Source organism: Homo sapiens, chromosome 5 (assembly GCF_000001405.40).
Source record: "Homo sapiens chromosome 5, GRCh38.p14 Primary Assembly".
Lineage (NCBI taxonomy): Eukaryota > Metazoa > Chordata > Mammalia > Primates > Hominidae > Homo > Homo sapiens.
The window spans coordinates 177615324-177903681 of NC_000005.10; the positions used below are offsets into that span (position 1 = coordinate 177615324).

General features: G+C 43.7%; 1 protein-coding gene, 2 long non-coding RNA genes and 5 pseudogenes across 39 annotated transcripts, besides 3 other annotated features; 3 read left to right on the plus strand and 5 right to left on the minus strand.

Moving 5' to 3' along the window:
• Positions 1-3176: 3176 nt before the first annotated feature.
• On the minus strand, positions 3177-56954 carry SIMC1P1 (SIMC1 pseudogene 1; annotated as a pseudogene). The gene is made up of 6 exons (NR_026921.1): positions 56698-56954; positions 16043-17415; positions 12059-12291; positions 11113-11182; positions 5150-5183; positions 3177-4066 (listed from the first exon to the last, which is right to left on the minus strand). The product of NR_026921.1 is annotated as an SIMC1 pseudogene 1 (transcript).
• Positions 56691-56880: a silencer, noted in NCBI's record as "silent region_16705". NCBI's record gives its function as "represses an Ori minimal core promoter by ATAC-STARR-seq in GM12878 lymphoblastoid cells {active_cell/tissue: GM12878}" and the evidence as "EXISTENCE:reporter gene assay evidence [ECO:0000049][PMID:35858748]".
• Positions 56891-57020: a silencer, noted in NCBI's record as "silent region_16706". NCBI's record gives its function as "represses an Ori minimal core promoter by ATAC-STARR-seq in GM12878 lymphoblastoid cells {active_cell/tissue: GM12878}" and the evidence as "EXISTENCE:reporter gene assay evidence [ECO:0000049][PMID:35858748]".
• LOC107986489 (uncharacterized) lies at positions 57056-114754 on the plus strand. Of its 7 annotated transcripts, none has more exons than XR_001743020.2 (5): positions 57056-57221; positions 91383-91562; positions 101131-101279; positions 102230-102361; positions 114142-114754. It is a non-coding gene; the product is annotated as an uncharacterized LOC107986489 (long non-coding RNA). The 7 variants fall into 7 exon arrangements; XR_001743023.2 differs by lacking the exon at positions 57056-57221 and adding an exon at positions 61765-61836; XR_001743022.2 differs by lacking the exon at positions 57056-57221 and adding an exon at positions 64563-65857.
• FAM153A (family with sequence similarity 153 member A) lies at positions 78924-168102 on the minus strand. Of its 27 annotated transcripts, XM_011534521.4 has the most exons (31): positions 167420-167597; positions 165126-165181; positions 151827-151857; positions 147994-148187; positions 133318-133376; positions 132446-132470; positions 129565-129644; positions 129071-129095; positions 125933-126009; positions 125454-125478; positions 124277-124347; positions 123790-123814; positions 121719-121789; positions 121256-121286; positions 119540-119610; positions 119057-119081; positions 116707-116777; positions 116246-116276; positions 114162-114232; positions 113700-113730; positions 109461-109498; positions 108972-109039; positions 108778-108883; positions 106584-107246; positions 103126-103280; positions 102824-103010; positions 101840-101973; positions 101022-101092; positions 98731-98854; positions 98425-98593; positions 95726-97847 (listed from the first exon to the last, which is right to left on the minus strand). In XM_011534521.4, the coding sequence occupies exons 5-23, from the start codon at positions 133318-133320 to the stop codon at positions 108790-108792; spliced, it is 933 nt and encodes a 310-aa protein (XP_011532823.1). In that variant the 5' UTR covers positions 133321-133376; positions 147994-148187; positions 151827-151857; positions 165126-165181; positions 167420-167597; the 3' UTR covers positions 95726-97847; positions 98425-98593; positions 98731-98854; positions 101022-101092; positions 101840-101973; positions 102824-103010; positions 103126-103280; positions 106584-107246; positions 108778-108789. The 27 variants fall into 27 exon arrangements, 25 of the variants coding, with proteins under 25 accessions (XP_016864848.1, XP_016864847.1, XP_011532823.1 ...); XM_017009364.2 differs by lacking the exons at positions 147994-148187; positions 167420-167597 and adding an exon at positions 167961-168102; XM_017009365.2 differs by lacking the exon at positions 147994-148187 and having other exon boundaries at positions 119546-119610.
• Positions 145672-145872: a silencer, noted in NCBI's record as "peak5597 fragment used in MPRA reporter construct". NCBI's record gives its function as "represses an SCP1 promoter by STARR-seq MPRAs in K562 erythroleukemia cells {active_cell/tissue: K562}" and the evidence as "EXISTENCE:reporter gene assay evidence [ECO:0000049][PMID:32103011]".
• On the plus strand, positions 181769-182281 carry LOC100419951 (uncharacterized; annotated as a pseudogene).
• Positions 185756-194184, minus strand: LOC105377752 (FAM83G pseudogene; annotated as a pseudogene). The gene is made up of 4 exons (NR_157842.1): positions 194095-194184; positions 188299-188458; positions 187918-188078; positions 185756-186034 (listed from the first exon to the last, which is right to left on the minus strand). The product of NR_157842.1 is annotated as an FAM83G pseudogene (transcript).
• On the minus strand, positions 221089-222340 carry OR1X5P (olfactory receptor family 1 subfamily X member 5 pseudogene; annotated as a pseudogene).
• Positions 240819-255876, minus strand: LOC105377753 (uncharacterized). Of its 2 annotated transcripts, none has more exons than NR_188272.1 (2): positions 255530-255876; positions 240819-241425 (listed from the first exon to the last, which is right to left on the minus strand). It is a non-coding gene; the product is annotated as an uncharacterized LOC105377753 (long non-coding RNA). The 2 variants fall into 2 exon arrangements; NR_188271.1 differs by lacking the exon at positions 240819-241425 and adding an exon at positions 249242-249311.
• Positions 255877-259937: 4061 nt separating this feature from the next.
• On the plus strand, positions 259938-268945 carry LOC728554 (THO complex subunit 3 pseudogene; annotated as a pseudogene). The gene is made up of 6 exons (NR_003615.2): positions 259938-260537; positions 261209-261365; positions 263321-263525; positions 267046-267207; positions 267329-267429; positions 268344-268945. The product of NR_003615.2 is annotated as a THO complex subunit 3 pseudogene (transcript).
• Positions 268946-288358: the final 19413 nt, after the last annotated feature.

A 288358-nucleotide genomic window follows, 5' to 3' on the forward strand; every position in this document is an offset into this window, starting at 1 on the left:
ATTATAATTTATCTCCAACCACTACTTTCACTGCTTCCTATAAATTTTGATACATTGTATTTTCATTTTTATTTAGTTCAAAACATTTTAAAATTTCTGTTCAGACTTCTTCTTTGACCCATCTGGTATCTAGAAGTGTTTTGTTTAATCTCCAGTTATTTTGAGATTTCCCATCTACGTTTCTGTTTTTGATTTTGTTTAATTTCCTCTGAGAGCACACTTTATATGGTTTGTATTCTTTGAAATTTGTAAGGTGTATCTTAAGGCCAAGTATGTAGTCTATCTTGGTGGATGTTTCCTGTGAGCTTGAGAAGAATATGTACTCTGTTGAATGAAGTATACTGTAAATGTCAATTAGATTCAGTGGCTTGACAGTATTGTCCAGTTCAGCTATATCCTTACTGATTTTTTTGCCTGCTAAATGTGTCAATTACTGATAGAAGAGTGTTGAAGTCTCCAACTATAATAGTGGACTTGTCTATTTCTCTTGCAGTTCTATTAGTTTTTGCTTCACATACGTTGATGCTCTGTTGTTAGGTGCATACACATTAAGGATTTAACAATGTCTTCTTGGAGTATTGACCCTCTTATTATATAATGCCCCTCTTTATCCCTGATCATTTTTCTCCCTCTGAAGTTTGCCTTATCTGATATCAATACTGCTACTCCAGTTTTCTTTTGATTAGTATTAACATGGTATATCTTTCTTTATACCTTTATTTTTATGCTATTTGTGTCTTTATATTTAAAATGGGTTTTTTTACAGACAACATATCATTGGGTCTTTTTTTTTTAATCTACTGGCAGTCTTTGTGTTTTAGTTGGTATATTTAGCGCCATTCACATTTAAAGTGATTATTGAGATAGTTGGATTAATATCTACCATGTCTGCCGCTGTTTTCTAGCAGGTGCACTTGTCCTTGTTTTTCTTACCTTCCCTTCTTTTTCTGTCTTTTCTGGTTTAACTGAGAATTTTACATGATTCCACTCTTTTTACTTTCTAGCATTATAATTATACTTCTTTCAAAACATTTTAATTCATTGTCCTAGAGTTCGCAATATAGATTTGCAACTAATCAACATCCACTTTCAAATTGCACTTTACCACTTCATGGGCAGTGCAGCTGTCTTCTAGCAGAGTATTCCCAGTTCCTCTCTCCTCACCCTTGTAAGAGTGCTATTCTTGATTTCACCTATCCTTTACTATGGACCCCAACACAATGTTACTATTATTACTTTAGCCAGGCAGTTACCTACTAGATCAACTAAGAATAGGAAATGTAAAAGATTTTCTATTGTCTTCATGTACTCCTTTCCTGACAGTTCCTTTATGTGGATCTGAGTTTCTAACCTATATCTCTTCCCTTCTCCCTTAAGAGCTGCTTTTAACATGTTTTGTAGGGCAGATTGGCTGGCAATAACTCTCATTTTTTTGCTTGTCTGAGAAAGTATTTTTTTTTTTGTTTTGTTTTGAAACAGGGTCTTGACTGTCACCCAGGCTGCAGTGCAGTGGCCAAACATGGTTCACTGCAGCCTCGACCTCTCAGGCTCAAAGGATCCCACTTCAGCCTCCCAAGTAGCTGGGACTACAGGACCGTGCCACCACACTCAGCTAATTTTTAATTGTTTTGTAAAGTTGGGGTCTCACTATGTCACTCAGGCTTGTCTCAAACTCCTGGGCTCAAGCAATCTTCCTGCCTTGGCCTCTCAAAGTGCTGCGATTACAGGTGTGAGCCACCGTGCCTGGCCCTCAAAAAGTTTTTGTTTCTCTTTCATTCTTTTTGTGAGAGCAAAAAATTTCTATAACATGGATGTCACCATTTTTAAACCATCATAAAATCCACCATTCTGTAGCCTTTACATACACAATGTTTTCTTCACTTTTGAAGGATACTTTTGCTGGATATAGAAATCTAGGTTGATGGGGTTTTCTCTTTTTTTTTTTTTTTTTTGAGGCAGAGTCTTGCTCTGTCGCCCAAACTGGAGTGCAATGGCGCGATCTCGGCTCACTGCAAGCTCCACCTCCCGGGTTCAGGCCATTCTCCTGCCTCAGCCTCCCGAGTAGCTGGGACTACAGGCGTCTGCCACCACGCCTGGCTAATTTTTTTGTATTTTTAGTAGAGACGGGGTTTCACCGTGTTAGCCAGGATGGTCTTGAAATCCTGACCTCGTGATCCACCCACCTCGGCCTTCCAAAGTGCTGGGATTACAGGCATGAGCCACTGTGCCCAGCCAGTTTTCTCTTTCAACACTTTACATATTTCACCCTTTTCTCTTCTTGCTTGCGTGGTGTCTGACAAGAAGGCTGTAATTCTTATTCGTTTCCTGTATAAGTAAGCTGGGTTTTTTTCTATGGCTTCTTTCAAGATTTTGTGTTTGTCTCTGGTTTTCTACAGTTTGAATATGATATATGTAGGTGTTGATTTTTTTTTTTAAGTATGTATCCTATTTGGTGTTCTCTAAGCTTACTGGATCCGTGGCTTGGGGTCTGCCTTTACTTTTGGAAAATTGGGAGCCATTATAACTTTCACGATTTTTCTGCTCTGTTCTCCCTTTCTTCTCCTTGTGGTGTTTCAATTGTGCATATACCTTTTGAAAATATCCCACAGTTCTTGTATAATCTGTTTTTTTCCCCATTTTTTTCTTTGCATTACAGTTTGGGAAGGTTCTATTAACATACCTTCAGGCTGATTTTTTCCTCATCTATGTCCAGTCTACTGATGGTCCCATCAAATGCCTTCATCATCTCTGTTATAGTGTTTTCTCTTTCTCTTTCTTTCCTTCCTTTTTCTTTCCCTCCTTCCCTCCCTTCTTTCTTTCTTCCTTCTTTTGTTTGTTTTGTTGTTGTTGTTGTTGTTGTTTTAGACAGAGTCTTGCTCTGTTGTCCAGGCTGGAGTGAAGTGGCACCATCTCGGCTCACTGCATCCTCTGCCTCCCAGGTTCAAGTGATTCTCATGCCTCAGCCTCCACAGTAGTTGGGATTAGAGGTGTGCGCCACCATGCCCAGCTAATTTTTTATAGTTTTAATACAGACTGGACTTCACCATGTTGCCCAGGCTGGTCTTGAACTCCTGAGCTCAGGCAGTCCACCTGTCTCGGCCTCCCAAAGTGCTAAGATGGAGAAAGCTGCCATATAAAGAGTTATCTTAGGGGGACCAGGGCAAGATCTGAGGGATCAGTTAGTTGGCTATGCCCCTTGTCTGGGCAAGACACTGCAGTGGCTTGGGTGGGGGTGGTGGCAGGGGTGGTGGGGTGAAGAGCCTAGGTCTATTCTGAAGACAGGGTATCTATGAGGGGTCTCTGTTTCTACTCTTCCAGAGCACACCACCACCTGCAGCTGTCTCCTGCCTCCAGTGCATCAGAGTCTGGAGCGCGTTGCTTCTCTGGAGGGAGATAAAGACACAGTGGCTACCTGGGGAGATAAAACAGCACCAGCAGGAATCAGGGGTTCCAGAGAGGAGGGAACCTGGCCCTGGGCTATGTGTGTATCAGTTGTGATATGCATAATCATCTTTGGTCTTATTTTTTCCAAGTGACTGGAAAAGTTCATTTCTAGCTTACTTACCTCTGTTCCTTCCTTAAACTCCTCTAGCCTGGCTTTTGTCTCTGCCATTTCTACTAAAACCACTCTGCTCAAGGCTGTCATCAGTGTCTCCACTGCCCAGCCCTGGACTGTCAGAGCCACTCCGGGACATCTGCACCAGATGCATGAGTTTCCTGATACAGCGAAATCTCAGCAGGAGTTGACACCCACCTGCCTGGTGCTCTGGGATGAATTTCTGCACAGATGCAACCTCTGTGGGTGGAAGCCAGGATGAAGTATATGCATCTGTGAAGACTGGCCTTCCATCTGTTTTCTGATGCAACCAAAATGCTTCAGGGCTCGTCTTATCTGGAGGTTTGATGGCTACAGACGTGAGGGGCTTCCAGGTAGAGCTCAGACCTGAGACTTCTGGTCCCCTGTCTGGACATCTGTATGAAGACGGAGAAGCACCAGCCAACCTCTCCACAACCCTCACCAAGTTCTCATGGAACATCCTCTGATGGTCCCTCTCGGTGCTGGGTTCTGGCAGGAGAAAGAGAAGTCAGGGAACAGAAGAGCTGCTCTGCCAAAGTCATACCCTTCTTGGAGACACAGGGAACTCCATCTCTCATTCTCACTAGCAATTTGCTGTGGCAACTCAAATGTTTTTCCAGATGGAACATAAGCAGACGTGATGTGTTTGCCTTCCAGGTCTAACCCATGCAAAGCCTCCTGGGAACACACCTCACGCTATTTTCTATTCCATCAGGTGGATATGGATGATGATTAGGAACTAGGGTGAGGTGGAGCCAGAAAACACAAGGAGCCTGGATCCCTGAATGACCACATGGACATACACATGCTGAAGACTGCCTTGTAAGCAGGAAATAAACATCTACTGTATTGAACCTTTGCATGTAGGGACTATTTTTTATAGCAGCATAGCTTTACTCTGACTAATACAATCCTTGCACTCAAGAGTTTACGGTCGTTTTAAGGAGACAAGACTCAGTCACACAATTCTGCAACAATAGTAGGTGGCTCAGAAGAAGAAGGGGCTGTAGGGTTTAGACTTCCAGTTCTGAAGTCACAGGCTGCAGGCCCCTGGGTATGTGACTTTCCTATCTAATCCCTTTTCTGGAAAAATGGAGAAGAGTCAGATTGGGGGGAAGACTCTGTCAAAGGTTCATCAGTAGGGCTTGAAGCAAGTCTAGATGAGACCAATGATGTCAATTCTTAGAAAGGACAAAAGAAAATCGCCTCTAAATCCCTAAGAACTTTGGCTGCTACAGGGAGGGGATGGAGGCCAGAGTTTCCTAACTTCTCTCCTGGGACTCCCCAAACCTCAGAAGTTTCCTGGGGAGGAGCCCTGAACCTAGGTGTATGGGGATTTCATTATTCTAAGTGAAGTAACTCAGGGATGAAAAACCAAATGTATATTCTCACATATAAGTGGGAGCTCAGCTATGAGCATGCGAAGGCATAAGAATGATACAGTGGACTTTGGGGACTCAGGGGGAAGGGTGGGAAGTGGGCGAGGGATAAAAGACTGCACATTGGGTACAGTGTACACTGCTTGGGTGATGGGAGCCCCAAAATCTCAGTAATCACCACTGGAGAACTTACCTATGCACCCAAACACCACCTGTTCCCCCAAAACCTATAGAAATAAAAATAAATACATAAAAATAAAGATGTAAAAAACATTAAAAAACTATGAATTAAAAAAAAAGAAAGTTGGATCACCAGCTCTCTTAAAAATAGTAAGACCAGGTCTTGGAGGGCTGCATTCCAAGCAAGGGTGACGGTGGACACCTCCCTTCTATAATTCTCAGTTCCTGCCTGGCCGACTTCACTCATTAGGGCACTTACTTGGCTCTTGTAGACAGTTGAGTTTGAGATGTTTGGTGTAGAGAATGTTACCCCACAGTTGCCAGGAAGCAAATACAAATTTTGGTATCCAAGGGAGGTCCTGGAACCAGTCCACCCATGTAGTCAACCAAGGGATGACTGCATATCCTTTTAATGTGCTGTTGAATTTTAGTTTGTTAGTATTTTGTTGAGGATTTCTTCATCAACATTTATCAGGTATATTGGTTGGCAGTTTTATTGTAGTTTTTTACTTTTCCTTTTTTTTTTTTTTTGAGACAGAGTCTCGCTCTATCGCCCAGGGTGGAGTGCAGTGGCACCATCTTGGCTCACTGCAACCCCTGCCTCCCGGGTTCAGGCGATTCTCCTGCCTCAGCCTCCTCAGTAGTTGAGATTTCAGGTGCACGCCACCATACTCGGTTAATTTTTGTTATCTTTAGCAGAGATGGGGTTTCACCATGTTGGCCATGCTGGTCTTGAACTCCTGGCCTCAAGCAATCTGCCCACCTTGGCCTCCCAAAGTACTGGGATTGCAGGCATGAGCCACTGCACCCAGCTGCTTGTAGTTTTTTTGATCTGGCTTTGATATTAGGGTGTATCACGCTACTAATAAAGACATATCCTAGACTGGGTAATTTATAAAGGAAAAAGGTTTAGTTGACTTACAGTTCCACATGGCTGGGGAGGCCTCACAATCATGGCAAAAGGCGAATGAGGAGCAAAGTCACGTCTTACATGGCAGTAGGCAAGAGGCCTGTGTAGGGGAACTCCCCTTTATAAAACCATCAGATCTCATGAGATTTATTTACTATTATGAGAACATCACAGGAAAACCCGCCCCAGTGATTCAATTACCTCCCACCAGGTCCCTCCCATAACACGTGAGAATTATGGGAGCTACAATGCAAGATGAGATTTGGGTAGGCACACGGCCAAACCATATCACAGGGTAATGCTGGCCTCACAGAATAAGCTGAAATAAGTTATCTCTCCTCTGTTTTTTGGAAAAGTCTGAGGAGGATTGGTGTTAATTTTTATTTAAATGTTTGGCCAAATTTACTAGTGAAGCCACCTTGTTCTAGGCTTTTTTGTTGAAAGGTTTTTGATTACTGATTCTATCTCCTTACTAGCTATTGTTCTGTTCAGATTTTTTATTTCTTCACGAGTCAATCTTGGTAGGTTTCTAGGAATTACTCCATTTATTCTAGGTTATCCAGTTTATTGGGGGTATAATTGTTGGTAGTATTCTCTTTTAATCCTTTTTATTTCTGTGGCACTGGTTGTAATGCCCCCTCTTTCATTTCAGATTTTAGTAATTTTTAAAAATTCTATCACTGAGCTATCAATGCTGTTTTTAGTAATTTGAATCTTCTCTCTTTTTTAATCTAGTTAAGAGTTTGTTAGTTTTGATCTTTTCAAAAACCCAACTCTGTGGCTGGGTGCAGTGGCTCATGTCTGTAATCCTAGCACTCTGGGAGGCAAAGGTGGGAGGATCACTTGAGGCCAAGAGTTCAAGACCAGCCTGGGCAACTTAGCTAGATTCCCACCTCTACAAAAAATAATAAAAAAATTAGCTGAGTATGGTGACGCATGCTTGTTTTCCCAGCTACTTGAGAGGCTGAGGCTGGAGGATAGCTTGAGCCCAGGAGTTCAAGGTTTCAGTAAGCTATAATTGTGCTAGTGAGCTCCAGCCTGGGTGACAGAGTGAGACTCTGCCTCAAAACAGACAAATGAAATGTTTAAAAACCCCATATCTTAATTTTGTTCATTTTTTCCCTATTCTCCATTTATCTCTGCTCTAATCTTTACTATTACCTTCCTCTGCTAACTTTGGGTTCAGTTTCTTCTTTTCCTACTTTAGATATAGTCAGGTTGTTGGTTTGAGAGCTTTCTTCTTTTTTAATGCAAGCATTTATTTACATCTGTAACTTCTTAGTGCTGCTTTTGCTGCATCCATAAGTTTTTGTATGTTGTATTTCCATTTTAATTTGTCTCAAGGTATTTTAAAATTTCCCATGAGATTTTTTTTCTCTGAGCCATTGTTGTGTGTTGTTTAGTTGCCACATATTTGTGGGTTTTCCAGATTTCATCCTGCTATTGATTTCTGGTTTCATCCCATTGTGATTGGAAGATACTTGGTAGAATGTCAATGTTTTTATATTTTAAGTCTTGTTTTGTGGCCCAACATGTCGTCTATCTGGAGAAAATTCCATGTACACTTGAGAAGAATGTGGGTTCTGCTGTTGTTGGGTGGAATGTTCTGTGTATGTCTATGGTTAAGTGGCCTATAGTATTGTTCGAGTGCTCTGTTTCCTTATTGATTTTCTGTCTGGTTATTTTATCCATTATTGAAAGTGGGGTATTGAATCTCCTACTATTATTGTGTTGTCTATTTCTTCTTTCAATTCTGTCAGTGTTTGCTTTATATATTTAGGAAGTCTGATGTTTAGTGCATATATATTTGTAATTGTTATACCTCCTTGGTGAATTGACCCTTTTATTATATAATGTCCTTCTTTGCCACTTGTAACAGTTTTTATGTCTTTTTGTCTTATATTAGTATAGCCACCCTTGCTCTCTTTGGATTACCATTTGTGAGGAATATCTTTTCTCATCCTTTTACTTTCAGCAAGTCTTTATTTCTTTTTTTTTTTTTAGAGACAGGGTCTTGCTCTGTCACCCAACTGGAGTGCAGTGGCACTATGATAGCCTACTGCAGCCTAGAATTCCTGGGCTCACGGGATCCTCCCACCTCAACCTCCACAGTAGCTGGGACAACAGGTGTGTGTTACTATGCCTACTAATTAAAAAACTTTTTTAGAGACAAGAGTCTTTCTATGTTGTCTAGGCTGGTCCTGAACTCCTGACTTCAAGCAATCCTTCTACATTGGTCTCCCAAAGTGCTGGAATTACAGGCATGAGCCATTGCACCTGGCCACAAGAGTTTGGTATTTGAAAAGATATAAAGTGAGACTCTTGTAGATGGCATATAGTTGGATCCTGGTTTTTACTCCATTCAGCTAATCTCTGTCTTTTAATTGGGGACTTTAATCTATTTGCATTTAAAATAATTACTGATAGGGAAGAATTACTATGGCCATATTAATTATTTCCTATATGTCTTGTAGCCTTTTCAGGCCTCCTTTCCTTTGCCTTCCTTCATTTTTCATTGATTTTTTTTGTAGTGACATGCTTTGATTTCTTTCCCATTTCCTTTTGGGTATATTCTATAGATACCTTACTTGAAGTTACCAATGAGATCACATAACATATCTTAAAGTTATAACAATCTAGTTTAACAACTTCAGTTGCATACAAAAACCTCTACTTCTTTACTACTCCACTGCAATTTATATTATCAATGTCTTAAGTTAGATCTTTATATACTGTATACCCATAACTTGTTTTATTTTTTGAGACAGAGTCTTGCTCTGTTGCCCAAACTGGAGTGCAGTGGCATGATTTTGGCTCACTGCAACCTCCACCTTCTGGGTTCAAGCAATTCTTGTGCCCGAGTAGCTGAGACTGCAGGCGTGCACCACCACACCCAGCTAATGTTTATATTTTTAGTAGAGATAGGGTTTCACCATGTTGGCTGAGCTGGCCTCGAACTCCCGACGACCTCAGGTGATATTCCCATCTCAGCCTCCCACTCCAGGACAGGTGTGGTGGCTCACGCCTGTAATCCCAGCACCTTGGGAGGCCGAGGTGGGCGGCCAGGCACCCCCCAGACAAGTCAGTACATTGCATGCATGGTCCACTCTTTGTTTCTGGCCCAAGGGAAGAGCCAAGGTATGGGAGGTTTTCTCCTAGTTGAACTATGCTTTGCAGGGGAGGGAGAGGGATGTTGGCGCGCAAAATGCCACAAACTTTCCTAGCACTTTTGATAGATTATGTTCTTGGTTAGGCATTGGCCTGGGCACTGAAGCTTCTTAATTCGGCTCTAGAGTTCTCACAGTGATATTCTGGTCTGTATATGGTTGTTAATTCGGTGTCTCCATGGGGTAACAAGGGCCTGGAGCTTCCTAGTCTACCATTTTGCTGATGTCTCCCAGATTGTTCCTACTTAAAGCCCTCTGTTATTTCACTCCTATCTGGACTAACTGCTTCCTAGGTGTGCTATTCATTGTAATCTTGGGACTTCAATACTCTCCTGGATTAAATCTGATGTTGCCTGAATCCCATGCCTCCCCCCTTTTTTTGATTACTTCCTCATTCCTTTGATATACTACCTCAGGTAACCTCCTAAGAAACAGGGTATGGGGATATATTTTCAAATTCCTGCATAGCTGGAAATGTCTTAATTCTATCCTCACACTTAACTGATAGTTTGGCTAAGTACAGAATTCTAAGTAATTTGTTTTAGCCAATTGCTTTAGGTGAGCAGACAAAAAGTTGGCAATTAAACTTGGGGATCCTTAAAGGTCAGAATGTGGAAGACCTTCTTCCTGTGTAGCACCAACTCTGCACTAGCTGTCTTTGTTTTGTTTATTACAGACGGTTCATTCAATGTTTTTTTGTTTGTTTGTTTGTTTTTTTGAGACAGAGTTTCACTCTTGCTGCCCAGGCTGGAGTGCAATGGCATGATCTGGGCTCACTGCAACCTCCACCTCCCGGGTTCAAGTGATTCTCCTGCCTCAGCCTCCCGAGTAGCTGGGATTACAGGCATGTGCCACCACACCCAGCTAATTTTGTATTTTTTCGTAGAGACGGAGTTTCTCCATGTTGGGCAGGCTGGTCTCAAATTCCCGACCTCAGGTGATCTGCCCGTCTTGGCCTCCCAAAGTGCTGGGATTACAGGCATGAGCCACCGCGCCTGGCCTCATTCAACTTTTTTAGACAATAAATTCTCTGACTTTTTGCCTGAAGGTAGGTAACCTGGCTACTGATCCTTCTGCCCTCAGCAAAGAAGAGGTTGGCTGTTGCATTCACAAACTTTCAATAAATATCCAATAGCCCACATCTGACTCTTGCCCTCTATTAGATATTGTGTTTCTAAGTCCAAGACCTCTCTGGTGCTCTAAAGTGAAGATTCATCCTTCCTTGGCTGTAGCCTCTTTACATGTATGTGGCTTTCTCTGCCCGGCTCATCAGTCATCACTCTTACATTCTCTGTAGGTCTCCCTAATCTTCATTCAAATCTACTATCCTTCCCCTTTTTTCATAGCCATGAATTTATAACTTTCTCTATTCATTTACTATTATTTTTAATGGGATCTCAAGGAGAGGGATAAGTAAATATACTAAATCTTGAATTGGAAGATAGCACATACCATTTCAATAGGAATTTTTTGGCAGGGGTGGGAGTATCAGGAGGGAATAATGGTGTAGACTTTATTACCAGATTTACTGTCACTTTTCTTTTTTCTTTTAAGACAGGGTCTTGCTCTGTCACCGAGGCTGGAGTACAGTGTTGTGATCATGGATCACTATAGCCTTGACCTCCTAGGCTCAAGCAATCCTCCTGCCTCAGCCTTCTGTGTAGCTGGGACCACAGGCATGCATCACTATGCCTGGCTAAATATTTTATTTTTATTTTTGTAGAGACAGGGTCTCACTTTGTTGCCCAGGCTGGCCTTAAACTCCTGGGCTCAAACTGTCCTACTGCCTCGGCCTCTGAAAATGCTGGGATTACAGGTGTGAGCCATGGCACCTGGTATCACTTTTCTTTATAGTTAAAACTTCCCCTACAGAAGATATAATCTTATAATTGTTGTTACCTCTTCCTCCATGACATAGGTGAGCAGTTTCCAGTCCCACTCCACTGTCTTGGCATTGGCTGGATGTAGCCTGAAAGTCAAGTGAAATCAATTAGAATTATGGAGAATTTAGCGGAAGAAGGGATAGGATCTGAAGGTGATAGAAGGAAGAAGCCTCTTCTTATCCTCCATTATCCTCCATGCTCTTGCTCATCTTCTGGTATCATACCATGTCAATCTGAGAGTAGTGGAACTTCACTGTTTTTTGCTATCCAGTATCCACTCCCCTTTTGGAAAGCTTCAGTACTATAATTTTGTCTGAAGAAACCAACTCTTCACTACTCTTAACCAACTAGTTTTACCTACCAGAACCCCAAAATGAAGCATGTGGCTTTTTTAGCCAATCGTGCTGTTCTAAGCCTCAATTCATGGTGATTGGCTCAAAGATATGGTCATGTCTCTCATTAGGCCAATTAAATTCTGCAAGACTCAATTTCAGAACTCTTGGGTGACTACAAAGGAAAGACACTCTCTCCCACTGGAAGTGTCATAAAAGCCTGAGGCTGAGAGGCTACCACATGCAGCCCCAAAACAGAACTGAGGCTGAGAGGCTACCACATGCGGCCCCAAAACAGAACTGAGGCTGAGAGGCTACCTCAGGCGGCCCCAAAACAGAACCAAAGTAGAGCTGCAGAATGAACCCTGGTAACCATTTTTGTATGCTGAATCAAGTCACATCTCACTCCTCGGTTTCTACGTTTCTAGTAACACAAGCCATTAAATTCTCTTTTAGCAGTAGTTAAGGTCTGTTTGGACTGGGTTTCCTATCATTTGCAATTCAAATAACACTAATATACTAAGTCACCCACTGTAACGGTTAGGTTAAAAAAGCCTGTCAAGAGAAAGCTATGCCCTGAGTCCAAGATCCCTAGAAGATTCGCCAACAGCCAGAGGTTACGGTTCATACCGTTGAATTTTCATGAGAAGCATGTAGGCCTCCTTTAGGACATCCACAGTCTCAGAGCCACTGAGCAAGATTTTCTGGATGATGTGAGCCACGATTTCTCTTGGTGGGTAATGCTGGGGTGACACAAAGTCCATCAAAAACTGCACAGTCCCCAGGGGAAAATTCTCTTCAATGGTATTTGTTACCATTCTTAGTCTTCGATGAGGGATGGGTTCTAATTTTTGACCCTTGTTCTGTAGAGATTAAAAAGATGGAAATTAGGAGGGATTTTTTTTTTTTTTTTTTGAGATGGAGTCTCGCTCTGTCCCCCAGGCTGGAATACAGTGGCGCGATCTCGGCTCACTGCAAGCTCCGCCTCCCGAGTTCACGCCATTCTCCTGCCTCAGCCTTCAGAGTAGCTGGGACTACAGGCGCCTGCCACCACGCCCGGATAATTTTCTTTTGTATTTTTAGTAGAGACAGGGTTTCACCATGTTAGCCAGGATGGTCTCGATCTCCTGACCTTGTGATCTGCCCGTCTCAGCCTCCCAAAGTGCTGGGATTACAGGCCCATGCCCAGCCGGGATTTCTATGGTATACAAAAATAAGAGGTTCTAGAATAGGTTGAAGATAGCAAAGTTTTCCAGGCATTTGCAATATTTCATGATTAAAAAAAAAAAAAAAGAGGATGGGTGCAGTGGCTCACGCCTGTAATCCCAGCACTTTGGGAGGCCAAGGCAGGCGAACTGCTTGAGGTCAGGAGTTCGAGAGCAGCCTGGCCAACATGGTGAAACCCCGTCTCCAATAAAAATATAAAAATTAGCCAGAAGTGGTGGCACGCATCTGTAGTCCCAGCTACTTGAAGGCTGAGACATGAGAACTGCTTAAACCCAGAAGGTGGAGACTGCAGTGAACCGAGATGGCACCACTGCACTCCAGCCCAGGTGACAGAGCGAGACTCCAAATCAAAACAGACAAAAAAGAGCTTTATCTAAAAAACTTTTAATGACATGGGAAAAAGCTCATATAAAGTTAAAAAATCAGAATTCAAAATTGTACATATAACATGATTTCATCTATGTTAAAATATAGCATAGACAGAAAAATACAAAAGGGTCAAGAGGTAGCCTAGGATGATTTTGGGGTGAGGGTAACTAGAGACTTAGGGATAGCTGTGATACTATATCAGATACTGAAATAGATAAGAAAGAAGTTTTAAATTCATTTTGTTGTTAGGAGAAGAATTCCATTTTATTTTTTGTGAGAACAGTAAATATTAAGTTGCTTCTTCCCCCAAAAAATATGTATATAAAGACTGCGAGAGAATATGTGAAAAGTGATTTTCTATTATGTGGGTGGTAGAATTAGGGGTGATTTTTTCTCTATGTGCTCTTCTATATTTTTCAATTTTTCCATAATACATTACTTTTATAATTAGAATTAAACAATTTTAAAGTTTGATATGAGGGTTTAATAACAATAAATTTGGAGCTCTTAATTTTTTTTTTTTTTTTTTGAGATAAAGTCTGGCTCTGTCACCGAGGCTGGACCACAGTGGCATGATCATGGCTCACTGCAACCTCTGCCTCCCAGGCTCAAGCCATCCTCCCACCTCAGCCTCCCAAGTAGCTGGGACTACAGGCGTGTGCCACCACGCTTGGCTAATTTTTTTTGTATTTTTAGTAGAGACGGGGTTTTACCATGTTGCCCAGGCTGGTCTCGAACTTGTGAACTCAAGTGATCAAGCCTGTCGTGGCTTCCCAAAGTGCTGAGATTACAGGTGTGAGCCATCATGTCTGGCCTTAAACAATTAATTTTTTTTTTTTTTTTTTTGAGATGGAGTCTCCCTCTGTTGCCCAGGCTGGAGTGCAGTGGCGCGATCCTGGCTCACTGCAAGTTCCGCCTCCCGGGTTCACGCCATTCTCCTGCCTCAGCCTCCAGAGTAGCTAGGATACAGGTGTGTGCCACCATATTCAGCTAATTTTTGAATTTTTTATATAGGGGGTTGCACCATGTTGCCTAGGCTGGTCTCAAACTCCTGGGCTCAAGCAATCCACCTACCATGGCCTCCCAAAATGCTGGGGTTATAGGCGTGAGCCACCGCGCCCAGCACTGAATACTTAATTGATCCTCAACTAGTTCTTACAATAATCTTAGGAAATACATACTATTATTATTCCTATTTTATAAACAAAGAAACTGAGATTTGGAGGGTAAGCATTTGTCATACAACAAATGGCAGAAGCTGGTTTCAAACACACGTGGCATAAACTTCAGAGCCATCCTCTCAGCCCCTACTCCCCATAAACATCAAAAATAATAAGTGTATATGTTAAAAATCCCAATTATTAAAGTATGTAAAATGCCTATGTATAAAAAAGGCAACTGGGAAGGAAATACATCAAATTATTCACAATAATAAATGCTGTCTGGGCTGGGCGCGGTGGCTCACGCCTGTAATCTCAGAACTTTGGGAGGCCAAGGTGGGCGGATCACTTGAGGTCAGGAGTTCAAGACAAGCCTGGACAACATGGTGAAACCCTGTCTCTACTAGTAAAGTACAAAAAGTTAACCGGAAGTGGTGGTGGGCGCCTGTAACCCAGCTACGCGGGAGGCTGTGGCAGGAGAATCGCTTGAACCTGGGAGGCGGAGGTTGCAGTGAGTGAGCTGAGATCGTACTACTGTACTCCAGCCTGGGTGACAGGGTGAGACTCTGTCTCAAAAAAAAAGAATGAGCTAGTGGTCAGGCAGAGGCATAAAGAAGGAGAAGACATACAACATATTAGAAGATGTAATAATTTTAAAAAAGAGAAAAAAAATCATTCTCCAAGGTCAAATCAGTGTGAATCCTTGGCTCCTGCCTACCTGGATCACTGCTTGAATGAGGAGAGCATACCTTTTGACACTGAACTGTTTCAAGCTGGTTTTTCTTAATATGGGGGATGGGATGTACATAACTAAAAAACACTTCATACTGTGGAACTTAGCCACAGTTATTTTCCCTGACACATCTAGTTTACTTCTCATAAATCAATGATGACCAATGGAAAGTGCATTCCCACTCATGTCTTAAAACTGAATTTCCTCCCCCAAAGTCAGCAAGTAATAATTTTGGAGGCCCTTAAGTGATACAGTATTATTATCTCTGTGATATGGAAGCTGTAAAAGGGCACCAGGAAGGGAAAAGCATAGGAGTTGAAGATAAAAATGTATTTATTTTTTTGAGACAGAGTCTTGCTCTGTGGCCAAGGCTGGAGTGCAGTGGTGCAGTCTCAGCTCACTGCAACCTCCGCCTCCCAGATTCAGGTGATTCTCCTGCCTCAGCCTCCTGAGTAGCTGGGATTACAGGTGCATGCCACCACATCCAGCTAGAAGATAAGAATTTACATAAGCCTACGATGAGCCTGACACCCTGACACTTTCATGTATGACCCTGTGAGGTATGTTATTACTTCCATTTTACAGATAGGAAAGCTAAGGCTCAAAAAGGTAAAGTACCCTGCTGGGCGCGGTGGCTCATGCCTGTAATCCCAGCATTTTGGGAGGCTGAGGCGTGTGGATCACGAGATCAGGAGATCGAGACTGGCCTGGCCAACATGGTGAAATCCTGTCTCTACTAAAAATACAAAAAATTAGCCGGGCGTGGCAGCATGCGCCTGTAGTCCCAGCTACTAAGGAGGCTGAGGTAGGAGAAACTCTTGAACCTGGGAGGCAGAGGTTGCAGTGAGCCAAGATTGTGCCACTGCACTCTAGCCTGGGAGACAGAGCAAGACTCGGTCTCAAAAAAAAAAAAAAAAAAAAGTAAAGTGACAGTTTTTAAGCGTGGGGCTAAAATTTGAACCCAGATCTGGGCCTCTACACTGAATGGGTCTTCACAAGTGGAGGAAAGATAAGAAATTTCATTTATGCTTGACCTGTCCTCTCACGCATGGACTCCAGTCACACTGACCTTCTCCTAGGCCTAGGGAAAGGACACCTAATCCCTGAGGGAAGATGTTAGCTCACCTCTCGTGTCTTTATCCGGTATTAGCGTCTGAAAGAACAGATGATGAACCGGAGGTCGTAAGAAGTACTTCAGTCTATGCAGGCATGGTCTGTTGTACAACCCACCTTGTGGTGTTCGTGATTGTACGTGGGCAGACCCAGGTTTGGCAGGCTCTGACAGTGATATTTCTTTTCTGGCTGGGGTTTCCATGACAGAGAGCCAAGGAACTTTCTCTAAGGGAGTTTCAGACTGTGGGCTGGGAGAGCAGCTTGGAGGGGACGCAGCTGAGATATCCATAGGCATGTCACAGTTCTGTACATCATTCTGGGTAAAGTCAGGCCTGTCTCCTGGTAAGTGAGGGATGTCTCTAGGTGAGTGTGTCACGTCCCCTGATGAGTGTGGCATGTCTCCAGGTGAATGTAACACATCTCCCGGTAAGTGTGGCATGCCCCCTGGTGACTGTGGTGCATCTGGTGACGGTGAAACATAACTTGGTGACTGTGGCACATCTCCTGGTGACCCTAGCATGTCTCCTGTTGACTGTGGCACATCTGGTGATGGTGGCATGGTTCCTGGTGACCGTGGCACATCTCCTGGTGACTGTGGCATGTCTTGCAGGTATGCCACATCTTGTGGATGTAATATGCTTTGAGGCGGGCCTGGCACATCTTGAGGTAGGCCCAGAGAGTCTTGAGGTGGGCTTGGTGAGTGTTGAGGATGCCATAACGAGTCTTGAGGTGGGCTTGGGATATTCTGCCGAGGGCATGGCACTTCTTGAGGTGGTTGAGTTAGAGCTGGTAGTTTGCACTGCATGGTTTGTGATGGGCATGACAAGGCTCGTGGTGGACAAGGTGAGGCTCTCAGTGGGCAAGGCAAGGCTTGTGGTGGGCGAGACACATCTTGCTGTGGGCATGGCAAGGGTACTTTTTGATTGCTGCTGCTGCTGCTACTATTATTGCTTGTTGGGGAGAGGGAGCTAACATCTGAAGACAGCTGTAGACTTGCCAAGAAGCTGAGGTTACCTGTGAATGTGGCTGAGCTACAATTAGGCTCTGTTGGATAAACAGAGCCTCCACTGATGGATGTAGCGGGTGGGGGACCTACAAAGGTGTTTTCTTCCACTAGGTCCAAATCTACAGGATCACTGTTAATGAGTCTCCGTGCTGTAGGCTGAGAGCTTCTGTCCACCTGCCCTTCCATCACCGCTTTGCCAGAGAGGCTGGCACATGTCTGAAGACTGGTTGGCTCCCTCTGGGAAGGAGTGACAGGTTCTAAAGTTAAGTCAAGAGTGGCAATAGGTCTATTTTCTCCCTCAGCTCTTGTCAGGTCAATCACACAGTCCACTGCGATCTTTTGTCCTTGGTCTGATCTCTCTAGTTAAGTCAATGAAGTCCTGTTGAAGGATTGTGTGAATAGAAGAGGTCAAGATGGGAGTATTAGCTTTATCTGAGACGATTTAAGTCTTAGCTTTTAAGGATAAGCATTACTTTGCCATTTCACCTTACTGATAAGTTACACATCTTGTATAACATAAGCAATAATATTGCCAAAGCTGTCAATTTCTATACCTTCTTAAATTCTCCAAATGCCACATAAGCATGACTAGGATCATAGTGGGATTTTTTTTTTTTTCTGGTCCAAGGAGGACAGGGGAGTAGTAGGAGATATTCCAACCTTAAGTCACAAAGTCAAAAGCAACCTTTGTTTGGAAGGTCAAATACACAGGATAACCTACAACAAAAGCTACATTTTAAGAAGTGAAGCAAATGTAAGAGAATCTATGTGCTAAGAACATGCTGAGTATTTTCACGTATCTTTAATTTTCACAATGACCTGATAAGGTAGGCATTATCAATCCATCATACAGATGAGGAAACTAGAGTTCAGAGGGGTTAGGTTATCTACCTTAAGATTATATAGCTAAGTAGCAGAGACAGACATTCAAACACAGATCTGTCTCCTTCTTTCCCTGTGAGGGCCTAGGAATATACAACTTGATTCAATATGTAATCAACCGAGAAACAGATATGAAAGATAATATAACAAGGGTAATAAAACCAATAGTGTAAGTCTGAGCCCTAAGTAAGTAAATTAATGAAAACTTCCGATCTCCACTTCCATTCCTTGGCAAATTGATCAGGCTATTCACAAAGCCTAATGATACAGTACAGAGGTATTGTAATCAACCTCTGTACCATGAGCCTGGAAAAATATTGCTCTACCTTCTGTCTTCTCACTTACTTGGATACTACTGCCACTGGTAGTTTAGGGCCCTGAGGCTAGCAATACTATTGCTGCTATCACAGCTACCATGCTATTTCTCTTAATAGATGGTCACCATTGTCAACAGCACCAAAGCAGAATACAGAATTCTGAGTGGGTCAAGTGAGAAGCTGGCATCCTGGAATAGGGATTCCCTCATCCTGGAATAGGGATTGCTTGGTGAAACCTAATGCCTCATTCTTAGGAAGCAGCCATATAGTATCACCACCTTTGGTGGCTTGGCTGTCAATGGCAAGAACTGAACATAAATAGCTGAAAGGCCATCAAAGGTCTGAACTCAACTCCTCTCCCACAGCCAACTGCTAAAATGCAACATCACCAGGTCTCTCCCATTTATTTATTTATTTATTTATTTATTTATTTATTTATTTATTTATTTTCTTGAGACGGAGTCTCGCTCTGTTAGCCTTGGCTGGAGTGTAGTGGTACAATCTTGGCTCACTGCAAACTCTGCCTCCTGGGTTCAAGCGATTCTCCTGCCTCACCCTCCCAAGTAGCTGGGATTACAGGTGTATGCCACCACACCAGACTAATTTCTGTATTTTATTTAATATTCTGTATTTATTTCTGTAGAGATGGGGTTTCACCACGTTGGCCAGGCCGGTCTCAAACTCCTGACCTTAGGTGATCCACCCGCTTTGGCCTCCCAAAGTGCTGGGATTACAGGCATGAGCCACTGTGCCTGGACATTTGAAACCCATCACCGGCTAGGCACGGTGGATCACCTAGGGCCTAGGAATGTTTGCTTTTGTCCTTTTACCTGGAATGACTATCATCCCTTTGATTGTTTGGAGTTTCTTATCTTTCAAGACACAGCACAGATACCATTACGTGTGAAATCCTTCCAGATCACTTCTCCCCGCTGGTTAAACTAACCCATTCCTCTATCATGTCTCCACTGAACCTATGCAAACCTCTCTCTCTATCCTCAAGAATTTAATGATATTGAAAATAGAAATGTATTTTTACTTCATTTTCCAATTGTCCATTGCTAATATAAATATACTTGATTTATGTATATTGATACTGTATCCTGCAACCTTGCTAAGTTCACATAATAGTTTGAGTAAACTTTTTTCGTCGATTCCTTGGGATTTTTTTTTTCTTTTTTTATTCTTTCAATTTATTTTTTTTAAGTGTTTGCTTACATTTTATTTTTATTTATTTTTAACTTTTAAAAAATTATTATAAGTTCTAGGGTACATGTGCACAACATGCAGGTTTGTTACATATGTATACCTGTGCCATGTTGGTGTGCTGCACCCATTAACTCATCATTTACATTAGGTATATCTCCTAATGCTATCCCTCCCCTAGCCCCCCACCCCATGACAGGCCCCGGTGTGTGATGTTCCCCTTCCTGTGTCCAAGTGTTCTCACTGTTTCAATTCCCACCTATGAGTGAGAACATGCGGTGTTTGGTTTTCTGTCCTTGTGATAGTTTACTGAGAATGATGATTTCCAGCTTCATCCATGTCCCTAACAAAGGACATGAACTCATCCTTTTTTATGGCTGCATAGTATTCCATGGTGTATATGTGCCACATTTTCTTAATCCAGTCTATCATTGATGGACATTTGGGTTGGTTACAAGTCTTTGCTATTGTGAATAGTGCCGCAATAAACATACATGTGCATGTGTCTTTATAGCAGTATGATTTATAATCCTTTAGGTATATACCCAGTAATGGGATGGCTGGGTCAAATGGTATTTCTAGTTCTAGATCCTTGAGGAATCGCCACACTGTCTTCCACAATGGTTGAACTAGTTTACAGTCCCACTAACAGTGTAAAAGTGTTCCTATTTCTCCACATCCTCTCAAGCACCTGTTGTTTCCTGACTTTTTAATGATCGCCATTCTAACTGGTGTGAGACGGTATCTCATTGTGGTTTTGATTTGCATTTCTCTGATAGCCAGTGATGAAGAGCATTTTTTCACGTGTCTGTTGGCTGCATAAATGTCTTCTTTTGAGAAGTATCTGTTCATATCCTTCGCCCACTTTTTGATAGGGTTGTTTGATTTTTTCTTGTAAATTTGTTTAAGTTCTTCGTAGATTCTGGATATTAGCCCCTTGTCAGATGGGTAGATTGCAAAAATTTTCTCCCATCAATACCTAATTGATTGAGAGTTTTTAGCATGAAGGGCTGTTGAATTTTGTCAAAGGCCTTTTCTGCATCTATTGAGATAATCATGTGGTTTTGTCTTTGGTTCTGTTTATATGATGGATTACGTTTATTGATTTGCATATGTTGAAACAGCCTTGCATCCCAGGGATGAAGCCCACTTGATCATGATAAGCAATTTGATGTGCTGCTGGATTTGGTTTGCCAGCATTTTATTGAAGATTTTTGCATCAATGTTCATCAGGGATATTGGTCTAAAATTCTCTTTTTTTGTTGTGTCTCTGCCAGGCTTTGGTATCAGGATGATGCTGGCCTCATAAAATGAGTTAGGGAGGATTCCCTCTTTTTCTATTGATGGGAATAGTTTCAGAAGGAACGGTACCAGCTCCCCCTTGTACCTCTGGTAGAATTCGGCTGTGAATCTGTCTGGTCCTGGACTTTTTTTCGTTGGTAGGCTATTAATTATTGCCTCAATTTCAGAGCCTGTTATTGGTCTATTCAGGGATTCAACTTCTTCCTGCTTTAGTCTTGGGAGGGTGTATGTGTCCAGGAATTTATCCATTTCTTCTAGATTTTCTAGTTTATTTGCATAGAAGTGTTTATTGTATTCTCTGACGGTCATTTGTATTTCTGTGGGATTGGTGGTGATAACCCTTTTATCATTTTTTATTGTGTCTATTTGAATCTTCTCTCTTTTCTTATTAGTCTTGCTAGTGGTCTATCAATTTTGTTGATCTCTTCAAAAAACCAGCTCCTGCATTCATTGATTTTTTGAAGGGTTTTTTGTGTCTCTATTTCCTTCAGTTCTGCTCTCATCTTAGTTATTTCCTGCCTTCTGCCAGCTAGCTTTTGAATGTGTTTGCTCTTGCTTCTCTAGTTCTTTTAATTGTGATGTTAAGGTGTCAATTTAGATCTTTCCTGCTTTCCCTTATGGGCACTTAGTGCTATAAATTTCCCTCTACACAATGCTTTAAATGTGTCCCAGAGATTCTGGTATGTTGTGTCTTTGTTCTCATTGGTTTCAAAGAACACCTTTATTTCTGCCTTCATTTCGTTATGTAGCCAGTAGTCATTCAGGAGCAGGTTGTTCAGTTTCCATGTAGTTGAGCGGTTTTGAGTGAGTTTCTTAATCCTGAGTTCTAGTTTGATTGCACTGTGGTCTGAGAGACAGTTTGTTATAATTTCTGTTCTTTTACGTTTGCTGAGGAGTGCTTTACTTCCAACTATGTGGTCAATTTTGGAATAAGTGCGGTGTGGTGCTGAGAAGAATGTATATTCTGTTGATTTGGGGTGGAGAGTTCTGTAGATGTCTATTAGGTCCCCTTGGTACAGAGCTGAGTTCAATTCCTGGATATCCTTGTTAACTGTCTCATTGATCTGTCTAATGTTGACAGTGGGGTGTTAAAGTCTCCCATTATTATTGTGTGGGAGTCTAAGTCTCTTTGTAGGTCTCTAAGGACTTGCTTTATGAATCTGGGTGCTCCTGTATTGGGTGCATATATATTTAGGATAGTTAGCTTTTCTTGTTGAATTGATCCCTTTACCATTATGCAATGGCCTTCTTTGTCTATTTTGATCTTTGTTGGTTTAAAGTCTGTTTTATCAGAGACTAAGATTGCAACCCCTGCCTTTTTTTGTTTTCCATTTGCTTGGTAGATCTTCCTCCATCCCTTTATTTTGAGCCTATGTGTGTCTCTGCACGTGAGATGGGTCTCCTGAATACAGCACACTGATGGGTCTTGAGTCTTTATCCAATTTGCCAGTCTGTGCCTTTTAATTGGAGCATTTAGCACATCTACATTTAATGTTAATATTGTTATGTGTGAATTTGATCCTGTCATTATGATGTTAGCTGGTTATTTTGCTCGTTAGTTGATGCAGTTTCTTCCTAGCATCGATGGTCTTTACAATTTGGCATGTTTTTGCAGTGGCTGGTACTGGTTGTTCCTTTCCATGTTTAGCACTTCCTTCAGGAGCTCTGGTAAGGCAGGCCTGGTGGTGACAAAATCTCTCAGCATTTGCTTGTCTGTAAAGGATTTTATTTCTCCTTCACTTATGAAGCTTATTTTGGGTGGATATGAAATTCTGGGTTGAAAATTCTTTTAAGAATGTTGAATATTGGCCCCCACTCTCTTCTGGCATATAGAGTTTATGCCGAGAGATCAGCTGTTAGTCTGATGGGCTTCCCTTTGTGGGTAACTCGCCCTTTCTCTCTGGCTGCCCTTAACATTTTTTCCTTCAACTTTGGTGAATCTGACAATTATGTGTCTCAGAGTTGCTCTTCTCGAGGAGTATCTTTGTGGCATTCTCTGTACTTCCTGAATTTGAATGTTGGCCGGCCTTGCTAGGTTGGGGAAGTTCCCCTGGATGATATCCTGAAGAGTGTTTTCCAACTTGGTTCCATTCTCCCTGTCACTTTCAGGTACACCAGTCAGATGCAGGTTTGGTCTTTTCACATAGTCCCGTATTTCTTGGAGGCTTTGTTCGTTTCTTTTTACTCTTTTTTCTCTAAACTTCTCTTCTCGCTTCATTCATTTGATCTTCAGTCACTGATACCCTTTCTTCCAGTTGATCAAATCAGCTACTGAAGCTTGTGCATGCATCACGTAGTTCTCGTGTCATGGTTTTCAGCTCCATCAGTTCATTTAAGGACTTCTCTTCACTGGTTTATTCTAGATAGCCATTCGTCTAATCTTTTTTCAAGGTTTTTAGCTTCTTTGCGATGGGTTCAAACATCCCCCTTTAGCTAGGAGAAGTTTGATCATCTGAAGCCTTCTTCTCTCAACTCGTCAAAGTCATTCTCCGTCCAGCTTTGTTCTGTTGCTGGCAAGGAGCTGCATTCCTTTGGAGGAGAAGAGGCACTCTGATTTTTAGAATTTTCAGCTTTTCTGTTCTGGTTTCTCCCCATCTTTGTGGTTTTATCTACCTGTGGTCTTTGATGATGATGACGTACAGATGGGGTTTTGGTGTGAATGTCCTTTCTGTTTGTTAGTTTTCCTTCTAACAGTCAGGACCCTTAGCTGCAGTTCTGTTGGAGTTTGCTGGAGGTCCACTCCAGACACTGTTTGCCTGGGTATCACCAGTGGAGGCTGCAGAACAGCAAATATTGCAGAACAGCAAATGTAGCTGCCTGATTGTTCCTCTGGAAGCTTCATCTCAGAGGGGCACCCGGCTATGTGAGGTGTCGGTTGGCCCCTACTAGGAGGTGCCTCCCAGTTAGGCTACTCAGGGGTCAGGGACCCACTTGAGGAGGCAGTCTGTCCGTTCTCAGATCTCAAACTCCATGCTGGGAGAACCACTACTCTCTTCAAAGCTGTCAGATACGGACATTTATGTCTGCAGAAGTTTCTGCTGCCTTTTGTTCGGCTATGCCCTGCCCCTACAGGTGGAGTCTACAGAGGCAGGCAGGCCTCCTTGAGCTGCGGTGGGCTCCACCTAGTTTGAGCTTCCTGGCTGCTTTACCTACTCAAGCCTCAGCAATGGCGGGCACCCTTCCCCAAGCTTCGCTGGCACCTTGTAGTTTGATCTCACACTGCTGTGCTAGCAATGAGTGAGGCCCCGTGGGCATGGGACCCTCTGAGCCATGCGCAGGATATAATCTCCTGGTGTGCTGTTTGCTAAGACCGTTGGAAAAGCACAGTATTAGGGTGGGAGTGACCCCATTTTCCAGGTGCCGTCTGTCACAGATTCCCTTGGCTAGGAAAGGGAATTCCCTGACCCTTTGTGCTTCCCGGGTGAGGCGATGCCTCGCCCTGCTTCGGCTCTTGCTTGGTGGGCTGCACCCACTGTCCTGCACCCACTGTCCGACAAGCCCCAGTGAGATGAACCCGGTACCTCAGTTGGAAATGCAGAAACCACCCGTCTTCTGCGCTGCCCACGCTGGAAGCTGTAGACTGGAGCTGCTCCTATTCGGCTATCTTGGAACCTAGGATTTCTATATACGTTTCTATATGTGTGTTGTCTGCAAATAAGTCTTACTTCCTTTCCAATCTGTATGCCTTTTTTTTTGCCTTATTGCAATTGCTAAGGCATTCAGTATAATTCTGAATAGAAGTGCCAAGAACAGACATTCTTGCTTTTTGTTTTTTGAGATGGGGTCTCACTATGTCACACAGGCTGGAGTGCAGTGGAGTGATCCTATGACCTCAGCCTCCTATGTAGCAGGGACTGCAGGTGTGTACCACCATGTCCAGCTTTTTTTTTTTCGTAGAGACGGGATGTCACTACAGACTGGTCTTGAACTCCTGGGCTCAAGTAATCCTCTTGCCTTGGTCTCCCAAAGTGGTGGGATGACCAGCGTGAGCCATTGTGCCTGGCCCTTGTTTTATTTCTTTTTAATTTTTATAAGTGCATAGTGTGTGTGTGTGTGTGTGTGTGTGTGTGTGTGTGTATAAATATAAAAAATATAATTATATATATAAAATTATATATAATTATATATAATATATAATATAATTATATATTATATAAAATTATATACAATATATAATTATATATTATATATTATATAAATTATATATATTATTATATAACATATAATTATATATTATATGAAATTATATAAAATTATATATTATATAAAATTATATATTATATAAAATTATATAATTATATATTATTATATATATTATATATTATATATTATATATAATTGTATATTATATATACAAATTATATATACAAATAATTATATATTAGATATTATATATAATAATTATATATATCTATGGGGTACATATTTTGAGACAGGAATATTTTGAGACATTGTATAATGTGTAATAATCACATCAGGGTAAATGGGTATCCATCACCTCAAGAATTCATTTCTTTGTTAAGAACATTCCAATTGGACTCCCTCAGTCATTCTGAAATGTATAATAAAATATTGCTTACTGTAGTCACCTTGTTGTGCTATCAAATACTAGATCTTATTCATTGTATCTAAAAATATTTTTGTACCCATTAACCATCCATTCTCTCCCAACCCCCTACTCCCCTTCCTAGCCTCTGGTAACCATCATTCTACTCACTATCACCATGAGTCTAATTTTTAGCTCTCACAAACAATGAGGACATGCAAAGTTTGTCTTTGTGTGCCTAACTTATTTCACTTAACAGAATGTCGTCCAGTTCTGGAAGGTTATTAATAATTATTGATTCTATTTCTTTATTGGATATAGGTCTACTTAAATTATCTACTCATACACTTTTTTTTTTGAGACAGAGCCTTGCTCTGTCACCCAGGCTGGAGCGCAGTGGTGAGATCTTGGCTCACTGCAACCTCCGCCTCCAGGGTTCAAATGATTCTCAGGCCTCAGCCTCCTGAGTAGCTGGGATTACAGGTGCCTGCCACCATGCCTGGCTAATTTTTGTATTTTTAGTAGAGACGGGGTTTTGCCATGTTGGCCAGGCTGGTCTCGAACTCCTGATCTCAGGTGATCTGCCCACTTTGGCCTCTCAAAGTGCTAGGATTACAGGCCACCATGCCTGACCCCTCTTTACTCTTCCCTCTCCTCCTGGTGCTGTGAGTTGTGCTGCCTGAAGTTGGGGAAGGGGTGACATAAGCTTTCCCTTGGCTGCCCCAGTTGGTGTCTCACTGGATCATGTGGACCCCAAATCCACTAGATGTGAGCCCAACACAGCACCAGGACTTGTGCAGGAATTGCAGTCCTTGTGGCCTAGACTGCCTTTCAAATTTATTCAGCACCCCAGAGCACCTTAGCCCATGGTGGTGGGGCTAGCTGGAACTCAAGTTCCGACTGCTAGGACGGGCAATTTGCCTCTGGCTATGTCTGTTCTAAATGCTTCTGCTGTGGGCACTGGCCAAATTCTGCCGCGTGTTGTTTTCTGCTGTGACAGGGCTGCAGTGAGTTCCGATGCAAAGTCTCACAATCACTTCGCTTTCTCTTCCCCAAGCACACAGATTCTCTCTCCACATCATACTGCACTGCTGGATGACGGAGGAGGTGTGGTATAGGCAATTCAAGACTATCTTTCCTAACTTCTTCAGTGCCTCTTTCCTTAATATGTTAAAACCAGGTACTGTGATTGCTCACCTGAGTTTTAGTTCTTCTGAAAGTGCTTTCTTGTGTGGATAGTTGTTCAAGTTGGTGTTCTTGCTTGGGGGACAAATGCTGGAGGGTTCTATTCAGCCATCTTGCTCTGCCTTCCCTGCTTGTTCTTGAACTTAGAAGAAAGAATTTCAGACTTCCATCATTAAGTATAATTCTAGCTGTGGGGTTTTCACAGACGCCTTTAAGGAAGTTCTCTTCTTTTCTTAGTTTACTCAGAGTTTAAATTGGGAAGAGCTACTAAATTTTGTCAAATGCTTCTTCAGCATCTGTTAAGATGATGATGATTTTTTGTTCTACTAATATCAGAATTTATATTGATGGATTTTCTAGTGTTAAATTAACCTTGCAATCCTGGGAAAGCTTCTCTTGGTTATGATGTATTGTTCTTTTCCTATATTGATGGGCTTCAGTGAATCGATATTTTGTTAAGAATTTTTGCATATTTATCCTGGGCACAGTGGTGCATGCCTGTAATCCCAGCACTTTGGGAGGCCTAGGCGGGAGGATCTCTTGAGCTCAGGAGTTCAAGACCAGCCTGGGCAACAAAGCAAGACCTTGTCTCTACAAAAAAAATAAAATAAACTGGCTGGGCGTGGTGGCATATGCCAGTGGTCCCAGCTACCTGGGAGGCTCAGAAGGGAAGACTGCTTAAATGTGGGAGGTCAAGGCTGCAGTCAGCTGTGGGGTCACCACTGCACTCCAGCCTGGGCAATAGAGTGAGGCGTCATCTCTCAGAAAAAAAAAATTTGCATGTTTATATGGGATTTTTATTTGTAATTTTCTATTTTTGTAATTTTTTTTCTGTTTTTGTTATCAGAGTAAAACTGATTTAATAAAGTAACTTGAGAAACAGTCCTACCCCTTCTATTTAAGTTGTGTTTGAATGGTACTATGTCTTTCTTAAATGTTTGGTGAAATTCACCAGTGAACCTCTTTGCACCTGAAATTTGCTTTGCAGGAAAGGTACAAATTAAAATTACAAATTCAATTTCTTTAGTAGACATAGGGCTATTAATATTTTATCTGCCTTCTTGTGTTAGTTTTATGACTTGTGTTTTTCCAGAAATTTGTCCATTTCATTTATCAAATTTATTGGCATAAAATTGTTCATATTTCCTGTCAACTTTATAATTCTATACTCTGTATAGATTTATTCCCAATTCCTATTTTTATCCCCAATATTGGTAACATTTTTTAAATCCCTGATCTAGCTATTTATCAACTTTATTGATCTTTTTGATCTGTTTCCTATTTCATCTATTTCTGTTATCTTTATTATTTCCTTCTTTCTACTTTGTATTTAATTTGTTCTTTCTCTAGCTTCTTAAATGGAAGCTTAGGTTTAGACTTTTTTCTTTTCTAACATTAACATTTAAAACTAAAAATTTCACTGTAATGACTACTTTGGCTTCATCCCACAATTTTAAAAAGTATGTGAATTTTTCTGAAGGACACAATTTTTAATATGTAGTCATTTTATTATCATGTGGTTCAAATTTACTTTCATTATGGTCAGAAAACATACTCTGTAAGATTTTAATCTTTTGAAATACACTGAGACTCATGTCCTAACACACGGCCTACCCTGGTGAATCTTCCTTGTGTACTTAGGGAGAAAAAGTGTATTCTGTATTTGTTAGTTACAGTTCTATAAATATCAATCAGGTCATGGTAGTTAATAGTGTTTTTCAGATCTTTGATTTCTTTACTTTGGTGGGGGCGATCCAGTTGTATTATCAACTACAGAGTGAAAAGTGTCCAACTACGGTTGTAGTTTGACTGTTTTCCCTCTCTTAGTTGTTTGCTTCATGTATTTTGAAACTGTATTTATTAGGTGCATATACACATGTAATTCTTATAACTTCCTAATGTGTTAACTCTTTTATCATTATGAAAGATTCCTCTTAGTCTCCAGAAATCTTCCTTGTATTGATGTCTTGTTTTTCTGGTAAGAATAGAGTTACTACAAATTTCTTGTGCATACTATTTGCATGGTATATTTCTTTCTATCCTTTTACTCTCAGTGTATTTGCATCTTTATATGTAGAATGTCTCTCATATAGACAGTACATCTCATATAGATAGCACATACTTGGTTCTTGCTTTTTTTTTTGGTCCAGTCTGACAATCTCTGCCTTTTGTTTAGAATTTTGGTCTATTTACACTTAATTATTTACATGTTCACTTTTAAACCTACAATCATACCATCTCTTTCCTATTTCTTCTATCCATTATTTGTTTCATTGTCCCTCTTTTCCTACCTCCCTTTATGCTAGTGACATATTTTTTGGCATTCCATTTTAACTCCTCTATTGGTTTTCTATCTATATGTCTTTTCATTATATTTTTAGTGGTTGCTCTTGGGACTACAGTGTATAAATTCAATTTATTCCAGTGTACTTTAGAAAATTTTAGAAAATGTATTGAATTACTTCTTGGCACAGCATGGTGGCTCAGGCTTGTAGTCCTAGCACTTTGGGAGGCCAAGGTGGGCAGATTGCTTGCGCTCAGGAGCTGTGGAGACCAGCCTTGGCAACATGGTGAAACTCCATCCCTACAAAAAAATCTGGCTGGCGTGATGGTGCGCACCTGTAGTCCCAGCTACTTGGCGGGGCTGAGTCAAGAGGATTGCTTGAACCTGGGAGGTTGAGGCTGCAGCGAGCTGAGATTGCATCACTGCACTCAAGCCTGGGGGACAAAGCCAGACAAAGACAAGCCTGGGGGACAAAAAAAAAAAAAAAAAAAAAAAACAGAAAGAAAAGAAAATTTATCGAATTACTTAAGGTAAAACTATAGAAACCTTACAAAATATTCCACTCACCTGTGCCTCATCCTGTATTTTTGTTGTCCTGTGTATTATCTGTATACATTGTAAACACATCAGCACAGTAGTACTATACTTTTTCAGTCACTTGTCTTTTAAAGATATTAAGACATAACAAAAAATCATTATTTTTGTTTTACACACATTTACAATTTCATGTGCTCTTCACTCCTTTGTGTAGATCCAAATATCCATTTAGGTGTCATTTCCCTTCAGCCAAAATGTCTTATAGTGCAGGTCTGCTAGTGAAAAATTCTCTCATCTCTGTTTATCCAAAAATGTCTTTATTTTCCCCTTATTTTTGAAGGATAATTTTTCCAGATGCAGAATTCTTGGCTGAAAGCTTTCTTTTTTCCATCATTTGAATATGTTGGTCCAATGTCTTTTGACCTCCACAGTTTCTGATAAGAAGTGAGGTGTTAACTGCACTGTTGTTCCCTATGTACAATATACCATTTTTCTCTGGACAGTCAATAAGTGGTTTTCTTTGTAATTATCTTGCTTTCAGTCTGCTGTACTACTTGGGTAAGTTAATTTTTTCCCACAAAATGTGAGAAAATTCCAGTCATTATTTCTTCAAAAAATTTTCTATAATTTACTGCTGCCCCTCCTTCTAAGACTCTAATTATACCTATTATGGATTGTTTGATATTGCCCTACATATCTCTTTTCAACTTTATTCCATCTTTTTCTCCCCTGTTTCTCGAAACTGGGTGATTTCTATTGATCTAGCTTGAACTTCATGGCTTCTTTTGCCAATCTGCTTTGTTTTCTAATCTACTGTTGAAGCTATTTAGATTTTTAAAAAATTTCAGTTACTGTATTTTTCAACTCTCAAATTTCCATTTTTATAGTTTCCATTTCTTGGTTGAGATTTTCCACCCCACTCATTGATGTCATAGTTTAACTCATTGAACACATTTACAATAATTGCTTTGAAGTTTCTGTTAAATCCAACAACTAGGCTCACTCAGAGTCAGTTTCTATTGACTGCCCTTTCCCCCTCCTTGAGTATGAGTCACACTTCTGTTTCTTTGCATGCCTAGACACTGGGTTTAACTGTGTTCTTCTAAGAATTGTTGTGGGGTTTTTGTTGTTCTAGTAGATATTAATACTTAACCTGCCTAGATTCGAACTGCAAACTTTGTCTCCCTTGCACAATATAGGTACTGATATCTTTGTTCTTATGGTTTCCAGCTGCTGTTGTTTTAACCTGGCCTCTTGAGGCGGGAGGCGGGGGGGGGGTCCTCTGTTGTGCCTACATAATTTGGCTGTCAGCCAACCACCTGAGCAGTCATTATACTAAAATTTTGCAGTTCACCCTTCGTATGATTTTTCTTGTTTGCAGGGATTCCTCTGTAATTTCTTGCTCCGCCAGCCTTGACCTCTGTCCCCTGACATTTCAAGTCCATAAAATCTCAGCTTTCTGCCACCCAAGTTGCAAATGACTGGGGAATGCAATCAGTTAAAAAAGCCGCAAAGTCACAGATATCACCCTATGCAGCTATCTTGTAAGAATAGATTCCTCTCTGGTATCTGCCTGATTTCTCACCGGGCCCTCAGAGAGTACTTTAACTGTGAGGCAGTTTCACAGATTGGAAGTAGAATCCAACTGCATTGCTCTTCAAATTCTGGAGAGAGTCAGTTGCTCCCCTCTTTGATGGTTCCATAGCACACTGTATATACTAATATTACTTTAGCACATATCATGAGGCATTTTGCAGGGTACTTAATTATCTTCTCCCCCATTTGAGAATAACCTCTTTTTGTATCCTGTATCCTTGGTAGCTATAAGGTACTTGGATCCAACACGATTAATAAATAAATTTAATCTAATAATATTTGTTAATTTATTCTCATTTCATTGTTCTCTCATACTCTCCCTAACTCCTAATTAAGTAATTTGCATTTCCATCACATATTGCTCCAATTAAACTTTCACATATAACAAATTATCTAATTTTAACAGTTGTATTGCCAGAGGGAGGAGAAACACAGATTACTAAGGCATCCCGATATTTGGCATCTGCAGAGTGAAACTAGGAAATAACTCCAACAGGCCTCCTAATTAACCCTATTTTCAGACATTGTGAGGTGAATGTTATTCACATTTTAGAGCAAAACAAAGAAAGCTCAGAAACCAGAACACTTTTCCTTTGGGGCTTTGGATTTAAGAAATTGGAAGTGTCAGATTCACCTATACCAGCAAACTGCTGACTCGAGGCTTATCACCCACTTATGGTGTTGATAATGGGATATGCTGCCTGCCACTCTAGTTTCTGTTCACAGTTTTTGGTTAATTTTACTCTTTGGAGACTTCTGTTAATTCTTGCCAGCCTGGCTAGCAGGACAAATTAGTTTCGGTCAGAATCCTGTTTGTTTGTTTGTTTGAAGTGGAGAGTCCTTCTAAGTTGGCTATACTCCTGAAGGAAAAAATTCCTGGTCAAGGCTTGTGTTGAATTTCTATCCAGTGACCTTGTTAAACTCCCTCAATTAGGTCCTAGGAGGGTTTTGTTGTTGTTGTTGGGGGTGGGTATATTCCTTGAGATCTTCTGCATAGACAATCATGTCATCTGGAAATAGGGACAGTTTCATTTCTTTTTTCCAATCTGTATGCCTTTTATTCCCCTTTCCTATTTTACTTTTTTTGTAGAAATGGTATCTCCCTATCTTGCTCAGGCTGGTCTTGAACTCCTGGGCCCAAGCAATCTTCCCTCCTTGGCCTCCCAAAGTGCTGGCATTATAGGCATGAGCCACCATGCCTGGCCTATTTCCTTTTCTTAACTAATTGCTCCAGCTGAGACTTCCAGCACCATCTGAATAGGAGCAGTAAAAGCAAATATCATTGCTTTGTTCTAAATCTCACAGTCCACAATCAAATGTGGGAGCAATGGGCTGATCTAAGGTTTGAACTTAAAATTAAAAGGAAAGCAGACTGTAAAAGTCTGAAAAATTTGCAACCCAGTCCTGTGGTAGGGAAGGAACAAGCATTTTTAGGAGAGAAATTTAAAGGGGCTGAAGAGCAACCACTTGCAGAAGAAATTAGCAAGACAATGGGAAAAAGGCCTAGAGGCCTAGAAGGACAGAATGGTTTCAGGAGCCCAATCCAAATTCAGGCTGTTCAGGCCCCAGTCAGGGCTCAAAAGGCCCCAGGCATGGCTCAGGCTGCCAATCAGAGGCCCTGGCAGCTTCCATGTGGTGTTAAGTCTGTAGACACACAGAATGCAGGAGCGCATTCTGGCAGTTTCCACCTAGATTTCGGAAGATGTATCAGAAAGTCTGCATGCCCAGGCAGAAGCCTGCCATGGGGCAGAGCCCCCACAGAGAGACTCTACTAGGGCAGTGCCAAGGGGAAATGTGGGGTTGGAGCCCCCATAGAGTCCCTACTGGGCTACTCCTTAGTAGAACAAGGCTGCTGCCCTCCAGAGCTGAGAGTGGTAGAGCCACCAGCAGGTTGTATTTTCAGCCTGGAAAAGCCAAAGGCCCAACTCCCACCTGTGGGAGTAGCCATATAGGCTGTGCCCCAGTAAAGCCAAAGGGTGGGGCTACCCAAGGCCTTAGGAGCCCACCCCTTGCACCAGTATGCCCAGGATGCAGGACATGGAGTTAAGGGAGATTATTTTGGAGCTTTAAGATTTAATGTCTGCCCTGCTGAGTTCTGGACTTACATGAGGCCTATTACCCCTTTCTTTTGGCCATTTTTTTCCTTCTGGAATGGGAATGTTTACCCTATGCCTGTACAATCATTGTATCTTAGAATTCAATAACTTGCTTTTCATCTTACAGGCTCACAGCTGGAAGAAATTAGCCTTCAGTCTCAGATGAGATTTTGCATTTTTTTAATTGATAGTGGAATGAGTTAAGACTTTTGGAAATTATTGGGAAGGGATGATTATATTTTGCAATGTGAGAAGGATATGACATTTGGGGGGCCAGGGAAAGAATAATAGTTTGGATATTTGGCCCCTCCAAGTGTCAGGTTAAAATTTGATCCCCAGTGTTGGAGGTAGGACCTGGTGGAATCATGGGGACAGATCACTCATAAATGTCATGGTGCCATTCTCAAGGGATTGAGCCAGTTCTCACTCATAGTTCCTGCAAAATATGAATGTTCTTTTTTCTCTTCCTCCTTCTCTCACCATGAGACATACCTGCTCCCCATTCACCTCTGCCATGGTTGGAAGCTTCCTGAGGTCCTCACTAGAAGCAGATGCTGGTGCCATGCTTCTTGTTCAGCCTGCAGAATTATGAGCCAAATAAACCTCTTTTCTTTATAAATGACTCAGCCTCAGGTATTCCCTTACAGCAATGCAAAATGAACTAAGACAGCTATTCTGAATCTTTTGTCCCTCCATATAAACTTTACAATCAGTTTGTTGATGTTCATAGAACAAATTGCTGGGATTTTGATTGGGATTGCATTGAATCTACCAATTAAGTCAGGAAGAATTGACATCTTGATGACATTGAGTTTTCCTATTCGCAAACATGAAATGTTTCTCCATTTATGTAGTTCTTCTTTGACACCCGTCATCACAGTTTTCTATATAAAGATTTTGTAGATATTTTGTTATATTTACGCCTATTTGTTCAATTTCTGGGAGTGCTAATGTAAATGTAAATGGTAATGTATGTTTCATTTCAAATTCCACTTTTTCATTGTTAGTATATAGGAAAGCAACTGAGTTTTGTATGTTAACCTTGTGTTCTGCAAACTCACTATAATTGCTTGTTAGTTCCAAGAGGTTTTTTTCTAGATTCTTTGAGATTTTCTACATAGACAAATCATGTCTTCAGTGAACAAAGACAATTTTATTTCTTCCTTCCCAATCCACATACTTTTTCTTTTTTTGAGACAGAGTCTCACTCTGTCACCCAGGCTGGGGCACAGTGGTGCAATCTCGGCTCATTGCAACCTCTGCTTCCTGGGTTCAAGTGATTCTTCGGCCTCAGCCTCCCAAGTAGCTAGGACTACAGGTGCTCACCACCATGCCTGGCTGATTTGTATATTTTTAGTAGAGACGAGATTTCACCGCACTGGCCAGGCTGGTCTCGAACTCCTGGCCATAAGTACTCCACCTGCCTTGGCCTCCCAAAGTGCTCAGATTACAGGCGTGATCTACCATGCCCAGCCCTGTATCTTTCTTTTCTTCTGTTTTCTTTTTTTGTCACATTAGCTAGGACTTCCAGTACAATGCTGAAAAGGAGTAGTGAGGAGACATCCTTGCCTTATCCCTGATCTTAGTAGGAATGCTTCAAGTTTTTCACCATTAGGTATGATGTTAGTGGCAGGTTTTTTGTAGATGTTCTTTCGGAAGTTGAGGAAGTTCCCCTCTATTCCTAGTTTGCTGGAAGGCTTTTTTTTTTTTAAATCATGAATGGGTGTTAAATGCTTTTTTGGCCTCTATTGAAGGGATCATGTGATTTCTCTTCTTTAGCCTACTGATGTGGTGAATTGCATTAATGGATTTAATTGATTTTCAAATGTAGAATTGACCTTGCATACCTGGGAGAAATCCTACTTGGTCACGATGTGTAATTCTTTTTGAACATTGTTGGATTTGATTTGCTAATATTTTGTTGAGGATTTTTGCATCTGTGTTCATAAAAGATATTGGTCTGTAGTTTTCTCTTATAATTTGTCTTGCTTTGGTATTAGTGTAATGTTGGTCTCATAGAGCTAGTTAGCAAGTAGTCCCTCTGCTTCTATTCTCTGAAAGATTGTTGAGAATTTATATCATTTCTTCCTTAAATATTTGTTGGAATTCACTCGCCAACCCATCTGGGCCTGGGGCTTTCTGTTTTGGAAGGTTACTAATAATTATTGATTCTATTTCTTTATTGAATATAGGTCTACTTAAATTACTTATTCATAAAACTTTTTTTTCCCTTTTTTTTTTTGAGACAGAGTCTTGCTCTGTCACCCAGCCTGGAGTGCAGTGGCATGATCTCAGCCCACTGCAACTTCCACCTCCTGGGTTCAAGTGATTCTCCTGCCTCAGCCTCCAGAGTAGCTGGGATTACAGGTGCATGCCACCACACCTGGCTAATTTTTGTATTTTTAGTAGAGATGGGGTTTCGCCATGTTGGCCAGGCTGGTCTCAAACTCCCAGCCTCAAGTGATCCACCCGCCTCGGCCTTCCAAAGAGCTGGCTGGGAATACAGGTGTGAGCCACCGTGCCCAGCCATCATACACCTTTTATAACAAAAATTTAAATTTTAAAAAGCATTTGTTCTACCCAAATTGATCTATAAGCTTAATAATTACAAACAAAATTCCAATGGGATTTTAAAAAGTAACAGATAAGATGATTCATAACTTCATTTCAAATAGGAAAAGCAGCCGGGCGCGGTGGCTTGTGCCTGTAATCCCAGCACTTTAGGAGGCTGAGGTGGGCAGATCACTTAAGGTCAGCAGTTTGAGACCAGCCTGGCCAATATGACGAAACCCCATCTCTACTAAAAATACAAAAATTAGCTGGGCATGGTGGCGTACACCTGTAATCCCAGCTACTCAGGAAGCTGAGGCAGGAGAATCACTTGAACCCGGGAGGCAGAGGTTGCAGTGAGCTGAGGTTGTGCGACTGCACTCCAGCCTGAGTGACACAGCAAGACACCGTCTGAAAAAAAAAAGAAAAAAACAAAGAATGTTACTACTGCTGTATGTAGTTGCCACTGCTGCTGCCATCTTCACTAAATTGGAGTTCACCTGGGCCCTGCTTCTTCCTGTCACCAGCTTCTGGTAGAACCTAGGTCCCACGTCTGAGCACTAGGTGTACCAGAGCCTGGGAAAGTGAGCATCTGCCATTTCTGCTTCTTTACACAGAAGTAGATTGTATCTCTGAAGGTGGGAGTTCTGTACACTCCTAGTGTTCTGAGATTCAGAAACTAGGATGTCACAAGGAATGACATAATGTCCACAATAGTGGTATATATTAAAATAAAAAAAGACATATTACTCTTTATCCTCAAAATTCCACTGCAAGGAACTTGTCCTACAAACATTTTTTTTCCTTTTTTAACCATAAAATGCAGAGAAAAAAACCGTATTTTAATGACCATGCAAGAGGATTCATCATATCATAGTCTAACATCAAAAAAATTAAAATCAATAAGAGACTGGCTAAGTTTGGTTTTTAAAAATTTTTATTAAAATTTCTTTTTAGTTTCATAGGTTTTTGGGTAACAGGTGGTATTTGGTCACACAAGTAAGTTCTTTAGTGGTGATTTGTGAGGTTTTGGTGTACCTACCACCCAAGCAGTATACACTGAACCTAATTTGTAGTCTTTCATCCCTCGCCCCCTTCTCACCCCTTCCCTGAGTCGCCAAAGTCATTCTTATGCCTTTGCATCCTCATAGTTTAGCTCCCACTTATGAGGGAGAACATACGATGTTTGGTTTTCCATTCCTGAGTAATTATGTTTTTTTAACATTAGAATAACATGCAGCTGATAAAACGATTATTGAATGAATACTTACAATGTACCAGGCACCATGTTGTGCACTGGGAATACCATTGCAAGCAAAATGAATAATGGTCTGAATGAGGTATGAATTTTTTAAATGTCTATTACATATTTTTTAATTTTAAAATATATATACTAATTATATATAAATATATATAAATTTTAGTTTTTATTTTAATGCCTATAATATATTAAGTAATTTTAAAAAGTTAGCATGACCCCATTGGGAAAGAATTATACATTTAAATATGTTTGTGCACACACAAGGAAAATTTCTGGAGCAATACACAAAAACTGTAGTTATCTAGAGTAGAAATAGATAGGGGCAGGTTCTTACATAAGAATTTCTTACCTGTATTTACAGTTTATGATTATTATTATTTTTGAGATAGAGTCTTGCTCTGTTGCCCAGGCTGGAGTGCAGTGGCACGATTTCGGCTCACTGCAACCTCCACCTCCCAGATTCAAGTAATTGTCATGCCTCAGCCTCCAGAGTAGGTGGGACTACAGGCGCGTGCCACCACTCCCAGCTAACTTTTGTATTTTTAGTAGGGACAGGGTTTTGCCATGTTGGCCAGGCTGGTCTTGAACTCCTGACCTCAGGTGATCCGCCTGCCTCAGCCTCCCAAAGTGTTGGGATTATAGGCGTGAGCCACCACGCCTGGCCTATTTACAATTTAAAAATAATGTTTATAATTTTTTTTTCCAGATGGAGTCTCGCTCTGTCACCCAGGCTGGAGTGCAGTGGAGCCATCTTGGCTCACTGCAACCTCTGCCTCCCAGGTTCAAGTGATTCTCAGTCCTCAGCCTCCCAAGTAGCTGGACTACCATGCCTGGCTGATTTTTTGTATTAGTGGAGATGGGGTTTCACCATATTGTCGAGGCTGGTCTCGAACTCCCAACTCAAGTGATCTGTCCACCTCAGCCTCCCAAAGTGCTGGGATTACTGGCGTGAGCCACCATACCCAGCCTAATGTTTATAATTTAAAATGGGAAAAAATTATTTTTCGAATGATATGATTATGTACCTTTAAAACATAAGCAAATCAGAGAACCCACTGGAGGGTACAGGGTTTCCTTCTGGAGTGAAGTAAATGTTCTAAAATTAGATAGTGGTGATGGCTGCACAACTCAGAGAATTTTATGGTATGGTATGGAATTATACTTTAATAAAGCTGTTATTAAAAGACCCACTGGAATAAGGTAACACTTTACAAATTAGCTAATACAAAAATACAAAACTAAATCCCTACCAGACAGGAAGGAACACTTTGTCTTCATGGGTAGCCAGACCCACCAACCTCCCAAAGACAGCTCAGGATAAATGAGGGATGTTGGAAGTGATCTGCAGGCTTTCAAGGAAGCTGAACTTGATTTAAGACCCAAGTTAATTTCACATCTGATGTATTAAATTCAAAATGTAGATGAATTTTCCTTTCTATTCTATGGCAGCTCCATACAGCTGTAGTGAATATTATATTAATAAGTTCACTAACTTATGCGATTGTGCCACTGCACTCCAGCCTGGGTGAGAGAGCAAGACTCTATCTCAAAAAAAAAAGGAGTTTTAAAAAACAATTTTTGTATTAAAAAACTCTCGTGAGTCTATTTTTCCAAAACCATCCGTTTAAAAAATAGAATTATATTTTGTGACTTGCTTTTTTCCACTTAACTGTTTACTACTACCATCCCCACCTGATGTTCCCTTGGAAACCTGGTATGAGGTTTGAAAAAGTTTGCCCCAGGATCTTAAAGATGGAGACAAGCAGTGGTAAACCTGCTCTACTAGTTAGCATCTGGTTGAAGCTACCTTAGTTTCCTCATTTACCAAACAGGGATAATAATACTACCTACCTCATGGGGTTGCAGTGAAGATTATGAGTTAATCCAAGTAAAGCACTTGACATGGTACCTGGCATAAATGCCAGCTATTCTTATTATGTGATGCTTACCATGATTGATATGTTTAACCCTACATAGCACATAGTCATTCAGAATCAAAACACTAGCTCCATAAAAAGGCACCAAACCCAAGGAAGTCTTATAGTTTTACTGATCACCAAGAAGCAAATCTCATAAAATGAAAGTTATACTATACTTCTGCTTAGAAAGACAATATTGTAAAGACATTAACTCTCCTTTAATTAACTTATAAAACTAATGTAGTGGTTCTGAACTGGTGCAATTTTACCCCCTACCCAGGGGCTATTTGGCAATGTCTGGAGACATTTTTGATTGTCACAAGTTGAGGGGTTACTACTGGCAGGCATCTAGCGGGTAGAGGTCAGAGATGCTATTAAATATCCTACAGTGCATAGGACAACCCCATGCAACAAATAATTATACGGCCCAAAGAAACAATCTAATGCAGTCTTTGACAAAATTATTCTAAAATTCATTTGGGGGAACAAATGGGTACAAATAGCCAGGACATTTTTTTGGGGGGAAAAATAGTAAGGAGACACATACGTACATATGTATGTATTCCCCATATGTTGAATTGTAATCCCCAAGGTTAGAGGTGGGGCCTGGTGGGAGGTGTTTGGGTCATGGGGGCAGATCCCTCATGGCTTGGTGCTGTCTTCACAATAATGAGCTATTGCGAGATCTGGTTGTTTGCATCTGTGGCACCTTCGCACCCCCACTCTCACTCTCTTGCTCTCTCCATGTGACGTGCCAGCTCCCACTGTGCCTTCCACCATGATTGTAAGCTTCCTGAAGTCTCATCAGAAGGTGAACAGATGCCGGCACCATGCTTCCTGTACAGTCTTTGGAACTGTGAGCTCTTTTCTTGATCAATTACCCAGTCTTAGGCATTTCTTTTGTTTTTTAATTTTAAAAAATTTTTATATAAAAGTCTTTGATCCATCTTGAATTGATTTTTTGCATAAGGTGAGAGATGAGTATTCTCAGGGATTTCTTTACAGTAATGCAAGAACAGCCTAACACATATACTGCTTTATGAAATCCCGAAAGATATATCAAACTATAAAAATAAAACAGGAAAGTTATGGTATTGAATAAAGAAATCAATGAAACATAATGGAAAACCCAGAAACACAAGTAAATAAAATAATTTGGTATAAAAATATGTTACGGGCCAGGTGTAGTGGCTCACACATGTTGTAATCCCAGTGCTTTGGGAGGCCAATGTGGTAGGACCACTTGAGGCAAGGAGTTCAAGACCAGTGTGGGCAACATAGTGAGACCCTGTCTCTACCAAAAAATAAATTAATTAATTTAAAAAATTAGCCAGGCATGGTGGTGTCTGCCTATAGTCCTGCCTACTCAGGAGACTTGAGGCAGGAGATTACTTGAGCCCAGGAGTTCAAGGCTGCAATGAGCTATGATTCTGCCACTGCACTCCAGGTTGGGTAACAGTGAGATTCTAAAACAAAAAATGTTACAAATAATTGGAGAAAAGATAATTGTTTTAAAATGACTGACACAATTGATAACACCATATTTTATAATCTAATATGTGGAATGTTTCCATAATACATATATAACCAGGATGTATACTATAATTAATGTGTGCATTTCATGTGGTAGTGTTTCTTTTTAGAAAAGGTGTTTTTAAAATGACAGCAAGTCTTAGATTTGTTGTTGTCTTAGAAATAAGGCAAGAAATTAAATTTTATCCTTAAGTAAAATGACTAACTATTTAAGAAAGAAGGACAAAACTGAAGGTCTAAACATGCCATAGAAGGTCTAAACATATCATGGAAAGTTTGCGAAGGATGAATTTACAAAAGAAATTTGTGGTGACCAAGTTGGCTATAATTAGAAGAAACTTACTTATAAGTATTTCTAAAGACTGCTTCAATTAAAAAATACATGTGTGTATATATATTTATATACACATTGATATGAAAACTAAAATTTTGGTCTCCTATATTAGAACAATGTTTTCTTGAAGTATTGATCTGCTTTTAATAACATTTGCAAGAGATTTTGACCTAATTCTGAAATTTGTTTCTTAAATTTTCAACTATCTTCTGAAGTGCAGCTTTTTTGTTTGTTTGTTTTTTAGTCTTCCTTTCTCTAATATCAGTTTTAAAATGAATCTTCTTCATTTAGAATGGTAATTTCATATTTTGAGGTAGAGTTTTCCTGTGGAAGCTTCTCAGATTCACATCTCAGTAGTTAAACTTTTGCTGTATCTTGTTTCATGTGATTTGCAGGTCAGACATTTCTGCCTTTTGGTCTTCCACTTTCTCTCCTTGAGACAGTATATCTTTTTGTTTGGTGAGGTGATAATTCTCTTTTAACTTTTTCATCTTCTGTAACTTTTTTTCTCCAGCTCTAACTCTGCTTTAACGGCCTGACACTGAAATGTTCTATCTTGAAGGCCTAGAAAAGTTGTTTTCCTCCAGTATATCCTGATTCTGTGCTCTTGGCTTTCTTACTTTCTTTCTTTCTTTTCTTTTCTTTTTTTTTTTTTAGGAGTACTCATTTTTTAATTTGTTTATTTTAGTCAGGATATTTTCTGAAGTAAAATTTCACAGAAAACAAAATTTTATTTTACATGTACATTTCATCTCTTTAAAGTCAAGTTAGCTCTTTTTCTTTAAAAAAAAAAAAAAAAAAAAAAAAGACAGTCTCACTCTGTCACCCAGGCTGGAGTGCAGTGGCACGATCTTGGCTCACTACAACTTCTGCCTCCAGGTTCAAGCGATTCTCCTTTCTCAGCCTCCAGAGTAGCTGGGGTTACGAATGTGCGCCACTACACCCAGCTCATTTTTTGTATTTTTAGTAGAGACAGGGTTTCACCATGTTGGCCAGGCTGGTCTCAAATTCCTGTCCTCAAGTGATCAGCTCGCCTCAGCCTCCCAAAGTGCTGGGATTACAGGCATGAGCCACAGCACCCGGTCCTGAAGATAACGTTTTTATGACTTTTATTTGAAACATTATTGGTTCTTTTTTTTTTTGAGGTGGAGTCTTGCTCTGTTGCTCAGGCTGGAGTGCAGTGGCACGATCTCAGCTCACTGCAACCTCAGCCTCTGGAGTAGCAGGGATTACAGATGCCCACCACCATGCTGGCTAATTTTTGTAGTTTTAGTAAAGACAGTGTTTCACCATGTTGGCCAGGCTGGTCTCGAACCCCTGACCTCAGGTGATCTGCTCACCTCGGCCTCCCAAAGTGCTGGGATTACAGGCATGAGCCACCATGCCTAGCCAGGTTCTTTATTTAAATATTTTGTTTTCTAGCTTTAAGGAAACCTTTTCTTTCTCTTAAGCTACTTATTAGTTTACAGTAATTTGGTATACTTTGTGAACAAAGGTGGAAACATTTTTTTTGTCCCTATTTGATTCCTCTAAAATTCAGAAACTATCCATGAGTATTCTTATTTTTTATGGCAAGAATTATTTACATAAGTTTAATAAAATTTGCTCTCTCTTTATAACAGGATGCAGTTGGAAACATTGGTTATATATATTACCAAGGCTTTAACTAGAGCATCATATTTGAGAATGTGCATATAATGCCTGGCTTCAAGGGTTCCCAGCCTTACAGTGAGTAAGGCTGTTAATACATCTGTTCTTAGATTATAGCCCTGTGCATTGTCTTTGAGTTCCTGTTATACACTGGTAGACTGAACTAAATCTTAAATTCTTCTAGATTCCTCCCATCTTTTCTTCCATGAAATTAGTAAAAACAGGAACTGCTCTGTTCCTGAAATCCTAAAAGCTAAAACTAGATAAATTTTAAGGGGCAAGTCTCATGGCTGATGATGAGTCACACAGAAAGTTCACCAAACCATCCAGTGCCATAACCAGACGTTCAAAACTGAAAACCAGGACAATAAGTTGACATTTTCATGCTGCAGACAGCTTTTCCCTAGACGTTAGAACAAGACTACATAATCAGACTCCTACTCCTCTTAATCCTACCTTTTTCACTTGGCAGGATAACAGTGTAATTGAAATTTCACAATCAGCAGCTTCTGTTGGTAACTTGACAGAAACTGGTTTAAGGGATCCTTTAGTCCATCTAGTGGGTGACCTTGGCAACATCCCTAATACAACTGTTGCTCTCTCTCTGCTTTAATTCCACCCAGTCATGGGATCCTAGATGATAAAATTGGTCTATATTATCTATTAGTTAAATAAGGAAATTTCTGTGCTGTTGCTAATACTTTATGCTGTAACTAGATAATGGCCTTTGGGAAAGTTGAGACCCATATATGCAAAATAAGAAAACAGGCCACACAGTTACAAAAGGTGTCACCTAGTTCTCCGTGGTCATTTGATTTATTCAATTGATTCAAAGGTTTAATTGAACCTTGAATCCTAGGTTCATGGCTGAAAATTATTACACAAACCGAGATTATCATTTTACTTTCTATTTTTCTTTTTAAACTTTGTAGCTATTACTTGTTAAAATTCTGCCAAACTACAATGCCTAACAGAATAATGCTGGCCCAGCACTTTGAAGTGATAGGAAACACCTATGGAACTGATAAAATTAAACTTAATAATGAACCCCAGGTAAACTTAGCTTGAGAGCTACTCCCTCCAAACCTCCCTTGTTGCTCAAACATGGCTAAAAGAGTTTTGACACTGACTCCTAGTTGTCAATGACTCCCTACAACATGGAATGAGACCAACAATCCAGGATAGGTCCATCCTGGCACTGAGGGATATCAAAACTGAACTATTTCCAGGCACAGTGGCTCATGCCTGTAATCCCAGAACTTCGGGAGGCTGAGGTGGGTGGATCACTGGAGGTCAGGAGTTAGAGACTAGGCTGGCCAACACTGCAAAACTCCGTCTCTACTAAAAATACAAAAAAATTCTCGAGGAGTATCTTTAGAAGAGCAACCCTAAGACGCATAATCGTCATATTCACCAAGTTGAAATGAAGGAAAAAATATTAAGGGCAGCCAGAGAGAAAGGTCGGGTTACCCACAAAGGGAAGCCCATCAGACTAACAGTGGATCTCTCTGAAGAAACCCTACAAACCAGAAGAGAGTGGGGGCCAATATTCAACATTCTTAAGAAAATAATTTTCAACCCAGAATTTCATATCCAGCCAGACTATGCTTCATAAGTGAAGGAGAAATAAAATCCTTTACAGACAGGCAAATGCTGAGAGATTTTGTCATCACCAGGCCTGCCTTACAAGAGCTCCTGAAGGAAGCACTAAATATGGAAAGGAAAAACCGGTACCAGCCACTGGAAAAACATACCAAATTGTTTTTGTTTTGTTTTGTTTTTGAGGTGGAGTCTCGCTTGCTCTGTCGCCAGGCTGGAGTGCAGTGGCATGATCTTGGCTTGCTATAATCTCCGCCTCCCAGGTTCAAGCCATTCTCCTGCCTCAGCCTCCCGAGTAGCTGGGACTACAGGAGTGTGCCATCACACCTAGCTAATCTGTGTATTTTTAGTAGAGACAGGGTTTCACCATGTTGCCCAGGATGGTCTCGATCTCCTGACCTTGTGATCTGCCCACCTCGGCCTCCCAAAGTGCTGAGATTATAGGGGTGAGCCACCGTGCCTGGCCAAACATACCAAATTGTAAAGACCATCAACACTATGAAGAAACTGCATCAACTAATGGGCAAAACAACCAGCTAGCATCATAATGACAAGATCAAATTCACACATAATATGAATCTTAAATGTAAACGGGCTAAATGCCCCAATTAAAAGACTCAGACTGGCAAATTGGATAAAGAGTCAAGACCCATTGGTGTGCTGTATTCAGGAGACCCATCTTGTGCAAAGACACACATAGGCTCAAAATAAAGGGATGGAGGAATAAATTACCAAGCAAATGGAAAGCAAAAAAAAAGGGTTGCAATGCTAGTCTCTGATAAAACAGACTTTAAACCAACAAAGATCAAAAAAGACAAAGAAGGGCATTACATAATGGTAAAGGGATTAATGCAACAAGAAGCGCTAACTATCCTAAATATATATGCACCCAATACAGGAGCATCCAGATTCATAAAGCAAGTTCTTACAGACCTACAAAGAGACTTAGACTCCCACACAATAACAGTGGGAGATTTTAACACCCACTGTCAATATTAGACAGATCAACAAGACAGAAAATTAACAAGGATATTCAGGACTTGAACTCAGGTCTGGAACAAGTGGACCTAATAGACATCTACAGAGCTCTCCACCCCAAATCAACAGAATATGCATTCTTCTCAGCACCACATCTCACTTATTCTAAAATTGGCCACATAATTGGAAGTAAAACACTCCTCAGTAAATGCAAGAGAACGGAAATCATAACAGTCTCTCAGACCACAGTGCAATCAAATTAGAACTCAGGATTAAGAAACTCACTCAAAATTGCACAACTACATGGAAACTGAACAACCTGCTCCTGAATAACTACTGGGTAAATAACGACATTAAGGCAGAAATAAATAATTCTTTGAAACCAATGAGAACAAAGACACAATGTACCAGAATCTCTGGGACACAGCTAAAGCAGTGTTTAGAGGGAAATTTCTAGCACTAAATGCCCACAGGAAAAAGCCGGAAAGATCTAAAATTGATACCCTAACATCACAATTAAAAGAACTAGAGAAGCAAGAGCTAACAAATTCAAAAGCTAGCAGAAGGCAAGAAATAACTAAGATCAGGGTAGAACTGAAGGAGATAAGAGACATGAAAAACCCTTCAAAAAAATCAATGAATTCAGGAGCTGGTTTTTCTTTTTTTTTTGAGACGGAATCTCGCTCTGTTGCTCAGGCTGGAGTGCAGTGGCATGATCTCGGCTCACTGCAAGCTCCACCTCCCGGGTTCACACCATTCTCCCGCCTCAGCCTCCTGAGTAGCTGGGACTACAGATGCCCGCCACCATGCCCAGCTAATTTTGTTTTTGTATTTTTAGTAGAGACGGGGTTTCACCATGTTAGCCAGGATGGTCTCGATCTCCTGACCTTGTGATATGCCTACCTCAGCCTTCCAAAGTACTGGGATTACAGGCGTGAGCCACCATGTCTGGCCAGGAGCTGTTTTTTTGAAAAGATTAACAAAACAGATAGACCACTAGCCAGACTAATAAAGAAGAAAAGAGAGAAGAATCAAATAGACACAATAAAAAATAATAAAGGGGATATCGCCACTGATCCCACAGAAATACAAAGTACCATCAGAGAAGACTATACACACCTCTATGCAAATAAACTAGAAAATCTAGAAGAAATGGATAATGTCCTGGACACATACACCCTCCCAAGACTAAACCAGGAAGAAGTTGAATCCCTGAATAGACCAATAACAAGTTCTGAAATTGAGGCAGTAATTAATAGCCTACCAACCAAAAAAAGCCCAGGACCAGACGGATTCACAGCCAAATTCTACTAGAGGCACAAAGAGGAGCTGGTACCATTCCTTCTGAAATGATTCCAAACAATAGAAAATGAGGGACTCCTCCCTAACTCGTTTTATGAGGCCAGCATCATCCTGATACCAAAACCTGGCAAAGACACAACAACAAAAAAAAAATTTCAGGCCATTATCTCTGATGAACATCGATGCAAAAATCCTCAATAAAATACTGGCAAACCAAATCCAGCAGCACATCAAAAAGCTTATCCACCACGATCAAATTGGCTTCATCCCTGGGATGCAAGGCTGGATCAACATACGCAAATCAATAAACGTAATCCATTGACAGAACCAATGACAGAAACCACATGATTATCTCAATAGATGCAGAAAAGGCCTTTGATAGAATTCAACACCACTTCATGCTAAAAACTCTCCATAAACTAGGTGTTGATGAAACGTATCTCAAAATAATAAGAGCTATTTATGACAAACCCACAGCCAATATCATACTGAATGGGTAAAAGCTGGAAGCATTCCCTTTGAAAACCAGCACAAGACAAGGATGCCCTGTCTCACCACTCCTATTCAACATAGTATTGGAAGTTCTGGCCAGGGGAATCAGGCAAGAGAAAGAAATAAAGGGTATTCAAATAGGAAGAGAGGAAGTCAAACTGTCTCTGTTTGCAGATGACATGATTGTATATTTAGAAACACTATCGTCTCAGCCTAAAATCTCCTTAAGCTGATAAGCAACTCCAGCAAAGTCTCAGGATTCAAAATCAATGTGCAAAAGTCACAAGCATTCCTATACACCAATAATAGACAAACAGAGAGCCAAATCATGAGCAAGCTCCCATTCATAATTGCTACAAAGAGAATAGAATACCTAGGAATACAACTTACAAGGGATGTGAAGGACCTCTTTAAGGAGAACTACAAACCACTGCTCAACAAAATAAAAGAGGACACAAACAAATGGAAAAACATTCCATGCTCATGGATAGGAAGAATCAATATCATGAAAATGGCCATACTGCCCAAAGTAATTTATAGATTCAATGCTATCCCCATCAAGCTGCCATTGACTTTCTTCACAGAATTAGAAAAAACTACTTTAAAGTTCATAAGGAACCAAAAAAGAGCCCATATAGCCAAGACAATCCTAAGCCGAAAGAACAAAGCTGGAGGCATCACACTACCTGACTTCAAACTATACTACAAGGCTACAGTAACCAAAACAGGATGGTACTGGTACCAAAACAGATATATAGACCAACGGAACAGAACAAAGGCCTCAGAAATAATGCCACACATCTACAACCATCTGATCTTTGACAAACCTGACAAAAACAAGCAATGGGGAAAGAATTCCCTACTTAATAAATGGTGTTGGGAAAACTGGCTAGCCATATGCAGAAAACTGAAACTGGGCCCCTTCCTTACACCTTATACAAAAATTAACTGAAGATGGATTAAAGACTTAAATGTAAAACCTAAAACCATAAAAACCCTAGAAGAAAACCTAGGCAATACCATTAAGGACATAGGCATGGGCAAGACTTCATGACTAAAACACCAAAAGCAATGGCAACAAAAGCCAAAATTGACAAATGGATCTGATTAAACTAAAGAGCTTCTGCACAGCAAAAGAAACTATCATCAGAGTGAACAGGTAACCTACAGAATGGGAGAAAATCTTTGTAATCTATCCATCTGACAAAGGGCTAATATCCAGAATCTACAAGGAACTTACACAAATTTACAAGAAAAAAACAAACAACCCCATCAAAAAGTGGGCAAAGGATATAAACAGACACTTCTTAAAAGAAGACATTTACGCGGCCCACAAACATATGAAAAAAAGCTCATCATCACTGGCCATTAGAGAAATGCAAATCAAAAGCACAATGATACACTATCTCACACCAGTTAGAATGGCAATCATTAAAAAGTCAGGAACCAACAGATGCTGGAGAGGATGTGGAGAAATAGGAACACTTTAATCTGTTGGCGGGAGTGTAAATTAGTTCAACCATTGTGGAAGACAGTGTGGTGATTCCTCAAGGATCTAGAACCAGAAATACCATTTGACCCAGCAATCCCATTACTGGGTATATACCCAAAGGATTATAAATCATTCTACTATAAAGACACATGCACATGTATGTTTACTGCAGCACTATTCACAATAGCAAAGACTTGGAACCAACCCAAATGCCCATCAATGATAGACGCATAAAGAAAATGTGGCACATATACACCATGGAATACTATGCAGCCATAAAAAAGGATAAGTTCATGTCCTTTGAAGGGACATGGATGAAGCTGGAAACCATCATTCTCAGCAAACTAACACAGGAACAGAAAACCAAACACTGCATGTTCTCACTTATAAGTGGAAGTTGAACAATGAGAACACATGGACACAGGGACGGGAACATCACACACCGGGGCCTGTTGGGGGGTGGGGGGCTAGGGGAGGGATTGCATTAGGAGAAATACCTAAGGTAGATGATGGGTTGATGAGTGCAGCAGCCACCATGGCATGTGTATACCTATGTAACAAACCTGCACGTTCTGCACATGTATCCCAGAACTTAAAGAATAATAATAATAATAAATAAAAAATTAGCTAGGCATGGTGGCACTTGCCTGTAATCCCAGCTACTCGGGAGGCTGAGTGGGAGAATCACTTGAACCCGGGAAGTGGAGGTTGCAGTGAGCCAAGATCACTTTGCCTGGGTGGCAGAGTGAGACTCCATCTCAAGACAAACACACACACACACACACACACACACACACACACACACACACACACCTGAACTATTATACAAGCTGATTGGCAATGTTTTTGGGAAAACATCTTGATCAAATGAGGGAAATGTGAGTTGTCAGTATCAAAATGGAGTCACCTGGCCAGGCGTGGTGGCTCATGCCTGTAATCCCAACACTTTGGGAGGTCGAGGTGGGTGGATCACAAGGTCAGCAGTTCGAGACCAGCCTGGCCAATATGGTGAAACCCCGTCTCTACGAAAAATACAAAAAAATTAGCCAGGTGTAGTGGCACATGCCTGTAATCCCAGCTACTCAGGAGGCTGAGGCAGGAGAATTGCTTGAATCCGGGAGGTGGAGGTTGCAGTGACCCGAGATCGTGCCACTGCACTCCAGCCTGGGTGACAGAGCGAGACTCGTCTCAAAAAAAAAAAAAAAAAAAAACCTTGACAAATAGAGCTAGGGAAGGCCATGAAGGGAGGATTACTATGCACAAATGCCTGATAAGTACCACAAAAGGCTCTGCAAAAACCACAACCTTACAGAAAAAAATACTTCCATGAGGACATCTGCCCAGCAACTGCCTGCTCGACCTTGGACTGGAGCCACCCTTGTTATTAATCCTTGCAGATAACGATAATTATCTCAAAACAATTATGTAATCCTCCTCATTTTTCCTTTAAAAGCTTCTGCCTTCCTTTACCTCCCTGAATACACACATAGTTTATTATGGCTCACACACTCCGGTTGCAATGCCATTCCTGAATAAATATCACTTTCTTTTTAGATAGTCGCTGTCTGTTATTTAGGTTGACATAAGCATGACAACTAAGAAATCATAAAGAAAAGGAGTGGTAGAATTGACTATATAAAAATGTAAAACTTCTGTAATTAAAAAAACAAAATCAAAAGTTGAAAGAAAATTGTAACATGTATGACAGGAGGCTATATTAGTTTCCTAGTAAAAATTACCAGAAACTAGGTGGATTTAAGCAACAGAAATTTATCCCCTCACAGTCCTGGAGGCTAAAGGTTTGAAATCAAGGTGTCTACAGAGCCACGTTCTCTTGAAGGCTCCAGGGAAGAATCTGTTTCATGCCTTTTTCTTAGCTCCTGATGTCGCCAGCAGTCCTCGGTGTTCCTTGGCTTGCAGCTGCATAACTTCGGTTTCTGCTTCCACTGTCACATGGCGTTCTTCCCCTGTGTCTTCACATGTTCTTCTCATAAGGACAGTAGTCATGTTGTATTAAGGGTTCACTCTACTCGGCACAACCTCATCTTCACTGATTATATCTGCCAATGACCCTATTTCTAAATAAGGTCACAATCTGAGGTAGTGGGGGGTTAGAACTTCAGCACAGCTTTTTAGGAGATACAGTTCCACCTATACCAATCTTTAATATATAAGTAGATTTAACAAATGAATAAGAAATGTTGGCCGGGTGCGGTGGCTCATGCCTGTAATCCCAGCACTTTGGGAGGCCGAGGCGGGTGGATCACTTGAGGTCAGGAGTTTGAGACCAGCCTGACCAACATGGTAAAACCCCGTGTCTACTAAAAATACAAAATTAGCTGGGCATGGTGGCACATGCCTGTAATCCCAGCTGCTTGGGAGTCTGAGGCAGGAGAATCGCTTGAGCCAGGTAGGTGGAGGTTGCAGTGAGCTGAGATTGCACCATTGCACTCCAGCCTGGGCAACAAGAGTGAAACTCCCTCTCAAAAAAAAAAAAAAAAAAAAAAAAAAGGAAAAAAAAAAAGAAACATTATAATACCGCAACAGAAAAATGGGCAAAGGACAAGCATAGGGAATTTGCACACATACCCTATGTGTTTCCAATAAACATAAGCAAGATGTCTGGCTGTACTATATGTGAGCACACTCCTTTATCTCCAACCTCACTAGCTGCTCTTCCTCCCTTGGGCTATGCACTATGGTGTTCCCTTGGGCTAGGTTCTGGATGTTCTTCCTCTTGTCACCTCAACCTAGATGATTTTATCCAGGTCAATGACTTCACTATAACCTATGCGCTAACAAGACTAAATTTGTATCTCTAGTCAGGACTTTTCTTCAGAGCTCTAAACTCAGTACAAATGTTATACTTGGCATCTCCAGTTGGCTATTCCACAGGCATCGTTAAGTTTTATACCTTCAAAACAGAACTCTTGAATCTTTCCTCTAACCCTGTTCCTCCCAAGTCTGCTTCATTTCAATGCATGACACCAACATGCATTCAGTTGCTCAAGCCAGAACTCAGGGCATCCTTCTTCATTCCTTCCTTTCCCTTGTTATCCACATCCAAGTTATCAGGACCTGTTGATTTTATTTACTAAATATCTACATCCCTCCACTCTCCCAGTCTGTACCACCACTCCAGTCCAAGCTACAGTTATTTCTGACCTGGACTACTACAGCCAACCTTCTAACTGATCTCCCTAATTTCACTCTTCCCCTCTTACAGTAGGGTGACTACACTTCTGCTTTGTTTGGGACAGTTCCAGTTTTCACCTGTTGCTTGACATCCTGGTCCAGTTAGCATCCCTTTTCATTTGCAAAAGTTTCCCAATTGGATGATAAATTATATGGTCTCCCTACCTTACCATCTTTTCTTTTCACAGTAGCTAAAGTCATCTCTAAAAAATGTAAATCAAGGCTAGGTGCAGTGGCTCACGCCTGTAATCCCAGCACTTTGGGAGGCCGAGGCGGGAGGATCATGAGGTCAGGAGATCTAGACCATCCTGGCCAACATGGTGAAACCCCGTCTCTACTAAAATACAAAAAATTAGTCAAGCGTGGTGGTGCGCTTGTAGTCCCGGCTACTCGGGAGGCTGAGTTGGGGGAAATTGCTTGAACCTGGGAAGTGGAGGTTGCAGTGAGCCGAGATCGCACCACTGCACTACAGCCTGAGCAATGCAACAGAGCAAGACTCCATCTCCAAAAAAAAAAAAAAAAGGTAAATCAAATCATGTCACTGTCCTGCTTAAACCTTCAAAGATTTCTTACTGTATTACAATAAAATCCAAATCCCTTATTGTGGTCTCCAAAGCCCTATAACCTAACCTACCTACTTCTCATCTCTTCTGACTCTGTCCATCAGTCGTTACACTGCAGCCTCACTGGCTTTCCATTCTTCCAGTAAGTCATGCTCATTCCTGCCTCCAAACTTTTGGTTTTGTTGTTCCCTTTGACAATGCCTTATTCATCTAGATCTTATAACTAATTTGTTGTCATTTTAGTCTCAGGTCAAATATTAACTCTTCAGAGAGGCCTTCTCTGAAAACACAATCAAATGTTCCCAATCCCACCAAAGTTACTATTATACTGTTCTCTTATTTGTTAGTTTGTTTACTGCCTATCTTTCCACAGCAGAATGTAGTTCCATTATCATCTTGTTCACCTCTGGTCCCCAGGGTTACAGCATATGCTCAATAAATATTTATTGAATAAATGAATCATAATAAAAAAATAATGACATCTTATGGAATCTGGCTATCAAACAGCAAAGATTAAAAGAACAAAAATACCGTATTTTTTCCCCTAACACTCTGTATTATCACCTGACATTACATTTATAGTGCTGTTTACTATCTGTGTCCCCTCAGTAAAATGAAATCTCCATGACGGCAGGGACTTGGTTTTCATAGATGTATTCCCAGCACCTCTAAGAGTGCCTGGTATATAATAAGTGTTCAATAAATATTTATGGAATAATGTAACAATACCTAGGGGTGACTAGGCAGCAGAGAAAGGGATATGATTGGCCATATACCACTGGTAAGAATATTAATGCACAATTTCTGTAGGAAATTTGGCAATACAGTTGATTCGTGAACAACACAGGTTTGAACTGCATGGGTCCACTTACAAGAGAGTTTTTTTCAATAAATATATTGGAAAATTTTTTGGCGATTTATAACAATCTGAAAAACTCACAGATGAACTCCACAGCCTACAAAAATTGAAAAAAACTAAGAAAAAGATATGTCCTGAATGCATAAAATATATGTAGATACTAGCCTATTTTATCCATTTACTACCATAAAATCAACACAAATCTATTATACAAAGTTAAACTTTATCAAAATTTATGCACACAATCACTTACTGACCATAGATGGTGACATCTGCAGTTGACAGAAATGTAAAGATGCAATATTAACTCACAACTGCATATTTTTAAATTCATTATTTTTTTCTTTTTAATTTGTATCACAACTGCATAAAATTTACCATAGACTACACTGTACTACTGTGATAATAATGTCCTACTACCACAGACATCTGCTGCTGCTGTGGTGGGCTCAAGTGTTGTGAGGATCCACTTAAAACGCCATGTCACACTAATCAATTTCTGCACTACTTCCCAGTAAACTGTGTATCATGGTAACAAGTGTTCTCTCCTGGGTTTTTTTCCACATATACTTGTTTAATCATGTGTAGGGTAATATCGTAAACCTTGAATAACACCATGAAACCCATACAAAGTGCTACTAGTGATGCTGGATGTACTCTCAAGAAACAGAGAAAAGTCATGACATAAGAAAAGCTGAATCGCTTGAGATGTACCGTAGATAGAGGTCTGCAGCTGTGGTTGTCCCCTATTTCAGACAGATGATTTATCTTGTAAACAGACGATGTAAACCTATGGTATTGACAAATGCAGTATAGTACTGTAAATGTATTTTATCTTCCTTATGATCTTAACATTTTTCTCTTGCTTACTTTATCGTAAGAGTCCATATAACATACAAAACATGAGTTAACTGCTTATGTTACTGGTAAGGCTTCCAGTCAACAGTAGGCCACTGGTAGTTAAGTTTTCGAGGAGTCAAATGTCACATGTAAATTTTCAACTGCACGGGGGGGTTAGCAACCCTAATCCCCGTGTTATTCAAGGATTAGCTACATATAAAGTAGGGCACACCTTTTGACTCAGCAATCTAACTTCTAAGAGGAACTTAATAAACAAATGAACAAGAGTACAAAGATTATGAGGGAATTTTTCACTGGGTTCTTAGAGAAAATTTAGAAACGAAGGCATAATATCCATTAAGAGGAGGTCATAAAAACATGTATGGGGAGGACACATAGGTATGTATGTATGCACATGTGTGTATGCAAGTAAACATTTACATAGACATACATCAAAATGTTAACATTGGTTATCTTTGGATAGTGAGATTACGGGCAATTTTAATTTTCTTCTTTATACATTTATAAAAATTGTATAATTAGATCAACAAAATTAACCATCTGAAAATGTTCTGTTTTTATAAGTAAAAAAACGAAAAACAAAAAATCCCAAACGAAAAAGCCATGATAAACACAGAAACACACCTCATCGACTCAGTGAAGACTAAAGCCCAGGTTAAGAATCAAGAGTTCAGAAATGTCAACTTCAGCATTAGACATGGCTTTCTCAAGTTCAAGCAAGTTACTTCCCCTTAGTCAATATTTATTAAAAAAAAAAAAAAAAGCAAGATGTAAAAGTTGCTTCTTTTATTTCATTGCCTGTGAAGCTCAAGAGGGACAGGACTGGGCTTAGAAACAACACAAAAAGTGGCAAAAGCTATCATTTATATGAGATCCTTTCCTTGCAATTGTCTCATTAAAAATTTAAAACCATCCTGCTAGGTAGGCATTAATGTTCTCAGGCTCAAAAGCTGAGAGTTGACAGAACTTTCCAAAACTCAAATAGTTGCTATGCTGGAGATATTGATTCAGAAGTCTCTCTGACCTCAGAGCCTTCGGGAAAAGCTACAGAGAAAAGGGCACTTTTAGACTTTATAACCTTGCAAGTCTCTCAATGCCTCTGATCTTTTACATGGTTATCATACCACTCTTATCTAACTTGCAAAAAAGATAAAACGAGAATAAGCTTGGAGCTTTTAGAGAGCTGGAATAAATATCTGGAGAAGCACGATTTAAATTGGGTACTGCTCTCTGGAACTTGCCCCTCATTTCGATTCAACTCAAAGGCTCAAGATCAAAATGCTTGCTTGAGTGGTCACAAGTGAGGGAAACAGTGAGAGACTACGCCCATGTACGTATGTGAAAGACCACAAAAGACTGAGATAAGCATGGCATCTGACCACTGAAGAAGGAAGCTGGACGAGAATGAGGGAAAATGGACAACACTTGGGAGGAAAGGAAGCAAGTGGGAAGGACAAAGTTAAACAGGTAGTGAGAGAAGAGGCTATAGGAATGAGGAGGAACTAGGAGGAAAGAAGTATTTTTTCCCTTCCACCTTTTTTCTCTCTCTACTCTTTTCCTTCATGATCTCAGTCACTATTAGGCCTTCAATACTCCTTTCTGTTTGCATGATTGCCAAATATCTCCATTCTTGCCTTTTCTCCAACTACTGAGCTGGCCACATCCATCTACATTTCCTATTAACACTGTAAATCCAACAGGTCCAACCTGAATTCAGCATCTCCTTCATCTCAAGCCTGCTGCTACTTTTATATGCACTTCTCTTATACTTATCAAACATCCATCTAAACCATTCTCTCTCCCCATATTCTTTCAATCGTTCCTTCATCCAACAAATATTTATTGTGCATCTATTATGTCCGATACATTCAGCCACAGCCCTAGATATATCCATTCACTCATGAAGTCGGGTCATTTCTATCTTGGAAATCTCTTCTCTCACTACCTCATGAGCTGCCTAACTCAACTAAATTTGTCTCTAAGACGTCCTGAGAAACCCTCTTGCTTGAAAAATAATATATATTAACTAGTTTTGCATGCTATTCATTCTATAGTGATCATCTAGCACTTGGCACTGTACCTCGGGCACAGAAGGGGTTCCCAATGGAGGTTTAGGGACTGTAAACCAGCTAGAAAGGGAACAGGGGCAGCAGAAGCTAGGAAACGTCTTGAACGAGTATTTGCATAGGAAGCATGGTAAACTGTATGATCTATACACATAACATCAGCTTGATAATCCTTGTGTTTCCGGGGGATGGCTCTGGGAGGCTGGGGAGATCGTTGGAAGCCTTCTGAGAGAAAGCTCCACCTCCCACCGCTTGAGTAGGTCCTCAACAACCACCTGATGATGTATCACCTTCTGAGGGGACCATGGATATTGTGTTCGCCGTTGTATCCCCGGCCCCTACAACATCTGGCCCATAGTAGGGATTCAATAAACATCGATGCAGGATTCTCGAAAGGCAGATAATTCACCACCTCATGAACGACAAAGACGAAGGGGTTCTGAGGGAAACAGAAATAGCGCGCGAGGTTTCCTTCCCTATTCCTTCAGGGCTTGGTACAGGGTAAGTGCTGAGGAAATAAATCGCCCTCCTGTACAACTCCAAAATCGGGCCCCTCGCTCTGCAGTCAGGCCCTGGAGCGCGGCCACCATCTGGCCCAGGCCCGCGCTTCCCTCCCTCCCAGCCTGGGCTCCTGTTACCTCCCTGCACACATCTGTGTCCACCACAGGCCGAAGAATTACGCGCTCCCGCTTTCCTGCATCGGCCCGGCCAGTACACCCGAGCCCCCACGTCCCGCCGAGGCTCCGAGGACGCCCGCGGCCCCGGCCTGAGACCCCAGCCCCTGCAGCAGGCGCGCCAGGAGCTCGTCCATGTGCTCGGCCGCTTTCCAGCCGCAGTCCTCTCGGGCTTCAGCGCTGAGCCTGGGAGGCCCGGCCTCCCCGGTCCCTGCCCTGGCCCCTGCCCCGGCCCGCCGCGCTCCCCGGGGCCCGAGAGGCCCGGAAGGAGGCAAGGCGGGAAGTGGCTGCAGCTGTGAGGCGCCAGGGGCGGGAAGCGGGCGGCGGGCCCAGCCGAGGGTCGCGAAGACGCGCGCCCCCAAACGAGGCGACGCTCACTCACCACGGTCCGGCGGGGCAGCGCGCCGGAGGTTCGCGACAGGGCCCGGCGCAGCCTCCGCGACCGGCCCGGGCGGGCGCCCCCGGAGCTCTCAGAGCCGCTGTCGTCCGAGATCACGATGTAATCCTCCATGGCTGCGGGCCCCGACCGAAGACCCAGGCAGTGGCGGCGGCGGCGACGACTTCGGTTCCTGCTTCTGAGGTGGCGGCGGCGGGGGCGGCGGCAGCGGCGGCGGCTACAACCCGGGCCACCGCCCCGCCGGCCCCGCCCCGAGCCCCGCCCCGCCGGGCCGCCAAGCCCCGCCCACCGGCGGCGGGCGGCTGAGGTCAGGGCCAGGGTCGCTGTGCTTCGTGGCGGCGCGGGTCCTCCGTTTCCCAGGAGGAAGAAAAAAAGAAAAATGGAGTCGCAGCCGGCTTCGGCAGGTGTTGGGGCCAGGCGTGCGAGACGCCGAGGCCGCGGGGACTTCCCCACCTGCTTCCAACCGACGAAAGCGTGAAGTGAGGCGCGCCCAGTCCCACCCTGCCCAGGTGTGAAGCGCCTCCCGGACTGAGAGGGCCTTGACTGAGGGGCAGGGAGAGAGGTCCTGGCCCCTGAGTGACCGAGGATAGGTGACCTGGCTTCTGGCCGAGCTAAGGGAGAGAGAGAGACCCCACTTTTTGGTGCACACGCCCATGTGTATCTGTAGGATAAATGCCTAAAAGCGGACTTATTGGGGCAAAGGCCATGTTTTTGTAGTTTTGATAAATGATGCCAAATTACCCTCCTAAATTGTACCAGTTTTGCGATTTCACCAACAATATGTGTCTCTCAGGAGTTTAAACTGAGATTTAGAGCAGGGGTGTCCAATCTTTTGGCTTCCCCAGGAAGAAGAATTGTGTTGGGCCATACATAAAATACACTAATGATAGCTGATGACCTAAAGGAAAAGAGTTGCGAAAAAAAAAAACTCTTAATGTTAAACAGGGAGTTAAACAAGTTTGACGTAGACAGTTGTTCAGTTGGTATCAGGATCAGAAGCTGAAAAGGTGCACAAAAGAAGCCATGAAGTAGCAGAGGCCATGAATAATTAGATGTTGTGAATAAGCAGAAGTTATAAAGGTGAAAAAGGTTGTCCCCAGTAGAGGAATCGGTGGGTAGTTGGCTGGTTGGTTGGTTGTAGGGCAGGACCATTAAAATCAAGATAGGACCTATTGGTACACTAAATGTGGGGTATTGACAAAATCCTGCTGCTCAGGCTCCAGAAGTTTTGCAAAATATGTTAACAGATCCAAAGAATAATGTGTTTAATAGGAGGGGAATTTGTTCCTAAAGGAATGGTTATCAGGTGCTCTCCAAGCACTGTCTAATGCAGTGTTTTTCACACTTTGGTGAGCATCAGAATCCCCTAGAGTGTTTGTTAAGACAGACTGCGGCCGGGTGCGGCGGCTCACGCCTGTAATCTCAGCACTCTGGGAGGCCGAGGCGGGTGGATCACTTGAGGTCAGGAGTTCGAGACCAGCCTGGCCCACCTCGTCTCTACTAAAAATACAAAAATTAGCTGGGCATGGTGGCAGGCGCCTGTAATCCCAGCTATTTGGGAAGCTGAGGCAGGAGAATTGCTTGAACCCGGGAGGCGGAGGTTGCAGTGAGCCGAGATCGTGCCATTGCACTCCAGCCTGGGGGACAGAGCAAGGCTCCATCTCAAAAAAACAAAAACAAAAAACCCAACAAAACACAGATTGCTGGGTTGCTGGTATGGTTTGGATCTGTGTCCCCACCCAAGTCTCCTGTTGAATTGTAATCCCCAATATTAGAGGTGGGGACTGGTGGGAGGTGATTGGATCATGGGGGTGGTTTCTTATGAATGGTTTAGTACCATCCCTTTGGTACTGTCCTTGTGATAGCGAGTTCTCTTGAGATCTGGTTGTTTAAAAGTGTGTGGCACCTCCCACCTCGCCCCTTTCCCCATGTGATGTCCACTCCCCTTTCGCCTTCCGTCTTGATAGTAAGGTTCCTGAGACCTCCCCAGAAGCAGATGCTCCTATGCTTCCTGTACTGCTTGCTGAACCGTGAGCCAATTAAACCCCTTTTCTTTATAAATTACTCAGTCTCAGGCATTTCTTTATAGCAATTCGAGAATGAACTAACAATCACACATCAGATTTTCTGATTGAGAAAAAGAATTTTGGGGGTGGGCCCCTGAAATTTGCATTTCTAACAAGTGCCCAGGTGATGTGGATGCTGCTAGTCTGGGGACCACACTGTGAGAACTACTGGTCTGGTGGACGGGGAGTTTATGCCCAGCAGATTTCAGACATTCTGGTCCAATGGGTGAAGTCACCCTTGTGAAAGGATTCATTAAGTTGTCTTCATCTAAAGCTATTAAACATTTAGGGTTGTGATCTCTCACACCTGTAATCCCAGCACTTTGGGAGGCCGAGTTGGGAGAATAGCTTGAGGCCAGGAGTTTGAGACTAGCCTGGGCAATATAGCAAGACCCTGTCTCTACAAAAATAAAAACAAATTAGCCAGGTGTGGTAGTGCATGCCTGTGGTCCTAGCTACTCAGGCAGCTGAGGTAGGAGGATCCCTTGAGCCCAGGAGTTGGAGGCTGCAGTGAGCTATGATACTGCCCCTGCACTCCAGTTGGGGCAATAGGGTGCGACCCTGTCTCAATAAAACAAAATGAAACAAAATACACAACCATTTGGTGTGTCTGACTACCTGCTTGCTGGAACACTGTCTTCTGTAGGTTTCTGTGATGCTGTGCTTCTCTCACCACTTTTTTTTTAGTCTCCTTAGCTGACTCCTCTACTCACTCCTTAAACTCTTGATGTCCCTTAGAGTCCTGACATCGGCCACCTTTACACACGGGACCTCTTCCCTCTACAATCTCAACTATTCCCTGGCTTCAGTGATTGGTTTTATGCCAATGGCTGCCACGAGTTTATCTCAGCCCAGTCCTGTCCTTAAAACTCCAGTTGTATACATCCAAACATGTGCTGAATCTCGTAGGCCTCTCAGGTTGAGTATGTCTAAAGCCAAACTCACCTTTATGCTCCCCACACCCACAAAAAAGCCTGCTCTCTTTATGTGTCTTATGGTGATGGCTCCACCAGCCAGCAATTGCTGAAGTGAAAAACCTGAGTATTGCACTTGGTGTCTCCCCTTTCCTCAACAAGTCCTGTCTGTTTTACCTCCTAAACATCTCCTGCATCCCTCTACTTCTTTTGGCCTCTGCTGCTGATTCTGGCCAAGCTCTGGCCTACTCTACTGTGGCAAGACATAAGAGTGTTCAGATTGTATCTTTCTCATCAGCCATCCTGCCTGAAATACAGGAAACTCAGGACCCCTGGTCGTATAATATGAGAACAGCTTAAAAGTACCCTGCCCTTACTTGGCAACCCAGGTGGGATGAATACTGGCTGTGAAGTTGCCCTCCTTAAAACTATAAGTAATGTCACTTATGTTTCCTTGGCCATCCTGGATTTGTCTTGAAGTGTGCCGTTTACCCAAGACTTCCAAAGTGATTGTATGTTTTTCAGAAATTTGTGTATTTTTTTTAAGGTGACACTTTTTCATAGACTCACTCCCCCCAAACCATACATTAGTCTCATGTAAATTGAGAGGCTAATGTAGTATTTTATGCATCCAGTGAATACTGTATTTGGTGAGTACCTGCTAGATGCTAGGCTTATGTTAGGGGTCGGGGATAAAGCAGTGAGCAGGACAGCTATTACCTCTGTTCTCAAAGAGCTTAGCAGTTAAGGAGGTATCACTAGTTGGTTAATGAAGAAAAAATGGTTTCTTTTAAAATAATTTTTAATGAAAAATTCATACATGAGAAAATGTGTGAAGATGCAAATCAAAACCACATTGAGATCCTACTTTATACCCATTTAGGATGGCTATTTTTTTAAAAAACAGAAAACAAATTTGGGAAGGATATGGAGAAACTGGAACCACTGTGCGTTGCTGGTAGGAATGTAAAATGGAGAAGCAGCTGTGAAAAATAGTTTGGCAGTTTCTCAAAAAGTTAGATGTAGAATTACCGTATGATTCAACAATTCTACTCCTAGATATTTGCCCAGAAAAACTGAAAACGGGACTCAAACAGGTACTCGTCTGCAAATCTTCACAGCAGCATTATTTCTAATAGCCAAAAGGTAGAAACAGGTCTTCCTCAGCAGATGAATGGATTAAAAAAAAGTGGTATATACATATAATAGAATAATATATTCAGCCATGAAAAGGAATTAAATTCTGATAACATGTCACATGGATGAACCTTGAGAATATTATGCTAAGTGAAATAAGCCAGATACAAAAGGACAAATATACAATTCCATGTTTATGAAGTACCTAGAATAGGCAAATTCACAGAGACAGATAATGGAATAATGGTTTTTCAGGGGTTGGGGAAGGGGAGAATGGGGAGTTATTGTTTAATGTGTATTGAGTTTCAGCTTGGGATGACAAAGAGTTCTGGAAATGGATGGTGGTGATGGTTGCACAACTTTGTGAATGAACTAATGCCGCCAAATTGTATATTTAAAATGGTTATAATGGTAAATTTTGTGTTACGTCTATTTTACCAAAATAGAACACACTATGTGCATGGTTTTCTTTTATAAAATTTAAAAGCATTACAGACAAGGCTAAAGGCCCCTTTTGCCACCTCCCCCATCCAGATTCGCAATTCCCCCTTTTCAGTGCTGTTATGTTTATTCCTCTAGAGCTGCTTCTGTGTATTTACCTGAATTCATGTGTACTTACTAAAATTAAATACATTTTTAGCTTTATCGAATAACATATCTGCTCTGGTATAGAGTTGTTTATTTTTGAGACGAAGTCTCACTCTATCACCCAGGCTGCAGTGCAGTGGCACGATCTTGGCTCACCACAACCTCCGCCTCCTGGGTTCAAGCGATTCTCCTGCCTCAGCCTCCCGAGTAGCTGGGAGTAGCTGGGCATGCACGCCACCATGCCCGGCTAATTTTTGTATTTTTTTTTTTCAGTAGAGACGGGGTTTCACTGTGTTGACCAGTCTGGTCTTGAACTCCTGACCTCGTGATCCGCCTGCCTTGGCCTCCCAAAGTGCTGGGATTACAGGTGTGAGCCACCGCACGCAGCCTGCTATTGAGATTTGAAACCATCATTTGTGGTAAAAACATTCTAAATACAAAGCTTCCTGCCTTATTAATGGGGATTTTTTTTTTTTTGGTGGTTATTCATCTTTAAAATATTTTTTCTTTTTTCTATTTTTCATTACATGGCAGGGTCAGTGCCTGCAGACCCGCTTTTGTTTATGCTAAAGCCAGCTAGCTCAAGTTTCTCCCTGCTCTAGGGAACATTCTGTCCCTTCTGTGGGATTCCAGGTCTAATCTTCCAGTTTCAGGGCACTCTTAGCTTTTCCACTGGATTGCTTCAGCAGGCGGCCTCTCAGTTTACATAACTTTATTTAAATCATTTTCTTATACTTTCTCCCTGCTTCCTTCCCATCTTCAAATTTGCTGTGATATCAAGGCCTTTGTAAAAATTTTGTTTCATTCCCTATGTTTGAAGAATCCTCATTTGAGAAAGTTAAAGCAATTGAGAAAGGTTACGAAGCAGAATGTGTAACTCCATCATATTTTGATAACATCTTTCCAGATATCTCTAAATGGCCGATACTCACATGTGCAAAATTTTTACATAAATGGGATCAGACTATGCATATTGCATCACAGTTGGTTTTCTTAAATTAATATGTCCTTATGGTTTTCTGTGTCAGTGAACATGGATCTATAGTATCCATATTGTCTATTGGCTCATATTTTAAAATAGCGTATTTGCTTTTATATAGAAAACCACAAAGAAGCAAGCAAAAAAATATACCACGTTCTCCCATTCTTGGTATCCCTCATTGAACAGTTTGTAAAACTAAAAGAAACATCTTGTGAGTTCAGTAAATTCTTGCTACCAAAACTTACAAAATGAAAAGTGAAAGTTGAAAGCCACCCTCTCTTTCCTAGTTCTTCCTCCTAACACTAAATACCTTTATTAGTTTCTTGTAAATCCTTCAAAACATACTTACTTACTACACATACTTATCTGTTCTAACACACCATAAAAATCACACTGTACAGTTATTTACTTTGCCTTTTGTAATTTATCATGGGCATTATTTCCTAACTGCAGGGTAAACATATCTGTCACTTTTTAACAGCTTACATTAAAAAGTCATTTGTTAGGCTGTGCCATAATTTATTTAATTGGTTTTCTATCATGGATATTTTGGTTGTTTCTAGGGTTTTTGTGTATTTTTGTTATTACTATTACCAATTATGTTACAACAACATCTTTGAGCTTCTAAGAAGTCTTGCCAGCATATCTGCAGGGAAATTCTTTTTTTTTTTTTTGAGACGGAGTCTCATTCTGTCGCCCAGGCTGGAGTGCAGTGGCACCATCTTGGCTCATTGCAAGCTCTGCCTCCCGAGCTCACACCATTCTCCTGCCTCAGCCTCCCGAGTAGCTGGGATTACAGGCGCCCGCCACCACGCCCGGCTAATTTTTTTTGGTATTTTTAGTAGAGACAGGCTTTCATCCTGTTAGCCAGGATGGTCTCGATCTCCTGACCTCGTGATCTGCCTGCCTTGGCCTCCCGAAGTGCTGGGATTACAGGCGTAAGCCACTGCACCTGACCCGGGAAATTCTTAAGCATGGGGGACTGGGTTAGAAGATGTGTGTTTTACATATTGATAGAAATTCCCAAATTGTCATCCAGAAAGGTTGCACCAAATAACGTATCAACAAAAGCACTTGGGAGTGCTTATTTCCCCAAATTCTTCAAGCACTGGTTATCAGACTTTTTAGTTGTTGCCAATCCAATAATTTAAGGTTGGTATCTTGTCCTGATTGCCTTTACTTCATTATGAGTGAAGTTATGACACTTTTAAAGTGCTCATTGGCTATTTGTAGCTTTTTCTTTAAACTGTGTTCATATACGTTGACTTTTTTCTCCTATGCTGTTCATCTTTTTCAGTAACAGTGAAATCTATATGAATAGCTAACATTTACAAAGTATTACATTGCTTGCATATTCAACAAGACACCAAATAATGAACATTTAGGATGTTTACAGTATTATCTTGCTACTTTAAACATTCTTGCACATACATCTTTGTACTTTGGACCAGATATCTATCTGTTTAAGTTAAATTTCTAGAAGTGGAATTGCTGATTTAAAGTTGAATTATTTGTCCAAATGTTCCAAAGAGCATTGTGTGATAGGGGAATGGTCCAAGTGAAGAAGTAGGAAAGAAAGGAACTAAACAGTTACTCCCAATTGCAAGGCCAGTCAGCTCTAAATTAGAGTTTAGTTAGCAGGCTAATTGATGATATCATCCTACCTGCTTTCATCAATAAGCTTTGTAAAATCCTAACTCTCTTTCTCTATTTGAGTGCCCAGACCTCCTGGGAGTCTGCAAATTCTAGGGTTAAAAAAAAAAAAAGAAAAAGTAATTTTGTAATTTTCAGGTGAGCAATAGTATTAAAAATTATAAGCACATTCTGAATCATTTTATGACCGTACAACTCCAACATTGGCTTTATATTTCTGTTTATAGTTGCCTGCATTGGTGCATAATGTTTTTGTCTTTTTTTTTTGAGACGGATCTTGCTCTGTCCCCCAGGCTGGAGTGCAGTGGCACCATCTCGGCTCACTGCAAGCTCCGCCTCCCCGGTTCACGCCATTCTCCTGTCTCAGCCTCCCAAGTAGCTGGGACTGCAGGTGCTCGCCACCACGCCTGGCTAATTTTTTGTATTTTTAGCAGAGACAGGGTTTTACCGTGTTAGCCAGGATGGTCTCGATCTCCTGACCTCGTGATCCGCCTGCCTTGGCCTCCCAAAGTGCTGGGATTACAGGCGTTAGCCACCGCGCCTGGCCAGGTGCATAATGTTTTAAGGCACTATGGTAGTTCATGAATTTTAACTAAGTGGAGGGAGGTAGTGGGAGAATTGAGCCAGTTTACTCATGGGGCATGTGGACTCCGGGGCAAGCAGAGCTCAAAAGAACCTGGGCAAAAGCAATCCTTTAAGTTAGAAGAATGTAGGAAATGATTTGAGGGAGGATGAGTTGAGCAAATCCTGTCTTTGTACAACTTGTTCATTAGCAGCAAGTGTAGTAGGAAACAATGACATTGTTTTACATTTCTGATTTGAGTAATAATTAGATTAGGACACCAATTCAAGCCAAATTGCATTAATGACCACAATGTCCACCTTAGTTTTACAGGAGTTATTGGGTAACTGCATAAAACCAGGCATTCCAGGATTGTTTGGAGGTGGTTTTGACCAAGTATGAGGTCTACCTTGAGGTAGCAAAGAACTGAAGTTATTAACACCATTTTGTACAGAATAATTATCTGAACATTTTCTGCATTCATGTTATTGACAAAATCAATAGACAAAAGTTGGTGTGCTCTCATGTTTTGTTCTAATATGCATTTAATTAATAATGATATATAAAATGCTATTTTTTCTTTGTTCCAATGTTACTTTCTTGTGAAAAAAGACATCCAAGACAAAAATCTACTACTCACATTAAGTTGTCCTTTGTCCTAGTTACCATTACATATTCAGTTTTACATATTTTAACAATATTGTGGTTAGACTTTGGATTTATACATTTCACTTAGCATACTGTGAATATTTTCCAATTTTGCAAATCTGTTTGTTATCTCCCTTTATGCTCTTCTTATACATTCTTTGTTGACCACCAGCATGACCACCATCACCAGGCAAATGTTGTTTGCCCAGGTATGTAAGCCTGTACATATTTCTCCATAATCATGTAAGCCTCTCCAAAGATATACAGACACATGTACACCACATAGAAATATATAAAATATATGTTAGAGATTGTGAATTTGTCATTTGCTTTTACTAAAGTGAGATCATAAACTATATTTCTTAACCACTTTTTTTTTGCTTAATTCATCCGGACAGCCACCAGATCAATACACTACAGATCCTACTTGTTTTAAATAGTGACATAGTTATTCCTACTGTAGAGGTACATGTTTATTTACTTTTTCCCCATTGATGGTCATTCAAGCTGTTTTCATGTTTTTTGTCATTACAATGTCACAGTAAGTCTCAGATTCGACCTTACATTGTTAGGACTAGGATCACTAGATCAAAGGGTATGTATATTTTTGGTTTTAGTGTATAAGGCCATGTTACTTACTTTAAAAGGTTGTAGGTCATATCACCCAGTATCAATGTGTGGACCTTATTTGGATCTCAGTTCAAACAAAATAGAAAAAGCATGACATTTACAAGACAGTTGGAAATTTGAACACAGGGTCAGGTGTGGTGGCTCATGCCTGTAATCCCAGGTCCTGGGGAGGCTGAGGTAGGAAGATCACTCGAGCCCAGGAGATCGAGGCTGCAGTGAGCTATGATCGTGCTACTGCGCTCCAGCCTGGGCAGGGAGCAAGACCCCGTCTCTTAAAAAAAAATTTGAACACTGCGTAGATGTTTCACTAAATTAAGGACTTTTTGGTTTTCTATTTTTAGATGTAATAATGGTCAAGAGACATTCTGAAATATTTATGGATAAAATAATTTGCTTCAGAAAGGTATCGGGGAGAGACAAGTGGATGGAAACAGGGATAAAATGAATGGCCTTGAATTGACAATTGTTGGAGCTGGTATAATGAGAGTCCATTATACCACTGTCTTCCTTTTAGATATGTTAGAAATTCTCCACAATAATAATTTTATAAAGCTGTAATAATTCACCCTATATTATCAATGTATGAGAAAAATGATTACCTTACATTTCCCTTGGTAATGGGTGTTACTACTTTTATTTTTGTCAATCTGATGTGTGCAAAGAGGTATTTGCTGCTGTAATTTGTATTTACCTTACTGCTAGTGAGATTGATTATCTTGAGAAAGTGTAACACTTCCTTTTTGGCAGCTAGCAGTCAGGTTATGGTGTTCCCAAACAAACATAAAGAATACTTTCTAGAATATAAATGGGATATAGACAAGGCTACTGCATGACCATGTCTGGAACAAAATAGAGAAAAGCCATTTTGCAACCATGGAAACAATAAAACATTCTCCATTTCTGACTGGAGTGACTGCTGCTCATTTACCAATGACGACTGTAGTCTTACCTTAGTCCTACTTCCTAGATAAGAATTAAGATAAGCCACTGCATTGCCCTAACTTATTAACAACCCTCAACTCACAGCTAATCCTCACTTCTCCAGCTTTTCTTGAAATAATCTAGTACAAGCCCAAATCCTATGAGAAGCCCCTTTCAATTCCTTGTTGAGACCTCTACAGTTCCTTTGGAGTGCTTTCCCCGCTCCTGCAGCAAGGTAAATAAACCAAACTATTTTCTACTATAGAAATGTTCCTGATGGCCTTCAGTCAGTGGGCTTTAAAACAATCTTTTTAAAGTTTGTCAATTTGGATTTCTTCTTCTTTGGAACATTTTCCCAATTCAGTGGGTAGTTTTGAAATTTTTCCTTTTGTCTGAGAGTCAGTTTCATTTTTACCTACCCTACTCTTTAAAAATATTTTTCTGGCCAGGCGTGGTAGCTGTAATCCCAGCAGTTAGGGAGGCCGAGGTGGGTGGATCACCTGAGGTTAGGAGTTCAAGACTAGCCTGGCTAACGTGGTGAAACCTCGTCTCTACTAAAAATACAAAAATACAAAAATTAGCTGGGCGTGGTGGCGGGTGCCTGTAATCCCAGCTACTTGGGAGGCTGAGGCAGGAGAATCGCTTAAACCTGGGAAGTGGAGGTTGCAGTGAGCCAAGATTGCACCACTGCACTCCAGCCTGGGTGACAAGAGCCAGATTCCGTCTCAGAAAAAAAAAAAAGTTTTTGTGGGTACATAGGTGCATATATTTATGGGTTGCATCAGACTCTTTGATACAGGCATGCAATGTGTAACAATCACATCAGGGTAAATGGGGGTAAACCTCAAGCATTTATCCTTTGTGTTACAAACTCTCCAATTATACTCTTATGTAAAAATGTACAATTAAATGATTTTTGGCTATAGTCCCCCCGTTATGCTAGCAAATACTAGGTCTTATTCATTCTAACTACTCTTTTTGTACCTGTTAATCATCCCCACTTCCTCCCAACCCCTGTTCTTTTCTAGGATCCATGTGTACTACCTAGAAGAAGTAAAAGATAAGGATTCCCATTCAGGTTAGATCACTCCAGGTTTGATGACGTTAGCAAGTATTTTCAGGGTTTTGTGAGTTCTCCAGTAAGGCTACTGGGGGTTGAGGCTGCAGTGTTGCTAAGTTGGACCTCCTTTTGCTCTAGACTCTCTTCTTAACTACCGATCTAGTTTGGCGATGCTGATAATGTGCGTGTTCAACGTGTGTGTGTGTGCGCTCACACGCGTGTGTGTGTGAGTGCATTTACCACTTATTGCTCATTTGGTAAGGTATTGAGGGAGAAAATTGCTAATACAATTTCATTTCATCATCTTATCAGAAGTCTGATATTTCTATTTTATTTTGATTTATATATTTACAAGCGCTTATGTGAGATATATAAAAATTCAAGTTAATTGTTATTTTACTGGTATGAAATATCACCATTTGTCCCTTTTAGTGCCTTTCATCTTGAGTCGTTGGTTACATAATATTATAACATACATAACAATTCTTTGATGTGCTGGGAAAATATTGATATTTAAGCCCACCTGTTTTTATCCAGTATGTAACTCTTTCACCATTCAGATAACTAGACGGAGTCATCCTTTGCCTTAAAGAAGATTGTCACAGTGGAACCAGAATACAAAAAGATACATTCTTGGCTTGTGAATGTCAAAGCTGGGGCTCAGGTATAAGATATTCGGAGCCAGTTTCTTCCCCCTCAGAGTGAGTCATGTTGCTTGCTCTATTAGTTCTATTTCCTTAGATGTGACTTCTCTCCTTCGTGGGGGGTGGTGTTTCTCATTTTTAGTGTTAGAGTTTTCCTCAAATATTTTGTCATTCTTGGTTGGGTGTTTGTCTTAATTTTTGAAGTTCCCTGTTAGCTCACATGTGAGTGCTGGATTTTTTCATAGCACCTTGTTGCCAGTAATTTCAGGAAAGAATTTGGACTTGCAATGGGATAGGGTTTGTTAGCATCCAGTCTTCTGGGACAGGCATGTGTGTGTGTTGGGGGAAACCACATAGTTACCATGGGCACTGCAACGCCCTGCCTCTCTGGCTCAGATGCTCACACTCGCACTTACTGCTCTTAAGCTTCTGCTGCCAGTTGCTTTGCAAACGCTGGAGAAGGTTACTCTTAGGTGCCCAGGGCTCACTCGTGTTTCCTCATATCTGCTGCTCCTGAGGTTGGAGATCCATCAAGTTGATCTTACCTTTTGTTGCGATTTTCTCCTCTGGATGTTTTAGATTATGATTTTCTCCTTCAATCTGACACCATTTGCTCTCCATTTTTCTGGGATTTCCTTCTAATTCCTGCAGACTAATGATTACCAACATATCAGGCCTCAACACTATTCTAATCAATTTTCTCTCCTTCACACACTTCCTGAGAGAGTCATCTACATTAGCAGGCTCCATTTTCTAGCCTCATATTCACTTCTCAACCCACCCCAATCTAGCTCCCACTCCTCATTAGTCAGCAGAGATAGTGCTCACTCAGGTCCCCTGACCTCTGTGGTGGTTTTAAAACATGTCCACAAATTCCTTAGAAGTCCCTCCTTCAAAAGGCAGGTCTAATTTCCCTCCCTTTAAGTGTAGGTTGTACTTGGTTGACTTGCGTATGATAAATAGAATGTGTCAGAAGTGATGGTGGGTGATTTCCAAGTCTGGGTTGAAAAAGGCAATGTGACTTCAACGTTTCTCTCCTGCATAGATTGCCTACTCTGGGAGAGCCAGGTGTGAGTGGGCCTTGGTGGATGAGGATCCTCCAGGTCTACTGGCCTTTTAGATGGCTGCAGCCTCATGAGACACTGGGCCCAAATCACTCAGCTGAGCAGCTCCTGGATCCTTCAGTTTCAGAAACTGCATGAGTATCTTAATCTGTTCATGCTTCTGTGACAGAATACCTAAGACTGGGTCATTTATAAAGAACAGAAATTCATTTCCTCACTGTTTCTGGAGGCTGGGAAGTCCAAGATCAAGGTGCCAGCACGGGTACGTGGTGAGGGCCTTCTTGCTGCATCCTCTGGGAGAGAGGAATACTGTGTCCTCACATGGTTGAAGAGGAGAAGAGAGAGCTAAGCAAATGCTGCAAGAAGCCTCCTTTAGAACGGCCTCAATCCCATTAATGAGAGAGGAAACTTCATGGCCTAATCATCTCGTAAACACCCCACCCCTTCATACTGTCACATTGGCAACACCTGAATTTTGGAGGGGATGCATTCAAACCACAGCAATCAGTTAATATATATTTGTTGTTGTAAGGTGCTGAAGTTTAGGGTAATTTGTTACACAGCAATAGATAAGGAATACAACCTACACATTGTTATATCTAAAGGATGCCGTGACTTCTGGGCAGCATTTGACACTGTTGACCTCTCCCTCTCTGAAACACTCTTCCTTTTAATTCCACCACACTACATTCTTCTACCTCCCCAATCCTTCCTTCTCATTCCTTTGCCAGTTCTTTCTCCTCTGCAGTCATTTCAGTGATGAGCTCTTTAAAGTCTTCTTCTCTTTTCAATCTAATCTTTCTCAGAGTTCTCACTCAGCCTCTCAGTAAATATGCAGTTGACAGTTTCTTCATCCAACCCAGACGTCTTCCCAGAACAAGTCACCTGCATTTGAAACTGTTCGCTCAGCATTATCCTTCATCACCCCCAAAGCACCTCAGTCTCTACTCAGAAAACAAATTATCTTTCCCTCAAAACTTGGTTCTCTTTCTGTGTTTTCTATTTCAGTGAATAACACTACCACCATCTATCCAGTTGCTTATAGCCCGCCATGCTCCTCTCTCTCCTTAACCACGTATCTAATCCATTTCCAAGCCTGCTTAACTCCTGCATCATCTCTTAAATCTCCTCTGCTATCCAAGCCATGATTCTTTGTCACCAGGACTCTTATTGTAGCCTTCAAACCTATTGCCTTACATCTACCCTAGGCCCGTCTCCTGTCCATTGTCCATACTATTGCTTGAGGGATATTTTCAAAACACAAATCTGATCATGTTTCTTTTCTTTTTTAAATGTCTTTTTGTTCTGCTTTAATGCATTTAAAGGCTTTAATCATCTCCTATCAGTCTTTGACTAAAACCCCCAAATCCTTAAGATGACCTGCCAGTCTCTGTCTTCTTATCACAGCCTACATCTCTAGTCTCATTGTGCCACACTCCCCACTTGCTCCCTGAAATTCAGCCATAGTGACCCTTCTAACATGGTATGTTCCCCCTTGACCCAGGCAGGGCCTTTATGGGAGCCTCTATGAAATGCTTAGTCCCTGGCAGATCTCAGCACAGCATCCCTAGGTCATGGAAAACTCTCCAAACCTCCAATCTATGTCAAGAACATATCTTACAACTTTCTGGAGAATTGGGGCCCTTTTCTCTAGGTCATAGCCTAAGTTAATAATTGGGCCTAGAGGTGGTACCTTTGATTAACATTTGCCCCCCCTCTTCAACTGTGAGTGCCGCGAGAGCGTGGAGAATGCCCGACTGTGAACACTGTTGCAGCTCAGTGCCCGGCACAGGGTCCAATAACCTCGTAGACATTTGATGAATATTTGGGACTGACTGTTCCTTGAAAATTCAAAAGGACTTGCACATAAAAATCTTTGGTCTGGTGCCTTTTTATGGAATGTTTCTTTCAGTACTTGTTTTTCAAAGTTTTTTTTTTTTAACTTCTGATTTTATGGTTCTTCTTGAACCAATTTTGGTAATTCATATTTTCTCAAAACATGTCTGATTCAAGACTTACACATTCATCAGGAAAGAATTGTACAAACTATCTTATTATAATGGGGGAAATCACATTTGTGGTTTAATCTCTTCTTGTTTTTTATATGGTATATTTATCCCCCAACCCCCTTTAGGCTAGTGTGAGCTTGTCTATGTCATTGCTTTGATATTTTTCCTTTAAGAACCAGATTCTGTCTTTGTAATTTACGTTAGAAAGTTATGTAATTTTTATAGCCTTTCTTAAAACAGCTTTGTTGAGGCAGTTTACATACCACAATATTTACACATGTTAAGTGTTATAATTTAATGATTTTTAGTATATTTATAGGGTTGTGTAACCACCATCACAATCAAGTTTTAGAATATTTTGATCACCCCCCAAAAATCCCCTGCTTTTGTTTATTTGTAACCAATCCCTATTCCTACCCATAGGCTCAGGCAACTGCTAATCTGCTTTCTGTCTCTAGGTTTAATGCTTCGTCTGGACATTTCATATACATGAAATCGTATAATATCTGATCTTTTGCATTGGGCTTCTTTCATTCAATGTAGTGGTTTTGAGGTCATCCATGTTGTAGCATGTATCAATATATCATTTCTTTTTTTGTTGTTGTTGAGACAGAGTCTCGCTCTGTTGCCCAGGCTGGAGTGCAGTGGAGTGATCTCAGCTCACTGCAAGCTCCGCCTCCCAGGTTCACACCATTCTCCTGCCTCAGCCTCCCGAGTAGCTGGGACTACAGGGCCCACCACCACACCTGGCTAATTTTTTTTGTATTTTTGGTAGAGACAGGGTTTCACCATGTTAGCCAGGATGGTCTTGATCTCCTGACCTTGTGATCCACCCGTCTCGGCCTCCCAAAGTGCTGGGATTACAGGTGTGAGCCACTGCGCCAGGCCCTTCTATTTCTTAATAGTATTCTATTGTATAGATAGACTGCATTTCACTTGTCTGTTTACCAGTAGATTAACATTTGGTTCTTTCCACTTTTTGGCTGTATGAATAATGCTGCTGTGAACATCCCTGTGCAAGTCCATGTGGACATACAATTTCATTTCTCTTTATTACCTAGGAATGGAATGGCTGGGTAATATGGTAAATTTGTGATTAACCTTTTAAAAAGCCACCAGACTGTTATTTCACATTCCCATTGAGAGGTGACAGCGTGCTGGCAGTCCTCACAGCCCTCACTCGCTCTCGGCGCCTCCTCTGCCTGGGCTCCCACTTTGGCGGCACTTGAGGAGCCCTTCAGCCCACCGCTGCACTGTGGGAGCCCCTTTCTAGGCTGGCCAAGGCCGGAGCCCACTCCCTCAGCTTGCAGGGAGGTGTGGAGGGAGAGGCGCGAGCAGGAACCGGGGCTGCGTGCGGTGCTTGCGGGCCAGCTGGAGTTCCGGGTAGGCGTGGGCTTGGCGTGCCCCGCACTTGGAGCAGCCGGCCGGCCCTGCCGGCCCCGGGCAATGAGGGACTTAGCACCCGGGCCAGCGGCTGCGGAGGGTGTACTGGGTCCCCCAGCAGTGCCAGCCCACCGGCGCTGCGCTCGATTTCTCGCCGGGCCTTAGCTGCCTTCCCGCGGGGCAGGCCTCGGGACTGCAGCCTGCCATGCCTGAGCCTTCCCCCGCCTCCGTGGGCTCCTGTGCAGCCCGAGCCTCCCCGACGAGCACTGCCCCCTGCTCCACAGCGCCCAGTCCCATCGATCACCGAAGGGCTGAGGAGTGCGAGCGCATGGCGTGGGACTGGCAGGCAGCTCCACCTGCAGCCCCAGTGCGGGATCCACTGGGTGAAGCCAGCTGGGCTCTTGAGTCTGGTGGGGACATGGAGAACCTTTATGTCTAGCTCAGGGATTGTAAATACACTAGTCGGCACTCTGTATCTAGCTACTCTGGTGGGGCCTTGGAGCACCCTGTGTCTAGCTCAGGGATTGTAAATACACCAATCGGCACTCTGTATCTAGCTCAAGGTTTGTAAACACACCAGTCACCACCCTGTGTCTAGCTCAGGGTTTATGAGTGCACCAATCGACACTCTGTATCTAGCTGCTCTGGTGGGGTCTTGGAGAACATTTATGTCTAGCTAAAGGATTGTAAATACACCAATTGGCACTCTGTATCTAGCTCAAGGTTTGTAAACACACCAATCAGCACCCTGTGTTTAGCTCAGGGTTTGTGAGTGCACCAATCGACACTCTGTATCTAGCTGCTCTGGTGGGGCCTTGGAGAACCTTTGTGTGGATACTCTGTATCTAACTAATCTGATGGAAACGTGGAGAACCTTTGTGTCTAGCTCGGGGATTGTAAATGCACCAATCAGCGCCCTGTCAAAACAGACCACTGGGCTCTACCAATCAGCAGGACGTGGGTGGGGCCAGATAAGAGAATAAAAGCAGGCTGCCCCAGCCAGCAGTGGCAACCCGCTCGGGTCCCCTTACACATTGTGGAAGCTTTGTTCTTTCACTCTTTGCTTTAAATCTTGCTGCTGCTCACTCACTCTTTGGGTCCACACTGCTTTTATGAGCTGTAACACTCACTGCAAAAGTCTGCAGCTTCACTCTTGAAGCCAGTGAGACCAGGAGCCCACCAGGGAGAAAGAGCAACTCCAGATGCGCTGCCTTAAGAGCTGTAACACTCACCGCAATGGTCTGCAGCTTCACTCCTGAGCCAGCGAGACCCCGAACCCACCAGAAGGAAGAAACTCCGAACACATCCAAATATCAGAAGGAACAAACTCCAGACGCGCCACCTTAAGAGCTGTAACATTCACCGCGAGGGTCCGCGGCTTCATTCTTGAAGTCAGTGAGACCAAGAACGCACCAATTCTGGACACACCATCAGCAGTGTTGAGGTATGATTTACCTACCACAACCTCACCAATACTTGTCACTTTTTCTGTGAAAGGTCAGATAGTAAATATTTTAGAATTTGCAGACCACTGTGGTCTCTGTAGCAGCTACTCAATTCTGCCATGATAGTGTAAAAGCAGGCATAGACCATACATTATAAATAAATGGGAGGGCTGTATTGCAATAAAACTTTATTATACAGAAACAGGTGGTTCTGTAATTTACCAACGTCTTACCTAATTATAGCTATTCTAGTGGTAGCTCATTATGGCTTTAATTTGCATTTCTCTAATGACTAATGATGTCAAGCATCTACTCGTGTGCTCGTTAACAGTTTATATATCTTCCTCGGTGAAATGTTCAAATATTTTACCCATATTTTAATTGAATTGTTTGTGTACTTATTGCGTTATGAGAGGCCTTTATATATTCTAGATACAAGTCCTTGATCAGGTATATGATTTGCAAATATTTTTTCTAGTCTGTGATTTTTCTTTTTATTTTCTAAGTGATGTCTTCTTAAGAGCAAACATTTTTTAAATGTTTCTGCAGTTTAATTTATCAGATTTTTCTTTATGCATTAGGCTTTTGAAGGACTCTGTCTAATCTGTCATGGGTGAGCAGTAACTATCTGGGGCTGGTGGTTTGGTGGTAAAAAGAGTTTACCAAGACAGTTGCAGGTAAAGAAAGGCAGATGTATCAGAGAAAGTAGGAAGATACATTGCAAGGAAGCAACAGGCAAGTTTGCAAGAGAGAAGCTAACTACAAGGAGACAAAGACTTGCTGGGGATTTTACAGGGTGATGCTTGTGCTGTGTGCTGAAGGGGTCTTTGTGCAGTATTGATAACACCGAGGTTCCAGTGAGCTAACCTGCAGTTTTCTGTCAGCCGAGGGTCTGTTGATAGGTGCAGGAAGACTGTGAGTTATTTGCCCAAGAGGGCTACGTGTCCTGCACCATGAAGAAAGGCAAACTTACAGCTTATCTGCCTTCTCTTTTTGCTTTCCCTTAGTCCCACCAGCCTGACTCCTTTTCCCTAATTAAGACTCTACATTTTCTTGCTGACAGAGCAATAGTGACAAATCTTTGTCATGTGGGTGAAGGTCTCATCTTCCAACTGCTTCCTGCTGACCAGGGGCATAGAGGTGGCCCTACCTAGGATTACTGGCCTGTTAGGAGGTTATATGGGCCTAAACCCCGGAGTTGGGACTTGAATTGGGCGGGGTGACTGTGGGACTATGGGGGAACAGCATTTATTTAGCAGCCTAAAATTTTGTCCTGCTGTGTTTAAAGGAGAGTTAATGGAGTACCCTTAATGGCTGATACCATTGCTGCAGTAACATTTTGGTTTGAAATTGTTGTATTCTAGAAGACACAAAATGAGACATTGCATTAACAATGAATGGTACAAATGAACTGCTATGAGCATTATTACAGGTGGGAGAAGTGGGGTCTGACAGATAAAGATTTCTAAATATTAATGGGATAAGGGAAAATTGAGAAAAAGATGTAGATGTATTAGTGAGGATGAGGAGTTGTCTAGTCTTGACCCCTATTCCTATATATTCCATCCCCATTGCTGAATTGTTTATAGGCATAAAGTCATCATCATCAATCTTGCAGGCATTAACTTTGTTGTTTCCCCGCAATAGAGAAAGCCTGTGGGCGTCCACAGTGAGCTGATCAGAGTCGTCATATGGCACCTGTTCCTGGTGTACCTGATTATAGTTGAGGGCAGAATTGCAATGCACTTGTGTTAAAGCCCCTAGGAAAGGGCCGAACCCCTTGGAGTTTCTAATGCAGAGGTTTGCCTTACAGGCCATCTCTGGTGCCTTCCCGATCCACTTTGTCATGGTGGATGATTGCCATGAGGCATCCATTGGCCTAGGTCCCCCTCTTAAACCTGCGTTTTTGGTGTGTGTGTAAGTGGTGTAGTCGAATCCAGACTATTGGGCTTGTATGTTAACAATTTCTTCTATAGATAGTGCAACAGCTAGGAAGGAGTGTAATGTCATCCTCAAGTGCCTGCTTGTGTGGGCATATTCAGCAGTCAGTATTGTGTGTTACGTTAGCAACTTGAGATATTACTGGGTAGAGTGGGTGCTTGGGTGCAGCCATTTGAGGCAGTAGCTAGCTATGATAGAGTAAAAACAGAATCATATTTAAGGAAAATGACAATATATGGTAAACTTAGGAAGGCAGGAAAGAAGATGGGCTGTAAAGAGTATGAGAAAAACAGTTAAATACTAGTACTTCAGCACATTGAAGTTGTGGTGTGGGGGTAAATAACATCACTAGGACAAATATAAAGAAGTTTCATCTGGGTGATAGTTTTGGAGGTTCCTCTGCAAATAGCAATCGTGTACTATCTCCCTTATAAAAGCATTAATATCAAGAGGGTGAAGCTGCTTAACAGGCAGTTGGAGAATTACTGAGATCCTGTGGTAGAACTGAATGCAAAGAGTTCGCTTTAAGAAGAAGATTTAGCCCAGCACGGTGGCTCATGCCTGTAATTCCAGCACTTTGGGAGGCTGACGCTGATGGAGCACTTGCAGCCAGGAGTTCGAGACCAGCCTGGCCAACATGGTGAAATCCCGTCTCTACTAAAAATACAAAAATTAGCTGGGCTTGGTGGCACATGCCTGTAATCACAGCTACTCAGGAGGCTGAGGCAGGAGAATCGCTTGAACCCAGGAGGTGGAGGTTGCAGTGAGCTGAGATGGTGCCACTGCACTCCAGCCTGGGTGACAGAGAGAGACTCTGTCTCAAAACAAGACAAAACAGATTTAAAAGAGGTGCTGGATTTATTTCCATCAACTTTAAGGGAGGTTAAAAAATTCTAGGTTGTTTGGTTTAACAAAACTTCTTTAACCTTTTTTTTTCTTAACTTTAAAAGAGTTTCCAGTGTTTACATTCTAGTTAGACCATAAATAATGAGTCTTATTTCAGCAGCAGCAGCTTAGTAACAGCAGTTCTAAAGCAGGAAGAAAAAGAGAGAGGAAAATCGAGAGCTTTAGAAGACTGTTTAACTCTGTAGTGCAAGTTAAATATTTGAGCTCTGAATTTTTTTTTTGTAATTTGCCCATTAGTTTAAAATGTGCACAAAAACAGCATAATATGTAAGCAGCTGGAGTTTTAAAGAGAACAATAAAATCAGGCTAGGATATTACAAACTGTTTTTTCCCATTTAAGGTTAGACTCCTGGATTGAACAGAAAAAGAGAAAAAGAAAAGAAAGGAATAGAGGAAAAGGTTAAGCTTTACAGGATGGCTTTTGAGCCTGCAGCCACTGGACAGCGCAGGGCAGCATCCCTACCCCTCTCGCTCATTTCCTATCAGGGAGAGCCTTAGCACCCCAGACCTACACAGTATGGGATGAATTCCTCCTACCTCCACAAGCCACCAGTTAAAGTGAGCTGTCTCCAGCGGGAGCAGAGAGCCCCTTCAGCTTAAGGCCATCAGGGGTCAGGATTCTGTTCCAGGGGCCCTTCGGTCCTCAGTGCAGTCCCTTTTCTAGCGGCCGAGCTCATGGGTTGGGGTAAGCCATGTGGGTTTTTTTCCCATTTATCCCATTAGGGCAGTTTGCCTGTTAGTGGCCTAGCCTTTTGTACCAATGACGGTTATTTGGAGGAGTGTTCTTAGGGAAACCTGGAGGGGGCTGAGGGCTTGTAAAGCAGCCAAGAGCTGAGCCTGCCTTTTGTCCCTGTGGTTTTCTTTCTTTTTAGCCCTGTCCTCCTTATTCTGCTTTTGGCTATGAAAGACTGAGGAGGCTAATTTGAGGATTTTCTGCACAGGGGCCATGCTGTATTACACAAGAAAATTAGACGTTTCTTCTTGAGAGTCTAAAGGTTAAATTTCTCCAGTGTTTTAGAATGCAGCCTAGAGGTGAGGCTAAAGGAATAGATGGGGTTTATCCCATGATGGGACTGGAAAACATGCTGCTTGGGTCTATTTGAACTGTGCATTCTCTCTGGATATCCTGCCAAGATGAAAAGGGCTCCACTTATGTCTGCTGAGGGACTCAGGGTACACTTTCTAAAGGGGCCTCCCACCGTTAGAAAAGACCTCTTGGCTGCTCAGGGGCTTTACAATCGGTGGCCAGTCCAGGTACTGACGCTGGGTGATCAGCCCAGGTATGAGGAAAAAGGGTAAAGGAAGAACTCAGCCTGGTGCCAGTCAGAAGAGCGGGCGGATAAGGGAAGACTCATTGTTCTGAGGCTGTCTGGATCACCTGATTTAGCAAAGTCCTGAACAAGATGGATAATTCAGAGTGAGAAAGAGAGGGTACGAGTCTTCTGCTGTCAGTTGTGTCACACATAGGGTTTAGGGACTTTTGACCAGAAAAGATAGGAGAGAGCTTTCCTTCCTGTTGGGCAGGGCACTCAGCCCTATTCACCCTTTGGCCTTCAGACAACACCAGAGAGTGGCCCTGGCCAGTTGCCATCAATTGTTGGATACTAGAAGCCAGCTGCTGGGAGACTGAAAAGTGAAAGTAAATTTAGGTCCTTCACCTGAACCTGGTGGTGGGTCAAACGCTTCCACATGGACACCTGTCAGTCCCACTGGAGTGTAGGTCTGGCCAGAGACCTTTAGTTGTCTCTGTGCTCAGATGTTGGCCACCAAGGATCACAAGTTGGGAAAGAGAATGGAGAGGATTCCCTGTAAGGAGAGAGAGTCCTTATATGGGCCACCAAAATGTCATGGGTGAGTGGTGACTATCTGGGGCTGGTGGCGTGATGGTTCAAAGAATTTACCAAGACAGTTGTAGGTTAAGAAAGGCTGATTTATTAGAGAAAGTAGGAAAATATGTTGCAAGGAAGCAATGGGCAAGTTAGCAAGTGTGGAGGTAACTGCAAGGAAACAAAGGCCTGCTGGGGATTTTATAGGATGGCGCTTGTGCTGTGTACTGAAGAGGGCTTTGTGTATACTGATAACACCAACGTTGCAGTGAACTAAATTGCATTTTTCTATCAGCTGAGGGTCTGGTGATAGCTGGGTGCAGGAAGATTGTGAGTTATTTGCTCAGGAGGGCTGTGTGTCCTGGACCATGAAGAAAGGAAAACTTATAGCTTATCTGCTTTTTCTTGTTGCTTTCCCTCAATCCCACCAGCCTGATTCCTTTTCCCTAATTAGGACTCCACATAATCCAGGGTCACAGGATTATTTTCTTCTAAACATTTTGTAATTTTAGGTTTTTTATTTTTTTGGAATGGAGTCTCACTTGGTTGCCCAGGCTGGAGTACAGTGGCATGAGCTCAGCTAACTGCAATCTCCACCTCCCGGGTTCAAGCAATTCTTATGCCTCAGCCTCCCAAGTACCTGGGACTATAGGCGCATGCCACCATGCCTGGCTAATTTTTGTATTTTTAGTAGAGATGGGGTTTTACCACATTGGCCAGGCTGGTCTTGAAGTCCTGACCTTGTGATCTGCCCACCTCAGCCTCCCAAAGTGCTGGGATTACAGGCGTGAGCCACTGCACCCTGCCTGTAATTTTAGTTCTTATATGTAGATCTGTGACTCTTTTTAAGCTATTTTTTTATTTATTGATCATTCTTGGGTGTTTCTCGGAGAGGCGGATGTGGCAGGATCATAGGATAATAGTGGAGAGAAGGTCAGCAGATAAACACGTGAACAAAGGTCTCTGGTTTTCCTAGGCAGAGGTCCCTGTGGCCTTCCGCAGTGTTTGTGTCCCTGGGTCCTTGAGATTAGGGAGTGGTGATGACACTTAACGAGCATGCTGCCTTCAGGCATCTGTTTAACAAAGCACATCTTGCACCGCCCTTAATCCATTTAACCCTGAGTTGACACAGCACATGTTTCAGAGAGCATGGGGTTCAGGGTAAGGTTATAGATTAACAGCATCCCAAGGCAGAAGAATTTTTCTTAGTACAGAACAAAATGGAGTCTCCTATGTCTACTTCTTTCTACACAGACACAGTAACAATCTGATCTCTTTCTTTTCCCCACATTTCCCCCTTTCTTTTAGACAAAACCACCATCATCATCATGGCCTGTTCTTGATGGTCGCTGTCTCTTCGGGGCTGTTGGGTACACCTCCCAGATGGGGCGGCCGGGCAGAGGCACTCCTCACTCCTAGATGGGGAGGCCGGGCAGAGGCACTCCTCACTTCCCAGATGATGGGCGGCCGGGCAGAGGCACTCCTCACTTCCCAGACAGGGTGGCCGGGCAGGGGCACTCCCCACTTCCCAGACGGGGTGGCGGCTGGGCAGAGGCACTCCCCACTTCCCAGACGGGGTGGCGGCTGGGCAGAGGCACTCCTCACTTCCTAGATGGGGCGGCCGGGCAGAGGCGCTCCTCACTTCCCAGATGATGGGCGGCCGGGCAGAGGCGCTCCTCACTTCCCAGACGGGGTGGCGGCTGGGCAGAGGCGCTCCTCACTTCCCAGACGGGGTGGCGGCTGGGCAGAGGCACTCCTCACTTCCTAGATGGGGCGGCCGGGCAGAGGCGCTCCTCACTTCCCAGATGATGGGTGGCCGGGCAGAGGCGCTCCTCACTTCCCAGACGGGGTGGCCAGGCAGGGGCACTCCCCACTTCCCAGACGGGGTGGCGGCCGGGCAGAGGCGCTCCTCACTTCCCAGATGGGCGGCCGGGCAGAGGCGCTCCTCAATTCCCAGGTGGGGCGGCTGGGCAGAGACGCTCCTCACTTCCCAGACGGGGCAGCCGGGCAGAGGTGCTCCTCACATCTCAGTTTTTGAGCTGTTTTTAATGACTAGTGTGAAGTACCTAAATTTATCTTTTTGCATGTGAATATTGTCCCACACCGTTTGTTGAAAATAATATTCTTTCCAGTTTGAATTTTTCTGGCAGCTTTGTTGAAAATCAGTTGGCCATAAATGTTGAGTTTATTTTTGAGCTCTCAATTCTGTTTAATTGATCTATATGTCAATCCCTATGCCAGTACACTCTCCTGATTTTTTTTTTTCTTTTTCTAGATAGTCTTGCTCTGTTGCCTAGGCTGGAGTACTGTGGTGTGATCATAGCTCACTACAGCCTTGAAGTCCTGGGCTCAAGTGATCCTCCCACCTCAACCTCCCAAGTAGCTGATACTATAAGCATGAGCCATCGTGCCCAGCCTGTCCTTATTTTTGTAGATTTATAATATGTTTTGAAATTAGGAACTGTAAGTCCTCCAACTTTGTTCTTTTTCAAAATTGTTTTGGCTATTCTAGGTTATTTGTATTTTCATATCAATTTTAGGATCAGCTTGTTAATTCCTGCAAAAAAGGCAGGTGGAATTTTGAAAGGATTGCATTGAAGCTATAGATCAATTTGGGGAGAATTGTCATCTTAACAAGATTGAGTTTTCCAATCCATAAATATGGATGTCCCCTCATTTATTTAAATCTTCTTTAATTTCTCTCAGCACCAGTTTTAGTGTATAAAAGTTTTATTGTATCAAAGAAGTGCATTTTTTGTAAAATTTATCCCTAAGCATTTTATTGTATTGATACTATTATGAATGGAATTATTTTTTAAATTTCATTTTTGAATTGTTCATTGCTGGTATATAGAAAAATAATCGATTTTTGTGTATTGATCTTATGTTTTGTGACCTTGCTGGAATTACGTATATCCTACTGTTTGTTTAGCTGGGTGGTTTTGCTGTCAGTGCTGGTGTTCCTAGTTCACTCAGAAGCCCCTTTGCTCTGATCCCGACAATTTCCAGTGCCATTTCTACTGTCAGTAATGAACCCACAATTGTCTGCAGACTGCACAGCCTCATCTGCAGCTGAGGCAGAGTCAGCCCTTTCTCCTTGTCCTGCTTTTCAGCAGGGTTGGAAATGCACAGTCTGGGATGCTTCTTACTGGGGATAGCCTGAGGTGCTGGAGGAGTCAGTGGTTGTCATTGGGCAGCAACCACTCTGGCTCTCTTCTGTACTTCAGCAGTCCTAGGATCTGGGTCCCCTGGTACCTGGGGGTTCTTAGATCTTGTTCCAAATCCCTACTCCAGCTCTCTGAGGATTGGGGGACTCTGCCTGGCACTGTAAATTTATAGAATGTACCTTCTTTTGACAAGATCTGTTTCTCTGGGGGAAGATCAGGGCTGGACACTTTTCCTACCTTGTTCCTGACTATTTTCTGACAGATTTCCTTAGTGTTCTATTCTGCAGCCAGTTCCCCCTGCCCCCGTCTTAGGACCTGAGTCCTTACTGTCCCCCATCTAAGTTGATACCAGCCTGTGGTTGTTGCTCCTCTTCTTTTCTGGGAGCTCCTGTGTTTTGGTCACTGGTAGCTGTGGCTGACATTTGGGCAGCTTTTTGTTTGGGAAGTTAGCAATTGTGTTCCTGAGGTAAGTAAGGCGGATGGGCAACTGTGGGCTCTCCCCAGGGCTGGGTATTAGCATTGCAAATATGGCTCTTTAGTTCTAGTTAGTAAGGTGATGCCCAGGAAGGGAAGGAATTGTGCCAACCAAGGAAAGGTTCTCATTTGTACTTTCCCATCCAGCAGGAGGTTTTCAAAACATAGCATCTGTCTTAAAAGGCTCTTGTGTGCTCTAATCATCATCATTACTTTTATAATCATGATGTGAATTTTTTAGTCACAAACTCAGGTGTGCAAACAGTATAGTTTTCTTCATTCTTAATACCTCATTAATTTCTGACTCTGCATTCTTGTTCTGCATAATGGCAGACAATGCCTGCCCTGTCCAGCTGAACCCATTCCTTTTGGGTGGCTTCACTGACAAACTTGGACACGGTCACTTCTCCAGATTCAGTGATGGCCTTTACTGGAGCCTGCTTCAGACTTGCTTATTGCCCTCTAAAAGAGTTTTGAAAATCTATATACCTCCTTTGTTGACATTTAAAGCTTTTTTTTATCGTAAGTTTAAATAGTTAAATACTAAGTTATTACATATATTGATGTTTAAAAAATAAACTGTCACTATTATCCCATACTTTCTTTTCTATTTATTTTTTTGAGACAGGGTCTTGCTCTGTCACCCAGGCTGGGGTGCAGTGGTGCGATCACGGCTTATTGCAGCCTTGACTTCCTGGGCTCGAGTGATCCTCCTGGCTCAGCATCCTGAGTAGCTGGGACCACAGCATGTGCCACCATGCCTGGCTAATTTTTGTATTTTTGGTAGAGATGGGCTTTCGCCATGTTGCCCAGGCTGGTCTTGAACTCCTGAACTCAAGTGATCTCCTGCCTCAGCTTCCCAAAGTGCTGGGATTACAGGTGTGAGCCACTGTGTGCTGCCACTTTTTAAAATTTAAACAATTTTTTTAGAGGCAGGGTCTCACTATATTCCCTAGGCTGGTCTCGAACTCCTGGGCTCAAGTAATCCTCCTACCTCAGCATCCCAAGTAGCTGGGTCTACAGGTACATGCTTCTGCACCTGGCTTACTATCCCATATTTTAAAATGTATCCAAAGAAATCTAAGTACCATAGCAATTTAAGTTCATTAAAAGTACCTTATATCCAATACTACTACATTACTTAGAGCTAAATTGATAGTTGTAAATGCCTATATTGAAAAGAAGAAAGATCTCAAATCAATAACTTAAACTTCCACTTTAAGAAACTGGAAAAGAAGATCAAACTACACTCAAAGCAAGCAGAAGGAAGGAAATATTAATGTGCAAAGTGGAAATAAATGAAATAGAGGTAGAAAAACAATGGAAAAAAATAAAGGAAACCAGAAGTTGGTTCTTTGAAAATATCAACAAAATTTACTTTTAGCTTTTAGCTAGCTAAAACTTTTAGCTAGGCTAATCAAGCATAGAGGAGAAAAGGTCCAAAATTACTAAAATTAGGAATGAGAGTGTAGATGTTACTACTGACCTTACAAAATAAAAAGAATTATAAGGGAATACTATGGACAACTGTGTCAAATTAGATAACTTAGATGAAATGAACAAGTTTCTAGAAACACACAAACTACTGAAATTGACTCAAGAAGAAGTGGAAAATCTGAAAGATGTATAACAAGAAAAGATATTGAATTAGTAATAAAAAATCCTTCCCCCACAAAAAAGCCCAGGGCCAGATGGCTTGACTGGTGAATTCTACCAAACATGTAAAGAGGAATTAATATTAATTGTTCATAAACTCTTCCATAAGCATAGAAGAGGAGGAAATACTTCCCAACTCCTTCTATGAGGCTAGTATTACCCAGATACCAAAGCCAGAAAAAAAAAAACACAAGAAGGAAAACTACCAACCAATATCTCCTATGAATTTAGATATAAAAATCCTTAACAAAAGCCTAGTGAACTGAATCTAGCAACATATAAAGGGATGATATATCATGACCATATGGGATTTATCCCAGGAATGCATGCAGTTTGTCCATCAGATGAAAATCAATATAATACACCATATTAATAGAATAAAGCACAAAACCCACATAATCATCTCAGTAACTTCAGATAAAGCATTTGATAAAATTCAAAATAAAAACAATGAATAAACTAGGAATAGGAGGGAACCTTCCCAACCCATGAAAGGGTATCTCTGAAAATCCACAGATAATTTCATGCTTTAGGGTAAAAGATTGAGAGCTTTCTCCCTAAAGTCAAGAACAAATACAAGGATGTTCACTCATTATTTCTATTAATATTGTATTGGAATTTCTAACCAGACAGGCTAGAAAAAGTATTAAAAGGCATCCAGATAGGAAAGGTGGAAGTAAAACTATGTTTGCAGATGACATGATCCTGAATATAGAAAATCCTAAGGCATCTACAAAAAAACTATGAGAGCTAATGAAGGAGTTCAGCAAGGTTTCAGGATACAGGACCAAAATACAAAACTCAGTTGTGGCTGGGCGTGGTAGCTCATGCCTGTAATCCCAGCACTTTGGGATGCTGAGGTAGGTGGATCACCTGAGGTAGGAGGTCAAGACCAGCCTGGCCAACATGGTGAAATGCCGTCTCTACTAAAAATATAAACATTAGCTGGGCATGGTGGCAGGCGCCTGTAATCCCAGCTACTCAGGAGGCTGAGGCAGGAGAATCACTTGAACCCAGGAGGCGGAGGTTACAGTGAGCCAAGATCACACCATTGCACTCCAGCCTGGGGCACAGAGCAAGACTCTGTCTCAAAACAAAACACCTCAGTTGCAGGATACAAGACCAATACACAAAAATCAGTTGTATTTCTATACCCTAGTAATGAACACTCAAAAATGAAATTAAGAAAACAATTCTGATAATGATTTGGATCCATGTCCCCACCTGAATCTCAGGTCGAATTATAATCCCCAGTGTTGGAAGTGGGGCCTGATGGGAGGTGAGTGGATCATAGTAGCATTTTCTCATGAATGGTTTAGTACAATCCCCTTGGTGGTGGTCTCGTGATAGTGAGTTCCCTTGAGATCTGTTTGTTTAAAAGTGTATAGTCCCTCCCCTCTCTCTGTCACTCCTGCTCCCACCATGTGAGATGCCTTGCTCTGCCTTTACCTTTTGCCATGATTGGAAGCTTCTCGAGGCCTCCCCAGAAGCAGAAGCCACTATGCTTCCTGTACAGCCTGTAAAATCATGAGTCAATTAAACCTCTTTTCTTTATAAATTACCCAGTCTATGCCAGGCATGGTGGCTCATGCCTGTAACCCCAGCACTTTGGGAGGCTGAGACAGGTGGATCACTTGAGGCTATGAGTAAATGACCAGCCTGGGCAACATAGTGAAACTTCATCTCTACTAACAATACAAAAAATCAACCAGCTGTGGTGGTGCACACCTATAATCCCAGCTACTTGGGTGGCTGAGGCACGAGTATTGCTTGAACCCAGGAGGTGGAGGTTGCAGTGAGCCAAGATCATGCCACTGCACTCCAGCCTGGGTGACAGAGTGAGACTGTCTCAAAAATAAATAGATAAATTTTAAAAAATAAATAAAATTACCTACTCTGAGGTATTTCTTTATAGCAATACAAGAACAGACTAATACAGAAAATTGGTACCAAGGAGTGGGGCATTACTGTAAAGATAGCTGAAAATGTGGAAGCAGCTTTGGAACTGGGTAACAGGCAGAGGTTGCAAGAATGTGGAGGGCTCAGAAAACGACAGGAAGATGAGGGAAAGCTTGGAACTTCTTAGAGACTGGTTGAATGGTTAGATCAAAATGCCAGTAGTGATGTGGACAGTGAAGGCCAGGCTGATGAGGTCTCAAATGCAAATGAGGAACTTGATGGGAACTGGAGCAAAGGTCACTTTTTTTTTTTTTTGAGACAGAGTCTTGCTCTGTGGCCCAGGCGGGAGTGCAGTGGCGCAATCTCGGCTCACTGCAAGCTCCGCCTCCCGGGTTCACGCCATTCTCCTGCCTCAGCCTCCCGAGTAGCTGGGACTACAGGCGCCCGCCATCACGCCCGGCTAATTTTTTTGTATTTTTAGTAGAGACGGGGTTTCACCGTGTTAGCCAGGATGGTCTCGATCTCCTGACCTCGTGATCCACCTGCCTCGGCCTCCCACAGTGCTGGGATTACAAGCGTGAGCCACCGCGCCTGGCCAAAGGTCACTTTTGTTATACCTTAGCAAAGAACCTGGGTGCATAGCTGCGTTGTGCCCCTGCCATAGGGATCTGTGGAACTTTGAACTTGAGAGTGATGATTTAGGCTATCTGGTGGAAGAAATTTCTAAGCAGCACAGCATTCAAGATGTGACCCAGTTGCTTCTAACAACCTACACTCATATGCATGAGCAAAGAAATGACCTAAAGTTGGAACTTATATTTAAAGGGGAAGCAGAGTGTAAAAGTTTGGAAATTTTGCAGCCTGGAAAGAAAAGGCCATTTTCAGGGGATGAATTCAAGCAGGCTGCAGAAATTTGCATACGTAAAAAGGTGCCAAGTGCTAATAGCCAAGACAATGGGGGAAAAGCATAGAAGACATTTCAGAGACCTTCACCATGGCCCCTCCCATCACAGACTCAGAGGCCTAGAAGGGAAGAATGGTTTTCTGGGCCAGACCTAGGGCTCCTGCTGTCCTGTGCAGCCTCGGGACACTGCTCCCTGCATCTCAGCCTAGCCATGGCTCAAACAGGCCCAGGTACAGCTTAGGCCACTGCTTCAGAGGGTGCAAGCCATAAGCCTTGGTGGCTTCCATGTGGTAATATGCCTGTGAGTTCAGAGTGCAAGAGTTGAGGCTTTGGAGACTCTGCCTGTATTTCAGAGGATGTATAGAAAAGCCTGAATGTCTAAGCAGAAGCCTCACTGCCCTAGTAGAGGTCCTCCATGAAGGCTCTGCCCCATGCAGCAGCATGGAGAACCTCTACCAGGGCAGTGAGGAGGGGAAATGTGGAGTTGGATTTCCCACGCAGAGTCCCCATTGGAACACTTCCTAGTGGAGCTGTGAGAAGAGATCCACCATCTTCCAGACCCCAGAATGGTAGATCCACCAGCAGCTTGCACTCTGTGCCTGGAAAAGCTGCAGGTACTCAAAACCAGCCCTTGAGAGTGGTGTCGGGGGCTGAGCCTTGCAAAGCCACAGGGGCAGAGTTGCCCAAGGCCTTGGGAGTCCACGCCTTCCATCAGTTGCCCTGGATGTGGGACATGGAGTCAAAGGAGATTATTTTGGAGTTTTAGGATTTAATGACTGCCCTGCTGGGTTTCAGACTTGCATGGGGCCTGTAGCCCCTTTGTTTTGGTTGATTTCTCCCTTTTGGAATGGGAATATTTACCTAATTCCTATACCTCAATTGTATCTTGGAAGTAACTAACTTGTTTTTGATTTTACAGACCTATAGGTGGAAGGAACTAGCCTTGTCTCAGATGAGACTTTGGACTTTGGACTTTTGAGTTAATGCTGGAATGAGTTAAGACTTTAGGGGACTGTTGGGAAGGCATGAAATGTGGAAAGGACCTGACATTGGGGACTGTCAAATTGTAATCCTCAATGTTTGAGGTCGGGCATGGTGGGGGGTGATTGGACCATGGAGGCGGTTTCTCTGTTTGAGGTCGGGCATGGTGGGGGGTGATTGGACCCTGGAGGCGGTTTCTCTGTTTGAGGTCGGGCATGGTGGGGGGTGATTGGACCATGGAGGCGGTTTCTCTGTTTGAGGTCGGGCATGGTGGGAGGTGATTGGACCCTGGAGGCGGTTTCTCTGTTTGAGGTCGGGCATGGTGGGGGGTGATTGGACCATGGAGGCGGTTTCTCTGTTTGAGGTCGGGCATGGTGGGAGGTGATTGGACCATGGAGGCGGTTTCTCTGTTTGAGGTCGGGCATGGTGGGAGGTGATTGGACCATGGAGGCGGTTTCTCTGTTTGAGGTCGGGCATGGTGGGGGGTGATTGGACCATGGAGGCGGTTTCTCTGTTTGAGGTCGGGCATGGTGGGGGGTGATTGGACCATGGAGGCGGTTTCTCTGTTTGAGGTCGGGCATGGTGGGGGGTGATTGGACCCTGGAGGCGGTTTCTCTGTTTGAGGTCGGGCATGGTGGGGGGTGATTGGACCCTGGAGGCGGTTTCTCTGTTTGAGGTCGGGCATGGTGGGAGGTGATTGGACCCTGGAGGCGGTTTCTCTGTTTGAGGTAGGGCATGGTGGGAGGTGATTGGACCCTGGAGGCGGTTTCTCTGTTTGAGGTCGGGCATGGTGGGAGGTGATTGGACCATGGAGGCGGTTTCTCTGTTTGAGGTCGGGCATGGTGGGAGGTGATTGGTCCATGGAGGCGGTTTCTCTGTTTGAGGTCGGGCATGGTGGGGGGTGATTGGACCATGGAGGCGGTTTCTCTGTTTGAGGTCGGGCATGGTGGGGGGTGATTGGACCATGGAGGCGGTTTCTCTGTTTGAGGTCGGGCATGGTGGGGGGTGATTGGACCATGGAGGCGGTTTCTCTGTTTGAGGTCGGGCATGGTGGGAGGTGATTGGACCATGGAGGCGGTTTCTCTGTTTGAGGTCGGGCATGGTGGGAGGTGATTGGATCATGGAGGCAGTTTCTCATGAATGGTTTAGCACTATCCCCGTGGTGCTGTTCTCATGATAGTGAGTGAGATCTCATGAGATCGGGTTGTTTAAAAGTATATAGGCCCCAGCCAGGTGCAGCGGCTCATGCCTCTGAGCACTTTGGGAGGCTGAGGCAGGTGGATTTTCTGAGCTCCGGAGTTCGAGACCAGCCTGGGCAACACACTGAAACCCCATCTCTACTAAAATACAAAAAATCAGCTGGACATGGTGGCGCTCACCTGTAGTCACAGCTACTTGGGGAGGCTGAGGCACGAGAGTTGCTTGAACCCGGGAGGTGGAGGGTGCAGTGAGCCAAGATCACACCACCGCACTCCAGCCTGGGTGACAGAGCGAGACTCCATCTCAAAAAAAAAAAAAATTATATAGACTGGGTGCGGTGGCTCACATTTGTAATCCCAGCACTCTGGGAGGCCGAGGTGGGTGGATCACTTGAGGTCTGGAGTTCAAAACCAGCCTGGCCAACATGGTGAAACCCTGTCTCTACTAAAAATACAAAAATTAGCTGAGCATGGTGGCATGTGCTTATAATCTCATCTACTCGGGAGGCTGTGGTGGGAGAATCACTTGAACCTGGCAGGCGGAGGTTGCAGTGAGCCAAGATCATGCCACTATACTCCAGCCAGAGTGACAGAGTGAGACTCCGTCTCAAACAAACAAAAGTATATGGCACCCCCACCCCCACCCCCTCTTCCTTCTGGTTTCACCATGTGAGATACCTCACTTCTCCTTTGCCTTCTGCCATGATTGGAAGCTTCCTGAGGCCTTCCCAGAAGCAGAAGCTGCTATGCTGCTTGTACAGACTGCAGAACCATGAGCCAATTAAACCTCTTGTCTTTATAAATTACTCAGTCTCAGGTATTTATTTATAGTAATGCAAGAATAGATTAACACATTCCATTTACAATAGCATCAAAAATAATAAAATGCTTAGGAATAAATTTAACAAAAGAAGTGTAAAACTTGTGCACTGAAAACTAGAAAACATTTTTCTTTTTCTTTTTCTTTTTTTTTTTTTTTTTTTTGAGATGAAGTCTTGCTTGTCACCCAGGCTGGAGTGCAGTGACATGATCTCGGCTCACTGCAACCTCTGCTTCCTGGGTTCAAGCCATTCTCCTGCCTCAGCCTCCCCAGTAGGTGAGATTACAGGTGCACACCACCATGCCCAGCTAATTTTTGTATTTTTAGTGGAGACGGGGTTTCACCATGTTGGCCAGGCTGGTCTTGAACTCCTGACCTCGTGATCTGCCCGCCTCGGCCTCCCAAAGTGCTGGGATTATAGGCGTGAGCCACCGCGCCCAGCCTAGAAAACATTTTTCAAAGAAACTAAAGAAGACCTAAGAAAGACATTTTGCATGCATGGATTGAAAGACTTAACGTTAATATGTCAGTGTTTCCCAAATTAATCTATAGATTCCACACAATCCCTGTCAAAAGACTTTTTTGTAGACAAGTGGACCCAGTAGAAATACAACAAACCCAATATAGTCAAAATAATCTTGAAAAAAAGAAAGAATATAGTTGGAAAAAATATGTTTTTTTTGTTGTTGTTGTTGTTTTTGAGACAGAGTCTTGCTCTGTCGCCCAGGCTAGAGTGCAGTGGCGCAGTCTCGGCTCACTGCAACCTCCACCTCCCAGGTCCACGCCATTCTCCTGCCTCAGCCTCCTGAGTAGCTGGGACTACAGGCACCTGCCACCAAGCCTGGCTACTTTTTTTTTGTATTTTTAGTAGAGGCAGGGTTTCACCGTGTTAGCCAGGATGGTCTCGATATCCTGACCTCGTGATCCACCCGCCTCGGCCTCCCAAAGTGCTGGGATTACAGGCGTGAGCCACTGCGCCCAGCCAAAAATACATTTATTAGAGTAACATGTAATTTTTAAGAGTAGTTTTAGACAAAACGTAGTTTTAGACAAATCAAGACAATTTTATTTATGGCACATGAAATTTCATAGTCTTGTGCATAACACTTTACAATGAGAACTTTTGTTAACCAGGACACACTATTTTCTATGTTAATTCTTCTGACACATAGATTTATGTTTCCCTCCTAGACTTTCTTGCAAAAATGCCTGTTTGGGATTCCTCAGAGTACAGACAAAAAGGAAGGCTTGATCAGCATGTGGTGGATCTGAAGATTCAAAGAGGTGCCACAGCTCAAAAGTAGACATTTTGGCAAATGTGAAGAAGTGAGATTCAATGAAGATGATAAGAAATGAAAGGTGTTACCAAAAGTGAGTATGTATAGCTGTGCTTGTCACACAAAGTAGGCTTTAAGTCAAAAAAGCACAAAAATAGAAAATAAAGGTCATTATAAAACGATAAAGAGATCAATTCAGCAAGAAGGTAGGACAGTTGTCAATGTAAACACCCTGACACAGGAGCCCCAGTTATTAAAGTAAGAGTTATTCGAGCAACAGACAGAGACAGACAATAATAGCTGGGGACTCCAACACCCACTTTCAGCAACAGACACACCCTCTAGGCAGAAAAGTAACAAAGACCAGACTGACTCCAAGAGAAGTCAAAGGGACCTCACAGGTAATTACAGAACATTTCACCCACCAACTGCAGAATGTGCATTCTTCTCATCAGCTCACAGAACATTCTCCAGGATAGACCACATTTTAGGCCACAAAACAAATCTCAAAAAAGCATTTAAAAAATGAAAATCATAGCAAGTATCTTCTCAGACCAAAGAGAAACGTTGGAAACTCTCCAGGTACATGGTATATAAATAATGGTAATGGTCAGTGAAAAAATCAAAAGGACAAAAACATTTCTTGGAAAAAAAAGGAAACGAGAGAAAAAATGCATATAGTAGGTGTTTTTGAAGTAAAAAATGCAGAACAATAAAATTCAAAGATACAATGAAAGAAACATTTTCTGAACTAAAAATTGATTTGAATATGTTTTCTTTCATTTGTAACAAAATGACTGGCAGGGAAAGGTGACGTCCCTGATTAAATAACTTTTTTTTTTGAGACGGAGTCTTACTCTGCCACCTAAGCAATTCTCCTACCTCAGCCTCCCGAGTAGCTGGGATTACAGTCATGCGCCACCACGCCCAGCTAATTTGCTGTATTTTTAGTAGAGATGGGGTTTCACCATGTTGGCCAGGCTGGTCTCAAACTCCTGACCTCAGGTGATCCACCCACCTCGGACTCCCAAAGTGCTGGGATTATAGGTCTGAGCCACCACACCCAGCCGATTAGATAGGCTTTTAAAGCCGCAGCAGAAGGGGCAGCAATGTCTGTAACCAGTGGCCAAACAGTATTAAACTCCTGGGTTGTTTTGGGAGGAGTCACTACAACTACAGCCCAACTACATTTATTATGCCAGATAACACAGTGCTGGGGGGACATACTGGAGTTGACAAGATCCCCTGGGGGCACAAGTGGCAATGGCTGTGCACCAGTGGCTGGATATTCCTGAAAAATGAAATAAACATAAACTGTGGTCACCCAAGAAGATGTAGAATTAGTGTACCAAAAAGCATTGATGAACATGGTCTGGCTCAACAGGAAAGCTGCAGGAATCATGTACACGTTCAATGCCCACGCAGCCATTGACATCACTGGTTTCAGGGTTTGGGAACAGGTACAGAATATGACCAGGCAGCAGAGGTGCTCTCTTTTTCATGGGCAGGCATGGTGGCTCATGCCTGTAATCCCAGCACTATGGGAGGCCGAGGCAGGCAGATCACCGGAGGTTGTGAGTTTGAGACCAGCCTGAGCAACATGGAGAAACTCTGTCTCTACTAAAAATACAGAAAATTAGCCAGGCGTGGTGGCACATGCCTGTAATCCCAGCTACTCGGGAGGCTGAAGTAGGAGAATCGCTTGAACCCGGGAGGCGGAGGTTGCGGTGAGCAGAGATCGTGCCATTGCACTCCAGCCTGGGCAACAAGAGCGAAACTCAGTCTCAAAATAAAAAATAAAATAAAAGTGCTTTCACATATGACAGGCATTACCAATAGTAGTGTCAAATAGCAGTTGGTGTCTTTTCATTTTATGTATGTTTATCATATAAGTCTGATCTTTTTTTAGTGTCTTGAATGGTTTTCTGGAAAGACGGTATTGGCAAGTGGCACAGGATGGTATCCCAGTTGTAAGAGGGTTGCATGATTCCTTTGTCTTTGATTTGAAAAGCCTAGTCTTGGACCGGGCTCAGTGGCTCACGCCTGTAATCCCAGCACTTTGGGAAGCCCAGGCAGGTGGATCACAAAGTCAAGAGATCGAGACCATTCTGGCCAACATGGTAAAACCCCGTCTCTACTAAAAACACAAAAAAATTAGACGGGAGTGGTGGTGGGTGCCTGTAGTCCCAGCGACTCGGGAGGCTGGGGCAGGAGAATCACTTGAACCCGGGGGGCAGAGGTTGCAATGAGCCGAGACTGCGCCACTGCACCCCAGCCTGGTGAGAGAGTGAGACTCCGTCTCAAAAAAAAAAAAAAAAAAAAAAAAAAAAAAAAAAAAAAAGAAAGAAAAGCCTAGTTTTGTCACTCAAGAGCATCTCACACCCAGGACATTTTCTAGTACTGCATTCTGTTCAACACGGTAACTGCTTCACTGCGTAAAAAACACTTTGAAGACAAAAAGGAATCTTTTTTTTTTTTTTTTTTTGTAGTCTTCCTGATATTTACAGTAATACTATTAACTATTTATTGACAGGAAAAACGAGATATTTGCAATGTGATGTAATTAGGATTTTTTTTTTTTTTTTTCCGAGATGAAGTCTCACTCTGTTGCCAGGGCTGGAGTGCAATGGCGCGATCTCGGCTCATTGCAACCTCCACCTTCCAGGTTCAAGCGATTCTCCTGCCTCAGCCTCCCGAATAGCTGGGATTACAGGCGCCCGCCACTACACCCAGCTAATTTTTTGTATTTTTAGAAGAGATGGGGTTTCACCATGTTTGCCAGGCTAGTCTCAAACTCCTGACCTCGTGATTCACCCGCCTCGGCCTCCCAAAGTGCTGGGATTACAGGCGTCAGCCACTGCGCCCGGCTGGGTTTTTTTTTTGTTTTTTTTTTTTTTTGACCAAGTTTTGCTCTTGTTGCTCGGGCCAGAGTGCGGTGGCACAATCTCAGCTCACTGCCACCTCTGCCTCCCGGGTTCAAGCGATTCTCCTGCCTCAGCCTCGCTAAGGAGCTGGGACTGCAGGCACCTGCCACCATGCCCGGCTAATTTTTATAGTGACAGGTTTTCGCCATGTTCGGCAGGCTGGTCTCCAACTCCTGACCTCAGTTGATCTGCCTATCTTGGCCTCCCAAAGTGCTGGAATTACAGGCATGAGCCACCGCGCCCAGCTGAAATTAGATGTTTTTTAGTGTAACAAGGAATTGCCTTCCAAAATGAAGTTCATGTATTATGCTCATTTGCAATATATAATTAACTGTGCAAAATGATTTTTAAATATAGTCAATAACAAAGATTGTTCTGTATATGGTAGTGTTTAATACCTTTTTTTTTTTTTCCCTGAGACGGAGTCTCACCTGTAGCCCAGGCTGGAGTGCAATAGCATGATCTCGGCTCACTGCAACCTTCTCCTCCTGGGTTCGAGAAATTATTCTGCCTCAGCCTCCCAGGTAGCTGGGACTACAGGCATGTGTCACCACACCCAGCTAATTTTTTATTTTTAGTAGAGACGGAGTTTCACCATGTTGGCCAGGCTGGTCTTGAACTCCTGACCTCAGGTGATTCTCCTATCTTGGCCTCCCAAAGTGCTGGAATTACAGGAATGAGCCACTGCATCTGGCCAATACATTTTTTAAAATCTTGTATATTGATTTCAGGCCTGTTTTCTTAACAGTAGCAGCTATTTCACCTAATTCTGAGCAGTGTTTTGTTCTCTGGGCCAGTAGGATTTTATGCATGCTTTTTGTGATCCGTGTTCAAAATCTGGATTGCCAACATTGCAGCTCCAATGTAAGCTTGTTATTCAAATAAATATTTAATTTTTAAACTTGCTCCTGTATGGCTGGGTGCAATGGCTCATGCCTGTAATCCCAGCATTTTGGGAGGCTGAGGTGGGTGGATCACCTGAGGTCAGGAGTTCGAGACCAGCCTGGTCAACATGGTGAAACCTTGTCTCTATAGGTTCAAGCGATTCTCCTGCCTCAGCCTCCCATGTAGCTGGGATTACAGGTGCCAGCCACCACACCTGGCTAACTTTTTGTATTTTCAGTAAAGACGGGGTTTCACCATGTTGGCCAGGCAAACTCCTGACCTCAGGTGATCCACCCTCCTCGGCCTCCCAAAGTGCTGAAATTACAGGTGTGAGCCACTGCTCCCAGCTGGGATACACATATTTAAAGTTGTTACCAAACTTCAAGGATCAAAGAAAGATTCCTAAGGAGGGTACATCTGAGAAAAGAAAAAGTTCTGTTCAAATAAATATTTTTCTGAGAGTTTTCCATAGCAATGTTTAATGCTAGAAAAAATGGAATAATATGACACATATGTGTGTATACTGTACATATAACTAAAGACATATACAATGGTCTGAAATTATAATGCACAAAGCCAATAGCATTAGTTACTTCTGAAGACTGTACTGGAATTGAAAAGAAGACATTGGTCTTGTGTAAAATTTTAATTTTTTAAACGGAATATGAAACAATGTTAATAATAACCACCACAACAATAAGAATAATGCTGAAGCAACCTCTTCCAAGTTATCAGGACAAGACCATGTGATCCAAACAGGTATGTTCAAGTTGTTTTTTAAGTAGAAGGAAGCAAACCTCATTTTCAAATATACAAGGATAGACCCATCTCATGAAATAATTTTGATAAGCAAGAAATGACTGGAGAAGCCATGACTTTTAAAAAATTGATAGCAGCCAATCCATTATAAAATTGTTAGACGATTATAAAAATGGTTATAGAATTACATGCTGTAATTCCTCAAGGAGGAATATGGTGGGTGAGTTCTTATATATGTAACATTGATAAATGTGAATGATGTCTTACAATTTAAATTATGCCAAAAGAAGTAATGTGTTTTTGATGGTGTTATCAGATTAGATTCTTCCAGAAAAGTTGAAGGATCTTTAGGAAAGATTTGAACATTAAACAAACCAGAGAATAAGGTAATAGATAGCCATTGTAGGTTCCTGGATGGTATGGCAGATTATATTACTCTCAAGAAGCATTTGTTCCCTCCCCAACCCCAACGCCGCCTGCATGTACTACCCCATTTCATTAATGTTGGACTTGACCAGGTGACTTTCTTTGCTCAATGTAGCATTAGCAGACTTGGTTCTGCCATTACTGTTACAAGAATAACGGAAAGCTGACCATTCTTCTTCTTTAGTTTCAAAAGTAAAAATAAAATGACTGTTAAGAGACAGAATACAAGCCACAGACTAGGAGAAAATATTTGCAAAACACATGTCTGATAAAGGGCTTATATCTAAACTAGACAGAAAATTCTTAACAATTAAAAAAACAATTTAAAAGTGAGAAAAAGATCTGAAGAGACATCTGAACAAAGAAAATACACAAGAGACAAATCAGCAAATAAAAAGATTCTCAGCCAGTTGCGGTGGCTCGTACCTTTAATCCCAGAACTTTGGGAGGCCAAGGTGGGCAGATCACCTGAGGTCAGGAGTTTGAGACCAGCCTGGCCAACATGGTGAAACCCTGTCTCCACTAAAAATATAAAAATTTGCTGGGAGTGGTGGCATGCGCCTGTAATTGCAGCTACTTGGGAGGCTGAGGCAGGAGAACTGCTTGAACCCAGGAGGCGGAGGTTGCAGTGAGCAGTGATCACACCATTGCACTCCAGCCCAGGCAACAGAGTGAGACTCCACCTCAAAAGAAAAAATAAGGCAATTTTACAGTAAATACGAAATCTCATTTCTGAGGGGCCCCCCCCACCTCCAGTTAGGTGATCCATTTGGTATGGTTGGGAGATGTGACACTCAAGGCTGGTATACCACGTGGTTACTGATTGAGAAATGTACATCACTGGGAAGAATGGATGGACTGCATGTTCTCTATGCAGCTATCAGTACACCTCTCTCTAAGCTGGCTTTTGAAAAATATGGCTGTGGGTTTGAGGTGATAACACTACCCCCTCTCCAGCAGCTCCTGTGTCGTGGTGCACGTATCAGGTGGTCTTTGTAGCCAGTGAAGATAGAATCCGGATTGGAATGTATGTTAAACAAAGGCTGAATCAGGACATGTGCCAAGCTGAAAGACTTTTCCAGTTCTGTACAACTGAGCCTCAACAGTGTGTTATGACAAAATTGTTCTCCAAACATTAATTTGTGGTCCGCTCCCATACACAAACAATACCAAATAATGGACTATGTGTCCATCTTGTCCATCTTTGACACTGTGCTCTACCAAGAGAGACACCTCCCAAAGCCAGAAAATGTTTATTAAACAAAATCAATGAAATGTCTGAGCACAGTCCAGGTGGCAGAGGTTTACTTCTTGAATAAATGACTTCATCTTTTAACACCATTTCACACTGAAGTCCAAATGGCCTCACAAATATTTCCTGGATCCTAACAAAGAAAATAATCTCAGTTGAAGATCCTGTATTCAATTATTTTGGCAACTGTTTCTTACGTGTTTTCTTTTTCTTTCTTTTCTTTTTTTTTTTTTTGAGGAGTCTCGCTCTGTTGCCTAGGCTGGAGTGCAGTAGCACGATCTCAGCTCACTGCAAGCTCCGCCTCCTGGCTTCACGTCATTCTCCTGCCTCAGCCTCCCGAGTAGCTGGGACTAGAGGTGCCTGCCACCATGCCCAGCTAATTTTTTTTTTTTTGTATTTTTAGTAGAGATGGGGTTTCACCGTGTTAGCCAGGACGGTCTCGATCTCCTGACCTCGTGATCCGCCCACCTCAGCCTCCCAAAGTGCTGGGATTACAGGCGTGAGCAACCGTGCTCGGTCATCTTACATATTTTCTTTGTCTAAATGACTGAGCTGGGTGCTGAGGAGATGATGTTGGCCAGGATGGTCTCTATCTCCTGACCTCATGATCTGCCTGCCTTGGCCTCCCAAAATGCTGAGATTACAGGCGTGAGCCACTTTGCCCAGCCAAGATTGAAATCTTGATGAAAAAAAGCAGTTTGGAAACTTACCTGTTTTTTATTCAAAGCCCGTCCTCTCCTTCCTGTTCATGAATGGCAGGCATCCTGTGGTGACTGAAGAAGGGCCTAGCAGCAAAGGGACTCCATCGCCCGAGGAGCAGCTTCCGCAGGAGCTCTGGCAGGTTCCTTGGAAAACGTGGCAGTGCCGGCCCATGGTGCCCTGTTCAGAAATACAAGACTCAGATTTAGTAAAGCCAGTTGTGTAATGTGAAATTCGTTTAAAAAATCCTTAACCAAAACATTTCATAAGACCGATGTATTCTATCAACAGTATTTTACTGTATGTTCATACTTAACGGCATTAAGAATCACCGTGATGGGCTGGTGACATGCATCTGGTTCATCAATGTTAGTGGCAAAGCTTCCAGCATCTACAACTCTAGTCACCAAAATCAAGAATGTCTTTCTCTTCTCTTTTTACCTAATTACAAAAAAGGGATTGATTTATGAAAAGCAATATATTAACAAATAGCACAACTTATGTTCATATCATTGCCACTTCTAGCCACAAATTAGGAGTCAGGATTAAGGAAAACTTACCTAAGTTTTCCCAGGCTATTTTAAAATTGCTTTTTTTCTACAAAAATAAGTGTTAAATTCTTCTTTTGAGGTAGTCTCAATTAAGTTGATGCTAATTGGAAAAGACTATTAGATCTTAAGCTGAACTGACAATTTTATAAAATAAATAGACTTCCTTTTCTACTATTAGAATGTTCTAATAATGAGTTCTATTATTATAGTAATACTTCTGAATTCCCTTTTAAAATATTGTTACTATCTTGGCATTTTTCAGACTTAACCTGAAAATGTTTTAAATATCAAAATAGACATATCCGAAGTTTACAACAAGGGTGTACAATCATGATGGGCACACTTCCTCAAACATGGGGGACCAACCCAACTCAGACCCATCACACCCTCAGCGTGTGGAAATGTTAAACTATACAGGAACCATGGCTGGAGACAAAAATCTGTAGGTGTCCCTGACATAAAATGCCATAGTACTTGCCTGCAGCCTGGACACACCCTCCAATATCCTTCAAATCATCTCTAGATTACCCACAATACCTAATACAATGGAAATGCAACGTAAATGGTTGTTATACTTTATTGCATAAAGAATGACAAGAAAAAAAGCTTGTACATATTCAGTACAGATGCAACCATCCTTTTTTTTCTGGAATATTTTTGATCTGAGGTTGGTAGAAAGCAAGGATGCAGGACCCACAGATAAAGAGGGCTGACTGTATTTAACACACACACACATTTTCTTTTGCCTGAGTAAAAAACAAAATTGTACTTGTAACACAGCTAAAGGATGTCAACAAAACTGTTCTTCCCAACCTCAAATTGATAGAGACGACCTTCAAAGTCCACATAGAACCTCTTATTGCCTTTTGTATTTTTAGTAGAGACAGGGTTTCACCATGTTGGCCAGGCTGGTCTCAAACTCCTGACCTTGTGATCCGTCTGCCTCAGCCTCCCAAAGTGCTGAGATTACAGGCGTGAGCCACCGCACCCGGCCATCTCTATTTCTTATACACAATAATATTATAACAAGAAAGATGTAAATTTGCTTAATATGCAGCTTCTGTTTCTGAGTTCTGTAGCTGTCACTCAATAAGATAAGAAAGCTACTGATCTCACCAAATCAAGGACACAATACTGTTCCCTCAGGTAGCACAAATTGCATGGGCTCAAAATATGGGAAAGACAATATTTTATGAAATGGTGTATTTTAAGGCTGACCTACAGATAGGAATTTTTTTTCCAATCCAAGCAATAAAGCTTTGATGTGGAGGTTCACTCCACATCCTGTCCTGATCCTCAGCTGCCAGAGGCCAGCCTGTACTTGCCTTCACACTGCGTCTTCCTTCATGGCTTCAGGCTAAGATTGCTGGGAGCCTCCTATAAATGTGGTCATCTTATGGATTAAACACTTTTTTTGTTAGTTTTTTTTGTGTTTTAGAGACAGGGCCCACTGTCATCCAGCCTGGAGTGCAGTGGTATGATCATAGCTTTCTACAACCTCTAACTCCTAAGCTCAAGTGATCCTCCCAACTCAGCCTCCTGCGCAGCTAATTTTTAAATTTTTTTTTGTAGAAACGGGGTCTTGCTATTGTTGCCTAGGCTGGTGTCAAACTCCTGGTTTATAGTAACCCTCATACCTTGGCCTCTAAAAGTGCTGGGATTACAGGAGTGAGCCATCATGCCCAGCTTAGATTAAATACTTTTTTTTTTTTTTTCAGATGGAGTCTTGCTCTGTTGCCAGGCTGGAGTGCAGTGGCGCAATCTTAGCTCACTGTAGCCCCCACCTCCCAGGTTCAAGTGATTCTCCTGCCTCAGCCTCCCGAGTAGCTGGGACTACAGGCACGTGCCACCATGCTCAGCTAATTTTCGTGTTTTTAGTAGAGATGGGGTTTCACCATGTTGGCCAGGATGGTCTTGATCTCTTGACCTCATGATCCACCCACCCCAGCCTCCCAAAGTGCTGGGATGACAGGCGTGAGCCACCATGCATGGCCCAGATTAAATACTTCTTTAGGAGATGGACTAGAAATGGGTCATCAGAAATTGTTTTTACTTACATATGAAGAATTCCAATCTTCAAAAGAATTTTAGAACTCAATCAGAACTTGAGAACTTCTTTCAGTAGGTGCTGTGATTCAATAACCAGAATTCTGCTTTACTTTATAGTTACACAAGTATTTCTGTCATTTTCCTACTAAATTACATGAAGGGGGTTGTCTGCTTATGAGCTGCACCACCGAGCAGCATGCCTATCAGCGAGAAGGTGCCTGACAATTCTCAGTTGAAATGTCCTGACCAAGTTCCCCCAGAAATTTGTGAGTATTCAACTGTATTAAAACTAAATATATTGTTTTTAATGACAAATAGTCACTATTTAGTAAAATGATTACTGTGCTATAATAGAACAAGTCCTTAGCCCAAAATTAAATGGCCACAGATTGACATATGCATAAAGCTTATCAACTATCACATAACACATTTTAACAAAAATCAAGAGGACTAATAGATGATCTCTTCTTTTTCTTTTGTGAGACAGGGTCTTGCTCTGTCACCCAGGCTGGAGTACAGTGGCACAATCATGGTTCACTGCAGCCTCCACCTCCTGGGTCCAAATGATCCTCCAACCTCAGCCTCCCAGGTAGCTGAGGCCACAGTAGCATGCCACCATTCCCGCTTAGTGTGTGTGTGTGTGTGTGTGTGTGTGTGTGTGTGTAGAGTCTGGTCTCAAACTTCTGGGCTCAAGCAATTCTCCCTCTTTGGCCTCCCAAAATGCTAGGATTACAGGCATGAGCTAAATCGTACCAAAGAAATTATATTTTAAAAGTAAAGTCAAAGGTAGAATTTAAGAACAAAGGAATTCTATTTCTATACTTACTAGTCCCAGGTAGACAAACAACACAGCCTTCCTCAGCCTCTACCCGAGTCATTTCAGACGAGTGTGAGCCATGAGAAATCAGAGCTGTTATTTTCGGGTTGAAACTGACACTTTAGGCTACTGTTTTCATTTGCCTGTTGAAAGAATAACTTAGCTGTATTAATCATTTAAATTAAAATTAAACATTTTGAAGGGAAAACATGGGGAGTAGACAACATCTACCTTACTCAAGGAGGCAGGTAATCAATGTAAAAGGAATGAGAAAAATCACCATTGGAACCACGGGTGTAATCAATGTTTCCAAGAGGCTTCGGCAATGATGCTGAAACCAGCTCGTGAAGGTTGCCAGGGACTAAGATGTTCACAGTGCTTTGATGTCTCATCCCACAGATGACTAATAACAAAAGGGAAAAGCTACCCTCACAAGGAGATGTCCAGTTGACACTATCTCAACCAAAATTATTAAACATAGCATCAGCAATCGTGGGACAAACAGACGCAAACATCTCCTGGTGTGAGGCGGTAAGTACACAACACTGCCTAATCTGAATTAGGCATTATTCCCTGTTTAATCTGGATCCACTCATGAGAACACTGTTTAATCTGTATTCTTGCCAAAATGCTCAATCTATTCTAGTCAGGAGAAGAAAAAAGCAACCAGATATATCTAGATTATGGGTCACTCTACAAAACAAAGAGCCTAGATTTTTCAAAATGTTTCATGTATTGAAAGAACTACTCCAAAGTAAAAGAATAGAGAGACGTGACAACCAAAGGCAAGGTTAATCTTTGATTAAACTGTGGATCTAAAACAAAAATAAAGAACATTTTGGAGACAATTAGGTAAATCTGAATATGGGCTGTACATCAAATTACTGTATTATAGTTAGATGGTAGAACTGTAATTACATAGAAATATGTCATTATTCACAAGAGATAAACGCTGAAGTGTTGGGGTAAAACATCATGCTCTTTTCAACTTACTTTCAAATGATTCAGAGAAGAAAGTACTTATGGAAAGAGAAAGAAACTGCAAAAGGTGGCAAATGCTAGCCACTGGTTGATCTGAATGAAGAATATGTAGATGTCCATTGTTTTGCCTTTTAATTTTCTGTAGGCAAGGGAAAGATAGGAAGGAGGGAAGGTGCAGGCATTTCTTATCAATTCATACCTGTAAAAAACAGAGTTAAAAGAAAACCAAAGGCTTAAAATTCATGTAAACATCCAGTGAGATCAACAGTGATTTTCTGTCAAATTTCTGAAAAGCCATTAAGACTGTAACATACCTGACTAGGATCACCTGTAGGTAACTTAAAGTACTTTTTCTGGAGGTTCCAGTCCTTCTACTTCGTATGCTTTATTCCATCATTCCTGGAATTGCCAGTTGTTCGAAATAAACCTCTAAATGATCATCGTAAGACATTTCATCATCAATATCATCCTTTAATAAAATTAAGAAAAAATAAAACAGGCTCTAAGGCAGTGACTAAACAATAAATAATTTGTAATAAAAAGGGCTGAGATATAAATGAGTCAATAAAATTAAGAAAAAATAAAACAGGCTCTAAGGTAGTGACTGAACAATAAATAATTTGTAATAAAAAAGACTAAGACATAAATGAGTCAATAAAATTAAGAAAAAAATAAAGCAGGCCTTAAAGTAGTGACTAAACAATTTGTAATCAAAAATACCCATCAGACATAAATGAGTCAATAAAGTATACAATTTTTTTTTTTGAGATAGAGTCTTGTTCTATTATCCAGACTGAATGCAGTGGTGTGATCTCAGCTCACTGCAATCTTCACCTCCCAGATTCAAGCCATCCTCCCACCTCAGCCTCCCGAGTAACTGGGACTACACGCGTGCACCACCTTGCCTGGATAATTTTTGTATTTTTTTTTGTAGAAATGGGGTTGTCCCATGTTGTCCAGGCTGGTCTTAAACTCCTGGACTCAAGCATTCCACCCACCTTGGCCTACCAAAGTGCTGGGATTACAGGTGTGAGCCACCTCGCCTGGCCTGTTTTTATACTTGACATGAGAAAACTGTTATAACTTCAGTCAATTATAAGTTATTATAAAAAAATATTTAACCTCTTTGAGAGGACAGGACAGAAAGATCCTGACACGTTATCAAAGCTTAGGGTAGGATAAATGTGCCATCACAAATGAATGGGGAAGAGAGCAGGCACTTCAGAAAATGGTGTGGCAAATGGTTACCTCTATCAAAAAAGTACAGACGAGCCTATCCTAAGAGAAGTAAAAGGAAGAAAGGGAGGAGAGAGAGAGAAAGAGAGAAAAAGGGAGGGAGGACACTGCAGAAGGCTTCAATGTTGTAACACCCAGCTCGGCAAGGATAAGATAAACCAAGAGCTCTCAGTCATGGTCTAAGCTGGCACTGGCTTTTATTTATTTATTTTTTTTTCGAGGTGGAGTCTCACTCTGTCACCTAGGCTGGAGTGCAGTGGCGTGATCTCGGCTCACTGCAAGCTCCACCTCCTGGGTTCACACCATTCTCCTGCCTCAGCCTCCTGAGTAGCTGGGACCACAGGCACCTGCCACCACATCGGGCTAACTTTTTGTATTTTTAGTAGAGACGGGGTTTCACCGTGTTAGCCAGGATGGTCTCAATCTCCTGACCTCGTGATCCGCCCGCCTCGGCCTCCCAAAGTGCTGGGATTACAGGCGTGAGCCAGTGCGCCCGGCCTACCTTTTTAGAGGTTAATTTTGCAATTAACATTAAGAGTCTCAAAAACACTCATCACCTTTGACTTAGCCATTTCACCTCCAATAATCTAGCATACTAAAACACTCTAAGATCAGATACATTTAGGTCAATAATTCTTTATCCACCAATTACACAATCCAAAAAAATTTTAAAAACTCTTTTGGCAGCACAAGCTGTCCTCAATAAATGTGATACTATTTGTAGTTTCTATTTATACCACTCAGCTGGCCTTCAAAGCCATGCATACTTTTAATGTAAGTAGCCCCAGCCTACTTCTCTGGGGTTATTTACCAACGCAGCCTCCCACAGATGCTGTAAACCTGACACAGAAAGCCCCTGGCCGTTCCCCAAACACTGCCCACATGCCTCCCAGCAGCGCCTTTGCTGATACTGTTTCTGCTTCCTGACACGCCCTCCTTCTCGCACGTCTAAGGCCTGGCACGGGCCCCATCTCTTTTCGTAAAGCTTCAGCCATACCTGCCTCAGAGGTAAATTTCTGACCCCCATGATTCCCAGGCACATTTTGGTGCTGCTGGTTGTACACAACACAATCTGAAATGTGGTTCTGCATCTCTTCTTTGCACCTGGCTGAGGTCTCAGAGAGCAGAGGCTAAATATTTCATGGCTCCCTCAATTTCTAAACACAGTGCTGTATATTGAGTGGCACCTCTAGGTGACTACTTTGTACCCTAAATGTTAAACTGAGGGATGAGTGAAACAATATCAGGATTAATAAATAAATACATTCTTGAATTCCATCACTTAATAGAAGTGGCCATTTGAATGCTGGCAGGTAGGAAGAAAAGAGGAGGACAAAGAACCCCAAAAGTTGGCATCATAACTACTGCCACAAGAAAGGAGAATCAAGCAGATTGGTAAGGTAAAGACCAGGGACACACAGGTCACTGCAGGACTGAAGAATCTTCCAAGCTTGTCAGTAATGTAAGTTTCTCATTTTCCAATAAACTAGTGTGGCATAGGTCACTGTTTAGAGTCTTGTCTTCAAAATGTTTTCCAGCATCAAGGAAAACAATCTACAAGAAACAAAATGGTGAGAAAAAGCAGCACACTCACGTCTCTGAAGAGCACAGCATAAGGCTACAAAAAGGACCAAGCACCTTCTCAACCTGCAATGTGCTCAGTGTCTGTAAATCACAAGTTAGGTGATGAAGGGCTGGTAGTTTCCCATGAATTAATAACTTTCCTTCTTGCCCCCGTGTTATCTCCCTCACCTGACCCCCGCCAATAAAACATCCTTAAAAGGCTCCTCTCAAATTCCTTGCAAATATTAGGCTCCTCTCAAATTGCTTGCACATGCTTGGAGAAGCTCACAGTGGTTAGTACACTCATACACAACTGAACTTGAGCGACACAAAGCTTACAAGACAGCAAAGACAACAGCAAAGCTGGGCCCAGCAGCCATCACCTAAAGAACTCTTCACTCGTTACATTGGAGCAGGTGATCTCTCTGGAACCAGGAACCACAGAACACTGAAGGACACGGAGCTGGTGGCTAAGGATTCAAGGCCTGCAGTGAAAATGTAACATTTCCCTCCAAGTGCTTATTTCTGCTATAAACTGGTTTAGTTTTGCAATGAACAACTAGATTTCTAACTGATATTCACGTTAATAAACTTTTCTTTTTTAAGACAGGGTCTTGCTCTGTCACCCAGGCTGGAGTGCAGTGGTGCAGTCATGGCTTACTGGAGGCTCAACCTCCTAGGCTCAACCAGTCCTCCTGCCTCAGCCTCCCAAGTAGCTGGGGCTACAGATGGATGCTACCATGCCCAGCTAATTAAAGGATTTTTTTTTTTTTGTAGGGATGAGGTCTCACTATGTTGCCCAGGCTGGTCTTAAACTCCTGGGATCAAGCAATCGTCCTGCTTTGGTCTCCCAAACTGCTGAGATTACAGGTGGTAGCCACTGCACCAGGCCATTAACATTTATATATGTAAAATACATACAGAATGTAAATCACCACAAAACATAAAAATACTCCATATTGATGTAACTTACCATACTATGGATTTGTTTTAAAAATGAGGTAAAAGTCATTAAGAAAATGAAAGCACAAAAGAAGTCTATCAAAATTACAAAAACTTAAAACCGAGTAAACAAAACTTCAGAAAGAATGAAAACAATTGGAAAATAACTTCAAGAAAAAAATGTAAAATGGAAACAATACAAGAACAATTTGTGCCCTCTGAAAAACAGAGGTTAAAGTCAGAATTTTTTTGTTCTTTTTTTTTTTTTTTTGAGACAAAGTCTCACTCTGTAGCCAGGTGCTGGGGTGCAGTGGCATGATCTCGGCTCACCGCAACCTCCGCCTCCTGAGTTCAAGTGATTCTCCTGCCTCAGCCTCCCAAATAGCTGGGACTACAAGAGTGCGCCACCACGCCTAGCTAATTTTTGTATTTTTAGTAGAGACGGGGTTTCACCTTGTTGGCCAGGCTGGTCTTGAACTCCTGACCTCAGGTGATCCACCCGCCTCGGCCTCCCAAAGTGCTGGGATTACAGGCATAAGCCACCACGCCCAGCCAGGAAAGTATTTAAAAACAAATTAAGCAAAGATTATAAAAGTTTTTGGAGTAACACATTTCCCGAAATGATCACGATCCACATCAAGTCTGAGCCATGTTGACATCCCCACGTCGGGGCCCTTCCTGGTGGTCGAGGAATCTGCAACACAGACAGAGGTGCAAGGGTCACTAGAGAGGCACAGAGGTAGAGGGAGGAGGGGCTCCCTGGGATGGGTGTGCAGGTCTCAGAGACCTCCTTGGGCCCTGGAAGGTGACCTGGGGCCCCTGAGCTCCCCACAATCAGGTCTACTCAGATGTCAAGGCACTGAGCCCTGTGTGCTGCTCTCTGCTGAGGAGTTATCTGTCCACAGAGAGTGTGAGTGTCATGGAGGAAGAATGAACCTGGGCGCTCACACGGGCACCTTCAGGGGGCTGGTTCCCCGGAGGGTAAAACAGACACACAGAAACGGAATTTCAAGCATACCAGGATCAACAGGCAGAGTCCCATGCCCCTGGGCCCTAAGAGGAGCAGGAGGTCTCATGACACAGGGTGGGGGTGGTGACCCTGCCTTGCCACCCAGATCCTCTGTGCCATCCAGACGGAAGAGCTGCACGTTGAATATGCATAGCTTCCTGGAGAAGAGCTGCACGTTGAACATGCATAGCTTCCTGGAGAAGAGCTGCACGTTGAACATGCATAGCTTCCTGGAGAAGAGCTGCACGTTGAACATGCATAGCTTCCTGGAGCATGTCATTGTTATTGCCTAATAAGACCTGGTCTTTCTAGCATCCCCACCGGACCTGTCTTTGCTTTGTAATTTTTAAAATTATGCTTTGGTAAGACACAAATTTCTCATGTTTGTATATTCTAGCATAAAAGGGTTACAGAAGACATACATTTGAAAGTGAAAAACAGTGTATATGTACACACACACACACACACATTCATATGTGTACCTTATTTCAAGATTGGAAAATATATTTAAAAAACAGAGGCTCGCTAAATCATGTCCTCAAACCCTCCCAAGTGAGCATGGCCCTGAAATGTCTTCAAGGGTTTGTTTTGTTGGCATTTGGCCCAAGCCAGTGCCCTCTACATACAGAAGCCTCCAACCTCATCTTGAAAAAGGGGGCCATGAGGCCACCCCAGGCCCCCACAGAGGCTGAAGGACCCCTGGAACTGGAGGCCCCCAGACCCCCCAGAGGCTGAAGGACTCCTGGGACTGGACACATTTCAGTGCTTCTTGGATCCTGCCGTGTCCCCTGCTTGACACCAGGACCTACTGAGGGCCTGCTGGCCTGCAATACTGGGTCGGGTGGGCTGCTCGCTTGTGTGACAAGGAGCCTGGGGGTGCCTCCATCCCTCTCACACCTTTCCCAGGAGGCCTGAACCAGGGGGATTCATGTCAACCCTAGTGTCTCCTCAGGATGAACTAGTGATGCTCCCTGTTGTCCTCAAGGGGCTGGGAAGACAGAGCTAGGTCCCCCCAAATGAGATGTTGGTGAGCTGAAGAGTTACTGCAGACAACACAGTGCAAAGCCCTTGGAGTCCTGCACATGGGGGTGCGACCAGCACCTCAGTGTCTCCCTCACTAAGCAGCCTGTGGAGGGCTCAGCCCAGCAGGCTCAGGGGCTGCTATGGAGTGGGTGTCTGTTTCCTGGAGCATGTTCTCAGGGCATCCTTCACTTGCCTTCAGAGGTCTCTAAAATATATTAAAAATGTCCCAACATTTCAGGACATTCCACCGGCTTTTCTTGCTGGGCTTCCTGGTTTTCTTCTTGGGCTTTCTGGTTTTCCTGATGGGACAACAAGAAAGTGAGCGTAGCCAAGAAGAACATGGGCACGTGCCCACTTCCCTCATCATTCTGCCCACTGCACACTCACACTTCCTCTTCCACTTTGGTCTTTTCTGTTGCTTCTTCTGCAGGTGCAGAGGAAGGACTTGCTGACATCTGTGAGGAAGAGAACAATTGTGCATGTCCAGAGACGCCAGTGCAGGAAAAGACCTATCTGTGAAGGCGGTGTCCAGAGCAGACCCAGATGTCACTGGGGGGTCCCTCCAGCAGGGTGGGGTCCAGCTCTTCTGACCCCAGCCCAGCCCCCTCCCCTGGACCCTGTAGGGTTGTTCAGCAAGATTCAAAGCTGCAACCTGGGGGCCAGTAAACAGGGCAATGCCAAGGCAGTGGGCAGGAGGGCTGGAGAGGGATTTTATCGACACTGAAGACCCGAGGACCTCAACTGTGGGATGAGACCAGGTCCTTCAGGAGAACAATCACAAGAGAGGGAAAGAGGAAAAGGACTAGAGCTAAAAAAGGAGCTCATGAGTCAGAAAGAGGATAAAAGACAGCCAGCATATAAGAGGAGATCAATTACCTGCTGGTGGCTGCCTGTAATGGTGGAGTCTTCCAATTCTGTGAAGCAAGCATCAGAGTGTCCGGAGGAGCAGCGGTGATGGGGTGGCCATAAGAAGGAAAGGGGAGAGTTAGAGTCGAGAGAACCACTCAGACCCCGCTGTCCTGGGGCTGTGGAGCCAACCCCAGAGCCTCTGATGTGCTCATTTCTGGAGCCTTCTCCACAGCCTGTATCATTTCCTCTGTGCTATGAGGGAGGGACCTCTGACTTCCCATGTACTTTCCCAGCCCTCACATTCCATAACTGAGCCAAGGGAGGGGAAGCCGTGTCATTCTGTTCCTCCAAGAGGCAGCGCCCTCTTCACAACGTTGTGCGTGACATGGAGTTCCCTCCCTTCTCCTCCTGTAGGGCCTGTTTCTGTTCCCGCATGAATCCCATTTCCTTTCACCCTGTGGACCTCCACCAGTCCTACTGTTCTCCAAAATAAGAACACTGGAAAGAAGGTCAAGGCTGCACTGCCAGGGCCTCCAATCAACCCACGGATCGCACCCTGGGTCAGCAGCACCTCCCACAGGCCTGGGGTTGTGTTGGGGCCTGCGGGAGGTGATGATGGCCGATGTCACTTATACAGTGACTGTTCTATGCCTGGAGTGACCTTAGAGACTTGGAAAATATTCAGCCCTCAAAAGAATCCCAGCAGCTTCTGAATATTTGGAAACAATGGAACAGAATTCAAGGTAAAGCTCCTTGTCCCAGTTGCCTTAATCTGCAAGTGAGGCCAGCAGTTGCCAGCACAGAAATGAGGGGACCCTCCCAGGGTTTGCCTGAGCTGTGGGAAGACTAGGAGGGAAGGTACCTGGAAGACCTGACACAGAGAACAATCTGGGCCTGACTGGAGTGTGGGGAGAAGGACAAGGCTGCTGAGCCAGAGAGGAGGGTGTGACAAGACAAGTGACTACTGTGCCAGCTGCCCAGAGGCTCTGCCCTGGGCCCAGTGGATTCCAGGGACCAGGCTACAGGGAGGGTGAGAGCCACTGCCTACAGCAACACAGCAGCCCCTCCACACATATCCCTTAGGATTCCTGCCAGCCACAGAGGGCCCTGAGCAACAGCTAGACTTGGGCCTCTCCAGTGAAAGCCAATTTAGGTTTCATTCAAAGCACAGGGATTTGGGATTGGATGGGATTGGGTGAGGAGTGGAGGCCAAAACTGTGCTCAATCATGTGTTCTGCCCTCAGGACTCCAGGATGCTGGGGCACACGTAGGAATCCCAGAGGAAGGATTCCCTGTGTCATCCGACCCAGGGAGCACCCTTAGAGCAGGAGCAGACAGTGAGGACAGGACAGGAAGGTGCTGTTGCAGGTCCCAAGAGTGTAGAGAAAGACAGTGGGCTCCTTTCACCTCCTGGCACACGTATGAAGGACTTTGTCTTCAGGATCACGTAGCGCCTATGTGGGGCTGTGTCCCACCCCACACTCAACTTTACACCTGCATACTCATCTTGTGATCTCTATTCACAAAAAAATGCTACCTCATCAAAACCCAGGGCTCTGGTGCTTACTGTGGCAAAGGCAGGAATGATCTGGTCTTCTGCAAAATGTAATATTTAAACACCAGAGCAAGAAATGATGGTGACATACACAACTCGCACAAAGCCCATGAGAACAAAACTCTTAGGACTTTCTCATTAAGATACAAAAAATCCCAAGTCAGACTTCTACACCTGTTTCATATTTAGTCACTTCACTGATCCCATCCTAGGCTCCAAAATAAGTGTAACCCAATTCCCAAGAACCCTGTCTCACTGGTCAACCCTGGAGTGTTGGTCCCTACCTGACCAGTCTATTTCCTCCTGGATGGATCCAGAGGTGGTGCCCATGAGCCCATGTACAGAGACACAAACATTAGTACTACTGCTCTGTCCACTGTGATTCTCCCTGGGCTCTGTGAACTCAGGGGCCTTTATGAAGGCACTGCTCACAGTTGTGAGCCTTCAGGTAAGACAGAGGACCTGAAATAATCCCTTTCAACTGTTCACCGACACTGGCTCATAGCATCTCTTACCTCCAATCTGAGAACCTGAGATTCCAGCCTTGATGCAAATGCACTGAGTTAGGTGGGTGCAGAGAACAGAACCTGGGCCAGACTCACAGCAGCTGCTTCCCAGGTGATTCTGGGAGAATGGAGATGCTCTCTTAAGAGTAGACTTTTGGCAACTGGGAACTTCTAGCATGGCTCTTGTGAGGAGGTTATGAATTTTTTCATTTATTTTAACATGAATGGGCACATATGCCACTGAGGACCATACTGGAATGCACAGGTCTAAACCCAAAGATGAGGAAGATGTGACTCTCCCCCCTGGTGATTCCTGGCAGAGTGGTTTGCTGCTGTGATCTGATCATTCATGGATGGGTACTTCAGGGGCACAGGAACAAGCTCCAGGCCCCCTGTGAAGTGCAGGGATGCCACAACAAAAATAAAAAAGCCTGGTCCAGCAAAGGAGGACTCGTAAACAGAAAAACAGCCTCTTCTGCAAGGAGAAAAGCTGAACCAAAGTAGCCAGGGTAGAGATGAGGGGGACACTTCATTGACTTCAGGAGCCCACCCTATTCTCCTGTGACCTTGGATCAGAATCCACTAAGGTTTCTAAATTACTATGAGAAACAACAGATTGAAGGAGATGAGCAGGAAGCCTTTTCACACTGGTGCTGGATCTCAGCAAAGGGTTTGGAAGCATTGGAACATTACTGGGGCCCAAGATGGGCTGCCCAGGGCTAAGCTCTGGGATGAGAAGGAACGAGGAGGACATAGTCCTTCCCCTCCGTGACCAGCCATGGCCAGGATTCATCTACACATAAGTAAAGCAAAACAGAGTTTAGGACTAACAATTCCAAGACTATCTCAGAGAAAAGGCAAAGTGATGTCTTATACATCACACAGGAGAGTTGCAAGGACCACCTGGACTCTGGAGCAGCCCCACTCCCTTTGCTGAGTTCACCTTGCACTGAAGCAGGGTCTGTTCTCACCTCCTCTGCAACTAGTGTGGGGCAGGTATCCTGCCTGATGATTATTTCATTAAATACAATAGAATATGCCACTGATTATTGTCTGCTTTTGAAAAGGAGCTGAGGAATGATTTCACCATTCTAGACCAAAAGCCTGAGGACTGTGTGTGTTTTACATTAATGATCACACTAAAGCCCACTGTGCAATGTACCTACTCAAACAAACCCTGGGTTAGCTGACCATTGAGACCATCTGATAACGATAGTGTTTGGGATCTGAATAGCTTTTCATTCTCCCACATGCACACAGAATTGCTGGAATAACTTGGCCTAGCAAGAAATTATACCAGGGCTTTGTGACAAATTCAGTGTACTAGCTCATGGCATTAACCTTCCACTCATCCCCGAGTTCACATGTGCCTCTTGCACTTAAAAGACCAAGAGCTTGGGAAATTCAACTCTGCAGCGTGTCCATCTGAGGACTGGGTATATTAAACTTATCTTCAGGTACAGCTGTGGTGGACGATGAATGGGTTGATTTATGCAAACTGTGCAGTGGTGATGGAATTTTTCTTGGACATTGATCCTCGTGTTGTGCTTTGAACATGGGAGTATGTTTTCTGGGGAAATGCACACACACTCACAAAGACATCCACAATCATTCCATATAGACTCTCTCCTCTGTCCCTCCCAACTCTGATGTACTACCCCACCTTACATGACACTGCTGCTTCCAGGGATGACAGTAGCATGGTTAGAGTACTGGACTCTTAGTTTGTTGGGGTGTTTTTTTTTTTGTTTGTTTTTGTTTTTTTTTTTGAGACGGAGTTTCGCTCGTTGCCCAGGCTGGAGTGCAATGGCACAACCTTGGCTCACCGCAACCTCTACCACCTGGGTTCAGGTGATTCTCCTGCCTTGGCCTCCTGAGTAGCTGGGATTGCAGGCATGTGACACCACACCCAGGTAATTTTGTATTTTTAGGAGCGATGGGGTTTCTCAATGTCAGTCAGGCTGGTCTCAAACTCCTGACCTCTGCTGATCCGCCCGTCTCCGCCTCTCAAGGTGCTGGGATTACAGGCGTGAGCCACTGTGCCCGGTGTGACTCTTAGTAGTTTTTAAACCAAAATTCCCAAATCTCATTTCTGGCAGAAAGCTCAAACCAGAGTGGCCCTTGAGCAAAAGCAGGTGAAGCAGCACTACCTTTACAACACTAAGATTTCACACCTAAACAAAGAGATGATCCCAGAATACGTACGCTTTGCCAGTGTGGCTGGGTCCACCTGCATCTAGAGAAAAAGAAAACACTATGAGGGTCAGACCATGCTGTCTCCTGTGTGCACAGGTCTTCACTTGTTGACGTTAAAAAGCCAGATGGTAAACAGTGGTTGAGACAATGGCCCCGGTATCTAGAAGACATTCCTGGAAAGGCACAGGATTTCTGTGCAACATTTTCAATTGTTTTTCTTTGACAATTCCAAATTCTTCTCAAGAAGAAGGAATTTCTCTTAAGGAAAATGCCTGTTGACACACAGTTTGTAAGTGTGGATGCCATCTGAAACCACTGTTTAGTTGATAATGAACTCTGGCATTTGCCCACCAAGAAATTCTGTCAGTCACCTATAGTGTGTATGGTGAGGTGTATACATCTTAATTCAATTGAAACAGAGAAACCGAGAGAAATAAAATTTCCTTTTCAGAGGAAAGAAGACGACTTTACCATGTGAACCCCTGTGGCTTCCTCAGAGACTGTCTGCTCTGGCACATGCTCCTCCAGGTCTTCCAGGTCACCTAGGAAACAGAGTCGCTATAAGCACATGAGCTCCACTGAGTGAATCCCTCAGGTGGTCTTGGAGCTGTGGACACGGGGCTGGCGTGTGTGGAAAGGTGTGTTCACAGCACAGACTCAGCTGCTGCCGGTCCATCCTCCGTGGTGGAGAGGGAAGGCAAATGGTGAAGGAAGGCACCAGGAAGGCCTCAGAAGACAGAGCCTTGGTCCTCTAGCTACGCCAACCTCTTCGACATGAAAGAGCCCATCTCAAACAGAGCACACCACACAGTGTTTCACTGCAGCATCCAGGACTCCTCCTTCCTAATATGACCTGAGCTAACTTGCCCTCTTATTGATCCCTGCCAAAGTCATTTCCTCCTCACAATCCACTGAGGAGGATGCTGATGTGTTTACCATCCCTTTTAGAGGATTTTGTATGGAATAAGAAGCAACCATTCTTAAAATAGGAGATTTAATTCTAGCCAAAAGATTTTATTACTGACTTTCTGTTACAAGGCAAATAAACCAAGATTTGAAAATAATTATCCTACCATTTAAAGATGACCCCTACTTAGCATGTGGTATTTGTTCTTCCACTCTCCCTTTTCAACAGAATTTGTGTGCACCATGATGTTCACTGCTCCTCATGCTCACACTGACTCCAGCACTGGGACAGCCTGTCATGGGGAGCAGCGAGGGGGTGCGGGGGGCGGGCACTGACCCTCTCCAACCCAGCTGTGCAGGAGATTCCTGCAGGGAAAATGGGTGCCCGGCTAATTCCCAAGTTGAGCCTTGAGATTTTTTTATTGGATGCTATGTCTTGGGATTGGGTTCCACTGAACTTCTAAGACTTGCGGTGGTTATCTCCTTAAATACAATAGAGTATGGCACTGATTATTGTCTGCTTTTGAACAGGAGCTGAGGAATGACCTCAACACTGTAGTCCAAAAGCCTGAGGACTCTGTGTGTTTGACATTAATGGTCACACTAAAGCCCACTGCGCAATGTACCTACTCAAACCCTGGGTTAGCTGACCATTGAGACCATCCAATAACGATAGTCTGTGGGATCTGAATAGGTTTTCATTCTCCCACATGCACACAGAAGTGCTGGGATCAGTTGGCCTAGGAAGAAACTATACAAGGGCTTTGTGACAAATTCAGTGTAGTAGCTCATGCCATTAACCTTCCACTCATCCCCGAGTTCACATGTGCCTCTTCCACTTAAAAGACCAAGAGCTTGGGAAATTCAACTCTGCAGCATGTCCATCTGAGGACTGTGGATATTAAACTTATCTTCAGGTACAGCTGTGGTGGAGGATGAATGGATTGATTTATGGAAACTGTGCAGTGGTGATGGAATTTTTCTTGGACATTGATCCTTGTGTTGTGCTTTGAACATGGGAGTATGTTTTCTGGGGAAATGCACACACACTCGCAAAGACATCCACAATCATTCCATATAGACTCTCTCCTCTGTCCCTCCCAACTCTGATGTACCACCCCACCTTAGATGACACTGCTGCTTCCAGGGATGACAGTAGCATGGTTAGAGTACTGGACTCCCAGTTTGTTGGGTTTTTTTTTTTTTTTTTTTTGAGACAGAGTTTCACTCGTTGCCCAGGCTGAAGTGCAATGGCACAACCTTGGCTCACTGCAACCTCTACCACCTGGGTTCCAGTGATTCTCCTGCCTCAGCCTCCTGAGTAGCTGGGATTACAGGCATGTGACAACACACCCAGGTAATTTTGTATTTTTAGGAGCGATGGGGTTTCTCAATGTCAGTCAGGCTGGTCTCAAACTCCTGACTTCTGCTGATCCGCCCGTCTCCACCTCTCAAGGTGCTGGGATTACAGGCGTGAGCCACTGTGCCCGGTGTGACTCTTAGTAGTTTTTAAACTGAACTTCCCAAATCTCATTTCTGGCAGAAAGCTCAAACCAGAGTGGCCCTTGAGCAAAAGCAGGTGAAGCAGCGCCACCTTTACAACACTAAGATTTCAAACCTAAACAAAGAGAGGATCCCAGAATACGTACTCTTTGCCAGCGTGGCTGGGTCCACCTGCATCTAGAGAAAAAGAAAACACTATGAGGGTCAGACCATGCTGTCTCCTGTGTGCACAGGTCTTCACTTGTTGACATTAAAAAGCCAGATGGTAAACAGTGGTTGAGACAATGGCCCCGGTATCTAGAAGACATTCCTGGAAAGGCACAGGATTTCTGTGCAACATTTTCAATTGTTTCTGTTTGACAATTCCAAATTTTTCTCAAGAAGAAGGCATTTCTCTTAAGGAAAATGCCTCTGACACACAGTTTCTAAGTGTGGATGCCATCTGAAACCATTTTTTAGTTGATAATGAACTCTGGCATTTGCCCACCAAGAAATTCTGTCAATCACCTATAGTGTACATGGTGAGATGTATACATCTTAATTCAATTGAAACAGAGAAACCGAGAGAAATAAAATTTCCTTTTCAGAGGAAAGAAGACGACTTTACCATGTGAACCCCTGTGGCTTCCTCAGAGACTGTCTGCCCTGGCACATGCTCCTCCAGGTCTTCCAGGTCACCTAGGAAACAGAGTCGCTATAAGCACATGAGCTCCACTGAGTGAATCCCTCAGGTGGTCTTGGAGCTGTGGACACGGGGCTGGCGTGTGTGGAAAGGTGTGTTCACAGCACAGACTCAGCTGCTGCCGGTCCATCCTCCATGGTGGAGAGGGAAGGCAAATGGTGAAGGAAGGCACCAGGAAGGTCTCAGAAGACAGAGCCTTGGTCCTCTAGCTATGCCAACCTCTTCGACATGAAAGAGCCCATCTCAAACAGGGCACACCACACAGTGTTTCACTGCAGCCTCCAGGGCTCCTCCTTCCTAATCTGACCTCAGCTAACTTGTCCTCCCTTCTTTATCCCCTCGAGGTCATTTCCTCCCAGGATCCACCTGTCCTGCTGCTGTGTTTTTTGTCCCTCCCAGAACTTGCTTTTTTTTTTTTTTTTTGAGATGGAGTTTCTCTTTTCTTGCCCAGGCTGGAGTATAATGGTGCCATCTCGACCCACCACAACCTGTGCCACCTGGGTTCAAGGGATTCTCCAGTGTCAGCCTCCTGAGTAGCTAGGATTACAGGCATGCATCTCCATGCTTGGCTAATTCTGTATTTTTAGGAGAAACGGGTTTTCTCCATGTTGGTCAGTCTGGTCTCGAACTCTCAACCTCAGGTAATCTGCGCGCCTTGGCCTCCCAAAGTGCTGGGGTTACAGGCGTCAGTCACCATGTCACAACTTTTGTACTAGATAAAAAGCAACCCTTCCTCAAAGAGGAGACTTAATTCTAACTAAAATATCCTATGTATTCACTAACCTTTTGTTTTAAAGAAGACTAAGCCAAGATTTGAAAATACTCAATTATCCTACCATTTAAAGATGACCGCTACTTGGCCCATGGTGTTTGTGCTTCTGCTCTTCCTTTTAACACAGTGTGTGTGTGCCATGGGACCTGCTGCTGCTCATGCTCACACTGGCTCCAGCACTAGGACAGCCCATCATGGGGGCAGCAGGTGGGGGTGCTGAACCTCTCCAACCCAGCTGTGTAGGAGTCCAGCAGAGAAGATGAGGACCAGGGTAACATCCAAGTTTTTCCTTCGGTTCTTATTTGGTGCTGTGTCTTGGGGGTATGTGCTGAACTGCAGCATATGTAAGGCTTGTGGAGATTATGCCATTAAATACAATATAACACACCTGATTATTTTGTGCTTTTGATCAGGACATGAGAAAATAACACAGCACTGCATGAGCCACCCTCCATCATGCTAGGAAGGCAAGTGCTCGCCCTGCCTCTCAGACCCTAGGGCAAACCCCTTGGTTTTCTTTTCATGTTGTAGTTTCTGAGCCGAGCACACAGAAACCATGACTAGGCTGAGGGATACAAGGCTGAAACTCTACATGACCCTGGAATTATCCATTCTGGGCCCCATTATCTTATGGTCAATATGAGACCTCTATGGAGAAAGTTGGGGTGATTTCCCCCTAACCCCGCCTGCAGGCTCCTCTCTTCTCAGTTTCCCAGCAGAACTCGCTGTAGCATGAGGCTGCTCCAGGGTCTAAATGCACAGGAAGAAGCCCTGCCCCACTCTCCCTGCTCAAGATGGGTGGTGGAGGGTCAGTTCTGAGGGCTTTGGTAGAAAAGGCTTGTAAAGGAGGGAAGGGGCTAGAGTGAGGTGTCATGCCATTCTAGTGGCAAGAGGAAATAGAAAGGCCTGTGAAGAGGTGAGGTTTATTAGAAAATAAAGTATAGCAGGGAATTCTGAATGAAAAAATAAAATCAGCAGAGATCCTGACACAGTCCTGTTCTATGGGTGTGCAGTAAGAATTTGCCTGGGTGTGGAGAGGATTTCTTTTAGGTTAATTAAAGTGTCCTGTGCGTGAAATAAACTGTACACTTTGGAAGCTTACAAGTTAATTTTTTCATGTGCCTGCAACAGGACTGCAACGGTGATGGAAATCTCTGTTGAGAATGTGGACACTAGAAAATCCGGGGATATGTAGTACGGAAACCCACACACACACCCCCAGACTCACTGACCACAGCACCACATGAATTCACAAAAGACATGAGCAGGCCCCTTGCACGGGATCCCACCCCACCTTCAGAGAACACAGCTGCTCCCGGGGACTGCAGAATGTGGCCACTGTTTCTTATCTAGAAAACCATTTCTCCCATCACAGTCTAGGTCCTCATTCACAACATGAAGCTCAGCTCAGGCTGCCTGTCTACAGGAAAGCCTGTGAGACAGGGCCACATTCCTCAACATCTGGATTACTCATCAGTATGAGAGGGGTTCCCCAATACGTACCACGTTGTGGAACTCCCAAGGATGTCTGTAACGACAGAAAATAAATTGCTATGAGCATCAGACCATGCTGTGTCCTGTGAGCACAGGACTTTTCTTCACTTAGTGACATTAGAAAACAAGATGGAAAACCCAGTGTTCAAAGGAACCCCAAAGAAGCGAACAAATCAACTCATACTAAAGACACACATTTTTCTCAGAGGATGTTTCCTCTGAAGTCCATGTTGGCTGGCAAGTAGCTGATTTTGCTCCAAAGAGAACAAAATTGGTAAGGCTCACTGTTACACAACAGGTGACTGATGCTGTCATTTTCTCCCACTGTCTTAAATCAAGCCTCAGTGGGGACAGACTCTCACTTACCATTTCCCTCAAGGACACTGTGTAACTAAGATATATATCTTCAGATTCTCATATCTTAATTTAATCCAAATAAGATAAAGCTAAGAAAGCAACAGTTTTTTCTCAGACAAATCCAGTTGGCCTGACCTTCACCTCCTCTGGGTCCTCCTCCTCACCGTTGTAACTGGACAGCTCCTGAAGTACATCCCTGATCAGAACTAGGAGGATACAAAGTGACCATCAGCACCTTGGTGGTGGTGCTCATGAACAATTCAGTAACACTGCTTGAGGTGGGTTTGGGAGGAGGGTAGCAGGCACAGGAGAGATGCAGGAAGAAAGGGAATCAGGGCCTTTGGCTTCCTAGCTCCAGGCCACCTCATAAACATATAATAGCCAATCTCAAACAGTGCACACCACGCAGTGCAGGCTGTGTGTCCCTGGCAGCCTCTTAGGGCTCCTCCTTCCTAATCTGACCTGAGCTAACTTGCCCTCTTATTGATCCCTGACAAAGTCATTTCCTCCTCAGAATCCACATGTGCTGCTGATCTGTTTATCATCCCTTCTAGAAGATTTTGTACGGAATAAGAAGCAACCTTTCTTAAAATAGGAGATTTAATTCTAGCCAAAAGATTTTATTACTAACTTTCTGGTACAAGGCAAATAAACCAAGATTTGAAAATAATTTTCCTACCATTTAAAGATGACCCCTACTTAGCATGTGGTATTTGTTCTTCCACTTTCCCTTTTCAACAGAATTTGTGTGTAGCATGATGTTCACTGCTCCCCATGCTCACACTGACTCCAGCACTGGAGCAGCCTGTCATGGGGAGCAGCGAGGGGGTGCGGGGGGTGGGCACTGACCCTCTCCAATCCAGCTGTGCAGGAGATTCCAGCAGGGAAAATGGGTGCCCGGCTAACACCCAAGTTGAGCCTTGACTTTTTTTTATTGGATTCTATGTCTTGGGATTGGGTTCCACTGAACTTCTAAGACTTGCCGTGATTATCTCATCAAATACAATAGAGTATGGCACTGATTATCGTCTGCTTTTGAACAGGAGCTGAGGAATGACCTCAACGCTGTAGACCAAAAGCCTGAGGACTCTGTGTGTTTTACATTAATGATCACACTAAAGCCCACTGTGCAATGTACCTACTCAAACAAACCCTGGGTTAGATGACCATTGACACCATCTGATAATGATAGTGTTTGGGATCTGAATAGGTTTTCATTCTCCCACATGCACACAGAAGTGCTGGAATAACTTGGCCTAGCAAGAAATTATACCAGGGCTTTGTGACAAATTCAGTGTACTAGCTCATGGCATTAACCTTCCACTCATCCCTGAGTTCACATGTGCCTCTTCCATTTAAAAGACCAAGAGCTTGGGAAATTCAACTCTGCAGCATGTCCATCTGAGGACTGCGGATATTAAACTTATCTTCAGGTACAGCTGTGGTGGAGGATGAATGGGTTGATTTATGCAAACTGTGCAGTGGTGATGGAATTTTTCTTGAACATTGATCCTCATGTTGTGCTTTGCAGATGGGAGTGTGTTTTCTGGGGAAATGCACACACACTCCCAAAGACATCCACAATCATTCCATACAGACTGTCTCCTCTGTCCCTCCCATCCCTGATGTACCACCCCACCTTAGATGACACTGCTGCTTCCAGGGATGACAGTAGCATGGTTAGAGTGGTTTACTGGATCTTAGCATTCTTTTAAACCAAACTTCCCAAATCTCATTTCTGGCAGACAGCTCAAACCAGAGTGGCTCTTGAACAAAGGCAGGCAAAACAGTGCCATCTTTGCAACTCTAATATTTTGAACCTAAACAAAGAGATGATCCCAGAATACGTACATTCGGCCAGTGTGTCTGGGTCCCCCTCCATCTAGAGAAAAACAAAACACTATGAGGATCAGACCAGGCTGTGTCCTGTGTGCACAGGTCTTCTCTTCACTTGTTTATGTTAAAAAAACAGATGGTAAATAGTACTTGAGACAATGGCCCCGATATCTAGAAGACATTCGTGGAAAGGCACAAGATTTTTGTGCAAGATTTTCATTGTTTTTGTTTGACAATTCCAAATTTTTCTCAAGAAGACATTTCTCTTAAGGTAAATGCCTGCTGACACACAGTTTGTAAATGTGGATGCCATCTGAAACCACTCTTTAGTTGATAATGAACGCTGACATTTGCCCACCAAGAAATTCTGTCAGTCACCTATAGTGTACATGGTGAGATGTATACATCTTAATTCAATTGAAACAGAGAAACCGAGAGAAATAAAATTTCCTTTTCAGAGGAAAGAAGACGACTTTACCGTGTGAACTTCTGTGGCTTCCTCAGAGACTGTCTGCCCTGGCCCATGCTCCTCCAGGTCTTCCAGGTCACCTAGGAAACAGAGTCGCTATAAGCACATGAGCTCCACTGAGTGAATCCCTCAGGTGGTCTTGGAGCTGTGGACACGGGGCTGGCGTGTGTGGAAAGGTGTGTTCACAGCACAGACTCAGCTGCTGCCAGTCCATCCTCCATGGTGGAGGGAAGGCAAATGGTGAAGGAAGGCATCAGGAAGGCCTCAGAAGACAGAGCCTTGGGTCCTCTAGCTAAGGCAACCTCTTTGAGATGAAGTAACCCATCTCAAACAGGGCACACCACACAGTGTTTCCCTGGAGCATCGACAGCTTCTCCTTCCTAATCTGACCTGAGCTAACTTGCCCTCCCTTCTTGATCCCCTAGAGGTCATTTCCTCCCCAGGATCCACATGTCCTGCTGCTGTGTATTTTGTCCCTCCTAGATTTATTATTATTATTATTTTTGAGATGGAGTTACTCTCTTCTTGCCCCAGCTGGAGTATAATTGTGCAATCTCAACCCACCACCACCTCTGCCTCCCAGGTTCAAGTGATTCTCCAGCCTCAGCCTCCTGAGTAGCTGGGATTATAGGCATGCATCACCATGCCCAGTTAATTCTGTATTTTTAGGAGAGATGGGTTTTCTCCATGTTGGTCAGCCTGGTTTCGAACGCCTGACCTCAGGTGATCCACCCGTCTTGGCCCCCCAAACTGCTGGAATTACAGGTGTGAGCCACCACGCCTGACCAGAATATTCTGTACTAGAAACAAAGCAACCTTTCTTCAATGAGGAGATTAATTCTATTAAAATATTCTATGTATTCACTAACCTTTTGTTTTAAAGAAGACTAAACCAAGATTTGAAAATACTCAATTATCCTACCATTTAAAGATGACTGCTACTTGGCCCGTGATGTTTGTCCTTCTGCCCTTCCTTTTAACACAGTGTGTGTGTGCCACGGGACCTGCTGCTGCTCATGCTCACACTGGCTCCAGCATTAGGACAGCCCATCACGGGGGCAGCAGGTGGGGGCGCTGAACCTCTCCAACCCAGCTGTATAGAAGAGTCCAGCAGAGAAGATGAGCACCAGGATAACACCCAAGTTTTTCCTTCGGTTCTCATTTGGTGCTGTGTCTTGGGTGTGTGTGCTGAACTGCAGCATATGTAAGGCTTGTGGAGTTTATGCCGTTAAATACAATATAACACGCCTGATTATTTTCTGCTTTGGATCAGGAGATGAGAAAATAACACAGCACTGCAGCCAAAAGCCTGACCTCGCAATGTCTGTTTCCCATGTGTCACCACACCAAAGTCCACTGTAAAATGTACTTATTCCTACACTGAGTTATGTGACCATTGAGACAATCCTACATGAGAGACAGTGTTTGGGATTTCTGAAGGCCATCCAACTTCCATATGCACACATAGGTGCTAAAACTCTCTGGCATAACAACAAATTATACCTGAACCATGTGATTACTTCAGAGTAGTAGCCCATGGCATCAACCTTCCACCCACTCCTGAGTTCACCTCTGCCTCTTGCACTGAGGAGATAAAGCGCTTGGCAAATTCATCTCTGCACTATCTCCAGCTGCGTACTGGGGATATTAAACTGGCCTTCAGCTACAGCTGTGGTGGAGGATAAATGGGCAGAGTGACGTTAAGGTGTGCAGTGGTAATGGAATTTTTATTTACAACACTCATCTTTGTGTTGAGCTGTGCACATGGAAGCATGCTATCTGGAGAAATGTACACATCCTCCCAAAGACATTCATAATCCCTATACATAGACTCTCTTCTTATACCCGCCCCCCACCTTGATGCACCTCATTCGATTTCATAGAATGACACGGCAGCTAACAGAGACTACGTAGGATGGTCACCACTCGTCAGTACACTCTTAGAAATTTCTTCCCAAACCCCATTTTCCAATAGGAAGCTCCAATGAGAGTGGTTCTCCAGAAAACGCAGGCAAGAACGTGTCACCTTTCTCAACACTAAGATTTTTCCTTAGCAAAAAGGTGATCCCAGAATACATACCGTTGGTTTGGGTGCCTGCGTCTGCCTGCGTTTAGAGAAAGAAAAACACCATGAGGGTAAGATCATGCTGTCTCTGTGCACAGGTCTTTTCTAAACTTGGTGCTATTAGAAAACCAGATGGGAAATTCTGGTGGAGGCAATGGCCACAAAAATAAAGCCTAGAGAACACTTGTAGAAAGGCACCAGGTTTTTGTGCAAGATTATTTAAAATTTATTTTGGTTGCAAATTCATAATTCTCAAAAAGGTTTTTCTCCTGAGGACAATGCTTGCTGACATAGTTTGTAACTGAAGCTGTCATCTATGAATGCCATCTTCAATCAGTTCTTAGTTAGTAATGAATTCTCATTTTACATTTTCCCACCAAGAAATTCTGTAAGTCATCTAAAATGTACATGGCAGTAAGATTTTCCTATCTTTATTCAAGTGAAATTGAAAGAAACCTAGGAAAATGAAATTCCCCTTTCAGACAAAAAAAGAACAACTTACATGGGCAACAGTGAGGAGACTCTGATTGGATGCTTCAGGGAGATGTTCTGCTATAAACTCCTCTAGATGATCTAGGAGAAATAGGGTAAGTGTCACTGCATGGATTCCGCTGAGGGAATCCCTCGGGTTGTATTGGGTGGTGTGGACATGAGGCTGGCATGTGTGAAGAAGGTTGGCTACCCCAGACGGAGCCGCAGGCCCTTTCTCCTTGGTGGTGCAGGCAGGCAAATGAGACAACGAGGAAAGCCATGGGAACTAGAGCGTTGGTCCTCTGGCTAACGCAAGCTCATCAATGGCACTCAGCTGATCTCAAAGATGGCACACCATAGGGGCAGGCTGTGCTTCCCTACAACGTCTCAGGTTCCTCCTTCCTAATCTGACCTGAGCTAACTTGCCCTCCCTTTGTGATCCCTTCTGAGGTCATTTCCCCCTCAGGATCCACATGTGCTGCTGCTGTTCATCATCCCTCCTAAAACATTTTGTACTGCATAAAAGCAACCTTTCTTCAAAAAAATTTAACCTTTGGTGATCAAGCCTGGCAACTACTCTGTGTCTGGCCTGACCCTGAAGTCAAAAAAACTTATGACTTCACTGAACCTTTGAGTCAAACAGAATTAAACCAAGATTTGAAAATACTCAATTATCCTACCATTTAAAAATGACCCGCACTTAGCTTATTTGTCCTTCCACTCTTCCTTTTCAACACGATGTATGTGTCCATGGAGTCAGTTGCTGTTCATGCTCACGCTGACTCCAGCACTAGGACAGATCATCATGGGGGGCAGTAGGTGGGGGCGCTAACACTCTCCAAACTAGCTGTGCAGGAAATCCCACTGGGGTGATGGACACCAGAATAACACCCCAATTCTTCCTTGAGCTCTTATTCTGCACTGTGTATTGGATGTGTGGGCTGAATAAGGGCATGTGGAACACTTGTGGCCATCATGTTATTAAACATAGCAGAATATGTCCCTGATTGTTCTCTGCATTTTTTTTTTTTGAGATGAAATCTCACTGTGTTGCCCAGGCTAGAATGCAGTGCCATGATCAAGGCTTAGGTGCAGCAAACCACCATGACACATTTATACCAATGTAACAAAGCTGCATGTTCTACACATGCATCCTAGAATTGCAAGCAAAATAAAAACAATAAAAAGAGTAAACCCAGAATACATACCTTCTGATGGAAAGCATACCCTTTTCTGCAAATAGAGAAAAGAAAAACATTATGAGAGTCAGACCACACTGTGGCCTGTGTGCACAGGTCTTTTCTGCATTGTTGACATTATAGAAAACCCAATGGAAATAGTGAAAATAGTCAACACAAGGGCTCCAAATTAAAGCCTAGAGGGCACGTGGAAAGGCACAAATTTTCTGTGCATGATTTCCAAGTTTATTTTCATTGCATGTTCACCATTAGTTTCAAGAAGGAAGCACTTCTCCTATGGAAAATGCTTACTGCCCTAGAGTTTTTAAGTGAACCTGTCATCTTGAATTCATTCTTGCTGGTAATTGACTCTGACTTTACAGCTGCCCACCAAGACATTCTGTAAGTCATCTATAATGTACATGGTAAGATGATCATCTCTTATCTCAATTTCTATGGAAACTAAGAGAAATAAAATTCCCACCTCAGATAAACAAAAAAGACTTTACCTTCACAGAGCCTGGCAACGTCTCCGAGAGTATCTCGGGTGGACACAATGGCTTGCCCAAGGAGCCTTCGTCACGCTCTAGGAAACACAGAGTAATTGTCAGCACGTTGGGTGCACTGAAGGAATCCGTCAGGCAGACTTGTGTGCTAAAAACACGGGGCTGGCACATGTAGACAAGGGGGGTTAACTACAAAAAAGGACCTCCTGCCAGAACATCCTCCTTGGTGATGAAGAAAGGTCAATGAGACCATCAGGAAACCACGGAAGACAGAGCCTTGGCAGCACAGACATGCACTGCTGATGCCATGGCAGTGTCTCATCATTCCCCTATGCGTTTTGAGGCCTGGGAAATTTCCACTTTCCTGTTGAAATGTGACAATGTCATTTATCTTTCCTGGGTCTACATATGCCTCTCTTGCACTTTCCATTCATTTTATTGAACTTCAGACATTGTTGTGGTAAAACATATACAAAATTTATTATTGTAATCATTCAGTGCACACTTCAGGAACAGACAGACCAGAACCGCAGGGGCAGAGAAGAGAAAACCTCACTGTTTGAGGAGCCCACCCTCTTCTCCCCGACCCTGGATTACAACCCACGCAGGTAACTGGGTAAGTGTGGGAACCCGGAGACTATAGAAAATGAGCAGAAAGTTTTTGCACACTTGTGCTAGATCTCAGAACAGGAATGCAGGCATCGGAACATCACTGGGGCCCAAGATGGGCTGCCCAGAGCTGAGCTCTGGGATGAGAAAGAAGGATGAGGACACAGTCCCTGCCCTCCCAGTGACCAGCCATGGCCAGGATTCCTCCACCTGTGAGTAGGAGACTACAGACTTTGGGACTGATGATTGCAAGGCTGTCTCAGAGAAACTGATCTCTTATGGATCACGCGGGAGGGTTGCAAGGACCACCTAAACTCCAGGGCAGCCCCTCTCCCTTTGTTGAGTTCAGCCTGCCTTAGAGCAAGGTCCCCTCCTCGCCTCCTCCAACACTAGCATTGGGCAGCTGCCCTGCCTTGGAGCTGAGGCTCCCTCCAGTAAAACGGAACTCTGGGCCAGGACACTCTTGGCCAATAGTAGCTACACAAGGACCACCTGTCCAGCGACTCCCAGAAGCTGATCTTTGTCCCAGCCACAGGGTGATCAAGCCTGGCAACTACTCTGTGTCTGGCCTGACCCTGAAGTCCATCCCTAATGATCATGTCCTCTCTGGGCTAAGTTGAACATTTCAGGAACTCACTCCTGTTCTCTGTCTCTCACTAATTTCTGGTGGTGCCATTGCTGTCAACACACAGGGAGATGGAGAAGACAAGAAACAAGAAAGTAGCTCCTCTGTCCAGGCTTTTGGGAAGATGGCCAATGTTCAGGCCAGCCATGAAGTCGGAGCTCAACTCCTCCTTCAGATGAGGCTTGAACATTCCGGCCGTGCCCAGGTGATGTAGAACTGACTCTCCTGATGTTGCACCTTGGCTTCCCTCGTGGCTTTGCTGCCCTCATGCCTTCCTTCTGCTCCTCCAAATCATGTTCCTCTGCAGGCCCAGGCCAAGGCTGTAGCCTGCTGTCTCTCGCATAGAGCCCAACGGGCAGCTGTCTATGAATTTTTAGAGCCCCAATGTTGGTAACACTGATTTGTACCTTTAATCGCTCACAGCAGAAAGCCCCCTGAGTACCACAAGAAACTATATTCTAGAGATTAAAGATGACTAGGGGAATCGGGTTATGAGGGGACAGTGTCTGAGGTTAGTGAAGGACATTTTCAAATCACACCAGCCTGATTGTTTTACAACGTGGGATAAGTAATGACACCTACACAGCAATCAAATTTGATTTATACACAATAAGTTTCCACCAAATGCATACTCCAAGAAAAAACTCAAGCTAAATTTGGCTGAGTTTATATTCCTATTCACCGAAACCAACTGCATTCACTTGTTTTTTTTTTGTTTTGTTTTTTTTTTTTTTGCAACAGCCTTCAGAAACAAACAAGCACCTTTGCCAACAGTCGGTTGAATGGGGACATCGTGGAGCCTCTGCAGTACCACAGCCGAGTTTGCTTTCCCACCTGCAGTGCATGAGCCACCCTCCATCATGCTAGGAAGGCAAGTGCTCGCCCTGCCTCTCAGACCCTAGGGCAAACCCCTTGGTTTTCTTTTCATGTAGTTTCTGAGCCGAGCACACAGAAACCATGACTAGGCTGAGGGATAGAAGGCTGAAACTCTATATGACCCTGGAATTATCCATTCTGGGCCCCATTATCTTATGGTCAATATGAGGCCTCAATGGAGAAAGTTGGGGTGATTTCACCCCAACCCCACCTGCAGGCTCCTCTCTTCTCAGTTTCCCAGCAGAACTCGCTGTAGCATGAGGCTGCTCCAGGGTCTAAATGCACAGGAAGAAGCCCTGCCCCACTCTCCCTGCTCAAGATGGGTGGTGGAGGGTCAATTCTGAGGGCTTTGGTAGATAAAAGGCTTGTAAAGGAGGGAAGGGGCTAGAGTGAGGTGTCATGACCACTCCAGTGGCAGAGGAAATAGAAAGGCCTGTGAAGAGGTGAGGTTTATTAGAAAATAAAGTATAGCAGGGAATTCTGAATGAAAAAATAAAATCAGCAGAGATTCTGACACAGTCCTGTTCTATGGGTGTGCAGTAAGAATTTGCCTTTGTGTTGACAGGATTTCTTTTAGGTTTATTGAAGTGCCCTGTGCATGAAATAAACTGCAAACATTGGAAGCTTACAAGTTAATCTTTTTTTGTGCCTACAATAGGACCGCAATGGTGACGGAAATCTCTGTTGAGAATGTGGACACTAGAAACTCTGGGGATATGTAGTATGGAAACCCACACACCCGCCCGCCAGACACACGGACCATGGCACCACATGAATTCACAAAAGACATGGCAGGCCCCTTGCACGGGATCCCACCCCACCTTCAGAGAACACAGTTGTTCCCGGGGACTGCAGAATGTGGCCACTGTTTCTTATCTAGAAAAACCATTTCTCCCATCACAGTCTAGGTCCTCATTCACAACATGAAGCTCAGCTCAGGCTGCCTGTCTACAGGAAAGCCTGTGAGACAGGGCCACATTCCTCAACATCTAGATTACTCATCAGTATGAGAGGGGTTCCCCAATACGTACCACATTGTGGAACTCCCAAGGATGTCTGTAACGACAGAAAATAAATTGCTATGAGCATCAGACCATGCTGTGTCCTGTGAGCACAGGACTTTTCTTCACTTAGTGACATTAGAAAACAAGATGGAAAAACCAGTGTTCAAAGGAACCCCAAAGAAGAACAGAGCAAATCAACTCATACTAAAGACACAAATTTTTCTCAGAGGATATTTCCTCTCAAGTCCATGTTGGTTGGCAAGTAACTGATTTTGCTCCAAAGAGAGAACAAAATTAGTAAGGCAAAAGCTCCCTGCCCCACAATGTGTGACTGATGCTGTCATTTTCTCCCACTGTTTTAAATCAAGCCTCAGTGGGGACAGACTCTCACTTACAATTCCCCCCAAGGACACTGTGTAACTAAGATACATATTGTCAGAGTCTCATATCTTAATGTAATCCAAATAAGATAAAGCTAAGAAAGCAACAGTTTTTTCTCAGACAAATCCAGGTGGCCTGACCTTCATCGCCTCTTGGTACTTCTTCCATGTGCTGTATAGGTGGAGCTCCCGTAGTCGCCGTAGTTGCCGTTTCATCTCAACTAGGAGGATACAGAGTGACCGTCAGCACCTTGGTGGTGGCGCTCATGAACAATTCAGTAACACTGCTTGAGGTGGGCTTGGGAGGAGGGTAGCAGGCACAGGAGAGATGCAGGAAGAAAGGGAATCAGGGCCTTTGGCTTCCTAGCTCCAGGCCGCCTCATAAACATATAATAGCCAATCTCAAACAGTGCACACCAGCAGTGCAGGCTGTGTGTCCCTGGCAGCCTCTTAGGGCTCCTCCTTCCTAATCTGACCTGAGCTAACTTGCCCTCTTATTGATCCCTGCCAAAGTCATTTCCTCCTCAGAATCCACATGTGCTGCTGATCTGTTTATCATCCCTTCTAGAAGATTTTGTACTAAACAAGAAGTAACCTTTCTTAAAATAGGAGATTTAATTCTAGCCAAAAGATTTTATTACTAACTTTCTGTTACAAGGCAAATAAACAGAGATTTGAAAATACTCTATTATCCTACCATTTAACGATGACCCCTACTTAGCATGTGATATTTGTTCTTCCGCTCTTCCTTTTCAACACCATGTGTGTGCACCATGGAGTTCACTGCTGCTCATGCTCACACTGACTCCAGCACAGAGACAGTCTGTCATGGGGAGCAGCGAGGCGGGGCAAGGGGTGGGCACTGACCCTCTCCAACCCAGCTGTGCAGAGATTCCAGCAGGGAAAATGGGTGCCAGGCTAACACCCAAGTTGAGTCTTGAGATTTTATTGGATGCTATGTGTTGGGATTGGTTTCCACTGAATTTCTAAGACTTGCGGTGATTATCTCCTTAAATACAATAGAGTATGTCACTGATTATTGTCTGCTTTTGAACAGGAGCTGAGGAATGACCTCAACGCTGTAGACCAAAAGCCTGAGGACTCTGTGTGTTTTACATTAATGATCACACTAAAGCCCACTGTGCAATGTACCTACTCAAACAAACCCTGGGTTAGCTGACCATTGAGACCATCCGATAATGATAGTGTTTGGGATCTGAATAGGTTTTCATTCTTCCAGCACACAGAAGTGCTGGAATAACTTGGCCTAGCAAGAAATTATACCAGGGCTTTGTGACAAATTCAGTGTAGTAGCCCATGGCATTAACCTTCCACTCATTCCCGAGTTCACATGTGCCTCTTCCATTTAAAAGACCAAGAGCTTGGGAAATTCAACTCTGCAGCATGTCCATCCGAGGACTGGGGATATTAAACTTATCTTCAGGTACAGCTGTGGTGGACGATGAATGGGTAGCTGAGTAGCTGGTATTACAGACATGTGCTCCCTGAGTAGCTGGTATTAAAGACATGTGCTTCCTGAGTAGCTGGTATTAGAGACATGTGCTCCCATGCCCAGCTAATTTTGTATTTTTAGTAGAGATGGGGTTTCTCCATGTTGATCAGGCTGGTCTTGAACTCCTGACCTTAGGTAATCCACCCTCCTTGGCCTCCCAAAGCACTGGGATTACAGGCATGAGCCACCGTCTCCAGCCAGAACATTTTGTACGAGGTAAAAAGCAACCTTTCTTCAAAGAGGTGATATAATTCTAGCCAAAATATTCTACATATTCACTAACCTTTTGTTTCAAAGAAGACTAAACCAAGATTTGAAAATACTCAATTATCCTACCATTTAAAGATGACCTCTACTTAGCCTGTGATATTTGTCCTTCTGCTCTTTCTTTTAACACTGTGTGTGTGTGTCATGGGGCCCGCTGTTGCTCATACTCACACTGGCTCCAGGAATGGGACAGCCCTTCATGGGTGACAGCAGGTGGGGGCGCTGACCCTCTGTTACCCAGCTGTGCAGAGATTCCAGCAGACGAGATGGGCACCAGGCTAACAGCCAATTGGCTCTGTGAGATCTTGTTGGGTGCTGTGTCTTGGGTATGTGTGCTACTGAATTGGAGCATTTCTAACGTTTGTGGTGATGATCTCATTAAATATAATAGAATATATCTCTGAATGTTCTCTGCCCTTGACCAGGAACTGAGGAATACCCCATCACTTAAGACCAAAGGCCTGGCAGCTCCCTCTGTATGTTTCATATTAATGACCGCACCCAAGTTCACTGTACAATGAACCTACTCAAACTCTGGGTCAGCTGACCATTGAGACCATTCTATTGTGGTATACAGTGCTGGAGATCTTTATAGGCCAACATACTTCCACATACACATAGATGCTAAGGACTCTCTGACATGGTGACAAGTTACACCAGGGCCATGTTATAACTTCAGACTAGTAGCCCACAGCATCACCCTTCCACCCATTCCTGAGTTCATCTATGCCATTTCCATTTAGGAGACCAAAAGCCTGAAAAATTCATCTCTACATCATCTCCATGTGAGGACTTGGGATATTAAACTTACCTTCAGCTACAGCTGTGGTGAGGAATGAATGGGTTGATTTTTTGCAAAAATGCAGTGGTGATCAAATTTTGTTTCTAGAATATCAATCTTTGTGTTGTGCTTTGCATATGGGAACGTATTTTCTGGGGAAAAGCACACAAACTCGCAGAGACATTCACAATCATTCCACATTGAGTCATTCCTCCATACCTCCCAACTCTGATTCACAACACCCTCTTCTATCCAAATGACCCTGTTCCTTCCAAGCACCAGAGTCAACAGTCACATTTCTTGACCAGGTTCTTCACTTGTCAAGACAAAAGTGCTTGAACCACATTTCTGGCAGGAAGTTCAAACCAGAGTGGCTCTCCAGAAAAAATGAGGCAAGAAAGTGTCACCTTTGTCAACACTAGAATTTTTCCTCAGCATAGGGGTGATTCCAGAATACGTACTGTCTCTCTCTGTGTCTTTGTCCACCTGCATTTAGAGAAAAACAAAACACTACAAGGGTCAGACCATGCTGTGTCCTGTGTGCACAGGTTTTCCTTTTCCCTCCCTCCCTTCCTTCTTTTCTCTTTCTTTCTTTCCTTTCTTTTCTTTCTTTTTCTTTCTTTCTCTTTTTCTCTTTCCTTCCTTCTTTCTTTCCCTTCCTTCTTTCTCTTCCTTCTTCCCTTCCCTTCTTCCTTCCTTCCTGCCTCTCTCTCTCTCTCTCTCTCTCTCCCCTACTCCCTCTCTCCCTTTCTTTGCTGGAATTTCGCTCTGTCACCCAGGCTGGAGTACAGTGTCATGATCATGGCTCACTGCAACATCCGCCTCCTGGCCTCAAGCGATCCTGCTCCCTTAGCCTCCCCAGTAGCTGAGATTACAGTAGCCGGTCAGCATGCCCAGCTAATTTTTGTATTTTTAGTAGAGATGGGGTTTCACCATACAAGTCTTTTCTTTACTTGGTGACATTAGAAAAGCAGATGGGAGACAGTGGTTGAGGCAATGGTCCTAAAGCCTCGAAGACACTTCTGGAAAGGCACAAGATTTTTATGCAAGACTTTCAAGATTGTTTTGGTTGTATAGTCACAATGTTGTAAGAAGAAAGCTTTTCCCCTAACAAAAATTCTTTCTGCCATACAGTTCATAACTGAAGGTGTCATCTAAGAATGCCATCTGAGATCATTTCTTACCTGGTAATGACCCTCACATTTTCCCACCAAAATATTCTGTAAGTCATCTATAATGTACATGGTAAGATTTTCATATCTCAATTCAAATAAAATAAAAAAGAACCAAGAGCAACAAAATTTCCATCTCAGAAACATAAAGAAGAACTTACCATATGAACGCCCAGGACATCTTCAGATGAAGCTTCCTGCACCAGGTCCTCATCGTAATCTAGGAAACACAGAGTAACTGTCATCATGTTGGTTCCACTGAAGGAATCCCTTAGGCAACCTTGGATGCTAAGGACAGGGGGCTGGCATGTGTAAAGGAGGTGGGTTAAGGGTAGAAACTTGGCTTCCACTGGGACACCCTCCTGGGTGATGAGGGAAGGCAAATGAGACCATCAGGAAGCCACAGAAGTCAGGACCTGGTTCTCTGGCTAAGCCCCCACACCACTGCGAAAAAGGCAGAGTTCACACAGGGTGGCACACAAATGCACTGCTGATTTCATGACAGTGTCCCATCACCCCCTTGTGCATTTTGAGGCCCGGTAAATTTCTTTTGTTGTTGAAATGTTATAATGTCATTTATCTTTCCTTGATCTACATATGCTCCTCCTGTACTTATCATCCATTTAATTGGCTTTAAAATCAGTATTGTGGCCAAAATACATCGTATTTATTATTTTAATAATCAAGTGCACACTTCAGGGGCATCAGTGCCATTCACAATTCTGTGCAGTAAACTAAATGTAATCCAAATCCAGATGTCTTACTTCCCACCTTAGGAAACTAGAGAAAAAAGTATAGTGTAATGTAAACCAGGCAACCCTCCTCCCCCAAAATATAACAATATTTGCAGAAATCAATGTAATAGAAATAATAAAATAAAGAAACTCAACAAAACCAAAAGCTGCTTCTTAGAAAAGATCAATAGAATTGGTAAACCTCCAGCAAGGCTAATCACAAAGAAAATAGAGAAGACACGATGTACAAACAATATGAATAGAAGAGGAATTATCCTTGCTGATCCCATAATCATTAAGAAAATAATAACAGAATACTTTCAACAAATCTATGCCTGCAATTTTTTAAGTGCAGGAGTGAAAGTCTATTGAAATGTTTGAGAGTAGGAATGACAGGAAGCACAGCAGCCTTTGATGAGAACCAAGCAGGCAACTTGTCAGATTCAAGTGTCTATACCCACAAATTTCCTAGCTTAGATGAAATGGACAAATGCCTTCAAAGGGAGAAACTACCATAACCACCCAAAGGAGAGATAGATAATCTGAGTAGGCCTCTATCATTATAGAATTTAATCAGGAAGTAATAACTTAAAAAAAAAATGCCCACATAATTGTACTGGTGAATTCTGCCTAACACAATGGAAAACATAGTCTTACCAGCAAGTGATCAAAATTCTACATATTTACCCAGCTAAATTAGAAAATTATGTTCATCTTAAAATCTGCACAAGAATGTGGGCAGCTTTATTCATAATTACCCAAATTGGAAGCAGCTCAGATGGTCTTCAGGCAGTGAGTGAACCAACTAACCCTGTTCGATGAAACCAATGGACTATTGTTCACTGATAAGAATTATTAAGCTGTTAAGCTTCAAAACGATACAAAAGATCTTACATGTATATTGCTAAGTAAAATAAGTTAGTTATACGTAGCTACATACTCTATGATTCCAACTCTATAAAATTCTGGAAAAGGAAACCTATAGAGGCAGTAAAAATCATCCATAGTTGTCAGGAATCCTCAGAAAAGGAGAGGAATTAGTAGATGCAGCTCAGGTCATGTTTAGGATGTGAAATTATTCCGTCAGGGTGACAAAAGACATTGTCAGTTTGTCAAAACCCATAGGCTGGACAACACAGAGTGAACCTTGATGCTAACCCTAGATTTCTGTTCATAAGAATGTATCACTATTGGCTCAGTCACTGATGCTAACCTTGGACTTCTGTTCATAAGAATGTATCACTATTGGCTCAGTCATTGTTACGAGCGTTATCACACTCACAAAGATGGGATCACCAAAAAACACTGAGGAAGGTGGGTATATGGAAATTTTTGTTGCCACTTCCTCCATTTTTCGGTTACTTCCAAACAGTTTGAAGTGATGTCCATTACTTTACAAACCTGGCAACACTGTCTCAGAAAAAGATCCTTTTTAATTAATGTTTTAACAATCAGCAAAATGTCTACAATTTGCACTGAGATGTTATTTACTATTAAAAGTAAACCCAAATCTGGAATGGAAATACACCTTTACTCCTCTGGTTGTAGCACTAGTGATTGACTTAACACATTTAAATATGCACACATGAAATAAAGAATATAGCATCGCAATTTTATAATTGTCTGAAATATGAGACACTGAAGAATCTAGAAATCATATCATGAATGAACTGAATGACTGAATTTCCACAACACCTTCCATTGATGCAATTCTAGGGTATATATGGCCGGGATGCCAGTGATACCAGTGATAGGTGATTGGCTTCTCACGCTCGCGGTGGCAGACGGTGGATTCCCCTGGCATCCTAGGATACACTATTTCATCCTCGCCACAACACACTGGGAAATGAATTAAAATAAAGACAGGTGTTGGTGTCTTGCCGCAAAAGATCAGAGAAATGAGTAATTATTTATTCACAGCTTAAATGTTTGATTCCATTGTTCATCATCTGCAGAGCAAAGCCCCCTGAATCTGAGTTGGGCTTCAGAAAGACTTGCACTGTGGGTTGCACGTATAAGTGTGCAGGCAAATGCCTGTATTGAGATGAGACATTACAGAAAGGTAGTAGATTGGAGTGACCAAGAGCATAGGGTCCGGAGCATAGGATCTGAGCTCAGGGACTTCTGAGAAGCTGCTAGAACCTGAGGAAGTTCTATAGATCCCTCTGTGCCTCCTAATGGCCTACGTTATGTTAAAAGGGTAAGAAGAGTTAAATGGACCTAAAGCCTTAAAACGGGTGCTTCCTAAGTGCCACAAAGTGTTCAATTATTTCATGTCTGGAAGAATAAGCCAGGCCCTTGGTAGTGGTTAATAGAGAAGCCACTTGGGGGACTCCAGGGCAGTGGAGGCTAAAATTCTTTTCATTCTTGACATGGGTCTCATGCTTTAGAACTCGTGAAAAGTTTTTGTTTGAATTTCCTGTGATGCCCACATCGGCCCAGAGAGATGGGCAGAGCAGGGGCTGCCACTCAGAGTTGACGGTTCAGGGAAGTGAAATGAAGAGATTTGAAGCGACCTGCCTAGGGTCACAACACTGACGAATGATAGATCTGCGACAAGAATTTGGTTGGTTTTCTGGGGACAGAGATCCCTGAATACCTGAGGCCTCTAAATCATGGCCTGGACCCTGAACCTGGAGCTCTTTCCACGCCCTTTCTCAATCCTCCTGCACCAAGGGCTCTTCAGGAAGGTTGATGTATTTGGAAGAGGTGGTGAGTCCAGAAAAAAGCCAAATCATTTAACAAAACAAAACTCCTGTCTCTAGGTTTTAACTCCTGGGCTAAAATATGGCACTTTCCCGCAAACGAAGCCTCTCTGAGGAACAAATTCAAATGTCTGGTCATCCTACCCATTGCCCTGTATTGTCAGCTGTCTGGCAGTGAGCACCCCTCCATGACCAACTGACCACAGCAAGGGACCAAGTTCTGCTTGGCCCCCAAGGTAGTTCGGAACTTAGGACATTCCAAACTAACTACCACTTGATGGCTGTGCCAAGAATAAACTTCCCTTCAACTGAACCATTCTGAAGAAGCAATTAATGGGAATTAACTGAAAATGTGGCCCCCCAGTGGATTTTTCAGCAGTTTATTCTGTATCTAGTCTATGAAAGAGTGTGTGTGGCGGGGGAGGCCGGGTGTGGTGGCTCACACCTGTATCCCAGCACTTTGGGAGGCCAAGGTGGGCAGATCACAAGGTCAGGAGTTCAAGACCAGCCTGGTCAATATGGTGAAACCCTGTCTCTACTAAAAATACAAAAATTAGCCAGGCATGGTGGCAGGCACCCGTAGTCCCAGCTACTTGGGAGGCTGAGGCAGGAGAATCGCTTGAACCTGGGATGCAGAGGTTGCAAAGAGCTGAGATTGTGCCACTGCACTCCAGCCTGGGTGACAGAATGAGACTCTGCCAAAAAAAAAAAAAAAAAAAAAAAAGAAAAGTCCAGGCACTGTGGCTCATGCCTGTAATCCCATCACTTTGGGAGGCCAAGGAAGGTGGATCAGGAGGTCAGGAGTTCAAGACCTCCCTTGCCAACATGGTAAAACCCTGTCTCTACTAAACATACGAAAATTAGCCAGGCGTGGTGGCGGATGCCTGTAATCCCAGCTACTCAGGAGGCTGAGGCAGGAGAATTGCTTAAACCTGGGAGGTGGAGGTTGCTGTGAGTCATTATCACACCACTGCATTCTAGCCTAGGCAACAGAGCAAGACTCTTCACTCTTCCAAAAAAAAAAAAAAAAATTGGCATTGGAAACAGTGTATTTTCTAGAGAAAAGTATTTGAGGCAAAAATCTTGATAGAAGAATAAAAAAACACAAATTGAGTAATAAAACTCTGAAACATATTTATAAATCTGTAGACAAATAGGAGCTGGGGAAATTAAAAAAATCAGAATGACATTTAACATACAGGAAAACTGGCTCATCTGAAGAAATTGCAGTCAGAAGATGGAAATGAACATACATACCTTCAAGGCAACAACTATAAACACATCCCATTGTGAGTCCTCTGAGACAACTAAGCTGCGTTTACTGCCAACGTTCAGTTGCCAGAATGGCAGTTAAAATGAAAGGCAAGACCTATATCATCAGATCACCTCAGCAACAGGTCACAGTAGAATTTTCGCAAGCATCCATGTCACAATATGGGGCCCAACTGCTGTGATCTAGACCAGTCCATTGTCACATCGACAAGGGGTCACTTACACTCCATGTTTCATTTCAAAAACTGAATCTCAGACACACAGTATTATTCTATGTGTATGAAACAAACATTAAAGGAGGAAAAAGATTTGCCTCTCAAATATATTTGATAGTGAAAATTTCAGGGTAAAAATAAGAAAAGCTAATACATTGAGAATAAAGGGAGATTCCAGGCTTGATGTGAAATGCCTTCCCCACCAATTTCTACTATTCCTGAGTCACCAGAGAGTCCTAGCTTCAACAATTCTAAACTAGCTCCAAATTACATTTAAAATGCATTAGTGTAACTTCAATTTTAAAGCCAATCTCTAACAATATAATTCATAGTAATAAAAAAAGATATGATTCAGTACAACTTTCCATCACTGTTGATTCATCACAAGTTTTAAGAACTATTAAATCAAATGGGTCATTAATGAGGCACAAAAACTGCATTAATAGGGGGTGGAGCCAAGATGGCCGAATAGAAACAGCTCCAGTCTGCAGCTCCCAGCGTGAGTGATGCAGAATACGAAGGATTTCTGCATTTCCAACTGAGGTATCAGGCTCACCTCATTGGGGATTGTCGGACAGTGGGTGCAGGACAGTGGGTGCAGTGCACCAAGTGTGAGCCGAAGCAGGGCAAGGCATTGCCTCACCCAGGAAGTGCAAAGGGTCAGGGAATTCCCTCCCCTAGCCAAGGAAAGGGATGACAGGCTGCACCTGGAAAATCAGGTCACTCCCACCCTAATACTGCGCTTTTCCAATGGTCTTAGCCAACGGCACACCAGGAGATTATATCCTGCACCTGGCTCGGAGGGTCCTATGCCCATGGAGCCTCGCTCATTGCTAGCACAGCAGTCTGAGATCAAACTGCAAGGCTGAAGCGAGGCTGGGGTAGGGGCGCCCGCCATTGCCCAGGCTTGAGTAGGTAAACAAAGTGGCTGGGAAGCTCTAACTGGGTGGAGCCCACCGCAGCTCAAGGAGGCCTGCCTGCCTCTGTAGACTCCACCTCTGGGGGCAGGGCATAGCCAAACAAAAGGCAGCAGAAACCTCTGCAGACTTAAATGTCCCTGTCTGACAGCTTTGAAGAGAGTAGTGGTTCTCCCGGCACACAGTTTGAGATCTGAGAACTGACAGACTGCCTCCTCAAGTGGGTCCCTGACCCCCAAGTAGCCTAACTGGGAGGCACCACCCAGTAGGGGCAGACTGACACCTCACATGGCCGGCTACTCCTCTGACACAAAACTTCCAGAGGAACAATCAGGCAGCATCATTTGCTGTTCCTCAATATTCGCTGTTCTGCAGCCTCCACTGCTGACACCCAGGCAAACAAGGTCCGGAGTGGACCTCCAGCAAACTCCAACAGACCTTCAGCTGAGGGTCCTGGCTGTTAGAAGGATAACTAACAAACAGAGAAAGGACATCCACACCAAAACCCCATCTGTATGTCACCATCATCAAAGACCAAGGGCAGATAAAACCACAAAGATGGGGAAAAACAGAGCAGAAAAACTCAAAATTCTAAAAATCAGAGTGCCTCTCCTCCTCCAAAGGAACGCAGCTCCTCACCAGTAACGGGACAAAGCTGGATGGAGGATGACTTTGACGAGTAGAGAAGAAGGATTCAGATGATCAAACTTCTCTGAGCTAAAGGAGGAAGTTCAAACCAATGGCAAAGAAGTTAAAAACCTTGAAAAAAGATTAAATGAATGGCTAACTAGAATAACCAATGCAGAGAAGTCCTTAAATGACCTGATGGAGCTGAAAACCATGGCATGAGAACTATGTGACAAATGCACAAGCCTCAGTAGTCGATTCGATCAACTAGAAGAAAGGGTATCAGTGATGGAAAATCAAATGAATGAAATGAAGCGAGAAGAGAAGTTTAGAGAAAAAAGAATAAAAAGAAACAAACAAAGCCTCCAAGAAATATGGGACTATGTGAAAAGACCAAATCTATGTCTGATTGGTATACCTGAAAGTGATGGGGAGAATGGAACCAAGTTGGAAAACACTCTGCAGGATATTATCCAGGAGAACTTCCCCAATCGAGCAAGGCAGGCCAACATTCAAATTCAGGAAATACAGAGAGTGCCACAAACATACTCCTCGAGAAGAGGAACTCCAAGACACATAATTGTCAGATTCACCAAAGCTGAAATGAAGGAAAAAATGTTAAGGGCAGCCAGAGACAAAGGTCGGGTTACCCACAAAGGGAAGCCCATCAGACTAACAGCTGATCTCTTGGCATAAACTCCACAAGCCAGAAGAGAGTGGGGGCCAATATTCAACATTCTTAAAGAAAAGAATTTTCAACCCAGAATTTCATATCCAGCCAAACTAAGCTTCATAAGTGAAGGAGAAATAAAATCCTTTACAGACAAGCAAATGCTGAGAGATTTTGTCACCACCAGGCCTGCCCTACAAGAGCTCCTAAAGGAAGCACTAAATATGGAAAGGAACAACCGGTACCAGCCACTGTAAAACCATGCCAAATTGTAAAGACCATCAAGGCTAGGAAGAAACTGCGTCAACTAACGAGCAAAATAACCAGCTAACATCATAATGACAGGATCAAATTCACACATAACAATATTAACCTTAAATGTAAATGGGCTAAATGCTCCAATTAAAAGACACAGACTGGCAAATTGGATAAAGAGTCAAGATCCATCAGTGTGCTATATTCAGGAAACCCATCTCACGTGCAGAGACACACACAGGCTCAGAATAAAGGGATGGAGGAAGATCTACCAAGCAAATGGAAAACAAAAAAAGGCAGGGGTTGCAATCCTAATCTCTGATAAAACAGACTTTAAACCAACAAAGATCAAAATAGACAAAGAAGGCCATTACATAATGGTAAAGGGATCAATTCAACAAGAACAGCTAACTAACCTAAATATATATGCACCCAATACAGGAGCCCCCAGATTCATAAAGCAAGTCCTTAGAGACCTACAAAGAGACTTAGACTCCCACACAATAATAATGGGAGACTGTAACACCCCACTGTCAACATTAGACAGATCCACGAGACAGAAAGTTAACAAGGATATCCAGGAATTGAACTCAGCTCTGCACCAAGCAGACCTAATAGACATCTACAGAACTCTCCACCCCAAATCAACAGAATATACGTTCTTCTCAGCACCACATCACACTTATTCCAAAATTGACCACATAGTTGGAAGTAAAGCACTCCTCAGCAAATGTAAAAGAACAGAAGTTATAACAAACTGTCTCTCAGACCACAGTGCAATCAAACTAGAACTCAAGATTAAGAAACTCACTCAAAACCACTCAACTACATGGAAACTGAACAACCTGCTCCTGAATGACTACTGGCTACATAACAAAATGAAGGCAGAAATAAAGATCTTCTTTGAAACCAACGAGAACAAAGACACAACATACCAGAATCTCTGGGACACATTTAAAGCAGTGTGTTAGAGGGAAATTTATAGCACTAAATGCCCACAAGAGAAAGCAGGAAAGATCTAAAATTAACACCCTAACATCACAATTAAAAGAACTACAGAAGCAAGAGCAAACATATTCAAAAGCTAGCAGAAGCAAGAAATAACTAAGATCAGAGCAGAACTGAAGGAAACAGAGACACAAAAAGCCCTTCAAAAAATCAATGAATCCAGGAGCTGGTTTTTTGAAAAGATCAACAAAATTGATAGACTGCTAGCAAGACTAACAAGAAAAGAGAGAAGAATCAAACAGAGGCAATAAAAAATGATAAAGGGGAGATCACCACCGATCCCACAGAAATACAAACTACCATCAGAGAATACTATAAACACCGCTACACAAATAAACTAGAAAATCTAGAAATGGATAAAGTCCTTGACACATACAATCTCACAAGACTAAACCAGGAGGAAGTTGAATATCTGAACAGACCAACAGGCTCTGAAATTGAGGCAATAATTAATAGCTTACCAACCAAAAAAAGTCCAGGACCAGATGGATTCACAGCCGAATTCTACCAGAGGTACAAGGAGGAGCTGGTACCATTCCTTCTGAAACTATTCCAATCAATAGAAAAAGAGAGAATCCTCTCTAACTCATTTTATGAGGCCAGCATCATCCTGATACCAAAGCCTGGCAGAGACACAACAAAAAAAGAGACTTTTAGACCCATATCCCTGATGAACATCGATGCAAAAATCCTCAATAAAATACTGGCAAACCGAATCCAGCAGCACATCAAAAAGCTTATCCAACACGATCAAGTGGGCTTCATCCCTGGGATGCAAGGCTGGTTCAACATACGCAAATCAATAAACGTAATCCAGCATATAAACAGAACCAAAGACAAAAACCACATGATTATCTCAATAGATGCAGAAAAGGCCTTTGGCAAAATTCAACAGCCCTTCATGCTAAAAACTCTCAATAAATTAGTTATTGATGGGACGTATCTCAAAATAATAAGAGCTATGTATGACAAACCCACAGCCAATATCATACTGAATGGGCAAAAACTGGAAGCATTCCCTTTGAAAACTGGCACAAGACAGGGATGCCCTCTCTCACCACTCCTCTTCAACATAGTGTTGGAAGTTCTGGCCAGGGCAATCAGGCAGAAGGAAATAAAGGGTATTCAATTAGGAAAAGAGGAAGTCAAATTGTCCCTGTTTGCAAATGACATGATTGTATATCTAGAAAACCCCATCGTCTCAGCCCAAAATCTCCTTAAGCTGATAAGCAACTTCAGCAAAGTCTCAGGATACGAAATCAATGTACAAAAATCACAAGCATTCTTATACACCAATAACAGACAAACAGAGAGCCAAATCATGAGTGAACTCCCATTCACAATTGCTTCAAAGGGAATAAAATACCTAGGAATCCAACTTCCAAGGGATGTGAAGGGTCTCTTCAAGGAGAACTACAAACCACTGCTCAATGAAATAAAAGAGGATACAAAGAAATGGAAGAACATTCCATGCTCATGGGTAGAAAGAATCAATATTGTGAAAATGGCCATACTGCCCAAGGTAATTTATAGATTCAATGCCATCCCCGTCAATCTACCAATGACTTTCTTCACTGAATTGGAAAAAACTACTTTAAAGTTCATATGGAACCAAAAAAGAGCCCGCATCGCCAAGTCAATCCTAAGCCAAAAGAACAAAGCTGGAGGCATCATGCTACCTGACTTCAAACTATACTACAAGGCTACAGTAACCAAAACAGCATGGTACTGGTTCCAAAACAGAGATATAGACCAATGGAACAGAACAGAGCCCTCAGAAATAATGCCACATATCTACAACTATCTGATCTTTGACAAACCTGACAAAAACAAGAAATGGGGAAAGGATTCCCTATATAATAAATGGTGCTGGGAAAACTGGCTAGCCATATGTAGAAAGCTGAAACTAGATCCCTTCCTTACACCTTTTACAAAAATTAATTCAAGATGGATTAAAGACTTAAATGTTAGACTTAAACCATAAAAACCCTAGAAGAAAACCTAGGCAATACCATTCAGAACATAGGCATGGGCAAGGACTTCATGTCTAAAACACCAAAAGCAATGACAATGAAAGCCAAAATTAACAAATGGGATCTAATTAAACTAAAGAGCTTCTGCACAGAAAAGAAACTACCATCAGAGTGAACAGGGAACCTACAGAATGGGAGAAAAATTTTTGCAATCTACTCACCTGATAAAGGGCTAATATCCAGAATCTACAAAGAACTCAAATTTACAAGAAAAAAACAACCCCATTAAGAAGTGGGCAAAGGATACGAAGAGACACTTCTCAAAAGAAGACATTTATGCAGCCAACAGACACATGAAAAAATGCTCATCATCACTGGCCATCAGAGAAATGCAAATCAAAACCACAATGACATACCATCTCACACCAGTTAGAATGGTGATCTTTAAAAAGTCAGGAAACGACAGGTGCTGGAGAGGATGTGGAGAAATAGGAACACTTACACTGTTGGTGGGACTGTAAACTAGTTCAACCATTGTGGAAGAGAGAGTGGCAATTCCTCAGGGATCTAGAACTAGAAATACCATTCGACCCAGCCATCCTATTACTGGGTATATACCCAGAGGATTATAAATCATGCTGCTATAAAGACATGCACACGTATGTTTATTGTGGCACTATTCACAATAGCAAAGACTTGGAACCAACCCAAATGTCCAACAATGATAGACTGGATTAAGAAAATGTGGCACATATACACCATGGAATACTATGCAGCCATAAAAAATGATGAGTTCATGTCCTTTGTAGGGACATGGATGAAGCTGGAAACCATCATTCTCAGCAAACTATAGCAAGGACAAAAAACCAAATACCACATGTTCTCACTCATAGGTGGTAATTGAACAATGAGAACACATGCACACAGGAAGGGGAGCATCACACACCGGGGCCTGTTGTGGGGGGGAGGGATAGCATTAGGAGATATACTTAATGTTAAATGACAAGTTAATGGGTGCAGCACACCAACATGGCACATGTATACATATGTAACAAACCTGCACGTTGTGCACATGTACCCTAAAACTTATAGTATAATAAACAAAAAGTAAAAAATAAAAAAAAACAAAAAAAACTGCATTAACATAGATGTTGCATTTTTTTTCAGGAATTATCTAATTGAAGGGGTGGTTAACAGAATTTGGGAAGGAACACATATTACCTGTGTAAATGGAGAATTTTAATTGTCAACAACTGAATAGAAAATTGGGCAGGTGTGCACATATATATATATACACATATATGAGAGAGAGTGAGAAAACTCAATTAAAAAATACCAGACCACAGATTTATATCTCTTAATGCCAAATTGGGAAAGACCTTTTTTTTTTTTTTTTTTTGAGATGGAGTCTTGCTCTGTCGCCCAGGCTGGAGTGCAGTGGCACGATCTCGGCTCACTGCAACCTCTGCCTCCCAGGTTCACGCCATTCTCCTGCCTCAGCCTCCCGAGTAGCTGGGACTACAGGCGCCCGCCACTGTGCCCAGCTAATTTTTTGTATTTTTAGTAGAGACAGGGTTTCACCGTGTTATCCAGGATGGTGTCGATCTCTTGACCAAGTGATCCACCCGCCTCGGCCTCCCAAAGTGTTGGTATTACAGGCGTGAGCCACTGTGCCCAGCCCCTGGAAAAGACATTTTTAAAAACAGAATATGTTAGGAAGAATAAAAAGGAATGAGCATAAGGCTTTCCTTCCTGGTGCCACCTAAGTGTTCACAGTAAATGAAAATAAATGAGTCTTTTACACTGGTAGCCAAAGTCCTTTGACAAAGCTTTGTCACGGTGTCAGTGCTATATGATTGTTCAATTAATAAATCTGGAAAGATGTGCAGAAACTTAACAGTTGTTACTTCCAGAGGCAGAAGCTGGCAGGCTACAGAAGAGGAAAAGACAAGTCCAGATTTCGGTGTGCATTCTTCTGTACCTCGTGAATGTCCTACAAGTGTGTTATTCCTGATGTCTTTACTGTGATTATTTTTAAATAAAAAAAACTAATACCCCCAAATGCTGGTAGAAAACAAACATTTCAATTTGCTAATGCTTCACAGGGACAAGAATTCAGGTAAGACACAGAAAAGATAGCTTATTGGTCCTTGTTGATGTCTGGGGACTGCAGAGAAGTCTTATGAAGCGGGACTGAATCCACAGCAGGAGGTTGGAATCATCTGGATATGCCATCATGCACAGGTCTGCAGAGGAACTTGGGCTTGGCTGGAGAACTTACATGACTACCACCCACACTTCCACACCCACTCAGCCCAGCTGCAGCAGCTTGGCCAAGATAATGGGCGCTCCTGCTCAAACGAGATTTCCCAGCTTTTGCGGAGTTCATCACCAGCCTCGCTAGCAGCGAATTCCCACTTCTATGCAAAGGAAACTGCCAACGAGGTTACAATCAATTTTTTTTTTTCCTAGAGTGAGGCCTGGCCGGAAAAGGGCAGGCCATCCTAGTGGCCTGTGAATGACCTTGTGAGGGTCACCAGGCCCCCTCGGCTGCAGGGCTCCAGAGCCCTCCCCTGGCCGACTACATCATGCACTGGCCCTAGCCTGGGGTGATGAGGCCAAGGCATCACCAGCTTTGACCCTGATGCCTCTGGCCTGGGCAACTGTCCCCTGTGCACTCAGCAATGCACATGCTAATTTAATCCAATCTGTCAGCCCAGGCACCTGGAGCGGAAATGGCCTGCCCACTTTTGCCCCACCCCAGCCCCTTTTCAACATTAACCTTGAGAGTTTGTGGCGCGTTCTTTGTGAGTGGGCCAGCTCCAGGTGCTTCACCCACATCGCGTACTTCATCAAAACCACTGTCAGAGGTAGGGCCTGTTAGGATCACTGTCTCACAGAGGAGGAAACTGAGGCAGAGACCGGGTAGGTACCCCAACTGAGGACACACAGAGAATAAGCTAGGATGGAACCTGCTGGCAGGCCCGGACTCCTCTGCTCAGTGACAGCCACGCAGAGAAGCCAGGGCACCTTAAGCTGCCATCCCTGTGCCACTTACCCACCTGCTTGTGGCCCAGGCCAAAAACATCCCCATAAATAACCATCCGCAGCTGCCCTCAGCCTCCTCTAGAAGGCAGGTGCCCCAGAAGCTTCCTCACAAGCTCTTTGACATTTCAGCGATATGTGGGTGGCTGAGGAGCCCTGAAACCAGGTGAAGGTCTGGGAAGGTGAGACGGGGGATTTAGCTCAGGCAGTGCCCTCTGGCAGGGGCAGGCACTGCAATGGGCACCTACTTGGGAGGAACACCTGACGTGGTTTTCCCGATGCTCGATGCTCGGGGCCTCACACTCATCCTTGCTGGACATAGAGAACTAACTGAGCTTCGAGGGGTCCTTCCCTCAGACCTGCCAGGTCCTGGTGCCACCAAACACTTAAGAATGTGGACGTGACAAAGTTAAAGAGGTGAGTGCCTGTGCACACCAGTGACATGGGACTTACAGCTGGGGACGGGTCAGGGCAGCCCTGGGGGAGCAGCTGCCATATGGGGCACCCCCTGCAGTGACAGTATCAGATGTGTCTCCACCTTCCCAGGGTAGACTGTGGGGTAAAGCTGGGCTCCTCTGAGACCCACTGCAGCTCTGGGGCAGAAAGGGGTCTGGATATATCGTCATCACAGGCTGAGAGGAGCAATGTGGGTGATGTGGCAGTCAAGGTCCCAGGCGGGGCTGACATGGACTCTGGAGCAGAGTCCAAGGGGAGCTTGGGAAGTGAGCACAAAAAGGCCTGAGGGTCTGTTGGGGTGGAGGGTAAAAAGAAATCTGGAAACCTCTAGAGCAGATTCCAGCCCAGCACAGACTGAAGGTCACACAAGCCCAGGGCACAGCCAGGCAGCCCAGTGCTGGGGCACAAGTCCCCTGCATCTGCACACTGCTATACAACCTCAGAAACCTCAATTAAAACAGACCTCAACTTCAAGAGCAAAAATTTCCATAGCTGCTCTGGGCCCAGTGAGATGGCATGTGAACATGTGGCCTGGGGCCAAGGAGGATAGCTGTGAACACCTGTGCCGGGACCAAGGAGGATGGCTGTGGACACCTGGGCTAGGCCCAAGAGGACAGCTTGGAATAACTGGGATGGGCCCAGAACGTAGGGCTACGAACACCTGGGCTGGCCCCAATGTGGACAGCTAGAAACCGCTGGTATGCGCTCAGGAGTTCTGTTCATTTTGGCTGAGCCAAAGGAAGACACGTGTGAACATCTGCACTGGGCCTAATTAAGACAACGGTGAACAGATGGGCTGTCCCCATTGAGGATGTCTGTGAAACCCTGGCCTGGGACCATGGAAACTGCTGGAAACAACTGGGAGAAGTCCTGTGACAAAAGCCATGAACACCAGGGCTAGGCTCAATGGGGACAGGTGTGGACACCTGGGCTGGGCCCAGTGTGGATGGCTGTCGGTACCTGGGATGGCCTCTATGAGGGTGGCTGGCTCCAATTAGCACACGTGTAAGCAAACTGGCTGGCCTTGATGAGGACGGCTAGGGACATCTGGGCTGGCTGTCACGTGGATGACAGAGATCTTCTTGGCTGGCTTAGATGAGGACCACTGTGAACACCGGCGCAGGCCTGGATGAAGACAGCTGGGAAGCCCTGGGCTGGAAACAATGAAGACAGCTATGAACAGGTGGCCTGGGGCCAGTGAAAATGGCTCTTAACCCTGGGCTTGATGTTACTGAGGGGTAGCGTGAACTCCTGGGCCTGCCTTGATATTGACAGCCATCAAAAACTGTTGCTATAATAAACTGAGTTCATACAAACAAGGAAGGCTGTGAACCCCTGGGCTGACCTTGATGGGGATGGCTGCAAACACCTGGCCTGGGCCCAGTGAGGACAGCTATGAAGTGCTAGGCAGGGCCCAGCGAGGTCAGCATGGAACTCCTGGGCTGGCCCAATAAGGATGTCTGTGAACACTGGTCTGGCCCACTGAGGACAAGGACTAACACCTGGGCTAGCTACCAATGAGGATGGCTGTGAACGCCTTGGCTGGGCCCTCTAAGGATAGCTTGGAGTGTTTGGACTCGGCCCAGAGTAAACAGCTGTGAAGCCCTGAGCTGGGCCCAGTGAGGGTGGCTATGGAAACCTGGGCTGGGCCAGTGAGGACAGCTGTGAACACCTGGCCTGGGTCCAACGAGAACAGCTGAGAACACTTGGGCTAAGCCAATAAGGACAGCTGTGGCACCGGGGACGATTGCCCTGAAGACAGCTGTTAACATCGTGGCTGGTCGCCTTGAGCACAGCTATGAATGTCTAGGCTGGGCCCAATGAAGACAGCCAAAAACACCTGCCCTGGTTTCAGTGAGAGCCACTGTGAGCACTTGGGCCTGTCCCCATGAGGATGCCTATGAACAGCTGGCTGGGCCCAAGACGAATGGCTCTTGACACCTAAACTCAGCCCTAGAAAGATGCTGTGAACAACTGGGCTAATCCCACTGATGACGACTATTAACGCCTGGGCTGGGCCCAAGTGAGGGCGACTTCGGCTGGACCCGGAAAAAATGGCTGTGAACACCTTGGCTTTGCCTGATGAAGATGGCTATGAACCCATGGCCTGGGCCCAATGAGGAAAGCTGTGAACACCTGCGCTAGCCCCAGTGAGGGAAGCTGGGAAAACCTGGGCTGGGCCCAGTAAAAGCAGCAGTGAACAACCAGGCTGGCCTCAGGAGGACAGCTTTGAACACTGAAACTGATCATGATGAGGATGGCTGTGAATACCTGGGCTGGCCCAGATGAGGAGCACCATTAACTCCTGGGCTCGCCCCCAATTAGAACAGCCATGAACACCTGGTCTTGCTCAAGTAATGATTGCGAGGAACAACTAGGCTCAGCCAGTGAGGACAGCTGTGAACCCCTGCACTGAGACAAATGAGGATGGCTGGGAACACCTCAGCTGGCCCCAGTGAGGATGGCTATGGATACCTGAGCTGTGCTCCATGGGGATGGCAATGTACACCAAGGTTCGGCCAAGTGACAGTTCTGAGAAACCTGGCTGACACCAGTGAAGACCGCTGTGAAAGCATGGGCTGCTCCCAGTTAAGACAGCTTTGCATACCCGGTCTGGGCCCAGTCAGATCGAGTGTCAACATCTGGCCTGGGGCCAAGGAGGATAGCTCTGAACACCTGTGCTGGACCAATGAGGATGGCTGTGGACACCTGGGCTGGGCCCAAGGAAACAGCTTGGAATAACGGATTGGCCCAGAATGCATGGCTACCAACACCTGGGCTGACCCCAATGTGGAAAGCTATAAATACCTGATGTGGGCTCAGGAGAACAGCCTTGTTCCTTTTGGCTGAGCCCTGTGAGGCAGCTATGGGCATCTGCACTTGGCCTAATAAAGACAACAGTGAACATCTGGGCCATCCCCATTGAGGACACCTGTCAACACCTGGCCTGGGACCATGTGAATTGCTCGGAACACCTGGATTAAGTCCAGTGAGGAAAACTATGAACACCCGGGCTATGCCCACTGAGGACAGCTGTGGACACATGGGCTGGCCCCAGTGAGGATGCCTGTAAATACCTGAGACGACCTCTATGAAGGTGGCTGGCCCCAATAAGCACGAGTGTGAACAAACTGGCTGGCCTCGATGAGGACGGCTAGGGACATCTGGGCTGGCTATCGTGTGGATGGTAAGAGAACACCTTGGCTGGCTTAGATGAGGACCACTGTGAACACCTTTGCAGGCCTGGATGAAGCCAGCTTTGAAGCCCCGAGCTGGGCACAATGAAGACAGGTATGAACAGGTCATCTGGGGCCAATGAAAACGGCTCTCAAACCCTGGGCTTGATGCCATTAAGGAGAATGGCGAACACCTGGGCTTGCTTTGCTTTTGATTGCTATGAAAAACTTAGCTCATGCAAATGAGGACCTACAGTTGTGAGCCACTGTGCCCCGACCTACTTTGTATTATTAAAACACATGCCAAACCGGGCGTCGTGGCTCTTGCCTGTGATCTCAGCACTTTGGGTGGTGGAGACGAGTGGATCGAGGTCTGAAGTTCAAGGCCAGCGTGGCCAAGATGCTGAAACCCCACCTCTACTTAAAATACAAATACTACCCGGGTGTAGTGGCAAGTGCATGTAATCCCAGCTACTCAGGAGGCTGAGGCAGGAGAATCGCTTGAACTCGGGCGGCAGAGGTTGCATTGAGCCAAGATTGTGCCACTGCACTCCAGCCTGGGCAGCAGAGAGAGACTGTCTCAAAAAAACAAAATAAAACAAAAAACAAACAGAAAAACATGCCAATAGGATAAAAAAAAAAAAGAAAGACAAGTACTGAGCTTCAAAATGAGTTGAAATCTCCTTTCTGCCACTTCCTATATATAAAAAAACTATCCTAATCTCTTTGAGTCTCACGTTCTCTATCTAGAGAAACACTTGACCAGAATGTTTAACACAGGTTAAAGTACTAGAGGTTATTTTAATTGGTCCTATGATTCCTTAAAATTCTGTAATTCTATGTGCTTTTGATTCTGTCTATAAGAAAACTGGGAATACATAGTCAGCAGATTTTGAAAAAATAATATAACGAAAGACCAAGAAAAGCAGAGAAGAAAGTTTTACAACATCAAGACAGGATTATAGAAATGTCATGGAAAAAGGAAAAAGTCTAAAAAAAAGTATTATGGAATTAAGCAGAAATACTAGCCTAAAGGGAAAACCAAACTGGGAAGTCAAATAATTTCTGAGACTTGTCTAATCTTGCTTTTGTAAAATTATAATCCTATGGCGAAACCTTTACTTTGCCCTAAAGCCTTTGATGGTAAAATAAGATATTGGCTACCACTGAAACTGTCAAATTTATGAGGAGAAACTCTTGGACTAACCACATTTCTAACAATAACCTTAAATGAGAGTTAACATACAACCAGATTTGACTGTCTAAATTAATCTGATTCAGACGTGTACCTTGATCCAAGTGCTGCACAGATTTCTATCAATCTATGCTGAGGAGCAAGATAAGGGATCTGGAAGCCAGACAGGCTGATGGTTTAACTGTGGGTCAGCTACTTTGTTAACTACGGGGTCATGAGCCAATTAATCAACCTCTAAACCACAGTTGCCTATGTAATAAACAGTAGGTTATAAGAACACAGATGTTGCAATGGCTTTATGGGATGATAAATGCATAGCACACAATAGGGGTTTAGCCCAGAATACAACACTCAACAGATATGAATCTCTTCCATCTATATTTCCTTAGTTAACATATTTTTTTAAATCTGTAAAATCCTACCTGACTGCATATTCATCAGAACTCCCAGAATCTATTAAAGAAAAAGGTATACTGCATTATAAATCAATAATAATTGTATAGAATATTAAAAGCATAAGAAGGCACAGTGATACATGCCTGTATTCCCAACTACTTGGGAGGCTGAGGCAGGAGGATCACTTGAGGAACCCAGAAGTTTGAGGCCAGCTTGGGAAACAGCAAGACTCTATCTTCACAAAAAAGTTATGCACACTTGTGTGCAGACTTCAGACCATGTTTTTTTCTTTTCTTTTCTTTTCCTTTTTTAAAGCATAGGACTGATGCTTTGTTATATAGCATTCCTTTGGGAGCATAACCGGGACCTTATTAGAATTAATATTAATTATACCTATTAGTAGATAATTAATGCAGTAAGAACTCTTACTTCCCTTACTTTGTATTTATTAAATGCAAAGAAGAATAAATTTATAAAATTTGATATCTACAAGTGAACCGCAGTATACAAGTTATCCTAGCCAAACCCTGTGAGATTGACTAAAAATGGTATTGTTAGCAGAACAGGTGTGATGAATGAACAGTGTCAAAGAGCATGATTTCAGGACCAAAACATGACGGGCAGTTCAAACAGAGTATACAGTAGTACCCCTTGTCCACTGTATGTGTGGAAAAGACACATTTGACCTGTTTTTCTCTGCTGTCACGTCACAGCAACAATCATCAACAAAGAAGTCTCCTGTGACAAAACGTGTGGAGGGTTTTTCTCCACCAACAAGTAAGCAATCATTTCTGCAGATGACACAAACTGGGCATCCTCTAAGTCAATTCTCACACTCTATCTGCAGATAGCATCAGATTGCACAGGTAAAGGGCTCAGTCCCATGAAACTGCCTCCCTACATCAGTTGTAGGTCTGAAACTCCAGAACTTCTGGCCAACTGTCTTCAAATTGGGGTTCCCAGGACTCCCTCTTTGGGTTAAATTGAATTGCTAGAGTGGCTCAAAGTACTCAGGGAAACACATTTACCAGTTTTCTATGAATGACATTACAAAAGATACAGATGAAGAGATGCATAGTGCAAAGTATGGGGGAGGTGGCACAGAGATTCCATGCCCTCCCAGGACACACCACCCTGTAGGAGCCTCCATGCATTCAGCCATCTGGAAGCTCTCCAAGCCCAGTCACTTTGGGTCTTGATGAAAGCTTCATTATATTGGCATCACTGATTAATCACTGGCCTTTGGTGACTGACAACCTTCAGCTCTTCTCTCCTCTCCAGAGTCTCCTGAATGAGACAGAAGATCTCAACACTCTAATCAATCATGTCTTCAGGATGGTGACCAGTTCCCATCCTGAAGCTACCTAGGGGCTTCCAGCCATGGATCATTAGCATACAAAAAAACATCACTTTGGAAATCCTAAGGATTTTAAGAATTGTACCCAACAAATGAGTTAAGATCCAGAGATTTTACATCTGCAGTTTTGATTTCTGTGGTTACAGTTACTAATAGTCAACTGTATTCCAAAAATATACACGGAAAACTCCAGAAATAAAGAGGTCATAAGTTTTAGTGTGCCATTCCGAGAAGCACAGTGAAACCGTCAGCACCCTCTATCCAGCCCAGGATGTGAATCGTCCTGCAGTGCACCCACACTGCACATGCTGTCCACCCGTTAGTCATCAACACGGTCTCCTCCTGTACCCTGCCGCCAACATCAAGGCCTGACTATCTAGGATCACGTCATTCACCTCAGTTCATCTCATTACATGGGCATTGTATCACTTCACATCATCACAAGAAAAAGGGTGAGAACCAGCCGGGTGCAGTGGCTCACACCTGTAATCCCAGCACTTTGGGAGGCCGAGGCGGGCAGATCACGAGGTCAGGAGATCAAGACCATCCTGGCTAACATGGTGAAACCCCACCTCTACTAAAGAAATCCAAAAAAAAAAAAAAATAGCCGGGCTTTGTGGCGGGTGCCTGTAGTCCCAGCTACTCCAGAGGCTGAGGCAGCAGAATGGTGTGAACCCAGGAGGCAGAGCTTGCAGCGAGCCGAGATCACAGCATTGCACTCCAGCCTGGGCGACAGCGAGACTCCGTCCCAAAAAAAAAAAAAAAAAAAAGGGTGAGAACCGTGCAATATATTTCAAGAGACCACATTCAAGTAACTTTTATTACAGTATAATTTTTTATTTTATTGTTCATTTCTTACTGTGCCTAATTTATACATTAAATATTATCATGGTTATGTATGTGTAGGAAAAACCAGTGGGTGATTCAGTACTATTTGTGGTCTCAGGCATTCACTGGGGGTGTCTTAGAACGTTATCTCCCATAGTTAATGGGGAACTACTGCACTTATTTTGTTGTAACACAACACAGCCTCTCTAGCTCTTCAGTTAAAACTTTTCAGTTTAGAATAAAACTCCCTATCACCAGCAGCCAGCAGAACATAGGAATCAGACCAGCAACAGGGATCCTTGCAAAAACTTTCCAGCTGCCAGTGGAGAAGAGCTCAAGAGAGCTCAATGTGTTACTCTGGATACTACTCTTCTGGGGAAGGTGCTGGGTGGTTTCCTTAGTTGTAGCTATATACTCTGCCCTACGTATAACAAGGCCCAAATTCACCTGCCATTTTACCTCCCACAGAAAGAACCACTGGAAAGATCACTCCTTTAAGAGCTTATCCACTCGGAACCACGCCTCACATTCAGAGAGAAGCTTAAGAAACACCGGCGTGGTGTGCCAGGCTGCCAGGCAGTACTATATGATATGAAAAATATACAGAAAGAAAACTATCAATGCCCTCTTGCTGCCAGAATGTTCCAATGCTTGCCCCTTTCCCTAGTAGGAGAAAAAAATTCTTTTTCACCTCACACAAAGCAAAACTGCCGTCCCTCACGACACAGAATCTAGTTGCAGGTGAGTCATGTCATCATAACACAGACTGTTTTCAAACTCATCCCTCAAAGGAAGAGGATCAGTGAGGAACATATGTATTTATCTATAACATTCACTGCCTGGTCTTATTTCCAACCCAAGGTAAGTATGAAAGACTTTGTGATTCCAGTTTTTTAAAGTACAACCTCTTGAGCTTCTCCCCTTCCATTGCTAGGGAGTCTATCTGGACCCACCTCACTGGAGCAAGATGCTCCAGTTTGTGCTGTGTGGTATTGCATGGTGTCATTTTCCTCAACCCTTTCCATTATGTGGCAAAGGCCTATACAAATCATGTTTCCTAAGTATGTAAAGCATATGTCATCAGACCTTACAAAGACAAAGAAGCTAAAGAAAAACAAAAGGACAAAGAACATCTTAAATGACTACATTCAATTACCATGGAACTTTACTTTTTTAACTATTCAAAAAGATATCCACTGTATTATTTCAACTATATGACTCTCCTGAAAAAAGTAAAACTATGAAGACAGATAAAAGATCAGTGGTTTCCAGCAGCTGCTAGGGAGAAAGGGAGAGATGAACAGGCAGAGAATAGAGCATTTTTAGGGCAGTGAAACTGTTCTATCTATAATAAATAGACACATGTCATTATACATTTGTCCAAATTCACAGAATGTACAGTATTAAGAATGGAGCCTGATGTCAACTATGAACTTGGAGTGATTATAATGTGTCAATGTAGGATCATCAGTTGTAACAAATGTACCACTCTGGTGGAAAATACTAATCATGGGGGAGGCCGTGCATGTGTGGGAGGCATGGAACATAGGAGAAATCTCTGTACCTTCCTCCGATTTTGCTGTGAACCTAAAACTGCTATAAGAAATAGAGTTATTGATTTAAAAAACATATTCATTGTCTGTGCATCCCAGGATTTCCAGAACAAAAATAAAAAATAAAAGATATTCACTGAATCTGTTATTATGATATATTTAAGCAGGACACAGTGGTAACCCTAAAAATTGGAGATCATTAAAGACCAAAGTAACAGCATGTGGGCATGATTTCTCAAATTGCAGTATAGAAAATACATAAAACAAATAAATTCAATTGCAAGCTTAGGCAAGAAAATATTGATAAAATGATTGAATATCTTATTTCATAACTCTAAACAGGGATTTAGCACGACATGAAAACTAGATTCACATAATCAAAATAAAAGACCATTTTTATTCTAATTTTAACTCAGAAATTATTATGCTTATTCAATTTAACCCTTTCACTGAAAGGTTAAAGAGATAAGAAGGACAGATTATAATTGCTTAATATTGCTATGGTAACTTCCATTCAAATACCTGTGAGTCACCAGAAGTCAAAAAAGTAGCCAGCATTGCAACACAGGATGGATCATGCAAGAGAAACTAGTACCAGGTTACCTTATCTTATAATATTATTTGCTGTTAAAATGAAATTTTAAAACAGCACCAAAAGTTAAGTTGGGGCTAAAACTGTTGTGCAGGAAAGATTTCATATAGCAGGAGAGAGACTGCCGTCCTCAGAAAGACCCGCATGCAAGCCTGGCCCTTGGCTGTTGTTTAGGAAATTGGAATTGGGAGGGTTCCCACCATGCCCTAAGACTGGTCACCGTGTCTAAAGTGTTTATAGAAACAATGCGGTTACTTCTGAGCAGCTGCTTTCCTTCTGAAGGTCGGAATGTGGGTACATGTGAGGGAGAGTAACCTCCATATAAAACACTTGGGTACTGAGTCTCTAATGAGATTCTGGTACTGGTAGACATCACTGCACATGGGTTGTCAAAATGTGAGGCTGGGGGAATTAAGCAGATCCTGGGAACTCCACAGGAGAGAACTTCTGGAAGCTTGTGCCTGGTTTCCTCCAGACTTGACCACCACATGCACCTTTTCCCTCTCATTTTGCTTGTACTCTTTCATTGTAATCAATTAAAGATCTGAATATGATTATTTGCTGAATCCTGTGAGTCCTTCTAGTGAATCACCAAACCTGGGGGTGGTCTTGGGAACCCTTGTCACAAATGCATTATATAAGGTTTTCATTAAGTTGACATGACCTATAATCAGATGGTTATTTCACAGAATAACTTTCCCTAATCTGTTTTTCTTTTCTTTCCTTGATATTTGACTTGGAGGTTCTTGTATTTCTATACTCAACTGATTAAAGCCATAAAAGAAATAAGTGGGGGGAGGAGCCAAGATGGCCGAATAGGAACAGCTCCGGTCTACAGCTCCCAGCGTGAGCGACGCAGAAGACGGGTGATTTCTGCATTTCCATCTGAGGTACCGGGTTCATCTCACTAGGGAGTGCCAGACAGTGGGCGCAGGCCAGTGTGTGTGCGCACCGTGCGCGAGCCGAAGCAGGGCGAGGCATTGCCTCACCTGGGAAGCGCAAGGGGTCAGGGAGTTCCCTTTCCGAGTCAAAGAAAGGGGTGACGGACGCACCTGGAAAATCGGGTCACTCCCACCCGAATATTGCGCTTTTCAGACCGGCTTAAGAAACGGCGCACCACGAGACTATATCCCACACCTGGCTCAGAGGGTCCTACGCCCACGGAGTCTCGCTGATTGCTAGCACAGCAGTCTGAGATCAAACTGCAAGGCGGCAACGAGGCTGGGGGAGGGGCGCCCGCCATTGCCCAGGCTTGCTTAGGTAAACAAAGCAGCCGGGAAGCTCGAACTGGGTGGAGCCCACCACAGCTCAAGGAGGCCTGCCTGCCTCTGTAGGCTCCACCTCTGGGGGCAGGGCACAGACAAACAAAAAGGCAGCAGTAACCTCTGCAGACTTAAGTGTCCCTGTCTGACAGCTTTGAAGAGAGCAGTGGTTCTCCCAGCACGCAGCTGGAGATCTGAGAACGGGCAGACTGCCTCCTCAAGTGGGTCCCTGACCCCTGACCCCCGAGCAGCCTAACTGGGAGGCACCCCCCAGCAGGGGCACACTGACACCTCACAAGGCAGGGTATTCCAACAGACGTGCAGCTGAGGGTCCTGTCTGTTAGAAGGAAAACTAACAACCAGAAAGGACATCTACACCGAAAACCCATCTGTACATCACCATCATCAAAGACCAAAAGTAGATAAAACCACAAAGATGGGGAAAAAACAGAACAGAAAAACTGGAAACTCTAAAACGCAGAGCGCCTCTCCTCCTCCAAAGGAACGCAGTTCCTCACCAGCAACAGAACAAAGCTGGATGGAGAATGATTTTGACGAGCTGAGAGAAGAAGGCTTCAGACGATCAAATTACTCTGAGCTACGGGAGGACATTCAAACCAAAGGCAAAGAAGTTGAAAACTTTGAAAAAAATTTAGAAGAATGTATAACTAGAATAACCAATACAGAGAAGTGCTTAAAGGAGCTGATGGAGCTGAAAACCAAGGCTCGAGAACTACGTGAAGAATGCAGAAGCCTCAGGAGCCGATGCGATCAACTGGAAGAAAGGGTATCAGCAATGGAAGATGAAATGAATGAAATGAAGCAAGAAGGGAAGTTTAGAGAAAAAAGAATAAAAAGAAATGAGCAAAGCCTCCAAGAAATATGGGACTATGTGAAAAGACCAAATCTACGTCTGATTGGTGTACCTGAAAGTGATGTGGAGAATGGAACCAAGTTGGAAAACACTCTGCAGGATATTATCCAGGAGAACTTCCCCAATCTAGCAAGGCAGGCCAACATTCAGATTCAGGAAATACAGAGAACGCCACAAAGATACTCCTCGAGAAGAGCAACTCCAAGACACATAATTGTCAGATTCACCAAAGTTGAAATGAAGGAAAAAATGTTAAGGGCAGCCAGAGAGAAAGGTCGGGTTACCCTCAAAGGGAAGCCCATCAGACTAACAGCAGATCTCTCGGCAGAAACCCTACAAGCCAGAAGAGAGTGGGGGCCAATATTCAACATTCTTAAAGAAAAGAATTTTCAACCCAGAATTTCATTTCCAGCCAAACTAAGCTTCATAAGTGAAGGAGAAAGAAAATACTTTACAGACAAGCAAATGCTGAGAGATTTTGTCACCACCAGGCCTACCCTAAAAGAGCTCCTGAAGGAAGCACTAAACATGGAAAGGAACAACCGGTACCAGCCGCTGCAAAATCATGCCAAAATGTAAAGACCATCGAGACTAGGAAGAAACTGCATCAACTAATGAGCAAAATCACCAGCTAACATCATAATGACAGGATCAAATTCACACATAACAATATTAACTTTAAATATAAATGGACTAAATTCTGCAATTAAAAGACACAGACTGGCAAGTTGGATAAAGAGTCAAGACCCATCAGTGTGCTGTATTCAGGAAACCCATCTCACGTGCAGAGACACACATAGGCTCAAAATAAAAGGATGGAGGAAGATCTACCAAGCAAATGGAAAACAAAAAAAGGCAGGGGTTGCAATCCTAGTCTCTGATAAAACAGACTTTAAACCAACAAAGATCAAAAGAGACAAAGAAGGCCATTACATAATGGTAAAGGGATCAATTCAACAAGAGGAGCTAACTATCCTAAATATTTATGCACCCAATACAGGAGCACCCAGATTCATAAAGCAAGTCCTGAGTGACCTACAAAGAGACTTAGACTCCCACACATTAATAATGGGAGACTTTAACACCCCACTGTCAATATTAGACAGATCAACGAGACAGAAAGTCAACAAGGATACCCAGGAATTGAACTCAGCTCTGCACCAAGCAGACCTAATAGACATCTACAGAACTCTCCACCCCAAATCAACAGAATATACATTTTTTTCAGCACCACACCACACCTATTCCAAAATTGACCACATAGTTGGAAGTAAAGCTCTCCTCAGCAAATGTAAAAGAACAGAAATTATAACAAACTATCTCTCAGACCACAGTGCAATCAAACTAGAACTCAGGATTAAGAATCTCACTCAAAGCCGCTCAACTACATGGAAACTGAACAACCTGCTCCTGAATGACTACTGGGTACATAACGAAATGAAGGCAGAAATAAAGATGTTCTTTGAAACCAACGAGAACAAAGACACCACATACCAGAATCTCTGGGACGCATTCAAAGCAGTGTGTAGAGGGAAATTTATAGCACTAAATGCCTACAAGAGAAAGCAGGAAAGATCCAAAATTGACACCCTAACATCACAATTAAAAGAACTAGAAAAGCAAGAGCAAACACATTCAAAAGCTAGCAGAAGGCAAGAAATAACTAAAATCAGAGCAGAACTGAAGGAAATAGAGACACAAAAAACCCTTCAAAAAATCAATGAATCCAGGAGCTGGTTTTTTGAAAGGATCAACAAAATTGATAGACCGCTAGCAAGACTAATAAAGAAAAAAAGAGAGAAGAATCAAATAGACACAATAAAAAATGATAAAGGGGATATCACCACCGATCCCACAGAAATACAAACTACCATCAGAGAATACTACAAACACCTCTACGCAAATAAACTAGAAAATCTAGAAGAAATGGATACATTCCTCGACACATACACTCTCCCAAGACTAAACCAGGAAGAAGTTGAATCTCTGAATAGACCAATAACAGGCTCTGAAATTGTGGCAATAATCAATAGTTTACCAACCAAAAAGAGTCCAGGACCAGATGGATTCACAGCCGAATTCTACCAGAGGTACAAGGAGGAACTGGTACCATTCCTTCTGAAACTATTCCAATCAATAGAAAAAGAGGGAATCCTCCCTAACTCATTTTATGAGGCCAGCATCATTCTGATACCAAAGCCGGGCAGAGACACAACCAAAAAAGAGAATTTTAGACCAATATCCTTGATGAACATTGATGCAAAAATCCTCAATAAAATACTGGCAAACCGAATCCAGCAGCACATCAAAAAGCTTATCCACCATGATCAAGTGGGCTTCATCCCTGGGATGCAAGGCTGGTTCAATATACGCAAATCAATAAATGTAATCCAGCATATAAACAGAGCCAAAGACAAAAACCACATGATTATCTCAATAGATGCAGAAAAAGCCTTTGACAAAATTCAACAACCCTTCATGCTAAAAACTCTCAATAAATTAGGTATTGATGGGACGTATTTCAAAATAATAAGAGCTATCTATGACAAACCCACAGCCAATATCATACTGAATGGGCAAAAACTGGAAGCATTCCCTTTGAAAACTGGCACAAGACAGGGATGCCCTCTCTCACCGCTCCTATTCAACATAGTGTTGGAAGTTCTGGCCAGGGCAATCAGGCAGGAGAAGGAAATAAAGGGTATTCAATTAGGAAAAGAGGAAGTCAAATTGTCCCTGTTTGCAGACGACATGATTGTTTATCTAGAAAACCCCATCGTCTCAGCCCAAAATCTCCTTAAGCTGATAAGCAACTTCAGCAAAGTCTCAGGATACAAAATCAATGTACAAAAACCACAAGCATTCTTATACACCAACAACAGACAAACAGAGAGCCAAATCATGGGTGAACTCCCATTCACAATTGCTTCAAAGAGAATAAAATACCTAGGAATCCAACTTACAAGGGATGTGAAGGACCTCTTCAAGAACTACAAACCACTGCTCAAGGAAATAAAAGAGGACACAAACAAATGGAAGAACATTCCATGCTCATGGGTAGGAAGAATCAATATCGTGAAAATGGCCATACTGCCCAAGGTAATTTACAGATTCAATGCCATCCCCATCAAGCTACCAATGACTTTCTTCACAGAATTGGAAAAAACTACTTTAAAGTTCATATGGAACCAAAAAAGAGCCCGCATTGCCAAGTCAATCCTAAGCCAAAAGAACAAAGCTGGAGGCATCACACTACCTGACTTCAAACTATACTACAAGGCTACAGTAACCAAAACAGCATGGTACTGGTACCAAAACAGAGATATAGATCAATGGAACAGAACAGAGCCCTCAGAAATAATGCCGCATATCTACAACTATCTGATCTTTGACAAACCTGAGAAAAACAAGCAATGGGGAAAGGATTCCCTATTTAATAAATGGTGCTGGGAAAACTGGCTAGCCATATGTAGAAAGCTGAAACTGGATCCCTTCCTTACACCTTATACAAAAATCAATTCAAGATGGATTAAAGATTTAAACGTTAAACCTAAAACCATAAAAACCCTAGAAGAAAACCTAGGCATTACCATTCAGGACATAGGCGTGGGCAAGGACTTCATGTCCAAAACACCAAAAGCAATGGCAACAAAAGACAAAATTGACAAATGGGATCTAATTAAACTAAAGAGCTTCTGCACAGCAAAAGAAACTACCATCAGAGTGAACAGGCAACCTACAACATGGGAGAAAATTTTCGCAACCTACTCATCTGACAAAGGGCTAATATCCAGAATCTACAATGAACTCAAACAAATTTACAAGAAAAAAACAAACAACCCCATCAAAAAGTGGGCGAAGGACATGAACAGACACTTCTCAAAAGAAGACATTTATGCAGCCAAAAAACACATGAAGAAATGCTCATCATCACTGGCCATCAGAGAAATGCAAATCAAAACCACTATGAGATATCATCTCACACCAGTTAGAATGGCAATCATTAAAAAGTCAGGAAACAACAGGTGCTGGAGAGGATGCGGAGAAATAGGAACACTTTTACACTGTTGGTGGGACTGTAAACTAGTTCAACCATTGTGGAAGTCAGTGTGGCGATTCCTCAGGGATCTAGAACTAGAAATACCATTTGACCCAGCCATCCCATTACTGGGTATATACCCAAATGAGTATAAATCATGCTGCTATAAAGACACATGCACACGTATGTTTATTGCGGCACTATTCACAATAGCAAAGACTTGGAACCAACCCAAATGTCCAACAATGATAGACTGGATTAAGAAAATGTGGCACATATACACCATGGAATACTATGCAGCCATAAAAAATGATGAGTTCATATCCTTTGTAGGGACATGGATGAAATTGGAAACCATCATTCTCAGTAAACTATCACAAGAACAAAAAACCAAACACCGCATATTCTCACTCATAGGTGGGAATTGAACAATGAGATCACATGGACACAGGAAGGGGAATATCACACTCTGGGGACTGTGGTGGGGTCGGGGGAGGGGGGAGGGATAGAATTGGGAGATATACCTAATGCTAGATGACACATTAGTGGGTGCAGCGCACCAGCATGGCACATGTATACATATGTAACTAACCTGCACAATGTGCACATGTACCCTAAAACTTAGAGTATAATAAAAAAAAAAAAAAAAAAAAAAAAGAAATAAGTGAAGCAATTGTTAGAAAATAATGGGAAATAAGCAGCAATCCTAGTTTTACCAGAATAAAAAATAGGGAATCTTGATGATTGACAATATGTTCTACAATATGAATGTTTCTAGAAAAAAAAAAAAATGAAAAGGTGGTCAATTTTCTGCAACTCAACTGGGCTTAATTCCTTTTTATAATAATTGTGCAGGCCAGGTGTGGTGGCTCACATCCATAAAATCCTAGCATTTTGGGAGGCCAAAGCAGGAGGATCACTTGAGCCCAGAAGTTCCAGACTTCCAGACCAGCCTGGGCAATATAGTGAGGAAAAAAAAAACCTTAAAAGGAAAATTAGCCAAGTGTGGTGGGGCATGCCTGTAGTCCCAGCTACTTGGGAGGCTGAGGTGAAAGAATCATTTAAGGCCAGAAAGCAGAAGTTGCAGGGAGCCAAGATAGATCCCACCACTGCACTCCAGTACTGGCAACAGAGGGGGACCTGTCTCAAAAAATAATAATAATAAAAATGAATAAATAAATAAACAAATGATTGTGTATCCAGCTAGATGTAACTACACATAGCTACAATCCCAGCTACTCAGGAGGATGAGGTGGGACGACTGCTTGAGCCCAGAAGTTCCAGGCTACAGTGAGCTATGACTGTACCACTGAATAGACACCATATTCTAGCCTGGGCAACATAGAGAGAGCCCATCTCTTATAATAATGATAATAAATTAATTGTGCATCATTCAAGTAACTTGCATAACTGGAAAAAAACATAACCATTGAATATAGTATAATAGTATAACTACTGATCATAGAGTTCCTTTTACTTGCTTCTAATCTTTTCATTTCTTATAAAACTAAAATATGGTTGACCCATTCAAGGCAGTTCATCACAGAACAAGTCAAAAAGCCAAAAGAATTGCATGCAAGCTGTAGGCTGTGTTATCCACTACTCCCTGCAAGCAGTGGATTTGGTCATTAACAATCAGCAGGACTTTTAACTTTGTGTGCGTGTGTGTGTGTGTGTGCGCACCCGAACGCACATGTGTGTATGTGCACGTGTGTGTGTAAACTATGACAGATAAAACCATTTTGCTTATGTAAGAATATGTAACATAACTTGTGCTTCTCACAAAGGAATTGCTTTTCTGTCTTCTGCACTCAGTAGGTATCTTCAAAAAATAATCTCCTATTCGTATGGGTGCACACTGGTTCACTTTTACAGTTCTTACTGCCATTTATTTATTCTACGAGAAAGGGATTGTTGAGTTCCCGGTTCTAAAGATACTTCCTTAGTGACACAAATTAACAGGTAATACAGTTCACCCTTGAACAGCAAGGGTTTGAGCTGCAGGAGTTCATTTATATGCAGATTTTCTTCTGCCTCTGCAACCCAGAGACAGCAAGACCAACCTCTCTTCCTTCTCAGCCTGAACAACCTGAAGATGATAAAGATGAAGACCTTTGTGAGGATCCATTTACGCTTTATGAAAAGTCAATATATTTTTCCTGCAGATTTTCTTTCTAACAGCTTCACTTGTCTAGCTTACTTTATTGTAAGAACACAGTATATAATAATGCAGCACAAATAAAATAGGTGTTAATCGACCGTTTATGTTATCAGGAAGGCTTCCAGTCAATAGTGGGCTATTAGTAGCTAAATTGGGAAAATCAAAAGTTATACTTAGATTTTCAGCTGCACTGGAATCAGAGCCCCTAACCCCCACATTATTCATGGGTCAAGTGTAATTATGTATTTACTAAATATAAACAATTTATTATAAAAATAAACAACTTATTACAAAAATGAACTAGAAGATCCATATGTATAACAAGTCCAATTTGTTACAATGTGACTATAGAGAAAACATAAATATTATATAGGATTTTCGGGATCATAATTAAGTAAATGATTTTTTTTCAGATAATACTGTTTGAGATTATAAATCAGCTACAACTACCTTCTTAAATAACTCTTAATTCCAAACTAAAGAAGTTAAATATAAGAAACTAATTTACATGTATGTATATATGTATATATACATGCAATTTACACATCTTTTTAAACTTTTCTTTTCCTTCAAAACTACCTTAATCTTACATCTTAATTTTTTTAAACCAAGAGTAGGACCACCATGAGAAATGAGAAATTCACTATCAGAAGTCTTACCTGGATTGTAAGTTTTAAGAATCTTCTTTTTAAGTTCCAAAATTTGGTGTCGAATTCTGTATATAAAAAAGTAATAAATAAAATTGCTATTTTAATACTGAAATAAAAGTTACCATATTAAATTCTTAATGTTTGGTAAATGTGTAATCAAACTGATTCTTTTTTCCTCGCTGGCTAAAACAAAATACATCTTCGCACATCAACGTACTTCTATATCTATTGTCACCTTTGATGGTCACATATTATTGCATCCTATGGATGCAACTGAAATTTACTTATAAGATCCATTCTATGGGTTCTTTTTAAAATAAGTGCTGTGAAAAACAAAGTGCATGTATCTCTATTTCCCAAGGGTATTTTAGTATAATGGAATTGAAGGGTAACGGGCATACGCATTTTTAAAATATAGTACTTACCACCAAATTATCTATTTAAAAAGTAATCAGCAACTTAAACTTCAGGCAGCAGTATAAAAAACATCCTCACACATTGTGGATAGAAAACAGTTTCATTCCTCTTTTAATTTAAATTCTTATACCAGAAAAGCAAAGGCTTTTTTTCCTATTTACATAAGAAACTTGTAGATCTGCAAAAAAGTACTTTGCCCCCTTTTACAGTTTTTGATTATTTGATTTGAAAGAATTCCCTGTAAAATGAAGATGCACTTTTCAGGCCGGGCGCGGTGGCTCACACCTGTAATCCCAGCACTTCTGGATGGCGGCTCACTGCAAGCTCCCCCTCCCGGGTTCACAGCATTCTCCTGCCTCAGCCTCCGGAGTAGCTGGGACTATGGGCGCCCACCACCACGCCCGGCTATTTTTTTTTTTTTTTTTTTTTTTTGTATTTTTAGTACAGACAGGGTTTCACCGTGTTTGCCAGGATGGTCTCAATCTCAATCTCCTGACCTCGTGATCCGCCCACCTCGGCCTCCCAAAGTGCTGGGATTACAGGCCTGAGCCACCGCGCCCAGCCCTAAAATTTTTACAAATGTCATTACAATAGTAAAAGACAGTAGGTGTCATGCAAAAATGTTAAAACCTTGATTTTTTCATTCGGCTTATGTAAAATTGATAATCACAGAAAGAGCTCACATTTTGAGAAAAATGTGTCTTCCCATTCAGGAACACAGAACCCACCTCCCACTTCCAAGTTTCCTTCTAAGAACCTTCAGTAAAGAACCGATCTACACAGGTGGATACGGATGTAAAACGGACAGTTTTAGGTGAGAGCTTTTCGCTACTGAAAATGACTCACGGTTTTTTGTTTGTTTGTTTGTTTTTCTTTTTTGGAGACGGAGTCTCGCTCTGTCGCCCAGGCTGGAGTGCAGTGGCGCCATCTCGGCTCACTGCAAGCTGCGCCTCCCGGGTTCACGCCATTCTCCTGCCTCAGCCTCCCGAGTAGCTGGGACTACAGGCGCCCGCCACCACGCCCGGCTAATTTTTTTTTTTTTTTTTGTATTTTTAGTAGAGACGGGGTTTCACCGTGTTAGCCAGGATGGTCTCGATCTCTTGACCTGGTGATCCGCCCGCCTCGGCCTCCCAAAGTGCTGGGATTACAGGCCTGAGCCACCGCGCCCGGCCGACTCACGGTATTTTTTGATAGAGGAATGAGTTCTCTCATTAGGCACCTCCTATAATGTATATAACACCATGTTTTAAACGTGTAGGTTAAAAATAACACTGTGTATGCTTAGCTTGGTGAGTTAAATCACTCACATTCTCCACCAAGCGCTCCAGCTGGGGAATTATGGGGGATGCAGAGCAGCTGAGGCTCCGTTTGGCACCACCCCTCTGAGGGTGCCCTCTGAGGCCCCATCCCAGGGGCTGCGGGGAAGCCGGGCCTGGGGACCCCCTCCCACCCTGGGCTGAGCCCCCACCCCACTGCCTGTGCTGCCTGTCCCCGGCTTCCAGGTCTCTGCTCCTGCGCGCCAGGCAGCGCTCCACTTCCGCGGCTTCGCCCTTGACAGCGCCCTGTGGATCTTCCGATTCGGTACCCCGAACCCCTGTAGACGTGGCCTAGGGAGCCCCGGACCGCCGGCCCCTGCGGCTCCCAAAGCCGAAGAACTTCTTCAAGGTGGTGAGTTCTTCTCAGACCCCCAACCACTGGCTCCTGAGCCGCGGCAGCTCCGTGTCACCTTTTCACTCCCCCTCGCCCCACACCCAGCCCCAAATCCCCAATCCAACTCCAAATCCCCTATCCAACCCCCAATCCGCGATCCAAACCCCAATCCGTGATCCAACCCCCAATCCGTGATCCAACTCAAAATCCCCGATCCAAATCCCAATCCGCGATACCAAGTCTGCGATCTAGCCCAGAATCCGCGATCCCGCCTGGTCCACCCTTCAGCAGCGACACTGGCGGCCTCCGACCTCTCAGACCTAGTGAGCCTCGCAAAGCCGCCCGGCTCCCGGAAGCCGCAGGTGCAGGCGCCGCTGGGCTCGCGGGTTCTCCTGGGCTGGCCAGGGCTGCCCCAGGACCACGGACGGAAAATCGCAGGCGCGCGGCCCACCCCGCCTTAAGGGGAGGGCCCGCCTGGCCGTGTAGCCCGCCCCGCTCCTCCTTCCGAAGAGAGATCTGGTGCTGGCATGGGCACCCCGCGGCCACCGGAGTGGCTTCCCGGATGAGCCTGGCTTCGGCGCTGACGCTCTGGCCCTGGGGGCTGCCTGGCTGGTGTCAGGTAGCGGAAGACGCCTGGAGAGTCACTCGCTCCTTCCCCCACCCGCCCCCACCGCTGCTCGTGCCAGGACGCGCAGTTTGCAGTTGCAGCTCTGGCACTGGCGCGGGATGGCGGAGCTTCCCTTGGATGGCGTCAGGGTCACTGAGTGCACAGCCTACCTGGTCTGAGGGTCTGCTCCTCCTGGACACCTCTCCGGATCCTGATCCCTGGCGCTGGGCAATCCACAGGATGAGACTCATCGGCTGCTGGCGAAGCCGACCGCCTGACTTTGCTGCCTGGGCGGCTGGCCCCGGGATCCGCGCTGCTGGGGACGCGGGCCTGGTCTGCGGTGTCCAGCCACTTGCTGCGGGCGCGCCACGTCTAGGCTGGTGGCTGCAGCCGCAGCTCCGCGCCTGCGGGGGCTAGTGGGCCTGGTACCTGATGTCCTCAGGGTCAAGTGCATCGCTCCCCCACCTGAGGGTCTGCTCTGCCTTGACCTCCTCCAAGAGCGCAGGGGCCACCGGGGAGGCAATTTAGGAATGCCTAAATGGAAGGAACTATCCTTTCTCTGTCTTTAAGAAATAAGTGGCTTTTGTTGTTGTTTTTGTGATACCCAGCTACAGCAGAAAGCAAAGGGGATGCAGAGGTGAAGGTCCACAGCCAGTTCCTCTACTGATTCCCTCCAGGCATAAATGTTCAATCTAACGGCTTTGGTTGGCACTTTCACCTCAGCACTTACCTATGCCTACAGGTTTGTTCAATGGCAACTCTTGGATTTTGAATTAATACCCAATTATTTCATATTTTAATACCCAAACTATTTTAATAGTTTACCATATCTGCAATCCTGAATTAATTTTTTCTTTGTTTATAAAACAATCACTATAGTAAGATAAAAATCACAAAACACTTCCACATTTCATTGGGCTAAAAAAGCATTAAAACATTATACGTAAAAGATAAAAAATATATTGTTTCATCATAAAAATTATGGCTTTGCAAATTTTTTTTACCTTTAGCTACATTCTTACGATTCTTTAACTTTTCACTGTTATTTTATACATTTTTAAAACAATGCATACCAGTGTTTAAAAAACAAATGCAGCATTTCATCTAGGACTGAACATATAACGCTGGTCAGCTCTTTCAGCATGGTGCAGGTGTGGGCCTCAGGCTGCTTTCTGTTTACATGTATCAAATGACATGACCATCTTAACTGCACAGATACCATCTTCTCGGCTTCTTTCTTCTCCCCCAAAACTATTTAATGTTGCTTTAATGGCAACATCAATTTAACTAGTTTTGTAATTTCTGTATTTAATTGTCACATAACATTATATCCGTTCTTTTTTTTTTTAAAAAAAAAGGAAAGCATACAATCTTAGTTGCTAGGCCAGTTCTTCTGAATCAATTTGAAATCACCTTTTTTCTCTTTCATAATAACTACTTATTTTAATCAACAAGTCAACTATTATTAGATATTAACTTATTTTTTCTAGTTAAAATTTTGCTATCTTTCAAATAATTCCAACTCTTACACACACATTTAATGTACATAACTGTAACATATACATACATAAGCACAGGTTAAGCCAGATCTAACATGAATTTAGATATGCCAAGAAAGCCACATGACCATTATTTACATAAATATGACCAGTGTTCACATTTATCAAGGCCAATGAATATTAAGGTGATTGCTTCAATAAGAAATTAGGTGAAGAATTATTTGTTGAATATTGTCAAACACTTTTTTTAACCTGTTAAAGTTATTTAAGCCTGACCCAAATAATTTTTAAACTTTTTATTCTATCATGCCTATAGACAGCTTCATATATTAACCATTTCTGCTTTCGTGGTCCTTTGAGAATGGTATCTTAGTATGTAAGTGCAATAAATAAACAACTTTTAAAGGAATAAAGAAAATTGATATAAATTAGTCTGGAAAATCTAGTCTGTAGCTGGGCAGCCAGGTGCCCCCAGCTAAACCTCAAGGGATGGTTCTGTTAAAGTGAAGAAAAGAAGAATAGTGTGTAACAGAAGCCTGCTCTGTGGCTCCAGGTTACAGCTGTGGCCACCCAATCTGCCTTGTGCCTCCTTCTTCTCACAAGTACACACTCATCCCAGCCCCAAGCAAGAAAGACCAAAGTCCCTTGCCAGGCGCGGTGGCTCACGCCTGTAATCCCAGCACTTTGGGAGGCCGAGGCGGGTGGATCACGAGGTCAGGAGATCGAAACCATCCTGGCTAACACGGTGAAACCCCGTCTCAACTAAAAATACAAAAAATTAGCCAGGCGTGGTGGTGGGCGCCTGTAGTCCCAGCAGCTACTCTGGAGGCTGAGGCAGGAGAATGGCGTGAACCCGGGAGGCGCAGTTTGCAGTGAGCCGAGATCACGCCACTGCACTCCAGCCTGGGGAACAGAGCAAGACTCTCTCTCAAAAAAAAAAAAAAAAAAAGAAAGACCAAAGGCCCCTTCCGTTACTGTATCCAACCCACAGTGCAGGTCCTGTGGGCCATGTGCTATGCATCCCACCTGCATTCCACCTGGTTCACAAGTGGCTCCTTGATGTCCAGTGACCTATGAAAAATCATTTGTTAGGCCGGACGTGGTGGTTCACGCCTGTAATCTAGCACTTTGGGAGGACAATGTGGGCGGATCACCTGAAGTCAGGAGTTTGAGACCAGCCTGGCCAACATGGTGAAACCCTGTCTCTACTAAAAATACAAAAATTAGCTGAGTATGGTGGTGGGTGCCGTAATCCCAGCTACTTGGGAGACTGAGGGAGAAGAATCGCTTTAAGCTGGGAGGTGGAGGTTGCAGTGAACCGCTATTAAACTCCACTATTCTTTATTGGGCACAACCCAGGAGGTCAACAAATGTATTTTCCTGTTTTTATTTTATTTATTTATTTTGAGACAGAGTCTCACTCTTTTGCGCATCTGCACTCTAGCCCAGGTGACAAGAGTGACACTCCATCTCAAAAAAAAAGGTAATAATAATAATTATTATTATTCGTGGACCTGCTGGGTTACACCCAATAAAGAATAGTGGTGTAGAATCAAAATAGTCCCAATAAAATTTATATATATATATTTTTTATTATACTTTAAGTTCTAGGGTACATGTGCACAACGTGCAGGTTTGTTACATATGTATACATGTGCCATGTTGGTGTGCTGCACCCATTAACTCATCATTTACATTAGGTATATCTCCTAATGCTATCCCTCCCCCCACCCCACAACAGGCCCTGGTCTGCGATGCTCCCCTTCCTGTGTGCATGTGTTCTCATTGTTCAATTCCCACCTATGAGTGAGAACATGCAGTGTTTGGTTTTTTGTCCTTCCGAGAGTTTGTTGAGAATGATGGTTTCCAGCTTCATCCATGTCCCTACAAAGGACATGAACTCATCATTTTTTATGGCTGCATAGTATTCCATGGTGTATATGTGCCACATTTTCTTAATCCAGTCTATCATTGTTGGACATTTGGGTTGGTTCCAAGTCTTTGCTATTGTGAATAGTGCCACAATAAACATACGTGTGCATGTCTTTATAGCAACATGACTTATAATCCTCTGGGTATATACTCAGTAATGGAATGGCTGGGTCAAATGGTATTTCTAGTTCTAGATCCCTGAGGAATCGCCACTCTCTCTTCCACAATGGTTGAACTAGTTTACAGTCCCACCAACAGTGTAAGTGTTCCTATTTCTCCACATCCTCTCCAGCACCTGTCGTTTCCTGACTTTTTAATGATCACCATTCTAACTGGTGTAAGATGGTATCTCATCGTGGTTTTGATTTGCATTTCTCTGATGGCCAGTGATGATGACCATTTTTTCATGTGTCTGTTGGCTGCATAAATGTCTTCTTTTGAGAAGTGTCTGTTCATATCCTTCGCCTACTTTTGATGAGGTTGTTTGATTTTTTTCTTGTAAATTTGTTTGAGTTCTTTGTAGATTCTGGGTATCAGCCCTTTAGTCAGGTGAGTAGATTGCAAAAATTTTCTCCCATTCTGTAGGTTGCCTCTTCACTCTGACGGTAGTTTTTTTTGCTGTGCAGAAGGAGCTCTTTAGTTCAATTAGATCCCATTTGTCAATTTTGGCTTTTGTTGCCATTGCTTTTGGTGTTTTAGACATGAAGCCCTTGCCCATGCCTATGTCCTGAATGGTATTGCCTAGGTTTTCTTCTAGGGTTTTTATGGTTTTAGGTCTAACATTTAAGTCTTTAATGCATCTTGAATTAATTTTTGTAAAAGGTGTAAGGAAGGGATCCAGTTTCAGCTTTCTACATATGGCTAGCCAGTTTTCCCAGCACCATATATTATATAGAGAATCCTTTCCCCATTTCTTGTTTTTGTCAGGTTTGTCAAAGATCAGATAGTTGTAGACATGTGGCATTATTTCTGAGGGCTCTGTTCTGTTCCATTGGTCTATATCTCTGTTTTGGAACCAGTACCATGCTGTTTTGGTTACTGTAGCCTTGTAGTATAGTTTGAAGTCAGGAAGCGTGATGCCTCCAGCTTTGTTCTTTTGGCTTAGGATTGACTTGGCAATGCGGGCTCTTTTTTGGTTCCATATGAACTTTAAAGTAGTTTTTTCCAATTCAGTGAAGAAAGTCATTGGTAGCTTGATGGGGATGGCATTGAATCTATAAATTACCTTGGGCAGTATGGCCATTTTCACAATATTCTTTCTACCCATGAGCATGGAATGTTCTTCCATTTGTTTATATCCTCTTTTATTTCATTGAGCAGTGGTTTGTAGTTCTCCTTGAGGAGATCCTTCACATCCCTTGGAAGTTGGATTCCTAGGTATTTTATTCCCTTTGAAGCAACTGTGAATGGGAGTTCACTCATGATTTGGCTCTCTGTTTGTCTGTTATTGGTGTATAAGAATGCTTGTGATTTTTGTACATTGATTTTGAATCCTGAGACTTTGCTGGAGTTACTTATCAGCTTAAGGAGATTTTGGGCTGAGACGATGGGGTTTTCTAGATATACAATCATGTCATTTGCAAACAGGGACAATTTGACTTCCTCTTTTCCTAATTGAATACGCTTTATTTCCTTCTGCCTGATTGCCCTGGCCAGAACTTCCAACACTATGTTGAAGAGGAGTGGTGAGAGAGGGCATCCCTGTCTTGTGCCAGTTTTCAAAGGGAATGCTTCCAGTTTTTGCCCATTCAGTATGATATTGGCTGTGGGTTTGTCATACATAGCTCTTATTATTTTGAGATACATCCCATCAATAACTAATTTATTGAGAGTTTTTAGCATGAAGGGCTGTTGAATTTTGCCAAAGGCCTTTTCTGCATCTATTGAGATAATCATGGGGTTTTTGTCTTTGGTTCTGTTTATATGCTGGATTACGTTTATTGATTTGCGTATGTTGAAACAGCCTTGCATCCCAGGGATGAAGCCCACTTGATCGTGTTGGATAAGCTTTTTGATGTGCTGCTGGATTCGGTTTGCCAGTATTTTATTGAGGATTTTTGCATCGATGTTCATCAGGGATATGGGTCTAAAAGTCTCTTTTTTTGTTGTGTCTCTGCCAGGCTTTGGTATCAGGATGATGCTGGCCTCATAAAATGAATTAGGGAGGATTCTCTCTTTTTCTATTGATTGGAATAGTTTCAGAAGGAATGGTACCAGCTCCTCCTTGTACCTCTGGTAGAATTCGGCTGTGAATCCATCTGGTCCTGGACTTTTTTTGGTTGGTAAGCTATTAATTATTGCCTCAATTTCAGAGCCTGTTGGTCTGTTCAGATATTCAACTTCCTCCTGGTTTAGTCTTGTGAGATTGTATGTGTCAAGGACTTTATCCATTTCTAGATTTTCTAGTTTATTTGTGTAGCGGTGTTTATAGTATTCTCTGATGGTAGTTTGTATTTCTGTGGGATCGGTGGTGATCTCCCCTTTATCATTTTTTATTGCCTCTGTTTGATTCTTCTCTCTTTTCTTGTTAGTCTTGCTAGCAGTCTATCAATTTTGTTGATCTTTTCAAAAAACCAGCTCCTGGATTCATTGATTTTTTGAAGGGCTTTTTGTGTCTCTGTTTCCTTCAGTTCTGCTCTGATCTTAGTTATTTCTCGCCTTCTGCTAGCTTTTGAATGTGTTTCCTCTTGCTTCTGTAGTTCTTTTAATTGTGATGTTAGGGTGTTAATTTTAGATCTTTCCTGCTTTCTCTTGTGGGCATTTAGTGCTATAAATTTCCCTCTAACACACTGCTTTAAATGTGTCCCAGAGATTCTGGTATGTTGTGTCTTTGTTCTCGTTGGTTTCAAAGAAGATCTTTATTTCTGCCTTCATTTTGTTATGTAGCCAGTAGTCATTCAGGAGCAGGTTGTTCAGTTTCCATGTAGTTGAGTGGTTTTGAGTGAGTTTCTTAATCCTGAGTTCTAGTTTGATTGCACTGTGGTCTGAGAGACAGTTTGTTATAACTTCTGTTCTTTTACATTTGCTGAGGAGTGCTTTACTTCCAACTATGTGGTCAATTTTGGAATAAGTGCGATGTGGTGCTGAGAAGAACGTATATTGTGTTGATTTGGGGTGGAGAGTTCTGTAGATGTCTATTAGGTCTGCTTGGTGCAGAGCTGAGTTCAATTCCTGGATATCCTTGTTAACTTTCTGTCTCGTGCATCTGTCTAATGTTGACAGTGGGGTGTTACAGTCTCCCATTATTATTGTGTGGGAGTCTAAGTCTCTTTGTAGGTCTCTAAGGACTTGCTTTATGAATCTGGGGGCTCCTGTATTGGGTGCATATATATTTAGGATAGTTAGCTGTTCTTGTTGAATTGATCCCTTTACTATTATGTAATGGCCTTCTTTGTCTATTTTGATCTTTGTTGGTTTAAAGTCTGTTTTATCAGAGATTAGGATTGCAACCCCTGCCTTTTTTTGTTTTCCATTTGCTTGGTAGATCTTCCTCCATCCCTTTATTCTGAGCCTGTGTGTGTCTCTGCACGTGAGATGGGTTTCCTGAATATAGCACACTGATGGGTCTTGACTCTTTATCCAATTTGCCAGTCTGTGTCTTTTAATTGGAGCATTTAGCCCATTTACATTTAAGGTTAATATTGTTATGTGTGAATTTGATCCTGTCATTATGATGTTAGCTGGTTATTTTGCTCGCTAGTTGACGCAGTTTCTTCCTAGCCTTGATGGTCTTTACAATTTGGCATGGTTTTGCAGTGGCTGGTACCGGTTGTTCCTTTCCATGTTTAGTGCTTCCTTTAGGAGCTCTTGTAGGGCAGGCCTGGTGGTGACAAAATCTCTCAGCATTTGCTTGTCTGTAAAGGATTTTATTTCTCCTTCACTTATGAAGCTTAGTTTGGCTGGATATGAAATTCTGGGTTGAAAATTCTTTTCTTTAAGAATGCTGAATATTGGCCCCCACTCTCTTCTGGCTTGTAGAGTTTCTGCCGAGAGACCAGCTGTTAGTCTGATGGGCTTCCCTTTGTGAGTAACCTGACCTTTCTCTCTGGCTGCCCTTAACATTTTTTCCTTCATTTCAGCTTTGGTGAATCTGACAATTATGTGTCTTGGAGTTGCTCTTCTCAAGGAGTATCTTTGTGGCATTCTCTGTATTTCCTGAATTTGAATGTTGGCCTGCCTTGCTAGACTGGGGAAGTTCTCCTGGATAATATCCTGCAGAGTGTTTTCCAACTTGGTTCCATTCTCCCCGTCACTTTCAGGTACACCAATCACATGTAGATTTGGTGTTTTCACATAGTCCCATATTTCTTGGAGGCTTTGTTTGTTTCTTTTTATTCTTTTTTCTCTAAACTTCTCTTCTCGCTTCATTTCATTCATTTGATCTTCCATCAGTGATACCCTTTCTCCCAGTTGATCAAATCGGCTACTGAAGCTTTTGCATTTGTCACGTAGTTCTCATGCCATGGTTTTCAGCTCCATCAGGTCATTTAAGGCCTTCTCTACATTGGTTATTCTAGTTAGCCATTCGTCTGAATCTTCGTTCAAGGTTTTTAACTTCTTTGTGATGGGTTTGCACTTCCTCCTTTAGCTTGGAGAAGTTTGATCATCTGAAGCCTTCTTCTCTCAACTCGTCATAGTCATCCTCCATCCAGCTTTGTTCCATTGCTGGTGAGGAGCTGCATTCCTTTGGAGGAGGAGAGGTGCTCTGATTTTTAGAATTTCAGTTTTTCTGCTGTTTTTCCCCCATCTTTGTGGTTTTATCTACCTTTGGTCTTTGATGATGGTGTCGTACAGATGGGGTTTGGGTGTGGATGTCCTTTCTGTTTTTTAGTTTTCCTTCTAACAGTCAGGACCCTCAGCCGCAAGTCTGTTGGAGTTTGCTGGAGGTCCACTCCAGACCGTTTGCCTGGTTATCAGCAGCGGAGGCTGCAGAACAGCAAATATTGCTGAACAGCAAATGTTGCTGTTTGATTGTTCCTCTGGAAGTTTCGTCTCAGAGGGGTACCTGGCTGTGTGAGGTGTCAGTCTGCCCCTACTTGGGGGTGCCTCCCAGTTAGGCTACTCGGGGGTCAGGAACCCACTTGAGGAGGCAGTCTGTCCATTCTCAGATCTCAAACTGCGTGCTGGGAGAACCACTGCTGTCTTCAAAGCTGTCAGACAGGGACATTTAAGTCTGCAAAGGTTTCTGCTGCCTTTTGTTTGGCTATGTCCTGCCCGCAGAGGTGGAGTCTACAGAGGCAGGCAGGCCTCCTTGAGCTGCGGTGGGCTCCACCCAGTTCGTGCTTCCCAGATGCTTTGTTTACCTGCTCAAGCCTCAGCAATGGCAGGCGCCCCTCGCCCAGCCTCGCTGCCGCCTTGCAGTTTGATCTCAGACTGCTGTGCTAGCAATGAGTGAGTCTCCGTGGGTGTAGGACCCTCTGAGCCAAGCGCGGGATATGATCTCCTGGTGTGCCGTTTGCTAAGGGTGTTGGAACAGTGCAGTATTAGGGTGGGAGTGACCTGATTTTCCAGGTGCCATCTGTCACAGCTTTGCTTGGCTAGGGAAGGGAATTCCCTGACCCCTCCCGCTTCCCAGGCGAGGTGTTGCGTCGCCCTGCTTCAGCTCACGCTCAGTGCACTGCACCCACTGTCCTGCATCCACTGTCCGACAAGCCCCAGTGAGATGAACCCGGTACCTCAGCTGGAAATGCAGAAATCACCCGTCTTCTGCTTCTCTCATGCTAGTAGCTGTAGACTGGAGCTGTTCCTATTTGGCTATGTTGGAACCCTCCCAGTCCCAGTAAAATTTTTCATTTGGAAAACAGAAGATGGGAAAAAAACACAGAAGTCACTGATCCATTGCAATAGTGGAATTCTGTAGGTCAGATATTATAAAGATTTTGTTGTGTCCATGTACAAAGTTCTTCGTTCTGACCCTGGATCCACTCTCTGAGGAACTGCCTTGTTTTTTGTTTTGTTTTGTTTTTTGAGACAGAGTCTCGCTTTGTTGCCAGGCTGGAGTGCAGTGGCACAATTTTGGCTCACTGCAACCTCCAGTTCCACTGCCTCAGCCTCTCGAGTAGCTGGGACTACAGGCGTGCCCCACCATGCCTGGCTAATTTTTTTGTATTTTTTAGTAGAGACGGGGTTTCACCATGTTGGCCAGGACAATCTCGACCTCCTGACCTGATGATCTGCCCACCTTGGCCTCCTAAAGTTCTGGGATTACAGGCATGAGCCACGGCACCTAGCCTTGCCTGATCTTTTTAAAGATCACACTATATCTACTCAAAGCACACAGAAGAAATTATACAGAAGAAAAACTTAGAGAGAGAGAGATCCTCAGCTTCCTGCAGGACAATGCTAACTTGAGTTTCTTTGGTCATACTGAAGAGTTCTGATCAGACACTCTCCGGTAGAAGAGCACACAGGCATTCCAGTATCTTCAGCATACAACACTGTACAGGTCTGCATTATAATAAAACATTAAGTACGAAGTCTGTAAAAGTTTTTCTTGTCTTGCAAATCTAAAACAAAGGGTCCATAAATTCAGCAAAAATAACTACTCACTAAACTTGTTAAATGCAAAATATAAAGAAAATGTGGGTCTCTGTAGAGTACTGCTTCGAATGGAGCTCAGGGTACTTCAGTTCTGGGACTAAAACCAATCCCTTACTTGGGAGTGATACTGGGGGGGAGGAGGAAGTAAGGGAGTTGTTCAGTAATGGAGTAAGGAAAAGAAATAGCCTAGAAAAGTCTACATTTAAGCAAATAGCAAGTAACATTTTAAAATATGTTCTATGGATCTCTTGCTACAGCAATGCGAGTGGGAGAGCCAGGAACCCAGTCTCCGAGCGGGACACCACGGATTGTTTTATGAAAATGGCAGCTGGGACGTGGAGGAAGAGCCACCTGCCAGTTGGACTGGAGCCACAAGCTGCACTGTGAACCTGGTCACTTGGCACCAATGCCGTCGGCCCGTGGGTATCTGAGGGGACCTGCCAATTGGACTGCCAAATTCCCCAGTTTGCTCCCAGATATTATAGAAAATTATTTGTATAAATAATGTAAAGAAAACACACCTATGGCAAAAACATATACATGTTCTTTAGCACAGGGTGAAATCATAACTGGCGTCATCTAAACATTTCCTCAAAGATCAGCCAAATCTAGGTAAATTCCGGTAAATATACTATATTCAACCTTAAAGCTTACCACCATTACATGCATGGCTATGGTAGTATGGTATCAACATCTGAACTAGTGAATCTAACACAGGTAAGAATTTTAAAATGCCCCCAGATGACTTCAAGGCCAAATTTCTGCTAAGGTCTCCACAAAATGGCTATTTTCAAATATAGCATATTCTGACTGGGTTTTCTGAGGTACTTTCCCTCATACTTTTTTTGTTCTGGGACTGGGGGCTGTGGAAGGAAAGACTGCTTTGCAATGCTGCATAATAAATATGGTTTTAAAAGTGCAAGTGTTACAAATGTCTTCCCTAATTAATCACACTCCTATATAAGTGAAAAGGTAATCTGAAATTTTGGTGGAAAATTACTTCTGCTGAAACTAATCTTAAGGTTGGACTTCTTTATTCATTAGTTTCTCTTTGATATTCATATCATCCCCTTAACTTACTCCTCTCTCACACCAACATGCACCCCCCCAAGGCTGTCGTAAAGAATTATCTTTAAAAAATCTTAAAAGCAGCTACAACATTTTCATTCCAGTTATCAAAGAGGTCATTCATGGTTCTGTAACTAGAACAGAAGTGTTAGAAAAAGGATAAAATCTATTGTAGTTGTACATAAAGAATATTACTTCCAATGTTATATAGAACTGTAAATTAAAAATAAACTAATGGAAAATATCTATTTGTAAATAATTACTTTGATCATAAACTTCTGATCTATATTCTCCTCCAAAGCATTCACATTTCAGGGTCTCACCATTTAGGTCAAAGTCTCCTCTGTGTCATTAAATGTATACCACTTTCCCTTGCCACTCCCCATAGAGCCCAGACATCAGACAAATAGAAGGTTAAAAAATAAACATCCTGGCTGGGTGCAGTGACTCCTGGCTGTAATCCCAGCACTTTGGGAGGCCAAGGTGGGAGGATCACATTGTGCTCTGGAATTTGAGACCAGCCTGGGCAGCGTGGCAAGACCCCGTGTCTCTACTAAAAATACAAAAAAATTAGCCAGGCTCGGTGGTGCGTGCCTGTAATCCCAGCTACCCAGGAGGCTGAGGCAGAGAATCGCTTGAACCTGGGAGGTAGGGGTTGCAGTGAACCGAGATCACAACACTGCATTCCAGCATGGGCGACAGAGCAAGACTGTCTCCAAAAAATAAATAAATAAATAAATAAATAAATAGAAAGTAAAGTATTATTAACTACTTGTTTTAAAAACAAAATTATTTCCAATTTATGTTCCCTCACATTTCTAAATTTTTGCAAGTGCTATCTCTTCTATCTAAGAAAAGTGTTTCCACTTCATTTCCTGCAAACGTTGATATTAGGTAACATTCAACTCTGACCTACAAAGAATAAGTCTGACTTCCTATGACATTCGAGGAAAAAGCGAAAGGCAGCTTGAAAAGCATCCTCCCGTCCCTGGTCTGGTATTCCAGTGCACCCACAACTTACCTCCCTCTTGCAGATCCCAACACATGCTGAGCTGTTCATGGCTCCATCACTGGGCTCACATTCTTCTCATTGACGGAATGGAATGACCTTCCTCTGCTTGCTTCACTTGGCTCGACAGCTTTTAAGGCTCTCTTTTAAATTTCACCACCAGGCCCTAAATTTCATCCACCACACATGAGGACAATCCTAGGTGGACATCAGAACCCAGCTGGACATCCCATCTCCAGGTGGATACTAGGCCCCCAGTCGATATCTGGCCCCAGGTTGACACCAAGGCTCCAGGTAAACATGAGGCCCAGGGTGAACATTAGGCTTCTGGTAAACACCAGGCCCATGTGGATTACTAGGACCCGGGCAGACGTCAGGCACCAGGTGTACCCTCGGGCCCCAGGTGAATATCTATGCCCCAGCTGAACATCAGTCAACAGGTGGATGCCCAAGCTCTTGGTAAATACCAGACAACAAGTGAACATCAGGGCCCAGAGAGACATTTGGTCCAGGTGGACACCTAGGTGGCCTGGTGAACATCAGGCTCCTGATAAAAACCCAGGCAACAGAAAGATAACAGACCACACCTAAACACCCAGGCCTCAGGTGGGTGTCAGGCCTCAGCTAAATACCAGGCCCCAAGTGGACACTGAACTCAGCTGCCAGGCTGACACCCAGGCCCCAGTTGCACCCCAGGTCATAGGGGAATATCAGGCCCCAGGAGGATACCCAAGCCCCAAGTAGGTATGAGGTCGCAGGTGAACACCCACCCCCAGAAGAATACCACGCCTCAAGTGAACACAAAGCCCAACGTGGATATGAGAACCCAGGTGGGCACCTGGCCTAGGGAGTATACCTAGGCCCCAGGAACTCATAAGGTCCCAGGTGGGCATGAGCCAGGTGAACCCTCAGGCCCCACGTGCACACGTGGCACCAGGTGAATAATCAGTCCCAATGTGGACACAGGACCACAGGTGAACATCAGGCTCAAGGTTGACACCCAGGCCCCAGGTTTACATGAGGACTCAAGTGAAAACTTCACTCCAAATGGACATCAGACCCCAGGCGAAATTCAGACCCAGGTGGATACCTAGGCTCCAATTGGACAGCTAGTCCCCAGGACTTCAGGCCCTAGGGTGACACCCAGGCTCCAGGTGGACACCAGGCTCATGGTAGAAATCAAGACACAAGTTGACACTTAAGAACTCAGTAAACATGAAGGCACATGTAAACTACTAGGCCCCAGGTGAACACCCATGCCCCAAGTTGACACCAGGCTCCAGGTGAACGTCAGGTCCCAGGGTGACACCAGGCCTCACATGGGTACCTAGATGCCAGGTGAACATCAGGCCACAGATGGAAACCAAAGCCACAGAAGGGTATCAGATCCCATGGAAACACCCAGGCCCCAGGTGGGAGTCGAGACCCCCTGGTAAACACCAGGCTCCTAGTGGACATTAGGGCCCAGCACAACGCCTGGCCCCAGGTGAACAACAGGCCTAAGGTAGCCATCAGGACCAAGTGGACACTGGATTCAAGCTGTACATCAGGTGTACCACAGTAATCCACACGGGGCCTGGTGTTTACCGGTGTCCAATGTCCCAGTTGGACACCAAGTCACATGGGGACACAGACTCCAGGTGGACACCCAGTCTCAGGATGGAAATCGGGCCCTAGATCAACAGAAGGCCCCAGGGTGACACCCAGGCCCCAGATGGATACCAGGCCCCAGGCGGACATCAGACCCAGGGTGGATACCCATCCCTAGGTAAACACCAGACCCCAGGCAGGTTATAGGTCCCAGGAAAACACCCAGGCCCCAGGGAGAAATCAGACCCTACGTGAACTCTGGTCTGCAGGTGCACATCAGGCTGGGTATACATCTGGGAACTTGTGTTCACCGGGGGCCTGTGTCCACCCCTTGGACCTGCTGTTCATCTGTGGCCTGGCATTCACCTGGGCCCTGAGAGTCATCCTGATGTCTGATATCCACCTGGGACCTACACAGCCACCTGGGACCTGGTGGTCACTTGAGGGCTGGTGCCCTCCTGAGGCCTGATGTCAACCTGCAGTGTGGGCATCCATTAGGGCCTGATGTCCACCTGAGGTCTGGGGCTCACCTGGGGCTTACTGTCCACGTGGAGCCTTGGTGTCACCCTGGGGCCTAATGTCCACCTGGAGCCTGGTATCCATCTAAAGCCTGGGTTCCACCTGGGGCATTGTTATGTCCACTTGAAGACTCGGTATCCAACTAGAGCCTGAGTTTCACCTAAGACCTGATATCCACGTGAGGCCTGGGTGTCCGCCTGAAGCCTTGGTATCCTCCTTGGGCCTGAAGTCCATCTGTGACATTCAGTGCACCTGGGGCCTGGGTGTAAACCTCGTGCCTGATGTATACGTCAAGTCCAGTGTGCACCTGGGACCCGATGGCCCCCTGAGGCCATATATCCACCTGGAACCAGAGTGTCCATTTGGGGCCTAATGTTCACCAGGAACATAACTATCCACGTGGGGCCTCATGTCTACCTGGGGCCCAGGTGTCAACGTGGGGCCTAGGCATCACCTGGGGCCTGGTGTCCATCTGGAACCTATTTGTCAACTGGGAACCTGATGTCCGCCTGGTGCCTGATGTCCATTTGGAAACTGGAGTCCACCTGGGAACTGGCATACACCTAAGACATAGCGTCAATCTGGTGTTGGATGTCCAATGTTCACCTGGGACTGTCCACTTGAGGCCTGATGTTTGCCTGGAGCCTAGGTCTCCACTTTGCTCCTGAATATTGACTGAGGCCTGGGTGTCCACGTGGGGCCTTATGCCTACCCAAAAAGGGCTGTGGCACAATGCACCTCGCCCAATTCCTGGGAAAAGTTTGTGGAGAGTTGCTGAACACCCACCCCTCACGGTTCAGGAACATGCCCTCCTGAAGACACCATCCAGGAAAGTGACTTCTTGGCCCAGGTCACTGCTCAGGGCATGAAGATCTGGAGATGGCACTGGGAACAGAGATGCAGCTGCAGTCGCTCAGGCTCGCCTCCACCGCCGTCGTGCCACAGGCCGCTGGATGCTTCCAAATCAGGTGCTGGAATTGGGGCCCTGGAGCTTCGCCCCATCCTGCTGCCAACAGGAAAAGGGCAGCGCCAGAGAACGCTGCCCTTACCACTGCTCCAGGCCTAAGTCAACCTGCTGGGCTAATCCTCAAGGGCAAAGGCCACACGGGCCATCAGCCGCCGCCACCTGATGCGAAGAAAGGCAGCTGAGAAAAGGCTGCCTGCTGGCAAAGCGACCCCAGAACCAGCCAGCCGGTGGCGCCCAGGGCTGCGAGAACTTTCTCCAAGGTAAGCTCTTGGCCTTCCTTGGTTTTGCTGTACTTTGCAAGTTGTGATTTTCTGAAAAGTGAGTAGGATGTTTTCGGGGCGGCCTTAGCAATTTCTAGCCCTAAGAGTGATGTAGGAGAGTCCCAGTTGCTCCCATCCCCGCTGACACTGAGCGGCCCACAGTTGCTCCCATCCCCGCTGACACTGAGCGGCCCACAGGGGAAAATCCAGAGATGGCTTGATTCCGTCTGACATTTCATTTCAGTGTGGTTTCCAGTGTTTCTTAGGAAACTGGGCCTAGGTTGGTTTGTGTCTTCTTCATACCATCCTTCTCGTACTTTCTTTGTGTTCTTTCCTGGTTGCTATTTTCACTTTTCTTATACTGAATACGTAGGTCCCACGTTTCCATTCCTTCTTCCTTTCCAGTCTGTGTGTATTCTGTGCAACGCCTGTGCTAGGTAACGTCGGGCCCCAGGTGAACACTTTTGACCCCAGGTGGACGTGAGGCTCCAGGTGAATACCCAGCACCTACGTGGACACCAGGCCCCACATGGACAGCAGTCCCCAGGTAAATATAAGGCCCCAGTTTGAAACCCAGCACCCACCTGAGTCAAGATGACACCTTCCCCACCGCGTTGGCAGGAGGGGCAATTCCCAGATGACAAGGGGCAGGGCCAGAGCAACTCTCTACACACTCTCCCCAGGACAAGGGCGGGTGCGTGGGACACACCCCCTCCAGGTGGGCATAAGGCCCCAGCGGACACAAAGGCCCCAGGAAAACGTCGGGCCCCAAGTGCACACTGGACTCAAGGTGGACGTTGGACACCAGGCCCCGGGTGGACAACAGGTCCCAGAGGGACTCCAGTTCCTGCATGGACATCAGGCCTCCGCTGGACATCAGGTCGCAGTTTGGCGTGGAGGCCCCAGGTGGATATGAGGCCCCAGCTAGACATCAGGCCCCAGGTGAACGCCCAGGCCTCAGGTAAATACCAGGCCCCAGGTGGACCCGAGGCCCCAGGTACATACCAGGCCCCAGGTGGAAACCTGGCCACAGATGGACATCAGGCATCTTGGAGGAACACCAGGCGCCACTTGAACCCCAGGCTCCAAGTGGATGTCCAGGCCCCAAGTAAGTATCAGGGCCAAGGTGAACAGGGGGCCCCAAGTGGACAGCAGGCCACAGGTGGATGCCTAGGCTCCTGGTGAACAGCAGGTCCCTGGTGAGAATTAGGCCCCAGACGGACACCCTGACCCCAAGGGAACATCTGATTCCAGATGGACATCGGGTCCTGGATAAGCACATGGTCCCTATATAGACATCAGCTCCAAGTAGACACTAGTCCCCAGATAGACATAAGGCCCCAGGTGCACACGGACTCAAGGTGTCCATCAAGCACCAGGCTCCCACCCAGGCCATAGCTGGACACAAAGTCACAGGTGGACAGCCATCCCACAGAGAATACCAAGGACTCAGGTGGACATCCAGGCTCAAGGGGAGCATGAGGCCCTATGTAGGCAGCAGGCAGAGGATGGGTATCAGACTCCAGGAGTACAATAGGCCCGAAGTGGATACCAGGCCCCATCTGAGTATCAATCCTCATGGGACAGCACGCTCCATATGGACACCAGGCATCAAGTACATGCCTAGGCCCCTGGTGCGTATCAGGCCCCATGGGGACACTCAGACCAGAGCTGGACATGTGGCCCCAAGTGGACACCCAGGACCCAGGTGGATACCTATACCCAGGACTTCAGGCTTCAAGGGACCACAAGGCCCCAGGTGGCTGTGGAGGCCCCAAGTAGGTATCAGGTACCAAGCTGACACCCGGGCACAGGTGGACACAAGGCCCCAGAGGATCAAGAGGTCCAAGGTGGACAACAGGTCTTAGGTAAGCAACAGTAACCAGGTGGACACCCATACCCCAGGTAGAAACCAGGCCGAAACCAGGCCTCAGCAGCACACCAGGCCTCAGGAGGATACCTAGGAACCGGGTGGACATCAGGTCCCAAGTGTTCACTGAGGCCCCAGGTCAAAACCAGGCTCCTGAAGGACACCTGGGCCCCAGGTGGACGACACTTGACTCCAAACGGACATCGGGTCCTGGGTGGACATAGGCCCCAGGGAGATACCTTGGCTCCTGGTGAACATTAGACCCCAGGTACACATCTAGGTCCCACGTGGACATCCGGGCCCAGAACGTCCTCAGGCACCGAGAAACACTCAGGCCCCAGCTGGACATCTGGTCCCAGGCTGACACCCAGGCCTCAGGTGGACACCAGTTGCTAGAAGAACTTCAGGCCCCTGCTAAAATCAAGCCCCGGGTGGATACCCAGGCCTTATACCAGGTCCCAGGTTTTAGATTTTATAAAAATAGAAAAGTTAGCCAGGCATTGTGGGGCATGCCTGTAATCCCAGCTACTTGGGTGGCTGAGGCAGTAGAATCACTTGAATCCGGGAGGTGGAGTTTGCAGTGAGCCAAGATTGCGCTACTGCACTCCAGCCGGGGTGACAGAGGGAGACTCCATCTCAAAAAAGAAAATAACATTCTCTGCATAATTAATTTGTGTTTTTGACTGATAAAGCACACCAGAGTTGAACATATTCTTATTAATATAAGTCATGTTTAAGAAAAACTAGAATTCGAAATTTGAACCTCAGCAAATCAATACCAGTCATTACTCAAATGGCATAAAAATAAGAAAAAGTGGCCATAGGTTATTACAATATTTGTGTTTAACTTGTAGAGAATATACACATTTATTTAAATTCTAAGGTTAAAATATTTTGTGAATGATTAATTTTCTTCTTGCAAAATCCATTGAGAATATAGTAGTCCTCCTTTATCCATAGGGGATACATTTCAAGATCTTCAGAGGATGCCTGAAACCACAGATAGTACTAAATCCAATATAGATTATCTTTGTTTCTACACATGCATGCCCTATGATTAACTTTCACCTTTTCACTTAAAAGGAACACTTTATGGCTTCTCTTTGGCATTTTTGAATTGCCAGCATCAGTACTTTTGCACTTTGGGGCCATTAAGTAAAACAAGATTTCTTTGAACACAAACACCGTGATATCTCAACAGAGAATTTGACGACCCAGAGAGCTGCTAAGTGACTAACAAGTGGGAAGGTAGACAGGTGGATGTTGTGGGCAGAGATGATTCACGTCCTGGGTGGGCCTTGAGTAGAGGGGGATGACAGGAGCTCCCACCACACTACTTGGAACAGCACAGCAAGTTAAAACTTGTCAGTTGTTTATCTGTGGATTTTTCATTTAATGTTTTCAGACCAGGATTGCCTGTAGGTAAGTGAAACCGTGAAAGCCAAATGCAGCTTACGTGGGACTACGGTATTAGACAGAGATGTTAACGAAGCGATCATGCTGTCATAGCCCCTGGTGTGCTGTTACTCACATTTTAAAACAAAATCATTCATTATAAAAGCTAGTCTGTTTAAGTGAGGAGTATAGTGCTACTATGTTAGATTGCACATGCTGGAAAATATTCTCTGTAAAATGCAGCCCTCAATTTCAAAGCTGTTTTTTCAGTTTTAAAACTGGCTTTTATTTATTTAAAACTGGGCACGGTGGCTTACACCTGTAATCCCAGCACTTTCGGAGACCAAGGTGGATGGATCACAAGGTCAGGAGTTCGAAACCAGCCTGCCCAACATGGTGAAACTCTTGTCTCTACTAGAAATACAAAAAAATTAGCCAGACACTAGCTGGGTGCGGTGGCTCACGCTTGTAATCCCAGCACTTTGGGAGGCCGAGGCAAGTGGATCACGAGGTCCGGAGCTCGAGACCAGCCTGGCCAATATGGTGAAACCCCGTATCTACAGAAAATACAAAAAGTAGTTGGGCATAGTGGTGTGCGCCTGTAGTCCCAGCTGCTTGGGAGGCTGAGGCAGGAGAATTGCTTGAACCCAGGAGGCAGCGGTTGCAGTGAGCCGAGATCGCACCACTGCACTCCAACCTAGGTGACAGAGCAAGACTCGGTCTCAAAAAAAAAAAAAAAAAAAAAATTAGCCAGACACCAAATGCCAGGGTGTCTGGGCAGAACAGAGTTGGAGCAATGAGATGTTGTATAGCCCAGAAAGGGGAGGTGACAGGCCCAGGGACACACAGAAAAGCAGCGCTGGGGACCTGCAGCCCACCTTGATCCCACTGGCAGCCATCTCTGATTCACCTCTGTTCCGTGCTTTCTCCCCACCCTAAAGGTTCTACTCTGCTCATGTGCCTCAAATCCACTTCAACTGTGCAGACATCAAGGAAGCCTTCCCTGGCCTCAGCCTGAGGGAGAGCTGCTTCTGTCTGAGCCAGATCCTAAAACCAGTAAATGGACATTCTAAGGAGACAGGTTTTGGCTTAACCCAAGAAAGACTTCCTGGGAACTGAATCTCTCCAGATAGGCCACGAGCTACCTGAGGACATAGTGAGCACACTATGACCAGGGGTATGCAAGCAGACAGGTAACCAATGTGGCATGGGCTGCTCTGAAATAACATATGATGCAGCACTCGGCATGAGCTCCAGCACCTGGTCAGCAAGCACCTCATCAATGTTTATCTTATCTCTGTCCCATCAGACATGGCAAGTATCCTGTCCCTCAGGGAATTCAAGCAGAGGCTCTAGGATTACTGGACTCTGAGTGCCTGGCACAGGACTCCGTCCAGAGCAGGCAGGTACTCGAGGTGTTTGACAAACTGAATGACCCCTGCCATCTGGCCACGTAGGCAAGTGAGGAGCCTGCTCACCTTGAGGTGCCCCAGGTGCATGCGGGTCCGCTCACACATATGCAGAACGTACTTGACTTTACTCTCGTCCACGATGATGTACAAAGCTGCTTTCCTCTTGAAGCCGGCGTCCAGCAGGTCTTTGAAGATGTCCACATGGGTGAACATGTCCATGACCACAGCTATCACCCAGGAGCAAGAAGAGAGACAGGGGCCTGTCAGACAGCACAGCAGTGGGGACACAGTGCCTCAGCAGAACGCACAGCCCTCCCATGCCACCAGCTTCTCACGGGTGCCCACTCTGATCCCATTCCTGGAACCTCAGGACCGGGACCAGGAAGTGAAGGGCATGGGGTCTCTCTTGCCCTGAAGTTCTAGCTGCAGCCCCAGCTCTGGACTCACCAGGGACCCCGTGTTGGTGCATTCCCAGGCCAGGGCTGGCTACACTCTGCCCTCCTCATAACACCTAGGGATGCTGAGGTGAACCAGATGTGTCAATGGCCAGGGGAGAAGGGCAGCAGCTGGCGTGGCCACTTGCTGGGACCTCCTCTGCATACCTGGGCTGGTGTGGATAGAATGATAGGAAAATAAGAAACCTGAACAGACCAATAATGAGTAATGCAATTAAAGCAGTAATAAAAAGTCTCCTGTCAAAGAAACCCACAAGAATCATGGTTTTACTGCTGAATTCAACCAAATGTTTTAAAAGAGCTAATACCAATTTTACCAAAACATTCCCCCAAAGAATGAAGAGGAAGGAATGCTTCCAAACTTGTTCTATGAGGCCAGAATTACCTTGGTACAAAAAGCAGACCAAAACACAACACAAAAAGAAAACCACAGGGAAACACTCCTGATGAACACAGATGCAAAAATCCTCAGCAAAATACTTGAAAAATGCATTTGACAAGACAATAAAAATATCATCTGCCATAATCAAGTGGGATTCATCCCAGGAATATGAGGATGATTCAATAAACACAAATAAATAAATGTGCTACACCACATTCAGTGAATCAAAAAAAAAACCATATAATCATTTCGGTAGATGCTGAAAAAAATTAAACATTCCTTCATAATAAAAATTCAACAAAATGAGTACAGAAAAAAACATATCTCAGCAAAATAAAGGCCATATATGACAAAAACACAGCTAACATCATAAACAATGGGAAAAAGTTAAAAGCTCTTCCTCTAAGATCTGGAACAAGTGTGGCTACTTTTTTTTTTGAGATGGAGTCTTGCTCTGTCACCCAGGCTGGAGTGCAGTGGCGCGATCTCAGCTCACTGCAAGCTCTACCTCCCAGGTTCACGCCATTCTCCTGCCTCAGCCTCCTGAGTAGCTGGGACTACAGGCGCCTGCCACCACGCCCAGCTATTTTTTTTTTTTTTTTTTTGTATTTTTAGTAGAGACGGGGTTTCACTCTGTTAGCCAGGATGGTCTTGATCTCCTGACCTCGTGATCCGCCCACCTCGGCCTCCCAAAGTTGCTGGGATTACAGGCATGAGCCACTGCGCCTGGCCCAAGTGTGGCTACTTTTACCACTTTTATTCATCATAGTACTGGAAGTCTGAGCTAGAGCAATTAGACAGGAGAATGCAATAAAAAGCATCCAAATGGGAAAAAAGGAATTCAAATTGTCTCTGTTTGCAAGTGACATGATCTTTCACATATGGAGAGAATCCTAGAGATTATACAACAAAACCTACTAGAAACAATAAATATAGTAAAGTTACTAGACACAATATCAATATACAAAAATGAGTAGCACACGCATGCGCCAATAGTGAAACACCTAAGAAAGAAATCAAGAAAGCTATTTCATTACTGCTACCAACAAAAAAATACCTAGAGATAACCAAAAAGGTTAAAGATCCCACAACAAAATTATAAAACATAGATGAAAAATATTAAAGCAGACACATGTAAATGGACAGATATCCCATGTCCAAACACTAGAAGAATATTGGTAAAATATCTGTATCACCCAATGTGAGCTACAGAATCAATGCAATCCACGTTAAATTACAAAACACATTCTTCATAGAAATAGAAAAAAAATTCTAAAATTCACATGGAAATGCAAAATACCTCAGATAAAATAATATTGAATAAAAAGAAAAAAGCTGGAGGCATCACAATACCTGGTTTCAAAATATACTACCAAAATACCATGGAACTGGCAAAAAAAGGGGCAAGGAGAGACAGAGACAGACAGACATAGATGAATGACAGAGACAAAGACAAATGAAACAGTGTAGAGAACTCAGAAATAAATTCACGCATTTACAGTCAACTCATTTTTAACAAAGGCACCAAGAACACACCTTTGAGAAGGACAATCTCTTCAGTAAACGCTAGGAAAACACAACACCCACACGTAGGAGAATAAATTTAGATCTTTATCTTACCATATACAAAAATCTACTCAAAGATTGACATGTAGAACCTGAAACTATGAAACTACTAGAGAAGATGACATAGGATAAATACTTCATGGAATTGGTTAGGACAAGGGATTTTGAAACAGACATCAAAAGCACAAGCAACAAAAGCCAAAATAGAGAAATGCAATTACATTAAACTTAAAAGCTTCTGCAAAGCAGAGGAAGCAATCAATAGAATGAAGAAACAAACCAGACAATGGAAGTATTTGCAAACTATACATCAGGCAAAGGGTTAATACACAAAACATATAAAGAACTGAAGCTACTCAAAAGCAAAAATACAAATAATCTGATTTAAAAATCAGAAAAAGATCTACTCAAAACCTTTGTCCCCCACCATTATTTCCCCATCTTTTTTTCCCGACGACCTTTGGCCCCCTCTCTTTCGCCACACTTTTTCTTCCTCCATCTACCCCAAAACTTTTTCCCCCACCATCTTTTCGCAAAGCCTTCTCTACTCACCCGCTCACTACTGTTTTCCCCACCCATCTACCCAAAAACTTTTCCCCACCGTCTTTTCTCCCTCTCCCTGGCCACCCTTTTTTGCCCCTCCGGCTCTCATCACCCTCTTTTGTTCCTTCATCTCCCCAAATACATTTTCTCCCATCTCTTCCCAAAGCCTTCTCTCCACTCCTGCTGCTTGCCACCCTCCTTCCCCCTCCATCTACCCAAAAACTGTTTCCCCATCGTCTTTTTCTCCTTTCCTCCTTGCCATCCTCTTTCCCTTCTCCATCTACCCAAAAACATCCCAGCCATCTTTTTGCAAAGCCGCCTTCCTACTCCTCCTTACCACCCTCGTTTACCCATCTACCTCCCCAATTTTCCCCCACCGTCTTTTCACAAAGGCCTTCCCTGCTTCCCGCTCACCCTCTTCTTTCCTCTATCCTGTTTGCCACCCTCTTTTTGCCCTCCATCTACCCCAAACTATTTTCCCTATCATCTTTTTCCCAACTCTCCCCACTCCCCCTGGGCACCTTCTATTCTCCTCTCACTTGCCACCCTCTTTTCCCCCTCCATTTACCCACTTTCTACCCACCGTGTTTTCTTTCTGCACTTTCTTTTCTGCCCACCGGTTTTTCCCAAAACCTTTTCTCCCTGCTCGCCACCCTCTTTATCTTTCTCCCGCTTGCCACCCTCTTTTCCCCTTCATCTACTTAAAAGCTTCTCTCCTCACTGCCTTTTCACAAAACCTTCTCTCCCTCCTGCTCGCCACTCTCTCCTCCCCCTCCCTCTCTGCACCCTCTTTTCTCCTCCCACTTGCCACCCCTTTTCCCCGCTCCATCTACTCAAAATCTTTTTATCCACCCTCTTCTTTCCCTTTCTTTTTTTCCCAACTGTATTTTTGCAAACTTTCTCTCCCTCCTGCTCACCCCCGTTCCCCCCACCACCCTCTCTTTCCCCCTTCCATCTACCCAAAAACTTTTTCCCCACCATCTTTCTGCAAAACTTTCTCTCCCTCCTGTTCACCACCGTTTTTCCCCCTCCACCTACCCCCAACATTTTTTCCCCACCATCTTTTCCTCACTGTCTTTTTGCAACACCTTCTCCTGCTCGCCATCCTCTTTTCCCTTTGGCACTAACCACCCTCTTTACTCCTCCATCTACCCCAAAACTATTTTCCCCTTCCTACCGCTCCAGCCACACTGCAGTCTCCGTCGCTGCCACCAACCGCAGCGAGGCGAGCTGTGGTGCCGCAGCCACAGCCTCCAGCATGCAGCGGTGGCTAGCCCTTGTCCTGGTCCTCTAAGCCGGGAACGGAGCAGCCCCGCGCGCAGACACGCATGAGCCTAGAACGGCCTGACTCCCCTTCGGCACCATTTATATACTGAGGTTATGCATATGAGGTTCCTGGATTACATGTTCCAGGATTGGGTAAGAGAAAACGCAGAGGCCTACTCTGATTGGACTTTGTTAGCATGTTCTGATTGGATGAGAGCAAGTCTTAGGACAACCAGTCAGCGTATGAAATAAAGTCCAATCAGAGAAGGCCTAGAGGTTTTCTCTCATCCAATCAGAACATGTAGTTCAGAATCCTTGTGCATAACCCCATGTGCATGCTGAGGAGGCCTCACGCCATCCTAGGCTTTCCTAAATCGGCCGGCGGAGCTACTCTGTTCCCAGCTCAGCAGATCAAGAGAAGGGGGAGCTGGATGCTGGAGCCTGCAACACTGTGGCTCGCCTCGCTACAGTTGGCGGTGGTGACAGAGACAGCGGGCAGCACGGCCAGAGTGGTAGAAGGGAGGATGGCAGCGGGAGCTGCTCTTGACTGGCTAGCGGTCTAGAAGAAGGGGGGCCCTCTGCTCCACGCTGGAGGCTGGAGCCTCGGCCACCGAGGCTCCTCTGGCTGCGGTTGGTGGTGGCGACCGAGACTGCAGGTCTGTTAGAGTGGTAGAAAGTTTGCCGGGTAGGTGCACTCTTTGCGGCTGCACTGCCCTCCTGCAGGGGGTTGGGGAGGCATATTTGGTAAGCTGTTGAGGCTGCAGTGCCTGCCGCGGAGTTAGGGAGGGGCTGGTGGGGGTGCTATCTGGCATTGCATTGCTGTGGGGGTGGGGGGCAGGTTGGCTGAGTTATCAGGGCCTACAGTGCCCAAGGTCGAGGGGTCGGAGGCAGGTTGTGTGCGCTATTGTGCACAGCCAGCGGCTCATGGGGGCAGGTTAGGGGTGTTATTTGCTGCACTGCCAGAGGCAGGGGGCAGGTTGGGTGTGCTATCCTGGGCTACAATGCCAGCAACAATGTGGGCCGGCAGTCGGGGGAGGTTTAGGGGAGCTGTCAAATGCTGCAGTGCTTGTGGGGGAAGGGGGAAAGGGGAAGGTGGGGTGGGGGGTTTGGTTGGGTGCACTATCCCGGGCATTCACTGCCCACGATGGGAGCAGGTTGGGGGCGCTATCCAGGGCTGTGCTGCCTGTGGCCCTGGTGGGGGGCTGGTTTGGGGCGCTGTCAGGTGCTGCAATGCCGGTAGCGGGACGGGCTGTGGACACCATCAAATGCTACACTGCTGGGGGCAGAGTGGTGGTTTGGGGGCACTATTGGGGTTACATTGCCTACTACAGTAGTCTCTGGGTGTGTTGTGGGTGCAATCCGGGGGCTGCATTGCCGGCAGCGGGGGCCAGGTTAGGGGCGCTATCGGGGTCTGCACTGCTGCCACCAGAGGCAGGTTGTGGAGGTGGCCGGGACAACGGTTGCCTCTGAGGAAGGGGACCTTCTTCTTTTCTCAGACTCAGGGCTCTAGAGAGAGAACTCCTCCTGCTTGTGTGGGAGTGTGGCGGGCGCACAGAGTTTTCATGCCAATCCTCTAAGCATGGCAGGGCCCCCACACCCACTGTGGTTCCCCAGCCCTTGCCCTCTCGCTCCATGTTGTGGAGACCATCTGGGACCCCCAGGCATGGAGCAGGAGTAGTGGGCACCACGGGGGCTCAGGGCCTGTGGGTGGAGGAGTCAGGAATGGGAACCAGTACTTGGGTGGGGAGTACTGGCTGAGTGTGAGTTTCTGCTGTTCCTGCTCCCCAGGGAGTGTCGGGCACTGTGGTGTCTCCAGTCCCCACCCCAGGTCAGGAGGCCAGCTTGGGCCAGGAGGAGAGGCTGGACTTTGGCAGGTGAGTGTGAATGCCTTTGCTGAAACTGGCCGCTGCCACCCAGTGGCCAGCATGACAAGGCGAGGCTTTAACACTACCACTTTCTGCATCCCGTTGTAGGTTTTTCTGGCTTTTCCTCTCCAGCTGTTCCAAGCCAGGCTGGTGAAGTAGGAGTCACCTGTGGTGAGCTGGAGGTTGGAGCCTGTAGATGGCGTGGCTCTGTGGCTCACTTCCTGTGGTTGTGGCAGCGACAGCGATGGAGACTGCAGCTCGACAGGAATGGTAGGAGGGTGCCCGTGGAGGCCAGGTGGAAGGAGCCCTGGAGGGTGGGTGGGTGCATGGAAGGTGACAGAAGCACTGGTTGTGTTGGCATCGGCGGTAATAGTGGTAACAGCAGCAAGTCTGGGGGCCGGGAAGGGGGAGTAGGAGAGCTTTGGGGCCTGGCCTGGCCTGGGGTGTGTAGGAAGCTGCTGGTTCTGTACTGCAGGCCTCAGTGACAGTGGTGGAGGTGCAGCCAGGGCAAGGAGGAGTCCTCCCCTTTCTTCTGCAGTTTCTGGAGGGTGTCCTCCTCCTGCTGGTGCCTGAGCCAGGAGTGAGTGGCAGCATTGTCTCATTCTTAACAGAATTTAGGGGGTGACTAGTTGTGTGTCTTTTTGCTTGTGTTTGTTTTGATAACTTATCCCTTAAGGAACAAAAGGCTTCTTTGGCTGGGTTTTGGTGTGGTGGGATCCCCTTCCCATGCAAGATAAAGGGTGCTTTCCTGGGAAGGTGTGTGTTGGAGGGAGTTCATCAAGGAGAAGAAAGGGAACCTCCCAGGAGGGTGGCTGCTGTGGCAGATCCCCTACCTCTGGGCAGCCTCTGGGCCACCTAGTTTCTCCTGTGGAAGAAGGGAGGCTTAGACCTGTGTCACCTGTATCATCAAAGAGGCATCCTCCTGGGCCAGTCGATTTGGCCTTCCCACTTCTTCAGCCCACCTGCCCATGGTGTCACCTGGGGGAAGTGGATCCTCACACCACAGGGGCAGAGGCTTCTCCGGCAGGCTGATTGCTGAAAGGGGTTCTGTCCTGCCTGCTGCTCAGGAGGGATTCTATGGCCAGGAACTGATGCCGGGACTCTCCTGTTCATGTCCTGCTGCCTCTGTGTTGTCTCTGGGTTCTCAGGGACTCTCAGATCTGTGAAGACAAAAAGGTTTCCTGGCTAGTTTGCGTGGTGTGGCTGGGGTCACTTTTGCTACATGCCCCTCAGGCACCCCAGTGCCTCTGGGGAAAAAGGGAATTTTAGATTTACTAGAGAAAGAATGTGTCTATGTTGGCTGCTTATTGTTAGCAAACTTCTGAACAGTTCTACTCTAAGATCATAGCAGAATGGTTGCCTCTTGTTGGATAGACTCCCGCTCCACTGGGGAAGAAACGAGCTTACCTGGACTGTGTTTCTTGCTGGCTTGAGGGTAGAAAACGCTAGGTTTTTGTCTGCTTTTTCAGTTGAGTTAGGGAAGTGACATGCAGTGCCACTTCAGTTCTGGAGTCCTTAGATTGCCTTCTTTGTAGCACCATCCAGCATTCTCCTTCAGTGAGATAATAAGGGAGGGTTCCTAATCTAACAGGAAAAGTGGAATGGTGTTCTTATATTGTACAACAAGAAATATGAACTAATTCTGAAAAATTTAGTCATTCCTCTTTTAAATTTAGAAACCCCTTATTATATTTATAATATTTAAAACCATTAAAAATTAAGATGTCATAATTAAGATAATCTTTTAACATTTTACATTAATTAGCATTTAGCAGATGACCATAACAAATTATTTTTATTATGTTACATTAATTGCCAATACAGATTTCTTTCTGGTTATTACAAATCTGTTTGCAAAATTTTATTTTGTCATTTATTAAATTTTTGGATAATTAGTTGCTACATTATAGGTATACAAACTTATAGTGTTAATTATGGCTACAAATACTTAAATTCAGTTTTAGTATCTTTTATTAATAGTCTAAAACTTATAAAATGCTTTGTGCATTAATATTGGTAACATTTTTTAGTATGAATTATCATTTCAAAAATGTTAAGAACATAGCTTTTCCATCTTTTATTTATTTATTTATTTTTTATTTTTTTGAGGTGGAGTCTTGCTGTGTCGCCCAGGCTGGAGTGCAGTGGTGTGATCTCAGCTCACTGCAACCTCTGCCTCCCGGGTTCAAGTGATTCTCCTGCCTCAGTCTCCTGAGTAGCTGGGATTACAGGCACGTGCCACCACACCTGGCTGATTTTTGTGTTTTTAGTAGAAATGAAGTTTTACCATATTGGTCATGCTGATCTTGAACTCCTGACCTCAGGTGATTCGCCTGCCTTGGCCTCCCAAAGTGCTGGGATTACAGGCATGAGACACCACGACTAGCCTATTTATTTATTTTAGAGACAGGGTCTTCCTCTGTTGCCCAGGTTGAAGTGCAGTGGTGTAGTCATAGCTCACTGCAGGCTCAAACTCCAGGGCTCAAGAGATTCTCCTGCCATGGCCTCCCAGAGTGCTGGGATTACAGGCATGGGCCATTGCGCCTGGCCTAAATTGTAATAATTTTATAGTTTGCCTCAAACGAGGGCTGACATCTGGGCAAGGTCTGCTGGGGGCCTCCCACATGCAAGCAGTCTCTCTGCTGTGCCCTCCACCAGCTCTGAGGGCCCCCTGCCACAAGCACCGCTCTCTCCTTTCCCCTCTGGGGAAGGCCAGGAGAAGTGACTTTTGAGGTTACCTGAAGGACTTCTGTCTGTTTGGAAAAGGGTGTGAAGCTGAAGCCGATGGCCTCAGTGCCCAAAGGAGAACGCTTCTTACTGGCCTATGGAAGCCACTGGCCTGACAGTGGGGTCCTGGTCTTGGGGGTCTCAGCCACGTGGCCACCCATTCCTTCCTCACTTAGGCATCCACCTAGCGGGCTGCTCACACCCCCTTCCATCCTGTTTGTGTTCAGCCAATCAGGCAAGCCAGGGTTATAGCCCTCCCTGCCCTGGGCCCTGGCTCCATGAAGCACCATGGGCCTTGGAAGACCTCCCCAAATCATCCCATCTCCCCAGTACCTTCTGCCAAGGCAGAAGTTTCCCCGGGCCCCTGCTCTGACTGTTTCCTTGGCACAGTTTGTAGCTGTGCCTGATACGGCACACCTACCTGGTTTCCGTCCCAAACCCACAGCCAGGCCATGTGACAGCTGCTGCCTGTGCCCAAACATTCATCCAGCCCCACCCAGGAGAGCCAGACAGGCACTCACACCCTCACCCGCACACCCTCACCCACACCCCCCCACCCACACCCTCCCCCACACACCCCCACCCACACCCTCCCCCACACACCCCCACCCTCACATCCCCACCCACACCCTCGCCCACACCCCCACCCACACCCTCACTCACACACCCCCATCCAAACCCTCCCCCCCACACCCCCACCCACACCCTCACCCACAAACCCCCACCCACACCCTCACCCACACCCTCACCCACACACCCCCACCCACACCCTCACCCACACCCTCACCCACACCCTCACCCACACACCCCCACCCACACCCTCACCCACACCCTCACCCACACCCTCACTCACACACCCCCATCCAAACCCTCCCCCCCACACCCCCACCCACACCCTCACCCACACCCCCACCCACACCCCCACCCACACACCCTCACCCACACCCTCACCCACACCCCCACCCACACCCTCACTCACACACCCCCATCCAAACCCTCCCCCCCACACCCCCACCCACACCCTCACCCACACACCCCCACCCACACCCTCACCCACACACCCCCACCCACACACCCCCACCCACACCCTCACCCACACCCTCACCCACACCCTCACCCACACACCCCCACCCACACCCTCACCCACACACCCCCACCCTCACACCCCCACCCTCACACCCTCACTTGCCTGGCCCTGCCACACCCCACCCTTCCTCTAAACCTACTGGGGCAGCAGCTTCCCCTACGTTCCGCCTGCTCCACCTCCTCCTAGAGTTGGGTCACACACAGTTTCCCACACCCTTGGCAGGTTGGTCATGGCCCTGGCAGGTCTGAGGACAAGATGGTCACAGGACTGTGTGCAGCATAGAAAAGTCAGGGAGTGCAGCCTCCTACTCTGTGCCAGCTGCCAGCCCCTGGAGCTTACTAGGCTGATGGGGACAAAGAATGCACCAGAGGGGACAGTAGTCCACCACAGGACTGATGGGAGGTTCACAGATGCACTGAGTGCCCTGTTGCATTGGTCCTCAGGGGTAGATGCTGAGATGGAGTTAGGAGAGCAAAGGGGAGGAAGGGAGCTGGGCATGGTAGCTCATGCCAGTAAATCCTAGCATTTGGGGAGGCCAAGGTGGGAGGATTTCTTGAGGCCAGGAGTTTGAGACCAGCCTGGGCAACATAGCAAAACCCTGTTTCTACAAAAAAAATAAAAATAAAAAAAATTAGCCTGGCGTGGTGTCTGTATTCCCGATTACTCAGGAGGCTAAGGTGGGAGGATCAGTTGAGCCCAGGAGTTGGAGGCCACAGTGAGCTATGATCATGCCTGCACTCCAGCCTGGGCAACAGAGCAAGACTCTGTCTCAAAAAGAAAAATAAATGGGGAGGAACTGGATTGGGCAGAGGGCACCAGCAGAGGAGCTCTGGATCTAAGTGCCTGACAGAGGAGTCCCCTGTTAGACAGAAAAGGCCCTGATACCACTTGCTCAGTCACTGGCCACCAGGGAAGAGGGTGGCCTCGAACTGAGAGCTGAGGGGACCCGGAAGGTGCTGACAGCTGGGCAGAGAGTGAGTCCTTTTGAAGGGGCATATCGCCTTCCCCACTCACTCCTGCTGGGCTACTCTGGGTAGTGGGCGCCCTGGGTTGCAGACATTAAGCCTTTAGAACGGAAGCTGGTTGATGGCAGGACTACTGCCAGCTAGACTCTGTCACCCCTGGTCTGTCACAGGCCAGGACCCACAAGGTCCTTGGCATGCTTAAGTGAATGTGTACAGGAATGAGGGAATGAACTTCCTCGAAAGAATCCTGGCGTGGTGAGATTCTGGAACTTGGCCTCAGGGACCTGCATTCACATTCAGTCCTGGCCCTTCTAAGCTCTGTGGCCTCTAACCTGCCCTAGGCGTTAATTTCCCTGTTGGTGAAATTAGAGTGATGATGCCTGTCATGATATTTCTGTTTTCTTTTTTCTTTTCTTTGATCCTTTCTTTCCTTTCTTTTCTTTGATCCTTTCTTTCCTTTCTTTTCTTTCTTCTTTCTTTCTTTTTTTTTTCTTTTTGGAGTCTCACTGTGTCACCCAGGCTGGAGTGTAGCAGCACAATCTCAGCTTACTGCAACCTCTGTCTCCTGGGTTGAAGCAATTCTTGTGCCTCAGCCTCCCAAGTAGCTGGGACTACAGGCATGCGCCACCACGCCCAGCTAACTTTTTGGTGTTTTTAGTAGAGATAGGGTTTCACCATGTTGGCCAGGCTGGTCTCGAACCCCCTATGAAGAGATCTACCACCTTGGCCTCCCAAAGTGCTGGGATTACATGCATGAGCCACCATGCCAGGCTGTCATGATATTTCAATAAAGTGATGTAGAATCATGTAGGCCATGACCTTCCTTAGGTGGAGCAGAAAATGTCACCTCCATGTAAAAAAAGGAACAGGGACCAAGTGCGGTGGCTCACGCCTGTAATCCCAACACTTTGGGAGGCCGAGGAGGGCAGATCACCTGAGGTCGGGAGTTCGAAACCAGCCTGACCAACACGGAGAAACCCTATCTCTACTAAAACTGCAAAAAATTAGCCGGGCGTGGTGGCGCATGCCTGTAATCCCAGCTACTGGGGAGGCTAAGGCAGGAGAATCACTTGAACCAGGGAGGCAGAGGTCGCAGTGAGCCGAGACCGTACCATTGCACTCCAGCCTAGACGACAAGATTGAAACTCCATCTCAAAAAAAAAAAGAAAATAAATAAATAAAATAAAATAAAATAAGGAACAGGAGCAGGAAGAAAATACACCAGCCAGGAATGTTAACAGTCATTGTCTCTGGGTGATTTTTTTATAAGTTTGGTTTTTTTTGAGACAGAGTCTCACTCTAGCGCTCAGGCTGAAGTGCAGTGCGGTGATCTTGGCTCATTGCAGACTCCACCTCCCAGGTTCAAGCAGTTCTCCTGCCTCAGCCTCCCAAATAGTTGGGATTACAGGTGCCTACCACCAGGCCCAGTGAATTTTTTTGCAATGGTTTGAGATGTTAAATCTGTTTCTGAGTATTTGTAGGGTTTTGAATGGGAATTTAAAAGAGTCGGGTCATGGAATATTGACAGTACATTTTAAACAGATCCCCAGGAATAATTACTTTTTAAATTTTATTTTTATTTCAACAGTTTTTGGGTACAGGTGGTTTTCAGTTACATGGATGTGTTCTGAGATTCTAGTGGGTCCGTCACCTGAGCAGTGTACACTGTACCTAATATGTAGTCTTTCATCCCTCATCCCCCTCCCATCCTTTCCTCTCTGAGTCCCCAGCGTCAATTATATCATTCTTAGGCCTTTTTATCGGTGTAGCTTATCTCTAACTTTTAAGTGAGAACATATGATTTTTGGTTTTTCATTCCCGAATTACTTCACTTAGAATAATGGCCTCCAGCTCCCTCTAAGTTGCTGCAAAAGGCATTATTTTGTTCCTTTTTATGGCTGAGTGGTATTCCGTGGTGTATATATACCACGTTTTCTTTGTCTACTCGTTGGTTGATGGGCACTTAAGTTGGTTCCACGTCTTTGCACTTGTGAATTGTGCAAACATGCATGTGCATGTGCCTTTTTCACAGGATGACTTCTGTTCCTTTGTGTAGATACCCAGTAGTGGGGCTGCTGGACTGAATGGGAGTTCTACTTTTATTTCTTTAAGGACTCTTCATACTGTTTTCCACAGTGGTTATGCTCACTTACATTCCCCACTAGGAGAGTAAGAGTGTTTCCTTTTCACCACATTCCTACCAACATCTACCGTTTTTTGACTTTTTAATTATGGCCATTTTTGCAAGAGGAAGGTGGTGTCTCATTGTGATTTTGATTTGTATTTGTTTGATGATTAGTGATGCTGAACATTTTTTCATGTGTGTCTGCTTGTGTATCTTTTGAGAAGTGTCCATTTATATCTTTTGCCCACTTTTTAATAGGGTTATTTATATTTTGCATGTTGATTTAAGTTCCTTACAGATGCAGATATTAGACCTTTGTCAGATGCATAGTTGGGGAATATTTTCTCTCATTTCATAGGTTGTATATTTACTCTGTTAATAATGTCTTTCGCTGTGAAGAAGCTCTGTCATTCAATTAGGTCCCACTTGTCAACTTTTGTTGGTGTTGCAATTGATTTTGAGGACGACCTAGTCATAGATTGTTTCCCAAGGCCAATGTCCTGAATGGTATTTCCTAGGTTTTCTTTTAGAGTTCTTATGGTTTGAGGCCTTACACTTAAATCTCTGATCCAGTGGCAAGACCCACCATCTTCAAGGACTCATCTCACGTGTAACAACATCCACAGGCTCAAAGTAAAGGGATGGAGAAATATCTACCATGCAAAAGTCACCATTTTTTTTTTTTTTTTTTTTTTTTTTGGAGATGGGCTCTGTCACCGAGGCTGGAGTGCACTGGTGTGATTATGGCTCGCTGCACTCAACCTCCCAAGTGATCCTCCCACCTCAACCTCCTGAGTAGCTGGGACTACAGGCATGCACCACCACACCTGGTTAATTTTTGTATTTTGTGGTAGAGATGGGGTTTTGCCACGTTGCCCAGGCTGATTTCCAACTCCTGTGCTCAAACAATCCACTTGCTTCAGCCTTCCAAAGTGCTAGGATTACAAGTCTGAGCCACCGCGTCCAGCCCAGGCATTGCTATTCTTAGATAAAACAAATGGTAAAGCAATAAAAATTAAGTAGGACAATGAAGGCCATTATATAATGATGAAGGGTACAATCCAACAAGACTTAACTATCTTAAATATATATTCACCCAACGTTGGAACAACCGATTCATAACACAAGTTCTTCTTGGCCTACAACATGACTTAGACAACCACACAGTTGAGGGAGACCTCAACTCCCCACTGACAGCGTTAGACAGATCATTAACACAGAAAATTAACAAGGAAACTGGACTTAAACTCAACACTTGACCAGTTAACCTAATAGTTTTCTACAGAACACTCCACTCAACAACCACAGAATATACATTTTTCTCATCTGCACAGGTAAGACTCTCTAAGATCAATCGCATGCTCAGTCATGAAGCAAGCCTCAATAAATTTAAAACAAACCTGGACGGGTGCGGTGGCTCATACCTGTAATCCCAACACTTTGGGAGGCCGAGGCGGGCGGATCATGAGGTTAGGAGTTCGAGACCATCCTGGCTAACACAGTGCAACCCCATCTCTACTAAAAATACAAAAAAAAAAAAAAAAATTAGCCAGGGGTGGTGGTGGGCGCCTGTAGTCCCAACTACTCGGGAGGCTGAGGCAGGAGAATGGCATGAACCCGGGAGGTGGAGCTTGCAGTGAGCCGAGATTGCGCCACTGCACTCCAGGCTGGGCGACAGAGCGAGACTGTCTCAAAAAAAAAAAAAAAAAAAAAGAATGTAAATTTATTTTCTGATAGTTCTAGAGGCTAGGAAATCCAAGATGAAGGTGCTGGCAGGTTAGGGCCTGGTTTCTCTGCTTCCAAGGTGGTGCCTTGAGCACTGTGTCTTCCAGAGAGGAGAAACACCGTGTTCTCACATGGCAGGAGGTGGGGGCAGGGAGAGAGAGATAGAAACTGCTTCCATGGGCCCTTTTTATAGTGGCGTTTCCATTCATGAGCTATACACCTCCCATTGGTCCCCACCTGCCCATACTGTTCCATTGGGCATTAAGCTTTCAACACATGAGTTTTGAGAGATACATTCAAACCATAGCATCCCTTTGTTATTTAGGAGTGTGACATTTAATTTTTCTATGTTTGTGAATTTCCCAAATGGTCTTCTGTTATTGAATTCTAATTTCTACTGTGGCCACAGAATGTACTTTATATGATTTCAGTCTTTCTAAATTTATTGAGGTTTGTTTTATGGCCTAGCACATGGTATGTCTTGGAGAATGTACTGTGTGTGCTTGAGAAGAATGTGTGTTCTGCCTCTGTTGGTTGGAGTGTTCTGTAGATATCTGTTAGTCTGGTTGGATTAACAATGTTCACATCTTCTATATCCTTGTTAATCTTTCATCTAGCTGTTGTATCTGTTCTCGAAAGTTGGGTATGGAAGGCTGGGCATGGTGGCTCACGCCTGTAATCCCAGCACTTTTGGAGGCAGAGGCAGGCAGATCACGAGGTCAGCAGATCGAGACCATCCAGGCTAACACGGTGAAACCCCATCTCTACTAAAAATACAAAAAAAAATCAGCCCGGCATGGCGGCGGGCACCTGTAGTCTCAGCTACTTGGGAGGCTGAGGCTGGAGAATGGTGTGAACCCCAGAGGCGGAGCTTGCAGTGAGCCAAGATAGAGCTCCATTGCACTCCAGCCTGGGCGACAGAGGGAGACTCCATCTCAAAAAAAAAAAAAAAAAAAAAAGAAAGTTGGGTATGGAAGTCTCCAACTATTACTGTTCAATTGTCCATTTCTCCTTTCAGTTCTGTGGTTCATTTTTGCATCATATTGGGTCTCTTTCGTTAGTTGCATATGTTTATAACCGTTGTGTCTTCCTGATGAATTGACACTTTGTTCATTATAAAATGTCTCTCTTTATCACTTGTAACATTTTAATTTATTTTTTATTATTTATTTATTTATTTATTTAATTTTTGGGACAGGGTCTCTTGCTCTGTCACCCATGCTGGAGTGCAGTGGTGCCATCTCTGCTCACTGCAAGCTCCGCCTCCCAGGTTCAAGTGATTCTCCTGCCGCAGCCTCCCTAGTAGCTGAGATTACAGGCACTTGCCACCAACCCAGATAATTTTTGTATTTTTGGTAGAGATGGGGTTTCACCATGTAGGCAAGGCTGGTCTTGAACTCCTGAGCGTAAGTGATCCACCCACCTCCGCCTCCCAAAGTGCTGGGATTACAGGCGTGAGCCACCACGTCCGGCCTCTTGTAACATTTTTACAGTCTATTTTGTCTCATATTGATATAGCCATTCCAGCTTGCTATGGTTGCTGTTTTCACGGTATGTCTTTTTCCCATCTTTTTACTTTCAGCCTGTTTGTATCTTTGAATCTAAAGTGTGTTTCCTGTAGACAGCATATAGTTTGTTTTTTAACCAAGCCTGACATCTCTGCCTTCTAATTGGATTGTTTAATCTGTTCACATTTAAGGATTTTGTTATATGGTTGGATCTGTGTCTGTCATTCATGTTTTCTATGTCTCATGTCTTTCTTTGTTCTCTCCTACCTTATTTACTACATTCTTTTGCATTCAGTAAATATTTTCCAGTGTCACATTTTGGTTACTTTAATGATTCTTTAACTATATTTTTCAGTTCTTTTCTTTGTGGTTCCTCAAGAGAGGGGATGAGAAATGCTGGCAGCCCATGCCTCCCAGTGTGATATGGTGAGCTTGAGTGGCAGCTGAGCAAGGAGGGAACCACCTACTCTTAACCCGACCTACCTGGAGCAGAGCCTCCATCACTCTGAGCTGGGGGAAGGAGGAGAAGGGAGTGGGTTGTAGCTCAATATCACAGAGACTCATGGTTCTTTCTGAATTTTTGTAGATTTTCTAGAATAAATATTTCTTCATTTGCTGTATGCCCTTAGGACAATTTCCAGACACTTTATTTATTTATTTATTTATTTATTTATTTATTTAGAGACAAAGCCTCACTTTGTCACCAGGCTGGAGTGTACTGGCACGATCTCGGCTCAGTGCAGCCTCGAACTTCTGGGCTCAAGGAATCCTCCCACCTCAGCCACCTGAGTAGCTAGGACTGCGGGTGCATGCCACCTTGCCTGGCTAATTTTTAAAAATTAGGTGCATGCCACTGTGCCCAGCTAATTTTTGTATTTTTAGTAGAGACAGGGTTTCACCATCTTGGCCAGGCTGGTCTCGAGCTCCTGACCTCGTGATCCGCCCGCCTCGGCCTCCCAAAGTGCTGAGATTACAGGCGTGAGCTACCGCACCCAGCCTGCACCCAGCCAATTTTAACCTTTTAAAGAGCTGGTGAGAGCTGTGGCTCTTGCCTTTTAATTTTAAGTTCTGCTGATACAGACAAGACTTGACTCTTTTTAGAGGCAGGTCTTCAAAGGTTGCGTCGTCGTCCCCCAGCTCCCTGCCGCAGTACACTCTGCTTCGATTCTAAGTCGGGGAGGAGGAGGTTCACCCAGATTGGATCACAGCTTTACTTTGCATTGCTTACAAAATGGATGTCCCCGCAAGCTGACAGAAGCTGTTGTGTGCATGTGTGCACGTGTGTGTGTGTGAATGTACACAACAATTTAAACAGATAGTGGCAGACTATATTTAAAGCCTACAGACTGGCTGTTCATTAAGGAGAAGATGGGAGCAGACACTCACTGGGTTCCCAGGGGAAGCTGACTTTGATGTTGCCCAGAAGCTGGGCTGAGTCTGTGAGGAATAACCAGAGACAGGATTTACCAGGAGAGGCTGTTTTCTGGACGATGTTGAAATATGTGATGCCATTGACTTTGAAACCCGCAGATCATTCTCTTTGTCTTAAGAAAAGTTCTTTCAACATCTTCAAAACAATCTGTCCAGTGGTGGGGGCTGGGGAGAGCGTTCGCAGCATGGCCACTGCGTGCAATCCCCGACCATCCCTGGAGGACCGATTCTCGCTCGGAACCCTTGTTCCTCCTCCTCCCGGCCCCTGTCCTGGTGTTGGTTCCTTTTCTGTGGTGTCCACACATTTCCTTTGCGTTCTGGTTCTGCGTGGGAAGAACCCTGCAGCTTGGGAGCTTTCCATCCATCTCTATTTTTTTTGGTTGGTGACTCTTGGCGGCTCTCTGTGGGGACATTGGTGCTCTCCAAGAAGGTACTTCTTGAATCAGTGACCGACTTCTTCCCCTATAGGTTAATGTCACCAGTTTTAAAACTTCCTACAAATGGAATCATATAGTCTGTGCTTTATTTGCATCTGGCATCTTTCATGAAATTATATCACTCATGAGATTCATGTGTGCTGCCCTGCGTAGCAGTAGTTCCATTGTCATTGCTGTGGAGTATTGCACTGCACACACAGACAATTTGTTTCTCCAGTTACCATTGATGGATATTTACATTGTTTTGAAGTTATTGTGAGTAAGGCTGCTGTGAACATTAGTGTACAAGTCTTGTAGTGGACATGGATTTCATCTCCTGTGGACAAATACCGAAGACAGAATTGATGGTTGTTAGTTAGGTATATTGGTCTGCCTGTGTGGCCATAGCAGAATGCCATAGACTAGGTAACTTAACAGAAATTTCTCACAGTTCTGGTCTGGGCAGTCCAAGGTCAAGGTGCTGGCAAGGTGGATTTCATTCTGAGGCCTCTTCTCTTGGTTTGTGCCTACAAGTTGTCTCCCTATGTGTGTACCTGTGATTACTTCTTTGTGTAGGTGCATGGTGTAGTGAATTCCTACAATTTTATGTTGCCATGGAATCCATTTTTGTTGTTGTTGTTTTTTGAGACAGAATCTCACTCTGTCACCTACACTGGAAGTCAGTGGCGTGATCTTGGCACACTACAACCTCTGCCTCCCGAGTTCAAGCGATTCTGCCTCAGCCTCCCGAGTAGCTGGGATTACAAGCATGCACCACCACGCGTGGCTAATTTTTACATTTTTAGTAGAGACAGGGTTTCACCATGTTGGCCAGGCTGGTGTCGAACTCCTGACCTCAAGTGATCCATCCACCTTAGCCTCCCAAAGTGCTGGGATTACAGTCATGAGCCACCATGCCCGGCCCCCGTTTTGAATTTAAGTTGGACTTTCTCATACCAGAAGCATGGCATAATTACCCTTAACACCATTTCCAGTTCTTTAACTCCTTCCAGTTCCTCAAAGTGGTCAACTCAGATATCTGCCATGTACAGCCACCTCCCAGGCACCACCTCCCTGGAGGGGAGCTGGATACAACGTACTTGACTCACCCTCTGACCCCTCACCCTGCGTGGTCTGCCCTTGACTCACCCTCTGACCCCTCACCCTACGTGGTCTGCCCAGATACACCACAGTGCCCACTTCCCAGTCACAGCATGATCACCTGGAGCTCGTGCCTGCTTGCTCTAAACAATCAATTAGAGCTTCCTATGGGAAACTTGCTGGGGTCACACCCTGGACCCCAATAAAGGCTTTAGTCCTAGAGGTCCTCTCTCTTTCAGTCCCCACCTGCTGGCTAAACGTGGGTATCCTGAATGGCTCCCCACTTCCTGCTGGCCCTGCGAGGCATGGTGCCCTCCTCTCTCTGGGATCTGTGAGTAATCAACTACTCCTGCTATTTCATGTGTTTTATTGCACACACTGTGTCTCACCTGACTGACACACCCAAACCCAACCCTCCTCATCAGGGCTGCCCTAGAGAGTGGCTGTCTTGGTAGGAATAAATTGAACACAGGTCAGACAACAGCTACAAGGGCATCGTCCTCTATATACAAGCTTCCTGTGAAAGGGACATCTGTCACAGGTTGAGCACTTGGGCATGAGGCCACCTGCCAGGATCAAGAAGGATCCTGTGAAAGGTAAACTGTAAACATTCCTTTTATGAGCAACATGCTTGGTGCCCTGTGAGGGCAGGGTTATTGTTTGTAGCCACTCTCCAGAAAGAGATGCCTCAAGACCACATTAGAAAGAAATTACAACACAGGAAGAGAGAGGGCAAGTTCTCTGGAGTCTCTTTTTATAAGGATGCTAATCCCATTGCAAGGGCCCCATCTTCATGACCTCCTTTAACCCTAATTATCTCCCAAAAGCCCTGTCTCCAAAACCATCACAGTGGAAGTTGGGGCTTCAAGATATGAACTTAGGAGGGGACACAAACATTCTGTCCATAGCAGTAGGTGATGTTTAACTCTATTCCAAACTGCTATAGTTTTCCAAGGTGGTTGTATCACTGTACACCCCCAAGAGCAGTGTATAAGAGTTCTGACCGCTCATATACTCACCAGCACTTGCTAGTGGCATCTTTTTCATTTTAGCCTGACTATATAGTGGTATCTCATTGTAGTTTTAATTTGCATTTCCCGGAAGACAGATGACGTTGAGCACCTTTTCATGTGTTTACGGGCCATTTGTATATATTCCTTTGCAAAATGTCTGCTCAAGTCTCTTGCAAATTAACATCTCAGTCTTAGAAGTCTCTGTGAAACATGCTTATTTGGTAGGAAAGGATACAAGCAGGTCTGAAGACAGTCGAGAATTGCAGTGATGCTGGATGTCCCCAAGTAGACACAGCAATTTCTTATTCTCCCAGCTGTAAATTAAATTTCATTAAACCTCTAATTGCCGTATAAACTTAAACTGTCCCTTAGCCGCTTGTTCAAGTTAACTCAACGTAGCCTCTCTTAACTTTCTCCTGGCAAATTTACTTTTCCCAAATGAGGGTTCTGCTGGTGGGAAAGGCCCCTGAAAGGCCCAGCTGAATTTTATCAAACTCAGTTCAGTTATTTCATGTTGGTTAAGAACTTTCATCTCAAGTAATTTACCGGAGGAGAGGCTCTGCATTCTGCTGATATGTTTCTCAATGTTTAGCTGTGGACCTGAGCTGGGGCACAGCCTTGTGCCTTCAGATGGTCCCAGTTGGGAGCAAATTGCTCTACCACCCGTAAGACCTCAGTGTGTCACGTTCCGCTTCATCCCACGGTTCCGATTCTGCAATCATCTTTTACACTTTTCTTATATGACATTTAACAGAAATTGTCTAATAATATAACAAATAAGGACCTGAACCTGTAATCATATTACAGGTTCAGCATATCATTATACCCATGCCAGTTAGTAACACTAATTGAAATCCAAATCTAATCTTCTTGAAGAAGACTAAAGCTATTAGGTTTGAGCAACACGTTTGTAATCGAGCCAGTTCTAACAAGTGGTCCACACTTACTCTATTCTCATTCACGTTATTATTGACATTATCTTAATACTTTCCATTTCTTGGTTTGGCAATACATCAGTCTGAGAAATATGACTTAGTGGTGCAAATAACACGGACTTATGCTGGTCTTAGTCACCTCCAGTGAAGAATCCTATGGGTGGCAACATTTCAATCTTCGCTGCCTGTTTGAGACGATATGATTCTTTTTTCTTCTGAGACGGAGTCTCGCTCTGTTGCCCAGGCTGGAGTGCAGTGGTGCCATCTCGGCTCACTGCAACCTCTGCCTCCTGGGTTCAAGCAATTCTCCTGCCTCAGCCTCCCTAGTAGCTGGGACTATAGGTGCGTGCCACCATGCCCAGCTAATTTTTTGTATTTTTAGTAGAGATGGGGTTTCACCGTTTTAGCCAGGATGGTCTCAACCTCCTGACCCCATGATCTGCCCACCGTGGCCTCCCAAAGTGCTGGGATTACAGGTGTGAGCCACCACGCCCAGCCCAATATAATATATTTTAAGCAGGACAAATTCATAAGAGTCTTAAGAGCTCCTTTCATTAACAAACACCAAGTAGCAATAGCTTGTTTAGCAAAGACCAAGTAGCAGCAAATTGTGTTATGTTAATGTCTTGCTACCACAGAATATTCTCTGCAAATATTTCAAGTTAACCTTTAAAGTTTTCCCCTGCAGCTGAATGCCTAAAGCAGCACATTCACAAAGCGCATGATTCTGTGTTGGAGGAACAGAGCCAGGGTGTTCCCAAGGCTTCCAGACACCAGGCAGCTATGACCCACACAGAAGGACAAATCTGAGCAACAATCTTTAAGTTGAGGTAAACGTTTTCTGTCCCAAGAAGGAGAGGTTAATAAATATGGTTAATAAACATACCCATGGGTCTTAACATGAAGAGCTTAGATGATGGATTAGAGCTTCAAAGATTAGATAGGTGTAACTTTTGGGTGATCATCCTCCTGACCAAGTGTTCAGAAATATCTTCTGGCTCAGCAGCCACAGCTTCACCTATTACATTGCCTCACACTATCACATTGCTTCAATGATGTTTGGATTAAATGCAGGGAGCACAGCATGTGAGATTGTCTGTGTCAGACATTGTCCATCAGTGAGAGTAGTCTTTTAAGAAGCACATACAGGCTGGGCTTGTGGATCACACCTGTAATCCCAGCACTTTGGGGGGCTGAAGAGGGAGGATCACTTGAGCCTAGGAGCTCGGGACCAGCCTGGGCAACATAGTGAGAACCTGTCTCTTAAAAAAACAAAAAACAAAAAAAAACCACACACACCCCCCTAAAAATTAGCTGGATGTGGTGGGGGTGGTGTGTGTCTGTAGTCCCAGCTATGCAGGAGGCTGAGGTGGGAGGATTGCTTGAGTCCAGCCGTTGGAGGCTGCAGTGAGCCATGATTGTGCCACTATACTCCAGCCTGGGTGATGGAGAGAGACCCTGATTCCAAAAAAGGAAAATCTAAATTAAAAAACAAACAAAAAAAAGCAGCTAAGCGCAGTGTCTTACACCGGTAATCCCAGCACTTTGGGAGGCCGAGGTGGGTGGATCACCTGAGGTCAGAAGTTTGAGACCAGCCTGGTCGACATGGTGAAACCCTGCCTACACTAAAAATACAAAAATTAGCCAGGTGTGGTGGCACACACCTGTAATGCCAGCTACTCGGGAGGCTGAGGCAGGAGAATCGCTTGAACCTAGTAGGCGGAGGTTGCAGTGAGCCAAGATCCCTCCACTGTGCTCCAGCCTAGGTGACAGGGTGAGACTCTGTCTCAAGAACAAAAACAAAAAAAGCACGCACAGGTATTCAGCAGCTGTTTCTTCTGATGTGTCAAGTGACAGCTCAGGTAAGAAGAACTCACGCTGGCTTTGAAGCCCTAAGCCCTACCAGACCCACTATCTTATAGTAACCTATGAATATAGTGAGTGTGGTTTTCAGTGTTCCTGCAAGGGGCTTGCCAAGTTCAGATACAGTTTACCAACCAGGAGTCAGGTTTGTCATAAGCAGTGTTGCCTAGTAGTGAAACTGATGAGTGTTTCTAGCAGGTTACCAAGGCAATCAGAACTATAAATAAGTTGCTTTAGGAACATAGTTGACGTGCTTTCTTGGTAGGTAGGGGAACTGCGGTAGTAAGCTAACCCAAGGTCAAATTGTTTTACAGAGATGGATAAAGGATTTTGTTAACTCATTTCCTATCCCTATCATCTATCCCCTTGATCTTTGGTTAATTTTTTTTTAATTAAACTTTGATTTTTGAGATAATTGTTGGTTCACATGCTGGTATAATAAATAATCAAAGACATCCTATGTATGCTTCACCCAGCTTCTGCAATGGCAACATCTTGCAAAACTATAGTGTAATAACACACTGCTTATTTTTTTAAATATAGAAAAGAATATAAGTTAATATACTCATGATCACCAGGATTTGAATTATAAAATGGGCCATTAACATCCCACTTATTCCTTAAATAATTAGGTCGTTGTGGCCAGGTGCAGTGCCTCAGGTCTGTAATCCCAGCACTTTGGGAGGCCGAGGCGGGAGGATTACTTGAGGCCAGGAGTTAGAGACCAGCCTGGCTAACATGGTAAAACCCTGTCTCTACTAAAAATACAAAAATTAGCCAGGCATGGTGATGTGCACCTGTAATCCCAGCTACTCAGTAGGCTGAGGCAGGAGAATCACTTGAACCTGGGAGGCGGAGGTTGCAGTGAGCCGAGATTGCGCCACTGTACTCCGTACTCTAGCCTGCCTGGGCAACAGAGCGAGAGTCCACCTCAAAAATTTAAAAAGAATTAAAAAAAAAATTAGCCAGGTGTGGTGGCGCATGCGTGTAGTCCCAGCTACTCGCGAGGCTGAGGCAGGAGAATCACTTGAGCTCAAAGGCAGAGGTTGCAGTGAGCTGAGATCACATCACTCATTCCAGTCTGGGTGACAGAGGGGGACTCTGTTTCAAAAGAAAAAAAAGAAAGGTCATTGTTTGGGTCAAAATAATTTCATAGTATCCATAGTATTTTTGTAAGCAGTGTTATCTAATAGTATGACAGTGCTTAACATGCAAAGTGTAGTATTAATTGACAGAAATAACATATCAAACCAGAGTATAGTATCACTTGTTTTCTAAAAATAAATGCTATTGTGTACACTTGAGGATTACAACATATTATGGGATACATATAGCTAGTACAGCAGTTACTGTAATGAAGCTGATTAACATATCTATCATCTCACGTAGTTACTTTTTTGTGACGAGCAGCTAGAATCTATCGAACACAAATCCCTAGTACATTACAATCGTATTAACCTTAGCCCTCATGTTGTACATTAGATGTCTAGACTCGTTCATCCCACATATCTGCTATTTTGTGTCCTTTGACTCACATCTCCCCATTTCCTCGATCACTTTCATACTTCAGCAAGTGTTTCTTTTAGGTATCTCAAAATTAACATGTTTTTAAAATAGGATATTTTGTCTTATCTCCCAAATCAGTTTTACCCATATTTAAAAAAATAGATTGTATTTTTTAGAGCTGTTTTTAGGTTTACAGGAAAATGGAGCCAGAAGTACAGAGAGTTCTCATAGCCCCTTGTCCCACACACTCACAGCCTACCTGTTAACATCCTGCAAGATTAGTACATTTGAGTGGCCAGGTGCTGTGACTAACGCCTGTAATCCCAGCACTCTGGGATGCTGAAGGCGGGAGGCTCACTTGAGCCTAGGAATTGGAAACCAGCCTGGGCAAAATGGCGAGACCGCATGTGCTTGTAGTCCCAGGTACTCAGGAGGCTGCAGTGGGAGGATTGCTTGAGCCTGGGAGATCAAAGCTTCGAGAGCAGTGATCAAATCACTGTACTGCAGGCTGGGTGACAGAGCAAGACCCAGGAAAAATAAAAAGAGAGAGGGAGAAAAGAAATAAAGAGAAAGAAAGAGAAGGAAAGGGAAGGAAAAGAAAGAAAGAAAAAGAGAAAGGAAGGAAGGAAAAAGAGAAAGAAAAAGAAGGAGAAAAGAGGGAGGAAGGATAGGGAAGGAAGGAAGGGAGGAAGAAAAAGAAATAAAGAGGTACATTTGTTGCAACTGAATAACCAACACTGACATGTCAGTATCACCCAAAGTCCTGTTGACATTAGGACAGGACTTGGTGTTGGCTTACTTTTTTTTGTTTGTTTTTGTTTTTGTTTTTCTGAGACAGAGTCTCGCTCTGTCACCAGGCTGGAGTGCAGGGGCACGATCTCGGCTCACTGCAAGCTCTGCTTCCCAGGTTCAAGCGATTCTCCTGCTTCGGCCTCCCTAGTAGCTGGGACTGCAGGCACGCGCCACCACATCCAGATAATTTTTGTATTTTTTTAGCAGAAACAGGGTTTCACCATGTTGGCTGGGATGGTCTCGATCTCCTGACCTTGTGATGCGCCTGCCTCGGCCTCCCAAAGTGCTAGAATAATTACAGGCGTGAGCCACCACGCCCGCTGTTGGCTTACTTTTAAAAAAAAATCTCAGTTAATGACAACTCTGTCCTTTCAGCTACTCGGGTCAGAAATTTGAGATTCTCTTTGGTCTCACTCTTTTCTCACACTCCATGTTGATCCAGTAATAAAGTAGGATGTTTCCAGATCTGGAAGCACAACTCTCCCCAGTCCGAAAAGAACGAAGTTATGTTCACATCTCGCTGGTTCATATTGTTAAAATACCCAGTCAATATTTTTATAGTCTCTCAAAAGCCTATTTTAATTACTACTTCAGGAAAGCTTTTCTTTTTTTAGTTTGCATCAGCACCATTTTTCCTTACATGGCAGCACAGATCATTGGTTATATTCCAGCCAACTTCGCCAGACTTCTTGCTGGGCTGTTCAGGTTACCGCCATCCACAGAAGCTCAGGCACCTTTGCCACGTTCCCACCTGTGGTGCCAGGGTCACATCACACTGAGCAGCTGTTTGAGTCAGGCCATTCTGCCGTCCACCCAGCACTGTGTGCAGCTGGCAGACATCTGCTCTTTCTCTCTTGCATGCCCTGCATGGAGAGTTCTTGGGTGCTTCTCCTAGTGGATTGGAGGTTAGAGAGGACCCGGCCATTTCATATATAGCACACCACACAATGGTGTCCTAGGCCTCCTGCCCTCCTTCCTCTTCGTCCGCATGCCTCGTCCTTTGGGCTTGCACATTGCAGGGTGGGAATGATGGGGGTGAGATGTAGTTGCCAGGTGCCACTCTCCGAGGCTTTCACATGGGGATGAGCCCAAGCGTGACCAGAACCACCTTGTGGTTGCCCCCCATCCTTTTCTTTTTTTTTTTTTTTTTTGAAATGGAGTCTTGCTCTGTCACCCAAGTTGGAGTACAGTGGTGTGATCTTGTCTCACTGCAACCTTCACCTCCCAAGCTCAAGCAATTCTCCCACCTCAGCCTCCCGGGTAACTGGGATTACAGGCGCCCACCACAACGCCTGGCTAATTTTTATATTTTTAGTAGAGACGGGGTTTCGCCATGTTGGCCAGGCTGGTCTCCAACTCCTGACCTCAGGTGATCCACCCGCCTCGGCCTCCCAAAGTGCTGGGACTAGCACCTTGCCCAGCCCATGATATAGCCTTTACACTGTACTAATGAGGCAATAATTCTTTGTCCTCTTATCATCAAAGATTGCATGATTTCCACCTCTGGTCACTATCTGATCTCACCCACTAATCGGATGAACTGTGGGATCAGTTTGGAGCTCAGCTTGCTACTCCATGGATCCCAGAATATAATATCAAAATAATATCAATTCCAGGCTGGGTGCGGTGGCTCACTCCTGTAATCCCAGCACTTTGGGAGGCCAAGGAGGGTGGATTACCTAAGGTCAGGAGTTCAAGACCAGCCTGCCCAGCATGGTGAAACCCCATCTCTACTAAAAAAAATTACAGAAATTAGCTGGGCTTGGTGGCACACACCTGTAATCCCAGCTACCTGGGAGGCTGATGCAGAAGAATTACTTGAACCTGGAAGGTGGAGGTTGCAGTGAGCTGAGATCACGCCACTGCACTCCAGCCTGGGCGACAGCATGAGACTCCATCTCAAAAAAAAAAAAAAAAAAACCAAATCAATGCCAAATATTTCTACAAATGTGGGTTAGTTGACAGCAAAGGGTTTCAGCCTGTCTAAAGAGAGTCAGGAGTTTGCTGATGCTGGAGGCCCCAATTAGAGCTGTGGCTTTCTGTTTCCCTAGCCATCAATTCAACTTCATTGAACCTCATGACAGTCTATGAACTTAAACTGCCTTTTGGGCAGATTTACTTATAGTTAACTTCCCTTAGCTTTTTCTTGACAAATTTATTTGTCTTTTCTGGGCATCACAGATGAGAAGCACTCTGAAATGCCTGTTTGGATTGTATACATTAGCAGGTGCATGTGCACTGTTATTGAATATTTCATGTTGTTTATGAACTTTTACTAGCAATCATTCACTGTGAGCAGGCGCTATGTATGTCCAGTGTTGGCATAGCTTCATGTCCTTCAGGGACCTGAATCACAGCTAGTCTGCCCTGACCCAAATCACAAGGAGTCCTTTGCCCATTTTTATTACACTGTTTGTCTTAAATATTTGTGTGAATTGTTTATATATTCTAGGTAAAAATCCTCCCAGAATACATTATATAAACAATTTTTATATTATATATATTTTATATATATATATATATATATATATATATATATATATATATATATACTCGTATTCATTCTCCTGGTCTGTGGCTTGCTTTTGCCTTTTCATTTTCTTAAGGATATCTTTTTTTTTTTTTTTTTTAATTTCCAGACGAAGTCTCACTCTTGTCCCCCAGGACAAGAGTGCAATGGCGCGATCTCGGCTCACTGCAACCCTGCAACCTCTGCCTCCCGGGTTCAAGCAATTCTCCTGCCTCGGCCTCCTGAGTAGCTGGAATTAGAGGCACCTGCCACCAGGCCCGGCTAATTTCTGTATTTTAAGTAGAGACAGGGTTTCACCATGTTGGCCAGGCTGGTCTTGAACTCCTGACCTCAGGTGATCCACCCATCTTGGCCTCCCAAAGTGCTGGGATTACAGGTGTGAGCCACCATGCCAGGCCAAGGATATCTTTTGGTGAAAAGAAAATTTTAATTTTGATAGAGTCCAGTTTATCACTTTGTTCTTTGATAGTTAGAAGTTATGTGTCCTATTTAGGAAACCTTTACACCCACTAAGGTTGTAAAGATTTTCTCCTTTGTTTTCTTCTAGAACCTTTACAGTTTCGCCCCTTACATGTGATCCATTTTGAGGTAATGTTCGTGTATGACATGAGGTAGGGATTGGAGTTTACTTTTTCCGCATGTGGAAATCCAGTTGTTCCAGCACCATTTGTTGCAATGACTGCCCTTTTCCTCAATTAATTGCATTGAGGTCTTTGTCAAAAATAAATTATCTAGGCCGGGCGTGGTGGCTCATGCCTGTAATCCCAGCACTTTGGGAGGCCAAGGCCGGTGGATGACTTGAGGTCAGGAGTTTGAGACCAGCATGGACAACATGGTGAAACCCCATCTCCTCTAAAATATATGTGTGTGTGTGTGTATATATATACACACACACACACACACACAAATTAGCTGGGCGTGATGGCGTGTGCCTGTAGTTTCAGCTACTTGGGAGGTCGAGGCAGGAGAATCACTTGAAGCCAGGAGGCAGAGGTTGCAGTGAGCTGAGATCACGGTATTGCACTCCAGCTTGGGCAACAAAGTGAGACTCTGTCTCAAAAAAATAAAAATTAATTGGACGTCCACTTCTGGCTAGAATGGAGTAACAGTGAACTTATCTTCTGGCTGAAAATGGACAAAATGTATGAGTTGATGGTTTTAGGACACTGGGCATCAAACGGTAAAGGACAGTAATTCCTGAGAAAAAGGAAAGAAACGAAGTGAGCCCTCCACTTGCATCAACTGATGAGAGTCCCTTAAATGCCTGGCTCCAAAAAGGGGACAAAAAGGGGCTTTATCTCTTTAAGGGTTTGGAGAAGCTACTGTAGAGAAGTGGGATGAAACCAAGGCTGATGTCTGCTTTGGTCCCTCAGAATACTATTCAGATCACCCAATACGTATTATACAATCCCCAGATTTGCAAGACAAGGTCCCGGCTTTCTGATCTGGCAGCAGCCTGACCCTCCAGTGGGGCTGAGAAATGGTGGGAGGAGGGGTGGTAGCTGATTATGCATGCTGCTCTCGTACCAAAGCGCAGTAGCCTCCCCCTTCATGAAGCACTCCACTGGTTGTTCTAAGGGTCCAATCAGGTTCCAGGATTCCAAAATCATTGATTCCATTTGCTCTTTCAAGGTCAGTCATTGCTTTGGTGGGGGTGCTGACCCTGGAGCTCCCTACTCTGCCCTTTTGCATGATATCCCTCTCTCCATTCTGGCTTGCCCTGTAGAACTACTTCCTCAAGCCTACCACCAACGTGCTGCTCCATTGTCTATCACCGCTGGGCCTTCCTCCTCAGTCAGGCAAACTGGAAGGAACATGTAAGTGACAGGCTTCTGTGTACTACCCTCAGTATTTTTGTAGTTTTTAAATAAATGAAACTGCTTTTTTTCTGATTATAAGAGAAAAAACACTCCCTTAAAATATTTGGATGCAAAAACTTTATATGAAAATTTCCCTTCGCTAAGAGATAGTATCATCCTTAAGATTTTGTATATAACTATTAACATTTTTCTGTGCATGATTATGTGTACAGAGTCGTTTATTTTGTCCTTTTACTTGCTTTTTTAAAAACCTGAGTGTATCTTTGACATCTTTCCATGTTAGTAAGTATAGATTGTCATGATTTTTAAGAACAAAATAATAATTTATTTAACACTTCCAAAGCAATGGACATCTAAATCTTTTCTTTTTATTATTATCAATATCGTATAATGAACGTCGTAACAACTTGTTATGTTTCTTTAATGATAAATTCCTAAAATATGATTTGTTGAGCCGGGTTTTTTTGGCTTTGGTAAAAATTGCTACATTTTCTTTCAGAAAGTTTGTCCCAGTTTACTCTCCCATTGAAAGTGGAGAGGTCCCTTATCCCCCTGGCAGGACATGCAGCAGGAGTATGGCTGCTCCAGCCCGTAGCAGGAGCATGCAGACGGGCAGATGCAGAGGCTGTGGGGAGTGCTTTTGGGCTCCGGCCCCATGGCGGTGCCTAGGGTGGGGTGTCTACGACCCCTGAAGCCCACGTGGACATGTGTTACAGTGTGTTCTTTCAGCTTTGCCATCTGCAGACGGCTTGTGTTAATCAGCTCAATAAACCCTCCGCCTTTTTGCAAGGGCAGGGGGCCAGTGTGACAGCCTGAGTTCTTGCCCAGTGTACCAGAAAAATCAGATCACACGTGGGCTGAAAGGATGAGTGCACGGTTTTACTGTGTGGCGGAGGTGGCTCTCAGTGCGATGGATGGGGAGCTGGAAGTGGGGATGGAATGAGAAGGTGGTCTTCCCCTAGAGTCAGCCCGACCATCCGCGGCTGAACTCCCCTCAGTGTCTAGACGTCCTCTTCTCCCTTTCTCTGCTGTGTCATTCCACCATTGCTGGTCTGCTGGTGTTTGCTGGTCTGTTCCTCTGCTCCTCTTGACATTCAGCCACTTCTGTCTGTACCCCCTAAGGTCTTGGGTTTATATGGGCACAGGATGGGGGGCATGGAGGGCCAAAAGGCAACTTTTTGGGCATGAAAACAGAAATGCCTGTCCTCACTTAGGGCTGCAGGTCTTCAGGCTGGAGGGTGGGGCCTTTGCCAGGGAGCCACCCTCTTCTACCCAGTATTTCCCTGTCTCCTGTTTGTATCACCATCAATCACAGTTTGATTAACCTTTGATTCACACCTTAAGTGCCTGCTTCACCACTCCAAGCATACTGGATATTCTCAATTATAAAACTATCACATCGGGGCTGGGTGAGGTGGCTCACGCCTGTAATCCCAGCACTTTGGGAGGCCGAGGTGGGCAGATCACTTGAAGTCAGGAGTTCGAGACCAGCCTGGCTAACATGGTGAAACTCTGTCTCTACCAAAAATACAAAAACAAACAAACAATCACATCGGGATAAACATGTTCCCGGGGTTTGTTTTAATCAGGTATGGTAAGACACACAGACACAGAAATGACTGCCTTGAAGGAAGAAGTTTTTATATCACAGATTGCTAGAAACAGGAGGCACAGCATGCCACGGTGGGCCACATAGGAAGTACTAGCGTTGGTCAGGAGGTAGAGGAAGCAAGAAGAAAACATGAGGAAGATCCTTTGTTATGGTTTCTGCAGTTAGGAATGGGAGAGGCAGGCTACACAGGTTTAGGATTGGCTGGTTTGAGTAATTTCAGTGAGCTCTGGGCATAGGATCTGTACCTAGTGGCCTGATACCTGGACCTGGGATGATTATGGAATGGGAGTGTTGGCCCAGAGTGAGGAGCTGGGAGTGGTCTGGGTTCTGGAATGATGAGCTCGCATGTCAAAGGCACCACCCTGGTTGAGTAGTTTGCTATCTCTAGGAATTACCTAACTCTCAGAGGCACAGTCCCTCTCCCATTATAGAGGTCCTCAATGTCAAAACATCAGACTAAGAAAGCATAGCAATTAAAAAGTCTCTTGCAGCTGATTTTTTACAAATTGTATTGATTTAGCCCTTGATATTGGACCTAGAAATATATGTTCCACAAAGCCTTGTGAAATATTTGCTATTTTACTATATGCTTCATTGTCTCCTTTATTACATTTGGGGTATTTTGGTGCTTTATTTTAAGAGCAGTTTATATCAATAGTACAATGTGCAAAATTTTAACAGTATAAGTTTTCCCCCATATTAAGTTCCCGCAAAGGGGCTGGGCACGGTGGCTCATGCCTATAATCCCAGCACTTTGGGAGGCCAAGGCAGGCAGATTATCTGAGATCAGGAGTTTGCAACCAGCCTGGCCAACATGGTGAAACCTGGTCTCTACTAAAAGCGCAAAAATTAGCCGGGCATGGTGGCGTGCACCTGTAATCCCAGCTACTTGGGAGGCTGAGGCAGGAGAATCACTTGAACCCATGAGGCAGAGGTTGCGGTGAGCCAAGATCGTGCCACTGCACTCCAGCCTGGGCAACAAGAGTGAAACTCTGTCACAAACAAACAAAACACAGAGGTTCCCACAGAGGAAAAACAAATCTCAAATAAAATCTACTCCTCCTTAAAAAAATTATAGTCTCACAAAAAGTTAATGCCACTAAATCTGCCCATCACTTTTTCTCACACTGCTTGTCTCCACCAGAAGGAACCTCACTCTGATGTTTGGGAGAACTGCGGGATTTGTCTTCAGATTCTGTAGCCTCAGGAGTGTGGAAACCCGTCTGGTTTGTCTCCTAATACACAATCAGTCCAGAGGGAATCCATGTACAAAACTCCTAAAATAACAATATGACCTCACATCTGTGAATGTGGCAAAATAAGTCAGGTATTGCATTTCTTCCCTTTGTTTGTCCATTATCCACTTCCTTCTCATCCTTTCTAAGATAATCTATATTTTATTGGAAGTGGCGATGTATCTAACCCTAACAAACAAGTGAACAAACAACAGCAACATATGACAACAACCTTTCCCAGCCTGCGTGGCAGGCAGGTGGCCATTGAGATGTGAAAAGAAGATGCTGAGTGGTGATTCTGGGAAATCCCTGGAAAGTGATAAACTTCTTTTGCCCTTCCTCTCCTCATCCTTCCACTGAGACAGGACAAGATGGTGGGATCCCCAGCAGCCATTTTGGAAACACAGGGATGAAAGCCTCACTCTATGGCTGGGGGAGGAGGGATCTAGAAGGAGCCACGTTTCTGGCGTTGGACTTCCCATTCTGGAATTGTCATTATGGAAGACAAAAATAAACCCGTCTTGTTTAAATAGATGTAATTGGGATTTTCTGTTACCTGCAGCTGATTTAGATTCCCAGAAATAGGCATATCTCTTCTAATAATAGTAAAATTCTCTTCTAATTCTTCTCCCACTTTCAGTTTTTTTTTCCCGTCTCTAAAAATGGTCTAAATTGGTGTGTGGAAGGAAGTGGTGTTGAGGTGACGTCCAGAGTCGGGTTCTGTTTCCTCCTATCTTGAACCTCCCCAGACATCGGCCCAGCACTCACCAGCACCATGATGAGTGTGAGCCCCTACTGAAGAGCCTTCTCACGGCCTCCTGGACCTCCTTGTTCATCAGACTGTAGATGAAGGGGTTTAGCATAGAGGTCACCACAGTGTACATGATGGTTGCTATGGTGTCCTGGGCTGAGAAGGAGTCTGGGGGTCATATGCAGATCCCCAGGACAGTTCCATAGAACAGGGTGACCAGAGACAGGTGGGAGCTACATATGGAACATGCCTTGCGCCTTCTTGTAGGAGATGGAATCCGGAGGATGGCTGCAGCAATGCGGATGTAGGAGACCAAGATGAGTGCACAGGGAGCCAGGAACAGGACCACAGCCCCCAGGAACACATGCTGATTGTCATGTATGTGAGCAGGCAATCTTCATGAGCAGGTAGGCGTCACGGTAGAAGTGTGAAATCTGGGCGGAGGAGCAGAAGGCCAGTCTGCTCATGATGACCGTGTGGACCAGGGAGATGAGGCTGGAGCCTGCTCACGCTAGCACGGCCAGCCCCTGACAGAGCCGGGGGTGATGATGGAGCAGTACTGCAGGGCGCTGCAGATGGCCACATAGTGGTCCAGTGCCATGATGGCCAGCAGAAAGGTGTCCACGTTGGCAAAGGAGATGAGGAAGTACATCTGAGTCAGGCACTGGGGATAAGAGATCGTCCATAGGCCGGGCGAGGTGGCTCACACCTGTAATCCCAGCACTTTGGGAGGCCGAGGCGGGCAGATCATGAGGTCAGGAGATGGAGACCATCCTGGCTAACACGGTGAAACCCCGTCTCTACTAAAAATACAAAAAAAAAAAAAAAGTTAGCCAGGCACAGTGGCAGGCACCTGTAGTCCCAGCTACTCAGGAGGCTGTGGCAGGAGAATGGCGTGAACCCGGGAGGCGGAGCTTGCAGTGAGCTGAGATTGGGCCACTGCACTCCAGCCTGGGTGACAGAGCAAGACAGTCTCAAAAAAAAAAAAAAGAGATCATCCCTGTTCCTGCCACATGGTTGACCAGGAGCTTGGGGATCAGGTTGGTGATGAAGCAGATGTTGACAAAGGAGAGATGGGTGAAGAAGTACATGGGGGTGTGCAGGCGAAGGTTGGAGCCGATGCCCAGGATGATGGGTGTGTTTCCAGCCTCAGTGACTAAGTGCATACACAGGAAGAGCCAGAAGAGGGCCTGCTGCTTCCCTGAGTCACTGGTGATGCCGAGCAAGAGGAACTCGCCAACTCCTGTCTCATTCTCTTTACCCCTGGACATCCCACTACAGCTCAGGGAGGTAGCAGGCTACACAGACCACAGGGGAAAATCACTTAGCAGAGTCTGGGCTTGCTTTATGTTCAGAATCAAATTGCAGAATCAGAGGGGGAGGTTGCAGTGAGCCGAGATCTCACCACTGCACTCCAGCCTGCTGACAGAGCAAGACTCCGTCTAAAATAAATAAATAAATAAATAAATAAATAAATAAATAAATAAGAAAGTAAGGGTTGTTTCAGGAAGTTTATTTTTCAGGTTCATTGCAGCCCTAATTTTCAGTCTCTGGTGATAAGGGACTATTTTCTTGCCATGTCACTGGGAGGAATCTTTATGGCTGGCTGCATGCAGGGAGAGACAGGTCAGCTAGCCCTTTCTGAAGCTACAATTTCTCCAATGTTTTTCATTCAAAATAATCAATATACCGATTAAGCATATTTGGGGATAGCACGTCCTTGACTCCATTAACTACCATTATGGTTTTGGGGGAAGAACCCCAGAGAGGTGAAATATTTTTATCATACCAGAGGTATGTGATTATCAGCATGACTTATCACTGATAATGTTAACCTTCCTCACTTGTTTAGGGTAATGTTTCCCAGGCTTTTCCACCATAAAGTTTGTTTTTTCCCATATTCTATACTTTGTTTGTTGGAAGCAAGTCACTAAGTCCAGCCCATCCTCAAGTGGGAGGAGAGGATTAAGCTTCACCTTCTGGTGGGTGGGTTTGGGGGTGGGAAAAGTGTTCACAGATATTAGTTGGAATTCTTCTGTAAGGAAAATTTGTTTCTTCTCCCACACTGATTTATTTAATCATCTGTTTTCATCAGTATGGACTCGCTTATATTTATTTCATACTTTGGGTTATAATCCGATGTGAAGGTCTTCAAAAAGTTCATGGAAAGTATGTATTAATATTATGAAAAAAACTATACACGGATTTCAAGCATTTTTTCACATCAAAATAAACTCATACTAACATGTTATAACATGTCTGAACAGAATCTAGTTTGAGGCACTAGGAAGGATAAGACGTCAGTTTGAAAAGAGCCCCTTTCAGAAAAACATAAATTCTGCTAAATTTGAAACAGGGACAAACATTAAATTAGTGGAACAGAAACATCAAATTGAAGCTTGGGTGGAAGAATGGTGAAATCATTGATGCTTTTTGAAACGTTTATGAGGACAATGCCCCAAAGAAATTAGCAGTTTACAAATGGATACATTGTTTTAAGAAGGGAGGAGATGAGATGATGTTTAAAATGAAGCTTGCAGTGGCAGACTATCTGCATCAATTTGCAAGAAAAAAATTCATCTTGGTTTGGCCTTAATAGAAGAGGACTGGCAATTAACAGCAAAAGCAATAGCCAGCACCATAGATATCTCAGCTGTTTCAGCTTACACAATTCTGACTGAAAAAGTTAAGAAAACTTTCTACTCGATGAGTGCCAAAACCATTGCACCCTGATCAGCTGCAGACAAGAGCAGAGATTTCCATGGAAATTTTAGACAAGTGGGATGAAGATCCTGAAGCATTTCTTCGAAGACATGTAACCGGAGATGGAACGTGGCTTCACCAGTACAATCCTGAAGACAAAGCACAATCAAAGCAATGGCCACCAAGCGGCGGAAGGGGTCTAGTCACAGCAAAAGCAGACCAGTCAAGAGCAAAGATCATGGCAACTGGTTTTTGGAGATACTCAAGGCATTTTGCTTGTTGACTTTCTGGAGGGCCAATGAACAATAATGTGCTTATTATGAGAGTGTTTTCAGAAAGTTGGCCAAAGCTTTAGCAGAAAGCTAAAAAAAAAAAAAAAAAAAAAAGCTTTAGCTCAGGAAAGCTTAACCATAGAGTCCTTCTCCACCACGACAATGCTCCTGCTCATTCCTCTCATCAAACAAGGGCAATTTTGCAAGTTTCGCTCTTGTGCAATGGCGCACTCTTGGCTCACCACAACCTCCGACTCCCAGGTTCAAGTAATTCTTCTGCCTCAGCCTCCTGAGTAGCTGGGATTACAGACATGTGCCACCATGCTCGGCTAATTTTGTATTTTTGGTAGAGTCAGGGTTTCTCCATGTTAGTCAGGCTAGTCTTGAACTCCCGACCTCAGGTCATCCATCCACCTCAGCCTCCCAAAGTGCTGGGATCACAGGCATGAGCCACTGCACCTGGCCTTGCAAATGTTTCTATTGGAAATCATTAGGCATTCACCTTACAGTTCTCATTTGGCTCCTTCTATTTTTTTTGTTTTCTAATCTTACAAAAATCTTTAAAGGGCACCCATTTTTTCTTCCATTAATAACGTAAAAAATGCTACGTTATCACAGTTGAATTCCCAGGACCCTCAGTTCTTTAAGAATGGACTAAATGGCTGGCATCATCACTTATAAAAGTGTCTTGAACTTGATGGAGCGTCTGTTAAGAAATAAAGTTTGTATTTTTAATTTTTACCTTTCTTACTTTTTTTTTTTTTGAGACGGAGTTTTGCTCTTGTTGTCCAGGCTGGAGTGCAATGGTGCAATCTTGGCTCACTGCAACCTCTGCCTCCTAGGTTTAAGCCACTCTCCTGCCTCAGCCTCTCAAGTAGCTGGGATTACAGGCACGTGCCACCACGCCTGGCTAATTCTGTATTTTTAGTACAGAGGGGGTTTCTCCATGTTGATCAGGCTGGTCTCGAGCTCTTGACCTCAGGTATTCCGCCCACCTCTGCCTCCCAAAGTGCTGGGATTACAGGCGTGAGCCACTGTGCCCAGCCCTAATTTTTATCTTTCAATTGCGTTTTTTCCAAGAACTTTTTAAAGCCCCTCATACTACTCTGTTTATTGCTTGAATTGTTCCAGTTTTGACCATTGGTAGCTTTTTTACATTGGCTGCTGTATCTCTTTGACATGTACCCATCCTCTGTTCTGGTTTCTGTTTCTTCATTGTTGGTTTTTTTCTTTTTTTTCTTTGAGACAGAGTCTCACTCTGTCTCCCAGGCTGGAGTGCAGTGGTGCAATCTTGGCTCACTGCAACCTCCGCCTCCCAGGTTCAAGTGATTCTCCTGCCTCAGCCTCTCAAGTAACTGGGATTACAGGCACCCATCACCACGCCCAGCTAATTTTTGTATTTTTAGTAGAGATGGGGTTTCGCCATGTTGGCCACGCTGGTCTTGAACTCCTGACCTCAGGTGATCTGCTCGCCTCGGCCTCCCAGAGTGCTGGGATTACAGGCATGAGCCACTGCACCTGGCCTGTTGGTTTTTTTAGTGCTTTCTTACTTTCTTACACTACGAGATGCCCCAGGCTCATCTTACGCTTTCCCTGCCTCAGGCCTAGAATCAGCCTTTTATTCAAGGAGCCCAAACCAGTAATTTTTGACCAGCAACACAATAAACATGAAGTTCAGAGCAGCTAAAAGATGACCTGTTTGAAAATAGGCTCAGCATACAAAAATTAGCTAGGCATGGTGGCGGGCACCTGTAACTCCAGCTACTTGGAAGGCTGAGGCACAAGAACTGCTGGAACCTGGGAGATGGAGGTTGCAGTGAGCTGAGATTGTGCCACTGCACTCCAGTCTGGCTAATTAGTAAAAAAAAATTTTTTTAAGATGGAGTCTTACTATGTTGCCCAGGCTGGTCTCACACTCTTGGGCTCAAGCAGTCCTTCAACCTGGGCCTCCCAAAGTGCTGGGATTACAGACATGAGATACTGTACCCAGCCTCATTTTTTTTTGCATATGGATATCCAGTTGTTTTAGCACAATTTGTTGAAAAGATTGCTTTCTCCACTGAATTACCTTTGCACCTTTCTCAAAATTGATTGTTTGCTTCAATAGCAGTTAGCACACCTAGTACCCAGATCTTGGTTTTTAAAACCATTCTTCAGTAAAACAATCTAGAACTCCTTGAAGTGGCTGATTTTAGGACTGAGGCAGGAAATACACAAGATGAGCCTGGAACATCTTGTAGCACCAGAAAGTAAGGAAGTACTGAAGAAGGAAAACCGTATTTGATGGGGTTACATGACAGGAGCCGACTGAAAGAGCTCCCAATGGTCAAAGCTGGAACAACTGGAGCAGCAGAATAAAGAGAGTAGTATTGGATTATAACCCAGAGTATACAGTAAATATCCATGAGTTCATACTCATGGATATTTTGGTAAAAATTTCTTATGCAGTTGGAAAGAATGTGTATTCTGTTGTGTTGGGGTGGAGTATTCTATAAATGTCAGGTTAAGTTGGTTGATAATGCTGTTCAAGTATACTATATCCTACTCATTATCTGGAAGACAATGAAATCTCTGGAAGATTGGGAGAGGGAGATTGAAATCTTGTTATAATTATAAATGTGTCTATTCCTCTGTGCTGTTCTATTAGATTTTTCTTCATATATTTTGAAGCTCTGTTATTAGATGTGTTGAAGTCAGATAAAATAAAGAGATGAATCTCTAAATTTAAAATGTTTTATTTTGGAAGCAAGAATTGCAGTTGGGGCATACACACAGACCAGGTGGGTTTTGGTATGTCTGAAGAACAAAGAGAAGGTTAGAGGTGTTATGAAAAAGAGAAATGTTACATATTGTTTTGCAAGAAAGTACATTGTCACTGGTAAGGTTCTGGGGAGCTGGCAAGTTCTGATTGGTGAGTGATGGCGGTGGGTCAAACTAGCTTTAGAGTTGTACCAGGTTATTTTAACAGCTAATTAGATAAACTGGCTTCAGTTTACAACAGCTAGGCTTGCAGAGAATTCATTCTTGGAGCAATGTTATGTGCCCTGATTGCTTTTATTTCTCTGGCCTCTTGACTCTGTTTTAGTTGGGTATGACACGAATAACCCAATTTGTATGATCAACTTTCACAGATGTGTAAATATTTGGGATTGTTACATTCTCTTTATTAATTGACCCCTTTATCATCATCAGATGACCTTATTTATCCCTGGTAATATTTCTTGCTCTAAAGTTTACATTGTCTGATATTACAATAGCCACTCTTTTTGATGAGTGTTAGCGTGGTATATCTTTTTCCACTGTTTGATTTTGATAGGTATATTTGAAGTGCATTTATTGTAGGGAATATAAAATTGGGTCTTACTTTTTTAAATCAAATCTTAAAATCAATCTCTGCTTTTGTTTATTTATTTTGAGATGGAGTCTCATTCTGTTGTCCAGGCTGGAGTGCAATGGTGCGATCTTGGCTCACTGCAACCGCTGCCTCCCTGGTTCAAGCAATTCTGTTGCCTCAGCCTCCTGAGTAGCTGAGATTGCAGGCACCCACCACCACGCCCGGCTAATTTTTGTATTTTTTTTTTAGTAGAGATGGGGTTTCATCATGTTGGCCAGGCTGGTCTCGAACTCCTGACCTCAGGTGATCCGCCCTCCTCTGCCTCCCAAAGTGCTGGGATTACAGGCGTGAGCCACTAAGCCCAGCCCAATCTCTGTTTTTTAATTAGGATATTCAGACTATTTACATTTGATGTGATTATTCATATAGTTAGGATTGAGTCTACAAACCCTGCAACGTGTTGTCTATTGGCTCCATCTGTTAGTTGTTCTATGTTTTCTCTTGGTCTAACTTCCTTTGGATTAATTGAATATTTTTAATGTTTTCATTTGATCTCCTTTGTTGACTTATTAGCTATAACTATTTCTCTTGTTCTTTTAGTGGTTGCCTTAGGGTTTATTATATACTTCTTCAGCTTATCGGTCTATCTGCAAGTGATGTTATACCATCTCCTGTATAAGAACCTTACTGTGTTATATTTCTATTTCTTCTCTCTCAGACTTTAAGCTGTATCATCTTATTCATGTTACAAACACTATATGGCATTATTATTATTTTTGTTTACATTCATCTGTCTTTTGCAGTTATTATTATTTTTTTTTTTGACGTGGAGTTTCACTCTTGTCACCCAAGCTAGAGTGCAATGGTGTGATCTCGGCTCACTGCAACCTCCGCCTCCCAGATTCAAGTGACTCTCCTGTCTCAGCCTCCTGAGTAGCTGGGATTACAGACGTGCCACCGCGCCCAGCTAATTTTTTTTTTTTTTCAGTAGAGACGGGGTTTCACTATGTTGGCCAGGCTGGTCTCAATCTCCTGACGTCAGGTGATCCACCTGCCTTGGCCTCCCAAAGTGCTGGGATTATAGGCATGAGCCACCGCGCCCAGCCTCTTTTACAGATTTTTAAATAAGAAAACAGTCATATATTCATCTGTGCAGTTATCGATTCTGGTGTTCTTCATTCCTTTGTATAGATGTGCATTTTCATATAGGGTCATTTTTCTTCTACCTGAAAGACTTCCTTTAACATTTCTTTTAGTGCGGGTCTGCTGGTAGTAAATTCTTTCAGCATTTCTTTTTCTGACAGTCTGTTTCACTTTGGATTTGTTTTATACTGGATTTAGAATTCTACACTGACAGTTTCTTTTTCTTTCAGTACTTTAAAGCTATTGCCCTCCTGTATTATCACTTGCATGGTTTCTGATGACCAATCTGTTGTCATCCGTGTCCTTGTTTCTCTATATGCAGTGCCTTTTTTCTCTCTGGTTACTTGTGTTTTCTCACTGATTTTGCACTCTCTTATTATTAGGTGGCTTCTTTTAGTAAGGAAACTTCATTACTTGTGCTTGGGTTTCTTGATCTTCCTATATCTGTGAATTTGTAAGTTTCTATTTTTCTTTTTTTTTGAGATGGAGTCTTGCTCTGGCCCAGGCTGGAGTGCAGTGGTGCGATCTTGGCTCACCACAACCTCCACCTCCCGGGTTCAAGTGATTCTCCTGCCTCAGCCTCCTGAGTAGCTGGGACTACAGGCGCGTGCCACCATGCCTGGCTAATTTTTGTATTTTTAGTAGAGATGGGGTTTCACTATGTTGGCCAGGCTGGTCTTGAACTCCTGACCTCATGATCCGCCCGCCTTGGCCTCCCAAAGTGCTGGGATTACAGGCATGTGCCACCGCGCCCAGCTGAATTTGTATGTTTCATAAAAATCTGAACAATTACTATTTTTCTGTACCCCTTGCTCCCTCTTCCCATTTGCACATATATTAGGCTGTCTGATGCTGTCACACAGCTCACTGATAACTGTTTTTGAAAATTATTTTGTTCTCTGTTTTATTTTGGATAATATATATCGCTGTCTTCAAGTTCACTGATCTTTCCTTCTGCAATGTCTAATTTGCCATTCATCTCATCCACTGTTTTTTCACCTTAGTGATTATATTTTTCATCTTTAGAAGTATGATTTGGGTCTTTACAAAATATCATCCATTGGAGTTAGAGCTGAAAAAAAGAAAAAATAAAAATATCATCTCTGTCTCTTCTTAACTTTTTGAACATATGGACTACAGTTATAGTAACTGTTTTTGATGTTCTTGTCTGCTAATTCTAACATCTGTGCCATTTCTGGATCAGTTTAAGGTGACTGATTTCCCCCTCATTGTGGGTCTTTTCTTGTCGTTTTGTGTGCTGTTAGTTCAACCGGATGCTAGATACTGTGGATTTTACCTTGTGTTGCTGGGTATTTTATTACTCCTATAAATATTCTTTAGCTTTGTTCTGGGATGTAGTTAAGCTGCTTAGAAGAAGCTTGATCCTTTCAGGTCTGGCTGTCAAGATTTGTTAGGTCAGAACAGAGCAACATTTTTTTTCCTAGGGCTAATTATTCCCTATCACTGAGGCAAGAGCTTTTTGCTTCTACCACCAGTGTCCCTGAATTATTAGGTTTCTAGTCCGGCTGTTAGAAACAGGTGCCCTTCTCAGCCCTCTGTGAACCCAGGTGCTGTTCTCACTAGTCCTTTCCGATCATTCCTTCTCTGATCTCTGGTAGTTTCCTGACAACGCTTGCACTGATCAGTACTCAAACAGACCCTCCACAGAAGTCTGGAGTTTTCTCCTTTCCTGCTTTCTGTTGCCTGTTACTCTGTCTTGTGAACACCCACTGCCTTGGCCTCCTCAGTTCAGGGAGCCTGCCCTCCTCCTCGTTTCCTCTCCCTATGCCTAGGCACTTGCTTGAGGTGGTGTGCCGGGCAGTCACAGGGCTGCCACAGGGATCATTAGCTTTTATTGCCTCATGCCCACTGGCCTGAGAGCTGTTGTTTCCTGTATTTTTTCAGGATTTTGGTTGTGCCAAGTGGGAGGGTAAATCCGTTTCCTTTTACTCCATCTGCTAGAAGCAGAAGTGTCCACTGACTTTTAATATTTTTCTTTCAAAACCCACATTAGAAGAAACCCTTCCTCTGTAACAACAACCAACAGCTTGACAAAGTGTGTTCCCATTGTTCTGTCACTCCTCTGCTTTTCAAAGCAAGCCTGCAAGGTGGATGCTATATCCCCATTTTACAGATAAGGGGACAGAGCCTCAGAGAGGTTAAGAGACTTTTCCCAGGTCACACAGACCGCCATTGTAGTGGGGATATGGGCTTGATCCTGGCTCCGCCTGTACAGACTGTGTGACCTTGGTAGTTCCCGGCTGTACAGATTGTACAGACTGTGTGACCTGCTGTAGTTCCCAGCAGGGAAAACAGAGCCATATGGTGTAAGGGTTGGTATTACTGTTTTCATTTTTAATTTTTATTTTATTTTATTTTTTGGTGGGCTTTGAGAGTGATATTTCCAGGGTGACAGCGTCACTGAGCTGGGGCACCTGGGGAGATTCAGGGATCTCTGTGATTGGTCTTCTGACTGCGCCTTATTCAGAAGATAAGGCAATTTTTTTTTTTTTTGAAATGGGGGTCTCACATTGTTGCCCAGGCTGGAATGCAGTGGTGCCATCTTGGCTCACTGCCTCCTAGGTTCAAATGATTCTCATGCCTCAGCCTCCTAAGTAGCTGGGATCACAGGCGCGTGCCACCACGCCCAGCTAATTTTTTGTATATTTGGTAGAGCTGGGTTTTTGCCATGTTGGCCAGGCTGGTCTTGAACTCCTGACCTCAAGTGATCCACCCACCTTGGCCTCCCAAAGTGCTGGGATTATAGGCGTGAACCACCGCGCCTGGTCAGAGAGTGTGTCTTCTTATCTAATGCATCTGCCAGAGAATCAGGCTTCTTGCCAGAGCTGTGGAGTTGGGAGTCTGAAACCCCTGAAATCTCAGGGATAGTGGGGAGTTACTGGCACCCAGTGGCAGAGAGGACGGGGTGAGGGGAGGGAGGAGCACCAGAAGGTTAGAGGGTAGCCTGGTGGAAGCTGTGGGCAGAGCACACTGAGGTGGGGCTACACCAGCTCTCCACCCCTCTCCACCCATCTCCTGGTTTGTGATTATCCCTGCTTCTCCCACTTCTGGGTGAAAAAGGTGGGGAAATAAATTCATGAAGCCGTGAGTAGGTGAGGTGTTAGGGAGACAGCTTGCCAGGGTGGGCAGCACAGATGACTGGTGGGTGGGGAGGGAGGTGGTGGGAGGTGAATGTGCAGATCCTCAGATCTCTGAGAAACAAGGTGGAGGGGGCTAACGTGGTGTGCAGAGTGGCAGGTGGGGGCACTGGTGGCTGATACCTGAGGCACAGGTGTTTCCTGGGAAGAAGGGGATGTGGTCTTTTCCTGGCCATGGGGGAGGCTTTGAAAGGTTCTTGGAGAATTTCTTTTATAGTGAGATTATTTTCAGACTGAGTTTTTTAAAGTGTGGAATGGCACAGAATAGTGCCATTTATTAAGTGCCTACTGTATGCTCAGAACCCATTTCACATGCATCAGCCTGTTTCATTCTCACATAAGGTAGGTACTATTAATTCCATTTCACAGGTGCAGAATTTGAGGCTCAGGGCCATGGGGATGGCTTACCGAAGCACCCTGTGCTTTGTCTTGTGTGTGTGGTGGGTTTTTTTTGTTGTTGTTGTTTGTTTGTTTGTTTTGAGACGGGCTCAGTCTGTCACCTAGGCTGGAGTGTAGTGGCACAATCATAGCTTATAGCTCACTGCAGCCTCAACCTCCCCAACTCAAGCGATCCTCCTGCCTCAGCCTCCCGAAGTGCTAGGATTACAGATGTCAGCCACCAGCCTGCTTTGTTGTTGTTATTGTTGTTTTGAGACAGGGTCTTGCTCTTTGGCCCATGCTGGAGTGCAGAGGTGCAGTCTTGGCTCAGTGCAGTCTCCTGGGCTGACGCCATCCTCCCACCTCAGCCTCCTGAGTAGCTGGGATTACAGGCGTGCACCAACCATGCCCAGCTAACTTTTTGCATTTTTTGTAGAGGTGGAGTTTCACCATGTTGCCCAGCTGGTCAGGTGATCTGCCCACCTCTGCCTCCAAAAGGGCTGGGATTACAGTCATGAGCTTCCTTCTTTCAACGCAAGATGTTCATAGGGGGCTGGAGTCTGTTTAGACAGAATTCATGGGAGGGCCTTGACCTCAGCTTAGCAGATTTGGAGAGGGATGAGAGAAGAGAATACAATATTTAAGACTGTGCCAAATACAGTATTAGGTTCCTATATACATTCTGCATAGTAGATACTATTGAGTGATCTGGTATCGTTTTGACTACTCCAATAGTAACTCCTCTTCCTGTGGGAAGCTAGAGTTTCTGTTAGTATTTGTATGTTAACCGTCCCAATTTTTTTTTTTTCAGCAGGGTCTCGCGTGTCACCCAGACTGGAGTGCAGTATGTGATCTCATCTCACTGCAGCCTCCGCCTCCTGGGTTCAAGCAATTCTCCTGCGTCAGGCTCCAGAGTAGCTGGAATCACAGGTGCGCACCACCAAGCTTGGCTAATTTTTGTATTTTTAGTAGAGATGGGGTTTTGCCATGTTGGCCAGGCTAGTCTTGAGCTCCTGACCTCAGGTGACCCATCTGCCTTGACCTCCCAAAGTGCTGGGATTACAGGCGTGAGCCACCGCGCCTGGCCCCATTGTCCCAATTTTTAAATGTTGGCATCTAATTGAAAAAAAAAAACATGTGGACCAAACAGTGCAGTTCTCAACTGCAGTTCTTCACATGTAGTTCTTGACTGCAGGTGAAAGGAGTTTTTGGCAGCAGAGCTCCTGCAGTGCCACGCTCTGTGCTAGGGTGGCTGGGGACAAAGGCAAGTCAGCCAGGACTCCTTGGGAAGCTTTGATCCACAGGTGAGAGCAGCCTTCTACAGGGGAAAGGAGCACTGTCATAGGATTTGGTGTAATGGGATTTGACCCACGTTATTCTTGAGCTCCTTAGGCATGAATCTGCAGAACGCTTTTTGTAGCTGAAATGGAAAAAGTAAAACACCTTGCAGCAGGCTTTTTGTTCTCCTAAGGGCTTTTGAGTTTCCTAAGGACTTTCCCTATCTCATTTGAGTTACTCCATTAAATGAGCAATAAACCCATTTTCCTGGGGGTCGAGGGGTAGCAGGCAACTAAGGCTCAAGGGAAATAAGTGTCTGAGAGTCACACAGGCTGGGATGAGGGAGAGGCCAGCCTGGGACCCAGCCCTCCTGAGTCTGTTTCCCAGCTTGCTACAAATAGGGAGGGGGAAGTGCGGACAGCTCAGAGAGATGAGACGACTCATCCAAAGACACACATCCAGGAAGCTCAAGAAAGGTACCAAAGCGTGTCCATGCACTCCTTGAGGTAATCTGAAAAATGTTTTATATTTGCACTTTTGTCTGTTTCTCAGAGTAAAAGTCCTAAAACTTTGGACAGATTCTCAAAGGGGTCTGTGATTCTCAAAGAGTTAAGAGCCACTAATTTAAGCTGAGGCCTTTCTGACTCCAAAGCCTGTATTCGGGGGCACCCTCCACCAGATCCTAGTTAAGAGGATATTCTTTAAAATTAAAACCTATATAAGATCTGGGTCTGCATCCTGAAGAAAGCACACTCATGGTAAATGGTCTGGCTATCTATTGCTATGTAGCAAATCATACTGAAATTTAGGGGCTTATAACAACCACAATCAACGTATGGTCTTATGATTCCCCTGTGAGGCATTTTGGAAGGGCTTGGCTGGGTGGATTTCTCTTATGCTTTCATTCAGACAGTGGCTACACCTGGAACAGTGGAGGGGCAGGCCAGAGGGGAGCTGGCTGAGCCTGTCTGCCTCTTCATGTCAGCTCAGGGCCTCGCTGTGTGGTTGGTCTGCATGAGTAGTGAAGGCTTCTTCATAGTGTGACTGCTCAAGGCCACTGGATCATCCACAAGCTGTTCTGGGCCACAGTAGGAGTGTCCAGGCAGCAGGGTGGAAGCTGCATCACCTTTTCCGATCACTGCCACTGTAGTCACAAGGTCTCTCAGGATTCATAGGGTGGGAACAGAGACCCCCACCCATCAATAGGAAACATGTCCAAGACACATTGTTAAGAAGAACATAAGAGCTGAGCATGGTAGTAATCCCAGAACTTTGGGAGGCTGAGGTGGGAGGATCACTTGAGTCCAGGAGTTTGAGACCAGCCTGGCCAACAGAGAGAGACCTCATCTCTACAAAAAATGAAAAAATTAGCCAGGTGTGGTGGTGCACGCCTGTGGTCCCAGCTATGTGGGAGGTTGAGGTGGGAGGACTACTTGAGCCTGAGAGGATGAGGCTGTAGTGAGCCATGATTGTGCCACTGCACTCCAGCCTGGGCAACAGAGCAAGACTGTTAAGAAAAAATATATAAGAACGTAAGGGATGGGAGGTGACATGACTGTGTTTGGAAAGCACAGCATGCCACAGCGTGAGAGTGCAAGTGGCAGCAAGGAGTCCAGTGTGGCTTGAGTGGAGTGGGAGGAGTGGAAGGGGGTGAGCTCAGAGAGGCCGTATGCAGCTCTGTCAAGTTTGGGCTAGTAAACCAAGGTGTGGGCTTTTCATTTCATTCTAAATGAGATGGGAAGCTAATGAAAGCCTTTAAGAAGGGGTGTGATGTGATCTTATGTGTGTTTTAATAAACTTACTGGGGCTGCTGTGTCTGGAGAGAAGGATTGAAGGGGGCAAGAATGGAAGCAGGGAGACCAATAAGGAGTCTACTGCAGTCACGCTGGCCAGAGGTGATGGTGATGATGGAGGCTGTGGGATGGAGAGGAGTGGATGATTGCTGATATATTTTAGAGGGAGAATTATCAGTTTGCTGTTGGAATTGTTGGAGGATGGGAAGGTTGAGGGAAAGTCATCTGAAGAATGACAGTTTGCAGGACTGTGGCTTGAGTACCTAGGTTGATGGTGGTGCCATCAACCTGATGGGGTAATAGGTGTGTGTGTGTGTGTGTGTGTGTGTGTGTGTGTGTGAATTCAGATTTCAGTTTGGAATGTTAAGAGACTGGATTGCTGAGTAGGCCGTTGCATAGATGACAATGGGGGGAAGAGGTCTGAGCTGAAGATGCACAGTTTGGAATATCTTCCCCTAGTTTTGCCTGAAGGCTTTAAGTTGGACATATGCCTCTGATTTTCCTACAGTAGCAGATCTCTGGGCCGGTGGGAAGCTGACAGCAGATTGGACGGGGTGAGATCAAGGGAGACTCATTTTTGGGAGCTCGGTGGCTCCATGGTGGGATCTAAGTGGTCTAAGTGAGATTCCCGTCTCAATACTATTTCACTACTATTTCCCATTCCCACCAGCAAGATATGAGGTTTCCATTTCTCCACATAGTCACCAGTACTTGTTATTGTTTGTCTTTTTGATTATAGCCATACTTGTGGGTGTGAAGTGGTATCTCATTGTCTTTTTAAATTTGCATTTCCATAATAACTAATGATGTTGAGCATCTTTTCATGTACCTACTAACCATTTATATATCTTCTTTGGTAAAATGTCTATTCAAATATTGCACCCATTTTAAAATTATTGAGTTGCAAGAGTTCTTGATATATTTTGCATAAAAGTTCTTTGCCAGATACAAAATTTCCATATATTTTCTCCTAGTCTGTATCTTGTCTTTTCATTCACTTAACAATGTCTTTTTAAATTTTTAATGAGGCTGGGTGCAGCGGCTCCCTCCTGTAATCCCAGCACTTCGGGAGGCCTAGGTGGGCGGATCATTTTCAGTCAGGAGTTCAAGACCAGCCTGGCCAATATTGTGAAATCCCTTCTCTACTAAAAATACAAAAATTAGCTGGGCATGGTAGTGCACACCTGTAATCCCAGCTACTCAGGAGGCTGAGGCAGGAGAATCACTTGAGCCCAGGAAGTGGAGGTTGCAGTGAGCCAGGACTTGAGCCCAGGAGGTAGAGGTTGCAGTGAGCCGGGATTGTGCCACTGCACTCCAGCCTGGGTGACAGGGTGAGACTTTCGCTAAATAAATAAATAAATAAATAAATAAATAAATAAATAAATAAATTTTTAAGGAATCTCAGCTGTGTGTCAGGCTGAGAAAAAACTTTTAATGATGCTCAGTTTCTTATGCATTGTTCTTTGGTGTCATGACTAAATTGTATGTCATAAATATTTTCTCTTTTTTTTCTGAAATTCTATAATTTTGTTTTATACTTAGATCTATGATCCATTTTGAGTTAAATTTTTTATAAGATGTGAAATTTATACTGAAGAGCATTTTTGTTTAATTGTTTCAATAGCAGTTATTAAAAGCAATGTACTGAATTGCTTTTTTACTTTTTGTCAAAAAATAGCCATGTTTTTATGAACTTATTTCTGATCTTCATATTCTATTCCATTAATCTATTTTTCTATCCTTTCACTAATACCACAGTATCTTGATTACTGTAACTTTATAGTAAGCCTTAAAATCTGGTAGTATAATTCGTACGTGTTTGTTTCTCTCTTCAAAAATTCTTTTAGGTAGTCTAGGTCCTTTGCCTTTCTATGTCAATTATTTTAGCTACCTAGTTTCTTTTCCTCTCTGTACAAATTTTAGAGTTGGTTGGTCTGTAGCTACAAAATACTCTGCCAGGATTTTGATTGGAATTTGTTTTATAGTAGTGGTGGGAGTAGATGTCTTTACCTTATTCCCTGGTCTCAGGGGAAAAGCATTTGTCGTTCACCATTTAAGAATGTTAATCTGGGCTTGGCGTGGTGTCTCACACCTGTAATCCTAGCACTTTGGCACTTTGGGAGGCCGAGGAAGGTGGATCACTTGAGGCCAGGAGTTCGAGACCAGCTTGGCCAACATGGGGAAACCCCATTTCTACTATTAAAAAAAATACAAAAATTAGCTGGGCATGGTGGCACTTGCCTGTAATCCCAGCTACCTGGGAGGCTGAACCACAAGAATCACTTGAACCCGGGAGGTGGAGGTTGCAGTATGCCGAGATCACACCACTGCACTCCAGCCTGGGCAACAGAGCAACACTCTGTCTCAAAAAAAGAAAAAAAAAAAAAAAGATAAAAATGAATGCTAGTCTGGGCAACATGGCAAGACCCCATCTCTATCAAAAATGCAAAAATATTGGCCAGGCGTGGTGGTGCATGCCTGTGGTCCCAGCTACTCAAGGGGGCTAAGGTGGGAGGATTACTGGAGCCCAGGAAGTTGAGGCTGCAGTGAGCCGTGATCATGCCACTGCACTCCAGCCTGGATGATAGAGTGAGATGCTGTCTCGAAAAAAAAAAGTGTTAGCTACAGCTTTTTTTTTTTTTTTTTTTTTTTTTTTAGATAGGTATCCTTTATCAGTTGGGGATAAATTATTCACAGTTTGCCAAAAGTTTGTACCATATATGATGATGAATTTTGTCAAATGATTTTTCTGTATCACTTGATATGATCATATTTTTTCTTTAGATTGTTATATGGTGGATTATACTGATTAATTTTGAAATATTGAACCAGTCTTATAGGGATAAACTACTTGATCTTGCATTTTTACACATTGCTGGGTTTAGTTTGCTAGTATTCTCTTTTCTTTTCTTTTTGTTTTTTGAGATGGAGTTTCACTCTTGTTGCCCAGGCCTAGGAGTGCAATGGCACCATCTCGGTTCACTGCAACCTCCGCCTCCTGAGTTCAAGTGATTCTCCTGCCTCAGCCTCCTGAGTAGCTGGGATTACAGGCATGTGCCACCGTGCCGGGCCAAGTTTTTTTTTTTTTTTTTTTTTTTTGTATTTTTAGTAGAGATGGGGTTGCACCATTTTGGCCAGACTGGTCTTGAACTCCTGACCTCAGGTGATCCGCCCCCACCTCGGCCTCCGAAAGTGCTGGGATTTCAAGCATGAGCCACCGTGCCCGGCCCTGCTAGTATTTTCTTAAGGATGTTCACATCTTTGTTCATGAGGGATATTGATCTACGGTGGGTTTTTTAAACACTTTTATTATTGAGTTTTGATAGTTCTTTATATGTTCTATACACATCTTCTCTGTTAAATATGTGGTTTGCAAATATTTTCTAACAGTCTGTGGATTATGTTTTTATTCTCGTTTTTGTTATAATATTTGGCAAATAATAATTGTATATATTCATAGAGTACACAGTGATGCTTCGATACATATCATGTATAATGATCAGATCAGGGTAATTAGCATATCCCTCATCTTAAACATTTATCATATCTTTGTGTTGGGAACATTCAGTATACTTCTAGCTATTCAAAGCTATGTATTATTAACTATAGTCATCCTACAGTGGTATAGAACCCTGGAACTTATTCAGTCTACATATTCATTCTCTTAACAATATGTTTGGATGAGCAGAAGTAATTAATTTTGATGAATTCCAGCTTGTTAAATTTTCATAATTTTATGGATCACACTTTTGGTATCATATCTGTAAAATCTTTGCCAAACCCAAGGTCACAAAGATTTTCTCCTATTTTTTTCCAGGAACTATTTTTTTAAAAAGAGAATAGAAGTTTGTTTGTCTGCAGGTGAAGTAGCTCAATTTGTAAATGTTTTAAAACAAAACATGTCTGTTTTCTTCCTAAACATGTCTAGGAAAGGGCTATGGGTTTTCGGTTTTAATATATTAGCTTATATTATACTAAAAATCACAGATACTCAGCTATGTTTGACCTATAGAAACAGCAGCTTTTAAAATTGTAGGCAGTCAACCTAGTCACATATGTCTTTGGCTCAGTACAGAATCTATCTTTTTTTTTTTTTTTTGGTCTGGTAAAGTCCTATGAATTAGACAAGCCATCTTTAACTCACGCCTAATTAGGGAAACATCTTCCCCAGGGACATACAACAGGAGTCCACTTAGGGGTATGGACTGTAAAGCTCAAAGGTCACTTGGTGCGCGGATCTCCAAAGCAGAGGCCTCCACAGACATTTTACTTGAATTTCATATTTGAAATAACATTCAAGTAAGCACCATAATTAATGCAGTGTGAATCTTCAGATACGTTGCATGCTAAATATTAACATTTTGGAGATGGCTAGCACAGTTTCCTATACCTCTAACTAGGCTGGGTAGATGCTTGACACTAAAGTTTCTCCTCCTATCTCTGTGTGATTAAAGAGGATCCTGACATTGTAAAGCAAGCTTTTAAGTACTGCTAGCCTTTTAAGTACTGCTATTCTTTGCGACCTGGGATTTTCATAATATTTGGAACAACAACAACAAAAGATGAGACTAAGTTCAGTACTGAAGTTGAGACATGACTGCTTCTGTTTCTAGTTTCTTATCTAGTTTCTTATTCTTTTTGACCTGTAAAGCAACGTCATTATTCTCAATGAATGACCTGATAAGTAAGTGTGGTAGAGTAAGTATACAGTGCCATTTTCCTTTTCCAGCAGAGGAAGATTACATTTCCCAGACTACCTTGCATTTGAATGGAGGCCTGTGCCTGGATACTGAGGGCGCCTGGGATGTGGATGGAAGTGGTGTATGTTCTTTTGGAGAAATTCCAGGGCTTTATTTTCCCTAAAGCCTGGCTCTATGCTGGGTTTCCTCCATCTCCCTAGATTAATAAGTTTGGGTAATGATTTTTGGTCATTTTTTCCTTCAAACGGTTGCCAGAAGCAATACTAGAAGAGCAGGTCATTGGATACATGAAATAACATTAACATTCATAGGAGAACTTTTCAGCCATAGGCAAATCTCCAGCAGCCCGGAGAAACAAGACATTAGAAAGTCCAAAAACTCACAGTAGTGGCAAAATCAGTTTAGTGAAAAAAAAAACAAAAAACAAACAAACAAAAAAAACAGTAATAATACTGACAAAAAGAGTTGTCATTTAGAAACAGAATCCAGTTTTGTTTTTGTTTTTGAGACAGAGTCTCTCTCTGTCGCCAAGGCTGGCGATCGCGCAGTGGTGAGATCTCGGCTCACTGAAACCTCTGCCTCCCCAGGTTCATGCGATTCTCTTGCTTCAGCCTCCCAAGTAACCAGGACTACAGGAACAAACCACCATGCCTGGCTAATTTTTGTATTTTTAGTAGAGATGGGGTTTCATTGTATTGGCCAGGCTGGTCTCAAACTCCTGACCTCAGGTGATCCACCTGCCTCAGCCTCCCAAAGTGCTGGGATTACAGGTGTGAGCCACCGTGCCCGGCCAGTAGAAACAGAATCCGGGTTTTGAAAAGAAATCAGGACTGAGACAAGACAGATCCCAGTCCTGTAAGATTTGGATTATGAGAAAGGGAACTGGGGCAAAGTCTCACACTCAGGAGAGAGAAGCATCTTAGTCACTTCCACTGGTCTGCAAGGTGGGTGCTTGGAGATAAGAAATGTACCAAAAACTCAGTTATTAGAACAAAAGCTGCTTTAGTAGGCCCATTGATCTAGGTTAGTGGGCAATCTGAAGAGATGGGGATACAGCCAGGATGACCCATAGTGCCCCTAAAGGATTATTGGACTAAGGAAATTTCCAATTTCCAAAGTTTAGAAATCCACTCTCTTTATAACAGATATCTTCAGATGTACTTGGATGTAAAGGGTGAGGACAAAGATGCTGTTTGTTCCCATAGGCCTGCTTACAGAGTCTCCCCAGAGGGGGTTGAAGTGAAAGAAGCTCTTGCTCAAAAACCTGGTGGAGGAGGTACGAGATGCCAGCCCTCAGGGAAATGTGAAACATGCAGGTATGAGTGGTCCATGCTTAGGAATGTTAGAACAGAGGAGGCCAACCAGGGGTGCCAGCTAGAGATGAGCTCTCTGGAATGGTGTTCAGTCATGTGGAAATCACACCAGATTGGGACTTAAGGTGGAGTCTGGCAGTGGTAGGATAGAATACTTTAAAAGTGGAGGGTGCCAGGTGAATGAATCAGGGATCCAAGGGGTGGGTCACATTTGGTGAGAGCTTGATGTCACGAGACAGTGTAGGGTCAGGTGAGGCCATCACTTTTCTTTACTCTGTTGACACTAAAAGACAAGAATGAAAGGCTGGGAATCAGTTCTTACCATCATTTCTCTGGGCTACAGCAGTCGTTCATTATTCATGAATAATATGTCTTTTTCATTGAATTCATGGGTCTCTGTGTTCTTTTCTGTCATTCATTTAAAGTAGATAAAAATATTTTCTGTTGATTCTTTGAAAATTTCAAATAAAGTGCCTTTGATATGTGATCCTCAATGATCTTTCAGTCATTCTCTGCTTAATAAGGGTGCTGATTCTCAAAACTCGAGATGCAATTTGCTCCAGCAGGTAGGATTCTGGTCTCCAAGGTCAGAGTGAGTTTTTGGAATCTGCTGAGAGAGTTTTGCAGGATGAGAATTTCTTTCCAGATTAACCCTGACACAAAGGCTTGGCCCAAAGACCAAGACTCCATATGGGAAGGTAACTGAGAAGCAAGTATTGTGGGATTCTGTTCTGCTGCAAGTACCCTGAACTTTCTTAATTATCCAATCCAGAATCTCAGACACCAGAGATTTTGAGACAGAGTCCTCTCTCTATACAGCCTCTGGATTTGACTGTGGGCTTTGAAACAAAGCTCTAGTTGCCATTCTGACTCCTCCTCATTCTATCCTGTTCCCCTAGAAGGGTGATGTTCTGCTGTACCTTGTGCGTTCCCCTTTGAGGCATCTCTGTAAATGATTTAGTAAAGTGGGAAGAGGAACAGACAACAAGAATCAGTTCATTTTGGAGGCTAAGTCTAGGGATCACCTACCCAATATTGATAGAAGCAGATTCCTCTGGAGGGAGTGGAGAAACAGAGTGTAGAAAATTAAATAAATACAGGTTCCTCTTCAAAGGGACTTTCCTCCCAGTCTAATTAAGAATAGATAGTAACCTCTCTTAGAAGCAAAATTTACTCAGAGACCTGTGCTGATATTCTTAAATTCTGTTAGCCGTAATAAAGAAATCAATATACTCTGTTCTTAGCTCTTACATTTTAGCCTAGATATTTGCCCTGGCATGCCTGAACCAGTCCAAGCAAGCATTAGGTCACAGCCTACTCCTTTTCCTTATTTGGAAGTGTTTTTGCCTCTCTCAGCATTTCATAAGTTACTTCCTCTCTTCCTTTGTTCTTCTCTGCGTTTGCCTCTTTTGAGAAGTTCTAAGTTGCTAGCCATTCGGGTAGAGTACAGAATGTGAGGTCCTGTTCCAGCCAGTGGAAACTGGACACAGCAGAAGGGTGGACACTTCAGGTTATAAATGACCCTGTCTCCTTTGTTCGTGTGTGCTCTCATGGCGAGACTGCTAGCGAGCGGCACCCTTTCTGCAGAAAGTAAACTAGCCTTGCAGAGAGATACTTTGTCTCAGTGTTGATTTTTGTGATACCAAGCATCGGTTCCCAACACAGAGGATCCCCACATGACAAATGAGCTGGAAAGTAGAAAAATGTCCCATAAAGTCAAGCTTGAACTCACTCATGGGCTACTAGAGTTTCTCAGAAGAAAGAGAGATTTCTCCATCATCTGAACCACACACCTGCCTCAGGCACCTGGGCACTGAGAATGTTCATTAGCTGAGTTCCTGACTTGGATCACATAGCTATGGAACAGTCACTATGGTCTTTTGAGGTTCGTGGAGGGGACACAAAGAAGAAAGAGCCTGCACCTAAAAGCACCTCTCTTACCCTCCAGCCTAGCAGATCTCACCACCCATCATGGACCATCTGCACCCCTCCACTCTTCTCTGAGCCTTGCTATTTTCTAACTCCAACCTTTCAGCACATAATATATATTTTAGTGCAATTCTCTACTTATTCGTATAACCAGAGCTCGATTCAGCTTTAGCCCTTAAAAATTGTCAGCTTTGATCCTACTAATTTTATAGCTTTGAAAGTCTGGAGTTATTCCAGGAATTTTTGTTAATTCCTGGGGAATTATACTCTCATCCTGCTTTGTTTTCAACTCTGGCTTCTGTTTTTGCCTTGCGTAAAGCAGACATAGAGTTCAGCCACGGCTTTCAGGTTCTCCCCAAAACATCCACTTTTACAAGAAAGCTTTAGTGACCAATGTGGCCTCTGTTAAAGATACTTTAAGATTGGCAAAAAGGGAGAGAGGTCCCCATGGCAAGTATTTTTTTAAGAAAGTTTTAAAAATTTTGTGGCAAAATATACATAACAAAAATTTACCACCTGTGATACTGTGATTTATAATAAGAAATATATATTTTAGACTTTGTCCCCAGTTCCTGGCACAGAGCTCCTTAAACCCTGGTAATTTCCTGAGCAATAGAGGTGCTAGGAGAATCTTTTGTTGTAACAGTTGGTCTTTGGCATCAGTCTCTGACAGAGCTCTTAATCCCTTAAACATTCCTGGGTGATAGGGGTGTCTTTTGTTTTAATGAGGTGACTCTTGATGGGCTCCTATACAGAGGTTGGTCACCAGAAAGATTAGGGGATGATTAGAAGCTTGAAATTTTCATCCCCACCACCCATTCTCTGGGAAGCAGGGAGGGACTGGAGACTGTTAATAATGGATCGTGCCTATGTGATGAAGTGAGATAGAGGGCTAGCCTGATTAAGCCCACCAAATGTAACCTGCCTTGCTTGCTTTTCATCGCTGACTTCTGGTTGACCTGAAAACCTATATAGCTAAAAATCACATAGCCAAACAATATCTTAGTAAACTCCCACTAGCTCCTTACGGATAACGTTTCTAATATACATGTCACTATGGTAATGGCTGCTTAAAGTTGTTTCTCAGGAGCTAGGGGGAAGCTCTTGTCCAGTTTGAACCAGTTGAGACCACTGACCCTTCGGCTGGGCCTGCACAAGTGTGCGAGATGTCAAAGGGCCAAAAATTCCTCCCTCAGCTCATGCTAACACTGCCATTTTCTGAATATGTGTCCTCTAAACTGCCAAGAACCCTGGCTATGCTTGTGCAGACCACCGATTTCCTCATTTTTCCCACCTCCAGTCACCTTTCCCCATGCCTTAGACCACCCCACTTCTTTATCCCATGAATGTCCTCGAGCCCTGTATTCAGGGAGGTAGATTCCAGAGCTGTTCTCCCATCCCCTCGCTGGGCCGCCCTGCAAATAAAGTGTTTTCTCTATGGCAAAACTTGTCATTTCAGTGATTGGCTTACTGAACAAGGGGGAAGAGTAAGCCTGGTTCGGTATCCGAAGCCTCTATAAAAATCCCTGAATTAAAAGAGTTCAGAGAGCTTCCAGGTTGGTGAATGTATCCACATGCTGGGAGGGTGGTGCACCTCAACTCCATGGGGACAGACTCTTGTTCTCGGGACCCTTCCAGACCTTGCCCTATGTCTCTCTTCATATGGCTATTTATTCGTGTCCTTTATCACACATCGTTTATTATAAGATAAGCCCGTAAATGTGGGTAAGTGTTTTTCTGAATTCTATGAGCTGTCTTAGCAAATTATTGAACCTGAGGATGGGACTGTGGAAGCCCAGATTTTATAGCCAGCTGGTCAGAAGTACAGGTGACAATGTGGGACTTGTGATTGGCATCTGAAGTGGAGCAGTCTTGTGGGACTGTGTCCTTAACCCTTGGGGTTTGTGCTAACTCTTTAGTGTCAGAATTAAATTGAATGGTAGGTATCAGAGAATTGGTTCGTGTTGGAGAATTGATTGTTGGGGGGAACCCCCACCCCTATATATCTGCTGACAGAAATGAAGCATTAAGAGGAAAAACAGTTGATTTTTCCTTATTTACCATTTTAGCTGTTTTATTATGTGTACAGTTTAGTGGCATTAAGTACATTCTCACTGTTGAGAAACCATGGCCACTATTCTCTCTCAAACTTTTCATTTTGCAAAAAATAAAACTTTGTACCCATTAAACAATAACTCATCTATTCCTCCTTACCTGCAGGCCCTGGCAACTACCATTTTACTTTCTGACTCTATGAATTTGAAGAACTATATAGTATTCATCCTTTTGGTACTGCCTTATTTCACTTAACATAATGTCTTCAAGGTTCACTTAGCGTGACAGCCTTGAGGTTCATGTTGTAGCATGTGTCAGAATTTTCTTAAGGCTGAAGAATATTCCATTGTAGGTCTATGCCACATTTGGTTTATCTGTTCATCTCTTGAACTCTTGGGTTGCTTCCACCTTTTGGCTATGGACTTGGGTGTATGAATACCTTTTTGAGACCCTGCTTTTAATTCTTTTGGGTATATCTCCTTAAGTGAAATTGCTAGATCAATGGCTGGGCATGGTGGCTCACGCCTGTAATCCCAGCACTTTGGGAGGCTGAGGCAGGTGGATCACTTGAGGTTAGGAGTTCAAGACCAGCCTGGCCGACATGATGAAACCCCGTCTCTACTGAAAAATACAAAAATTAGCTGAGTGTGGTGGTGGGCGCCTGTAATCTCAGTTACTCAGGAGGCTGAGGCAGGAGAATTGCTTGAGCCCGGGAGGCGGAGGCTGCAGTGAGCCAAGATGGCGCCTCTGCATTCCAGCCTGGGTGACAGAACAAGACTGTCTCAAAAAGAAGAAGAAAGAAATTGGTAGATCATATGATAATTCTATTTTGAATTTTTTGAGAGACTGCCATGCTGTTTGCCATAGCAAATGCCCCATTTCACATTCCCACCAACGGGGCACAAGGGCTCCAATTTCTCCACATCCTTGCCAACATTTGCTTTTTTCTTTTGTTTTTCTTTTTTGATAATAGCTATCCTAATGGGTGTAAGGTGGTACCTCATTATGGTTTTGATTTGCTTTCTCATAATCACTGGTAATGTTGAGCATCTTTTCATGTGTTTACTGGGCATCTGTATATCTTTTTGGAGGAATGTCCAAGTTCTATTTTTTTATTTTTTTTAATTTTGAGATGGAGTTTTGCTTGTTGCCCAAGTTGGAGTGCAATGGCACGATCTTGGCTCACTGCAACCTCTGCCTCCTCGATTCAAGCATTTCTCCTGCCTCAGCCTCCCAAGTAGCTGGAATTACAGGCGTCTGCCACCACGGCTGGCTAATTTTTTTTTTTTTTTAATTTTTAGTAGAGATGGGGTTTTACCACATTGGCCAGGCTGGTCTTGAACTCCTGATCTCAGGTGATCCACCCGCCTCAGCCTCCGAAAGTGCCGGGATTACAGGCGTGAGCCACCATGCCTGGCCTATTTTTTTTTTTTTTTTTTTTGAGATGGAGTCCCACTCTGTTGCCCAGCTGGAGTAAAATGGCGCCATCTTGGCTCACTGCAACCTCTACCTCCTGGGTTCAAGTGATTCTCCTGCCTCAGCCTCCTGAGTAGCTGGGATTACAGGTGCCCGCCACCACACCTGGCTGATTGTTTATTTGTTTATTTATTTAGAGACGGGTTTCCCCATGTTGGCCAGGCTTGTCTTGAACTCCTGACCTCAGGTGATCCACTCCCTTGGCCTCCCAAAGTGCTGGGATTACAGGTGTGAGCCACCACGCCTGGCCTTGGCCTATTTTTTAAATCTGATTTTTTTGTTGTTGTTGTCATTGGTGAGTTGTAGGATTTCTATATATATTCTGGCTATTAATCCTTTATCAGATATATGATTTGCAAATATTTTCTTCTGTTTTATGTGTTCCTATTTCACTCTGTTGATTTTGTTCTTTGATACCCAGAAGTTTTAAATTTTGATGTAGTCTATCTTTTTCTTTTGCTACCTGTGTTGTTGGTGTCATGTATAAGAAATCGTTGCCAAATCCAATGTCATGAAGTATTCCTCCTATGTTTTCTTCTAAGAGTTTAAGTTTCTTCCAAGATTTATATTTAGGTCTTTGATTTATTCTTAGTTAATTTTTGTTTATGGTATAAGATAAGAGTCCAACTTCATTATTTTTCATGTGGATATCCAGCTTTTCCAACACCACTGTTGAAAAGACTGCCCATTCCCCTTTGAATGGTCTTGACACTTTTGTCAAAAATCATTAGACTGTATAAGCAATGGTTTATTTTTGGCTCTCTATTCTATTTCATTGTTCTACATGTCTGTCTTTATGCTTGCATGACACTGTTTTGGTTACTGTACAGTAAGTTTTGAAATCAGGAAATATGGGATCTCCCACGTTGTTATTTTTACAAGATTGTTTTGGCTATTTGGGGTCCCTTGGGATTGCCTATGAATTTTAGTATCTAAAAAAAATCTACAAAAATAGTCATTGAGGTTGGGACAGGGATTTCATTATATTTGTGTATCACTTTCGGTGGTATTGACACCTTAACAATATTAAGTTATCCAATCCATGAACACAGGATGTCTTCCCGTTTATTGGTGTCTTCTTTAATTTCTTTAAAATACATTTTGTAGTTTTCAGTGTGTCTTTTGCTTCCTTGGTTTACCTTATTCCTAAGTGTTTGCATCTTCCTGATGCTATGCAAATGGAATTGTTTTCTTAATTTCCTTTTCAAATTGTGCATTGTTGGTGTTTAGAAACCCAACTGATTTTTGTGTTTTGATTTTGTATCCTGCAGTTTTGTTCAATTTGTTTCTATCTTCTAACATTTTTTAAAATACAGTTTATAATAAAGTAATACCTGTCTGTATTTTTAAAATTGGAAAATACAGAAAGGAAGAAGGAAATAAACAGCCATTATCCAATCACAATTATGTTTTACATTTTGGTGTCTTTCCATTTAGCTGGTTTTCTATCCTTTTTAAAAACCGAGCTGCAAAGTAACATTTATATATCCTGTCATATGAACCTCCCTTTACTGTTTTGAGGATTTTGATGGCTATATGACATTTAATTAAGTGGACATGCTATGGTTTACATAACCATTACTTTGCAATAGGAGGACTTTTAGGTTGCTTCTAATTTATCACTGTTAACTAATACTGTAGGGAATAATTTTGTACATGAAATTTTTCTATGTTTAAAATTGTTTCCCTAATACAAGGTTTATTAATTATAAAAACAGTTCCAACAATTTAGAATTGTGAAAACCGAAAGTGTTTCCTTCTCCCCTTGTCTTTTTCTTCAGTGGTAACCACTGTTAACAATTTAGTATGTATTTTTTTTCTTAGTTTTAAAATTGTCATAAAATACACACAACATAAGTTTTACCATCTTAACCATTTTTAAGTGTACAGTTAAGTGGTGTTAAGTTGTGAATCCAAAGTATTTGAGACAGATCTCAATCAACGTGGAAAGTTTATTTTGCCAAGGTTAAACAGCCTCAGCAAGTTCCGACAATGATGCAGGATTTTTCTCCGCCCCTTTGCTGGACTCACGGCAGGGGTGCCCCATCTACTTGGCCTGCCGCACTCAGCCCTCTTGTGGGAGGGAGTACGTGAGTGGGTGAGTGAATGCGGGATCCGGCTGGCTGCTCTGGGTGCTGATACGGGAGCAAGCTCTACGCAGCACCCATGGCCAGACCAGGCATGTTGCCTTGAGGGGAATGCCGTGGCACCCAGACAAGGGTGCCTGTGACCCTGAAGCCCCAGAGGCTGTGTTCATGTGCTAATTAGCTCTTTTAGTTCTGCTGCCCACAGCCTGATGGACCACAGATTGTTAGCGGCTCAGTCGGCCCCTGGCCCTGTTGCGTGGGGTGGCTGCACTCTGCCAGCGAGGGCAAAGGGCCAGTGTGACAACCCTTCTGGGTACCCACACTTGGTGGGGCCTGAGCTCTTATCCAGCGTCCAAGAAGAATGAGGTCACACTTGCCGATTGAAGGACGGTGGGGGCAGAGAATTTTATTGAGTGATGAAAACAGCTCTCAGCGGAGAGGGGAGTTGGAGAGGGGATGGGAAGGGCCGCTCGTTGTCTTCCCCTGAAGTCAGGAGGTCTTTGTCCCGAAGTCAGGCCATTTCTTCCCTGAAGTCAGGCTGTCTCCTCCCCAAAGTCAGGCCATCTCCCCTCTACTGACTGAGTCTGGGGTCTTTAGAGACACATGATGGGGGTGGCACAGGCTGTAGGTAGTACAGGAAAAAGCAACATTTGTTTGGTTAAAAGGCATTATTCAGAAAGATCCAATTGGGAGAGAGCAGGCAAACAGGAATAGAAGGTCTCACTCTGCTCTGTGAGTTTCAGGCTGTTTTGGGCTGGAAGGTGGGGTTTCACCAGGGACCCACCCTATCTGACTATGATTTCTCTGCCTCCTGTCTCTATTAATAATGTGCCCAAGGTGGTTGGGGCATGGCCTAGTTTTATACATTTTAGGGAGACATGAGATATCAATAAAGTACATGTAAAATGTACATTGGTTCAGTCTGGAAAGGCCAGACAACTTGAAGGAGGGGGCGCTTCCAGGTTATAGGTAGATTAAAAAAATTTCTATTTGGCAATTGGTCGAAAGAGTTATGTTATTATCTAAAGACCTGGAATCAGTAGAAAGGAACCTCTGGGTTGTGATGATTAGGAGTTGTGGAGACCAAAGTTTTATCATGCAGATGAAGCTTCCAGGTACCAGGCTTCAGAGAGAACAGATTGTAAATGTTTTTCATCAGACTTCAACAGTCTGTTCTATTCAGTAATTTTGAAAGGGAAGAGGGCATAATGAGACATGTCTGCTCCCTGCCTCCCATTATGGTCAGAACCAGTCCCCCTGGTTAGCCTTGGAATGCTCTTGCCAAGAGAAGTCCATTCAGATGGTGGGGCAGGAGGTGGTTAGAATTTTATTTTTGGTTTACAAAGTACATTCACATTGTTCTGCAACCATCACCACCATCTGTCTCCAGAACACTGTTTATCTTGCTGAACTCAAACTCAATACCCATTAAACAGTAACTCCCTGGAATTCTCCCCTTCCCTCAGCCTCTGGCAACCACTATTCTACTTTCTGTTTCTATGAATTAGACTATTCTAGAAATCTCATATAAGTGGAATTATACAGCATTTCTGTTTTTGTAACTGGTTTATTTCACTTTGCAAAATGTGTTCAAAGTTCAAACTCATGTTGTAGCATGTGTCAGAATTTCTTTTTAAAGCTGAATAATATTCTATTATATGTATTTATCACATCTTGTTTACCCATTCATCTGTCACTGAACACTTGGATTTCTTCCATCTTTTCCCTATTGTGAATAATGCTGCTGTGAACATGGGTATATGGCGATCTCCTTGAGACCCTGCTTTTCAATTCTTTTTGGGTCTATACCCCAAAACAGAATTGCTTTATCATATGGTAATTCTATTTTTAACTTTTTGGGAAACTGCCATACTGTTTTCCAATGTGACTTCACCATTTTCCATTCCCACCAATAGTGCACAATGGTTTCAATTTCTACACACCCTTGCCAACACTTTTTATTTTCTGCTCATTTTTTAAATAGTAGCCATCATAATGGGTATGAAGTAGCATCTCATTATCATTTCAATTTTAATTTTTGCTTTTTTTTTTTTTTTTTGAGACAGGGTCTCTCTCCCGTTGCCCAGGCTGGAGTGCAGTGGCACAATCATAGCTCACCGCAGCCTTGACTTCCCAGGCTCAGGTGCTTTTCCTACCTCAGCCTCCTGAGTAGCTGGACTTCAGGCACGCACCACCCCACCCAGCTAATTTTTGTATTTTTGGTAGAGACCGGGTTTTACCCTGTTGCCCAGGCTGGTCTTGAACTCCTGGGCTCAAGCCATCCTCTCACTTCGGCCTCCCAAAGTACTGAGATTGTAGGTATGAGCCACCATGCCTGGCCTGATTTGCATTTTCCTAATGATTAGTGATTGTTCTAACAGTTTTTGTTTGTTTGTTTGTTTGTTTTTTAGTGGACTCTTCAGGGTTTCCTACATTAAATGTGTAATCTGAGAAGAGAGATAATTTTATGTGTTTTTTTTTCCAATTTAGATGCTTTTTATTTCTTTTTCTTACCTGCTTGCTCCAGTTAGGACTTCCAGTACTATGTTGAATAGAAGTGGCAAAAGCAGGCATCTTTATTCTTGTTTGTGATCCTAGACCTTTTGGTCTTTAACCATTTAACATGTTAGCTGTAAGCTTTACATATATGGCCTTTATTATATTGAGGTAGTTCTCTTTTATTTCTAGTTTGCTGGGTACTTTTTATCATGAAAATATGTTGAATTTTGTCAAACGTTCTTTCTGAATCAATTGAGATGATCATGTGGTTTTGTGTTTAATTCTATTTATGTGGAGAAATGCATTTTTTTTTTCGAGATGGGAGTCTCACTCTGTGACTCAGGCTGGAGTGCACTGGCGCGATCTCAATTCACTGCAACCTCCATCTCCTGGATTCAGATTCTCGTGCCTCAGCCTCTCGAGTAGCTGGGATTACAGGTGCCCGCCATCACTCCCGGCTAATTTTTGTGTTTTTAGTAGAGACAGGGTTTCACCATGTTGGCCAGGCTGGTCTCAAACTCCTGACCTCAGGTGATCCGCCCACCTTGGCCTCCCAAAGCGTTGGGATTACAGGCATGAGCCACTGCACCTGGCCGCATTCATTGTTTTTTGTATGTTAAATCATCCTTGCATTCCAGAAATAAATCCCACTTGGTCGTGGTATGTAGTAATTTTAAAGCATTGTTGAATTCTGTTGGCTAGTATTTTGTTAAGGATTTTCACTTCAGTGTTTACCAGGGATACTGGTCTGTGTGGTTTTCTTTTCTTGTAGTGTATTTGTTTGGCTTTTATATTAGGGTAATGCTGGCCTTATAGAATAAGTGGGGGGTGTCCTCTCTTCAGTCTTTTTAACAGTTTAGGAGGATTGCTGTTAATTTTTCTATAAATGTTTGGTAGAATTTACTAGTGAAACCATCTTATTCTAGGGTTTTGTTTTTTTTTTTTTTGGTTGTTGTTGAAAGGTTTTTGGCTATAGATTCAATCTCCTTATTAATTGTAGTCTATTCCAGTTTTCTGTTTCTCCAGATTCACTCTTGGTAGATTGTGTATTTCTAGGATTTTATTCATTTCATCTAGTTATCTAATTTTTCATCATATAGGTATTCACATTACTAGCTTATGATCCTTTTTATTTCTGTAAAAGCAGCAGCAATATCTCCTTTCATTTCTGATTTTAGTTATTTGAGACTTCTCTCTTATTTTCTTAGTCAGTTGGCAGTTTTGCTGATCTTATGGAAGAACCAACTCTTGTTTTTTAATTTTAAAAGTTGTTTTCTATTCTCTATTTTGTTGATCTTTGCTCAAATCTTCATTATTTCTTTTCCTCTGCGAGGTTTCAGTTTCATTTTTTATTTTTCTAGTTCCTTAAGGTGTAAAGTTACATTGTTGATTTGGGTTCTTATTTGGTATGCAAGCAATTACAGCTGTAAATTTCCTTTTTAGTACTATGTTTGCTGCATCCCACACATTTTGGTACATTTGTTTTTATTTTCATTTGTCTGAAGATATTTTCTAATTTCCCTTGTGATTTTTTTCTTTTGACCCATTGTTATTTGAGAGTGTATTGTTTTGTTCTCTCTTTTGTTTTCTTTAGAGATGAGCTCTTGCTCCATCATCCAAGTTGGAGTGCAGTGGCATGATCAAAGCTCACTGCAGCCTCAAATGCCTGGGCTCAAGTGATCCTTCCACTTCAGCCTCCTGAGTATCTGGGATTAAGGAATGTGTTGTTTAATTTTCATGTATTTGTGGATTTTTCAGCACAACTTTTGCTATTGGTTTCTTTCCATTGTGATTGGAAACAATATTTTGTATGATTTTAATCTTTTAAAATTCATTAAGACTTGTTTTGTGGCCTAACACATCCTCTATCCTGGAGAATGTTTCATAATGCACTTTAAAAAAAGTATATTCTATTGTTAGGTGGATTGTGTTGTTTATGTCTGTTAGGGCCATTTCGTCTATAGTGTTGTTCAAGTTCTTGTATTTCCTTATTGATCTTCTGTCTAGTTGTTCTATCCGTTATTGAAAGGGTAGTACTGAAGTCTCCTACTATTTTTTCAAGTTGTCTATTTCTGTCTTCAATTCTGTCAATGTTTGCTATGTATATTTAGGCTCTAATATTTATTGCATAAATGTTTTTAATTGTTATATCTTCTTGGTGAATTGACCCTTTCACCATTATATAATATTCTCCTGTTTCTTGTAACAGTTTTATTTTTACTTAGTGTCTATTTTTAGGCTGGGAGTGGTGGCTCACGCCTGTAATCCCACACTTTGGGAGGCCAAGGCAGGTGGATCACCTGAGGTCAAGAGTTCGAGACCAACCTGGCCAACATGGCAAAACCCCTTCTCTACTAAAAAATACAAAAAAAAACTTAGCTGGGTGTGGTGGCACGCACCCATAGTCCCAGCTGCTTGGGAGGCTGAGACACGAGAATTGCTTGAACCTGGGAGGTGGAAGTTGCAGTGAGCCGAGATCACGCCACTGCACTCCAGTCTGGATGACAGAGTGAGACTCCATCTTAATTTAAAAAAGAAAAAAAAGTCTATTTTTTTCCCTCTGTGTTTCTCTCTGTCTCTCTCTTTTCTTTCTGGAATTCCAATAGCTTATAACTTGGTCCACTTGATGTTGTTCCATATGCTCCCTAGGCTCTGTTCACTTTTCTTCATTGTTTTTTTCTTTTTGCTTCTCAGACTTGATAATTTCAAATGATGTTTCTTCAAGTTCACTGATTCTTCTGCCCATTCAATTCTGATTTTGAACCCCTCTAGTTAATTTTCCAATTCAGTTAGCTTATTTTTCAACTCTAGGATGTCTGTATGGTTCTTTTTAAAAATAATTTGTCTCTTTGCTGATATCCTATTTTGTTCATGTATTGTTTTCCTGCTTCCTTTAATTCAGTGTCTCATTGAGTATATTTAATAAAGACCATTGTTTTAAAGTCTTTGTTTAGTAAGCCTGAAACCTGTGTTTCTTTAGAGTTGGTTTTTGGAGATTTATTTTGTTGACTTTGATCAGGCCGTATTTTCCTGTTTCTTTGTGTGCCTTGTGATTTTAAGAAGGCGTTTGAAAAAACAGCCACCTGTCCTAAGGGACCTAAAATCTCCCCTTTCTACCTATGCAGTGCTCCACTCTGCTGGTTTGTGCTGCTCTGTCTTGGTATTCCCCCAAATATTTTAAATTATTTTTTTCATTTTCATGTAATTTTTTATTTTTTGAAATGGAGTCTCACTCTGTCACCCAGGCTGGAGTGCAGTGGCACGATCTCGGCTTACTGCAACCTCCGCCTTTTGGGTTCAAGCAATTCTCCTGCCTCAGCCTCCTAGTAGCTGGAACTATATGCATGTACCACCACGCCTGGCTAATTTTTGTATTTTTAGTAGAGATGGGGTTTCACTATATTGGCCAGGCTGGTCTCGAACTCCTGATCTCAGGTGATCTGCCTGCCTCAGCCTCCCAAAATGCTGGGATTACAGGCATGAACCACCATACCCGGCCTATTCTTTTCATTTTCATACAGAGCAACTCAACTCTCCCATGACCATACCCAATCTAAACACTTAAACCCATCTTTATATGGAGAATCGGTGAGGCCTCTGTTTTGCATATCCAAACACTTAAGGGAGCAGTAGGAATTCTGTAGAGCAATATTTTTTGTTTGTTTTGAATTACATCTATGGATATTTCCTCTATAAATGGTTTCCTAATTTTTCCCTTTTTAGTTTTTTCACCAAAATTCTTATTGGCCTCTCAATAACTCTTATTGTTGTTGTTGTCAAGACAGAGTCTTGTTCTGTCCTCCAACCTGGAGTGCAGTGGCATGATCTCGACTCACTGCAACCTCCATCTCCTGGATTCATTCGATTCTCTTGCCTCAGCCTCCTGAGTAGCTGGGACTACAGTTGTGCATCACCATGCCCAGCTAATTTTTGTATTTTTAGTAGAGACAGGGTTTCACCATGTTGGCCAGGGTGGTCTCAAAATCCTTACATCAGGTGGTCTACCCGCCTCAGCCTCCAAGGTGCTGGGATTACAGGTGTGAGCCACCACACCAGCTTAAATAATTCTTAAAATTAGTAATTTTTGGTAAAATTTTTAAATATATTTTGTATAAGTTTATATCTAGGTATTTTATCATATAAACATTTAAATATATGAATATATATTTATATTTTAAAATCACATATATATGACTAAAGCAGAACATATATATATCTGCTTTAGTTCTGAATATTAGTCTGGTATATAATTAAGTTGTAACATTATCAGCTTTGTGATATAAAATTTTAAGCTGCTGAAATGAAACTCTATCCTTTCTTTAGTTTGATTTCTTCACTTACCTGATAATTCTAATTATCTTCCAGTTGTTCTGCTTCTCTGGCTGAACCCTGACGGATACATACCCATATGTTGAGGCTTTGCCAGAGGTGACAAGTCTGTTTTCTTTTACAACATCAGCTTCTCTAAAGTCCTCTGACCCCCAAAGGACTTATACTTCAAGACTCCCCTACTCTTCTTTCACTGTAAGATTTTTCCCCTGTCCCTCTACACATCCTGTCATCTCTGGCATTACTATTTATGGCCTGATTCTGCCTTGAATGACCCTGAAGTCCCCAAGACTCACATGTGTAAAAAATTTCTTAGTTTGATTTTGATCAGCTCCTAAGAGAGAATTTCTAGGTGAGAGAAGGAACTGTAAAAACGGTCCATCAACTGCATTCTTCAAAAATGTTGATGTCATAATAGGCACAGAAATGCTGGGGAACCTTTATAGATTCAAGGAGACTAAGGACATATAATAACTAAATATAGTATGAGGTTCTAGACTGGAACATGTACTGAAAGAAAAGAATGCTATAAAGAACATTTCTGGCTAAATTGACACAAATGAAATACAGACAGTAGATTAAATAAAATTCCATGTTTCTGTTCAATTTACCAACATCGATAACTATACTGGGGGTAGGAAACAGAACATCCTATTTCTTAGGAAATACTGAAATATTTAGGGGTAAAGGGTAAGATGTATGCAACTTACAATGTGATAGGTCTTGGATTTGTGTCCCTGAGAAAATTTCCAATTGTAAACCCCAGTGTTGGAGGAGGGGCCTGGTGAGAGGTGACTGGATCATCGGAGCGAATTTCCCCCTTGCTGTTCTCGTTACAGTGACTGAGTTCTTATGACATCTGGCTGTTTAAAAGTATGTGGCACCTCCCTGTCTCTCTGTTTCCTGAGACCTGCCCAGCCATGCTTCCTGTACAGCCTATGGAACCACGAGCCAATTAAACCTCTTTTTTTTTTTTTTTTTTTTTTTTTTTTTGAGACAGCTTTTTGCTCTGTAGCCCAGGCTGGAGTGCAGTGGTGCAATCTAGGCTCACTGCAAGCTCCGCCTCCCGGGTTCACACCATTCTCCTGCCTCAGCCTTCCAAGTAGCTGGGACTACAGGCGCCCGCCACCACGCCCGGCTAATTTGATTATATTTTAAGTAGAGACGAGGTTTCACCATCTTGGCCAGGCTGGTCTTGAACTCCTGACCTCGTGATCCACCCGCCTTGACCTCCCAAAGTGCTGGAATTACAGGTGTGAGCCACCGTGCCTGGCCCAATTAAACCTCTTTTCTTTATAAATTACCCAGTCTCAGGTAGTTCCCTATAGCAATGTGAGAACGGACTAATGCACAATTGCCAAATGTTTAGACAAAAGAGTAGTAACGTAGATATATGTAGAGAAAGCAAATGGAGGCTGGGCACAGTGACTCAGGCCTGTAATCTCAGCACTTTGGGAGGCCAAGGCGGGTGAGGCCAGGAGTTTGAGACCAGCCTGGCCAACATGGAGAAACTCCATCTCTACAAAACATACAAAAAATTAGCGGGTGTGGGGGTGCACGCCTGTAATCCCAGCTACTCAGGTGGCTGAGACATGAGAATCGCTTGAACCTGGGAAGCGGAGGTTGCAGTAAGCCAAGATCGCGCCACTGCACTCCAGCCTGGGTGACAGAGTAAGACTGTGTCTCAAAAAAATAAATAAATAAAAATAAAACTAAAAAAAGAAAAAAAGTGGAACAAAATGCTACAATTCGGTGAATCTGTGTCACAGGAATAGCAGTGCTTTTTACTATTCTTGCAACTTTTCTGTAAATTTGAATTTTTCCAAATAAAAAGTTTTAAAAAATGGCCCATGACTCTGTTCCCCTCAATTTTATCTCCCCTTTGAGAGACTCTGACTTTAGTCTCAACATTGCCCCCAGATGTGTGCTAGTCCAACTTGAAATGTTATACCAGTTTCTGTCTCAGGCAAGAGCAGTCGGATATACTTATCACAACTGAGTTTCTAACATCCATGTATACAGAATATAGAAAAGGAACACAAGGGGAAATTAAGTAAAAAACATACATTACAGGCCGGGCGCGGTGGCTCATGCCTGTAATCCCAGCACTTTGGGAGGCAGAGACGGGTGGATCACCTGACATCAGGAGTTCGAGACCAGCCTGGCCAGCATAGCGAAACCCCATCTCAACCAAAAATACAAAAAATTAGCCAGGCATGGTGGCGGTGCTTGTAATCCCAGCTACTCGGGAGACTGAGGCAGAAGACTTGGTTGAACCTGGGAGGCGGAAGTTGCAGTGAGCCAAGATCGCACTGCACTCCAGCCTGGGCAATAGGAGCAAAACTTCATCTCAAAAAAAAATTAAAAAATAAAAAATATACATTACATACAAAAATACAAAATGAATGCAGAAATACAAAGAATCACATTTACGTGATTTCAGATACTGAGAATCAGAGTGTAGATTTTAGAGTCAGTAACATCTGAGTTCTAACCTTTGCTCTGTCACATGATAGTCATGTGACCTGGACCAGGACATTTTACCTCTTTCTACTTCAGTTTTTGTATCTTGGTAGGGACTTGTAAATCCTCAGTGTATGCAGCAAAAAAAAAAAAAAAAAAAAAAATACAAAATACAGGGAAAATGTAGGAAAAATATCTAAATATATATATATATGAAGATTCCTGAAAAAGAGGGGTAAGGAAGAAAACTAGACACCAAATAGTTTCCTACTCCAAGATTTTAGAGACTTCAGTGGTATTCTTGGAGTCTGAAAAGCTTTGTAGTTTCCAAGAATTTCTGGTTGCAATGGGGTAGGGAAAAGATTGGGGAAAGAGAGGGACCTTATTTCCTACGGTCCTTCTGAGAGCCATATGCTTTATATGTGTACTCATTTAGTACCTAGGACCTTCTGACACTTTCTTATGTTGCTGGTGGAAGTATAAATTATTAAACCTCTTCATAGGTGTTTTGGCAATATATATCCAAATAAAAAAGTGCAGATGTGTACAATGAAGGTTGTATAGGGATATTCACTGCAATATTGTTCTAATATTGTTCTAAAAGCAAATTCATGAAGGGATCAGTTGAATATTATATATTCATATAAAGACTGCCACCATTGAGAAGAATGAGACGTCTGCATTTTCTGACAAGAAATGATTTCCTATACATATTTACCATAGGAAGCAAGTTGTGTAAGGAATGCTACCTTTTTGGCAGTGTGTTGGGAGAGGTTATGCACACACCTATCTACCTTGCCCAGGTGCTTACTTACACTGTCTCTGGAAGGCCACACAAGAAATTTAACTTTTTCAGAAGAGAAGTTTGGGGACACAGGATGGAGGGAAGCTTTTCAATCTATTCCCTTTTATACATTTTACATTTGTTACCAAGTGCACGTGTTGCCTTTTAAAAATTGGGTTTTTAAACACATTTACCACTACTACTCACCACCAAAACCTTCCCCCCTCAGCTCTTCTCCAGGGCCTTGACTGGCGCTGGCAGCTCACCACCCCTTTTTTCTCCAGCAAGAAGCCACTGGTTTAAGGGAGATATGAGAGGTGGGGTGGATACGCAGGTGGACATTTACTTTTCACTCTATATCTTTTATTTTTATATTTACAATCATGTGCATGTAATACTGTTACAGGAAAAGGGTCCCAATCCAGACCCCAGGAGTGGGTTCTTGGATCTCACTCAGGAAAGAATTCAGGGCAAGTCCGCAGTGCAAAGTGAAAGCAAGTTTATTAAGAAAGTAAAGGGAATAAAAGAATGGCCACTCCATAGACAGAGCAGCCCCGAGGGCCGCTGGTTGCGCATTTTTATGGTTTTTCCTGATGATATGCTAAACAAGTGGTGGATTATTCATGCCTCCCTTTTTTAGACCGTATAGGGTAACTTCCTGACGTTGCCATGGCATTTACAAACTGTCCTGGCACTGGTGGGAGTGTAGAGGTGAGGATGACCAGAGGTCACTCTCATCGCCATTTTGGTTTTGGTGGGTTTTGGCCGGTTCCTTTACTGCAACCTGTTTTATCATCAAGGTCTTTATGACCTGTATTTTGTGCTGACCTCCTATTTCATCCTGTGATTAGAATGCCTTAACAGTCTGGGAATGCAGCCCAGTAGGTTTAAGCCTCATTTCACCCAGTTCCTATTTAAGATAGAGTTGCTCTGGTTCACACGCCTCTGCCATTACCTTTTAAAAACAAAAAATCCATTTTTATTTAAAAAAAAAAACAAAACCTCCAGACCCCTTCTTAACACCTCTTCCCTCACTCCACACCCGCTAGCCCTTTTCATGGGACAAGCTCACCAGCTGGTCCTTCTCCAGCAAAAAGACCAGAGCTTTCTGCTCTTAAGGGAGGGGACTAGGGATTAGGGAACAACCCCAGAAGAAAGGTGATGAGTTAACTGTTTAGAAGGTTAGTGTTGGTTCTTTTATTCGATTAAACAGGAATACACATATATCTACCAAAGAATAGGTAAGGGAGAAATAAGAACACTAAAAAAACTCGGAATCGTTAAGTGTGAAGCATATTTGGAGTTAAAAGAACCAAATATTACTAAGTAAGCAGACGCGGGCACGCGCTGCATACCGGGATTTGTAGTCCCTTCCGGGGCGGGGTACAGCGCGCCTGCGCAGAGGGGCCGTCCCTCTTCCGGGCGCATGCGTGCGGCAGCGGCGCCAGGACTGACTGCGCCGTGGAGGCTGCTGCAGTGTTGTGAGTTGGAAGCTGGGGAGCTCGGCATGGCGGTCCCCGCTGCAGCCATGGGGCCCTCGGCGTTGGGCCAGAGCGGTCCCGGCTCGATGGCCCCGTGGTGCTCAGTGAGCAGCGGCCCGTCGCGCTACGTGCTTGGGATGCAGGAGCTGTTCCGGGGCCACAGCAAGACGCGCGAGTTCTGGCGCACAGCGCCAAGGTGCACTCGGTGGCCTGGAGTTGCGACGGGCGTCGCCTAGCCTCGGGGTCCTTCGACAAGACGGCCAGCGTCTTCTTGCTGGAGAAGGACCGGTTGGTGAGCTGCCGGGGCTCGGCTCAGGCTAGGGAGAGGGGCCGTGGTGAAGTGAGGTGCGGTAGTGGGAGAGCGAATGGGGGCGAACGGAGCCGCGGGGGTGAAAGGAGAGTGGGTTTGAGGGAAGGGGAAAGGGGGAGTGTGGAGATGAGGAGGGAGTAGGGAGAAGGTGGAGTGTGGGGGTGACGGGGTCGTGAGGGGTGAGGAGAGGAAGACTGGGGGCGTGTGAAGAGTGTGGAAGTAAGGAGGTTGGCGATGGCGGGTGAAGGTGAGGAGAGGGTGGATGGGACAGGGCTGCGATGGGAGCCTTACTCGTTTGGAGTCGAATCCTGTGCTGATAAGAAGTGGCTAGGGGCTGTGGTGGTGGTGGTGGTGGTGGTGGTGGTACGTTGGTGGTACGTTGGTGGTACGTTGGTGGTAGAGTAAGGGTGGAAAACCAGGAAGGAGGAGAAGGCCAGGGAGGGCACAAAAGTAAGGGCATAGGTGTGGAAGCTGAGAAAAACAGTTCAGAAGGCCTGCGGAGAAGAGAAGGGAGAAAGGGCTTGGAGGAACTGGATTCTGAATTACCCAGATCTTTACTGGTCCCAGCATACTTTGGTTTGAATAAGCTTATAAAGTTACATGCGGAGGCAGTTACATCTATGTGAAGTCACATCTGGATTCTGTTCTTTCAGGTCAAAGAAAACAATTATCGGGGACATGGGGATAGTGTGGACCAGCTTTGTTGGCATCCAAGTAATCCTGACCTATTTGTTACGGCGTCCGGAGATAAAACCATTCGCATCTGGGATGTGAGGACTACAAAATGCATTGCCACTGTGAACACTAAAGGTGACTATTCAGAGAGAGGGCAATAGGAAGATAAGCTGTTTGGATTCATTCAACAACCATTTTCCGAATATCTTTTCTGTGCCTGGCACTCAGCTGTGTATGAGACATCCTGAGCTGAATAAGAGTTTCCAGCTCCAAGGACCTCCCCTGCGGGGAGAAGACATATATATACAAATAACATAGCAAGATATGGTTCATTTTATAATGGAGAGGTCTGCAAGGTGGATACCCAGAATAGAAATGAAAACAAAAGTCTGCCTAGGGGAGCCAGGGAAGGCCTCACCAAATTTGAGCAAACTTTTAGGGTAGCCATAGGAGTTGAGTGGTCAGGGTGCTGTGGGTGGGGAATGGGACATTTCCAGGAGGGAACAGCATGTGCAAAGGCATGGAGAATTTGGAAAATTCTGATGAGTTAGAATGGTTGAAACTTGGATGGTCTTGGTGATCTGGGAGAAAGTTGTGCAGTACATTTATAGGCTCTGTTGTAAGTATTGAGGCCGGTATTGTATGGGACTCTGAGTTTTCATTGATCGTAAGATGTTCCATTAGGAAAGAAAGTTGGTAAATAACTGTGATACACCCAAAATTTTGAAATGCTTTCTGATACATTTTAAGATACAGTGTAGATACTAAAATGTGAGAAAATATGCGTTTTAGAATGGAAAAAGTTGGTGAAATTTTTAATTGATGTGTTCAGTGTGGGCCACTGGACTTTGTTGACAAGACTTATCTCTGGAGGCGGAATGGTGTGGTTTTTCCCCAAGTATACAGCTGCTGATCCATGAGTGATTCAGGTGATGCGTGGGTGAACATTAAAAACCAGTTTTGCAAATATCTTAATGTCTACTAGAAGAACTAGCACATAGAATTTATTATTCAGTTGAAGCTAAATTTATTTTATTTTTATTTATTTTATTTTATTTTTATTTTTGAGACAGGGTCTTGCCCTGTTACCCAGGATGGAGTACAGTGGCATAATATTGGCTCCCTGCAGCCTCCACCTGGGCTCAAGCCATCCTCCCACCTCAACCTCCTGAGTAGCTGGGACTACAGGCACATGCCACCATGCCTGGCTAATTTTTTGTAGAGACGGGTTTTGCCATATTGCCCAGGCTGATCTTGAACTCCTGGACTCAAGTGATCTGCCTACCTTGGCCTCCCAGAGTGCTGGAATTACAGGCTTGAGCCTCCACAGCTGGCTGCTAAATTTATTTAAGTAAACTTTTTTGAATCAATTTTAAGAAAAATCTTGAATAAAGAAAAGTATAGTGTTTAATGGATAGGACAAAAATTGTGATGTTGGCATGCGAATGGCTGGAGTTGAGAAATGCTGGTGTAAGAGAAAAGGGGGCTTTGGGGTCAAATCTGGGTTTAAAATCTTGGCTCGGCCGGGCACGGTGGCTCACACCTGTAATCCCAGCACTTTGGGAGGCCAAGGCGGGCGGATCACGAGGTCAGGAGATCGAGACCATCCTGGCTAACACGGTGAAACCCCGTCTCTACTAAAAATACAAAAAAATTAGCCTGGTGTGGTGGCAGGCGCCTGTAGTCCCAGCTGCTCGGGAGGCTGAGGCGAGAGAATGGCGTGAACCCAGGAGGTGGAGCTTGCAGTGAGCCGAGATCGCGCCACTTCATAGCTCTTTGACTTCATAGCTTTGACACTTTGGCTTGTCGTCTTATCTCCTATTTCCTTCATCTATAAAATCTTATAGATTTTATAAATGGAGATAATAAAGTGTATGTTAGAGGAGTATTGTGAAGACCAAATGGGGAAATGTGTAGATGAAAGTTCTGGACTTATTGTTGAATCGTAAGTGGTAGCTCCCTTCCATTGTCTAGGACTTTAATGAGTAAGCCCGGAAGAAAGCTCTGGTCTTCTTTCTAGGATAGTGCAATAAACTTGTAGAGGATTATGAGCAAACAGATTATCTTGCTGATTATGTCTGGGTTCCCAGGGGAGAACATTAATATCTGCTGGAGTCCTGATGGGCAGACCATTGCTGTAGGCAACAAGGATGATGTGGTGACCTTTATTGATGCCAAGACACACCGTTCCAAAGCAGAAGAGCAGTTCAAGTTCGAGGTCAACGAAATCTCCTGGAACAATGACAATAATATGTTCTTCCTGACAAATGGCAATGGTTGTATCAACATCCTCAGGTGAGGGGGTCTAGCTTAGGGGACTGTCATGTCTTTGTGCTGGGTGCTGTGTCAGATATGGAGATGAATTAGATGTGAGCCTATCCTGAAGGAGCTTAAAACACAAATAGTAAGAGAGAATCCTAACCTGTCTTAAGTACATTTGAGCTGTATATTTTATATACTTTATATTTTACTGAGTCCTTACAGAAATTCTAGGGGTTGATGATTTGCTTCTCATTTGACAGATGAGGATCTGAGGGTGAGAGGTTACATCAGTAGTCAGCTAGTGTGTGCTAGAACTGGATGCACCTTGAATTATGGCTAATTCATACTCCCTTTTTTTTTGTTTTTCGAGACAGAGTTTTGCTCTTGTTGCCCAGGCTGCAGTGCAATGGTGTGATCTTGGCTCACCGCAACCTCTGCCTCCGGGGTTAAGCGATTCTCCTGCCTCAGCCTCCCAAGTAGCTGGGATTAGAGGCATGTGCCACCACACCTGGCTAATTTTGTATTTTTTGTAGTTTAGGGTTTCTCCATGTTGGTCAGGCTGGTCTCCAACTCCCAACCTCAGGTGATTAGCCCGACCTCTGGCTAATTCGTACTCTTAAAGTTTCAACTGAAATATCACTTTGCCTTCAGGGAAGCTCCCCCGCTACCCCAAGGTTAGAGGTAGGTTAGAGGCGTATTTTATATACTTTCTGTAGGAAGCACTTTTCTTTCTATATTGTAATTGCATGTTTATTTGCCTGTGTCTCCTGTTAGACTGTGAATTCCTTGATGGTAGGGATGGTGTTTGCCTTGTTTAGTGTTGAATCCCTAATGTCTAGTCCTGTACCTGCTCCACGTAGTAGGATCTTAGTAAATATTTGTTCTGTAAATGAATGAAACTGTGGAGCTGAAATTCAGGTCTGTTCAATTCTAGCCTTCCACTATCCCAGGTGAACAATGCAAGACCAAGTGAGATAGGTTCTGTGAGTGGGAGGCCAGGAGTTTGCTGTGAAATTCCATGGAAAGAACAGACATACTATATGGGGGGTTGAAGGAGGGAGCTTGTGAGCTTGATCTTGAAAGATGAGCAGAATTTTAAGAATAAGCAAAAGGGAACCACATAACTGACAAAGCAGGTGTGAGTGAGCATGACTTACTTGGAGAGTGGTTAGGTCAGGGTTGTTGGGGGAGTGGTGGCAGATAAGGGAAATAAGAGAGGGCATGATAATGGGAAGATGAAGTCTAATTTGGGACCAGATTATAAAAGGCCTTTATTTTATGCTTAGTATCTTGGGTTTTATTTTGTAGGCAATGGGGATTCTATAACTTTTTAAGAAAAATCTTTTTATTATAAAACACAGATATTGAAAACCACATAAAATAAATGTATAGCTTAATGAACTCTTATAGGCTTAACTCTTGTGCAACCCCGCCCAAGTTGAGAAGTAGTTCTTTCCAGCCATCCCAGAAGTCCATCCAGGTGTTTTGTCCTAATTACAACTTCCTTCCACAAAAGCAAACACTATCCTGACTTTTATAGTGTTTCTTCATAGTTTATCTACCACATGTGCAGCCCCTAGATACCCTAGTTTTGCTCATTAAAAAAAAAAAAAAATTGATATGTGTTTTGTATCTCTTAAATTACTCAAAAGAAACTTCCGAAAACGTAGCTGTTGAAAAACCAGACTGTTAACCTGTGGAGATTCTCCCAGTTTGGCTTTTGCTGATTCCATATGCTGTTTATGTGTTGGACTGTTGTGTAAAGAGATGCTGCTTCTCATCTGCGATGTGGTTACCCAGTAGTGTAGTTCATGTAGGGAAGGCAGGATAAAATTTTGATTCTGTTTGTCAGATAATGATTTTGTTTCCTGCTACCTCCAAAGATGAGCAGTTAGGTGTTTTTTTTTTTAAAGAATCATTACGGGCTGATGTTTTTAAACATAGTTGGTGTGTTTCCATCTCTTGTAATTGTTATGCCTGTTGAAGCTCAAATTATCCCATCTTTGGCCAATAAGAACCTCTTCAAGTTGGTTCCTGAGACCTTTTTTGACATAATCCCATCGTCTTCTGTTTTTTTGCTCTCTGGTTTGATAAGATGTTCCAAGTTCATCTTGTGCATTTCTTGCCCCAGACCTTTAATCAGAACATTCTCCAAGAAGCCTTAACATTCTGGCTGGGTGCGGTGGCTCACGCCTGTAATCCCAGCACTTTGGCACTTTGGGAGGCCGAGGCGAGTGGATCACTTGAGACCTGGCAATCATAGAGAAACCCTGTCTCTACTCAAAATACAAAAATTATCTGGGCGTGGTGACGCACGTGTATATTCCCAGCTGCTTGGCAGACTGAGGCAGGAGAATCGCTTGAACCCGGGAGGCGGAGGTTGTAGTAAGTTTAGATTGCACCACTGCACTCCAGCATTCTGGGCGACTGAGTGAGATTCCACCTCAAAAAAAAAAAAAAAAAAAAAAGGAGCCTTACATTCTTTTACTGAGAAATGATACTGAAGTTAGGAATGTTCATTACTGCTGGGTTGGCCTAGGAATTACGTGTGTGTGTGTGTGTGTGTGTGTGTGTATATATTTAAAGATAAAATACCTTATGAATTCACATTGATAACTTGCAATCAAAATTGAGGACTCCAGGGATTTTACTAAACCTCTTCTATATTACAAATATATTTCTTTCCTCCCAAATTGAGTATTCTGGTTCTCAAGGGCACAGGGGATCATAGAATTAGAATATCCGATGGTTACTTATTACCTATCTCCCATGGTAAACATATAGATGTCTCAGAACAACAATATTACTGCTGCTACCACCAATGTGATGACTTGAAACAAAAAATGTTTTTGGTTTTTGCATATGCTCTTTCCATTCTTCCCCCATTAAAAAAATAGTACTATATGTTGTAAGCATGTGCACATGTTACATATTATACCCTCTCTTTAAACCATGTATAGTTTTTGCAAGAAACTGTATATTCAGTGTTCAGCACCAGTCCTTATAAGTCTCTAGTCATTTTTTTAATTGAAGCTCATTCTCTAGTTAAGATTCCTCGGGAAGCGTTCATGGGAACATTATTCCTGGAGTTTTTATTACAACTTATTTACGTAATTCTAAAACTTACAGATTTTATAAAACGTTATTGTGCTTATTGTTTGTATCATTATATTTGAAATTCAGTTTTGCTGGATGTAAAAATCCTTGGCTCGTTTTCTCGCTTGTGTATCTTTCTTAAATATGGTACTCCATTTTCTTTTGGCATTAAGTGTTGTTGTCAGAAAGCCCAATAATCTAATTTTCTTTTTCTTTAAAGTCCACTAATTTTGCTAGTCTCTGTCTCGATGTTGGTAACTTTGGTTCTGTAGTCTCAGGTATGTGTTGTGCTTTTTAAATAATGTAGTTCAAAATCTTTTTTTATTTCAGGAATGTTATCTTGAATGACAGTTCTTGGTGGTGGTCTATTATCTTTGCTTTTCTTCTTCATCATCTCCTATTATTGTTTTAGCACCACAGTCCTCTTCTGCAGTTTGATCGCTGTCTTTTTTCTCAGCTACCCAGAACTGAAGCCTGTGCAGTCCATCAACGCCCATCCTTCCAACTGCATCTGTATCAAGTTTGACCCCATGGGGAAGTACTTTGCCACAGGAAGTGCAGATGCTTTGGTCAGCCTCTGGGATGTGGATGAGTTAGTGTGTGTTCGGTGCTTTTCCAGGTAAGTGACTCTATCAGCACTTCCCTTGTTGGGTACATTAATTTTATTTCATCGTGAGTGACATTGTTCCCTCCTCTTACTTGGTAATTCTCTTGTCTCTTCTGTCCACTCTGTATCATAGGCTGGATTGGCCTGTAAGAACCCTCAGTTTCAGCCATGATGGGAAAATGCTGGCGTCAGCATCGGAAGATCATTTTATTGACATTGCTGAAGTGGAGACAGGTAACTTCATGAGAATCTACCGTCTTTCACCTTTGGCAGTCAGGACTTCTCTTGTGATCTCATCTCTGCATGTGACTACTTCACCAGCATGATCATGAATGAATTTGTCTCCTTTAGACAAGTATGTTTCTGTTTTGACTGTCACTGCCAGGTGGTGAGGAAGCAAAGAGTTAAGAAATAAACAGGCAGGTCTGAGGAAGGTGATTTAGAAAAATATTTTGATTTATTTAAACTTTAAACTACAGAGTAGAAGGAAGAAAAAAGCACCACTTGGGGTCCCACTCTCTAAATACCACCTGTTTTAAATGTTGTGATATATTTCTCTTTATCTTTTGCCTGTATATGAACTTGAAAAAATATTATTTAAAATTTGAGGAATTATAAAGTTTTTGCTTTAAAAACAACAGAAGCTGGAAATAGAAAAATGGGAGGAGAGTATTCATTTTGCAAAAGAATTTCCTCAGATTTGTTTTTTAATGTTGCTTTATTGTTTTTGGAAATCTGTGACACTCTTCGTAAAAAGATTAAAACTGTATAGAAAACTTCGAAGAGGAAAGTAAAGAACTTGAAATTCCACTATGTAAAGAATGCTCCTGTTAGTCACGTTGTGGTGAACATTGTCCAGCATCCAGCCATGCAGATCCTTCATGTAACTGCATGTCCCTGTGACGCGGAGACACTTTCCTGCTCAGTGACCTGCTCTTGAGTTAACCCACCTGTGCTCAGAACCGGCTCTGTCCTCCGCTGGCTTGTGGGCTCTCTGTGCCTGGGGGTTCTCTGTAAAATGAGGTAATAGTTGTATCTATCTCATGGGATTAGTAGGTGGATTAAACCAGTTAATACAGGTAAGTACTTAATGAATGTGTCCTTCGTTTTGAACGTATTGATTGGTTTCTCTCTATTGTTTTCTATAGGGGACAAACTATGGGAGGTACAGTGTGAGTCTCCGACCTTCACAGTGGCATGGCACCCCAAAAGGCCTCTGCTGGCATTTGCCTGTGATGACAAAGACGGCAAATATGACAGCAGCCGGGAAGCCGGAACTGTGAAGCTGTTTGGGCTTCCTAATGATTCTTGAGAGGAGGTTGTAGGGAGAGGAGGCCCCGGCAGAGGTCTTCCTTCATGTGGTTAGTTTGGTCTGTTCTCTCGGAGTTGGTGGGCACCCTAAATATTTGTAAGTTGGTATAAATTGTAAACGTCTCTGGTCAGGCTGCGCATTTCGTTCTTTTGCTTTGTCTGTGTATTAGCTCTTTCCATTCTTTGCCCCCAGCATGAGTTAACTCGCGTGGACTCTGCAGTGCGAGTAGTGACCCCAGCATACCTTGTCCTCTGGACCTCCTGTCTTCTCTGCTTCTGGGTGCATGGTAGACTTTGTGGCATTTGATACAACTTGGACAATACCTAGTTTGGAGGGAGGGGAATGGAAGGGCATGGAAGTTTTTTTAAATAATTAAAAAAATATATATATAATTTTGAGAATTGAGCATTTAATAAACTGACTTTTGTTATTATGGAACTTCTAAGACTTTTAAAATTATTATGTCCTTGAGTTGCAGTTTTGTATTTTTTTTTTTTTAATTTCAGAAAGAGAATTTAAATGTTATAATTCTGTCATTTAATGTCCCAACCAAGAAGCCTCTGAAATATAGGGACAAAGCTAATTGAATGACCGAACTAAAATTTTGACTCTGAGCTTCCTGGTGGCAAAGTGAAGAGGGGAGTAAGTCAGTTAGCTTTCTTATTGAAAAGAAAAACACTTATTGGTTCCTCATGGAAAGCAAAGCTTTATTAGTTCTTCCCTCTAAAAAAAAGGGCTTATGTTTGGGGGGTTGTTACCTAAGAGCAGTGGTTTTTCATTATATTGTAATTTTGTTTGGTGTTAAAGCAAATATTGAGGCATATAGAAATAGTGTTGGTAGAAAATTTTGGAAAAAGATAAGCAAAAAGAAAAATTACATTCCTAGCACCAAGAGGTAACTGCTATTAGAATTTTGATGTATATCCTTCCAGAAGTTTTCTCGTGTCCATGTTTATGTATAAAAACATGTTTATCTTCATACATGAAGGGTAGACAAACCAAGTATGGCAAGATAAGTTAGGCAAGGTGCACAGCACCATGTTGGGGAGTATTATAAACACTCAACAAGTCTTAATAGACATTTGTAGTTACTGGGCATTCACTACATGCCTGCTACTATAAGGAACACTTTTATCAGCTGTTACTCAGTGTTTGCAGCAGCCTTCTGAGGTGGGTGTTATCACCATTTTACTACCTCAGGGAGTTTAAGTAACTCAGTGTTACTCATCAAGTGACTGTATTCAGATGTAGGTTTGTTTAAAGGCCCATGTGCCTTTGCTTGTAATGGGCTACTCTGTTTCTGCAAGTATTGCCATTCCCGCTTCACAGATGAATAAACCATGGCCATGAGAAGTCAACTGTTGGCCCATATTAGTGAGTGATGTGTTGAGCAGGTGCAGTAGTGTGCACAGTAGTGTTTGCAGTAGCGTTTCTCACCTTCCCTGATGAAGGGTCTTTTCAGTTGCAAACCAACTTGCCACCTCAGCGGCAGAAGTTGAGTGTTGTTCGTGTCACCGTGAGTAAATTTGATGCATTATTTCTTGTTTTTGCAACCATCTGTCATTCCTGTGGTCTCTGCCATGTTTATATATTCCCTCTAGAACTGGTACCAGATGCTGAGGGTTTGGGCTACATCTTAATATTTGATTGATTCCCTCTTCCATCCTTGTGGATTTTTTTCTCCTCTGGGTTTATGTAAATTAGTGATCCACACGACCTGTCACTTAAACAAGAGGAAACTTTGCATTTAACTGGTGGGACACTTGTAGCAACAGGAGAACACACATCCATGAGCAAGGAGTCCCAGTGTGTGTGAGTTTTTGCAGACTCTCAAGGTCTTGATGACACCATCTCTGTGCCTTGGCTTTGAAGTACTGGAGGAGTTCAAAGGTGGGTCCATCCTGGGGAAATGACATGTCTCAGACCCGGGGCCCCTTTGGTTTGAGTGCATTTTCTAGTTCTGCAGAGCTGGAAGGATGCCATTCAGAGTCACAGCTGGCCATTTATTATTTGGTCTGTCGAGGCATTTTCTGCAGTTGCTACTACACACATCAGCAAGTCAGGAGTGAGTGGGGAGGTCAGCTACAAGCTAGATTTTAGTTGGCAGCGAGAGTCTAGGATTTGCTGCACTTGTTCACACACACACTTACTCATCATGTGCCCAAACAGACTGCAGTATCCACATACCAATGACCCACTGTTGTGTTGGCTGGAATGACAAGTCAGACTGATAGGTAGTGAAGTTTGTAGTATCATCTCTTTTGCTGAGATCCTGGTATTTGGATGGCGTGAGATCCAGAGTAGGATGAGCCATGCCACATGGGAAGCTTGTGAAGTGTATGTGCCATGTTGTTCCCCACACCTTAACCTGTGTGGGTGGGAGGCTGAGCAGCTGGAGTCCTGGGAGAGGGTCCTGTGTGGGGATGGGAGGCTGGTGCAGGGAGTCCTGACCAGAGGCAGGTGGATCCAAGGAAGGGGCTAAGCCCAGAGCAGGCTCCTAGGAGGTCTTGCAGGGGCGGGGGGTGTAGGGTCTGGGGGAGGGAAGACAGAGAGAATCTGGTTGGGGTGCGATGTGATGTGTGGGTTGGCTCAGTTGAGAGTGGCCAGGAATGGGGTAGAAATGTCCTTGAGCCCTTTCCTGTTTGAAAGATGTATTCTGCTCCCTAAGGGTTTTAGTTACACAAAGGACCATGAAATGTTTTCCTGCTTTGGAAGGAAAAAAGCCCATAGACAGATGTAAAAGGTAATTCCTCTCTTCAGGAAGAGAGTAGAGGTTGAACAGAGTGTGTTGCGGACTCAGAGATACCCAGATGTAGGTGAGGCGTTGCGTTCTTTTCTCTCTCTGACGCTGTGGTGCGGTGGAGATAACACTGGCTTCATAACTTGGGCAGAATCAGATTTGAAGCTGGCTCCAGCAGTGGTTTATCTGAACCCACTTTGCTCATCCATTAAGTGGAGACAATGAATCCCCTTCTTGGGTCGTTAGGAAGATTAAACAAGATACAGCCTGTACGGTGTCTAGCACAGCACCTGGCACAAGGGAGGTGCTTAATAAGCCTTCCCCTTGCTTGAGGTGGAGGAGCTCCTAGCGAGAGCATGGAGACCTGTCACTGGTCTGTCATCCTTCTCAGCTCCAGTGCCGCCACCAAGCGAGCAACGTTCATCATTCCAGAGTGAGTGCTGTGAAGGGAGGATATGGATCCATCACACCCCGGGCGCAGTGGGAGGTTCAGAGGAGAAATATGAGATCTGCTTTCCGTTTGCAGTCAGTTTGGGCTCATGATGGATAAGTGTGTGTGTGTGTGAACAAGTGGAGCATAACTCAGACTGCACAGCAGCGGGTGAAGGAGGAGGGGGGCAAAGCTCCTGTTAACTGAGGCTGCTGGGAAAGGGTCGTATGGGGAGGGGGTGGCCTCAGTGCAGGCCTTGGGTAGAGCAGAGGTGAGTGCAGGACAGGGGACAGGTGGGGGGGCGTTGCTGCAGCTTGGAGCCAAGCCAAGGTGTGGCCGTCAGTGTCCTGGACGTGAAGATGGTCAGGGGCAGTAGGAGATGTCGCTGGAGGGAAGAGGGAGGGAGGGGTGTCTGGTTCTGAGTGGTTTCAGTTTGGACTGGCTGGTAGTGTGGCTGGGTGAGTAGGTAAGAGACGGATATACCTGGGTTCAGATCCTTTCCTGCCATTGCTAACAGGGAGACTTTAGCCAAATTACTTCACCTCCATGATTTTGCTTGTCTTTAAGATGTGCCTGATGGTAATGTGACTTAGGAGGGTTCAATGAGTTGCTGTGTGTAAATGCCTGGCACACTGTGGGCGTGCAGGAAACAGCAGCTCTTGTTACCTAGGTGCTAATACCATACGTGTGTGCTGTATAACCTCCCTACCTTAGGAAGGGGTTTTCAGTGTCCCCTGGGCTCATCACATTGTCTAAAAGGGAGGGATATAGCGTTGTAAAGAAGATACTGTAGCCTTGAAAAGAGGATGGGATTTGGAGAAAATGAATATTTGACAATTATTTTTTATCACCCATTTGTAGAGCTAAGGCCATTTAACTTTCAGGAACACTAAACTGGAAACTATTCAGCCAATATTTATACAGATTTACTAACAGTTTACATGTTTGGGATGGTTAGTGATGCAGAGCCATAAGTTGTTGAATTTTAAGACATCCGGCAAGAGGCATAAGTCGTTCAATTTTAAGACCTCTAGCATCTCACTCTTTTACGACTTAGAAGAAGCAGACCTGCTTGTGAAAACATGCCCACCTGACCAGCAGCGTCAGTGACAGAGTCACCGGGTACAACTTGCCCGCTGTCAGGGACCACTGGGGCACCATAGATCTACCAAGAACAAGTTGATAAATTTACATTTCCTGTTACCTTCCTGATAAGGTTACTGGAATACAGGTCAGGGAATGGTGCAGATGCAGCAAGGAATCTGTCCAGTCATCTCGGGATGTCCTTGAGGACCAAAGGAAATCTGGGCTGGCACAGGTTGATTTGTAGCTGGTCATCAACTGTACCCCCAAGGGGGATTACAGTCAGCTTCGAGAATAGCTGCTCTCCTGAAGTATCACAGTTGAGTTCAGGTTGAGGGTGATCAGGCCTGTGATTGTTTATTGAACGTTTATGATGGGCTGTGTCTCCTCCAAAATGACGGCCAAAGTGCTTTGCTCAACACATAGGAGGCCCTCTCACGCTCTGTTGGGTTGACCACAAATTGAACTCATCTGGCTAGGACTGTACAAGGGAGAGGGATAAACCAGACCACTGTACCTTGGACCTACTGTACGGGTAAAAACTGGTTCAAGGAGGTTAGAGAACTTGTCCAGGGTCAAACGGTCTGTATATGAGTTTGAAGCCCATGTTCCTTTCATCCCAGCTGTTTAAGTTTAGCCTAGTCTAGATGTGGCTTAACAGTAACACAGATGTAGAGGCTTAGGGTCTTAGGAGTTTGACCATCAACATGGGATTCACCTGGTTCTTTGTGGGAAAGATGTCACACTGCTGATGGGCAGAAGCCAGGGGACAGAGAAGCTTTAGCTTGGAGACCTGGAAACAACACATTCAGGGGAAGAGGGTTCATTTATTCAGCCAGTCACTCAACCCCTCTCCTGTGCCAGGCCTGACTGGAACACTGAGGGTACAGAGGTGAAGGTCCCACAGCCTGGTGTGCAGATGGTGACAATTCATGTGAGTGGTTTCATTAAAAAGCAAGACAGATCCCACCTCTCCCTTGCCTAGAACACTCCATTGGCTCTCACTCCACCTTCCTCAGATCTGATCTTCCCAGGCTGCTTTCTCAGCATTTAGGTCTTAATTTAGAAGCAGTCCTCTCTAACCTGAATGTTAATGTAGCCTCCCTTTGCCCCATTGCTGGATCTCTTCCCACCGACTTTAATTTTATTCAGCGTGCTTATCATGGGAAGCTACTCCTGTTTGCTTCCTTTGTGGCTGTCTCCCCAGGTAAACTGCCAGATGTTCTAGCAATTTTGCCTGACATGTTCATTGCCGTACCCCACATCTCCAGCACCGTGCCTGGTAGTACTCAGCAGGTGTTCAATAAATAGCCATTAAGTAAACGAATGCACGAGAAAGGAGTTACCAATCTGGGCAGAATGACAAGCAGGCGGTTAGTCCTTGCTTGGTGGGGAGGAGGCAAGAAGGTGGGATCTCAGCATGGTAGGTGCTGTAATCCCCAGTTCACAGGGTGGGAAGCAGGTTGTGTTTCCTTGCTCCAGTGACTCAGCTGTGAGGCAGAGAAGCAGGATCTATACATTTGTGTGCAGCTTCAAAGCCCAGGTCTTCCAGGAGGTCAATTTTCTTGATCCTGGCTATATACTGGAACCACCTGATGTTCATTCTCCATGCCAAGCAAGCTCCCCAGGGGATTCTAACAGGATGGAGAACCACCATCCTAGGCCCTGGTGCTTCTCTGATCTGTGGAAAGGTGAGTGTTGTCACAGAAATGGCACAACAGTGCCTGGGAGTGGAGGGAGAAGGCTTCCTGAAGAAGGCACTGGGGTTTGTCTTAGAAGGGTGGGTAGGAATCTGCTGGGCAGCTCTTGGAGAAGGTTTGAGGCAGAGGGGCTGGTGTCTGCAAAGGCGTGGAGACATGCACCATCCTGGTCTGGTGTGGACAAGGAGCAGGGCAGCGGGGCAGGCAGGGTGAGGATGGACTCCTTGAACAGTCTTGCACTGAGGAGAGTGTTGACTGACATATTTGGACTCTTCTACCTTGTCTGTCATGGTCTAATGCATGTCTTTTCTGGGTGTGGTTTCTTTTCTTTTTTTTTTTTTTTTCTTTTTTCGAGACTGAGTCTCACCCAGGCTGGAGTGCAGTGGCGTGATCTTGGCTCACTGCAACCTCCACCTCCCGGGTTCAAGCGATTCTCCTGCCTCAGCCTCCCGAGTAGCTGGGACCACAGGTGTGTGCCAATACACCCAGCTAATTTGTGTATTTTTTAGTAGAGATGAGGTTTCAGCATGTTGGCCAGGCTGGTCTCAAACTCCTGACCTCAGATGATCTGCCTGCCTTGGCCTCCCACGTGCTGGGATTACAGGCGTGAGCCACGCGCCCAGCAGGATGTGGTTTCTTGAGGATCCTTTCAGGGCTTTGGCCTCTCCCAGCTCCTATCCCACTACTATTAGGGTCACAGAGGAGGAGGTCAAGACTGGGATTTACCCATGAAGGCTCTTTGGATGAAATCAGCTGGATATTGGCTGGGTCACTTTGTTAAAGACCAGAACCTGGGGTGGGAAGCCTGTGCCTGTTTGGATGTCAGAGCCCACAGCCATGGGCCCCTGGCCCAGCTTCCTAACCAGTTTGGCCCTATTTGCCTTGGAAGCACTTGGGCTGTGGGGTCAAATGGTCCCACGCGCTGATCTTGGCCTTGGCGCTTGCTGGCTGCATGAACATGAGTACATCTTGTCACCTGTCCCAGTTTCAGTCTCTCTATTCTGGGCAGAAGGATTTTCTCACCAACAAGGACTAAGTACCCTCCTGTAGGCTCAGGACTAGGGCAGAGCTTGTACACGATAGAGGAGATGCTCGATCGGGTTCTCTCTCCAAGTCCTGCTTCTCATGGATTTAAGGGGCTGTGGAGGGCCTGACTGCTGTGCTGAGTTAGGCCCGGGGCCTGCCAGTGGAGTTCTAAGGCCTTTAAAGAGTTTGAGTTGTGTTTTAGGAAGACCACCTGGGGCAGTGTGGAAATGTCATGATTGAGGGAGAGAGTTTCTTGAAGCAACTCCGTCTAGTGCAGAGCTTCTCAAGCTAGGGTGCATCTAAGTATCTGGAGGAGCTGTTAAAGCACGTGTTGCTAGATCCCACTCTGAGAGTTTTATTTTTGTTTGTTTGTTTTTTGAGACAGAGTCTTGCTCTTGTTGCTTAGGCAGGAGTGCAATCGTGCGATCTCGGTTCACTGCAACCTCAGCCTTCCTGGGTTCAAGCAATTCTCCTGCTTCAGCCTCCCCAGTAGCTGGGATTACAGGTGCCTGCCACCATGTCCGGCTAATTTTTATTTTTTCTTTTTGTATTTTTAGTAGAGATGGGGTTTCACCATGTTGGCCAGGCTGGTCTCATACTCCTGGCCTCGTGATCTGCCCACCTCGGCCTCCCAAAGTGCTGGGATTACAGGTGTGAGCCCAGCTGAGAGTTTGATTTTCTAACATTCTCAGGGGTCGCTGTTGCTGCTGCCGCTAATGTTGGTAAAGTGGTTAGTCAGATAGATACAGGGCCCTTGCCCAGGGTTTAAACCCTTGCTGGGTTTCAACTTTAGATCTTCTACTTGTAGCTAGCTATGTGGCCTTGGCCAGGTCCTCTAACCTGTGTGAGCCTTAGTTTCCTCATCTGTAAATTGGAATGCTACCTACTTCCTAGGATGTTGTAAGAATCCCATGATTTAACGTGTATAATCCCTCAGCACAGTGCCTGTGGTCAGCATTTAATAGAGGATCGTTTTATTATTTTATTAATACCAGTGAGGAGGCTGTTGCTGAAGTCCAAGGGAGAGATGAAAGAGAGGCTGAACGAGGCTCGTGGCTGAGGGATGGAGGGCATCTGTTTTCTCAGTGGCTCAAAGCCTATGATCCTCCCTCATAGGAGAACACGTTGCTTCCTTCCACAGCGGGAACTTGCTGAAAACCTGTCGGCTGGTGCCTGTGTGTCCTCTAGAGGGCAGTGGAGTCAAGGCTGAGGATGGAGCATTGTGTGCCCTCGGTTGGGGCTGGTCTGTGCGTTCAGCCTTTATTCCCTGTTCTGAAACCCAATTGTGTATTTGCATTGGACTGTCCCCTCCTCCTTGCTCTGTGTACTTGCTGACGCTTTTTGGAAAACACATCACAGGGCACCTCTGATTTCCTGCTTGTCTTGTAGCCTGGGATTAGCAGTAGCTGAAGCGTGCTGCTTTCTGGCAGTTGTGTTTATTTCTCAAGGGCACAGGCTGTACAGATCATGGGGGCCTGCTCCCTGCAGCTCAGCTGAGCCTAGGATGAACCACAGTTGCTCTTATGCCAGTTAAAAACTTGGGGCCTGTTCCATCTTGCATTTCCTCCCCCGCTTCCCAGTCCTCGCCCGCACCCTTTGATCCTGTGAGTGGAGAAATGAAGAGAACTCCAAATCCTTAATCCATTTTGAAGGCCGGCTGGCAGCAGGGCTTTCTGTGGGCCTGGTAAGCAGCCCTAGTTGAATCATTTTAGAGAAGGGCAGGTATTCTTTCAAGGTTATAGAAAGAAAGAAAAAAAAAAAAAACCAGAAGCACATTTATAATATTGGACAGTATACCTTGTCCCAAGCCCTGTACATTTGCTTTATTCCATAATAATAATAAAAGGTACTAGTGACAGCAGCGTCCGCTCACTGATTGTGTGGTAGGAGCCAGGTACTATGCTAAGTGATTTTCATGTGTTAACTCTTCTAAGCCCGGTAACTGCCCGTGAGATTATTAATCCTGCAGAAACTGAGGCTCAGGGAGGTCCCAGTAACACACATCGGGCCAAAGAATGGTGCTATTAGAAATTCAGACCAGTGTGTCTGACTCCAGTTTGCTAAAAACCTGCCTGCTGTCCAAGCTCCAGAATCACTGGGCATGGTCGATTCCATTTTTAGCCCAGCTCTTTCCAAAAGACATTAGGCATTAGACAGGAGAAGGCCATGGTTTTTACAAAGCAGTCTGTTTAGTATTCATGATCCTATAGCATAAGATTCAGTTAAGAGCAGGGATTCAGAGCCAGATTGCCTGGGTTCAAGTCCTGGCTCTGCCACTTACCATCTTTGCAACCTTGGGCAAATTCTTTGATGTCTGAGCCTTAGTTTTTTCATTTGTAAAATGGGGGATAATGGTAGCCACCTCATTGGTTTTCTCTGAGGGTTAAATGAGTTAATATATGTAAAGTGCTTAGATTAGTGCTGGGCACTAAGTAATACCTCAGTAGATGGTAGCTATTGTCATCATCATCATTATTCTTAACCATTATGCTGTATTCACCCATATATTCTCAGTGCCTGACTTATATTAGGGGTTGGTGAATATTGAATAAAATGATCCTTTGGATTCAGATTTTTTTTTTTTTTTTTGAGTTGGCGGGTGCCAGGAGCTAGCTTGATATAAAAATGAATCAATGTTAGACCCTTTCCTCAGGACTTCTCAGTCTGGTTGGAGAGGCCAGGCATGTGTGTGAATTACTGTAAAAGGCAGAAACATACCATGGAGGTCCTGATGTGGGTGAAAGCACTTTTGGACTGGGGTGCAGGCCATGGGCCAGCTTCAGAGGAGGTGGCTTTGGAATTAGGCCTTGAAAGGTGGAAGGAGGAGGAGGGGAAGAGTGGGTTAGACTAGAGAATTCAGGCTTCTCTTGGGCCTCATATACCAATAAGTTCACAAATGAACATTGAGTCAGATTGGGTTTTTATTCATTCAGCAAATATTCATCGAGGATGGTTGGAATCAGGCACTGAGACATCGTGATGGCTTTGAACTAGGCCCTGCCCTCAAGTGCCCTGGGTCTAATGGGACAACAGCCAAGGAAACAAGTGATGGTTATTCAGTGTGATGAGGGGCAGTATTGACTTGGAGCCTCTCAGATGTGGGTGAGAGGCACCCGAGTCAGACTGGTTTAAGCAGAAAGGAAATTCACACTGGCTCATTTACCTGGAATATATTCAAGTGTGGCTGGATTCGGGGGTCTCAAAATATGTCTTTAGGAAACTGCTTGCCTCTTTCCCCTGCTTTTCTCTGTGTTGGCTTCACTCTTTGGCAGATTGTCCCTTTGCAGTGTCACAGGTGGCCTCCGGCAGCTCCTGGCTTCCAAGTCACCAGCTCAGGGAACCCCAGCAGAAGGAGGATGCCTCTTGATCAGTAGTTTCCTCTGGAGTTGTGGAATTGAATATCACAGGACACTGTCAGTCATATGCATCCACCATGGCTGCAGGGATTGCCTGCCCACCCCTGCGAGGAGTACAGAGATACAGGGCATATTAGTTTTGCCCAAATCACATGAGCTGAGGTGGGTGGTGGGGGGAGGGAACTGTTATTTCACAAAGAAAATTCAGATGCTGTCACCAGGCAAAACCCACAGATGTCCACTACAGCTACCACCATGGAACAGAATAATTCACCCATTAAGCACCTGGCTTGGGACTCCAGTTCCCAGGGATGGAATCCCAGCTCCACCATTTACAAGTTGTGTGACTGTGGCTGGGTCACTTCACCTGTCAGCCTGAGTCTCAGTGTCCCATCTGCACAATAGGAGTGATGGCCCACACTGCCAGCTTGAATCAACGTGAAAGCACCTTGCAAAGAGTCCAGGCAGGCTCAGGCAGGCGGCACTGCAGTTTGGGGTGGCATGAACTATGATGTCTCTGGCATGTTATCCGACCAGTTCCAGGGCAGCTGTCTGCAGAAAGCAGCCGGTCGTAGCACAAAGAGTCAGGCTGTCCTGGGTTCAAAGCCTGAACCTCCCACTTACAAGCTACATGTTCCTTCATGATAATCACCTTTCCTGCCTCCCAGGGTTGTTGGAAGTGTCAAGGGGACATGTAGACAGCCTGGCACACTTTGTTCTGGGAGTGGTGATAGCTGTGTTCATAGTACAATTGCTACTCCACAGCATGCCAGGAGTCCAGGTGTGAATCTAACGGGACAGACCCCATACTCTGTGAACAAAAGCCCATCTTTCTGGATAAAGGGTACATTTGGCCAGCAGCCAAGGGCCCTGGGAAGGCTTTGTGCAGCCCGGCCCTTCCCTCCTTCCATTCAGCGAGAGGTGGGTACAGCCTCACGGAGGTTCATGTTTCACTATTAATTACCCCCCAGGCTCTTTTATCAGCCTGTCTCTCATTCCCACCACAAGGCTGTCAGCCAGACAGTTGGAACAGAATCTCATTTGGAGTGTGTTTGCTCTTCTCCCCCATTGCTGGCAGAGATCTGGGATCAGCTCTGCATTAGGACAAGTTGTAAGTAAACACACATTTGCTCAAATGTGGCCCTCGTCCCATTCTGTAGCCTTATCTTAGATTTGGGCAGCTTCAAATCAGGGAGCCAGTGTATTTGGAAAATACCTAAAAGTGGTTTAATTCAACCTACCCACTTTACAGAAGAGTAAATGGAAAATTGGAGGTTAGGTCGCTCATGTTTATATGAACTATTGAGGATACAGATAGAGCTGGAAATCAGGTCTTCCAACTGTTAGTCCAAAACTTTTCCCACAAAAACCTGGCGCTTCCCTCCAGTAGCACATATTGAACATCTACTAGTATATTCCAGGCCCTCTTCTAGGCCCTATAAAAACAGAGTTGAATAAGAAATAATCTCTGCCCTTGAAATGCCTAGGAACTTTCCATTCATTCATCCATCCCTTTGTACGTTCATGTTTCTGTCCATGCAATCACTGATCTGGTGTTTGTCTTATCTGTTCATCTCACTACCCATCCATCCCCCCATTCGTCCTTTATCTACTCATTTTTCCATTTGTCTCCTCTCTCCATCCATCCATGAGTACATCTGTTTATCTCTTTATCCATTCATCCAGCCATCAGTGTGTCTATAAGGCCCAAGTCCTAGGCTGTGCTGGGATGGAGATAAGTAAGAAACAATCTTTGCTGTTTAGGCTTTTACATCCAGTGCAGACAGACACAGAAACCTGCCTCAAAGGATGTATAAAAGGCTCTCGTACACAAGAAAGGACTTGCAATTCTGCCTCGTATTTCTGTGAAGGCTTCATTCTAAGGGTTGAAATAGTGCTGCATCTGGATAGGAGTTTCCCAGTGGGGAAGATGGGGAAGAACCTAGGCTGAGGGAACAACAGGAGCAGGGGCGTGAGGCTGTCCGGTGGGTGTAGGAGGAAGAGGAGTTTCGTGTCATTTGATGACTCCTTCAAGGAGCAAACTGGCCAGTTATAGTCAAGAGGGGTTGTCAAAGCCTATTTGGAGAGGACCTTGAATCCCAGAGCCAGAATGCCACCCTATGCGCGTTTGGGAGGCACTGTAAGATTTTCAGCAGGAAGTGACATAGGTAGGTGAGCATTTCAGAGAGACCACTCCAGGCAGTAGGATTAGAGGCAGAGGGACTCAAGTGTGAGGAGTGTTTAGAGCCTGTTCTGACAGCCTTAGGACAGTTGACATCCTGCCTGAATCAAGGTGTCCATAGCAGAGATGGGGCCTGCAGGGTGGGGTTTGAGCGACATGTGGAGAAAGTAGAACTTGAATGGTGATGTCAGAGATGTCTGACTGGGGCCGGAGGGGTGGAGGGAGGGGGTATAGATGACAATGCCATTTGCTTAGCTAAAGACCACAGGAGAAAGGGTTGTGGGGGATGCTGCAACAGTAATGCATTCAGTTTTAGACGAGCTGCATTCGAGGTGTCTGTGGGATAGCTGGGGAGACGTTGAGGATGCAGTTAATTATAGGATCTGGAGCTTGTGAGAGATGGGGCTGGGGGGAGCCAGTGAGACATCTGGAGTGTGGAGAGTGCTGACTGCGCGCAGAGCAGCAGAGGCAAAGCCGGAGTGGAGGCCTGGCATGGACCTTCTTATTAAAGGCATGGACCTTCTGGACTGCAGCAGGCTGTCCCAGAGAGGGAGGAGAGCGAGGAGTGTGTGAATTTTGCTAATTGTACTGTGGTTATGTACACTGTTGGCATTAGGGGGATCTGAGGGAAGGGTGTTTGGAAATAATGTGTGTTGTCTTTGCAACACTTCTGTAAGTGTAAGATAATTTCAAACCAGAAGTAGATTGTACTGGGTGCAGCAGTGCCTGCTTTACTCCTGTGTTATGTTTTTAAATGCCTTTTTTGATTTACATATTGACATGCAATAAATTACACATGTTGAAAGTGTGTGATAAGCATACGATAGTTTGATAAGTTTTGACATACATATTCTCTCATGAAACCCATCACTGCAGTCAGGGTAGTGAATACACCTGTCACTTACAGACAGTTCCTCATATCTCCTTGTCATTTCTCTCTGTGCCTGCACCTCTCCCTGCAATAGACAACTGCTGATCTGCTTTGCGTTACTGTGGTTAGTTTGTCTAGAGTTTTGTATAAATGGAATCATACAGCATGTACTCTTTTTAAAATTATTACTTAAAAAATTGAGGTAAATTATATATTTAATTTACCATCTTTACCATTTTAAAGTGTCTAGTTCAGTGGTAATAAATAGATTTATAAGGTCGGGCACGATGGCTCATGCCTGTAATCCCAGCACTTTGGGAGGCCGAGGGGGGCAGATCACCTGAGATCAGGAGTTCGAGACCAGCCTGGCCAACACGGTGAAACCCTGTCTCTATTAAAAATACAAAAATTAGCCAGGCGGCATGGTGGAGCATGCCTGTAGTCCCAGCTACTCAAGAGGCTGAGGCAGGAGAATCGCTTGAACCCAGGAAGTGGAGGTTGCAGTGAGGCAACATTGCACTACCGCACTCCAGCCTGGGTAACAGACCGAGGCTCCATCTCAAAAAAAATTTTTTTTAATTATAAAAATAAAATAAATACATTTATATGTATATTTTCTCCCATCATCACCTCTCTTCCTTCCCCTTCCCAGCCTCTGGTAACAACCAGTCTACTCTCTATCTTCATGAGATCCACCTTTTTAGCTCCTGCATATGAGTGAGAACATGCAATATTTATCTGTTTATGCTTGGCTTATTTCACTTAACATAATGACCTCTAATTTCATTTATGTTGCTGCAAATGATAGGATTTCATTCTTTTTTATGGCTGAATAATACTCCATAGTGTATTTTTGGTGGAATCTTTAAATTTTTTTCTAGGTATAAGATCATGTCCTTTGCAAACAAGGGTAATTTGACATCTTCCTTTCAGATTTGGATGCCTTTTACTTCTTTTTCTTGCCTAATTTCTCTGACTCAGCATGTACTCTTCTGTCTTGCTCCATTTAGTCAGCATAATTATTTTGAGATTCATCCATTTTGTTTCTTGCAAAAATAGTTCATTTTTATTTCCGCAGAGTATTCCATTGAATGGATATATCACAATTTGTTTATCCATTTAGCTGTTGGTGGCCATTTGTTTCCAATATGGGGCAGTTACAAACAGCTTCTATGAACATTTGTGTACAAGTCTTTGTACGGATATATATTTCCTCTTCTCCTGGGCAGACACCTAGGAGTGTGATGGCTGCATCATATGGTAAGTGTATGTTTAACTTTACCACCACGAGAGTGCCATTTCCCCCACACCTTCGCCAACACTTGTTATAGCCAGTCTTTTTATTGAAGCCATCCTAATGGGCATGTAATGGTATCTCACTGTGGTTTTAATTTGCATTTTTCTAATGACTTACATTGTAGAGCATTTCTTCATGTGCTTATTTGCCATCTGTATGTCTTTGGTGAAATGCCTATTAAAATATTTTGACCGTTTTTTAAAATTAGCTTGCTTGTTTTCTTATTGTTGAGTTTTGAAAGTTCTTTGTTTATTCTGAATATAAATGTTTAATCAGATATATTCTTCACGAATATTTTCTCCCTGTCTGTGGCTTGTCATTTTATTTTTTAAAGTGTCTTTCAAAGTGCAGAAGTATGTAATTTTGATGAAGTCCAATTTATTTATTGAGATCCAGAATACATAAGGAACTCATGTACAAGAACTTTGTTCTTTTATGGATCATGCTTTTGGTGTCAGATATTAAAAAATCTTTGATATGATATTCAAGGCCAAATATTTTTTTCTGTGTTTTCTTCTAGAAATTTTATAGTTTTAGGCTTTACATTTAGGTCTATGATCCATTTTTTAGTTAATTTTTTATAGATGATTACAAGTATGTATCCAAGTTTGTCTTTGTGCATATGGATATCCGGTTGTCCTAACACCATTTGTTAAGAAGGCTGCCTTTTGTCTACTGCATTTCCTTTGCAGTTTTGTCAAAAATTCGAATATGTATGGGTTTATTTGTTGACGCTTCCTTCTGTTTCACTGATCTGTGTGGCTATTTTGATGCCGATACCATGCTGCCTTGATTAATGTAACTTTATGATTCTTGAAATCTGGTAGTCCTAACCCTTCAACTTTGTTTTTTCAGAGGGGTGTGTGTGTACGTGTGTGTGTGTGTGTGTGTGTGTGTGAGAGAGTTCTAGCTTCTTTGCATCTCCCTATGACCTTTATAATTAGCTTGTCAATTTGTAAGAACAGCTTCCTGATACTTTAACTGGGGTTATGTTGAATATATGCAACAATTTGGGGAGAATTGATATGTTAATAATATTGACTCTTCTTTTAAAAATTGATTTATAGTATTTGTACATATTTATGGGGTTCATGTGATATTTTTGATAGGGCCAGGAGGCAGAGAAATTCCAGGCAGAAAAGGGCAGGGTCCCTGGCAAGGGCCCCACCCTCAAGCCTGACCCAAAGTGAGAACTTTACATCCCCGTTTTCCTGCTTGAATGTTGCCTTTTCCAAAACCACCCCTGGCCCACCCTGCACCCCCATCCCCTATCCATAAAAACCCCAGGCTTCACTGGCAGAGGGCAGAGAAAGGGAGAAGAGAAGAAGCAGCTGAACATCAGAGAGAAGCAGTTTGACTTCAGAGGAATGGCTTGATGGTGGGACTTTGGAGAAAAACACCTTCCTGCTCCATCCCCTTTCTAGCTCTCCTTCCCACTGAGAGCCACTTCCATGGGCAATAAAATCCTCCATATTTACCACCCTTCAATTTGTTCGTGCAACCTGATTATTCCTGGATGCTGAATAACAGCTCAGGAGCTACGGGTGTGAACACTAAAGGCTGTCACACTGACCCTCTGCCCTCACTGGTGGAGAGCAACCACTTCACGTGAAAAGGCAGAGGGCCCACTGAGCTGTTCAACACTTAAGCTGTCTGTGGATGGCAAAGCTAAAAGAGCACACTGTAACACACGCCCTCTGGAGCTTCAGGGATCACAAGTACTCCCCACTTGATGCTGCCTTGGGCCTGCACGGTGTTTTGCTCCTGCTGGCACCCAGAAGCACTCACCTTGGCTCGGCTCCTGTACCTCATCACCTGCGTGCTGCCCCTCCCATGAGGGGTTGAGAGCTGCAGGCTAAGTGAGCACCCTTGTCATGAGGCCTGCAGAGGGTTTAGGGAAAATTTCCTGTTTCATTTTGTTATATGCATAGACTGTTTAATGATCAAACGAGGGTGTTTGGGGTATCCATCCCCTCAAGTATTTATCATATCTATATCTTGGGAACATTTCAAGTCCTCTCTTCAAGCTATTTTGAAATATAAAACACATTGGTAACTGTAGTCACCCTACTCTGCTATAAAACATTAGAACTTCTTCCTTCTATAAAACTATATGTTTGTAACCATTAACCAACCTCTCTTTATCCCCCTGCACCACACTTACCCATCCAAGTCTCTAGTGTCTATCATTCTGTTCTCTACCTCCACGAGATTAACTTTTTTAGCTCTTACATTTGAATGAGAATATGGGATATTTGTCTTTCTATGCCTGGCTTATTTTACTTAACATAATGACCTGCAGTTCTATCCATGTTGCTGCAAATGATATGATTTCATTTTTTTGACCAAATAGTATTCCACTGTGCATATATACCACATTTTCTTTATTCATTTGTCCACTGATGGATACTTAGGTTGATTCTATATCTTTGCTATTGTAAATAGTGCTTCACTAAGCGTGGAGTTCAGGTATCCTTTTGATACACTGATTTCTTTTCCTTTGGATAAATACCCAGTAGTGAGATTGCTAGACTGTATGGCATTTCTGTTTTTAGTTTTTTGAGAAATCCCCATACACTTTTCCATAGTGGCTGCTCTATTTTGTGTACCCACCAACTGTATAAAAGTTCCCTTTTCTCTACATCCTCACTGTCATCTGTTACTTTTTGTCATTTAGTAATAGCCATTCTAACTGGGCTAGGAGAATATCTCATTGTGATTTTGATTTGCATTTCCCTAATGATTAGTGATGCTGAGTGTTCTTTAATATACCTGTTGACCATTTGTAAATGTCTATTCATGTCCTTTGTCCACTTGTTAATGGGACTTTTTATTTTTTTTACTGTTGTTTGAGTTCCTTGTACATTCTGGATATTCATCTCTTGTCAGATGGACAGTTTGCATATATTTTAATCCCATTCTGTGGGTTGTCTTTTCACTTTGTCGGTTGTTTTCTGTGCAGAAGCTTTTTAGTTTAATATAGTCCCACTTGTCTATTTTTATTTTTGTTGCCTGTGCTTTTGAGGTCTTAGCCACAAAAATCTCTGTCTAGACCAATATCCTGAAGTGTTTCCCCTGTATGTTTTCTTCTAGTAGTTTTATAGTTTTAGGTCTTATGTTTAAATCTTTAATCCATCTTGAGCTGATTTTTGTATATGGTGAGAGATGGGGTCCAGTTTCATTCTTCTGCATATGGATATCTAATTTTCCCAGCACCAGTTATTGAATAGGGTGTCCTTTCCTCAGTGTATTTTCTTGGCATCTTTGTCAAAAATCAGTTGGCTGTAAATACGTGGATTTATTTCTGGGTTCTCTATCCTGTGATAATTCTTAACCAATAACAAGGTATATCTCCAGGTTTACGGTTGTCTTTTTTAATACTTTAAATATATTGCTACATTGTTTGTCTTCTTGCTTGCATTGTTTCTGATGAAAAATTTGTGTTATCTTCATCTTTATCCCTCTATATGTGACATTTTCCCCTCTATTTTAAGATTTTCTTTATTACTGGTTTTGAACAATTTTATTATGATGTGTCTTGGTGTAGTTTTATTGATGTTTCTTGTTCTTGGAGTTTATTGAGCTTCTTGGATCTGTGGGTTTGTGGTTTTCATCAAATCTAGAAAATTTAGGATGTTATTTCTTCAAATATTTTTCTGTGTATTCTTTTCTTCAGGAACTTCAGTTGCATGTATATTAGGTTGTTTGAAGTTGTTCCATGGTTTACTGGCATTCCTTTCATTTTTTAAGCCATTTTTCCTTTGTGTGATTTATTTTGGATAGTTTCTATTGCTGTGTCTTTAAGTTCACTAATATTTTCTCCTGCAATGACTAATCTGCTGTTAATCCCATATAGTATATTTTCCATTTCAAACATTGCAGTTTTCATCTCTAAAAATTCAATTTCGGTCTATAAAAATATACCTTCCATGTGTCTGGTTAACTTTTTAAAAATATGGAATATTTTCAAAATATTATAATATAATACAATATGCTAAAATATAGTAACATAATGTCCTTCTTTGCTCGTTCTGATATTCATGTTAGTTCTAGATTGGTTATGATTGATTTTGTGCCTTATTATGGGTTATGTTTTCCTGCTCTTTTTTATGCCTATTAGTCTCTTATTGGATGTCATGCATTGTGAATTTTACCTTGTGTTGCTAGCTATTTTAGTATTCCTAAAAATGTTCCTTAGCTTTGTTTTAAAAAGCAGTTAAATCATTTGAAAACAGTTTATTTTTTTGTCTTGCTTTGAAGATGAGTTGTACAAGACCATAGCTGTATGTGGTGTTGGGCTGGTTATCCCTCACTATGAAGGCAAGCCTCTGAGTACTCTACTGAATGCCCTGTGGAGCTTGGGGCTTTACAATCTGGCTGGTAGGAACAGGCGCTATTCCTGGCCCTCAGAACCTGAAGCTGTTCCCTCAGATGCCCTTGAATGTTTTTTTCCCCTGGCCTTGGATAATGCATGTACTGCTCAGTGCTTTGCTACATACTCTGGGGGACTCGTCAGGTAGCTCCAGAGTTCTCTGTGTAGCTGTATACTCTTTAGAATCTGCCCTGCACACTGCAGACACCTAAGTATCTACAGACTTCTGTCTCCCAACTCAAATTTTGCAGACCTCTGCCTTGCTTCTCTCCCTCCCTGCCCTACAGCCTGGACACTCCAGGCAGCGAGGCAGGGCAGCTGTAGGCTCACTTTGTTTGTTTTCTGTCTCACAGGGATTATTGTCATTTGTTGCCTGATGACCACTGGCCTGAAAACTGTTGTTTCATGTATTTTTTTTTCTGGCTTTTTGGTTGTGTCAGGTAAGAGTAAATCCATACCCTGTGACACCATCTTGCTAGAAGTAGAAGTGTTACCTTTTTAATATATTATTTTTCCTTCAAAACCCACATTAGAAGGAACTTTGTAACAACAACCGACAGCTTGACAAAGTGTGTTCCCATTGTCCTGTGATTGCTCTGCTTTTCAAAGTAAGCCTGCGAGGTGGGTGTCATGTCATCCCCATTTTACAGATAAGGGGACAGAACCTCAGAGAGGTGAAGAGACTTGTTCAAGGTCACACGGTCTATAACGGCAGAGCCAGGATTGAACCCAAGTCCCCATTATACTTGTAGTTCCCACAGGGGAGACAGAACCACATGAAGGGTTGGCATCAC

Excerpts from the sequence above, each read along its gene's own strand:
- FAM153A (XM_017009359.2), bottom strand. The coding sequence starts at position 137,883 with ATGGGATGTGTTTATAGTTGTTGCCTTGAAG. Across the intron at positions 123,815-124,276 it reads GTCTCCTCACTGTTGCCCAT|GCAGACGCAGGCACCCAAAC; the intron begins GTAAGTTGTTCT and ends CTCTAAACGCAG. Across the intron at positions 113,731-114,161 it reads AAGCCACAGGGGTTCACATG|ATGCAGGTGGACCCAGCCAC; the intron begins GTAAAGTCGTCT and ends CTTTTTCTCTAG.